Raw genomic sequence first — 288,358 nt, forward strand, 5'->3', positions numbered from 1 at the left:
TCTACACTAACACATTGCAGGTTTGCATCAAACTCATTTAACCCTATGGGTGATTTGCTTATTACACGAAAGGTAATCCATATGAGTCCTTTTTGTGCCCCTTCTAACAGGATATACATCACATCTCAGCTAAAAAATAACCATAAAGATAATTTGTTTGTTCATAAGCTAAAATATAATTCATATTTATATCTGCAAAAACCTATATATTTAATATCGGTCTTAATACCTGTTGGAATAGTTGGTGTTTTTCATGTAGGGGGGCAGAATAAAAAAAGTTTTTTTTTAGCACATGTTGAAGTAAAAAATAAGTTCAAGTTTAATGACCAGGCAAATTTTAACCTCATATTCAAACAATTCTTTAGGTACACACATATCTCCAGATGTCCTAGTCTAAGCAGTGGTGTTAAACACTCTCCAAAGCTTAAATTAAGAGCTATGAATACAAGTGGACCTGCAGCTGATACATCTGCATTACACTTTACATTGGACAACTTTCAAATCATTAAAACAATAGGATATAGAAGATTATTTCTACATTGTGAGAAGTTTCCATGTCATTCAAACAGAAAAAGCTGAGAGTGATTGATTGAGCTGCATGGTTTCAGCCTGTAAGTCTTTTCCTGTGACTTCGATTTACTTTTTCTCCCTAATTGCTACCAAGCTTTGGACAGCCTCCCGCTCACTTATATTGTTTCATCCGGGAAGAAGAGCATAGCACTATCTAACGAGGACCGTTGCACCTAGAAGAGAGAAAACACGATAAAAAAGCAGTGGGTGCACCATTAAGAAATGGCCTCTAAACTACATGTGACAATAGCAAAGATTGCATTTGAACCCAATTCATCTAGGTAAAGTGGCCATTTGAGGAGGTTTGGAGCGGAATTGGTGTTCCTGGATTGATAAAAAGGAATACAGAGAGTGTGAGTTGTTTGCAATATCTATGTGCCAGTTCTGTTCATTGCTACACACTAACATTGACCAGTCCTGAGATAAGGAACACTAACACACAAGCAGAGGTATACCAGCTTCTGTGCACATACAGGAAACTGTATCAGGAATATGTGATGAGAGATTAAACAGAGTATTTCTTTGTATTGTTGTAATGCTGGTGTGTGTGCCAGTGAAACAATGCTGTGCACATATTTAGAAGAACTCAGCATTACGTACATTATGTTTAACTCTCTCACTAACATTATGACTAACATTGATGAACTGACTGTAAATAAATAAAAGGTTGGCATAGCCACAGTGATAATACCCATTAGTTTGTGGAGGTTCGAGTTTGTATTTACATTTTTGGTCAGAAAGGGATGGAACCAACTGAAATGTCAATGACACCATGTTCATCCATCGAGTAACAGTCATTACACTAATCTGTCTTACAGACTGGCAACATCCATAGTAATGCATCATTTTGATTGTGATACCATCTAAATGGGTGAGTTATATAAAAATTCAACCTCTGAGTGGTTGTCATGAATAGGGAAAATAGCTGTGGTGATTCTGAGTGGAATATATGACATGACCAACTGAATTTCTTTTTAAGGTCATCGTGATATTTCACCCCTCAGTTGAGTAGCTTCGGTCATAGCTGACTTGTAAGGGTTATTAGACTCTCCTGCAAAATTTGCTTGTGGCTATAGCACTCAAAAAAAAGTTGAGAATATTAAGAATGTAATAAAATAAAGTCATAGACACACTGAAAATGTTTATGGAATATATCATGCTGAGTAGCAGTTACTGTCGAGTGCCCCTCTCGCTCAATACTGTTTTTAAGAGAATTTAACAACCAACACATTCCTTAAATGGTGACACAGCTAGTCTAGCTACAGAATGTACCATTCCAAATGTATAGTCAACTAATACTGAAGGGGTTCAACAAATTTCTCTTGGTAAGAATGGACCACTGATTTAAGTGCATATGCTCATGTATGAATCTTCCAAGTCACAAATTTTTGCTGTGACACCAGCTTCACTACATTTTTGTTCTACGTGAGCACATGCCCTCTCATTTCATAGGCTCTGAGGCATAACAAAGACCACTGGAGCTAGTATATTGGCAATCACACAATTCTGCCTCCACCTCAATATTTAATGAGCTGAGCAAATTAGCCATACAAAGCAATCTAGTGAACCTTTCCTCCCTGCTTTGCTGATACATAGGCAGAGGAAAGCAGCCCAGAAACTTATTACAGCTGAGCCAACGCTTTGAACACACTGGCAGGGTGAGAAGAATATTGTACATACCAACATTTAGAAAGCCTTAACTACACACACTCACACACATATAAACTGTACAAAAACTGCACAAACACCTGGCATATTTTTTCATCAATAAAAACTACCAAGGAAGCTCAAAACACTGGATAAATACCAACTGCAACCCTACCGTGAGTGAAATGGAGACATTTGAAAAGATAATTATGATTTCTCAAGTCAGTGAAGTCACAGCACCCCGATCAGTGATCCATGTGAGATGATGGAGCTGCTATATGTGTTTCTTGACTGTTAATTAAAATGTAGTGTGGACCTTGACAACTCTCTGACTCACAGAGTATCTTAATTAGCTTGTTAAAAACCCAAAGAACCAAAGAACTATTTAATGGTGCTGTACACAATAAGATAGAATGGATTTGTGTCACATTTTCAGCTTTACAATCAACAGATGGTCATCAAAAAGAATAAAAACTACAAAAAAAAAAATAAGTGGGATATGTTAACCTTACTGACATCCCAAATATCAAAGAGAGCAGCATAACAAACCATCACAACAAAGAGTACAGCAGGATGTCTCTTTTTGTTACATATGCTCTATACCTGCAAATGTGCATTTCCTTTCTCTGAGCAGTTAAGATTAAGAACAGATTTATTGTCATGTAGAGAAATACACAAAATTTCTCCTCTGCATTTAACCCATCCAGGTTGGCACCTGTTGAACACACATAAGCATGCACATGCACATGGTCACACACTCATGGAGACAGATGCCATTCACTGGAGTGGTGGGTAGTTGGATGACCTACTCTTATCACTGAGCCACGGCCACCCCGTTTATTTGTGTTATTATTATTAGTTATTGAGGCAACAAATGAATACTTACTGTTGTCTTTCTGTCTAAATTTCTGAACAAAAACTGCTCTTAGCTCCTTTAGCTGCCTTTTCAGTCAGTTTAACCATGATATTTGAATTAAAATCCATTCTAGATGTACGAATGGGTCTAATACTAACACAGTATAGACATTTGAAACAGTTTCACAGCACTTGCAGTTCACACTCATGCCCATTTAGTGATGGAGCTGTCTAAAAAGCAAGGTTAATTCATACTGGGTCTTGCTTATAAAACGGTCATCCGTGAAGTGTAGCGAACAAATTTGACTGTGTTGCTGGCCGGGAAAAACAAAACACATTCACTGAATGCTGGGTATTTAGAGAAGCTGAAAAGGGAGAACTTGTCCTCACAACCAAAAACATATTTACTTAAACACATCTCTGAGGCAAAATCAAAGTGCCTTCCTCTGATAACTTCTAGCAAATCTCCTTTTTCGTTCCAGCGCAATCCAAACTTCCACTTTTAAGATGCTGACAGGGGATAATATACAGTTACTCTATGAGTGCATGCAAAACTTTGAACATGTATGGGCCGTAGTTCGGGGGGAGAGCAGTTGCCTACCAATTGGAAGGTTGGTGGCTCCGCATGTCGAAGAAGCGTCTTTGGGCAAGACATTGAACCCCATGTTGCCTACCGATGCATCGATCGGTGAATGAATGTGTATAGAATAAAGCATTGACTAACATATGCTGTATGATTGTGTGAGTGAATGGGTGAACGTGGCATGTAGTTTTAAAGCGCTTTGGGTGGTCAACTAGACTAGAAAAGCACTATACAAGTACAGACCATTTAACATATAATTTTTCTTTTTAAATTCTACATCCTTGTTTAAACAAACACTATTTCAGTGTAGTCCCATGCCTTCTCTCAACTCACGCTAATTTGAAATGAGATTTCTCTCACTCTCTACCTTCTATTTCTCTTGCTTTCTTTCAACCTCATCCAGCAAAATTGGATCCTCCTACAATAAGATTTCATTTGTCAACGATATATTGACTGATTCTTGTTATACTTCTTTTCTTTTTGTCTTAAAAAAAACAGTTGCTAAAATCGTCTGTGTTTTCCCATGTGCTTGGTCTACAACAATATCTTCATCCCTTTTTCTCACACAGTTAAGATCTGGTAGCATACCGCTGGGTTGCCCCCTCCCCCTGATTTTATTCTGTTTAGCTCTTTGTGATTCTCTTTTCTTTCCCTAGTGCTCTCTTTAATACACCAGTTCCTGGCTGTAGCTCTGCTTGCTGTATCACCATTCTGTTTCCAGTCATTAGGACAGGATTCACTCTTCTGCTCTTCCTCTAATTAAATAGGGTTGTGGAGGGATGATTTCTGAGCTGCAGTTAACTCTTGCCTTGTTTGTTCTCATTTGATTAAGACTGTGCAGCGTGACCAAGTTGACTTTGTATTAAAATATCACAATCTCCACATACACTTTTTAAATCATAGAGCAAATAGTTTCTTTGATATTTTACCCCAGATACTGACGTTTTCACCCAGTATATCATTAGTACATATATATACACATACATATATATGTATTCATATCTATATCTATATCTATATCTATAGGTCTATATCTATATCGATATCTATAGATATAGAGTTTTGGGGAAAGTGCTGCCTGGTATCTGTATTTCAACATATTTTACAGTTCCCCTTATAAATTAATTTGTGTTGGGAAAGCTGAAGCACCAATTTGGTACTTAACAGCATAGAAGCTCACTAAAGCACAGACATATCCATGATTCACCCACACAGGTGTTGTCACTTATTCTGCCTGATTAGAACAGTGCACTTGACTGTGTGGGTGTGCATAGATTATGAACAACTGCATTTTTGAAAGTTTCGTTTTGATGTAGACGTCAATTGTTAGTTAATGTTTTTACTTTGACTGAAAGGCCTCTAATAGTATACTATATCATCATCTGTTCAACGTGGGCAACCCTTTTGTGAATCCACAAAAGAGAAAGCATATTACTGATCAGACTCTGGCCATTCAGAGGTGACCGCCAGCCAATATGACAGACTGGAGATAGACTCCTGGGGTAGGAGGGCAGCTTGTGACCACAGGAAGATTCTCTGACTTGATTTCTTCATCAGCAGGTACCAGGGTCCCCTGACACATGAATACATAAAGCCAGTTTGGAAAAATAATCACACACACAGTAAGCTTGAAATAGACACATAAATTCACACACATTCGACGTTATCCAAGCGAAGGCCTGGGATGTCATGTTCAGATAACATGCTGAGGCAACCCTGGAACTGTCCATATGATGACTTGGACATAAACCTGACCACTTTAATGTTTTCTGCCTGTATTATGTGCATATAAGCTAAAAAAATTCAACTGTGTTTGAATGTTTTCAGTGACTGTAAGCTTCAGATTTGACTGAAGTAATGACTGAAAGTTTCTTATTCTTACTGCTGTTGCAGTGTGAACTTTTTTTTCCCTTGAAAGATCTTCTCTGTTGTTTCTTCTGAAGCTCATGAAAAATGAAATTCTATATACTGGGTTCATTTTTTAATAAAGTAGAGATAATTTGGGGGAGATGAATATACAGATCCACTTGTTTTATTATACATTCCTTTCATGTCTGTTCTCATTATTGCTATAAAATAGTTTTTTTTGTGTTACTAATAACAGATTTCATAATACATATATATGAGCAGCCAATATCTAATGTGAAATCCCTCATACCACCCTTCAACAATTCAATAACTCTATTCACCAAATGTACTTTGTGTCTTATAACCTTTGAAATAAAGAAACAACATGATGATGTTGAGTTTTTCTTTTTTTATCCTGCCTATCCTGCCAATGCAACCGTGAAACTGTGAATACTTTCTTTTTCTATCAAGTTCAGAATTATCAATAACTAATTCAAATTTCTACTCATATGTAGATTATGTTGTCAGGAAGTAGGTTTGTTATTCACATGGATCAAACACTTGTGTAATACAAACTCTCTGTTTGTATTTTGTTCATTTTGATTAGGAATCTAGCTTTCTATTTGGACATGGGACCAAACACAAGAGACATTGAAGTGTCTCTCCTCTCCTCTGGTGGGCTCAGAGAGCTTTGTGTGTGCATCTATATGTGTGCATATAATAATCCCAAGAACTGACTTGACACATGGTTATCCCCATCCTCCTTTGGCCTCTTTGTCACGCTCAGCATAGGGCGTGATGAGTGACTCAGGGAGTCCCTCAAGTAAACTATACAATCCATGCATTATGGATTGTCACGTAGGTAAACAGAACCCAGTGACCTTTCAGACCAATGGTCAGGCCAGTAGATAAAAACTCCCATTGCAAAAATGTAGTCCTTCTTTTTTTAAACCAGCATGTTTGTCCTACAGGAGGATGAAATAAGAATACAAATCTGTTCTTGAAACTCATCCCGGTATATATGCCTAAGTAAATATATTCTAAATATTAATGTTTTAGTCATGCCATATGGCATTCAAAAACAGCTGGGATGCTGCCTGTGATGTAAATAAAAACAGCTGATGAGTGTGGACCAGTGTGTGGAGCTGGATGGTTAAACTTGAAACCTGATCAGACAAATATACATATATCTGAGTCGTGATGCACATTTAAGTATGAAATTATTTTCAAAAGGAACACTGACAAGAGGCGACTCTAGCTAAAGACACAGAATAATTTGTGATAAAGTATTCCATGAACGATTTGTGACTTTTTGAATGGAACTCTTTGCATGTTAGGCACTGACTTAGTTTCCCTTTTGAGAGCAAGTGACTCTTTACATGTTGTCTATGCTTTCCGCCCTAGTGTGTTTTGGCAACATATGTCACTCGAAAACCTGAATCTCCTTCAACTGCAATAGTGCTTTCACAGATAAGCAAGTTACCTATGCCATGTGAAGTGATGCACTTCCAGGGAACAGGACAAAAACACAAACACAGCAACTCTATGCCAGGGATATCTGCTATGGGAAAGAAGAAAGAGAAACACAAAGTTATTGAAAACAATAATTGTCATTCTCTTTACCCAAACCAAGATTTTTATAACCTGTTACTGTCGATTTACTGTCAGTTTACTGCTACTAAGAGTTAAAGCCTCCGTACATGAGGCACCCCAGACTAGACTTGCTTGAGTTTTATTGATGGTTCACCATTCATTGGAAATATGTTGTCAGTTCTCATTGCCTGGCAAAGAAGCAGAGGCATTTACTGCAACCCCCTGTGGAGTAAAATAACTTCCGCAGGCACCAAGTGGACATTTGCCATTGAAACTCACTAAACAGCAGTTTTATTATTTGCGCAGGCACTTAGTAAAACTTATGAGCTGAAATTAAGTCCATCTATCTATTGGCTACTTTAGAGAGTATGGTTATTTTGATGACATTACTTGTCAAATCTGTGGTTTTATGGAAGAACAGCAACAATGCGGGGGAGGCAGAAGCTGAAATAGTTGACATTGTGGCAATAAACAAAGTATTAGGTCAGGGTTGAGTAGTATTTAATTTGATTATATATTCATTCTGCCACAATCATGTTACGTGAGGATTGTGAAAAGTAATAATCTTTAGTGTCCTGTGATGTGAGAGATTATTGAGTTTTGGGGAGGCCAGAGACAGGATGGGTAACAAATTTAATGGGACCATGAGCACAGGAATTACATTTTGATTGGATTAGTGTTGAGTTTCATTTAATCAGGTTTAGTGCTTCATCATTTTGTCTTTCAATGATATGAATTTACTGATGGTATTTGTATCAACCAGACTATAGATGATCATAGATGGCTTTCTATTATAGAAATACATACCTATATCCAACTCTGGCACCCACCACAACAGGTAGATTTTAACCTGTGAGTCTTTGCTGTTATCCCATCCATTACTGATGGCAATCGTTTTGTTTTTTTTCTTTAATTTTGTGCTTTGTTAATCTTTAGATGGGATTCAGGTGTCAAAAGGCTAATTTTAAGTAATATGTGTTGTTTGACTGGTTGATGCTACAGATAGATTTCTACAACCACATTGAGTTCAAAGAGGGCATCTTACACAGTATTAGACACTTTTAGGGTGTAGAGTGGTTAGTATCTGATTTGTGAATCGGACAGATTTGGAAAACAAAGAGCTGTTGATCCAACACACAGCACTTGACCGGTTCATAAATCGTATTTTCCATGAGGATTTCAGGAGTTGACCTTGTTTTCACTGTGTGGCTATTACAAATGCTTGCATTGTGAATGACAATGTTATGAACATCGGTCACATTTGCATTGTCCAATATGGCTGACTTGTCTGTATTCCAGATCATTTGAACAACAGGGAACACATTTGTTCAATAATATCCTGAAGTGTTCTGAGACTGAAGTTGATAAAATGTTGGGAACATTTTTTTAGCTTACTTTAATTTTATGTATAGCATTAAAAATATTTTTTCTGTTGTTATCTATATGACATACTTTAAAATCTAAGTATGTAAGAAACTGTCAGGTCAAATTCAGGTGCAGTGAGTCATTTGTGGCTTTAAAGTGGACATGTGGTCCACTAACCCAGTTCTTAAAGACATGTCTGAGGCAAGTTTAGAACAATGGGACCCAGATTAGAACCATGGAAAATAAGATGGATAAATAAGGATAACAATAGAAGATGGTATTTGTCATTGTCATCTGTAAGGAATCCCCAGATCCTTAGGATTCATGGTTGTTAGGACAGACTCCAATGGATATATTTTCTGTAAAAAACAAACAGTCTGATTTTACAAAGTCAGTTGTCCTCATAGTAAAAGCCCCTCAAGGGCATTGTGGTCAACCCACATCTCCATTTCTGGAACAGAATTTGTGACAGAAAATCTCCATGTGCATTTTTTTGTTAAGGCATTTTCAATTAAACAAACCAAACATTTTCACCCAGACCATCTAGCATTTCAAAGATTTATGAGTATCAGTCTTTATCACTTCAACATTTTTACTCAGAAATCTATTCTATCTGTGGTTGTAGAGTTGAGATGGTGGCTAAATTCTATATACTACAAAAGTTACCTTTTACTAACATTGCTATTGAGTGGTATGACCAGTCCGATTCCTGAGTCAGATTAGAAGTAGACACGATATGGCCCATTGGAAAGTTGGAGAACAGTACAACGTGACACAGGTGTCAGAGTCTCCTACAACCTTCTTTGCAGACACATTAGAGTCTACTCTGGGATACTATTGCTTATTTCTGCCCCCATTTGGGCCAAATATTATTTGCTGTCTTGGAGATTATGTAAACTTTTTGTGAAGAGAACAACTGACGTTTTACCATATATGCTTGTGAATTTAATTACCACAAAGTCAGAGAAAGAAAGTGAAACCTGTATGCGTTCAGTTTCTGTTTTGCTAGCAGGAAGCTAGCCCTGAGCATGTCAATGCCCATGAGTAGCTCACTGAACTGGTGAGATGGCAGCTTAGTGAGCAACAGTCAAACATACACAAAAATATTGCAGAGGAATCCAAGATTGTACTAGCGTGATGATAAACTCTGTCAACAGCAAATACTTCTACCACAGATTTGAAAGAGGATTCTGCAGACTAAACACAGCCTCATAAACTGGTGAATTCACCTGTGCTGTAGCCCAAAAGAACCACAACTAACTTTTATCATGGCTGCTGCTCTGAGGGATAATAAAAAACATGTTGCTAATTGTGGAGGAGGAGAAGACACTTTTCTGTATCTAATTAAATCATTATTATTTTCAAAACAAGTTTTAGATTAGTCTGCAAATACTACAGAGACTAAAAAGATTTTCCTAAGCAGTAACATTGCTATGCTGTACTTTGGCACACTTCTGTTCTACTTTTTTTTTCACTCAGGGTTTGGTTGGATTGAAGCACCGATGCTACTCGTTTGAGTTTATGAAAAAATCCTGGTTTAGCTTTAAAAAAACAGTCACTGTTAACCACTAGTCCTGACGAGGATTCAGCAAAAATATCCGGAATCCAGTACAATCTGTGAGACATGGCTGCAGACAAACACAACAGACAGACAGGTAACAGGAAAGTAGGAAACATTGCAGTGCTTATTCAGAGCAGATGGTGTAATCCTGGACTTGAGCTACACGTCAACTTTCCACAAGTTTGTCCACAACAGATTTCTACCAGACAATAACAATAACACATTTAAAACCAAAAAGAACATACAGCAGCAATGTAATTTCCCTTCAAGCATTAGCAAAGTATTCTTGAATTGAACTGTTAGAGGGCACAGCAACAAGCTTCAGATGTTTGTGACTTCTACTAAACTCTACCCTGGATAATGAGTAATTTCATAGAGAAAATGCACGATCTACCCGTTATCTATAAGCACTTCTGTCTTCCCTCTTCAGCTTTACTTCAGATCCTGGAATGACCTTTATGAATGATGAGGTGCTCTGAAGATAACCATGACATGAGTCTGTTTTGGAAGTAGCAAACAGACACTGAGAAAACCCAACACCTGACAAGGAAGTACAGTGTGTTTGTTGCATTCTCTGAACAGAAGGAAAGTCTCCTGATTAACGCTTGCAATCTGAGGAGCACATTGTGTAAGCACATTAATAATAGACTCCTAAAAAGCCTGAGCATGCTTTTCTAGCCATGAAAGGAAGGTAAGATGTAGGAGAGAATGATGAGCAAGGGCTGACAGCAAGGTTAAAAGATAACTTGGCTTGGTTTCATGTACTGTATTTGCATCGCTTGTCCCATTTAAAAGGCTTAGGAAGAAAAATGACTAATTTTTGGGGCACTAATTAGCTTTTTTTTTCAGGATAGGAGGATATTTTAGTATGTACAAAGTGCATAATTAATAAGCCAAGAAACTTAAATGGCTTCTAGGGTGTTCAGCATTAATTGCCTCTGCTATTTAACATATCCGCCCCATCATTTCTTCCCCACTGTGACTTTAATATTTCAACGTTCAAGAATACTGAGTCAGAAAAAGAGGCATCCTGGACTTCAGAGGTAAAAAATCTACACATTTTGGTACACACGTGCTCTAAAAACAGGTTTACTTTGGTGTAGAAATTATAGTATTGTGCTTTGGTCTTCTGGCTGTTTAATGAGCATATTATGCTTGTATATAAATGTGCTTTTTCTGATTTGAGTTGATAACAGTGAGATTGTAGTTTCCTGAACAATTCTTTTCTACAATTGGATTTATTTCATGTCAAACAAACAAATTTTCCAAAAAAAAAAATATTACAACAACATAAGGACAACATAAAAGCTGTTCAGGACCAGGTACCCTGTATATGCAGTGATGTGTGACAAACGTGCCGAGCCAATGTGCCAGCTCAGTGGGTGTAACTCCCCTAGTGTCAGATGACCAGGTTGTAAATCACTGATCTGAGCAAATCGATAGTCAGTATGTCCATCTCCCGTTCACTCTCAGTGGGTCACCATCTGTGTGTGTGTGTATAGCCCGTCCAAAGCCGTCGCAGGAACCCACCAGCACACACCAGGTGGCTGCCATCTGGGGTTCCATCGCTTAACACGCAGCATGAGCCTCAGTGTAGGAGAGTGTTGGATGTATGTATGTTTGTGAGATAGAAAGTGACTACTAAATGTCACATTTGTGGGTGTTTATTCAGTTACTGTGCTGAAAGTATTGACTTGAAGGCGCACAGAGTGACCACAGAGAAAGGTGAATATGTCTGTGAAATGCTGAGATACCAAGCAACCTTCAGGGCTGTTGCCAGGGCAGAAGAAGGTGGGGTGGAAATGAAGAGTTAACGAGGAGCTCATTGTTTTGGCTCGCTGTTATATTTGATCAGATATTTTGGAGGAAGGCTTGTGTGCATATTTTGCTTTAAGTGCACAAACATGGAAGTGTTGCTGCGTTGGTGTGAGTTTCTGACACTTCTTGACTAGCTCCTCTTCACAACCTATCAGTATCACAGGACTCTTTGTATGTGTGGACGTTAATCATGATATTGTTGACAATCATTGCACATGATATCATGTTGAAATGAGAACAAGCTTATTACTAAGAAACTCCTGTGGTTACCCCCCGTTAATTTCAGGATGGTTGATAACTTGAAATTGCTCCAATATCTATAAAATAGTTTGTAGACTCCTTTAACTATCTTTTTATTTTTTTTTCGATTTGCTTTCTCAGTAGTCTTTTCACATCTTTAGGCCACACATCTTCGTGTATAATACACCTATGATCAAGATAATACTATGGGCAACAATATTTGTTACAACTTTAGCTAATTACATTTCCTCAAGTATGCCTCTAAAGAATAAAATCAAGAGATGTAAAAGTGATCTTACTTTAGGGATGTCCCTCAAAAATGTTGATGCTGAATAGTAATACTCTGCTAAATGGCACTGGAAGAATTGTACTCTATACATCACCATATTTATCTTAATGCTTTAGACATTAGCATTCTAAATAAGATTTTGACATACAAAATGTATAAAAACAGTGAATCACTTTGTTCATTTTAAACTCTCAACGTGTGTTGAATAACCTAATAAATCTCTTTCTGTGATCACACTCTGTAATTTTTCAGATCTTTTTTTCAATAACATGAATACACAATGATGCTCACACCTGATCCAAGAACGGGAAGCTGTGCTTCAGACCTATGACAAAAATAGACTACATCATTTGAAATCTACAAAAAGTTCAGCATGGATAGCATCAAACAACTGTGTGTTAAGGAAAGATAGTGGGATGACGCTCCTTATCTCTCTGCATGTTGACATTGATGTTTGTGATCTCACAGGTGACACAATCTCACTATTGCACTTTGAACATTATTATTACACTCTGTTGACCTCCTGCACACAGGCTCAGTTACAGAAGGGTTACTTTCACGGACAATACACCACTACTTCTCTACCTCAGAGAACTGCACACACTGGACTTGTATCATTATTTCACCCAGTACATTTAAGCTATTATTGCACTCTTTTGAATTTCTGCACACATGCACAGCTATGGTAGTGTTTTTTCTTATTGTATATTCTAAAGTATGTATATTCCTATTTTATTTTTACACATGCTACCCTTTTACTTATCGTGCCTCTTTCACTTTATTGTGCCCTTGACACGGTTCGGAGTGGAAGCGAGGACGGAGGACCCAGGTGCAGCCATGGTGCAGGAGCCAGGAGGTAACCTAAACTCAGTTTATTTAGGAATAAAAAATGAAAATCGCAGCCATGCTGGAATACCAAAAAAACTAAACTTGAACAAATAAAAAAACACCTAAGAAGCAACAAAACCAGACTATTTTACTTAGAAGCAGGAAGAAGACTGACAGGGAAAACCACGGGTACAACGATGGAGGATCTGGCAAGGAGTGAAGAAAACTGGGAGTCTAAATACTGTAGGGAGAGTGATTAGTGAATGAGTGCGGCTCAGGATGAGTGAACACAGGTGAAGGAAGTGGAGCTAATGACCAGGCAGGAGGGAACTGAGGAAAAAGGTCAGGAAAATGGCAAAAAACTGCAACCAGACAGGAATACACAAAAACACAGATCGTGATAGCCCTTTCAGTCTATTGGTATTCTTTTGGACAGCAAAGGAAGACTCTCATTGTACCGGAGCGTGTTTCTAACATGTACTGTATATATGACAATAAATGCTTGAATCTTGAACCCATTGATGTTTTCTTCACTTTTGCTTTCACTGCTTCATCTGCTTAACTTGAAAATAATGCCTGCTGTGGACACATCATGACAAAACAGTTCTGCAGAACATATAAATAGACCTTTTTTTTCACAACAAACACTTGACATGTCACAGTAGATGAAAAGAACAGGTATGAAGAATGACCGACAGAAACAACTGATCAGTTCCTCTGAGGGTCCCCGTAAACCCTGTCAATGAGCCAACAGGTACAACAGCAGGGCCCAAGTGAAATGCTGTGGCTATTGCTGCATATGTATTTACAGCTTTAATATGTTAAAATGTCTGCTGTGAAATAAGTAAAGGAAAGTCAGTTGGAGAGTTACAAAAATCCATTTAGAACTTTTCACATTCACCAAACTAAAAAAAAAAAACATATTAGGGAGACGATTCAACAAGACCTCAACTATGTTAGCAAAATAAATTGTTCAACAGTTCTGTTTAGTTACATCTGTACTAGATTAATGTTTGTGTGCATAAATGCTGAATATACAGTACATACAGAGAACCATACATTGTAATGTCAATGAAAATCCAGCTCCTGTCGACAGTTTGATTTACATGCATGTTCTAGGCCAGCATCTATCACTGCCACAACCACAAAGCATGATGCACCACACATACTACTGTGTCTTATTTAAGTGTGTTTGGTTCGATACAAGTATACACTTGTTTCCATGTTATGTGTATCCAATTACATGCACATCCATTTAGTTCAGTCTACTTGTACAGGGGCTTTGTCCCAAATCCCTAAACAGTGCTACCTGCTATCGAAGAACTTACACAGGCTGCACTGTGGAGCAGAAACGTAAACACATTGTGAACCACTCTGAGTCCCTTGGTAAAAGGAACAATAGCCATACATCACAAGAGACTGACCTGAAAAGAAATTTAAAAAAGAAAAAACTTTCAGGATCATAGGTAGGGGCTGTTGCACTGCTAACTGAAATGAAATGCATCACTACTTTGAACTGTGATTAAATAAAACAATTTCTCTGGGTCGCATCCAACAGAAAAGAAAGAATGTTAGTGGGGTGTCGTGCAAGCTTACTTTTCTAGTTTTGCATGCACTGTTGTGCATTAGAGCAAGTTCTGTTGACCCTCCTACCTACTTGATACATTCTAAGTGGACAGTACACTACCACATTAAAATGTCTTTAAATAGAAGGTGGACTGTTCGCATCTATAAAAGTGTAGTGTGAGTGACTGCATATGTGTGTATGCGCATGTGTCATTGGATACTTTGGTTCATTTCTTTCAGTTTCGCAAGCTGTTCTGCCCTATGAAGCTTAGATGACAGGGTCATATGTCATCTCTACTCTCTTCCTTCTTCAGGTGTCAAACTCGGACAGGGAGTCAGAGGATTTAAGCCCCGTGCCTCCTGCCATGGCATGACTCAGTTATCATTCAAGCACAGCTGTTTCTTCTGAGAAATGTTGTCATCCCCCTTGTTGCTGGGATCATTTTGATTTAAGTATCTGTCATACATGCTGATGCATATTTGAAAACAAAGACAGCAGCATTCAGAAAAGTCTGAAGAAAAAGCTTTTTCTAACCTTCAAAGTACATCGAAACTTCACACTTAACCAAGCAATATTTTAACACTGCATACTTCTCTTTTATTTATAGATCAATTTGACAATTAGCATTGTTTGTGTCTGGTTTTAAAATTTATGTAACATACTTATAGAAATCAAGGGTTCTGCATAAACTGTGATCTGAACTTAGAGAATGATACCCTAAAACCCAACATCACGAGAGTAAAGGAGCTCTACAAGTACCAACGAAGAACTTATACATACAGTTGAAGTACCAAGAAATAAAGGACATCAAATCGACATACATAAACATGATTATTTCTTCTGTAGTGGTTCATATGGTACTTTGATTGGAGGCCTTTTTTCATGAGAAAATGTGTAATATATTTGTCCCCGAGCACACTGAGAAGTAGACTCACAATCCATGTTTGTAAATTGTGAGATGGTTACTTTTCCTTTGGCTGTTGTTTTATGTCGTTGAAATGACAAAATGAGAATCAAAAGGAAACAATATAAAAATGTGTAAGAATTAACCATGTACATTTTTATAACTGTCTATCCATGCATGTTGTAACATGTAAACCTAACCTTGTCCTCATGCCTTAACATTCAATGGTGAAGAGTAAAAAACGCGAGTGGAGGGAAGAAAGATGAGTTCGCTTGACAGTTGGAAAAATTCTGCAGGATGAGTCTCTTCTTTATTGATGATCTCTTTCATGAACTTATTCAGTGTCACCATGACAGTAGTTTAGTGCCTCACACCATGCACTCCCTCCTCCATGTACAGTTAGCCTTTGTCGACTGGTAAACACTGGAGAGATGTGGAATGTAGATGTTGTCACTTTGGAACATGCATGGAAAAGTAGGAACATCAATGTCATGACAAGAAACTTTGATCAACTGATAAATCAAAACATTAGCTGCATTTATATGGGGGATTAAAAAGTAATAACTGTAATATTTTTCAGCCTTTGTTGTGAAACTGCAATGTATTGTGCTGCGGACAGTTGTAGGGCCTTCAGACCCATGTAGGTCTTTCTTGTGAACTACCAGTAATTGAAATAAAACTGACATCCCATGTTTGGTACCATACTTGTTGGAATAAAAAACATACGTCTAAAACATTCAGTTAAAAAGACTTTAACAACTTCATCGATGACTTACCACAGAGACTCTATACAACCTGTGGCTTGGTCAGGCCAACAAATTAAATGGAAAGTTTTTGCCTTTTAACACGCGCTTAACAACAAATTTAATAAAATACAATGCAACACATCCATCCATATAAACATAGAATACAAGATCGTCACTGATGCACGCTTAAATTTCCCAGAAGATTTTTGCAGAATATCTTTGTGTTGGGATCAGTGTTGTTCCTGTTTTATGAGAAATGTGAGTGCATCTCTAATGAGATCAACCACAAACATTACCCCGGCTGCATGATCTAATCTATTGCATTTCATTAACTCGCTGTCATTCAGCATTTGGAGAATATTTCTCCCGTCTCTTCTTTCTGTCAGACTTTTCATCCTCTGTTTGAGAGCCTCCTCCTTTGCACAAGTGTTTTTCACCACAAGAGCTCTCTTTAAGGCTGAGATGCTTCAGTAAAAACTTTTCTTATCTTTACCAGAATCCAATCCAAAACTTCTTTGGCAATAAATCTAATTGCTTAGATATTCTGAGAAATTGTCATAGTTGTAAGATAATATAATTTATCTATAGAAGCTCTCAATAATAATTTCCATAAAAATACAATGATTTGGAAAAAAAGAAACGAAATTTGGTATTTAGATTTTCTGTCTGGGACTTTCAAGCAAGAATAACTTTAGCACCCAGTTGTGCTCAAGTTATCTGAAGTGTGTATATATATATATATATATATATAAGTATGTATAGACTGTATATTCATAACAATCATGAGAAAGTTGCCCAGTTTCAGTCTGGCTATATTATATCCTACCATTTTTGTTTAGTACCCGTTTCAGATTTCACAGTGCCTAGTAAACAAAGCAAACTCTGTGTCGTCATTTCAGTGCCTTACCCTTATAAAACTGTTATTATGTCAAGACCCAGCAAACATTAAGTACAACTGAAAGCAAACAAATAACTTTTATAGTGATATTCTCATGTTTACAGATTATGTGACCCTTATACGCAGACCTTATCAGGGTCATGTTACTTTTTCCCTCAATACACACACACAGCATGTTGTTTTTCACATTTGCTGTTGGTGCCTAATCTTGTAATAGCCTATACATCAGGAACCAACATAAAAGGACACCTTGTGGGTATCCATGTTTTACTAGGGGGTTTGACAAAATTACAGTGTTTGATGACCTGAGAGTGAGGTCCCTGACAGTGAGAAATGGTTGGAGATAGTGGTACATGCTTATCTTACAACATTCTACATAACCTTTCATTCATCAGTCTTTAAGGGTGGAAAAAAGTAACTATTTATAGGCTATCATATAGCCTATATAGCCTATATAACCTTATACAGTCAGTGTTCCCATTCATCTGCAGTCTATTAAATGTTGCAAATGTTATCGTATGACAGTTATAGCTTATTCTATTCTTTAGTTTACCTTTACATGTATCTATTAAGCTTTCCTGAAACTGACCATGACAGTCAGGACTCTTCAAATCATAAACATTTAATTTTGAAGGGATGTATAACTTGAATTTCAAAGGTGAGCTGTGTAGCTTCCAATTTCCTTGTTTAATTGCCTTTGCACAAGCTGGAAAATGGTGGACGTATCAGTGCGCTGAACGGTATTGCAGAGCTTCATTCAATGTGACGGTAACAAAGGCAAAGCGCCTATAATGTTAAATGCAGTATTGGCTGTTAGATAGAGCTCAAGCGTATGCATAAATATACATGCGCATAAGGTAATTAGGTAATGCCCATAAAATGTGGACAACTGAAAAAGATTTCTACATTAAACATTTTATACACTATACATGCATGATGCATGAGTGTATAAAAAAAAAAAAACTTGTATGGTCAAAATGTGTCTCACCCCCATCCGCTGGTAGCGTAAATCGTTTTCCTCAGGTTTTGCCAGTAGCCCTCTTATGGCAGCATTAGATTCTTTGCATTAAGTGAAAGTGTTAACATTATCAGTATGTTCATCTTAGGGAGGTCATTTAAAACTAGCACAAGGTTAATTAATTAATCAAGCCTAATGGAAGACCTTGAAAAAATATGTGTTTCAGAAAGGCTTAAATGAATGTGGCTTTACTGTTTGCCAGCGGTTTATTGATTGGTAAACATGCTTCATTTTAAAGACTTATGCAAGTTTATTTGAAAGCACAAGATTTGCAAGCTTACATGTTTTAATTTCAATAGAAAAGCAAATGACTGTAAACACGGACACAAACAGTGCAAAGGTTACTACTTTTCAATGATATCTTTTGATTATATGACTGAATGTTGCCCTCTTCTCCTTTTCTGTTATCTGAGTGGACAGTTGACTTTCTTTCATGATCATTTTCCTCTTTCATCTAAAAGACCAAATAAATCAATATTCGGTCAAGGACATATATAAGGGGTTTTAGTCTTGTTTACTGAGTATAAGACAGTGCAGAGGAGTTTCTTCAATTATTTTGAAAATGTAAAGACACTGAGTTAGAAAAATACATCAACAGCACAATCTTTCATTGTAAAGAAATAGGATTATAGGTATCAGGATTTTGTCATTTGTGAAACCTTTAAAATAATGATGGTAGTAGATGATAGTGTTCAGTCATTGTATACTGCAAATGGTTTGCTTCAATGAGGGGACAATGGTATTTTGCAAAATTAGTCTCAAAGTATCACAAGGACTCCTTTGTTATTTTTAGTTCAGCGATGAACAATCTGCAATATTCTAAACATTAATAGGCAGTAGAGCTTTGCGGAAGTTTAAACAAAAATCAAACAAGCATGCAAGTCTTCAAATGGATTTAAATGGCACACACCCACTCTCGATCTGAACTCACAGTTCGTTGTTATTAATTCCAGGAAGATCTTGACCCAGTGTGGTGCAGATACTTTTCTGCAAGATGAACAGCAATGTGGCAGGCAAGAGACCTGCTTGTATATGGTTGCTTCCCGGGGTGGTTGGCAAGCTTAGTATTCATGTTCTGGAACACCTCAGCTGCTTTGTACAAAGTAAACAAACGACCTTTGTTCGTTGAGTAAATTTCACAGTGTAACATTTAAAGACTCCTAAAGACCTCTTCTTAGATTTTCACCACTCTCTTCTATTTTGATGCAAAGTAGCAAACTAACATTGGCAACATAAGCTTATTTTACATAGAGCTTACCAGTACGTGCAACAGGCCAGGTGGATGCTAGAGCAACCTCTGCTGGGTCACAAGACAAACTACTTCTGACCATCTAATGCATCATCTACACAGCCTGTGGTCTGAATCATATACATACTGTCATTTTTTCATTTGAACGGAGGAACTGATGTTGGGTGGATGTTAGATTTGTAATAACAAGTGATAGCTCTAGCATGCAGTATGGCTGACTGTCTGTCAGAACAGTATTAGTCAATGTTCTCATTTTTCAGCCAGAATCAATGGAGCTTGTTGCTCTAGCTGTTAGCTGCATCATTTTAGCAAATTCTCTGATGACAGTGCCAACTTTGATGCACAGTATCAGTGGTCTGTCGTACTGGGTCGTACTGTAATTATAATCATCAGATTCAAAATAGTGTTGGATCCAAAAGCAGGGATCGATTGCAGCTTATCAATCACTAAGCAGCACATACTGATAAAATAGTTAGTCTGTGGATGCATATTGATAGTCTGTAATTTGGGCTGAATCAGCAGATGGTTTTATTACATGAAATAATTATTTGGGAGTAATGTTTTAATCTATTGAGTCAGTGTTGGATTGATGTTAGCTGTCTATTTCAGCTGGGGTACATATAGTGGTGCTAAAATCTTCCCATCACAGCATCATTTGTTCAGAGATATTCTGCAGGTTTTGTAAACAGCTAATTAAGCACTGATGGTAAGGAGACACTCATCATCCCTGTTTAATGCACTGACAGATGCACTCACTTGTTTCATGAAGACAAGAGAGCATCCCACCGTGAAATGAAAAGGTGTCCCTTCTGGTAAATGTTTAGTTTATTTCCCATATTAGCATGTGAAGTGTAATTAAAATTTGAAGCAAGCTATGTGCACATGGCCTGTGAAATGGAATGTCTTGATGAAGTTCCATTTAAGCATTGATTTCTAATCAGCAACAGCCACATGTGACAGCCACATGTGAATCTGGCTGAATATGGTTTGTGATTTCAAGTGCTTCTCTTTTAAATACATTTCTTGTTTCTAATCCCATTCCAATTTTGCGAATATATATTGTAATTGTATTAATAGAATAGAATACTTTAAAGCAGTCCAAATGCTAATGTCCTTTTCCTTTCGACAGCTCACTCTCCGTACTCCGTATATTGCATCCTTGTCAGCAGTTTATTAAATATACTGGTGACAACATAATGGAGCACATTATTCTTCTTGCTATCTTTATACTCATTACCATAAAATGACTGTTGAAGTGTTGTGATAAAAAGGGGATTGTGCTAACGTATCCTGCTACGTGGCAAATAATAACTGAAGAAGTATCACTCGTTGCTCTGATCCTCAAAACCTCTGTGACAGTGTAGCACTGCTGAAGCATTTACAAAAATGCATTTAACCCTTCTTCATTTCCGACGAATGGGCTCATTGATTTGTTAAGCTTTCAGTCCTTTTGTGTGAATGGTGTTATGTTCTTTTTCTTCTCCCTAGGGAGTTTTAGCATCTCTGTCTGGTCCTGTCAGATACTCAACTAGCTTAAATTTTAAAAGTTGTTTAATAGGCATACATTTCAAGTATTTTTCTTTAATTGAGGTAAGCTGTAATTCATGCAAATGCTGTGCATTGTGGTATCAAATTAAAAAGATTCACTGTTACATTCGCATTTTGTTTATTACACTTGCTTACATATACACACACAGAGAGAAACATGATTTATACCACGTTACAGCTTGATAAGGACATGTGGGTGTAATAAAATGCTGACTGAAGATTCTTGTCTGGTTGAATAACAGTTAATTAATTAAAAAGAAAAGAGTGGATATACTGCATTGGTTAGGTAGCAAAAGAAATCATAATAATCTGTGTTTGTCATTCTATAAAACTGAAGTTGCAAGAAGGCCTTTTGCAGACTTAATGTAAACACACACGGTCATACTGAAAACCACAAACACGGAAAATTGATTGGTGCAGATATCACGTGTGGGAAGAGACAGAGATAGTGAGAAAGAGTGACAGAAACCTGAGAGATTCAGTTTTAATGTTATTAGATCCCTGGCACTTTCATGAAGTGCACCTTCCCATGTTATCAGGTAATAGGCTATTTTCATCAATGGATCATGAAAGTGTTGACTGATTTCTAAAATCAACCAGAAAAATGGTCTGGTCAGGATTTTATATAAAAATAGCTAATGCCAACTGTGCCTACTCCACCCCCTTATTTAACCTTTGAAATTAGTGGCACTTCTTTTTTCCCCCTTTTCCTGGGTCTAAATCAGTGGCTGAATAAGCATATACCTTAAAAGTGAGAAAAGAAAAAAACAAATGTGGGTTTGTCACATTACAGATAAAAGAGACGCTTTGAATCCAAAAATGAAAAATAGAAAATAAGTGTTATTTCTGTATAACTGCGCTTCAAAATCAAGATCAAGCAATAGCCTATGCTCTAAGATCCTCAGTTGGAGGCGTATCCGCTGAGAGCACTGACTGAAAGCTTTCAGACATGCTCGAATGAACCAGTTTGGATATAAAATCAGAACTGGTCTTTATAAATTCAACCATTTTCTTTCCCATCACCCTATTCCTCCACAAATTTAAATAAACAAACAAAGTTGTTATGCAAATTCTGGCATCCAGGGATCAAGTGAGAATGCTAGCTAACATTTGGTCAGATACCCTAGGTAACATAGTTTGCTAGTTCAAGGCTAGTGCATTGTAATCAGCCTATATAACATTACAGTGTCAGGTGCAGGGTTGTTTTGAAAACATAATTCACTGGATAGTGTTGTGGTAAGATTGCTGCCCTTGTGGGTGACCAGAGTTCAAATCCTGACCTACTCCCTGCACAAAAGGTATTACCTTTAGTAGTGGTCTTTAGGCAAGATCCCCTTGCACTACCTGCTTACCTGGGATATAAGTGTAAGTCGCTTTGGCCCAGAGCATATTTACTTTAAATATGTGTTTGCGTTTGTATGATGGCTACCTCATGTTTTCATGTACATCCTCAGAATTGAACACTTCCAAATGTCAAAAATGCAATGTGCAGGTGACCTGTGAGGGCAGTGCAAAGTCAAATACAACCACATGTTCAATGTCCTTGATCTCAACAACAACAAAGTACAACATCTCTTCAATTATTTATTGTTCACATGGTGCTAATCCAGAAATTCTACATGGTCAAGAGTTTTCAAGTGTGTTACAAGAGTGCAAGGTTAAAAAAAGCAAGTATACCTTAAGGTGTTAAGGATGTTAAGTGTTGCTTGAAAACATTCAAAGGGTCTCAAACTTCCATATAACTCCAAAAGATTCGTAAAATACCCAAAATATCAGAAATATTGGAGATTAAATATTTAACATGATGCATCAAATATTGTTATGGCCTTTGTGATAGTAAAAGTTACTCATCGGGGTCATGTACTTCATCTCGGTTACTGGGTTCTGCATAAATCGGACAGTCAAAACAAGCCTTTGATAACATCGTCTCCTCTGCTGGAGTTTATGTTTCTGAAGGCATGAAGCAGTGTGGGGATTTTGTGATTTTTAATTACAGCCGTTGGTGATGACTTTGGCTTGATTATATAACAGTGTGACACAGCTCTGTTTGCAGTGAAGGAAATAAGTAGCTCTCTCACATCGCCTCTCATTAGAGACACTCCCGGGGCCTCATCAAAGATCTCCCTCCTTTCTGCCACTTCCCTTCCTCACTTCTTCCACAGTACACCGTTTTCCCAGTACACAGCTCCCTACAGCTCTAGGACATGCTCAACAAACACACCAGCAAAACACTCCTCCTGATGCTAACTTTTTACCGTTTTGCTTCATCAGAGAAAGAAAATCACAGCAACTCTCTTTCACTACAAATTTCACTGTAGCTCGTGCACCAGCAGAATTAGATTTTCAGAATTTTTTGTTTGATATGCGAGGCTGCACGGTGGTGTGGTGGAACCCTGTTGATGTCGCCTTAGAGCAAGAGGTTTCCAGCTGCGCCCTTTCTGTGCGGAATTTGCATATTCTTTCTATATATGTGTTGCTTCTTTCCGGGTAATCCGGCTTCTTGCTACCATCCCCCCCAAAAATGCATGTTAGATTAGTTGGTGAGTCTTAATTGATCCTAAGAGTGTGCATGGTTTTTGTCTCGTTTGTCTCTGCAATGGGCAGGAGGGCGTCCCCCACTTCTCGTCCAATAGCAGCTGGGACATGCTCCACTCCCCTCTGCTCGCCTGAAGTGGATTAAGTGAGTAAAGAAAAAGGATGGATGGATGGATGGATGCTTGATATGCACAGCATCAAACAAGATCAAACAAGACGAGTTTCTATGTTGATTTTGAAGGAGTAAGTCAAATTGAAATCTCACAAAACTGAAGCTCCTCTCAGCCGAGGAACTTGGCTCATGGTCCAAAATGGAATCTTTTTGCATAATTTTGTAAAAACAGTAAAGAGTAAATGTATATTGGTACTGACAAATTCCCAGAAAAGATGCTGTCGTTCACATATTTTTCTCTTTCTTCTGTCAGACAGCTAAACATGTAATAATAACTGAAAAGCAGCCCGTCAAGACTAACTTCCGGTTGCTTAAAAAATTGCCACATCATTAGACAAAATCACCATTCAACAAACTGAAAGACCATGCTTGAACTGAATTCAGCGATACTTACATAAACGATGATCTCCCACAGAGAAAAAGTGACAGATTGTCTGAATGTTTTGTCACACAGTCCACAGCACTGTGGCATCAAATGGACTTAGATCAATAACTTAATTCTTCTTTGTCCCAGTATGCATGTATACTGCAGTATGCATAAAACTCTGATCGCAGTTTGACTTAACTGTGTATGACTTTTTCTATGACAGACCTTTGGCATTCTTTACTGACAGCATATTTTTTTTCCTCAAGTTCAACTGGAGGGCATTGAAATAGATAAAGGGTATTCAAGTTGTTTTCAATCTGCAAACCATTGCCTGACATCACTAAAACTTTGTCCCTTCAATGACCCACAGAAACAGGTAAGATTAACTGATCCATTTGCATGTTCATGAATTGTGAAATAACCCAAAAGAGGAGTTTTCTAATCAGCCAATCTAATCAATGTAAGACAAAGAAAACCAACACCCCTCAGCAAGAGGAACTGCATGTTTTTCATCTTGAAAATACAGCAATGCATTAAGAGAAGGAATTTTTTTCCCCTCAATTTTGAACGAGTCATGATCATTCAACAACAAAATCGTAGGACTGGCAATGCTGTGAAAATTGGATGATTGCCCAATGAAATAATAATGAATATCTGATGAAAAATGACAATAAACCCAAGCAAACCCAGGCCGATACAGCCTGCAGTACACTGAAACAGTCCTGTCATTTTTTATGTTTCAGAGAATGCAGCTGACAAAACAGTAGCTCTGCTTTTTTCATTTCCTTTGCATTACACATGGACAAACTTGGTACATTGTCAAGCTATGACAGGGTAGCTCGAGTACTATTATGTTTTATTATTCATGACTTCACAGAGGAACATTATTTCAAGTGAATCATAGTTCAGGGTGTAACACCAAAGGGTTTCATTCTTCATTTTGGGAGAAATATATTCCTTCCTCTGACTTCTGAATAAGAAAATTAAATAAATACAAAGCCAGGATGAAATTCTTCAGAGTTACCAGCAAAGAGGTACAGTACATGCAGCAAATGTCTGTGGTGTGAAATGTCTGCATGGCCATTTATCGTTCAAATTTGATGAGACAGCTCATAAATCTTGACACCAATAATCAGAAAAATCAAAACTGATGAAAAGACATTGGACTGAAAGTGGCAGTTAGAGAATGAGAAGGTATCAGATATGTACTAATGTCATTTTATATATATATATATATTTATATATATTGGTATCTCCTTATCTGTATATTAAGTATCAAGAGTACGGCCAGATTATTTATTATTAACCGTGTGATACATTACTGACAATAACTCTCTGTAATCTGAGACAATCACACTAATTACTGTACCACCTAATATGTCTCTCCTATTCTAAGATATACTGCAGGAAGACATTTATGTTTCTAAATAATTGTTACAACATAAATTGTTTCTTTATTATCTATTTATCTACTTTTCACTGTTTCTGAATATAAACCTGCCAACAACTATTTCAGATTAGAGTTTGGCCTTTCTTTTTCTTTTTTCACTTTGGCCTTTTTGTTATATTCTTTACTGAACAAATCAAATGAAACTTGCTACATGTTCCATGTACGAGTGTGCACCTCTGGGGCCCTGTTAAGTACACAAATCCAAGCCTCTGTCTAGAGACTTTAGCTTTAAGCAACCTTTGACTTGTCATGATTTCAGAACATGTTGTTTCTTTGAAATAACAACAAAAGTGATGACCATAGCTTGCTAATATGTAAAAGTACAGCTCATATTGTTACAGTGCGAGTCTACATTTTGTACAAAAAAGATATAAGCATTAAAAAACTTTCATGTTTTTTCATGTTTTGCCCTTGTTTCCTGTGTACCCTGGACAACAAAGCCAAGTTAAAGCATGGTAACACCTCTATTGAAGTGTCTCAAGAAAATTTTACCCCAGCAGAAGAACTGTACATGTCTTCTATATTATAGACATTTTTTGTATTATATATAAAAAAACATTACAATTGTGGGTTATTCACATACTGATTTCTCATTAAGGAGATTAGATATTAGGTCAGAATTAATTGCGTTGTAGCCGTGCCAAAGCTAGTCATGTGGTGGCATAACACCTCAGAATGGATGTTTTAATGAGAAATTTTTTTTACCTACAATAATATCAAAAGTAACAAAAAAGAGAGAATTCGCTGTGGTTTGACAAGGAAGTGTCTTAAATAGTTGGATCTAATAATCGTCCTGTCAGTAGTTTGGCTACGAGGTGAGACAGAAAAGCAAAGAAAAACATGAAAAAGCAGCGAGTTAGCTGTGAGCAAGCAGATAACAGAAAACACGGTTAGCCATTATTTATTCACACTCTTCCTCTCTCTGTTTTCCTCTTTATAGTCCTCTCTAAATTCACAGCAAATTGCTCTGAGACTTATAAAGCTCCTCTAGCAGAACTCTCACCTGGGAGCTGGCACAGGTCTACGATCTATGCCTCATGCACTTCTAAATTTAAGTGGAATGCCATCAGCTCAGCCAATTAAGCCTTTTGTTCCCCTAAAGTCCTGCCTTCTTCTTCTTCTTCTTCTTCTGATAGTCCTTGTAAATGAAAATAAGGTAGATCTTTTTCCCAGGCGGCAGAAGGGGATAGTCTCCTCAGCTCTCATTCTGCAGCTGGCCATGCCAAGCTCTTGAGATGCAGGTGATCTTGAGTTCAATGAGCAAAAATAACACATCTCCACAGAAAACAGTTTTTATAATGTAAGCTTAATAAATACCTTGTCACTTGGCCTTGTCACTCCAAAGCTAGCTGCTAACAGCAGTCTCATTATGTTCAGTCCCAGGCCTTGCATGGAGCTGGGAACATTAGAGGATACTCGAGTCAAACCCCTTGAATTTGGAAGCATTTACAAGTAAATTGCAGGTAAGTGCTGAGGGAAGCATAAGGCACAGTAAATGTATTAAGCTTCAGATTTTTAATGGTCTCCCCACAGAATAAATTGGAATTCTATTTGTCCAGAGTGGACCATTGCCTTTCAAGCTCTGTGCAAATACATATATGGAAACATAAATTAAAATGGCCAAATATGTTGCAGAGTTGACATAGTATACATTTTCATTGACCTACACTGCGCCTCTGTAAGTCTATATGTCTTAGGAGGACAAGCAAGTTTGCAACATAGATCATAAAACCAATAAGGAGATTATGGTGTTCTGCTCAAATTGTTTTAATTTCTTACTCTACTCTGCTCTGCATTTTAGCTTGGAGAATTAACTTTTCCTATTGGATATAAAAGGCGCAATCATGAAATATGTAATTTTTTAAATAACATTTTGAAAAAATTTTAATGAATTATTTCATCCATCCATTCATTCATCCAATTCAGGGTCGTGGGGGGGCTAGAGCCTATCCCAGCTGTCATTGGGTGAGGCGCAGGGTACACCCTGGACAGGTCACCAGTCCATCACAGGACCTTAATTAATCAATGAAGTCTTGAATCTGGGAACTTTTTGTTATAAAAAATGGAATTCTCTTGTAGACTGACCATGACAAATCATATCAGCTTGAATTTGTATTCTGAGAAAGCTCTCATATACAGCCAACTACTTCAAGCAACATATTTGAGTTCATTTGTCTTTTTTTGCCATCAAATGCAAATATTGAAGCATCAATAATGGAGCAATATACGGTGCAAACAATGAGATTACGTTTAGAAAGAAAGAATTTATTCTATATAAAGAGTTGTGCTTCCACCACCAGAAGAACCCTGAACAACAGGGTGTGCAGCACAAACCTGTGTGAGGGATTTAATGAAAAACTTTAAGTTTGAGAAAAGAAAAAGACAACTTTTTAGGTTTAGAAAATCACCCACAATAAATTTCAACAGAAACATGGAGGCGGTATTAAAATAGATTGGACCAGTTTTGCTGCAACTTGGTCAGACAACTGGGATTCAAGTGAATTGACAGAAGAATGAATCCAGATTCCGAAAAAAAAACATGCAGACCTGTCAGGGTTTAAGTAAAAAGTTTTTAGAATATAACATTAAAGTTTTGACATTAATCTAACAAATAAGTTGAAGAAGGGACTGAATTGAACAGTTGATATAAAACTACTAACATCTCATAGCTGAAGCTGCTCTGTACAGAGGAATGGACAAAAATGTCTGAATGAGCTGAACTGATCAACAATACATGTCATTTTCAATTTAATGAATACCGTTGTCATGGTGAAATGAATAGATATAGCAATAAGGAATGGTAATGGTGCACAATAATAAACAGTATTTATTTACTTCCTCTTTAATCGCTGTCTTCATGGCAGCATCAACATTGACTCAAGGACTTTCACACTTAAGCATTAACAAATGCAGCTTCTGCTGTTATGACCCTCCTTCCTTATTCCTTATTAACAGAAACAAAATTATAGGTTTGACAAGCATTCAAGTGAACTGGGTTCAATACTGGTGTCATGTGGGAAAAAATATATTAGTTGGTAGTCGGAACTGTCCTCTATATTCAATACTCATTCATTTACTCCCTTCACCTCCTCCGAATGCAGCTATGTTCATTTGCGCTCTGTAATTAACTCAGCATATCGCTGTCATGATGTGGAAATAAACCACAATTTGGCTAGAGGGCAATTAAAGTGTATGTGTGTATGTGAAGGGGTAATGATAAAACAAACTATATCAAAAGGTTAATGGGAAGAGAATTAAAAGTGTGATTAGACACTGATTAGCTCGTATAGTTCTGCTAAAACCAGATGAGGAGTGGAGGAAAGTAGAGAAAAGGAGAGGAGGGAAGAAGCACAGGAGGGAGAGATAGATGTCTGAAGGAGAGAGGGAGTGGGAATAAGAAGAGTCATGTGGAGTGATAAGAGTGTAGTGTAGATTATGACAAAGAATAAAAGGGAAAACCTAATAAGTAGTTTGTGAGAGGAGCGTTTTATTACCCATAGTAAAGTTTTACTGATAAAGGACCTCTCGCGGTTGTGTGAGACCCATTACCTACTAATTATAGCTTATATGGGAGAAATTTAAGACATGAGATGTTTTAACTGTGGAGCACAGGAGCACCTAGCTGAAAAAAAATTTGATTTCAAGGTAATGTGCAATTCAACACGTGCACACAAAATGCACTTATTGATTAAGTAGTGTGCACAAATTTGTGTAATTGTCTTTTTTTCTCCTAATAATTACGTGTGCAGTATTTTTTTCTAACCCACTGGACCCTGCAACAAGCAGGATTCATGAGCAATAGTATAATCATGTACAGGGTTGCAAAGGAAAGAAGCCAATACCAGCTCACATTGGGCCAGAGGCAGGGTATAGGCTGGAAAGGTCGCCAATCCATCACAAGGCTTTTTAAATTAATCAAGACATGCACTCAAATGAATGAAAAACTGGCCTCTAAATCTAATTTTTCTCACACCCAGGTTTTGTTTTGTGTTATTCTATTAAGCATACTGTAAATAAGTATGGGTGTTATCAGTCTGTCCTACAGGAACTATGGTCAATAGCAGTTCATAGAGCTCCTTTTAAAGGAGCTCTACCAAAATAGGAGTTGGAGCTCTCCTAGCCTGAGGGGAACTGTGAAGTAGCTGTTGTGTGAAACAATGCAATTGTACGGTCACTGGTCCATATGATGCAAGTGTCCAGTGATTGGTTGAAAGAGCACAATCTGAGCCTATTACACAAAAAACTTGTAAAGATCAGTAAAAAGCTGTCTTAAAGAAACTTAACAAAACACAGAGAAATGAAGCAACTGCGATTCATAAAGCCAGTATGTGATGGAAGAATTACGTAATATTTTCTACTATTTAATTACCCATGGGCGACCAGAGAAAATGTTTTTTAAGACAGTTAGATGTGCATATGTCCATAAGAGATTTAACCATTTTATACATGCATACATAATATACTACTCAACACTACACTATATCAGCTATGATGAACACAAACACATATGCCCTTTTTGGCACCTCTCCTTTCTTGCCCAAACTGTATTCTTATAACTCTGTGTGTGCTAAGTGAAAAAGCATGGTCTGACTCTGAGTTCTCTTCATTTGCTGTTAAGGCTTAATAGACACCACTTTCTCATCGTCATGTCCACCAGAGAGATGTAGAGTAAGATCAAATGAATCCCACCATGGGCAGGTCTGAAAGACGCTCTCTCAGTTTGGCTCAAGTTCAAATTTGTCAGCATGAGTTCAAATGAAGTCTCTATTAGTGGTTGAGTACCTCAACCAGGTACAAGTGGCTGAAAGTACCTGACTAAATAAAGAAAATACAAGAAATTAAAGGCCAATTTCTCTTGCTTACAAAATGACACTGAGAATGCCTGAAGATTGGTAATTTTCTCTCTGCTTGGTAATTTTGTATCTTTGAACAAACCTGTGGTGAACCTGCATTAGTGCAGCAACAGCAATTCATTTTGCTCTACACTTTCAATCATAGTTATATGTTTATGTGAAATCCAACATGGTCTGCTTTCATGTATTCGACTATGTGATCAGGAACCTGTCCATGGTTTCTGAACGGGAATGAAGTAAGAACTAAATTCATTGATACATCTGCACCACCCAACATCACAGGGATTGGAAAATTTGTGCAGCAATTTTGTCTTCAGTCGCACACTAGTTGTATCACTAATTGTTGTTTTTTTACTACTTATTTACAACCAAAATACAAGATCTACTTTCTTAATCAAAACATGGTTAAAGTTTCCTATCTTTATGGAAGGATTGCAATTTCCATTACACACAAAAACTCAAAAAGTGTTTGCTTACTGATATTTAATGGAAACCACAACATCTCCCAAAATGATTTCCTATATTGCAGAAGCCCTTGCAGTCAAATTTCTGAACTTCATTATGTGAAACTATACTTCCCTAAAAACTCCATTACTTGCATACTGTACGGTTTGTTGTGAGGCATGGTTCAACAAGTTTAAAGAGTAAAATAATACTGTGTTCATAGAGAAAAAAAAAGCAATTAGACTTTTCTCAAAATTATAAAATTCATTAATTACAAATGAGAATGTTGACAAATGTTTTTTTTTAATATTATAAAATATATAAATTCTGTCAAATGCTGCCATAAAAGCTGTGAATTGTCTCAGCCTTTAGTGACTGAAACTTCCAACAATTTATGGAGCACAACACTGTGTCCAAGGAGGCTGCGTTTACATTTGTGTCCAGATTCATGATAACAAAGGTAAAATTTATCAGAATACTGGACAATCATGAAGCTCTAGAATGTGACTGAAGAAATAGCCATCATATTGGCTGACGTTGAGAAACCTAAAAACTAACCTAACCTGTGTCATACAAATATGTTACAGACATCATTACAACCAGTGTCCTATTTAGAGGATAGGTTTTTCTATTTGAGAACAAATTCCTATGAAATATGTTGATGAGTGAGCAATGGCTATTCAATCATTTCCCACAAAGTGAACAAAGTAATTTCACAAGTGGATGAAAAAGAAAAAAAAAAAAAAACCCCATCCGATCTTCATTTACTCATTTTCAACATGTATTTTCTTTAAACCAAGCACAATCTGCCCCCTCTTGTTTTATGCATGCATCCCACTTGTGTGTTTGCTGTTGTTATTGATGGGTTTTCTCTTTTGTATTACCGGTACAAATTTAATTAGCGCTGAAGAAATACAAATCAGAGTTAACCCACCAAATGTTATTTGGTCTACTACTGAAGGGTTGAAGAGAGGAGGGAAAGAATAACAAATATATTTCAAGAGCTTCAGAGAGAGAATTGTTGGAAGAATGCGAGTCTTTGACAAATTAATGTAATTTTACAACCTGGCCCTATAGGCTAAATTGGAGTCTCTGAATAATAAAAGAACGCTCAAATACATGAACGACTTGAACTGATTTTTAGGCAAATCTCAAGAATAACAAGTTGTACCAGACGGTGTACTGTCAGAAAGATAGTAAAACTCAACCATGTGGTACGTCTGTCATTTCTGAGTTAAAAAATAGTTATTGTTAATTCAGAATTCTTACCAAGTGTTTTTTTTTTCTTTTTTTCTAACTCCTTTCTTTCTCTGAAGGACTTTTTAAATAAGCAGTAATTCAAAAGCTTAGCACCCACACAAAGCTCTCAGTTAACAGCCAACAAAATATGTTCATCGATTACTTCATGTAAAATACATTTTCATAAAGGGGCTCACTGTTGCTTTGCATGCAAATCCTCCTATAGATCCTGTTCAATGACAGTTTTGTGTTTTAACACTAGTTTATTGGAGTAATACAGAACTAGGATATTGCCACAACCAGTGCAAATATCTACCATTTATAGCAACAGTATTGAAATAATTTAATCTTGAAAAATTATCTTCTGGGTGGGCCTCCAGAGCTCTGCATCACCTTGTGCTGGTTACTGGTGGTATTGGATTTTGTAGGTTGTATATACTGAGGTGTTATAGTGGAGCAGCCTCTGCTAAAACTAAAAAATATATATTTTTTTCTATTGATACTTCTTACATCTATGCCTGATATCCTCAATCTTCTCCCTCAAACTTATCTTGGCATAGCACCCTCCATCCTCCCGCTTCTTCACTTTACTCTTCATTAAACTTTGTTTTGCTCTCCCTCTGAGTTAATCGTTCATTCTACTCTTTTCTTTTAGAGTTTACCATATTTCCTTCCATTCATATGATCACATACCTTGACCTCAACTCCATCACTCATTCTCACAGCGGTCTGTTCTAAATATTAATTGGCCTGGCCTTCCCTCTGCTTGGGTCCATTCATAAATTATTCTATGTGTAAGAGGTTAGAGAAACTTTGTTTGGTTCATCGCGAAACGGAATTTTATAAATATGTAGGAAGGCATAAAACTCACATACAAATACATTAAAAACAAAGAACCTGCCCAGGAATTGGTTGCCCAGCAGTTTTTGTTTGATAGTTTTTATAGCTGCACTCCCCTTCAAACATAGTTATTGAGGGGAGTATCTCAGGAGTTTCACAGCCCTTGTTTTTGCTCTGTCTGGAGATCCTCAACTTGTTTATTTCGAATAAACCTTGCCTTGAAAACGACCCTGTATCTGTGTCCTGTGGTCCGTGACAACATCCTGTATTTAGGTTAGCAAATAATATATATATATATTCACATATAACAGAAAAACACTTTATTCATCCCCCAGTAGGGGAAATTCAAAATTAGTCAAGTAGCTCAAAATTTGTTATTTTAAAATGTATATATATATTTACAATAATTGTATATTAGAATTACAATAATAAATAAATTGGACAAAGTCAGCAATCACTGTTAAAAAGCCTTGTGGCTGTGGGGACAAAGGACCTCCTGAACCTTTCAGTCCTGCAGCGCAGTGAGATGAGCCTCTCACTGCAGCTGCTCCTGTGTCCTGGCAGGATGCTGTGGAGGGGGTGTTTATTGTTTATCATCTGTCGAGTGATGTATCCCCTCTTGTGTTGAAATACAGACACGTAAGAGTTTAATTGCCTATCCTATCTCATAATTAATCTGTTTTGACATAGTATTGTGAGTTTCATATATGTCATTAATATAGCGGCTTTAAAAAACACTATGCATATCTTGGCAAGTCCAAACTTAGCGCTGCCAAATGCACTCTCCAAGAAATGTAATGCTGTATATAGCCTTCCCATGACATCATTACAGCAAGCCTAGAAATGTAAACATCAATTGCCAGGTATATGAAGCATATAATCAACATTCTTAGTGAACACACTGAGCACAGAACAATTGCTAGAAAATACAAAAGTCCAGATGAAGCTTATGAAAAATGTTTCTCTAAGTGGAATAGCTCCAAATGTTTGTGAACTACAGACTCCAGATAACTTGATGTCCATGAATGAAACCTGCAAACGATAGTGCATCGATTTTCACCCTTAATAAGCCTAAAACTGATAGGCTCCGTTTATTTAGCTGTGTGTGTTCTCGTGATGGGCATGCGTGTTCTCGGCAGAACACCACCAGGACCTGAACACTGCTCACTTCCGTTGTTGCTAATGTGTTGTGTTGCGGCTCACCTCCTCTGTGGCATAACCTGCGATGTGGCTGATATGTTGTGACTTTTGAGTTCATGTCATAGTGGTTGGAGGACAGCATATCACACATTTGTATTATTCGGCTTATTGTTATTTGATGTTTGTACCCATAAGAATGTTTATCTTTACTGTAGTAAAAGATACTAAAATACACGATAAGAGGCTTGTGAAGTTGTAAACATTAAATAAATGTTGCATCCAGCACAACAATCACAATCAGACATTTCCAATGTCGTGAAAAAAAATAAATGCCACAAAAAGTCACATTTTCTAGATTTGGGTAAGTTTTCCATAAAATGCACACAATACAAAATGTTACACAATAACAACTAAGACGACAAAATAAGAGTTGCTTGCCAGCGAATGTGAGGAAGTAACTTATTTAGTTGCAGTTAAGTTTTCTTTAAAAACAGGAACATCCTGTAAACTATCGGCTTACGATGAAATCCCCTGGTGGTCTTCCTGAAAATCTTGACTGACATTGCATCAAGTTCGTTGATTGATTCCTGCTGCTTTGACCTTTTAAATGAAAAGCCTGACTGAAGCAATAAGTGTAAAGTAAACACAGAACCGGCCTGTATCTGATATTGGATAACCAGCGAAAAGTCGGCTCAGATGCTAGTCAATTCCTGCCAGTGGCAGCGTCGCTTTAGGGCAAAGGATGAGAGTTCTTTATTTCTTGGCTTCCAGGCTAAAAAAGCTTAATAAATCCAGTATACCGCTTTACAAAAAGTTTTTTGTGATGGAAAAAGAAAAGTAAACAGCATGAACAACACTGTCTTGCTAAAACATCTACAAAATATATGCATCTCATATGATATATTTTATTTACAGTACACAGGCACTACGTTTTTCTTGTTCTTACGATGGAAACATTTCAAACAATATAGGTTCAACATCTTACTTAAACCTTACCATCCTGGTACTTCCATGCAGTGGTCACTTTTGGACTCATCTGTTATGGCTGTGTTCCTCTGTGGATAATATAATTTTCAATTCATTAGGCCAGGTTTTGTTTTGAATGGGCTCTAAATTAAAGTGCCAGTTGCAGTTTCTTCACCCTCCTTTCCACCCTTCATCTCTGTGAATTCCACAATCAAGTGTTGTACTGAGCATGACTTTGTCTCCAAACCTCTAATATAGAATCTCGGTCCTCTATGTTATCCATTGCATGCACATGTTTGAGGGTAGGATTGTTTTTGCTAGACCAAAGAGACTCATTTCACACAAGTTGTTTGAATGCACTCTTCAAAAAACAAGTAGAAGTGATACTGTATTTGTTTACTGTTTTTGCAGAATAGTCCCAATGAAACTATATTCAACAAATAACCATTCCAACTAGGTTATTCCGGTCATGCTATTTGTCTACACCTGATGAATTGACTTTAGCTGAGGGAGCAAGGAAGTATAACAGATTAAGGTTTTTGTTTTTACAGACAATATTGACTACAATTCCACTATGAATATATTTTCATACATAAAATTACTATAAGAAAAAGAAAATATGGCATTTCAATATTGTATATTCTTATGTGACCATTTCCCCAGCACTGTCGCAGAAAGTTACAGCAGTGCTCACGATCAAAATGTTGCTTTCATCACTGTTACAAAGTATTAAATGTACACAAGCTGGTATTTAGCCAGTAATACTATACCATACTCACTATTACATTCCCCATATGTGTCCCCATAGAAATTGGTTCAGCTGCTGATGTGTGCATTTCTTCTTCTCAGGTCTTTCTCCTCCCCGCTGCTAATTGGTGAGTCTTTCCAGATAGTGGTGGAGTGGCCTATAAAAGGACTGTGGAACTGTACTTCTGGGCCTCTTGGCCACTTTTCTGCCATTACATCTTTATTCTGTGGAGGCCGGAGTGTTAGTTATGCTGTCATATATCTGATTGTAAAGCCTTGGTTAAGTTGAAAACTATTCTTTTGTCTTTAACTTATTCTTTTCACACATTAGCCTTGTGTAGGAGAGCTGCCATTTTTGTTGATTCTAACCTGTTTTCTACGGTTTGTGTTGAAGTTCGGGATTTCAGTTATAGGTTTGTACATTTTATTTTATTTTTGCATTATTGTAATATCTCCATTTTCTGGAAGGGGTTTTTTGCCTTGGATATACATACAGAAAGGATGTTGTTCCATTTTTAAGTAATTGTTAAAATGAAAATAAACGAAAAGTAAACTGCGAAGATGGTCCTTTGACATTCCTCTTCTAGAATTCTGTTTTTCTCTTTTACCCCTTTCCTGATTGTGATGGGAACGCTCCAACGCTGTCATGTGTACCTGATGGTCAGTTGAAAAAGGGACCATAGAGTGATTGCATTTCATCTTGAGGTTATCATAATTGCCTCAGACAATCTTAATAGTTTCTTAATAATTTAACCTTAATTCATTCGACAAACAAAAATTACAACCACATGGTGTATTTAGCAGTACTACAGTGTTTTCTAAAAAAAAAAAAAAAAAAAAAAAGGAAAAGTCAGCTGCTTTTATGATTACCTATTCAAAATTTGTGCTAATTCATCTGCTAAATGGTGATCCAAAATATATAGATACGGAGACAATTTATCAATAGTTTTCAACTTCTAGGACTAATCACTGAAGCCAGAAGGGTATTTTTGAGTACTGTATTTATGCTTATCCTTTGCCAGCAGTTCCAAATAGGATTCTACATTGCACTCTGTGGGCCCTGGAAAACATTTGACTTTGGTAGCTGTCAATTACCAGGGTTTAGCACAATTACTAGCATGATTACTAGCACAATTAGCACAATAACCCTGCCAGCCTGGGGTCCCGGCTGTTCGGGGCAAGCTGGAGGACAGTTAACGGGATTAGCTATACTAGGAGGCTCTGCACTACAGGGACCTGTCTCGCTATTTGGTGGTTTTCAAACAGTACAGCGCCGAGATTCCAATTCGGATAACCATGCCTCCAAAAATACAATAACACATGTGCCATTATTGCTAAAGAAGGCCGAGGAGTAACTAAACAATTGACACACGGAACAGGAAAAGGCAGGAGATGGAGGGAGAGAGCTGGTAGCCATGCTGGAGAATCAGATACACTGCTAGAAGAGTGAAAATGTGTCAAAACACCAAAGATATATATAAATGGGTGCTAGTATAAAACAAATAGTGTCTGAGTGTTACGTTTCACTGGTGGAGGCGCGGAAGGAGGACCCAACTGCAGACACGGAGCAGGAGGCAAAAATGTATTGAAATTTAGAAAACAAGGACACGGAAAGGCAGGATACAATTACCAAAAGAACTAAGAAAAACTAAATTCAGGAAGCGACACAAACTACTAGGATGAACTGGGGAACCACAAGCAAGCGGTAACAAATGCTTAAAACAAACCGGGAGACTAAATACTGTGGGGAGAGTGATTACTGAGTAAGTGCAGCTGAGGATAAATGAACACAGGTGAAGGGAATGGAGCTGATGACTGGCAGGAGGGAACCGAGGAACTGAAACCAGACAGAAAAAAACACGAAATACACAGGTCGTGACAGTGATGGGGTTCACGATGCAAAAGTGGGCCACTTATAAGAAGATATGTAGTGGTACTTAATAATCCCTAAGAAGCCAGAAGATCCACAAAACACAAAGGAGGTTACACAAAGTGATGCGATACGTCTTACCATGAAACATCAGCAGTAGCAGTAGCTGCACACACTTTCTCCATAATGAATAACGTTAAAAAAAAAACTTTCTCCATATTTTGATAACAAATAAAGTTAAGAACGGAAAAAAAACCCTCACAAACACAGATTTTTAATCTAAGGCGGTGAGAAAAAAAGTGTACAAACAAGACACAGGACAAGAACAAACATAAGATTTGATTAACTGATGAAGAGAGCTCAAATGAAACACAGGATGACTGATGATTAGCTCTTGTTTTGGTTTTTTTTGCATTTGATTTTATTTGCTCGGCTCTGTGCATTTCAGTTTTTGTATTTTGTATTTTGTATTTTCATCATCAACCAAAGCACAATATCTCATCAGTATGGCTACTTCTTCACCATAGGAGTCTCCTTAAAGACTACATCCACTGATGGAATTTTTTTGGTGCAGTTCATCAAGAGAGGTGGGAAAGAGGGTCCACCGAAGAGAAAGAAGAATACCGGCAGTACCACAAACCATTGCTATGAAATTCCAATCAGGTCTGGCAGAGGACATGTCACCTAATAAAGCTCCGAGAAAAGGTGGACATGAAAGACAGAGAGATACAGAGACAGCGTGTGGCCAAGGGAGAGCCAGCTCTCTGCAAAAGAGACTGACAGACAAGAACATGCAAGAAAGAGAAAAAGCACAGGAAACTGAGCCGGAGAAAAGAGGTCAGGAAAAATAAAGTTTGGTTTTACTCAGTCAGGATTTTCATATACTTTAAATCATTCTGTATTTGTGTTCATTGGCTGATAATTTGTTTTTATAACAATTTTGTCAGGATCGATTCTCTTTGTGTCCCCTGTGCTCAACTTTCTGGTTCTATAAATAGTTCAGCTGTCAAACTTCTCCAGCAACTTTTCAATAATAGAGTAGAAAGATAAGCCAGAAGCAGTTGTGATTGTATTAACTGTTATCTAGCTGTTAACACCATTGGAGAGCAAACATACTCAGTGCAATGTTCTCTATCTGGTCCATGCTGATGTGGACTGCACAGTTTATACTGATTGTGCACGTGTGTGAGAGAGACAGAGCGCACACTTATGCAGAGTGTGCAAACACAGGAACAGATAAGCAGGCAATCCAGTGAGAATCAGTATGGGACTAATTGGCCAGTAATAGAACCCCTGGCTTAATTACTCACACAGATATTTAACTTGTCTGAAACAGAAATCGCAGTACTGGAAAAATCTGCACAAGGTCAGGGACATATTATAAGAACTCTCTAGCTAGGTCAGACTTTATTCTGCTGGAGTTGATCTATTGCTTTAGCTATTCATTCAGTTTAGGAACATGGAGAAAAAAGCTTTGCATTCATAAAGCTTCCCCTGACAAAGCAAATGTGTTGGGCATAAAACGGTATTCAGATTACAGTTCTGCAATCATAATGCTGGACAGGACAAGGGAAAAAAAAATAGAGCTACGTCAAATAAAAACACGATTACTTACCAGAAACCTCTCTTCTTTCTATCTATCTATCTATCTATCTATCATGACATTATTTTGATCTCATAAATCTAAATGCAACTGTACCATCTTCCTGTATCTGGCCATATTCATCTCTATCTTAACCAAAGAGTTTCTGCTTGACCTTGCTTTTGCGGCACAGATCAATCACCAGCTGTCATTATTACAGCAAAGTGAATCAATTTGACTCCATCTAGATGCCAAGAAACATACGTATTCATGAGGACACAGTCCTTGGTCTATTCCAATTAAGAAAGAAAAAAAAATTAACTGATTATCTAATCCCTGCTTTTTATTCAACCCAAAAGCTGACTCTTGTTAACTTTCTGTTAAGTGGGCAGTCTTTAGCATATACATAAATCTTGTGACTGAGCTGCAAATTGCAGTGACCTGAATACCCGGCATCCAGAATATCAATTCACCATCCCCTTCTAAGAATGATTAAAACTTTTAGGGTGCAAAGAATGCAAAATGTCCTCTTCCTCTCTCTTTCAGTGTTTGTTATATCTGTTTTGGGTCTCGATAGAAATATTGTAATTTCCCGAGGTGAAATAATAAAATCAAGACAATTCTAGTTTTCAAGTGATGTTACATAAATATAAGTATATTATATCATATGTGATGAGACATGTTGGGTTTGCACTACACAAAGCGTTTTGATGACCCAAAAGTTCAGTTTAAGTCTTGTTTGACGGGCATTTTCTTTCATACGTTTGGCAAATATTCTAAATGTCTTTTGGCAAACTTCTCTGTAAGCAATGACTTTATTTGGTCACTCTGTAAAGCCTCTGTGAAGCCAAACTCTGTGGAGAACGTGGCTTATAGTGGTCCTACGAACAGACACACCAGGCTCTGCTGGGGAGCTTTCCAGTTTCTTCAGGGTTAGCTTTAGTCTTTGTTACATTTCTGTTTCATGCCCAACTTGCCCAGTCTGTGAGCTTTGGAAGACGACCCTCTCCAGAGAGGTTTAGTGTTGTGTCGTATTACGATCCAACCCTGATTTCTAAATTTTTCCTACTTGGAGACACTCCTACTTTTTCCCCTGACCTGTTTGAAGAGCTATTTGGTCTTGATGTAGCTTACTTGGTAGTGCGTCTTTAGTAGTGGTGTTGCAGACTCTCAGGCCTTTCAGAACAGGTGTAGATATACAGCGATCATGTGACACAGGTGGACCTTAGTTAACTAATTATGTGATCTCTGAAGGGTAATTGGTTGAAAAAAGAAAGAAAAAAAAGAGAGAAATACATATGCGTGCACCACTTTTCGTTTTTCTATTTTGGTCATTTTTCAACTATTTTTTTTTTCTTTTTCTTGCATTGCCAGCATATGAGGAAACAAACAACACAACAACAAACCAGAGAGAAAATGTCCAACTGCCAACCAGGAAATACAATATTAAGGACATTTTTCCTCTTTTTGGAGAAATAAAGATGACAAATGAGAAGAGATTGTGTGTTTGTTTGCTTTTTACCCTCTGTTGTCTCTTAACAGCCAGTCAGAGCTCACTCACTCACAGACAAATACAAACCTGACTCTACATGTTGAATAGGCTGAAATAAAATATGTCAACTGGGTCCAATGATGGCAAAGATGTAAACACACTGAAAAGAAAAGAGATACAGATGTTCAATGTCACTCCAGGTGTGTCCAACAGCTGATTGTTGACTTTTTGTGTAAGGACACAAACATGCCCGTTCTGTGATGTAACTGACGGTACCTGGACAGGATCTACGTCTGCACAGGGAGAACATGAAAACTCTCCCAAGCCTAGATTCCAAACAGGAAACTTCTTGCTGTGAGGTGACATAGCTAACAACCACAGCCTCTTGCAGTGATTTCTGTGCAACCTTTGAATGTCACGTGTCCAGACTATCTATTTTAATGGTGTCTCACAGGTTTTTATTAATTTATCAATGTAGGTATTTCAGTCTCATACATTCAAGCACGTATATTTGAGAAACACACAGAAAACTACCTAACTGTGAAAGGAAGATGGGACCCGATCGTATTCAGTAAGTTGTTCTCATGAGACACTGAAACATTTATCAGACCAATTTAACATTTTACCTTCAGATTTTTGCCACTGAAGAAGCAGTTAAAGAAGCCACAGAAGAGCAGTGTTTGATGAATTATGCATAAAGGACAACTGTAAGGATGTAGAACTTTTCTTCTGTCAGTGCTCTGTCTGTGTCTGAAATAAAGCACACAAGATACCCAGTGGCTGAATATGAAACAATAGGAATCAATTCTTCCATCGAAACAAAATGACTTCTCTGTATGTTTTACAGTTATTTGAGAGGAATCTAAGACAATAAGTCCTGTGTTTAAATTAGGCTATCTAACAAGTTTTTCTGATTAATTAAATGATAGAAGTAAGCACAACAAGAAGGAAAGCAGAACTGAAAACATCTGCAGATGTAAAAATTATTAGGATTTTGGTAAATATAATGATTATATTATACCAGACGTGCCCGGAACACCTCACCAAGGACGTCCCACTGGGAGGAGACCCCGGGGAAGACCCAGGACACGTTGGAGAGACTATGTCTCTCGGCTGGCCTGGGAACGCCTCGGGGTCCCCCCGGAAGAGCTGGAGGAAGTGGCCGGGGACAGGGACGTCTGGGCTTCTCTGCTCAAGCTGCTGCCCCCGCGACCCGACCCTCGGATAAGCGGCAGATGATGGATGGATGGATGGCTGGATGGATGGATGGATAATGATTATCTGACCATCTGTTTTAAATCCCATTGGTGGCTCACAATTGTCATATAACAGTTAGATGTGGTCAAACATTTGAGAATATAGCCATACACAACACATTTACACATATCCATTGTATGTACATTGCTGTGCAACCAGGTTATTCAATCTATTTGTATCTATGTTTTCACTATTTTATTTTCTGCAAGTATTCTATAGTTATATAATCATTGTGTCCCCATATGTAAATACATTTGCAATTACATAAGAAAGTGAATAATTGTATTCCCATTACATTTAAACATGTAATCTATAATCAAATGTACTTGGGGGTAGATCTCTCCTGTACCATGTTGCATCACCATCTCTGTAGAAGCCCAGCGCAAACCAAACACTGGGTCCATCTCTTTCATTATATTATTCCCAGAGTAGTTTGGGAGTTCAGTGGGCAGCTTTCAGTTAGTCGTAATTTTCTAGTTTTAGATATGATCTATATTCAATACTGTCTTTAAAGAAATTGAAAAAAAACAAAACATCAGGCATGAATCAAAACTATTACAATGTGACTCAAGCTACCCTGTGAAGGAACCTCATGGCTTGTTTCCCCAAACACTGTACCATGGGTCCACATGTCCAAAAATTCACAGCACTCCATAGCACAAAGTATTATATAAATAGGAGAATTCAGAGGAGCGGGAAAAAAAACATAGGTTTTGAACTTTCAGATGGTAAATGTGTTGATTTCTAGCTCTTACCAAGTAGTGATATCGCCCAAACCTGACAAATGAAATGCAAATGTAGTTTAAGTGTTGAACTGAAAGTCACTCAGAAGTAAAAATACACAGTTTGTATGTGTCGGTCTTAAGGACGGAGCACTACTGCATCATCCTCTTTGTTCTGATTTTGAAATGCTTGTAAGATTTGTTTAGATGAAGCTGTTATGAGTACAATTTAGGGGTTTGAATAAAGCTCCTTTTTGGTAAATTTGATTGGAGGTCTTTCTGAACCATGTGACACCTATCACTTACACCAGCCCCTATTTTCTCTCCCAGCTCTTCAGTAAATATCCTGAAGGATACTAATAACCTGGGTAATAATGGGTAATCATTGACAACAACAAAGCATTTCTCCCATTCACATATAAGCACAACACAAGTGCAGTCACAGAGAAGGCAAGTAAGACTGCAGGCTCCCCTGTGTCATAGAGAACAAATGAATGAGAACAGTGCAGCCCTGAACCATTCAGCCTAGACTCCTCTGCCTTGTAGTGAACTAAGTGGCAGCTCAGAGTAGAAAGCACACATTAATTAGACCTCTATCTGTACGTCTGAGCCTTCCTTTTTTCAGAGGCAAAGGAAAAGAGTTTAAAAAAATAGATGAAAGGGTTAGAAGAGCTTTACGCCTCACCTGATGTTGTGCATACAAAACGACACAGTTTTTTGACAGTTGATTATGTATAAGGGTAAAATATATGCAACTGAGCAAAAATTTAACACGTGAGCGTGTGCATCTGTGAGCCATGTCTCAGCTGGACTGTGCAGGTTATTCTGAGCGCAGAAAACATCTCCTGTCAGAAGTCAAAGGTCAAAATTGAGCAAAAATAGCTATGAATGTCATACTACATGACAGCTATCATTTTCCTGACTCCAGCTAGAGCACAACAAAAAAGCTGCAGTCTGTAACAAGAAGGTAGATACATCCATTACTTTACCTCCATAATTTGGGCCTGTGTTTGTTTAAGCTGTGATTAAACACAACAGAGACATGACGAGAAAAAAATAACAAGAGCTTTTGGAAGAAACAGAATGAGTTTGCTAAACAAATTTGGATGCAGTGATCGTGCCTGGGCAAACTCATTTGCGCACTTCCTCCATTTACTGTATCTGTTGTCACGGCTTTTGCTAAAGGTGCTGAAAGATGGGAGAAAGCCACTTTTTGACACTTGCACTTTGCCATACACACATCACAGCACACACAGCACATTGTTACATCGGCCATTTGAAAACACTTGAAAAGATTCATTAATAATGCTTAATTCAAAAAACAATCTCTGCAAAACTACAAAGTGGCTTTGATGCAATATAAAAAAGGCTCAGTACAAAATCTTACAAAAACCAAAATGACTGCTGATAACCATAAAAGAATATATTTTGCAAAACTTGACATGTTCATTCTGGCACTATCACTTGTAGTTTGCCTATATTCCTTTGTAAGGGGAACTGTCAGGGCCTTCTAGGCACTCAGAGAAGGCCTAATGTAATAAAAAAGTTAAGTTAAGTTGCAATATCCATTCATCCATTTTCTATACCCATGGGGTGGAGCCTATCCCAGCTGCTATTGGGCGAGAGGTGGGGTATACCCTCGACGGGTCGCCAGTCCATCACAAGGCTTATGTTGTAATATCATCATACATATTACTAATGTTAACTAAAAGAACTGGAGAAATAAACACCATGAATTGGTCTATTCAGTACGTGCTGGAATGAAAAGGATTCATTCAAATGCACCAGTTTGTCATTCTATCATGCAGCTCTGTGTTGCTTTGAAAACAATGGCAAGTGTTCAGCTCTGTGACTGGTGTCTACCCTCAGTAGAATTACAGTAGCGAGGTTATCATTTTTCAAGGACAGATCTTTGAAATGACAAGCTTATTGACCAATCATATCTTTCCCCTGAATGGGTGGCCTGTGTAATCACAAAATGTGGGACAAATTCCTCCCACTGTGGTACCATAAATCACAAGCAAGTGTTGACTGTAGAGGGGCTCTGAATGACTGAAAGACGATCCAGCAAACCCGTAGCTCCTAGGAGCAGCCAGTGACAGTGAGGAGGATATTGTTGCTGATTTATTAGCCGTGTTGATCTTAACATTGATTTTTTTTAATGAGAAGTTGGAGGTAATGGCCAAAGAAAACCCACATCCGAGCCGAATACGGTGCATAAAATCATGGCTTTTAAGAAGCACTTCGGACAGCAAAGGCATGGTACTCTTAGGTGAAACGGTCAGCTGAAGCATTTTCCTGCTAGGATTGTATGGTGTTTGTCATAGAGGAATATCTTTTGTGTCTCCAATGTGGGAACAAAGAACAGAGAGCCAACATATGGGAGTTTCGCCACTGATATGTTCACAGTGAAGTTCACGGTTTGAAGCTCCATCCCCCTGCCCTTCAATCACCCTTGCATCTCATCGCACATTGTAGTGGTGCACAGTATGCCACATGTCCCAAGAAGTTGGCAGACCCTTACTGGATCTTAATGATGTCTTCTCATACCTTGGATGAGAATATTGATATAGCTTTTGTTTTTCATGATAAATACATTCATAATCATACATTAACTACTGATAAGGAATTAGTTGTAAGGCTCCAATTAAATGATTACAGTTTCCACTCTAGATGACATATATAATAAACACATATAATAAAGTACATTTTTTTATTTAGTTTTTTCCTTTTTCATAGAAACGTCTCACAGGACTAATAAGTACATAGTTTTATTTAGTTTATGTAAATTTATTTGTAAGAATTAAATTTCAAATATACATTTTTTCTTACTTAAGTACTGACAGATTTATAAGCTGCAATAAAGTTTGCCATCACTCTCTTTTTTCAGCTCAATAAAGGGATTTTTGGCTTTTCTTGTTCCTAAATTGATAATTACATAACTGTTTCTCAAAACTCACCAAATTCATGGACAATGTGTTTCACAGTGGGTTTAAACAAGAAGGTATGTCCTTAAAAAAATATTTAAGGTTTATAACTCCAAAGCTGCCTCATTTGCGGTCACCAGTCACTGAGACTGAGAGTCAAACTATCGACTCTAGGATTTAGTTACTTGTGGACTTGCAAGGTTTGTGTTTCAAATATTGATCAGTTTTGATTTAATTTACATAAAAGTATTTCTCTAAAATAAACGAGTGCCTGTCGTAAACTGTCTTCTGGGAAAACAGGCAAGGGCCATGGTATTCAGTGGAAAAGATCATTCCTCTTGTAAACAGACTAACACTTTCAAACAATTCTTAAAGATTACACTGTCACCAGCACCCACATGCTGATTGTTTCACATTATCTCTATCACCCCAAAAATGACACACATCTAAACATTTATCTTACTTTATTTTCTGTTGCCAGGACAGATACCATCATCACCAACTTACTCAGCAGCTTTTTCAGGAAAAGAGGAGGATAGAGGCCAAGTACATTCTGTCCACGTTGTTACTGGGAAAACCACTCAAATCAGATCCAGACAACAGACACAGCATACAGTAGGTGACAGATTAACAGTCAGTTTGTCATACCAGTTAGTGTTTAGCTGCACAATGGCAGAATCTAGGTGTGTGTGCATGTGGTTGTGTGATTGTGCATTCAGTTCAGCTCTAAAGTTGTTACGTGAAAGGATAAATGAGAATGTGACTAACAGAAAGAAGAAATGATCATTGACATGAACGTAAATAAGATCATAGAAATTGTCATTTTGGAAAGTCTACAGTGAGTCCTGGTGTTAACTGATTTGATCCACCTCTCTTATCATCTTACCTCTCCAGCAAACTAAAAATAATTAGACAGTCACCAGTTAAATCTCTAGCCGTTTTTTTATTTATTAATTTTTATTTTTTTTTTACTAGATTTGGAATTATCTAGAGTCAGTATTGAGCTGCTCCATGTCTGCCAAACCTATTGTCACTCGTTTTTACAATTGAATAACCCAAACGATCTATGATGACACTGATTTTCCAAAAATTGTGAAGAAACATATGTGTTACTGTTAATGTCTGTAATGTTGAGGTCAAATACTGTACATGTTTTAATCAACCTTAAACAATCTAGAGAATATTACTCCAATTCATTGCATCTTTAGTGCAAACAATAAAATCAGTCACACTTCGTGCCAATTGTATTCCAATTCATAGGCGCACAACACATTCTTGCAATGTTAGACTTATGGTCTACATTTTAGAGGATGGACTTAACCGCAGGGTCTGAGAAGTGAAGCCAATGCAGAAGTGACTTATAGTGCAGAATTAGTAGGCACTGACCCCAAAACATCACCAGTTCCCATTGACTCCCTTTAAAAAAGCCTTGAAATTCTCTCTCGTCTACCAAATCAGTAAAATTTGCCCCAAGTCATTTTGATGTGATCTGGTCAATTAACACCTTTACCTTCATATGTTTCTCAATTGACCACCATTACGCGCATCCTGATCTTAAAAAAAAAAGACATAATAATAAAGAAGATATTAGACCTCAGAGAAGTACGTACAGGCTGTAACCAACTTGACCGACATACCTGGGAGTCTTTGAGAGTGACTGATGAGCTGTATAGGGGAAACAGACCAAGTTCATTCAGCAGGAAAAGCAAGTCACATGCACGTTGTATGATTCAAGTTATTTTGTCATCCTTCCTGAGTAGAGTAAACTGCACACTCTCTACTGTTTAGCTGTGATGTGGTTATGTCATGTGATTGTGGCTAATTCTTTGTTTATTTGAGCAAATATGTAGCAGGTTCCTTTGGAGAGTAAACACTTATTTGTCTAAAGGTTCCCATTTTTAATCCACTTCAGAAAACAACAATTTTTTTTTTAAGGTAAACACTAGAAATTGTGCTAAAAAAAATAAAAAATAAAATTACCGGAAGGATACGAATCACACTGCAGCTAATACAGTTTTAAAGTTTCGATAAACTACTTGTTATCTCTTGTAAACATCTCGTTAACAAAGCTAGTGCTAGCAATAGCACTTAGGATTCCTGCCTTTTTCCCCCAAATATGACCCCTACCGGTTCCAACAAATATAGCCCAGGTGTCTGTTATTCTGTCTTGACATAATGAATATCACTTAAGCTGAGTTCCTTTCAGCATGTGTTTTATTGAGGGAAGATATATGCAATCCTTATTTCATACCTGTCCTAGATACAATATGATCTAATAAGTGTTGCTGTAGATTACTTTCTAATTGCTTATTACTAAACCATTACTGAAAATATTCATATACGATAAAATGAAAGAAAGTTGCCAAACATTGTTTTTTTTCTAATTTGTTTTTTTTTGTAACAGGCTTGTGATTTCTCAGAGTTGATTATTTTGTTCCTGTGTGAAAGAATAATTATGTTAAATTTTTCTTTGATTAAAAAAGAAATTACTTGAATCTTTCTTTGTTAGAATATGTGGATGTAATAGACATTTCATCCAATGTTTCCATATTGCCAGTCACAACTGTTCAGTAAAAGTTACTCAGTGTGAATTTGTACTTCAACCAAAAAGTGAGGGTAAAGTGGCTTTGCAATGTACTAAATTAACTGTTTATCTAACTATTCTGTGACCTCAATAAAAGGTTTACCCCACCAAAGTAAAATCATGAGTTGTCTCAGAAAAATATATCAAAAAGAAGCTTGTTTTTGAAAAAATTCAACAAAGGTTAATGACATAATATTCTCACTATTAACTTGAAGATTTCTCATGTTCAGATGTAATAACTGCAATGTTAGTCCTTCCCCAGTAACTACTATTGAGACAATATGAGGAATGACTTGAAAGTAACATAATGAGATGCCATGCACATCATTGCTTGATGATTCCTATAATGTGCAAACTATTGTATGGGTAAAGGATTGACCTACAGTATGAAAAAAGTACTGCTGTTGCACTGAATATTCATGATTCTCTTCAAAATAAACCGATAATAAAGGGGGAGGGGAGGTTTTGAAATCCTTGTAAGAAAAAAATATACTAAAAAACAAACATTTGCTATGTTGTGCTTTAGGGAAGTCAAAGGTATTTTGACTTTATCTAAAGCTGAACATTTCTTTAGCCTCTTGCAGAATACACCAGAAACCATTCTACCCACGTAGACCTGAAATAATTTGTTTCACTGCTGTTAAACCTTCTATCAGGTGCATTCATCAAATCAAAGCAAATGTATATGATGCATGATGAAAGAGACAAAGCTAAGATACAGGGACCTTTTTTTGTAATACTGATAAAGTTTCAAAGAACTTCAATGTTCATATAATACACTATTGTCCATAACGGTTTCAGAGGTATGTCCTACATGCTTAACAAACTTTGCAGCAGTTATACAGAATGATATTCTATGCAAAACCTATGCAAGTGTGGACACTGCCACTCGCAACAGGGCAAGTTAAGATAAATAGGCACATCATTTCTTACTATTTAGGACTGGAAAAACAATCATATCATTTGTACAGACCACAATTTGAAAACAAAATAAAAAAAAAGAGATGTGAAGACCAACTCATTATGACATGACAGACAGAAGTACTCAAATTGTTAGGAATAGACTGTTTAAGATGTAATACACATAGTAATGAAGATGAACAGCATACACAAGCACATCAGCAACAGTGTAACTGAAGCATGATGAGAAATACTGCAACCATGTTCAGTTAAAATGAAATAGCTGAAACCTACATGAATACTAAATGCAATGTTGATTACAAATCATAATTGATCAAAAATTAAATATGTATTTATTGTCATGTGTTTTGGACATGGAGGTTTGTCTGCATACTGAACTCCTAGAATAAAACACTAATGTATATATATGTAGATTGATAGATGATGGTATTGCTTACCCTTAACAATAATATCTATGGGATTATGAAACTGTTGACATTACAGACGTTTAGCAATAAATGAACAGTGATAAAGAATCTGATGCACTTCACACTGCACACCTGGCAGACTCCAACACAGTGCTGCATGAGAGACTCATTCATGACCCAATTGGCCCTGCCCATTTGGCAATACAACACTGCGATTTCCTTCACACTACAGACTTGTACTCTCTAATGATTGATTAATCCAAAAATTTATAGAAAATTGAAATGTAAATATAAATCATCCAATGAAAATTCAATCAACCATCTAGGGATTTCCTTCTGTGCTATTCAGGCAGAGGGTGAGCTGTGGGGTTGACTGTGATGCCAGTGTGTGTGTGTGTGTGTGTGTGTGTGTGTGTGTGTGTGTGTGTGTGTGTGTGTGTGTGTGTGTGTGTGTGTGTGAATTCCATACTGCATGTGCTAAGAAAAGTTGAAGTTTCAAGCCAGATGGCTTGGGTCACCAGAGTAATCCCACCAGGTGCTATAATCAGGTTCTGGATGGATCATAAATCATCCTCTCTTCCTCTTATAGATATGAATATAATACTTTATTACTTCTTGTCCTTGACCTTTAAGATGTCATAATAAAACAAACCGAAAACAAAAACAACAAAATATCAAAAACATTGAATAGGTCTGACAAACTGGAACGTCACATAATAGAAGTACAATAAAACCCAAAGGAACAGCAGAGATCGTATAAATGTTGTGCTTCTTTAATTTCACTTAGTAAAGTCCTCCACTGTCCTAGTTGTGTTTTAGTTTAATCTTTGTTATATTTAATATATATATATATATATATTTATATAGATAAATGTACACGTATAATCCGTGCTGAGGTCGGTCTCCTCTGGTAAGCAGAGAGGCTACCAGGGGCACCCAGCTTCCATCATCTGCTTCAGGTGTGTCCTTACTTCAACCACTCATTTGTTTATTTATTCATTCATTCTTCTGATTCTTCAGCTCTCTTTGCCATTCAATAGCCTGTCAATGTCCCAAAGATTGGGACACAAAGGTGACAGTCCTTATGAAAAAAGTTTTTAGTCCCCACTTTCTCTCTCTTGCTTCTTCTATCTTCTTGAAATCCCTGTCCCCTCATTAAATTCCCACAGGTTCTTTATCATCTTTGGTAGATTGTCCGACACTTTGGTGTGTCTGGGGAATAGGGTGGAGGTGCTGTTTGGAATAGTGGTTCGAGGGAGTGGAGGAACACGTAAGGTACACACATGAACAAAAAAGGTTGATGAAGCAGAGGAACAGGGGACAAAGTGACAATGACTTGAATGAGATGAGCCTAATAGTGAGAATGGAGAAAATCTCACTGATCATTAGGTATGAGCATCAGTTGGTTATACTGTGTGTGAATGCCAAAGAAAGGAGGACAAGAGATCAGACAATGTTTTTATCTAAGCTAGAAGAATTCAATTGATGCAGGACGGCGAGACAGTGAGTGAGGAGAGAAAAGTGAGGGGATACGTATGCTGAGGAAAGGAGAGGGGTAGAGAAAGAATGAAGTGGGCGGGAGTCAGGGCAGTGTCTGTCAACACGGACAGGCAGTGGTGCTGTGGGAAGCGCTCATCATCTGTACAAGAGTGAAAGAAAGCAGGAGAGGCCAAAGGTCAGCCATCTGGCCAGAGGGAGTGAGCGTGATCCTCCAATCAGAACTATGGAAACAAACAGAAGAGGCATCAGTTTTTGCACGAAAAATATTACACCAACATATGTATTTTAACAAGCATCAGAATATTTTTTAAATAAATCACTAGAGTTGTAATACACATGATTTATATATGGAAAGAAATCTAATACATACAACAAATCTATAATCGCTTAATTAATAGGGCGTCAGACAGAGCTCCCTTAACACATCCACAGAGGCTGATCTCGCTGTACTGACAGAAAAAAACTGAATATTTTGTATGCTGGCAGCTTACAGAGATAAAGGTTGAGTCATACATTCTAATCCAATAAACTCAAGTTCAGATTTAGCGACAAATTCAGGACATAAAAAAATGTAAAACGCAATATGTAAAACCTTTCTCCTCAAAAGAATGTAGACTTTGTGTGCATGTAAGCCTGGCGAAATCCTACATGTGTTCTGTGATGTATAGTAAGAGGATTTTCAGAGGACTTCTCCCCATTCATTTAGCACTGGATGACTTCTGAGCAGCATCACGGGCTGAAACTCTCAGAGCTCTTGTAAGAACGCTCTACACTATGGTTTCCCTGGCCTTGGTAATGAATCCCACTGTGCTGGTAAGGAATATCCAGATCAAATTTTAGCATTTTGATGGATATCATCCAAGCAAGAGGGACATTGTGGAAACTGAGCTGAACCTGATGAGTGGAAGAGGTGGAAAACGTAAAAAGGGACACTTCACTCTCTTGGTTGCGTGTTGTATATGTTCTCCTTTGTTTGCTATGTATCATGATTTGATCATTCAAATTTTAGGACTAGTTTTCTTGTCAAAATAACTAAATGTTGCTAAGAATTACAACATATGTTATGCTGTTGAAAAGAGCGAACCAAAACATTTTTCTTACTTTTAAGACCAAATTCTACATGCATTTTCATATATATTTTTCTATGTTTCTTAGAGAGAGGTATTTGTACATTGTTCTTTCATTTAATCAACATCTGATCAGGGTAGAGCTTTTAATTCCCGGATAAGAACTGATAAGAGTTCAATTAAAGTATAGAACTGATAATGGTATTAGAAAAGGTAGTAGCAGCAGTTCCAAGCCACAAAAAGGGTTCCTTCAACACTGAAAAAAACAAAACCAATATAATGTATATGGATTGCACATTATGAATAAAGATAATCCTTGTAACAAGCTGCCCATTTGTTTGCACAGTGACAACAAACTTCACACTTATACTTTAGGTTTTTACTTCGTCTTCATTCTGTGTCCCTTGTTAGCATGTAACCAATGAGGTTACTCGTGTCCTTGCTTTTACAAAAAAAAAGAAAAGGCTATTCATGACATATATAAAACCTTAAGGATATATCAATACATGAGTTGTATTGTATATTTTTTATCTCTTTGAGCTAAGGCTTTAGGTCTTTAGAGTACAAGCAGTGAAAAAGCCCTGAGCCCTCATTTGATCAATTCTGCTTATGCACAGATGTGTGCGAAATGAGTCTGTAAGAACATTCGTATTCAATGTGTGGAATTTACCAAGTTGTACAGGAATACACACAGGCTTACACACATAATCTAATGTTAGGAGAGGGAAACTGCAAAAAACAGAGACTGCTGGAGTCACAGCAAGCAATCTCAACATCCACATATATGCTTAATTTCATCAGAATGATTACTCATTGATTACGCTTGTACAAAATGTATAAAAGATGCCTGTGACAGACAACCTGATGTTATTATAAGATTATGTAAACCATGCGCTCCGAAGGAAGCACATCTTCAGAACGCAAGCTGGTCAGATCGAGGAGAGTAGTACTTTCCAGCATGAGATATGACACAGTTTGGGCATTTCCTTATATCGTCACTGAGGTGGATTATATCATCCGTGGTGGATGCTATCATTTCCCAGGGCAAGGAGAGGGGTAGACAAATCACCACCGTGGACAAATCAAAAACAAGCTGAAATCAATTGGGGAAAGGGCTACATCTGCAATGATGCTTATGTTGCATGTCCAAAGCTATGAGTTCTGTTGTGCTTGGTCACTTTCTAGTTGCAGATATGTCTCATCTGTGTGCTGTGACACATATGCTGGTATCGGTTGGGTTTAATGTCAAATAATTTCTTTAATTTCTTTTTTTTTTAAATTTGTTTTCATTTGTATACATTATGCTGTGTTGCCTAATGCATGACATGCACAATACAAACAAATGTTAACATGACTTTAATGAGCCATTTGGTTGGCTTCAACCTCAGCACCAAGCAACTATATCTCTGTTGTAGCAGTTTTTTTTCCCTCTCCTGGCCATTATTCCTGAGAGGAATACAAGCAATTTCCATGTGATTTCTGAAAGGATGTTTTGCTACCATATATGCTTATTTGAATGCGCTTCTGAATGAAAATGGCAATGCACTGACACAAGCATGATGGTTTGGAACTTGTGGAATTTATTTACTCACTAATGTGCATAAGATGGTTGCAGTGTACATTTGCTTTAAGCAAATTGGTTTTTCTACTTAAGAACATTCAAACTTTTATTCATAAGACCGAATTAGAAACATTTTCTGCTGAAGGTTAATGACTGAGATCCCTGGTGGGGTTGAGAATTTTGTTACAAGGAGCAACATTTCATATCAAACCATGTTACCAGTAATGACAGGAGGAAAGGGAGCTGTTCAGATCATATTTGTGTTTTATGGTTTCACCAGGAAGAAAGAGAGAATCTGTTTGGGAGGAGAGAATGTGCTTAGTGGAAAACGAGGGTATGAGAAGATGGATAAGACGAAGGATGAGGGGGTGGACAAGTAAACAAGAGAAACAGGGAGATTCACTATTAAGATCCCACATACTGTCGTCAGCTTTGAGATTCTAATGAGAAAAAGAAGTTACGATTGATGTCATCACCAATATATGGATTTTTTTTGTGTGTTTTTCTTCCCCAGCCGATTGTGAACACATACACACAACTCTTACCTGGTTTGATTTAATTGTTCAGAATCTATTTGCACATCAAAACAACCCCCAGTTGCCTACTCTAGATCATCTAGAGTTTACCATTTTTTTCTTCACATAAAAATATTGCATTCGGCATTACACAGAAGGAGTGCACACTCATGTTTTTTCTTCTACTACACAACCACGGTATAGCCCCTCTTTTACAGAGAAATTACAAATGCAGCCTGCACAAACACAGTTTCATAAAAAAAAGGGTATCGTATTAAAAAGATTAATATGATTTCATACCAAGTGTCCATCCTCCAGGCACAAAAATCAATATTTATAATAAAGCTTAGACGTGTATGCACCACACATGCGCACACACAACTCCGTATTACAGTACAGAACACAGTGTTCCACATATCTCTGACTGTTAGGCCTTTAACCAAATATGAAGGGCCATACCAGCCATAATTCATTCCAGCATTGACATATGTATCAATTTTTCATTTACCACATGTTTTCATGCACATATACATACTTCTTTCACGTGTATATTCTAAAGTTCACTGTTGGTTGTAGTGAGGCTGCAAGCTCAGAGCTCTCCTTCACAACATTACACAAACAGTGGGCAGCTAACAAAGATGATATGGAATGAAGCAATTTAGATAGCCGGGTAGGAGAATAGATACAGTTGATAAAAATATTAGATTAGATGTCTGTCACTCCACAATAAAAGGTACAGATAACACTTTGTGTGTAAGTGTATACACAATTATATACCAGGATGTATAAAACTGGTAAAATATGTTATATTTTTTGACTACATATAACTAATGTATCAATAGAGAAACATTCTGTACCTGTCTGCCCTGGAGCCAACAAAGTAAGAAGAAGTAGCCATCACTGCCAGTAGCAAACAAACAAATTACTGCTAACAGTAATAATTATTGAAAAGCCTTGTAAATGCTCAAGGCCAGCTAACATTACCTGCACCACCACCCCCTATCACAAAGAAAGCAGCAAAAATACGGAATGACAAAACAGAGCTAAAACAAGAGTAAAAATTAGAGTTACTTTATTTGCTGTTGACAGCTGTTTGGCAGTGAAGGACTGAAACCTGATGTACCACTTGCAACCTTTCTTCTAGATTGGTAAAAAGCTTGTGTTCTTAACGTTGTGGTTCATCTTATGCTGTTGCTACACCTTTTCTCAGCTGAGCCCATAAGGCCAGTTTATGTTATTATTGTGGAGCTGAGCTATCTATATTTGGTGTCTGAATTATCAATTGATAATTGGTGAAAAAATGGTGACAGTGTTCAATTGTCAATTGTTTGTTTGTACCATGCTAAAAACCAAGCTTAATGTATAATGTAAGCTGTACATGTGTAAAGATTGCTTTGTTATTGTGCCCAACCCACACATTATCATTTTTATTATCTTATTGTTAGTTATTAGTCAGCTATTTTTCTCTGTGATTTGTTAACCAATTAATCAGTCTTAAAAAGGAATGGAACTAGTCTCATCCACCAGAAATCTGCTCACTCGCGGTGATCATTTTTGAGAAACAAGGCTAAAAAAAAATTCACTTTTTAAACCACATTAGAATGTTATGTTTAGAAGCAAATTAATGAAAAGAACATGACTCACCTTAAAAAAAGAGCAACTAATCCCTACTTTTTCTCACTATAACAACTGTTAAGGTTTACAAACTACAGACTTAATTATTTATAACTGATGAAGCCAACATTTTGTACATTTTCAAAATGTTATTTCCTCAAAAGTCATTACTTCGTCAAGCAGAGTAAAATATGCTTTGAGTCTTTTGAATGTGGGATTGCATTTTACTTAAGGAAAAAAAAAAATAAACAAGCGACAAGCTTATTTTCCACCACCTTGTCTCTCATGCAAACGCATACATCTGTGTCAGGTGGAGTTCTGTGATCTGTGCAGGAGGGGTTGCACTAAATAACTCATCGGTAATCATCCTTCATTTAGCATAATAGCACCCAGTAGCACCACATAGTTAACCTAATGTAAATGTTCTAACCTCATACTGCCGTTTGTCAGCCATGCAGTGACATAAATTATTGCTTTCTGTGGGTATCTACTGAAAACTCTTCCAGGTGGATGCACTTTGATGTTAGGTTGTGTGGGGTTTGTGTGAGTGACAGACATACAAGTGTGATGTATTATTGTCGTAACACAGACTTTCTTATTCCTTTGTTGTGCAAGGAGTGTCTCATTGGAGAAGCATCAATTCGACATAATTGTTAACACCTATACGGAGACTTATGCAAGAACAAATTAAACCTTTTAAAAAGTATGTTTATTTTAAATACAACCAAGTTGCGCACTATATGAGATCATATGGGTCTTGTATTGATTTTAAATGCTGGGATACAGTATTTTATATGCTCAATCTAGTCGTATTCCATTTTCATTCACCATAGTTTAAAAACAGAGCTGAATCCTTCTCTAATCCTCATTTTCCCTCGCAGAATCAATGGAGCCAAAATCTGCACTCAAAACAAATGCATTGTCTCTCTTGCTGTTTCAAAGGCTCTTGAGCCGCCTGCTTGATAATTACCCATCTGTCTACGCTGTATGTCTCTGCCTGCACGAAACCCGCAGGATACATGCACGCACACTCGGAGAGCTCAAGAGCTTCCCTCTTCCTGTTTACACCTTCATCTATTATTTACTCTATCCGCTAGTGTTGTTACATGCACATACGTGTTAGATCGTATCAAGCACACCCCCCTCATATGTACACTCAAAAGGAGGCATCTCACACAGAGGGTTTGAAAAGGTAAAAAATAGTTTGTTGATAATTCATTGTATGAATGTGTTTTTTCCTTCTTTTTTTATATTTTTGCTGCTTTGAGTCCATTTCATGACGCTAATATTTTCTTTGTAGTCTATTAACAAGGGCCCTTTAGATACTCACTGCTGCTGAATAATCTTTGGCTTATTGCACTAAAACTCATTGCACAGAACACCCATTGCATTCCTGTTCATCCTGCAGTTCCACCCCTTATGCTCTTTTTTTCTTTGTCTTGTCACCCCATTAGAATTTTTTACTCTTTGGTTCACCATATAGTTGTGGGATGTAAAACCACTGTCATACAAAAAAACAAACAAATAAAACCCACTCAGTGTGAACCCTGTACATGCACAGCTAGACTAAAAAAGAAGACATTTTTATATACTATGATATATATATCATGGACAAACATGCTCACAAAACAACAAGACAACCAAACAATAAAATGGTCTAGTTTATCTGTAATATTGCTGAAGTAATAATTATTTCAAAGTAATAATAAAGAGGGAGGATTTGAATGAGGCATTTGTGTGAAATCAATACATGTGCAATGTAATGCACATTATTACTTTCTATTGCAAAAATGCAGAGAACAGATTGAAAGGCTGCAAACTTCCAAGACTTTTGTTTAAAATTTTCAAAAACTGACATTTTTACTTGAGAGGAACTTCTTTCTATGTTAGTTTAAAATGGAACTGAGGTGGCTAATTGAGGCTTCATCAGTGAGACAGAGATTATTGTGATAATGTTTGTGTGACTGTGAAAAACTTACATTTCAATTTCTGATGAAGAACATAACAGACAAATATGCTGTTGTTGTAATGTTGTGTATTTCCAATTTGTCGTGATATAGAACGCTAAAGTAAATGTCTGGAGTATATAAAGATGCTTCACTAGTTTTATCATAGGCATCAACCAGCTTTAATCTCCAGTGATTTACACTTACACAAAGCAGATGGAGAAATGATCCTGATCATATTCTTTTCTTGATTATTAACCTGCATGTTGACAATCTCACTGACAGAGCCAAGCAAAGAAAATGTGACAGAATAAATGAGATAGTCATCTTACAAATACCAACAAAGAAGAAAACTTAGAATCTATCTGTCACCCTGTTTCTCTCTGAACTCTCTCCAGTAGTAAAGTCTGATGTTTATTTTATTTTTACTCTTCAAAAAAAGAGTTTTGTGAATTTAGAGGCAAAGTCATTCAGGATGGGCGCATTGTACAACAGGATGGTCCCAGGACCATTTGGCTCATTCACAATGCCAGGTATCCGATTGGTTTCTTAGGTTTGTGACATATGAAACCCTGGTTGTCTCAGTCATTGTTTTTGAGACTGTCACTGGCATGCGACAGCTCAAGGGGAAAAATGCATGGCCATAGCACTGCCTGCGTGTTTCACTCACAACGTGTTGTACAACATTAAAAAAGAAAGGAAATGACATCATGATTATAACTTCATGTGTGATCTGGAGAAGTGGTCAGTTTGTGGAATGCAAACAGCTATCTCTGCATTTATAATTTATTTTCCTGCACCATGTACTCTGTTATTTATCTACGGTAAAATAACAACCTTTTACAAGAACGTTGTGCAGAGTTAATAGAGGTGGATGTGGGGAAGGCAGCATGGGTGTGGTGTGAAAAGTTACAGCATTAAAAAATAGAGGGGAATAGTGAGGTTAATGAAACTACAGAAGCAGAGGGAGGATCACAAATTATGATGATGCTTTGGGCTCGCTTCAGTGCTGATTCCCTATGGTGTCCACTTGGTCCTGTACAGCCCCCATAAACACAATATTTGTTCTCTATGAAAAGCACATGTGGTTCTAATTTTCTAATTTCTTTGAAACAAAAAAAAAAGAAAGGTATCTTCAGTAGTTTTTTCTCTGCTGCCTTTCAATTAATTTTCAGCTAAAATCAATGCCTTTCAATTTAGTTAAATTCAACTCTTGAGCTTCTGAGCAAGTGCTGCATTGGCATGTTTACTAAAAATAAAGAAGCTACAAACTCCTTTAAGACTTTAAGAATCATAATGGATGATTCGTTTCAGTTCTTCTGACACCACACAAATCATTATGGGCAAAACAGCATTTATTTGTCACTCTATCTTACCTGTCTTACCTGCGTTGGCTACAGTGTTCTCCTGCTTGCACTTTCCTATGGTGATGGAAACGTCATCAATGGCAATATCACCCTCAAAGTTTGGGCCTCGAATTCCTTCAAAGACAATCTGTTTAGAGAAGAAACACAGCCAGAGGGCAACAGAGGTTACGTCAGAATGTCCATTCAAAAACACAACAAACCTCCTCTGGAACAAATTTAACTCTCAAAGGAACCCGTGATAACCCGTGATAAATTGCACTAGATTCTACTGTGAAGTCTTTTGTTTGTGCTTGTTCAGATAACTCATTGTGTTTTCCTTCCAAATTTACTGGATAACATAAATACATTCTTTCTACTACAAGCGAGACACGAGTTGGGTTTCCACTGCTGTTTCTGATTAACATTTGGAAGACGAAAATTAGGAACAATGAATAGAAAGGAAGAGGGTCATTTTTGCCCGTTATGAAGACTTAATGCACATTTTTGGCAGTGGAAACAACTTTGTCATCGCTTTTTACCTTCCTTTGAAATGACGAGATTCACCAACTATTCCTGCACCAGGAAACAATAAACTTGGGTTACTGCTGAATTTCCAGACACGGTATAATATGTCAGATATTGCCAGATTCAATGCCAGATTAAATAAATTCCCGAATAAGAACTCTTTCCATTTTCTTCTTGTCCACCACCACCACAGTTGTTATTTTTTTGCTGAGGACAAGTATATCTTCAGCTGTATCAAAACCACTAGCAACTGAATTGCCACCTTCTGGTAACACTACACAGGCAATGATCAATAGATGAACATGTCTGATTCACATTTCTTTTTTTTCTTTTGGAGCTTTTTAAAAGGGTGATCGCCTCCACACCCTTAACAATTGGAGTTATTTTCATGATATTGCACATTTTTTCTTAAAAAAAAAATAGCTTTACTCATTTGGAGCCAAAAAGTTAATTTTGAACTTCTAGAGACAAGAACTGTTTTCCATCACAATTCTGGCTTGTTCAGCTGTTAATTTGAAAACTTTTTGTGCAAAAGCTTCATTAAGTGAGGATGTGTGAAAGACAAGAGAATCAAGGAGCCACAACTGCCAAAATAGAAATTCTTGTTTCCTTTGCACAAGTGTAAAGTGGGATGTCAAAATATGTGCTTCATGCCACTTTATCTACATCTACTAAATCTACTTATCTACATTTGCATTTTACGGCACAGCCTTAACCAATCAAATTAATGTCTAAGAACCCAGGAAGAGCTAAAAAAAAAACAACATTTACACGAAAGTATATGTTCGATCTTTAAGCTGATGATTTTTTGAGAACCCATCTTGTACCCAAATATTTACACAGACATGTTAACACTGTAAACGGTGTGTGTGCATGACACACATTTAGAAAAAGTATTCTTTTTCCATAATCATTTATGGACACTTAACAGTAAAACTAAGGAGCAGTCTCATCTGAAAACTTCCCCACTTTAGCCACCAGCCATCTGGTTGTGACTGACAGCCTAATTACAGCGGTGTACCAAGGCACCAAAAGCCCATCGCACCCAGCTAATCAAAAAACAAGCGTATTTTTTTTGTTTGGCATCTGAGGAGGGGGAACAGTTACAAATATGGAACATTTTTTCCCCAAAAATAACAACAAAGGCAACTCGCACAACTGTTGGGGTTTTTAGATCAGACACTAGATTTCCTAGTGTTTAATTAAATATGTGACAACCAAAGTGCTTATTGTCTGATGTGATCAGAGGGTTTGTTGAATTTCCCCTCAAATCAGAACAGCAGCAGTATCATTTCACCAACTCCTCCTGCCAGCTACCCTGAGAGCAAGGCAGTTAACCCTCAAGTTAACTCAAAAACAGAGAAAGGAACAGGTGTTACTGTGAGCATAAGTGTAACGCTGAAGGAAAACCAGCCTGCTTTTCGCTTGTACACCCTGTCTGTGTATCTACAGTTCAGGATAGCATGAGAGCGAGCAGGTGCAAGCATAGAGGGGTGGCAAATATGCATGAGTGGTTTGACTTTACAAACTCCATCTGTTAATGCTGACATGCTGTGGTTAAGGGGCAGGCCTGCCATCAATTTCTGTGTAAATATATCAGATCAAAGAAAGCCTGGGTTCAATTAACCTGGTTCTGACCCACCAAAGAGAAAAGCCTGGCCTAACCCCACAGAGGTTCTAAGTGACTGAAAGGTAGAGAATGGCTGAGTAAACAGCACGGTGACCGTATCTTACCTGTGTTTTAATCTGAGTGTTGTTGTATTAGTGCCTAAAAGGTATGTCAAGTTGAAGGATCAAACAGAAATTCATTGGGCAGATACCAATGACCCATTCATTGACATATACAAAAAGCAGCATGACTGCTAGCTTGTGAGGTAATTTAATTCACCTCTGAATGGTAAAGTGGTAACTCTGTAAGGGTTCCTCATATATTTCCATCAAACTCCTCCAAAAAGTTGTAATCTCATGGATCATTTCTGCCCTTAGTTGACCGAGCACTATTAGCAACATATAGACATGGATATTATAACTATAGATACTGCCTGAGTGTTTTCCTGAGTCCCTACACTATACTGTATGTGGATAGCCTAAACATTTTCTTTCAGTTTCTCGTCCTCCTCCACTCCAAGCAATCTTATAATTTCAAATAAAAGGGAAGAAAACACAAGAACTGTACTACTCCTTTCCCACTCACTTTCTAATTTAGTTCCAGAGTGGGAAATCTTCTTTGAACGAATACATGACATAATTGGGAAAACCTTGAAGCTGATTGGATAGTGTTGAAGGGAATAGATAGAAATCCAGTAGCACAAGATGGGTTTAGCCGGTGGGCTCATTTATGCAAAGGATTTGATTTGTTAGGCAGAGTGGTATCGGTGAAGAAAAATGTTGGCGCAGTAGCAGGAAGAGGCTAATTGGCAAAAAGGCCACAGCCCTCCAACTTATACATAACCAGGCAGTTATTTCATTGTGTAGCTATAGTTAAATTTTGTTTCTTTTTTTAATGTACTTCCTTTCTGAAGGTTATTTCTCTGCACATTTGTGTCGTTACCAGAGCCGACTGAGCCAGTTTTCACACAAGCATACAAACAAGCCCCCAATGATACTAAACTAGAGCATGCATACCTCTATATACCTGTTAGTGGGATGTGACAAGACCCAGATTGTTTCATAATTAGAGAAAATGAGAAAAGTAATTGAGGGAAGGAAGCCCTCAGTTATGGCCTTGAGCCTTGTTTACAGCTCCTTTAACATAATCACGCCATGCAAAATAATGTCCTTAAAGACATCTAACAGAATGGCACATTGCAAAGTAATGTAATATAGCTCCATAGCAAAATAGTGATTTTGTGTGTTTATTTTTCCAGAAGAGCCCTTGAAAATAGGCCTGTGCCCTTTGACTGAATGTTCACTGTTGAAAAACCAAGCTGAAGTATGATTTGCATAAACCAGCAGTGGCTCACCGTGCCTCACAGTTAAATATCAGTACTGGGCACCGAGCTCAAGTGAAATACATCTGAGTTTCGCAAGCTTGTGAGCAAAATGGTTGCTGGATAGGAAAGCCATGGGGCATTTTTAAGACTAACACAGTGTTAATATTTGTGAGATAGCAGCCTGAATTTACAGGCAGCAGTAGGCCTGTAAAAACTAATTTGTTTACATCCATGTGCAATAAATTCCTAAAGGATGTTTTGCAAATTTGTTTTGAGTGGTGGGGTCAGAAGATCATGTAAAAATTGGGTCATTGTCCACCTGAGTAAGTAATGCACCTGATATTTAACTTTGATGTTTACTTTGTAATAAATAATATAAAAAAATCCTGCTATTTTGAAATAAAAAAAAGCACAGTATCTCATTTTTACATACTCTGTTGAATTCTTCCAATACTACACAGTGTGTGACGCAGAGAGTGGGCGCGAGGAGGCCTGCCCGGGTTAGACAACTGGTGTGTGCATGTCTGTGTGTGAGAGACTCCAGGATCAAAGAGTGTGCAGTAAAGTGTCAAGTTGGAGTTGTGAGAGTGTCGTTTTGTCGAGCCTTGTAACCTTTAATGTTCCCATTGATGTGCTATCCACACACCAGAGGGGACACGGTCTTGGGAGAAAGAGGGAGTTAAAATCGGAGTGTGTGTGTGTGTGAGAGAAAAAGAGAAGGAATGAAATAGAGAGAGAAGCATACAGAGAGATCTTTGAAATGCCAGTGCAGAGCAGAGTCACTGCAAAGCAAGGCACACAAATGTGGGTTGGCCTGATTTCCAACAAGCCCCTCCAGGTACCAAACACTGCGAGGAACACAGATGGCCTCTGGGAAATCCAAAGAGGGGTGAATGGGGACACACATAATCTACTACAACATGTTATTGCTTTTTTGTTGTTGTTTTGACTCCACTCATGTCATTTGCGCTTTATAAGTTGGTCTCACCTAGCAATTTAATCAACTATTTTGGAACTGATATGATGTTGATTGCAAGCATGTAAAAGTGAAATGGACAGCAATTCCATTGAATAATGAAACATGAAAAAAAATACAATATTGATTCCTTTCTTTTGTGTGTATAAACAAATAAATATATATATATTTTTCTTTGTGTAAAGATTCATTAACTCATAGGTAGCAGGAGAGCTGTTTAAGTAGTGGTTCAGATTTCATGAAGTCAAAGCATAATCATACACAGAAATAATAAGCATGGCCTACAGGCAGCAAACGACTTAAATTCTGAAGCTTTCTTATCCATTAGCTCATCTGCTGTTTACAATAAAATCCTTGTATTAATGCGAGCTTGTGGATGCACTAAAGCCCTTGTTTTGGAGAGGTAAGTAGGAAAGCAGCTCTCAAAGACATCATTACTTTTGTTGGATGGAGCACAAAGAGAAAAAATGCAGAGACGAGTGGCAGCACCTCAAAGGCCTTTGGTGTATGCAGTCAGTGAGCTGTGCACAAGACTAGAAAGTTTGTGCTCTCCATGGACGTGCTCTCAACACGAGGCAGAAATGAAACAATATGCAGTCACTTCTGTTCTTTGCGAGCCAAATAACATCTACTTCAAAAACTGCCAGTGGGAATTTGGGTGAAATTGAAAACTACAAATTTTCAAAAAGGAAATGAGAAATAGCGATAATGGACACAACAATGCACTTACTATTCTAGGATATTTTGTTTTTTAGGTGGAGAAGACTCGACATTAAAAACACAAAAAACTGTCACGGATGCTGCGACTGCTATGGTTTCTGGTTTAGCTATGAGTCACCTAATACTGCATGGCTGACACTGCAAACTACTATTTACATACGGGAAGGCCTTATGACAATATCATGCTGCATCTCAGCCCCTGTGGGCAGTCAATAAAGACAGAAACCATGAACATCAGGAGCTGAGCTGAAGTTCTATACAATTAAAACACCAACCACAATTATCTGGGGTTGGTCATCTTCAGATCTCTATGATCGCAATGATCTAGCACTAGTTAACCTATTAACAACTTTAAGAATAAAATATTTAATCTAACCTTGAAACAGACAGAGGCTAAAAAAATGCAGTAATTGTAAAAAAATAAAAATAAAAAATGGTGTAACTTTTTGCTTGGGAGAAGTTGGCTTTGGCTGAAATTACAAAGTGAAAAAAGCAAGTTCTCACAACTTAGCTTACTGGTTTATTGAGTGTGAAGGAGCTATCAAAAATTCTATCAAGGTTTTCTCAAAAGTTCACCTCTAAGAAGTCAAAGGGCCAAGATTACCATTAAGGTCATCTAAACAAGTCCATGTTTCGAAAAATAATCATCTCTGATTTCATGAATATTGAGAAAGGTTTTTGTGTCTTTTAAGAAATCCAGCAAAAGTTGCAATGGCATTTTACTCTCTTTTTTACTAGGGAATGTTAATTTAATTGTAATACTGTCAACACTTGACAGTATTTTTCAGATTTCCCAGCATCTCAGAAGAAAGTTACAGAGAGTGACTAACTGAAAGTCTCTAAGTAAGGACTGTAAAACTGGAAAGGAGTGCTCTAAAGATTCTTAAATTTCAAAACTGATAACTGTTGAAATATGATACAAGTTAGTCTGTGAAAACAGATGCACTGTGAATTTTGTAGCTTTGAGACAGGCTGACCCATATTTAGTATATTTCTGTTGCACTGCATTTGGTTTATTTTTTTTATGACATTCTCCAACTATCTCAAAGATGTCCCCATCTTTATGCAGCTTTAATGCTAAACTTGATGACAACTTGTTTAACTTTGTTGAAAAAGTTCAGCATGAACCTATGATGTATAACAATGTGTGCGTCGTTACTACCATGACTAATACAGATTTAAACCACATTCTCATTCCTCATTCCTTTGCATCCTTTTTAAACACACTACATACTACTTTCTCCATCATTTTTTGATGCACAGGGATTTGCTTTACAGCTGCTCATTGCCAATTATCCCTCTTGACTGTAAAGGACACATCAACTATAAACAACAGAAATTCTATAGTGCTCACTAAGCCTTTTTATTTCCTTCTATTTACTATCTTATTTTTTGTTTTGACTGTTTTCACTCTGCCGCTATTTTGTTTTGTAGTGAAAGTACTTGGTTAAGGTCAAGAAAAATATACTTAGGCTTTAAAATGAACAAAGCCAAACTGTTTTATTTCAGGAGGCTTCACCATGGCTACACTTTCAGCTAAAACTGACGCTGCAGAGGTACCGCGCATGTTGAAAAGTGACAAAGCATGAGCTGAGAGTGAAAATTGGAGTGAGTTCAAAGGTGCACTGCAGATCTGTTTTACCACTAGTAGGTGGTTTTGTTTTCTTTTTCTCAATTACCATGACTGATCACAGAGACAGATCATCTGGTTTCGAGGCCCGAGTTATTGTCAACTAACAATGGTAAGGTTTGCAGAACATGTATATAGATAAAAAGACAAACAAATCAATAAACAAGAGACCTAACATTTAATGTCACAGCTGCAAATATTCTGTGGGGTTTTATACATGAAGCAGAATATGAAAAGCCTCTGGATTTTATTGGTGTGATAATAAGTCTTTAACACATGCCATTTGGAAAAAGGCCATTCAGACCGTAAAGTTTTTTTTTTCTCTCAAGCTACCCTCAACAAAAAACCTTTTACAACAAATGTATCTGAACCAAGAGTAAGCAGTCAAAATGGAGCCAGTTAGGACACTATTGAGTTGCCAATGACTGATAATAATGATAAATAATGACTGATTTGCCAAAATACCACATGTTAGTTTCAACAGTTATGTCATTTTCAGTCAACACTGCCCTGGGTTTTTGAGGCACTAAGCCAATTGTCAAAATAACCCTGATATTGATATTCTTTACTATTTCAAATTGTAGAAAAGGGGCTAAACAGCAGTGTGACAACACTAATTGTGACATATAGTTCCCATTGTCAAAAGCAGACAGTTTAATGAGTGATACTGATTGTGAGTACACCTTCATTCGCCAGATGAGTAGAATGAGAGTATGAGGGGAGACAGGATGGTTGGAGTTTCAGCAGGTAACTTGCTGCGGGCTAAACATTTGTTTTTGGGCTTTTGTTAAATCCCACTGTACTTTACACCCAGAAACCAACCATATTTTTAAAGTTGAAATCATTAGTAAGGAAATGTTATAATCAATTGATGAAAATTAGTTTTTTTCAAAGCAAACTTTTACATGATAGTCAGCTCAATACATATTTTATTAGATTTTTTTTTACAGATTGTCATACAAAGGAAATTTGAAAATGGCATCTTTGGCCCCAGGTCAATAAATCCTTGAAGCCCTACCCACCTGTTCAAGATGGGTAGAGCTAAAAAGATAATTTGAAGCATTAAAATAACTACCCACCATTCAGTTGTTTACTCCATGGTGTCTTTCAAAAGCCTATACATGAACATCTTTCAGAAAAAGAATGGCATATAGCAAAAAAAAAATAAAAATCACATATTCCCCCCAACCCATCTGATTGAGAACACAATTGACAAGCTCATTCACATGAGAAAAGTGTATGTGTTGAAAAGTGCTATCACATACAAGGCCACCTGCAGTTGCCAAGGAGACCACCCCTGCCTTGATTTCATCCTTTCTTATTCATCCATCCTCATCTACCTTTGCCCATATCACCAACTTATATGACTCATTCCTTCCTGTTCAACTATCCTTTCTCTATTGCACCAATTACTTTGCAAATAAATAACTATCGGCAGAACCCCTTTCATCTTCTTCCTGACAGTGCAATTCTATTTCACTAAGGTTTGGTGCCTTGACCAATTAGGCTGCCAAATTTACCTTAGTACAGCGTGAAAAAAAGAAGTGTCTTACTGGATTCTGCCTTTATAATGGCACAGACTATGTATACACCATGTGTGATGGGTGTCTCTGGTCTGGATTGATGTCATGTTTGTCTAGCGGCACATACACCTACATTATCCAAAAAGTTTTGGATATCTAAATTGGGAATAAAATACAGGACTGCTTGTTGTGATAACCTCAGCTTACATAACATAGTTATTTACTCTCTTCTTGCTGGACCTTGTCTGAACAAGCAGTAAACTGTAGAAAGACTGAGTATACCACTGTCATTCTGTCCCTATTTTGAAGGATCCAATTTAGCTGGGAAAGGATGGCAGATGTTATGCAAGTTAATACCAAATTGTCCCATTATTATATCTGTACAAACACCAATCAGCCATAACATTGTGACATAACATGCCTTACATCGACAAGATTCACCGTTGACACCTTAACAGCCCTGACTGGTCAAGGCCTGGACTCGACCTGACCTCAGGAGTTACGCTGTGGCATCTGGAACCGAGTCATTAGTCTTGTGAGATGAAAGGAGGTGCCTCCATAGATTGGACTCAGTGCATCCCACAAATGCTCATTTGTATAGTGACCTAGATAATTTGACAAGTCAACACCTCAACGTCGTTGTCATCATCAGGGACTATGGTTTACGTGAAAGAGTTGACTTGGTCACTAATAATGTTTAAGTAAGTGCTACTTGTCAAAGTTACCCACACGAATGGCAGCATCCAAGGTTTCGCCCACCAGGTTGCCATCTTCTGTGCAGCTCCGTTACCAACAAACTGCAATGTGTAGTGTGTTCCAACAGCTTTCTGTCTGAATTAGCATAAACATTTTAACAGTATGATTTACAGTAGCTTTATTATTGCATCAGACAACACGGGTCAGCCTTCACTCCCCATGTACATCAATGAGCCTTGACTGCCAGTGACCCTGTTGTCAGATCATGAATTTTCATCCATTCTTTTGACCACTTTTGAGTCATGACTACTGCAGACTGAATAACTTAGAAGAGCTGCAGATGTGCACATGCTATAACGAACCGTTTTGACTATTAAATGTTTTTTTTTTCTTCTTCCAACTCATCAACTTTAAGGAAAAAAAAATCATATGCTATACATTCACACACACACACACATATTTATATGTATACATATAGCTCAACCACTTGCCAGTGTGCTCTGCCAATAGAGTTCACTATTTTAATCCCTTCGTCAATCAGACATTTCACAAGCAGAACTAATTAGTGGATGGTAGCTAGGGTTGATGATGGACTCATATCTATAGAGGGAATTGCTAGCTTAAATGTTATAAATACACTAACGTTGGTCAGTGAAGACACTGAAAAATTATTTCCTTCATATTTTTGTTTGTTAAATAAAAGGTTTTCAAATTACAGATTTAATTATTTGTTGCATTTTAGAAAAATTATGTTTCAATTTGATGTTAAATTACGAATGACACTTACTGAATGACATACTGCGGGCTGCACGGTGGCGTGGTGGTTAGCACAGTTGCCTAAAAGCACACTTTCTGTGTGGAGTTTGCATGTTCTCGCCGTGTATGCGTGGGTTCTGTCCGGGTACTCCGGCTTCTTCTCACTGCCCAAAAACATGCATGAATTGAATCGCATGAACTCCAAGGGACATCTGAATTGTCCCTCGGAGTGATTGTGAGCGTGCATGGTTGTTTGTCTCTGTGTGGCCCTGTGATGGATTGGCGACCTGTCCAGGGTGTACCTGCCTCTTGCCCAATGGCAGCTGGGATAGGCTCCAGCACCCCTGTGACCATATTTTGGAAGAAGTGGGTATAAAAAAAAATGGATGGATGGTCGAATATATTATATTTTCATGTGTGAGTTTAGTATGGTTAAATATATATTCCAAAAGTGTCTAAAAAAAAAATCAGATAATCAGATAATTCTAACCTTAGTTGGCATCAAGCAGAGGGGTGCTTTAAAGAGTGAAGTAAGAGAACACCAAATTATGCAGTTTATTTATATTTTTTTCTGAAAGACTCCTTAACATACAAATATGATCAAATATTTACTGTCCAACATTACAGAGGAGCCCAAAACATACACTACTGTTCAAAGGTTTGGGGTCACCCAGACTATTTTGTGTTTTTCATGAAAACTCACTTTTATTTATCAAATGAGTGGCAAAATTAATAGAAAATATAGTCAAGACATTGAGAAGATTAGAAATAATGATTTTTATTTGGAATATTAATTTTGGTCTTCAAACTTTGCTTTCGTCAAAGAATGCTCCATTTGCAGCAATTACAGCATTGCAGACCTTTGGCATTCTAGCTGTTAATTTGTTGAGGTAATCTGTAGAAATGTAGACAATTAGCAAACACAATGTACCATTAGAAGACTGGAGGGATAAATGCTGGAAATGGGCTTCTATACACCTATGTAGATATTTCATTAAAAACTAGATGTTTCCACCTAGAATAGTCATTTACCACATTACCAAATGTATAGAGTGTATTTCTGATTAATTTAAAGTTATCTTCATTGGAAAAGAAAAACAGTGCTTTTCTTTGAAAAATAAGGACATTTCTAAGTGACCCCAAACTTTTGAACGGTAGTGTAAACTGTACGACAACTTTCCCTAACATCGTTTGACACGGTGTAGTTAATGCTGGGCAAATGCAACCCTCAGCTTAGGCTCACAGCCCACATTCATCATGAAATAAATTTTACCCGTGCATGTACTGAGAGTATCTGGAATCATTACAACACAACTAGCGGCATCCCCTGCTCATAAATAAACCTGTTAATTGACCTGTCATAGCTAATTGCTGTAGAGGATAGGAGACTAGTGTGTGCATATGTGATTGAAACAAAAAAAAATGTATAAGTATGTCTGCACATGTTTAAATCTACACACAAAAGAAATTTCTTGCATAAATGCTATATTAAAGATAATGTAAATACATAGATATTTGGTGAATGTGTGTGGGTGCATGGCTATAAGGAGCAGTTGAAAACTCTTTCCTTAGTTTGTTGATTTTAGAACCATTAGTCATCAGCCTTGAGACAGGAGAGTGTGAAGCCGACCAGAGCAGGAATCGACCCAGCTGGCTCCCCTGTCCCAGTGCTGAGTTAGAGAGAAAGATAAGTATGGTGAAAGAGAGAAAAAAAAATGAAAATAGAAAAAGATCGAGAAACACCCACCGGGGAATAGAGGCACGCAAAACAAAATCATCATCATTTTTGCACTCATTTTCTTTTTTCAAGCTGCAGGGTTCTATACTTAACTAAGGTAGACATAGATACACACTCACACGCACACACACACACAAACTAGTAAGAAAGGCTGGGGAAATGCGTGCGAGAGGAAGCTCCATGTCCAGTCAGACAGGCAGACTGAGTCATCTAGTTTACTCTGCCACATGCCAGCAGGGAAGAACTAACTGCAAGCACAGCTGCCAAAGAGCTAAAGGGACCTCAATGATTAGTCAACAGACGTCGTCACATATTTGTTTTGTCTCCCAGACATGTTCTTCCACTATTGACTGAATATTTGCAGTTAATTTGAACTTTAAAATTCTGGTGAAGTAGAACAAGGCAAACAGACGGATCAGCTCACTCTCCCTAGAGCCTCACTTGATTTTATTTAGGGTGAGGAATGAGAAACAGTTGAGACTGGTTTTTAATCTGTTTAATATTGTATACGATGTAAAGTAGACTACATGGTCCTTTGTATGCAATGCCAACATGGACAATGACTAGCAAAAGAAGCACTCTGCAAATTACTCTACAAATGAATCTCGATTAATCTTTTGGTGCCAATACCCGTGAGGTGAATTGATTAATCTCATGTCATTTTATATGTTAATTTACATTCATAAGTCAGGACAGAAGCCAGAAGCCTGTTCCTTTTGGATCTTTAAAATCTCTGAGAAACCTTGTTCCTGCCTCCTGAGATCAGCACATTCTTGATGAAGCGAATAATTCTCTGGTTACTGTGCGGATTTGCTTGCAGTTGACATTCAGCAGAAAATGAGCTGAATGTTTACTCAAAGGCCCTCATTTATCAATACTCCCCTCTGTATTAAAAGGTCAAAATGCTATATCCGCATTTATCTAATAAAAGAATAATGCACAACAGTTCCTCTTTTCAAAAGCTTGAGGTTAATTCACATTTAAACTAATTTTCATTGCTTTCATTAGTAGCACATTTTGGATAATTTTTTTGCAGTTCTATAAAAAAGAAATATGCTACACCATGTTGTGTCCAGAAAGAAACCTCTCAGAATGCATTTATCCTGAAGGCATGCAGCTGCAGTTTTTTCTTTAACCTTGTCACCAACCTGCTGCTAAACATTTTTCCTTTACCCCAGTACCTGTTGATATTTTGCCTCCTGTAAGGAAAAGAGATTTTGGGCATCTGCTAAGTCTATAATCCCAGTATATGAGATAGCAGTGATTTTGGGAGTACATTTTTGGTGGTAAATCTAAATTCAATGACTTTCCAAGTTGGTGCTTTAAATGTCACTGCAAAGAATCTACTATGAAAGACAAAATTTCAAGCTCCATCAAATCCCATGAATCCAGTGTATAATATTCTCCTGTTCAATCTAGGCTGGAGTAGAGGTCTGTCTTCTGGGAAAGGCATAGTACGCTGGAGTGGAGGAAATGTTGAAGAGAAGAGAGAGAGATGACAACGATAAAGGAGTCCGTTTTATTCTTCCCTTCTTCCGTGAGCAAGCCAAAGCAGTACTGACAATGGTGCTAGCCTGTGATGAAATTTGAGGAGCAAGCACTGGAGGCTGAATTGCCATCAGAGGCTGAATTCTTCAAGAATCACATTAACATTACAGAGCACACTGCATGTTCGGCTTAACAAATGACTGCAGGTCATGTTCTGAATTGCACGCAACACATCTCAGGCTGCTTAGTGTACAACAGCAGAGCTAAGGGGCAGGTTTTTACTGTTTTTAAAACACAAACATGCAGGTTACACCCTGTGGTCTGCTGTATGTGTGGTTTACTTTAAACACAAATATTTCCCTAAAATATACAAAAAAAACTGGTTTAAGTGTGCAGGTTGTGCACTTTCCTCACTGTTGTGTTGTTGGTTATGGCCATAGGACAGAAAAGTAAACACCAAACTTTTACCTGGAAAGGTCCACTGGGGCTGATGTCAAAGAAAGCCTTCTTCCAGTCTGGGCCCTGATGACCAGACTTTGTCCACACCACAGTGTCCACTGGGGCAATGCTTCTCACTCTCAGAAGTACATTGAGTGTGCCTGTGAAAAGATTGAACACATCCAAGCAGGCACACACCCACACATACACAGCCACACACAAATTCAGATCATTAGGAACTGTCAGTTGACTGTGGGTGTATCTCTAATTGGCCTAACAATCATCTGAGTCCACCTCATTACCAACTAAAATAAGTGGCCAACTAATGATAGACCTCACACTACAAACAAAATTGTAATGGATTGTTTACAGTCACAAGGAAAAGGGAAGGTAATTGATTGTAACCATGGTCTTAACAGCGCAGTAAAGAACCTGCTATCTTCTGACTGTTTACTGTGTTTGCCATAAATTCCCTCTCCAAGCATTACTAAATATCTAGCTGCCGTTTCATCCTAAAAATTCCAAAGGACAAAAATCGAAACAAGCGAACACATGATGTGATTACATAAGTTTTGACTTTTCTTTCTCCAATTTATGCACAAAGTTGACACATTACATAGCATACTGCATATAACTCGGGGAAGGTTACATAGGGTGTGTAGATGGAAATTCAATCTAAGAAGTCATTAAATTATTTGGAATACTTCTTAAAATACTCATTGACGCAGCCACCGAACGAGATGGAGAACTCAGGACAGAGGTACTTGCCAATAGGAAAAGAACAGAAATCTATGAAAGAGGAATGTGAAGGATATGTTAATGATCTCTCTTTCTTTTAGTATATGCACCGTACACACTACACTGTCATGTGAGGTGTGGATTTAAGAAAGACACTGTGTGAGTCACGGAGAAGGGGTCCTAATAGGCTCCTTCTCTCTTGTCTCTATCTCTCCCAGCCTTCTAAGATGTGAGAGAATCATTCATCTTCTTAATGATCTCCAGCCAGCTCCTAATTGGAACATTAACCAACCAGCAGTTTCTTAAACAAATATACAAGCAGGGGGCATCTGTAAGCAATATGCCATATGCATGTGTATGTGTGTGTGTGTGTGTGAGAAAGAGCACATGTGGGATGTGGACATTTGCTTACATATTTGCATAAATTATTCCCTAATGTGCATGTGTGAAAGCTACTGTTATTCAAATTTTAAAGGGAGTATCAGGATGATTAGGATAAACTTCCTGCTCTGTTACATTCAAAATGTGACTGGGGCAAGGACACTGTTACAACCGCAATGTAGGAACTTAACCAACATGTTGGGAGTGTCATTTGCAACGCACTGAAAAAGGCAGAGGACAGCAAACTATCCACCCAGCATTCACTGCTAATGTACATAAGAGTTAAACACCATCTGTAATTAGCTGTTACCATAAGTTAAAAAAAGATGCATTGGAACTGATCACTTTAGCTTATCATAAAGACTGGGAATACACCTATCAACACTAAGCAACAAGCTGTTCCAGAGACATTATCAGCGAGAAAACTGTCTCTGAAAGCATGCTGAAGATAAATGATTGACAGGATTCAATAACACATGAGATGCATGCCCCACCCTTTACCAAAGGAAACTGATCAGTTAAAGTTCTGGACAGTTTAAACTATGATGTGACAGGGCGGTGGACGTACTTAAAACAGAGACGTTGCTTCAAATAAGCACTGATGCTCGTTTAAGAAAATGAGCATCGGTTAATGACAACCTGATGTCATTAATTTTGAGTGCACCACTGCACTCTGAATGGAGCTGTAAATTAAACTTGTGTTGCGAAACCCTACACATGCGTAGTAGAGGTATAAAGATGGAAACCTACTGTATAAGTCCTGTTTTGTGGCAGAGTCACTAAATTCTAGAGACATCTTAATCAATTTAGACTGGATACTTACCACAAAAGATTTTTATTCCATGGTGACCATTGATTTGGCAGTTGTGGTTATTTTTGCATTCAAATAGTGAATGTCCTCATCTTGTTAACCCACAGTAACTACCTGGAAGTGTTTCAAAGTTGGTTACCAAGAGGTGCCATTTGCCTGGATGGATTTTGACTACACCTCCAGGAAGACACGGTTCTTTAGATTTCATGAAAATGATTCAGTCAACTGAAGAAGTGTTGGTGAATGAATCAGCTGTTTTCCCCCTCATTCTAAGTCATTATGCTAAATCAAGCAAACCAGCACTGGCTCCAGCACCACGTTAAAAGAACAAAGCATACCGAAATATTGGAATTAATATCCCCATTACACTTTTTTTTTTTTTTAAACATAGGTGTTGTTTGGTATAGTTATCCAGTTTATTAAAAGGTCCCAGAAAGTAAAAACAGCCGAGGACTTGTGGTAAAAAGAAGAACTTATACTGGCACATATCCCAGCGGTCATTGAGTGAGAGGTGGGGAATACCCTAGCAGGTTGCCAGTCCATCACAGAGACAAACGACACAAACAACCACACACACTATTTCAAAGCAGATAGACCAATTTCAGAGACATTGGATGGTGGGAGGAAGCTGGAGTACCCAGAGAGAACCCACGCATACACAGGGAGAACATCTCCACACAGAAGGGCCCCCAGCCAAGAGTTGAACCTGGAACCCTCTTGCTGTGAGGCAACAGTGCTAACCACCACACCACCATGCAGCCCCTTTTTTGTGTGCCACAATAGTTATAGAATGGAGGTGTTCAAAGGTAAATTTAGCTCGGCTCGCTCGTCTCAATCCAGTCTCTCAGCCTGCCACCAAATATCTGTGCCTTATTGTTTTCTTTGTCCTCTCATCACTCATTTAATGTTTCCCCTTCTCTCACCGTCACTACACACATGCACGCCCACACATGCCCACACGTACAACAGAAGAAAAAGGAAAGAGGACTCCGATAAGCAGTCTACTGATTGGACTGGGTATGGCAGCATGTTGGTAAGAGTGTCAGAGAGGCAGGGGAGAAGGCATGGCTCTATCAGTGCTACTGACCAATACAATCACAAGTGGAGAAGGCAACAGAGACACATAGTCAGACACAGATGGGCACGAACTGCTGTACTCAAACTCAAATGAGTAATTTCCTTTTGATAACTGAAAGTAATCCTGCATTGGTTCTTATATCCTTCTGATGAAGGTTCGTGTCCTGTGTATGTTTCTGCTGCTGGTTAGCCCAGAACAAAAACTATTTCCTGAAGAATGCAATCAAATCTGAGAAATGTGACTCCTGTTACTTTTGTCACTTTTTGTTTTTCATACACCTTGAAATGTTCGCACATGAAAGGCATTTAAAGTGTCACTGAATTAAATTATTATCCAAACACAACATATGAAATGCATTATTTAAAGGCCCCAAACTCTGTTTTGTCACTCTAAAATGAAATAATCCAGTTATTCCAAATAAGAACATCAGCTGCACTCTGTAAACCCCAGTCAATCTGAAATACTACCCAGTGGCAAACAAAACTAATTAAATGTTGTTTATTGTTGCTGCCAGGGAGCCCAAAAAGAAACATATTAAGTTGAACAGCACAACACATAACCTGAGGACTGCTTTATTTGCTGCCCTGCCCTTTTTTTTCTAAGACAAGACAAAGATCATTATGCTGTCTTTCCTCGTTTTCCTAAATCCTCAAAAGACACTTCTCCCTGTTCTGTATTCTCAAACCCTGAAGACTGTAAAACAGCAAACTTATATGTGGGTCACATAACAGCAACATTTGAGGAGCATTCCTGAAAACTACATTGTGTAAAAGTGTTGTAAAGCCCTCGACCGCAACCTCAACGGAAGCCTTTTAAATTCTTAACGATTTGACATCAAGTAGAGGAAAACAAGATAGAGTACTTGAACATTCCCTCACTGCTTCCCAACACAAACAAACTGATGACCAATATGTTTTTTTATCTACTTTTTTATCAGTCTGTCTCTTTTTCCCACCATTTTCTTTGGTCTCAGTCTCCTCATTAACCGTGTTCATTTTTTCCTAAGCCCGACTGACCCGTAGCCTCCTCTCACTCCTCTCGTCTCATCTCGCCTCTTTCTGACCCCTACAGTCTTATTCTCATCTTGTCTCTTTTTGTCATTAACTCACACTGTGGCTCCCTCCCAGAAGTGTTAGCTCTGCTAGGGTAAGGCAATCAAAGCATCAGGCATGGGAACAGACTGGGGGGACAACACTGAAAATTGAGGGAGGTACATTTTAGAATATCTTCCCTTATGTGTCCCAGGTTAAATTACTTCCCGCTCAGCTGTTTCCCACCCATGTGATTGCCTCCTCTGCCCTATTTTTTTATTTTTTCCCCCTTGAGCCTCATTACCCTTTCTTAGTGTATTTAATCTGCATGTTCCACATGATCTGCGCTTCATCCGTGTTCTTTATAACAAAATCATCCAGTTTTTTTCAACTTCTCTCCTTTTATTTCTGCAAGGCCAACAGTCAGTACTGAATAACAGAATTTACTTCATGAGGGATCCTTACGCTGAAACACAGATTTCAGTGTGACTACAGTGGTTCTCTTTTTGTAGTGGAACAAGTAAATGTGAAGGATGTAAAACAAATCTGCTACTACTTCTCCCAAAGGACTATTAAATTTGATCATATGCCAAAAAAAAGAAAAAATCAAAATCAAGATAAGATTGGTAAATACTAAATAAACCAAACAAAAGTTTTGTGAGACACTGATATCTAAACTACATCTTTATAAGAGCAGCACTTGTGTCATCAGGTAAAACATTCAAATAAAACTGTTAAAACCTTCCAAACGTTCTAAAATGTGCCCTTATCATGTAGTAGCCAAACTATGTGTTCTGTACTGTACAGAAATGTATGTTTATATGGCAATATTTTTTTTAAAATATGCTCAAGCAACGTAACAATCCTAAAGTAAAAGAAAATATGAAAAACAGACTGAAACATGCTTAATCTGATACTGCCATGATGTCGGGATGCTTTGTATACATTTATGGTTCTCAACACTTCTCAACTATACTGCAGCAGTTTATTGATCCCATTATTCACACTTTATTAATACATGCCTGAATTCACACACACACACAAACTAACAATGTGCCCATTTTAACTATTCACAAATACATGTGTACTGTATGTGTATGTGTACATTTAGACTTACCTTTATATACACTAGGTTTCACTTTTAATCATATCTTTATATCAACACTGTATTTCTATTTTTGTTTTAATGAATGAAAATCCATGTCTTTGTGTGTGTTTGTATTTTAGGGTTTGTGCCTGAATGTGTGCGCAGGTGTGTTTGCTCCAATATGTATGTATTCTAGCTGTGTGACAGGACATATTACAACAAACAACTCTGCCAAATGACTGATTGCATCTTGCCCTCGCCATTAATCATACAACCAGTGCCCCCTTCACCCACCTCCAAACACACACAAATGCTGTAACACTGAGGCACAAGCAAAAATATACAGAGAACATTTCTTACATCCTGAACCACACTCCACATGCCTCTTGCTAACACACACGTACAATCTACAGCGTTGTATCTGACAAGCTCTACACACAAGGGTCAAGCACAGATGTCAGACCTTGACAGAAAACCCCCGATAGCATTGAGTGTCAGCATGCTCTTCACTGTGCCACTACGAATGCTTTTATATGGTATAAGATGACGTGTGTGTGTTTTGTGTGAGATCATCTCTCCACCACTCACCAATGTGTTTACCCTTCATGTGATAGTAGAAGGAGACGCAGTATGGGACTCGGCCAGAGCCCTTGGGGCCCCTGACTGAGGACACATTGAAAAGTGGAGACAGAAGACGGGCCTTGTCCCCTTGAGCACGTGGTCTTGATGCTTCGATGTACATGTAGTACCCTGCAACCAACCAGAAAACGTAAAACAACCTTAAATTAGATTTAATGGTAAATTAACAGAGGACGAAGAGATCTGATCAATTTTAATGGAATGAAAAAAAATATGTGTGACCCTTTTAATAAATTTTGTAAAATAATTCAAAAGTTTTTGAACAGATAAACACAAAGTAATAAGTTAATTAATAAGTACGCAGTAAGCAAAGCATCTTTGATATATGTTTTTGTCTCATTATCTTCTTAATTTATGAGGTAACTTAAGGTAACTTTTTTACTCCTATGATTGTACTTCTCTATTCTCAGTCAAATGAGTTCTATTCATTGTGAGTGAATTTGCCCTTAAGACACACTGGAGCTCCCCCATATAACTGCTTCTGAACTCTCATCTCACATGCACTTTTTCTTTACTGTTGTAAGTTTAGCCTGGATAGTTGAATGTGACATCAAAATGCCTGAACCTCTCCTTCAAACGAGTCAGCTGTTTCCTCACCCTCCTTTGTTCCACTGCGGTCAGTCTCGGGGCCGGTGTTGGCTGATCTCTTTGGATTATGCGTCAGGTTGTTTTGTCTTGTCCAGTCAAAGACATCACTCCGGTCTTGAGAGAAACCGCAGATTCGCTCATCCTCAAAACCACACACATGGTCTACAGTGTGTGTATATGCAGAAAAAAACAACTTTAATCCACAACATGTTGGGTAAGTGGCATTACAAACTGCAGGTGACATGACCTTATTTTTCCCATCTCTATGAGTATATGAGTGCAAACAATAGATGTATAAAATGACCTCAGCAGTATGCACTTCAGATCAACCAGCCCGGTAATTACTGACAAAAAGATAGACACAGTGTGGGAGGCAGAGTATATATTATTGAACTTAAAGTAGATTCCTTATTTTATGCATATTCTGATGTATGACTCCTACTTACAGGAAATTACAAAGGTATCTATGATTGGATCAGGCTATTTGAAATGTAGAAAAATATTTCTTTGAAGACAAGATTATAGTAATAAGTAGCCTAGAGATGGTAGACCCTAATCAGTCATATACACTTCATGTATCTTCTTTTGGTCTTTGGGCTTCCTCTGTAAAACAATATAATCTGAAGAATACACATATCCAGTATCATCAAAAACTGATAAATCAATTATGTGTCAACCGACTGCCTGATGCCGTGTGCATGTGTAAACAAAAATTTACTTTTATCATTAGATAAAGATGGCATTTTGAGTAAAATTCTGGGCTACAAGTTGACAGTGGGTAGTGTTGTAAAAGAGTTGTTATGAATTTAAAATAAAGGTTTTAAAATCACAGTATGAGATAAAGCCGATGCATCAATGGCCCAGTTGGCGATTTGGAAATCAAGGACAGACTTTGGCAAACGTTGTTACAGAGAGTCTCAAATAAAGGATTAGATTCTTACAGACTGATTGCCGCTTCCATTCATGCCAATAAACCAACCATAGATCAACACAATGGATCAGAACAACATGTTGTACAGGCCTTCATTTCAATCCAGTTAAGGAGAAAAAAAAAATAAACACAAACACATCTTTATGCATGAACTGATATGAAGGATGAATTTTTTAAAATAAGAGTGTAGATGAATGACATGCTGATGGCATGCCTCTCCTTCATACATTATTTTCTGTTCGTGCTACGGTTCACCACACAGTCAACACACAATCTAACATGCCTCTAATTGAGCTCACACAGTGTGACATAGATTCAGACCAAGATTTTATGATCCCCATCCTGGAGTTTGGCATGCAATAAACTTACAATTGTTGTTACATAGTTTAGAGGAGCCTTTTATTAGTCTTGGAAAGAATTAACACAACCACCGGGGCTCATCCGTCTAGTTTGGGAGCGTGTGATAAAGTAAGAAGCAAATGTCTACCGTTTCCCCTCTGACTGCTTCAAGTGAAATGTGACACCTTCCCAATATGGAGCATAATTCTGACAATGGATAAGAGAAGCCATAATCTGATGTGTTTTCACTGGATTCATATTTGTCTAGGATATTAGGAATCCTTTTTATGTCTTCCCATTTATGTTTTTTTTCCTGTTGAATCACAGTGTACATCATTAAGGACAGAAAAATGTGTTTTGTCATTCTTAATGTTGATGTCTCTTGTTAAGCAAGATAAAGGGCTCTTCTCCGTGGTGTTGTCACTTTCATTAGCCCATCTGGAGGGCTCTGCCATTATCAGAGGCTCACTAAACAAGAGTACAACAACAACCATCTAAAACCGTCCAAGCTGACAGCTTCTGTGTGAGCTTCTCAGATACACACAGTCTCTCTCGCACGCAAGGACGCACACACACACACACACACACACAAACATAGTCTGCTGAAGATGTGCGTGGCTTGTGCTCCCCATGAGAATGGCTCTTTGTTTCAGGGAGCTAATCTATTACTATTCACACCCTTCTCCACTACATGTGCTCCTTTCAATTTACACTGTTGTTCCCGCAGTCTGTTCCAATCTGCTGTTGTTTTAATTGCCTCACCCTGGCAGGGCCAACTGCCACTCCTGCCAGAAAAATGCATTGTGTCTCTTAATGAAGAAAATGGACAAGATTCAACTGACTGAGATAGAGAATGAGATGGCAAGAGAGACGATGAAAGACGGGACAATGGGGGTTTGTGCAAAAGAGCAACAAAAGAAAGGCCAAAAAGGAAGTACAACTTTATGGTGAGATGTAAAAACATTTTGATATGTTTTGATTAAAGCCTTTTATTAATTGCACAACTAAAACCATCCAAAATTCACAGCAACACTCAAAAGTCCCTAGACCTGCTTGCAGTATTCAATTGCTTTCTCACTCGCTATATTTTTCTTACTGAACTGTTTTCACTTCGGTAATTCCTCACCAAGCCAAGGCTGATTAATTAAGCAGACTCAACCCTGAAAACCCTGTGCTGATATAACTTGCAGCAAAACTAAAACTGCTATTTGTCAAAAGTCAATGTATCTTATTAACTTTACCTCCCTGTTAACACAACAGTAGGTTAAATTAAATGTGGAAGAAGGATGTAGATGGCAGATCAGTCTCACCTGAAGATCTTGGGTAGGTGTAGGCTGTAAGAAAAAATAAAAAACTTTGATTACAAATTAGATACGCATATCAGTTCATTGATTTTTCTTTGTGCATCTGTGCATAAAGGTACATAAAAAAATAGAAATATATTTTTCATTTGAAAGGGCCTCACGTTCTGAGTACTGGATGATTCGGCTGACAAAGTCCCCAGTGCTATAGGTGGTGATGGGGGCCAGTCGCACCTCGTAGGACAGAGGGATTCTCAGGTCGGATATCGTGTGGGACATCAGCACACCTTTCTCTGGCTCCTTACCCCTCAGGTCTATCTGCTTTGACATCAGGTTCTGCTTGTTCTACATTCGTGCATGAAAACACAAAAATCAGAGAAGATGCAGACATGTTAGAATACAGACTCATATTTATTCACATACGTGGAAGAAAAAGTATGTTCCACTGTCGGACAGAGAGGCTGCATGGAAGTGGCTGTTGAGCACACTTATCCTTTCTGTGCCCACTCTTTAACTCCACACTTCATCATCCCACTGCAACAAATTTACTATTAAGCTTTGATTTAAAACCAATTGTAGGCAGTGGTGTAATGGTGCTCAGAGAGGTGTGTAGACTCTATATTTATGCCCCCAACCTTTTTGAAAAGTCTGTCCAGCCAAGGATAAAAGCCCTGCATTATCATTATATATTATTATATCCTGGGTCTTGGGCTACAAAATATAGTAGAAACTAAGGGTGTTAGTTAAACTAATAAATATGCTGACTTGAAATGATGTCTATGAGATAAATTACAAAATGCATTCATAAGACCGTAATGAACTCCAGGCATAAGAGTGTAGTGATTAAATGCAAGCTTATGTACGACTGGTAGACTTGCAATGCCACTACAAAGCCAGCGGGGTGAAGAGCGGCACAACAGCAATCAGTACTGGTACAAAGATTAAAAGGTGAGACAGATACATAATCATGTATTTTAAGTTGAGTTAACATTTAATTATTCCTTAATCAAACTGCTTATAAAGCTGTACAATTATTTTTTTTTCCTCTCAAATCTGTGGAGTTGTAATCTTATAACAATGGACTGACACGTAGTATTAGTCTTTTAGCATGCATTGCCCTACTACTTGAGTTTGAATGATCTTTCTAACTAAATATATCAAAGGCCATATATTTTTCTTTGTTACTAACTGAAGAAAATTAAAAGAAGAGGTAAGCCACAGGTGATTCCTTTTTTCATTGCTTCTACTTGGCTTACTTTGATGATCTTACCTAAACCTACCTAAAGTAATCACCTTTTTCACACATAAGCCCAAGCTACCCGATCAAAGAAGGCAACAAGCACTCATTAGAATTAAATTATGCAAGGCAGCCCAAACCATTGCCACATTAGGACAGAGAGACGTAAGGCTTTAATGTTGACTGGAAAATCAGTTGAAATACTCTACGTACCTTTTCACCTCACTGATCACAGATAACCTTGGGGAGAGTCACCCCTGTTAAAGTAACACTAGAAGAGTTTGTGAAACTTAAAAAACTGCGTGCTAATGACTCGTTGTGAATAAAACCACCCTTTATTATGCACATTCCTGGGCCTGAAACTACCCTGGTGGACTAAAATACTGCTGTTCACAAGTTTGGTTTGGTTTTTGATATATGGTACCATGTGATAGCAACATTTTTGATCTTATTACCTGATCATCAAATTATTGTACCTTCCTAAATCTGTGCATGCTTGCTTATATTTACATTTAAATGGAGTGAAAGTAGATATGAACACACAGTCTGCACTTCTAGGCATTTAGCCAGACAAGGCTTACACAGAACTTGTCTTGAATTGGATTAAGTTTTCAGTCTAATTTTTCATCCAAAACAAAGCTGTCCTGCTTCAGTCATTAAATACTTTGGAGGCCAGCAGAGGCAACATTACTTTGGAGCTCTCCCACATCAATTTCTGCTCTAAAAAATACATACTGGTCCAGTTTTAGTGCACTCAGCAAGTTATGTGATTTCCCCCAGTGATGTAGTGACAGGGACTCAATAACCATTACTTGAGTAGCAGAAATTAAATATATATTTCTTGGAAAGTACCTTTTCAGTCATCAATGTGTCCCAGCAAGCACTGTAACCTAATCACGCAAAGCCCAAATAAACAACCTTGATTTAATTAAATTGGACATTCATCAAAAGAATGAAAATGTAAAATGATTATGATGTTTTGCAAGAGCAGTTGTCTCGGTCTGTTTTTTTTTTTTTTTTTTAAAGTTGGGCCTTTTTTTCTGTCAGCATCACATTTGATAGAACTATTGCTGTGTTATTCCACCCACAGAGAAAAGGATCCATTAGCTGTGTATCTGCCTCTGCTCCCAGCTACTTAAAGACCTGACAGTGAACTCAATCTAATGCATTAGGTCAGCCACTTCACGATAACAACTTAGTACACCCACAGCATGCCATTATCAGGTAACTCATAATGCAGAGCTGTGTGTGTAGATAATGTGTGTGATGTGTGTGTTTATGTTAAAGGCCTACTGTACAGATCCCTTTGAGACATATTCTCTGTTATCTTCCGTGAATTTAGATTTTTGCATGATTCATTGCATTAAAACTTATGTCAATAAGTGCATTAAATGTTCAGCTGCCTCTTCCTAACTAAGAAGAGTCTTTCAGTATATGATATGTTATCTGATATTCCATTTAGAGCATTTAGGGTCAAATTGGTAAAAGTCAATCAATAGGCCGGTATTAGCTGGTAGTATTAAGAGTTGAAAGCTCCGAAATATTGTGTCAGGTACTCTGGTCTTACTGACACTAAAAGCTCTAATGTGAGCAAGAAAAAAAAACTTGTTTATCGAGCTGTATAGAGTCTTTTGGTGCACAGACAACAATCCTGCAAGGACACAGTAATTTGTTTACATCCTAGGATTCATGGAAGTGAATCCTGTGTGGGAACATGTGATTTTTCTATAACGTGAACTGAAGGCCAAAGATATACATTTTCAAAGAGTAAATAAACCATGCTGCCTACTGTTGTTAGGAGGTGGCAGAGTTGGCCAAAATGCTGGTAACAAACAGCTGATTGGTCACTCTACAAAATTTTGAGGACCCATACAAATTCATTGGCCTGGACTATATATAATAGAAAACAAATAGATGTTATCGTGTCTATACTTTTGTGTCAGTGATGTTTGGCCAGGTTTATTCTACAGCAGAAGAATCATCTGATGTTCTAGATCAGTTGTGAGAGTGGAATCATAAGTAGGTTTGCTCTGTCAGAACTGCTTTGCATTTGGTGTTCCCATCTGCCCTAATGTGCATCAAGTCTCATCTAAAAACGCAAAAAACATCTCAAGGGAGTACTTTTTGAAAAAATAAATATTTTACTTTTTCTAATGCAGACAAAACTTTTAAATGCATGTCAAAAAGCATTAATAATGCCAGACTAGTTTAAATAACACTATACACCCTCACAGCCCAACTCTGCTTTCCCTTCTGGCCTCTAAGGTGTGATGCTACTTTTGAACGTGTATTCACTAACAAAATCAACCAGACTGAGCTGATCATTTTTATTGACACAACCATGTGAGTCCTGCCAGGCCTGTCAAGAATTTGGTGCGACTCCAATTACTGCGTGAGTCCCTTATGGCAGCCACAGTCGAATCCTCCAAGTGTGTGTTTGGCAACATGCTTCGAATGAAATCCTTCCTTCCTCACCAAGCTCTGTGCCACTAATGGCTGTTCAATCTCCTTTTCTCACAGCCTTTCCTGTTGGTTTAGTATCAGTTGTCCCAACTTTTTTAGACTATTGCCAGCCGTGGAAGCAAAGTGGACTCGGTTATTGCTACACTAAGAACTTAAACTCATTAAATAATTACAATTTTAATTAATTTTAATTTTGAATAAAATATTATTAATCCATGTCATTTCTATCTATTCATTTAATTTATTGAATTAAAAAAAGGATTCAGTTTCTTAACCATCATGTTTTCATTTCCCAAAACATTTCTTTTTGTGGTTGAAGATATCTAAAGAATGAAGTGAATTATCACTCACTGAGTGAATTATCACTCAGTGGGCTGATCTGCTAAATCAGAGAGGACCTCACAATTATCGATAAGTTAAAGGCAGGGTGTTGTATAATATTGTACGTTGCCTTTCTCATGAAAACGCAGCAGAGAGACAATTTGGTCACATCAACAAAGAATGACAGATTTCAAACAACAATGTGCCTTGCAGAGTTCACAAAATGGTCCTACTCCCCTACATGCTTACTGTAAGTCCTGATAATGACAGGAATTTGTTTGGCGGTTGTTATTGACTGTATGTGCATACATTGCAGGAACTGTACATCCTGTGGATTGATTTTTGTATTGAGCCAACACTGCATTGAGTAGCTTTTAGAACAAGGCACCTACTTAGTGTACCAAATTTTCAGAAGCAACTACAGTTAGCTGACACTCAGTTGATTATTTTGGGCAGAGTGGCAGTGATAGAAAGTTCCCCTCTAACACTGACCGCATTATTCATCTGGTACTTCTGCAAACGGAAATATCTGGGATTGACAGATACACCAATGCACTGCTGCAGTTATTGAACTGAGTCTCTCGCTGCCTTGCTGTCATGCTCACGTTGCATCAGTGAATGTTCTGCTGAAAACATATCTGGCATGAGAATTGAAGTTACACAGTTCAACAATGTTGAAGGTAATTTAGCCCACATCTGGGTAGCAATGAAAATATTCAATATATTTTTTATTTATTCATTATTATTATAATTATCAAAACATATTTCAAATAAGACAAGTTAAAGTATTCCAGCTGCACCGGAGTATGACTGACAGTTCTTTTCATTTTCGGTTTTAAACTTTTAAGATTTAAATTTGAAAATGTATCATTTTGTGGTCTCACATACTTGCTCCATTGCAAGCACTGACTACGCAGAATAATACATTATCATGCATGTTTATTGTACTTGACATCAAAGCAGTTACAGTACACAGTGAAATAAATTGTGTCCTTTTAACACCAACTTACACTCAAATTCAGCCATAAAAACATTTACACACTGCTCCAACGGAGTCTGCATAATTATGTTGAATATAATAGGAAAGAGAAGCTTTGTTCATGTAATATGCATTGTGTGTGCATTAATTGTAAGAGATGAGTTGATCATTTTGAAACTATATTCTTTTTTCATTGGGTCCATATACTCTCTCTTTCACACACACTCACTTCTTTTGGTCCATTTTATAGTGTGTGGGAGACCGATGACATAAATAAATTGCTGGATTTGGAGTATGCAGAAACACACATACACTCAGACACTGTATGGACCTAGAAACACACACCGGATCAATGAGGTGCTGAAGTGTGACTCAGTGGAATATACTGTGGCTTCTCCTACTGCAGGTTAAAATCTCTGTTTCCCTGTCTGCATCTGTGAGCTTCCCTTGTTAGGTCAGCAGACATGTGTGTGTGTCTGTGTGCGTTTATACGTTTCTAAGTGCCATGCAAGGAGGAAGTGGAACAGTACGAAAGATGCAGACAGAGAAAGTAATGGGAATGACATATTTCAAGGGGGGAGAGAAGCTGAATGATAAGAGTGACAAGTTCATCTTTCTGTCTTGATGTGTGTGTGTGGGTGTGTGTGTGTGTGTGTGTGTGTGACTGCTGGTGCATGTATATGTCTGTGCCACACATATGCTTTAAAAAATTTCAGTCATACACTGTTTTCATTTGTGTCACCATCAGATTGTCAAATACACCACAACAAAAAAAAGATGTTTGAAAGAAGGGGAGATGCAGGGAGACAGAGTGATGTGTGTCAGAGAAACTTGGATTGACAGTGTGTGCACTGGGCTGAGGTGTCCTATTCCAATAAAGTGTGTGAGGTTCACTTTTATCTTATTCTCTGTTAATGGAGCTCTTTTATGACTAACAAAACAAATTGACATAATGTGTGTGTGTATGAAGTATGCATTGTGTCAATAGAATATTGATGATTGCATAAGCTCATGTGGTCTCATTACTACCTGGTGTGTGAATACACAAGTACAGTGCATCTGCATAGTTAGGTTGGTAATGTACATAAATTATTCATATATTTAATTTAATGTATAACTCTAATTCATCATGAATATTTCTAATCTCTCATATGTATGATAATGGGATGCGTGTTTGCCCAGGAGTGTGGCTGTCTGTGACAGAGTCTCAGAATAAAGAAAGAGTCTGGGTGTAATTATCATGGGAAGTCAGGTCAGCTTCTAGCTGCACCACTTCAGCGATGCTCACGCAACTTTCTTGTTTGGTAGATATGGAGAGGATGTTTAAAGAAGCAAAAACTGTAAGAAAGGCGTGAAGAAAGAGAAAACAGAAACAGATGGTACAATGAAGAAGTAGTACAAGCATATACATGTCTTAATAATATGCCAAGTTGCAAAGACAACAGTATACGTTGGGGGTGTGATGTCTAACACTTTGCATTTAGAATTTTAAAAATTTCATCTTTTTAAAGTTGCCAAACACCACGGGGCAAAAAGGCACATATATGCCTGCTATTTTTCATTTTAAGCATTAGATTTATGTGCATGGAAATGCAATCTAAGTGACAGCCAATTTTAAACCTACCTTTAATTCTATCTTCTGGGTATGCAAAAGGGCATTCCCCAGTGTTACAGACAGGATGCTACAACACTTTTAGAGGCAATGAGACTGCATATAAGTTAATGTGAACCACAATTTCCGCTAAGACTTGTCAAAACAACGTCCAATTTGTTTAGTTTTAGAAAAGGGACAAGAGAAGAGAAATCACAAAGATTACGCTGAACATAAACACATAGGTATCTTGATGAAAAAGGTTAATAGGCCAAAAAAAGAGGGAAATTAAGATTTGCTTGAGATAATCTTTTGACTTTTTTCAAAATAGACTTGCAAACACCCTTTATGATTAAGTAATGACTTAACTCTCAAGACTAATCGCATTACAAGTTTCTGTTTGTGCCCAACTTTTTATTTCATGTTTTCTAATCCGGTTAGAAATCAGCTCCTTGGCAGTAACTCAAGGAGGCAAGATGTATATATGTGCCGCATGCACCATATTTATTTAAACTAAGAAGTTTAAGTCATTCAAAAAGTATGGGATGATATTAGTAACATTAGCATTAGCTAAGTAAACAATTAGAAGTATGTTTAAATCAGTGTTGATTGAAGCCCAGATATTGATTAATAATCATTGTGTGTTGCATGAGGCATACAATTAGAGAAAGTTTCTAAATTTACTTCTGAATGAGGACCACACTATCAAATAAGCTTTATGGAAGAGTCCATGCAGCAAGGACTACTTTAATATTCAAATGTTCATGCAGTATACTTTACTTGCCCTTTATTTTCTAAGAAACATTTAGTTTAACCTGAAATTCTAAAGCGTCATATCGTAGAAAGGCACTTTTTTCTGTGCTTCAGGGCATACATGTGGGTGTCACTACTAATTCAACAATACTGACATTTTGTTTTTTCAATCCCTGTGAGCTGTTCAAAATTGGAGGGAAACGAACATCACTGTACAAGGATATCCAACCTAACGTCAACTTCAGATTATACTTAATTATTGTATTGCAGAAGTTGTAAGTTGAAACTCTTTTTCTTTGATATCACATCACAAGCCATCAGTTACAGAGTTCACTTAAGAAATAAATGAGCCAATGATGGTCAACCAGTGCTTTTATTTAATGTGTTATATTCCATCAAGGAAATCTGATTTTCAGATCGAATTGTTTTTTATTCTTTTCATTATAATTTATATATAATGTATAAAAAATATTAAAAAATGATATAATTATCATTTTTCTATCGGTTTCATTTGTGGTCTGATTTCTGTTTATTGACTATTTATTGGATCCTGTTTCATACCATGATAATATGCTCGGGGGTTATTAAGAGATGCAGATGTCAAAAGTGGCAAACCCTGAGGAAAAGAGATTTGGAGTGGAGTGCAGTGGGTCTCGCTAAGCCCCTAACATGATTGTTTGAAAAGAAGTGTAAATTAATGAAAGAAAAGAGTCACTATGCTATCTTACAGACATTTCATTAATAAATCAGGAAACTGTCATCTTGTAAAGGGTTAGGGGCCATCATTGTCTACTTTAAAGCTGTTCTGTCCAACATAGTAATTTAGTAGTTTGTAATTTCATGCAGGAAACGGCCAAAAATTGTGTCGAGGCCAGAGCCCCGTTGTCTTTATCTTGGTTCAGAATTAATCAGTTTACGAAAGTTAAGCAATACAGCATTCAAATATGTTAAACTGAAGTGAGACAAAAAATTCAACTTGTCCTCAGTCAGAAGACATCATGAGGGAACGGAGGAGGGACCTGTGAGGTGTTTACTGAACAGCTTAGTGGTCTCTGATTCCTCACAAGATGTCAGATTTATTTCTGACTACTGCACACCTTTTCCTCTTCCAGAGGCATTATTTTTTGTTCACTGGGACATCACAGCATCTGTTGCTTCTTAATAGGTTGTGCAAATCTACTGCTGATGTTTTGTGTGTGAAGCTTTGATAAATATCATCCTCTCTGAGGATACTTCCTCACATAGGGGTAGGGGTAGATAGTGTAGTGGTAAGATTGCCACCTGGGTTCAAATCTCCTGCGTAAAAGGTACTACCTCCAGTAGGCGTCCCTTGGCAAGACCCCCTTACCCTAACTGCTTACCAGTGTAAGTCGCTTCAGATAAAAGTATCTGCTAAATGCATAAACATAAACATGCATGAGTGAAGATAACTAAATTAATGAATGAGGTACACTGATGGCAGAAAATGTGAGCTTTATATGTCTGTGAGCCAAGTTAAAATAATGTTGTTTGCAATAAGTAACAAATGATTGAACAAATCTGTCTCTATTGATGCAAAAGGTGAAATTATACCATATTAATTCTATCCTGCAAATTAAAGATGTCAGTTAAGAAACTTTAAGGGATGCCGGTTGTGATGTGGAGAAACGGAGTATAAAGACAGCTTGATGAAAAAATGGAGGACCTGTCAACGCTGTTAATTCCTACTCAGAGAAACCCCCGCAGTGTGGTCGAAACTAAATTAAGGAGTGTAAATTGGGATTTCACAGCCTGTTGGTGAGTCATTTCATGCAGACCGGGAAATACACATAGGAATGGAAAGACTGTTAATGCAAGCACATATATTAGTCTGACACTATATACATATTGGACATATTAGCATTAAAGGGGAACTCCGGTATTTTTTTAAATCTATACCTTATTTCTGGCATGAAATACGTTTATCTACTCACCGAGAACAGTTTGGCGAAAGTTGGCGTCCTTCAGAAGCTATTTAGAGAATTCGCGTTTGGCGTATATCCATATAACAGAGTGAACGGGGCAGGGACGATGCAGCCTCTAAATAAGGCAATATCTCTTTATTTCCCCAATACTTTAAGATGAATGAATGAACAAACACGTACTATATTTCTGTTAGCACATAGCTACTGTTACGTGGCTACTTGCAGCTATAGGAGAGCTAACGGAGAGAATTCTACATACACCTCTACTGGGACCACTTCATCCACATGCATTGCTGCTGCACAGCTCATTCACTCCGGTAACAACGTCCATCTTACTCAAAGTCGTCTTCACATTGTCAACATTTGATAAATATCCTGCCATGTTGCACAAAACTAGCAGTAGCAAATTCCATGTGAAGTTACAGTTACTGTCACAGAGAAAGGAGTAAATAAACTGTGCTCAGGGGGGCGTGTGGATGAAGTGGTCCCAGTAGAGGTGTGTGTAGAATTCCCTCCGTTAGCTCTCCTTTAGCCGCAAGTAGCCACATAACAGCACCTATGAGCTAACAGGGCTATAGTACACGTTCCTTCATTCATTCGTCTTGGTGAAATAAAGACAGATGATGCCTTATTTAGAGGCTGCATCGTCCCTGCCCTGTTCACTCCGTTATATGGATATACGCTGATTTCTAAATAGCTTCCTAAGGACGCCGACTTTTGCCAAACTGCTCTCGGTGAGTAGATAAACATATTTTATGCCAGAAATAAGGTCTAGGTTTAAAAAAATACCGGAGTTCCCCTATAAGCCAGATAAATATGCACCGTCTCACATCAGGAAACACTTCACAATTTAAAATACAAGCTGAAGCAAAGTTGCAGCCATGTACTCAGCCTGACACCAAGGAATGCCAGTCCACATGAACTGATCTGAGTTCTCTTGTATTCGCCTCAGTGTCTGCTTGTCTCCCCTGAGACCCCTGCATCATTTTTGCATGTGCTAAAAAGAGAGTGTCAAGGTGTTAAAAGGATGAGCTGTAGAAAAAGTTGTAGAAATAGATGGGTTGTGAAATTGTGATAGTATAACAATTTAATGTACTTGCACTCTATCTAATAGTCAAGAGGACCAGAGAGATTTGCTGTTTTTCTTTAATTTGCATCACAATTCTCTTTTGCACTCTCATCTCCTTGCCCACTTTGACTCCCTGCGTTCTTTTTTTCTGTCTCTTTGTGGGCGCTTTTCTAAAGCTCACATACAAAATCGTGGAGGTAAACACCCTGAAATTAAATCAAAGTCTAGCAAAGTCTGAGAAATCCTATACCGCCATTTAATGCAGCTCATTATTTTAACACAGCCAGCATAACAACTTGCAGCAACCATTTATCAGTGCTATTTTAGCTGAAACGCTTCATCCAGCAGTAAATGCCATTAACTTTGCACTTATAACTTAGTACCTCTGAGCAGGAAAAATTGGAAAGTGGGAGCATGAAATGAAAGAGTGGGTAAGAGAAGCTCGGAGGAAAAAAAGAGACATGCTTGCAGAAAGAGTTGAAAAATAGAAGAGAAAAAAAAGTGAAGCGAACATTTTTAAAAGAGCCTAAGCATGCAATCTCGGACCTGTGCTTATTTTCTGTCTCCTTTAAAAGTCTTACTTAATAAGGTAAGCAGCCAACTTGCAACGTGGGCGGGGAATTAGCTATTCATCCGCAGAGAAGCAAGCTGCCAGACCTACATTCTCTCTGTTTCAGTGCCTCTCTCACACACTTTCAGAAACACCCCAGGATGCTGTGTATAATTCATTATTATCCTTCTGTCTTATGACTCAAGCCCAGTGATCTATAATGCATAAGTAACAAAACAAGAAGGTGATCTCAAGTTGTTCACCTATTTTCCGATGAGGTTCTGCTTGTCATATCATTGGATCATGACAGGGCTCCAAAAGCTGGAGTTGGTCTCGGATCTGCAATGTCTTGGTATGTAATGGATCTATACATTTTATCTGCCCGACACCTAGTTGGTCTCCAACTGAATCTGAGAGGAGGGTAAATTTATGTTTTCAGACAATATCCGGGTACACGCTTGTTCTAAATTCCTAGCAAGTGAGTGCGAGACCAATTTTACAACCATAGTATGGTTGTGAAAATAAACTATAAACATCAATGGAAAATCAATTATCTGAGGACAGGCTGAAACATGAAAATGTTCAATGGTAAAGTGGGCTTAAATGATAGGCATCTGCAGCGACCTCTTCAGTTTCAGTTACAACAATTAGAATGAAATACCATTGCCTGTCTGGCACTTGATTCCAGACAGCACAGAAATAGTATGTGAAAAGTTTCAAACGATTTTTGGTACTGTAACCTTCTGTGAACACAAGAGCAGCCCTTTAGGGTCCTGGTAAATGAAAAATGAGGCCTCCATTTGATACAACTGAGTGATGAAAGCTCAAAATTTAAGAGGATGTGATGGGTGTACTGAGGACGCAACAAAGACGAGAAAATATTATAGGTAGAAATCAATTTGTAATGAATATCCGTGTTTTCTTTACCTACGCTATTGGAATCATTTTGGTCTTTGCTTTCTTTTTAATAAGCTTGGTCATTAAAAAAAGAGCCTTTTTATTGTGAACATGTTTCAGATCATAAATTCTGAGTAAGAGTTATCAGGGTGTTTACCGTATTTTGCACACTATAAAGCTCACCTGATTATAATGCGCACCCTCAGTTATGGGGTCCATTTCTGTACTTAACCCATACATAAGGCGCACCTGATTATAAGGCGTATTTATTACCCAATGTTCTCTTATTGGTTTATCGCTACCAGCACACGTAGTGTATGTATTACGTCCCTGTGTCAGCGGGAAATGATCCGATGGTCAAGGACAACATTGGTCGTTTTTACACGTATAAACTGCACATCGGTCTGCATCACCCATCTCAGACTGAAGAACAGGCCCTCACTGGGACATGGGCAAAAGCATTAATGATAACACGATTCAATCGCTAAGTACGGGCTCGATACAATCTTCGCCCTATTCAGAGTGAATGGCTGGGATCCGCCTAACCCTGGATTTACACCGAACGCCAAGCGAGCGACGGAAGTGGCCAGTTGCCATTCTTTTCCAATGTACGAGAGCGAAGAGACGCAGCAAAAGTGAACGTGGTGGTGAGTGATGCGGAGGGGGTTTAATGCCCCGATGAATGCTAGGCGCTCCCCGCGGTAAATTCAAAATGGTACCCGTGACAGATTTTGGAATCCGGTGCACACAAAGCGCACTGGATTATATGGTGCACGGCCATTTTTTGTGAAAATTTAAGGCTTTTAGGTGCGCCTTATGGTGCGGAAAATACGGTAACTATTTTAATTCAAAACTGGAATTATAAAACAAATGAAAACTATGAGCCTGACAAAATGAACAGAAGAAAAAAGGACCTCTCTGGTATTGATTGGGTACGCATTCTTGACACTCTCAAAGCCCTTAAAGCCCCATGTTTACTGAGCATGCAATATTAACAGCATATAGACTTGTGAGTATGTGTGTTTGCTTGCACAATCTGTGAACCTGTCTCCTCAAGGTGTGTCTTACAAACGAATACATGTGACCAGTGTTTCCTCTTTTCCTCTCTGCACGAGTATGTGTGTGTGTGTTTAATCTGCAGAACAACCTCCATCATTTTCTAAGTTTTGGTTACATGTAATTAACTCCTTTTTCCACCTGCCTGCAGCGATTCCCAGCCCGCATCTTCCCAGCATCTCCTTCTGTGTCCATTCACCTGCTCCCTTCCCTGGATTAACTCAGGACGGATTATCTCTGTCAGTTTCCTCCCTGCTCTGTTCACTGCCTCTAAGTTCAGCCTGCCATTTGCTCTCCAGCCACCAATTAAAACCAATGCTCTAAACTGCTGATGAAATGGCACAAGCACTTTGTCTCAGTCCTCAGTATCTGCTTTCGGCTTACCAGTCCCCAGCACTGACAACTTGGTTTAAACCAATTAGTGTCAATGGAGTATGTATTTAATAAAAAGTGGGTTTATATTTGTCAAACCATGCTGCCATCATGTAAATAATATTAATATAATTATATATGTCTGAAGAAGTATACGCAGCTCTATGTGTGAAATATGCCAAAAGTGTACTTCTTGTGAGTCAAGTAATTGTCTGGGAGCACTGCACCTTTTGGACATTTAGCCAGAAGCCTATAATACGGTCTGTAGCCTCTGGGTCTCTCTGTGTCCACTGTAGGTTGTAGGAGTAGTTGTTTCCCTTCAGAATGCGTACAGGGTTGGGTGTGTCAAAGTAAAACTCAGCATTGTACGGCTTTGCTGTAGGAGAAAGGAGAAGGAAGTAAAAAAAATAAAAATTCAGATAAAAAACACTAGAGTAAAACAGCAGACCATATTGAAAATGTAGGAATAGATAATGTCTTTTCATAAATGGACAAGAATAAAATGTTCATCTCTTTTCACTTACCAGAGACATTAAATGTGCATGTTGACGTTCCTGCACTGTTGCTGATTCGGCATTCATATGAGCCATTATTGTTGGGTTCCAGTTTGAACTTTCGCTCTGGCGTTTCCTTCAGGTCAGGCATTGACATTCGAATGAATTCACCATTGCGTAGCCAGCGAATATCTGTTAGTCGAGGAGGGTTTGACCGCTGGACCGTACACCTCAGGGTCACTATCTGATAGTTCCTTGAACGCACATCCTGAAAGACCGGGTCCAGAATGGGGGGATCTGTAAAGACAAACGACCCGCTACTTTTGGTCTATGCAAATCATTTCTTCATTCAGTTTTTTGACACTGTTAAAGTGGTCATGCAAACTAATAACCGTTTTAGAAGTGCAATAAATAAATAAATAAATATTTTTGACTATTCATTTATTTCATGTATTTATTTATTTATTTATTTATTTATCTATTTGTCCAAATCAGAAATTTGAATTTTATCAGAGCACTGGAAAATATAGGATTTGACAAATCATCCAGCTCAGAACAACAAATGTGTAAAAAAGGATCAAGTAGTACAAGGTGCAATCCAATCCCTGCTGCTAACCTCTCCTAACCAGCAGTAATTAACCTGTCAGAAGTGATGTGTGGTTCTGCGGTTAATGACTTACTAGCTACTGTTGCCCTGGGGTCAGCTCAGACACAGCGCAGCCAAATTACTCTGCCACAAATCACAGGCCAGCTAGTTCACCCCCGGCTAATCATGTAGATAGACAAGATGCTAATGGTGGTACCGCCCTAAAAATTGGTGATGAGATGTGATGTTAAAGTCCCCAGAGGTGAGACAGCATCACCAGAGGCACTTATGAATCAAGTTTATCAGACAAAGATGTGTAATTATGCTCTAATCTATGTTATACCTGTAATTAACACAGATCGGGCAACGGAATGAGCTGCTGAAGAATGACAGAAGGACTGAAAGATAAAGTTCATCAGGAGACAAGGAGAAAACAAGGAGAAAAATGCAGTTAACTTGTTTCCGATAATGTAAAAAATTTATTTTTGGCCAACATGGAAAGTTGAAATCTTGTTTTCGCATCTTTTTTATCATTAATTTCTTTGTTTATTTGTACAAATATTATAAAACGCGTCCAATCTGTTACCTGCTCGGTTCTTTATAAAATAACTCAAGATCTTATTCCCATACATATTATGGCATGTTAAATTTGTATCTAATTTCAACCTGATTTACAGAAATAACTTTATTTATGCAAGCAGAAATACTGGAGACTGGAGGGGATGACAGTGGAGCAGAAAAAAAATCAAAATATCCTGGTTGGAGTTTTTAGTTAAACCATCATTATACTGCCTTATACCGTAGTGTAGTGTTGCTTTTGTAATCAGGTGCTGTTAGGTCAGGTTAGCGTATGGATATTACTTTGCTAGGTAAAGTGAATTTTGCAGTTTGTGCAGCCCAACGTTACAATATCAAACTCAATTCTGCTCTCTCGTGAATGACTAATTGTCTAAACATCTTTATTAGAGGAGATGATGTTGGAGTGGGATCAAATCATGAATTACTGCAAGACCTATCAATTTACTTTGTTTAATGTTCATATTTGAATAACTGCATTAACAATCATTATCAATATCGTTTGAAGGACAGTAAAATAGAGAAATTTGAATAGACAAGCTAAATCAATATGGTAAATACTTAATATCCTTTTAAGTTTAAAAAACAGCTCATTGTAATTTTTAGTTTCAGGAGTCGACAGCAGATTCTCAAACCTGAATCTAAAACGTATCTCCTCATTAAGACTGCATTTTTCAAAAATCAGACATGCTGCAGAAAGTACTTCTGTATTCACTGTGACTAAAACTTATAATTTATATATTTTTTCTACTGTATAGACAGGTGAACACAGCCAAACCAAATTCCTCTTTGAAATCAGTTTATCATTCTGTGCTTGCACTCCAGTCTGAGGAACATGAGTGAGCACATGAATGCTAAAAAGACTGAAAACCACGCCAGCATTTAACTTCTCGGTTTCAGTGTTGCCTGTTGGTTGTAAGTCAAGGCTCCTAGGACGTTGATGAAAAACCTAATGGCTTTCCACCGACATGTTTACCATAACCATGATTGGCATGTTGTGCTCATTACTAGGTCTCCTTGACCTCTTGTAACCATTATATATTTGCTTACTACAGCCAGAACTTTATGACAAGGGCGCTGATCTGTGAGTGGTCAAAGGTCTTAGTGTAAGCCTATGGACTGATTAGTGTGTAGTCACATACCCTGCTTCTAGTCACAATAATACATATGCATACCAATGCCTGAAAACAGGTGACAAAGGTAAAGAATAAAAGGCAAGCTATGGAGCAGTCGAGTTGAAATATAGAAAATGGAGAGAAACACTGGAGGGTAAGTTGTGAGCTTGTTTGTGAGGAGTTTATAAATCATATCAACCCCACTAGATTTGAACAGATATGATCCAAAATTCACCAATTTTTTCATTTTGTCATTTTTTTTGGATTCACTTCGCCCTTATCTGGGGCTTGTAGCACCTCAATGCAATGTTTCCTAGTCAAAACACTAAAATCCATGTAAATACACCATAGGTATCTGTCCTTTTGAATACAAAATTAATTTCATCCAAGAATGCAACACTGACCAAGCCAAACGTTTACAATACACAGAGAGAAAATACATTTACATGAGACTGAGAGTGGGAGGTGGTGGGGTGGAGAGTTAGGTGGGACGAGGGGAGAGAGAAAGAGCTCTTAAAGAAGACGACAATGAGGAAGACTAATGATAGAGAAAGTGTGATGTGAAAGTGAGAGAAGTTGGTGATTGAGTATGGGAGGCAGGGAGCGCATGAAAGGATGCAGGATGCAGAAAGAGAATGGCAAGACAGAGAGAGGTCTTCTCTCATGGCCAACAGTCAGCTGATTGATGACGATGAGAATGGCAATGAGGAAGAACATCCACCTCTCTCGGGGAGAAAAACAAAGACTGGGAGGGGAAAGGAGGGATGCAAGGCAAAATCTGCGTGTCCATTTAATGAGATCTGCCACAAACAATGATGACATTCTTCCCTCACGTCAATCAACAATGATCAGTGGAAGGGGAAAAAAAAAAAAAAGATAAAATTAACCGATGAACCAAAAGAAAAAGCTAGAAAAGAGATCATCACAAGAAAGAGAAGGATCTGGATTACAAAATGTTTGATGACTCTAGCTACACTGAAACAGAATCTTGTTTGGGTTGTTTTTCTCACTTTTGGTTTGCACCTCATCACACAATCCTTTCTCCCTCCCTTACTACTAACCCAGCTTCCTGGCTGCAAACTCTCTGCTAAACCCATTTCTCTCAGTCTCAGTCTTGCCCGTGTATATGTTTCATCGCTCTGTTTCTTTCTCTGTCCATAGTGGGGCGGCCACCTGGTCCATTAATCAGAGTTGGTCCAGCGTGGACAGCTGTGCTCATAGTGTTGCCCTTCCACCCCACCTGCATTAGCGAGTCCTGTAAATACTTCTTTCAGAGGAGGAGGGAGGAGCAAAAATCTGAGCCTTTTTTATCTATCAGGTATGTCAGAGCAGGAAAATGATCCAAACTCTTCGAATTCATAAAGGGAGCTGAATTATTGTAACATTTTATTAATTGCTGTTTCTGTGCAGGAAGTAGATTTAATGTATAAACCAAACAATTGTCTGGCCAACAAATAAATACAGCTATGATGCAATGTCTTGTATTTTATGCCAGGGTCCAGTATTTTAAGCTTCTGTTTTAGGGACAGCCATAGCCAAAGCCTTTTAATACTTTTGGGGTTGTCTGTCCATTATTAATGCAACAGTAATAAAACTCCTTGAGGGGCTATCTTTAAATTTTGTGCTAATATTCATTTGGACCTCATGTTCATCCAATTCTTGTGAAGTGATAACAAGTGGGCATTTGTGTCAATTTCCTCTGGGAAATTAAGACAAATGTCTGCTCAGGTTCAAGTATGAGCTGATTAAAATTTGGTGGCCAAAATTTAAAAGACTGCAGCTCAGGAATGAATACATTAATTATGAGAACATTTCACACAAATGTTGAGTGCAATAAATAAATAAAGTTAGGACATTTTATACCCAGATTTTCTAGAAGTTAACTAAGAAGTAAAGTAATATGTATATTATCTGGTACATACATTTTTTTGCTCCTCGCTCCTTCAACTGCAACTTGACATATAGAGGCTTAGAGGTGGTAACTTCCCTCCTGTCTGTGTGCTACCCTGTTTGTTTTTGCATTCATGTGTCTGCAGGCTGGTTTTTGATCTGTTGTTTTTGATCTGTTGTTACAGTGGTAGCTCAGTGCTCTCAAGTCACCCAATAGTTTACTTAGCTCACTGTGTGACCTTTCTTTCTTGTGTTTACCAAGTGCCCACTTAAACATCTCCGTCATTTGCCAGCCAACCTGCTCTTCACACCAGCCACCTGCATGTCATAAGATTTCTACCAGCATTTCTTCTCAAGCTCTTTGGCATCCTGCACACCTCTGCACAGCGCTTTCCTTTTCCACTTTCCTGCCTGCCTTCCTGTCCACTCTTAGGCCAAAATCCATTTACTAAAGTCCACTTGTTGCTGCTCTCCTAACATCAGGCTCCCAAAAATGGACTTTGATTAACAGTTACCTCTTATACTTTCAGGTTCAACAGAGGGCTTTTGGAGGATTTAGAGAAAATTTCAAATAAAAAAAAAATAATTTAATTGAGCACAAATAAGAAAACATTTAAAAAATGCTTTTCAAAGAAGGGACACACTGGTGTGTAGGTAAGCAGGCCGATGGTTACTGATAAATATTCACAGTAAACTTGTATAATTGTTTCATTATTTCTATCGCTACCACTGTGTGCTGATGCTTGCTTTGGGATGATGAAAGTATCATCTGCATCATATGTAGTTAGGGGACAAAATGTTCTTATACTGTAATCAGGGCTTATTTACATCAGACTGCTCTCCAAGATGGTTTACTCTCAAAGCATCTAACGCCTGCCTCGGTCCTGATCCAAAGAATGCCGTTTTAGTTTGTTGTGTGTTGAGTTCTCAGGTGAAAATAATCTGACGCACACTTACATTGCACATTCAGTTGGACCTGTGCTTCTCTGCGCTTGATGTTAAGACCATTGTACGGAGCTGTCTGACACCGATACGCTCCCATCATGTCACGGCTAACATTCTTTAGCCTCAAGCGGCCGTCAGGTGTCTCCACCACAGTTTGCCCTGAAGGCATCAGCAGGTCCTTCTCTGCCCGGGACCACAGAATCGGAGGACGGGGTTTACCATCAACTACCAAGCACACCAGCTCAGCGTTACCTCCCTCACGCACACTTACTACCTGACCCCCTGGTGGAACCGACAGCATTGGAGGAGAGACTGAAGAGAAGGAGAGGAAAAAATAAAACAAGAAAATGCTTAAGTAAAGACAATAAAATAAACAGTTCTATCCCAGCAGTAGATTAGCGAAAACGGTTAGAAGACAGAAATATTCTTCCTTAAGTGAGTAAATACATGAAATATGTAAACATGGTAGCCCGTTAGAATAATACAACTGAAAATGTAGTTATTCAGTACATAAGCTAAATGAAAAACCTTACATGGATGAAACATGGATAGACTAGACTATGAAGAACAGAAACAATGACAGTTACTGACATTCATAAGAGACATTTTATAAGATAACACAAAGTCTGAATTAAAAATTTAAAACTTAATCATTACCTCTCCGTTACTGAGTATAAAAATATTTGAGTTAACCACATACACACATACACACTTTGCATGACGACATTCTTTGACAGAGCAACAAAACGGAGAACTGCGTTCATAGGCAGAGAATGGAGGATAAAATACAGGGTCATGGTTAAGACAAGTTAAATCAATGGCATCACGTTTACAATTATTATATTGTTTATATTGTTTAGTTTTCTTCTTTTTAAGTAGGGTTGTGTGGATTGCTCATGAGTTGTCAGTGTCTAACCTGCAGCACACAGCGTTTGGAGAATCAGAAACAAACTGACGGTCAAACCAACCATGAGAAGTGTAACTTTTTTGCCATCTAAAATGAACAATTCCCTCAGAGATTGAATGAGAGCTATATTGTAGATTTAACTCTGCTTCACTTATGCATCAAACAGGTATTTCATTTCTCACTTCATTTTCTCAACCAAAGAATGCCTGTATAGTAACTTGGTCTGGGCAGCAACATTTTGTGGCATCCCGGACTCTGTGTGCAGAAATGACGTGTTGCAAAAATCCACAATATGGTGTTTGTGTAAACAACCATGAAGTTTTGCAGCTTTGAGTTGTTTTAGAAGGCTGAAAATCATCTGCTGTCTTTGCCTTTCTTTCTGATTAGGTTTTAACTTAGCTCATCTGTTGGGAAATGTTCTGATTCTCCAAACTGAGAGTGCTTTGACTGCTGTGTAATGAAGTTAAGACGCTGATTACTGTATTGTTGCACAGTGATCTTAGCTACTGTTTTTCATACTCAGGCTATATGAGGAGAAATAAAACAGCAAGTTATGCACTGTGAAGAAGCATTTTGGATAGGACTTTTCATGCAAAACATTGTAAACTGATAGTTCCTTAAAATTATTACTAAAAGTTATAAAAATGATTAAAAGTTTTTTATTTTTATTTTTTTCTGGCCTGTCAAAGATTTGAAATCCATGACAACTTCACTCAGTCTGACGGGACTATGAATGAGAAGAAAAAAGAAAGAAATCTCACCACTGTTCTGAGAGATGTTGACATCCACACGCAGCTCTGGCACCCTGCTGCCTGGGAAGTTTGCCACACAGCTGTAGGTGGCCAGGTCTCTAAACTTCATGTCCACAATCTCCAAGCTACTGGTGCCGGGTGCCATGTCTGGGTCGCTGCGCAGTAATATCAGGCTTTCCGAGTTGAAAACCGGTGCACCATTCTTGTACCAGGTGTAGTTGATTTTGTCTTGTGGGCTGGCATCAACGTGGCATGACAGCTTCAGGTCACGACCCATTTGGATGGTTTCACTGTCCTTGTTGGAGTCTGGTGTAATTTGAAAGGTCAGGTTGCTCATTGCTGTGTGACGTGGTAGCAATGGAAGAAGAAAGACAAAGAGAAGGTTAAATATATCGCATTGTTTGAAGCACCATTCCAAAAAGAATGAAATTATTATTTATCTATTGTGTAAAATTTTACTGAATTAATACATTTGTATTTTCATATAAATGTTAATCCCAGGAATATGTTGACTTTGCTGAGATATTTTGACAAGCAAACATTTGAATTTTTCTAATAAAGGAACATAAGTAATGTTCAAAGTTAACTGTTACTCAGTCTCAGTGAGACTGTGTAATTCAAATTCTTCTGGCATACAGGGCTTCTTCTTCTTCTTCATTGCAAAATCGAAATTTAGTGTAGACACAAAGAAAACCGCCCACGGAAGTTCATTACTTTTTCTTTCTTTTTTTTTTCTTCGCAACATACCTTGTCTAGTCAAATCAGTTGAAATACAGTATTACAAGGCCACTGAAATACAAAGATTGTTGCCAGGTTTCAGAATTATATAACTAAGGTAGATCCATAGGACTATTTGGGAAAGTGACACTGTTGTGATGTCTCAATAATACTTGTCCACATGATAGTGAATATTTTTCTATGTGCTGAGTGAGCTCTGCACAATAGGACTATACATTAAACATGGATAAATTAGAACTTGTTTTGTCATAAATATTAAACTGATTATCATAACCTGCAATGTTTTTAAGTAAATCACAGTGTCCTCATTTGTAAAATTTCTGTATTTTAAGAGTGAAAAATCTCATGGAGAAAGAGTGCAGTAAAAAACTGGCATGATATTGCTAGTGTTATTGCGACATATCTTGTCTTGTGTGTCATCTGAAATTAGGAACTATGAAGGGACAACACCATGTCCCATACTTTTACCCTAAATGTAACTGTTCGGGCTTGTCATTTTAGTGTAAAGCTTTAATTGCTTATCACTAAGATGCAAAATGTGACAAAAGTGGGATGTCATTCATATGTAATGTTGTGGGAAGACGGTTTGTTGGTTTGAAAAGTAAACCGTGTGGACTCACTACAAGCTGTTCTTCATGCTGGTTGATCTTACACAAAGAGATAAAAGAATGCTCAACTTCTTCTTGTGTTCATGAATTACAAATTTCACGTTGTGTTTATTTTCTATTCTACCATAAGGTTCAAATCATGTCAACCTCTGTAACTCCCTTAAATTCTAAGGATTTCAAGGGTGATATATATAGAGAGAGAGGGTGAACTTGTGTTTGTGTGTGTGAGACTGATATAATTGAATCAGTCTAGAATTATAACAACTCTTTTTTGAGCCATTAGTTTGTCAAGTTTATTTATTTATTGATTAAATGTTTGCATATTCAAATTTACTAAAAGGCTGTCATGGCAGTAAGGTTTCTTTAAATTTGTGAAGATTACATAATATATTGAAACTGATGAAAGTTTGCCAGATTTTAAACTATCAAATCTCAAAATAGCATCACAAAGACTGCATGTGGAGGAGAATAAAAGAGTAAAAAGCAATTAAATGCATAGAAGTGGATTGCTTTGGAGGAAGATGGCTAATACAGAACATTAGATGAGTGTGTGACACTATGAGGAATAAAGAGGGGGCAGCATGACAAAAAGAAACCAAAGGAAAAAGGAAATTGGAGAATAAAAAAAAATGGAAGAAAAAGGAACAAGCAAATTGTGAAAAAGGACGATACAAAAGGAGCCAGATACAGAATAAAATAACAGGGGGATAAGGAGGAGGGGGGAAACAAAATCAAGGACAAAGAGTAACTCTCACACTGTCACATTTAATTTTCAGTTTCAAAGGCTGCGTTTTCCCAACTGATTTCCATGTTGAATATAAAACAGCTCTCTGTTTCCCTACCAAAAGGAGAGACAGGCAGTGAGGAGAGGAAAGCTTGATTTAAACTCCTTTCTAGCTTGTTAACAAGATGCTGAGGTGGAGCCATAGATATATACGACAGTGACCATATGGTTTACACAAGCCTGCAACTTCACATAATGAGTGTATGCATTTATATAAGAGTGTGTGTGTGTGTGTGTCGCCAAGGGATTACTCGGTGTGCAGCGACATAAATCTGTCTATGCGGTCAAATTATATCGCCTTTATTATGGGGCCAAAAAGAAAGTACAGATGACGTAAATCATTGACTTTTAAAAGTAGACACATTTCAGGATCAGAATACAAGATAATGTTAGAATGAGTGTCCTGGAAGTGTTTGTAAGTAAATTCTCTTGCCTCCTGCCTAAATACAGATTTCTGTTGCAACGAACTCACTGACTTTGACTGTGCCTCTCTCTCTGTCTCTCTCAGCGTCTTGCCACCTGTGCTGGTGCAAAATCCGTTCAGGACTATTAAGCTAACAAGAGAAACCCATTCAGCATACTTTCACTACAGTGTTAACTAACAGAAGAGACTGTCACTAATTGCTTCCACTCCAGTCTAACTAATTGGAGTGAATAAAGATGATTAAAATGGCTAAAAATAACCAGAGGGGGAGGAGAACTGATGGCTTCTGCTTTAATGACAGGGAAATTACAAAAAGAGCTATACTTAAACTGCTTATTATGACAAGATTCACATCAGTTCCCTGTAATGATGAATCAACTGCTCACTGCACACGGCTCAAGTGCATAAATAAATGCATTATCACAAACTACTGTCATTTTTTTATGTTCTGTGTAGGACATTCTAATATACACATACAAATATACATATTTATACTTTTTCACACAAAAAAGCCCCAGATGGGATTTGAACCAGGAACTCTCTTGCTGTGATGTGATGCGGTGATGGTGCTAACCACCACAACACCATGTAGCGAAAGGTGTGATGTGTAAAATTCAAAGCAGCCAATATCTTATTCACAGTAGTACACAGAAATCAGATTAAATGCTTGCAACTAATTAAGTTAGGTGCCAAGAGGTCAACAACATAACTGAGTATAAAAAGAGCACCAGTGAGAGGTGGAGTCTCTCAGAAATAAAGATGGCCAGAAGTTTGGAATTGCGCAAAAATCTTTCTAAAATTTGTGGAGCAATTTTAGAATAATGTATAATTGTCAATACTCTGAATATTATTGATACATATCGGTCCACATGGCACAAGACCAAAAATCTATATTGGGTATATGTGATCTTCAGGCCCTCAGGAAGCATTAAAATTAAAATAAAAAGATTCCATTAAAAGCAGAGATGATTCTGATTGTGTTATGGAAATCACTGCATGGGCTCAGGAACACCAGAAATCCCCATCTGTGAAGACTGTTCACTGGGATAATTACAAATGCTGGTGAAATCTACATCATGCAAAGATAAGGTCATATGTGAACATGATCTAGAAATGCTACCAACTTTTCAAGGCCAAAGCTCATTTAAAATTGACTGAAGTAGAAAGAAAAAGTAGAAAACTGTTCTGCGGTCAGACAAATCAAAACTTGGAATTCCTTTAGGAAATCATAGACTTCACAGCCTCCGGGACTATAGAGCAAGGGCACCATCCGGTTTGTTATCGGCAAAGATATACACAGGCTTATGAGGAACTTGTGCTCCCATCCAGACAATGTGTTTCTCAGCCAGGGCCTCGTATATTTCAGCAAGAAATATGAGAGTTGCAAATTATCACATAATGTTTATCAGTTAGAATATTACCAAATACACAGTGTCACAACTTTTTTGGACTTGGGGTTTTACATGCTGTACATAAAAGAATTCTCAGCTCTGAAGAAAACAGTGTAGATTTTCAGAATTCAACTAAACTTTCACAACTGTGTCGATTAAAAGCAACCCTGGTAAACACAACAACCCACACTTCATCAATTTCATGTGCCTTTAGTGTTTTTCTTTTAACAAAATGGTCTTTGTTTTGATGTATAACCTGCTCCGGTGGCTCTAGAAAAGTTGAGGTTTTTAGAGATGCTCTCACAATCAGAATCAAACTCCCCAGTTTACAAATAAAGCTCCAAAGTGTTGTCCCTTTCTTCAGCAGAACAAATACAGAAGTGTGCTACTTACTCCTGACAACAACATTGACATTCTTGCGAGCAGGGTTGCCCACGTTGTTGACAGCCGTGCAGTTGTAGAAACCAGCATCTGCTGGTGTGACAGCACGCAGAATCAGTGTCGCCCCTCGAACTTGGGCGCTGAGGGGAAGCGGGCCGGGGTAACGCGACCAGGTCACAGTGGGCTGTGGGAACCCTGCAGTCATCTCGCAGGTTAAGAGCACATCTTGCCCAGGATCCACCACCACAGTGTCGTTGACTGACAGACGGATCATTGGGGGAGCTGAGAAGAGACAAAGAAACTATGGTTTCATGGAACAGAATTGAATTTATTTATTCATATGTTGTTTTTTATGTCTTCCGCTTTACACTTTCAAGGACTGGTGGATGCAGATGTTGGAAACTTTCAAAGCTCTTAATAGTCTTTCTGCACCAATCATATCTAAAAGCAAATGAGGATAGTTGCATGATCTTGCATATTAGTAATGATAATTAAGATGGCAGCATATATGCACATAAAAATGAAATATGGAAACATAAGTCCAAACTAACTTGTCCTTGTTTTCTACATATGTTGTTTGACATCCTGATCTTTTATTATGCCCTTTTAAATCTGTATTTTTATTCTATCTGAAGTTCACTGACAATTTCTGTGATACTTTACGTAATGCAATAAATGTAATAAAATGTTATGTATTTTATGTAAAAAAAATATAGTTGCCAGTAATAAAGCAACTATATTTGAAACAGTTTTATATCAAATAGTAGTTTACTCAAAAATTCTCAAAACCAACTGTGAATTGGGTTAGAGTTAGCACCAAGATTTCTGCATTTGAACAAATACGAAAGAATAAAGAGAGACAAAATAATAATGTTGCCAAAGACATGTTGTCAAAAACAGAGAAGTGAACTCAAGTTAAAAAAAGAAAGATAATGACTATTTAAGGTAAGATAGGAGAGTGCAAATGTGCTTGGAAGTGATGAGATATTTTATTTAATAAAAAACACCCAATTACGTTTAGTTAAATGGAAATCTCAGCTCTTTAAAAGGGTTTGAAATGCTCAATTTCATTTGTAGGTAGTTATGTCTGCAACTTCTTAAAATAGTTTTGCACATCTTGCCACGGAGTATAAACAGAATAACAGAAACTAAACAAAAAAGGAGCTTGTTACAAGTAAGTGTCCTAATCTTTTTTTATCTATTCACTCATTCATTTGTTTGTTCGTTTGATTTATGAGGTAGAATGGAGAGTTGTCCACCTCCCTGGTAAACTACAGTAGACAGCTTCAGAGGCAGGGCAGTTCAGCCCCAGTTTCTCTCCAGAAGATAATACACTTGCCACAAGTTATTAATCTTTTTTCTTTTCTTTTTTTCCTCTCTCTCTCTCTCTCTCTCTCTCTGTCTGTTTTTGTTTTTAATTTGTCAAAGTATAATCTGGCATTTCTATCCTTGAGGCTTACAAATGGTTTGCACCTCTTGGTGAGGCCTCTATATTTGCTTTTGTGAAGTTTTCTCTTTATAGTTTATTTAGATAACCATTCGCCTTCCTCGGGGGGTGTTCTTCACTTATCTGGATGATCTGAAGAGTTTTTTTCTTTACCTGGAGAGAAACTTGTGCTGATCTTCTGTTGTCAACTGTGGCTATCCTCATTATTTGCTTTTTGCTGCTGTTGTAAGCTCACCACTAGTGCGTCCTTTAGTATTTTGTTTTACCAGAATGTAGTCAGGTAAAGAATTAAGAGCTCCTTTGACTAGATGTGGGTTTCAGCAACTGCATCCAAAAGTAAATGCCAAACAAATCGGAATCAACCTTATACCCTTTATCTCACACAGTGGGATTTACTTCCGTTTGTGGTAGACACTTTGCTGTGAGTTGTTTACAGTTCAAAATAAGAAAATGCAAAGATGCCACGGTAACAGTTGCTGTGAGGCAAAGGGGCTGCAGGAAACAATTAAGTTAATCAACTCTTTCCTGCAGTAAGGCAATAATTTCCCCACTGGAGTAAATTTTTCTTAAATGCCAAAGGAAGATGTTTTTAGAATATATTGATTGCAAGCCAAAAACAACCTGGAACCTTGAGCTACAATATTAACAACAAAAATACCAACAACAATAACGTGGTTTACAAATTAAATAAAACCAGACAAGAAAGATTATAAAAGAATAAGGGCTTGAATGCAAAGGAGTAGGTCAGTCTCAGGAGACCCAGTTCTTTTTAGAATACTGGGACTTATGTTGCTTAAGTTTCACTTGTTCTTTTTATCTGCTTTGCCCCCATACACGAGGTTGTGGAGAAAGAGAATGAAGGGGTATCTAAAGTAATCAAACAGCAAGGAGGTTTACCAGGAAGTAAAGCAAGGATTTAAGACCAGAGGTTTCATTTGCATACATCCATTTTACAAAATAGCATCCTTTTACAGAAATTAAGAGTGGAGAATATGCAATGGAGATCGGTTGTTAAAATGTGATGAGAAATTTGAATATTATCAAATTGAGGGCAGAAGTTATTTTACACCTTTGTGAACTCATTAATTTGCACATCTTAGTTTATTTGTTCAAAATAACTAAAAAGTTTTAACTCAAAAAAGCTTCCTTATAATTGGATGTAAATACAATAAATGTAGAAATCCACAATTAAAGACAACTTCTTTTTCATAGTTTTTATTCATCAGTGGGTAGACGGGAAAGGGGACAGACAGAGTGGGGGAAGACATGCAGCAAAGGGCCACAGAACGGGACATGAACCTGGGCCAGCTGCATCGAAGAACCATAGCCTCTGTACATGTGATGCCTGCTCAACCAGTTGAGCGATATGGTGCCTTTAAGGTAACTTTCATGATATCATTGACATGAATTTGATTTAGTAAATAGCTTCAATAACAAAAATGACATTACTGTGCAAATAATTCCGACTAAACTGTATAATGTTATGTTTATAGAGATTAAGGTATGCTGGATATTCTGTTAAATCTGTTTCTCAGAATAAAAGCATTCCCCTTTCCTTATTTATTTTGTGATTTGAACAATTTGCGTGACTTTTTCTCATTTCGGAAGATGTGTTCCATCATGGAAATAACAACAGCACACAAACACACACACAAAAAACCTGAGGCTATGATGCTAAACACCCATTTTATCTGCCATGTGAGACTGTTTCCTAACTGACTGAAAAAAAGATGAAAGAGGCTTTCACTCCTTTAAAGGTTTAGATGCTTGATCCAACCTCAGAGGCAGAATCAGGTGAATCCACTGTAATCTGAGTAATACAGAAATGATCTGCTGCAAAATGTGTCATCTGGGCAAGTCACCTTTTCCAACCATCCTTTCAACAGGGTAGTTAAAAAAAATACATAAATAAAAAGACCATGATAATATCATATTAATATTAATATCATAAAACCCAAAAGTAGTTCTGAAGATAAGAAAATACTTAACTGGACCTCTGACAGAATTTTGACCCAAGCTGTATAGCGTTTGTCCTTGTTTTTATGCATATAATGTATCATAACTATAGGTTCTAACTGATTTTATTTCTGGTGTCTTTGAGTCGCTCTCAATTGCACAATTTTTTTTGTAAATCTTTTTAGCAGCATTTTTGCTCTGAAACTTTTCGAGATTGGATTTGACAAAAAACACATGCAAGTAGTTATACAATTAGTTATAAAAGGAATATAATTTTTTTTCATTATTGTTGAAGCCAATATCTTCCTTAGAAAAAAAAAAAAAAAAAACCTCCAGGGGACAAAAAGAGGACAATCCAGGCTTTCATGATCCTGGGAGTGACAGCTAATCCTCAATGAAAGACTGACCCTACAGACTACAGGAAGCATTCATTCCTCTAATAGACTTCAGGCAGTGCATTCTATGATCTAATCCCTTTTTTAACAGATTGCAATTGCCATAATGAAAGAAGCACACAGAAGCTCAACAAACTGGTTTACAGATACATGTTATAACCAGTTCATGGACATGCACAAAGTGATGTGCATGCAATACCACAAACACACTAATGGGGTATCTCTTTAGCTAACTTCTCTAGTGATGGCTCCTAACCTGACAAGAAATTTCACTGGCGTAACAGCTGCAATCAGCACAGAAATAGCTCTGTCTACTCCCATTGTATCACATCACAGCGCAAGGAAAGTATACCCCTGTTGGGCTGCAAAGCTTTCTAAGCACTGAAAACAGCCCACATGGATAGTGTTTTGCTTCCTTAATTCTCCGTTTGTTAAATACAATTTCAGCATAATGAAGTGTCAAAACGTGTATGTGGTCATAAATGAGTACAGCACTGATGCTGATGACATGATAGAGAATCTGTATGCAGTTTAGTCGTCTCCTCGAGACATGAAGCATATCAGGAAGTCATGCAAATTGGGTTGACAGCAAATAAAAAATTAAAAAATAGATCTTTGTCTATCTTCTAGCCTTGTGATTCAGAGTTTCTCCCAACTCAGATCAGTGACTCATTGATCAGGACTAGGACTAATGAAAGCTCTGGTTTTACCTAAAAAAAATTTTTAAAAAAAAGTTATTCACAGAGTAAGAAAAACTGAATAAGTGTAGGGAAAAGACATGTCAGGATAAGAGCGATAGAAAACAGACTGGAGTAAGGTAGAGCAACTGAGGATTTGAGAATTAAAGTTTCTATTTCCTAGGGATGCATGGGAGATGGCATTGGTAAGATCAGCCAGTGCTCTTCCCAAAGAATTGAGATTTATGTGCAGCGGTTTACAACCAGGTAACAAATGCCTCCTTCCTGCATGCAGTGCAAAAAACAGTCATTGCAGACTGCCCACTGATCTTCAACTCATCATGAGGAATTCATACAACGACTTACTGATTTCATCTTATATTACATACGGTACCTGTACTGCTGTCATATTACTGCACCAGTATTCTTTAGTAAGAGTTGCAATTATCAATAAAACACTGAATAAACCTAACATTTTTCATTTTACCAGTCTGTCTGAAAGCTTTAAATCACAGTACTTTTTTTTTTTTTTTTTTTTTTTTTTTTTTTTTACATCCAAGACATCTGCCATAGGCCTTATTTTCAAGTCAGATTTTTTGAAGCAGTGTTTTATTTTTCAGTAATTTTACTTTTATTTTAATTCATGTCAACAGAACATACGTGAAAAAAATAAAAAATAAATCAGCCATTAATTGCTTTTGTGATAATGAGGGGAAAAAACACCAACTTTTCTTTTTTTCTTATGTGACTTAACTGTTTTCATTTATGTTTTTTAACTACAGAGATTACACAAACCCTTACTTAAAATTAACTCTGATGGGCTACTACTGGAGACATTTTGTGTTAAATTAACAATTAACTGTCATGAATCGCATTTTGTTATGCTTTTATTTTGTCATGTCCCCTTTTTGTTTCCTCTGGTGTGGCTCTGGGACTTCCTGCTCATCGTGGTGGTGGTGCTGATTGAAGATTCATTCAGTCTACAGTGTCATCGCCACATCGTTGCCTTATCTGAGTGGTACAACACTGGCCAAATCATAGTTTAAGTCTTGTTGTTTGTATTCTCAAGCCTCTTGTTTTTATGACTGTTCTAAAGGGAAACCCAGTTAAAACTGGAGCAAGCCGTACTCGCACCTGATCACACTGATTTTTTGCCGCTGCAGTGCCACCACCTCTGCCTCTGTCACAAGTTCTTCTGGAAGGATTATTAACCCTGTGGATATTAAATGTTATTTCATAATATTATACTCTAGTGAGTTATTTTATCATAGTTTTCTTTACTGTTGGGATTGATGGACAGGCTCACCACTTGAAAACATAGCGTTTCTAATCATAGCAGTCACTGGCAAGGAGTTATAAAATTGCTTTTTGGTCATTTTGAAATATGCATTAGCCAAGTACTTTAATAGATTGGTTAAGTAGTGATTATTTAAATTTATTTATTCATTTTTTTCTAACTTGTTTTCTCAAGGGCATTTTCCTCGATCATGAAAAGGTAGGAGGTGGGAGTGTTCCTATTTTATTTAAAAAAAATAGAGTGGAAGACACCACAAGACACTACTATGAAAGTCAAGGAACAAGAATTTGGTCACTGGAGGGCAGAAGTTCCATACTTAAATCACAAGCTGGGATTACGATATAAAAATCAATAAATCCCCTTGTCCCAGTGCAGTGAATCAGACATGATAGTGTGACCCCGTTGGATGAATCTAATCTAAGCAGTGACTGATGTTACAAGGACAAACATGGAACTCAGTGGGAAATAACACAACATGCTCCTTAGAAAATATTTTAGAGGGTAAAAAACAGAGCAACTGCTTGTTTTCCTCTTTTACAATCTCTGACTCTGTATCTATGACCATCTGTTTCTCTTCCCTTCTTTGAATCCTGTGTAGTTCACTGTTTTGTATGTCTTTTTTAATTTTTTCAATTCAATGCTTCCTTATCTGTCGCTCTGATTATTTCAATGTGATTTTATTTATCCGAGTCCAGTAATGTGATTTTAGGAGACAGTATTGTCATAGTTACACTTGTCAGTAAAGTTTTTCTGCTGGTTCACTTGTACTTTACATGGTCTGCGAGGCAGTCATGACCTAAATATGTTTAAACTCAACAATAGCCCCTGTGCAGCTGCGCCTGAAAGTTTGCGAGAAAACTTCTATATCTCTGCACGACTGTGACCTAAAACACCATCTCATATCTTGACAAGTTCTAAAAGTAGATGAAAAATGATCTTTGTCTGTTGTTGAGGTCCATCCAATTCAATTGATCTGGCAACCATTTGAATTTCAAATCAGTTTCACACAACATTACTGATTCATATACCTCCAAAACTGTTCAGCGAATTCTGATATATCTTTTCTTTATCATACATGTAAGGAGGGGTAGGCATCTTTTTGGAAACTTCAGTAAATTTAGCTATAGGAAAGTCAATCAAATATATCTATACCAATGCTGTAAATGGGATCTGTAGTGAAATAGTTCCCTTCCCTTCTTTACTCAAACAGTCTGTTTATCGAGTTAGTTCCGTACCTGTGGCCTTTGCACCAGGTCTGGAAATGAAGAAAACGACACACTTACACTCAATGACACTTCCATTCTTCTTTTTTTCACCATGTCTGTGCCTCTTTTGCTGTCATACACACAGACACACACGGACAATAAGCAGTGTGCTTTCCATCACTCTGTGAGGCTGTGAGGTCCAGACAGATTGGTTGTTTTAGCAAGTCTCTGAACCCTGATGCCAGGCAGACAGTGATTGTTGTGGTTTGCTATGCATTTGTGTGTGTCTTTGTGCGTGTGTTAACTGCACTGTTGGGATACGATTGATCTCAACCACAGGAACCCAAGAGAAGAGGAGAGGAGAGGAAGGCTATAGCACCGACAGCGAAGAACACCCATCGGACACAGTGTAAGCCTTAAGACCTGTTGAGAACACTTTCCTTCCCAACCTAATGGTATTAATAATGGTCACTTTTATGTCTGGTAAAGGAAAATAGTGCACAAAATTTAAAATTCATAATATCCTAGCTGCCATTCCATTTTGTTCACTCTCTTATCACAGTTCATCATTTCTGATCCAATGTAATAACTGCTTCGATTAATAGCTTTCCTGTCTGTTGTATTACATTCACCTAAGACTGCTCAACTAGCATCGCTCTTTTTTCTCAAGCATTTTCAACAAGCCGTGGCCTTCTCTCACTTTCTGTTCGAGTTATTCTCTAGTTTTATTTCCAACCCATTTTTTTGTGCGTGTTGTTTCTTCTCTTGATGTTATCACAGCTTTTTAAAGAGTTTTTTTTTTTTATTTTTGCTTTATCTTTCCTGCCTTCAGGTACTTTAGTGGACTCCTGGGAAGCTTTGTGTCTTATCTCTCCAAGGTCTTATTGCTCAATTGATAACCTTTAAATCAGTTCAAATTACCCAAGTACATTTTTGACAAAAACAAAAAACAAAAAAACAAACATGGTCACTTTTGCCTATCATAAAAACATACTTCATGTTACACAGAGGTAAAACAGAGTGAAAGGTAAAACATTTTGGAAATTAAAATAGCACTTGCTGTCTTGAGCCGGAAAATATGTTGGTTACTATCAGTGACTTTTAAGAGTGTCCAATTCTTTCCTGGAAACCTCATGATAATTTCATGACTTGCTGTTTAAATGGCTCACTTTTTTCCATGGACACAATTAATGAGCTGCATGTTTAAACTGCAGAGCCTTTGAGGCGCTAGCTGGCAGATTGTGTTACCTTTGATCAAAATCAAGGCAGGTTGGTTGCTGTTGCTAAAAAAATACAAAAAAAAATATATCAGCGTGGGATAGACCTTTTCATCTAAAAAAGTGCATTACAGAAAATGTCGAAATATTTCTTAAATGGAGTATTAATGTTTTATTTTCACAACAAGTTTCGAAATTTAAAGAAGTTACATTTGGGATGTAAGATAACCAACAGCTTTTTCTTGGTTATAGAAATCATTACCACTTTTTAAAAATAATTTTTTTTTACAACAGCTTTTTTCCACTATTACAAGACTTATTTATGCAGGCCCTCTGAGCTTGAGAAAAATAATATGACAAAAAGCCCCGAACCATCTTCACATGCCTCTTGAGTGTGTAGCCAAAAAAAACCTGTACTTGTTTTGAAGCGTAATTCACCAAATTTGACAAGGACTCCAATAATTGTATTTGAATGGCTTAATATGGTTGTGAATGGGTTATCCAAAAATAATCCTATAAAAATGCTTAACTGCCTTGCAGTATCTAAAGTATGTCCCTCCTCCAGTGCTAAAGTTTTTTATTATTTTTTTTTTGTATCAGGACATCATTTAAAAAATAATAATAATAATAATCTGGTCCTCACCAGATCTTAGAATTGGGTGAAAACAACCTCAGATGACACACTACACCGTGTTGATATGTACACAAAAACGATGCCAAAATACAGAAACAATACAAAATCTCACAAGCACATCTCATTATTCAATAGAGATTCAGATTATCAGCCAGGTGCTGCTAACCAAATGCTCTTCATTAATTGATGATCAGCAAGTGTAAGCACCTCTATGAAAGCAGAAGTTTTTATAAGTTTGCTGGTCTGGAGCAGCAAACTGGAGCATTCATGTTCCATGTTCTTGAATTGGACTATATTACTTAAGTGCCTTGAGATGACAATTGTTGTAATCTGGCACTATATAAATAAAATTGAATTGAATTGAATGTGTTGAGACATTGCCAAGGAGAAAAAGGACATCAGCAATGAACTTAGAGAAGCAACGGTTGCTGCCCATCAATCTTGAAAGGATTATAAGGTCATTTTCAAACAATTTGAGTCCTTCATTCTGCATCAAGAAAGATTATTCACAACTGGAAAACATTTAAGACAGCTGCCAATCTTCCAAGAAGTTTACCCTTAATTCAGACAGCTCAATGTTCAGAGAACATACATAAAACCCCCAGAGCTGCATCTCAGACTCTACAGGCCTCAGTTAGCACATTAAATGTTAAAGTTCATGACGGTATAAGCACAACTTCTTCATACCAACTGTCAAGCACAAGCTTGTTTTGCAGCCACAGGACCTGGACACCTTGCAGTCATTGAGTGGACCAAAGTAGTCCAGTGTCAACTGTAAGGCCAACTCTGGCAGCTATAGTATGGCTGAAATTGGGTCATACAAAAGGACAATGATCTCAAGAACATCAGCAAAGCTGCAACAGATTGGATGAAAAAGAAAAGAATCAAGGCATTGCAATGGGGCAGACAATGTGCAGACCTGATGAAATTGTTGCGGTGGGGCCTTAAGAGAGCTGGGCATAAAGGAATGCCAACAAACATCAGTGAACTGAAGCAACATTGTAATGAAGAGTAGGATAGAATTTCCTCACAATTCTATTGCTGCAAAAGTTGGTGTTTTTCACACAGCGCTTCTGCATTGTGGCTTAGTTATTGTGATATGGATAATGTCACTGAGTGATAGAAACATGTGTTGTTCATCCAAGGTTCATTTCAAGACATGGTTAAGACCTGATGAGTTTTTTTATTATGTCCGGACATGTGAATTCTTACAACTGAAAACCGCTTTCTTTTTCACACAACTATGTCAATGTACATTTTGATTGACTGATATTTACAAAATGTGTCTAGAAGGGGGGATGGGAGGAAAAGAAATACACAGCAGAATTTAATTTTAAAATCCACAGCACAAGCATGGGCCTTTCCCTCATGGTGTATCATTCTGACCGTAACAAATCTGACAGGGTTGTCAACGGCAACAATGTTGTCGTAAGTAACAGAGTTGCTGGGCGGTGGCGTGTAGATGGACAGAGCGGTGCAGAGAGAATTGGAGATAACAGGGAGCGTGACAACTGAATTACAGCTGACGGCCCAGAGATGAGCTCTCAGCAACAGAGAAACTAGACAGGCAGATGACGTGGCACGCAGGGAGGCAGGCGAGGAGATAGAGACACTGATATCACATTTCAGCAGAGAGCCAAAAGCCAGAGAAGAAAAATGCACAAGAAAAGAAGGCAGAGAAAGAAAAATATTGAAACAAGTGAGAAAATGAAAGCGTGAAAGGAGAACGTTTTTTCTTGATTAGGTTAAGATGGAAGATGTTTTAACATTAAGAGAGAGAGCCAGAGCGCAAGAGATTCATGGTCAATGACACAGCGTGCATGAAGAGAAGAGTCAGATGCGTTGGGAGAATCAAAGAATGACAAAAGGAGCAAAAGAATCAAAGGAAGTCACTGATTCAAAAAATGCCTGTGAGAGAGAATATGCAAGTGTCTGATTGTGACATCTCAAGCACTTATTATTTGTGTGAAGTAAAGGAAAATAAAATATCTTATAGAATAAAAAAAACAAAACTTACCTGTAGCATTTGTAAGTCGGAAGGTGACCGACTTGTCTTCAATGCTGCACACATTACGGACAGACACCTGGCAGGTGTAGTCAGCAAAGTCCTTGGGTCTCAGGTTTTTCAGCTTCAGCACCTTGGTTTCACCCTAGATGGGACAAAAAACATACTTAGACTGGAAAATAGTATTTTCACACAATCATTTGTGTGATTCCTCTTAAAGGCACGTTTAAACGCTTTTCCTAACCATCTCACATGACCACATCTCCACTGCATTATTTCTGAAGTTACATCAATGAGAGAGTTTAAAGGGTTTTCAATTTCATTTGAATTTCTAAAAAGCTGCTGGTGAAATACACAAAGATGAACCCACAAACATACCGTCTCTGTAAGTCTTGCATGTCTTGATAATCAGCTAAATCCCTGCAGATCTACATATGGATTTGCATGTATGATATATTGCACTTTTGCGTGACACCGTCAGTAAAATCAAACAGATCTGAATGTCAGGGCAAAAATTAAAATGAAGCACCCCTTAAATTCATGTTTCTTACTATCTCAACAGCTGTTTCTGTGCCTCTGATGTAGACACAGCCTACACGCTGTCTTGGACACACAAAACCAGTTACACATCTTTTTCAACATCGCTGATGATTTTTCAGATCGAGACATTGTGTTTGATTGAGTAGGCGATGAGATAAGAGCGTCTTCAGCAGTGCAGGGAAGAGCTCTGCTGACTGGTTAATTGAACTCCAGGGGTTCTGCTTTTGTGGCTGACTGATGCTTTGATAAGTGGAGGAAAAGGGAACAGCTGCTCTAATGCATGCCTTGTGTACTCAGCCTAGGGATCAATCTTGGAGACTCGTTCATTTGGTTCCTTTGTTAACTTATTGTTAGCAAGCTGGACAAGTAATTAAAATGTGTTTAGTAATTGCATGACAACAATAAATGATCTAATTAAGTCTAATTAATCATTTTATGGATAGGCATGCATGCATACAAGGTAAACAGTATATATATTTGTGTTTTCATACCAAAAAACCCCAGTTATTTGGTAAAAAAAAAAAAAAAGAAAAGGGGGAAGTTTATATAAATCAGTTGGCATTTCAGTTTGGCAACCATAGATTTCATGCTGAGGGAAAATTTGTTTCATCACCATCAGCTTTTGACAAGGCAATTTATTCAGCTAATGTTTGCTTGGCAAGTTGTTTGTAACTGAGAAAAGTGAAAAAGAATATAAATATTATGCTAAAAGTCTGAGGCAAAGACTGCCAAAGCAAGATGAAAGAAATGTAAGATGTACTCCTGGGCAACCAAAGAAAGGATAAGATTCAAGCATCTTTGTACCAGTATGCTTCACTTTTAGCACTATGAGACAGAAAAAAAGCTTGGGGATTAGGACTAATGTGTTTCACAAAAGTAACTATCTGGAGTGATGCGTTGTTCTGGGATTTCTGGAGGATAAGCCTTGCACAAAATCCAATAAAGAGCTGGACACCCACTCTACTTTTAAGATTAGGCTTAAAACCTTCCTCGTTGATAAAGCTTATAGTTAGGGATGGCTCAGGTGACCCTGAAACATCCCATAGTTATTATTATGTTGTTATGTTGTATATATATTATATAGCACATTGTTATTATTTCTCTATGTACATATGACATTATTGCTGTCATCAACTTTTATTTCTCTTTCTCAGCAATTATCCCTGGTTTTGTGTTATGGTTCTGATTGTCCCCTATTTCCTTTCCTCCTAACCCCCAGGCAGTCGAGGGAGATGGCCGCCCTTCCTTAGTCTGGTCCTTCAGGGTTTCTTCCTCTTAAAAAGGGAGTTTTGTTGTTCCACCGTTAGCTTGAGCACACTCAGGATGTTGGTTTGAATTAAAGAGAAGTGTCGATGCAGTCTATTGGTTTATATTATTATACAAATTTGTTTATACACTATATATAATTGGTCTGAAAAGGAGTGTTTCTTTGAAGTGTCTTGAGATGGCATTTTGTCGGTGCTATATAACCAAAACTGAATTGACTGAGCTACTAATGTTGATATAAGATACAGGACTAGCTTCAGCACTGTTAAATTAATAAACATGAACAGGGCTTTTGAGTGTACAGCTCAACTTGCCAATGACAGCATCGTGACACAATTTAACCAGTTTCTTAAAAGACAATGCGATTCCAGGAAGGCAAAAACATGAAAATCATAATCTTTTAACTGTCTTGAGCCTTTAAAGGCCACATTTTTCTGTAACTGTAGCCCATACAAATGGTTTCAGTGCAGAGAAAATTCACAGCTTACGGACCTGTCTGGCAGAATTCAATGAATTGTACAAGTACTGTTCAGGGTGGGGAGAGGTCACCAAAGGGTCAGTTTGATTTCAAAGCCTCTGTGCCATGGTAACAACCACAGCGCTTTAATAATGTCCATGTTAACACATACTGTTGAGACAGAAAGCTCAACAAAAGGCAAGGGAGCTAAATATTTTTCTAAAGCCAAGGATCAAACTTGAGAACAGAGCATAAGGGTATAGTTCAGCAGAGACATGTTGGAGGGTAGAGCAAACATCAGGGAGTGCCTGCACACCTGAGTGTAAAGAGGCTCGTAGATGTCCACTCCATTGTCCTTGCTCTGTTCGATGAGCATGTTCCCCCGCTTCCAGATAAATCGTGCCGGAGGGTTTGAGTTGACGGTACAGCGCAGGAACACAGTTTTTTCTTGATAGTAACTGCCACGCACATCGCTGATGGTCTGGTGCACGGTCAGAACTGGAGTGTCAAGGTCTGTAAAAAACAGAGTAAAAAAAAATGAATCATGAAGCCTTTGAGATTTCTCTCAGGTGACATTATTGGTTGTCACATTTTGTCCTTTTGCACCTCACATTGAAATAGAGAAGAAAATGTATGATAAATAGTTAAAAAAAAAAATTTGTCTTTTAATGATGATATTATCTATGCAACACATTTACAATATTATTCATGGAAGGAATAAAATTTGGTAGCTAAGACATAACTGTTAAGTAACGAGTCTTGATTGAATTAGTCACCCACACTGACCAAAACTGTCCAAACACTCACGTTTCAAACAAGCACAAATGTCGTAACAATCTGTGTCTTTTGCAGTTTCTCTTACTTGCTGCGACTCTCCCACACACTGCATTGATATACATTTTACTGTCATTTCTATTTCCCACCCCCTCTCCTACCCAACTTCCTTCATTTTCCCTGTGAATTTCCTTCATGGGAGTGTCGTCTCCCTTTTCCTCCACCAGATAGGATTTCAGCTGCTGTCACAAACATGGTCGCTGCTCTCCCCTGGTTTCTGCCATCTCTCCAAACCTAACTGCCACTTTCGCTCCACATCACCATCTCTCTGTCTATCCTTTCCTCCTCGCTTTTCGCTTCCATCTCTGACAGGATACAGATTTGTGTGTGTGTGTGTGTGCATGGGGGTGTGCGTGTGTGAGTGTGAGAGTGAGTAATCATGATTCTTTGCTTCTAATTGGACAGTTTCAGACTTAATATTTGTGGAAAACAATTTCCAGCATCACTATGGGTACCACTTTTTTCCTGCTTTTCCATTCTACCTTATTCCTTCCTCCTTACCTCCTTTTTCCACCTTCCCTTCCCCCCATCCCTCTCTGATTTTCTGTAGTGTCAACTAATCTAACAACTGTACACCTTTCACGAGGGCACTATTTAAGTTTTCCAAAGGAAGTGAGATGTTAGTGTAGTCAATATGTTCATAAGCACCATCAAATTAGCTGATTTGATGATAGCTATTTGGAAAGAGTATATCTAGATTGAAGGTTGGAGCTTTGGGACAGACCGGTTCATTAACCCACAGAGACAATTTAAGTTCACTGAAGTGGTTACAAACTGCACTGCACAGCATAACAAAACAACTTATTTTTTCAGATGAAAGGTGAACCACAAGTTCATGGGACGGCATGCTAAATCATAAATTGAGATGGAACTACCTTGGATGCTTTAAAGCTACAGCCTGCAGAATGTTTGCCTGAATGTTATGGGAAATAAAAGTGAGACATGATAGGTAAAGCACTAAAACTGCATGTGAACTTGTGACTACAAATGTGTCATCACTTCATCTTAACAATAACTTCACAACAAAATATGTCCTGTGTGCCTTTAAGAATTTGTAAAAGTAATATAAGCACAGAGGAATATAGTGCTCCATATTCCAGATACACTGCATGTTCTGGGATATTCTGCTCTCTCTGAAACATAAAGTAACTTCTTGTCTGTCAATATTCACCAAAAAACTATGTTTCTGCTTTCAGATTCACAACTGCTTGTACAAATATCCTTCTCAGACACTAATGAAACTCCTGCTTTTGGCTTTTTGCTCTCCGATTGCTGTCAGAATTATTCCAACCAACAGAGTGCCAGATATGATGCTGATGTCACTGCTTTCTTTTGAAGACACTGCTTTACTTCACTGTGCCCTCTCGGAAAGATTATTGGTTGACTGGGTTCAGCGGATCATGTGCCCACATGGATTACCTAAACCAGTAAAGTAAGCAAAGTGCTGTGCAACAATATTGAGCCACCCTCAACTGATTTATACTGAGCTTTCAAAGAGCCAGACTTTCTTGTAATCTTTTAAAGTGCTCTTGAGCAATAGTTCTCCAGGCTTTCTGGAGCTCTTTCAAAGTTTTTCTTTGGACTTTGGATACTTTTTAAAATATTTTCTAGTTGTCATTGTATGTGACCATTTTCAGAAGAATATGCATTTTTGTTTCTTATGCCACTCAACAATGACGTAAAATGTTTATTACTGAGAAAAATATATGAAGGTAAATTCAAAGGTTTTAAATCACAAATTACGTTTAGCTTTATGATCATGTAGCAACCCCAAGAAATCATAAGCAACTTTGTATTACACTAGTTTTTCATAGTCTTACTGAGCAAACGGAGGACCAATATTTGTGGTACAACAACAACATATGAATTTATGCCTGACATAACCAATTAATTAATTTATTTATTTTTTTTAAATTTTAACTAGACTCTGCTGTTTGTATCTTTTCAGTTCATAAGCACTGACGTGCAGATAACAGTGTCATTAACTTGCTTGGATTGTAATGAATTCAGTTGTGTAGAACTGGACTTGAATTAAAAACCTCTGTAAAGTGCAATGAAATGTCGTTTGTTTTGATTTGATCATATGAATAACACTGAGCTGACCACAATAAAATTACATGTGCCCTGCTGAACCTGGTTAATCAGTAATCATCAGGAGAGGATGCTGTGAAGTAAAGCGAGTTCACCTACCGTACAAGATGGCAGTGTATTAGCTTCATATCTGGGAAACCCTGGTGATTTGGATTTTTAAATTTTTTTTTCTTAATTTCAAAGCAGTATGAGAGCAAAATGTGAAAATGCAAGAACTTGAATTTTGCAAGCATGCTAAAGAGGTCTCAATGCAAGGAGAGGGTCTTAAAGTGAAGAGCAGGACATTTGTACAAGTAGCAATGAATCTGATTGCACAGATACCATTTTGAAGTGAAGCTGAGCTTGTTTGTATGCAAGCTGGAGCTTTTTTGAATGTGAGGACAGAGTTATGAGTATACTATAGATTAGAAGTGTCCAGTGTAATTTTCTGTGGATTCCACTGTGCTCTGCAGAGAGCATGCCTGTTTCCTTTGTGTTCATGCCCCTATGGTCATTATCGTGTATAAGAAAACTACACACAGACAAGGACAAAAGGCCAAGTAGGACACTAAACAGAGAGGTAGAAGCAGTCTATCTGAAAGGCTCTGCCTGCATCAGGCCTTCAGGCACTGGCAACTATCGTTTCAAAGATATCTGCCTGCTACCTCTGGCACCTGTGCGCATCTATATCTATATAGATATAGATGTGCATAGATATAGGGAATGGGGAAAATGGTTGAATTTAACCAATAATAATTGAATATAAGTGACATATGATTTCTCAGTGGCTTTTACAGATAATTTGCAATGAAGAGGAAATCCTAGCTGACAAATACCAAGTAGTGTATTTACATGTGTAGCAGAGTGTGAGTGAGTATCAGTGTTTACTACTATTCTATTCATTTTGCAATACATTGTTTAAATGTTAGAACAAAGACAAGTGACAGATTGACACAGGAAAACACAAAACATCACATCTGGAATAGCATAGTATGCACCTTACCAAGTGGTACATTTTGATGTTAAGATGAAAAGCTTGGCATTCTTTTTCATAATGATCCCCATATTATCATGCCAACTGCCATCCTCAAAACAAACATTTTATGCCTTGCGTTTTTTAAAATCCCCATACTGAGACCATTTAAGAATGGCAATACTTTAACTTTTTTTTGTGCCTTTTTCATAACAATTGTGTTGGTAAAGCTTTTATGATACAAACTCCCATGGTGAGTCTCAGTTTGGGTACATAAGTAAATGGAGATACAAGATGAAACTGCAAGTGCACAGAAATACAATATGAAACTTTAATGAAGTTTCTGATTTCCCCAAAGTCCTGCCTTTACACACAGCTTAGATCAACTGCACTGCACTGCTTTTGCTAGCCAAAGCTTTTATTATACAACTAAGATTCCTTGTTCCAAGCAGCTCTAAGGGTTATGCTGTAAGTTTCTGCTTTGACATCACATAGAGGTGCTGACACCAAGAAGTTTTAGTTGTCCCTTGGAGTGGACCTCATCTTTGACTGATACATGTGGCTAAAGCAGACAATCATGAATATGGTACTGTGTGTATATCATCTTTCAGGTTTTACACATTGCATTATATTTCAAAACATCTTAAAATGGATCCAACTTATTTCTACACAATACATTTTCTGTCGACTTGCAATTTAAGCATTTAAGCTGTCCAAGAGCACAGAAGTTACCATAATTCTGAAAAAAATATTTATATATTGGAGATACAAACAGACTGCCTAGATTTGACCACCAAGTTTAACTGAGTAGTTTGGGACAATGAACCGAATAGTTAGATAGGTAAAAGAAAAAACACAAGGCCACTACTAATAAGATCCAGAGCTGCTTTGTGGCAATGAACTGGCCTTTCGAAACGACAGCTGTCAATATAACACTCAACCAATCAGGCCTTTATGCAAGTGACAATACAGAAGCTATTCCTCACTAAAAGTCACATAACAACCCCGTAGGAGTTTGCCAAAAGGTATCTGAATGATATCTCAGACTATGCTTACTGCTCATGTTTGACTTGATGAAAAAGTACTGACAAAATTTTGCCACAATTCACAACAGTGTGTGGGGTGTGGATGTAATTAACAGATCGCAAAATATTTACTTAACAGAAAAACATGTAGCACTTCCACCAAAAAATATCTACTTTTTCCTTCCTTAGTTCTCCACTGTGCTACAGTTCCTCTGATGATGGAACATTCTAATGTTAAGATGTCGCCAGTTGCCACTTAAGCAGAACAAAAATGTAATTGAAGAGGGAAGAAGGGGTTCATGGCTGCGACATTACCCATTACAAAACAAGTGCCTACAAAAACATCTCACAGTTTTTAAGTCTCGATTGTAATAGTACAACTAAAAATGTATGAGTCAAGTGGCTAAATGTTGCCATTTCACAATTTTTGGTGGGGGAAGCCAGGCATATGCATAACTATATATAGATGAAAAATTGGATGCAGAAAAAATATAGAGCAATCCTGAGTAAAAAATATTTTCCATAGCACTGTCAGGATCGAGGATCTCAGGCTGGGGCAAAAATGTTTGTTTCAACTGGTCGACAAAATCAAGCGCACAACCAAGACAACAGAGGGATTAAGTACCTCAGCATGGCTGTGCACTAAAGCTGTCCATTCAGTCTGGCTGGATTTGAAGGTTTATGTGAAAAAAGGAAAAAAAAAAAAAAAACGGAAGAAACGCCAAGAATAAAGGTGTGCCATACTTTTTAAGTCATTCCCAAAAAAAACTTGAGGCTGCCATTCTAGTCAAAGATGCCTCAATCAAAAACAAGTCAAGAGGAAGTAATACTGTAAAATGTGTAAGCATTTTAAAGTACGTGCAATTCATGGATGCATTAACATTTGGGTTGTGATTTTCATACACTTTATTACACTTATACTGACAATAAAATTTGTTTTCTGACAACCAGATGGGTCATGATAATGGGATATTTCAATTCTTAATAAATAAACAAATAAAAAGGAGAATGTTTTATATGACAAACACTGTGATAAAATGTGGCATTTACCCTCTCAAGTTCAATGCTATTGCAATATGCCATTTTATCTTTCAGCACGAGACAACGCTTGAGTTGAATTCCTCAGTTACATTTTGTTTTAAAAGGACTGGAACACTGAAAAGGTAAATGTTACATACAAAACTGTTACTGAGCTCATGTGCTAAATTAACAGTGAATAGAAATGTGGGTTTAATTATGGTGGCGTTGTGCTGTTTTAATGGTAATAAAGTCAAATATATATTGTATTTGCTGACTTAACATTCAGGACTTAAAAAGATGATAAAACAGAAATAAATAAAAATAATGTATACACACACACACACATAAATAAAGTATTTGTAGTCGTATTACTGGGGAATCTTTTCCTCCTATAATATATGAAAGAGATAAACAATCAGATACAGTCATTTCAAAGCTGGAAAGGAAACACGTCACCAAAAATGATAGTTTACAAATAAATTTCACTTATTAGAAGTTTTGTTTTTTCACAAGGAGAAAATCTGACAAAAAGTAAATCTCTGAAAAAGACTTATCTGGTTCACACAAATTAGTTCAAAAGGAGCAATTTAACACTGGTTGACACAAGTTAGATCAGGCAGCCACATCCTGTTAAACTAGCAACTGAATTTCCTTCATCATTAGAGAAAGAACTGAAGAGCATTTGATCATATTTTCTTTGAGTATTCTCAAGTCCCAGTTTGTATTCAAACTAAATTTAATGCACCCTCCTTTAAATCCACCAGTCTTTTAAAATGGAGTTATTCCCCAAAGGCTTAGACAGACTGTAAATTTGATCAGATATTCTACTTATGTTTGCTCTTGAAGAAAATGTCTGTTAATTTAATTCAAATGTCAAGATGAAGGACCAGGAAAAGCACCTACCTCTGTTTGTTACCTATGAAATCACATGGTTTATAAATTCCAAACATGTAGAAAAAACAAGTGTTGAGCATACAACAAAAAAGAAGAAAATAAAAAAAAAGCTTATTTCAGTTGATCCGCTTCAGTTTAAACATTTTGAACTGAACGACACTTAGTTAATCCCAAAGAGAAATTATTTTGGAGCAGGATGAGTCAATAACACATATTGGTTATTAGTCATTTTTACTCCCCATTCATAACCTCATAACGTAGCACAAAGATTAACTCCACAGTGACAGTGTGAATTAGCCACTGATGAAAATTTATAAGACTGGAGCTGAGTAAATCTTTTGAAGATCAAGAATGTGCTTGCACGCCATTAGTTCCTTACAAAACCAATACAAACATCTGACTGAAATAACTATAGTAACCTTGACGACTATGGAAACACAGATTTTCTCAGATGCTACCCATCCTGGCGGTCAGAGTGTTCTTGTTACAAGTTGACCTCTACTGAGTATTCCCCCTGCAGGAAGACACCCTGGACTCCAAATCCTCTTTGATTTCCAATAACATGTCCTGTACTCTAATAGCTCCCTTGAAGTGGATGGCCATTAAGGGACCAAAGAGAGGTTGACAGGTTCATTTGAGTGAGTATGCAGTGGAGGAGCTGTGGTTTGTGTGTGTGAGTTGCAAGGTGGAGGTGGGGGGTATGAGTGGATGTCACTTATGAGTAGTAGGTTCAGTACCCATTTTATAATGTAGATCAGCTGGTGTGTTATCCCCAGAAACTGAAGGAGTAATCACTGCAAACCAGTCAAGGTTACTGTAGAATCTATTAAATATCTGGAATATAACTAAGAGAGTGAACATATGGAACATAGAAAGACAGACTCACTCTATTTAAGTGTAGTGAGTTGATACACAGAGCATTTTCAAAAATGTCTTTCAGTTACATACTGACATTTACCTCTTAATATTTTACTTAAAAAGCTCTAAACATATTTTGATTCTTATTCAACCATTGTTGAGCTCACACACAATGTTTTTGAGTATGGCAGAAGAGCTGCTTTGCAAGATGCCGTAGGGAGTACTTTGTGATTCAGTTCCCAGAACTCTGCATGGGACAACGAGAGACTGGTGAGTGAACCGCCAACTCTGCAGCTGTGGGCAACCTGATGAGCCACAGCTGCCCATTGCACAACTATTAAATCCGTTTTTAACGGACCCCTCCATTTCCGCACACGGTCTGATGAATCAAAATTTGACTGAAACAGAATGAAACAGACTATAAGGTTCCTTATGTGTAAAAGTCAGCATCTGTGATGGATTTAAACATAATTATTGCTCATTGGATGGGTAATATGCACCTGTGAAAGAACCAGCGATGCTGAGGAATATGGACAGCTTTTGGAGAAAAATACTGTGCCATCCAGGTAACATCTCTTTAAGCACAGGCCTTGTTAATTTCAGCACGACAATGCCAAATTCTGCATGCAGCATAGCCCTGCAGCGCTAAACTGGCTTGCCTGCAGCCCAGACTCGATATCCAGTGAAAACATTTGGTACATCAAACAAAAAATATCACAAAGGTAAGCCACAGTTTTTGAGCATCTGAAATCCTACATGTTGAAAGAACTGACTTTTCACTCTCAGTAGCACATTACTGATCTTCTGAGTTCCCAAATGTTTAGTGTTGAAAAAATGAGTGATGCAACACAGTGGTAAACATGCTCTGTCAGAACTTTTTTTATGGTAGAAAAAGAATAAAAAATTAGCATGTAAAAAAACATTTAATTCCCAGTTTGAATATGCTAATGTAACACTATTTTAAGAAAAAAAAAGTGTTTAAATGATTCAGAAATGATTGCGTAGTAATTTGACATTTTACACCATAACCCAGCCTGTCGAGACAGGACTGTGAATCATCCCGAGAAAAGATGTGTTGGCAACTTCATTAAATTATTTTTGAGACACTTCACTAAGAGTCGCAAATCTTATTCTCCAGGTGTCGCTAGTAGAATCTGAAACCAAAGTTGTGAGGATTTATTACAGTAATCAATTTAAATCCCTCTAATACCTAAATACACTGTAAAGTCATTGCACTGGTAGTGTTAAATATAATTTATGAAAACAGCACGAAAATGTGTTGTGAACTAAGATTAAATGTTTCTTAGCAAATGAGCCATGCCCAACATATTTCCATTAAAGTAGAAAAGATGGCTTGTGAATTGCAAGAATTGAAATGATGCGATGATGAGATTGCCGCTTGTAGCTGTATCCTTCCTTTCATGAGCAGAAACAGCATGTTGCTACTATTAAATAGTAAAAACTATGGACATACCACCGAACACAGACCCAGTTTTCATGTGATAACCACTTTCATGTGACAAAAATGATGTTTTACTGCTAAAAAAGCAAAAATAAGAAAAGATTTTCTCAACAAAACAAAAAAAGAGCTGTCAGATTAATCAGTCACATACATGTCCATCACACAGATTACAGGAATTTACCAATCTCTTTGTGCATACAAACAGAGACTAATAAAGATAATTTCAGATTATCAACCACACACACACAAACATTCATGAATGCACACAGCACCCACAAAGAGAAAAGTCAGTGCATTCAGAGAAGCACTAGCAGATGCAGACTTTGCTGTTTGATCCAGCTTTGTTTCTCATCAATTATTTAGCATTCTGCTCATAGACATCGCCTTAAAGAGGACATAAAACATGTGCAAGGCCCATATTTGGAAATAACGAGAACGTTGACTGTGTTTAAAATGCAATGTTCAGAAGTAAAGATTGATTTCAGCCACTCTGCTCAGTTTATTTTTGTGTAGCTTGAACTGTAATAGCAGAAACGAGTTTTTGTTTTGCTCTTTTAACCACACAAATCATAGGCTTCAATCTCACTGTCAACACAAATGCTTCGTGCCCATAAGAATAGATTATGGGAAGGTTAGACTTAATATCGCATTTAATCACAGGGAATTGATCTATGATCAGGGAGCTATGCACCACAACAACATTTAAGGTTTTATTTTTGTTGGGTTTTTTTTACAAAAAGACATGATACAGAATTAATATTCCACCACCACAAGTGTGTTTGTCTTGTTGCAAAAATGATGACATGAAGATTATCAGTTTTCCTAAAAGTCCCCCCCAAAAAAACCCAGAAAGCCAAGCACGCAGATGAGACAAAAATGTTTTACTCGGGTCATTTACTAAACGAGAAATATTATCCACTTTCACATTTCTGAATAGTAACATTATGTGAAGCTTTGATTTTTGTGGAGAAACAAAAACTGCAACTAAAGGCTTCTGGTGACTCTCGATTTGCTGGGGTTGTGTTGGTTTTGGATAAGTTCACCCCATTACTCCAAAGGAAAAAGCTTCAACTCTAGGATGATGGTGGGTTTTATTACAAACTTTTTGATGCAAGTCCTTCCAAAAGATTTCTATTGGCTAAAGGTCAGGACTATTACTCATTCCAAACATTCACTTTATTCTTCTTGAACCATCATTTTGTAAAACAACTTCTCTTCTTAGAGTAATTGTTTTACTGCATGACCCACTTTCTCTTCAGGTTCACTTCACAACAAGAGCTCTGGCATTTTCTTTTGGCATACGCTTGAATGATACAGATGTTAATGTTTCCATATTTTTCAGATTCAGAAAAATCCCGTTGAGGTCAAAGCAGTCCTGGGCGATTAAACAACCTCAAAGTTAAATGGAAATTACATTCATGTTGATCTTATGTTATAAGCATTTCCCATTATCAGTCAATCCAGTGATGGACTAAATGGCCTGTCCCCTAGCACAAACAAAAGTGAAAACCAATGTGTCTGGCCATAACTTCCAAATGCATGCCCATATAACAGCAAAGTATACTCTGGACTACCAGTGAGAAAAAGGACACAACGCATGTAGGGAGGAATGACTGGACCTATTGGGAGGCCCCAAAGCAGGCGTGAGACTGAGAGTGAACTTTCGTTCCACCCAAATTATTGATATTATTTAAATGATTTATTTAGTAATGTTTTAACGATCTAAAACAGCAGTTTCTCTTACTGTAGAGATGTGTGCAGCTCATTTATTCTGCTCCTCTTTCTCTGATTTGTCAAACAGTCTGCACATACTCAAGCGACATCAACCCCTCCCCTCTGAAGATGCATAAAATCAATATGCACGAAAGCAATACTTGATTCCCTGTGAAAGCTTCTGTTTCAACATTTGAGCCTTTTTGATAACTTCTTGTCATGACAGCACCTTGCCAAAGTCATAGCACTTTCGGGCTGCCTGTTCCTGCTGCAGACAGAACGAAGGGGGAGTTAATGCTAATGCTATCCATATGGATATGGTGACATATGAAGACAATTTCATCGAGTGCAACAGACTTAACAGCAGTCTCAAAGGCGAGTGCAGCTGATACAGGCATTCATGTGAATCACAGGAAAATTCAAGGTTACTTGTTGCTTATCAAATGATGTGTAGCGTAAACTAAACTTAAATAGAACTGTAAAAACATGTATATAGTTAAAAAGTACATTGTTACACATACACAATGGCAGCATAATGAAACTCTATCTTGGTAAAGAGAAAGATTAATCAATAAAGAAAATAATATGGTGATGATATTTTTTGTTATATCACCCTGCCCCAGGCCAAAGACATGATACTAGCACCACCAGGTTTGGCAAATACAGTTCTTATCAAACGCAATATTGCGCAGAAATCTTCCTTGTTCATGCCATGATACACTTATGTTGACACAATGTGTTGTGAAGATCACCCAAATAAATCCTAGTTTGCTGAAAACATGAAATTCTTTACTTATCTTTGAATTATCTGCTAAGCTTTGAGATTTATATAATTTTGACACTTCTGTAATGTCAGATCATTTTCTTCAATATATAAATGGTTGGAGGTATAAAACTGATGATTTTATTCTTTTTTATTATTATTTAATATTACTCATAATCTCCTAATTCGATCAATTTGACCTAGCTTGTGTTTATCTTTTTACTAGGTACAAATTAACCTTAGATGTAAGAAATTCTTGATTTGATCCTTTCCAGACAGGTGAAAATAAGCACATTCAGAATTATGCATCAGTGGTTCTCTAAAAAACATTTTCCCAAAGAAATGCCATCACTCTCATCACTGTAGAGCAACTTCCCTCAAGATTACAAACAATTCACAATGAATATAATAAACGGCACCAAATACCAGTGTAGTATCTCCTGTACATATTCCATTGTTTTACAGGTAGAGATGGGGGTCTGTGTTAAATGCAATTATGAGTCTTTTAACATACTAACACTAAACAATTTGCTGAAAATTTAACATTTATGTTGAGCCAGCATGTTATGTACATTCCTTAATAATTCTTTAGTCAGCAAAGCGCCTGGGAAAAGGAATTAAAGGTTCATGGTGGCAAGACTATTGTTTTTTTTTAGCACAGAAAGACTGATATGGGCATGGTTATTTACTATGAGTACAACTGTGTGGTTGTACTGTGGTGATGACAGCAAAGACAGTGTTAAGGGACACAGAGACATAGTTCATTGACTCAGCCTTCAGGCCAAAACACACAAACACACTAGGGCAAAAATTCACAAGAAAAGTTGCACAATGGCACACAAGTAATGTTATACACACACACAATTCCTCAGGACCACAATAACACATGCCTCTCAGTTCCCTTGCGACAGCCCCTCAGGGCTTCTGTGGCCCCGTAAGTGGCCTCTGGAGTTATCTATGGGGAGCAGAGTAGATAAAGGATGTCCTTCTTAACTCCTATGTTACATGGATGCATAGGTCATAGTGTTAGGTCAGAGCTGGGATCTTTACTACATATTTCTATTATTTGATAAGAAGAAACAAAAAACAAAAAGAAAAGAAAAAAGAAAGAAAAAAGTTAGAGGCCATCAAACGGAAAAATGTGTCAGTGCACATGTATACATGCTGCCAACCTTCTTGGCTTGCTGTATATTTAATTAGCTCTGTGGCATGCAGGGTACTGTGGACCATCTGTGGACCGGTAACAGTATGTAGAAAGTACACATACAGTAGACATACAGTGCACCTTGTAATATAGGCTGTCGCTGCGTTAGGAATCATTAAATTGCTTGTGTTTTATTGTGCTGCGTTGCAGGACGAACACTAGACTCAGGGGCAACCTGCTCATTGCTTTTAATAAAACAACTCTGGACCACCTTTGTGCATTCTTGCACAAAAGTGGCATTCTGGCACAACTTTACTTTTTAATTTTTTTTTTCTTTTTATAACGGAGATAGAAAAAAATAAATAGATGAGAGCGAGGTGATTCCCAAGACTAAACTGGGCCTGAAACGCAGTCATCATCAGTCGCACTTAAAAGTTGTAACAGTTTCAGGTACTTTGTCCTTTACTTCCATTTTTTTTCCTTCTTATTATATGTGTGTTCTCATAATTTGCACTGTTTTTGTAAAGTTAATTGCAGCATCACAACAGCTTTACAAAGTTACGAGGTTAACTATAAGAGCAAATGACACTTAGCTGCTATTATCTCTTGGACAGTTCGCAGATGGGTTTATGGTTTGCTCAGTGACCACATCCCCAGCTTCCCTCTGGCTAAATGAAACTATGAGTTTACTTGTCCTGCAATTATCATATCCAGTGGCCAAAGTGTTCTATTCCACATGGTCAATCAATATCCTCCATTGACTTATTACATATGTGGTTTTGGATGCAGTGCATTTACAGTAACCACTTTGACAGCAGTTATGCCTACATTGCAATTGACATGCTCTGTTAACAACTGAAAACTACAATAAGGGCTAGTAAATACTAGAATAAGTAGCTTGTGGAACAAAATTAAAGTACTGAAGCTCTGTTAATAATTAGAGATGCAGGAGTTAATTACTGCCCTAATTACAAACACACTTTTCTATGAATGTAACGTAATACTGCCATCTCCTTTCCATTTGCTCTTTGTGAATTTCCCTGATATCTCTGCCATCTCATCAGTGCAGATCAAAGTTTCAACGGCGCTCAGCAGCAGTCAATAAATCTTATCAAAAAGCCACCAAGCAAGATACTGCAATCCTACCTGCTCACTGCTCAAAACAAAAAGAATAAAAACGTTGCAAATGTACTTTTTTCATTTTTACCTTAAATCTACCTTTTATGTTACTCTATAAAACTCTCAATTGAAAATCCTTCTTGGATTAATCTATTATGATGTATTGTTAACATTATTATTGTTAATATTATTATATTATAATTGTTCTTGTCATCTGTACTACACCTTGCTTCTCTGATTTACATTTTTTGCAGGATGTGACACGTGTGAGACAAATATACAATCAAGTTTGTTTGAAATTAAACTGAGATAGGCAACTGATACCTCATCTGCAAGGCAGGGACAATAACCATGAGGTTATAACACACACATATATATATACATACACATACATACATATATATACATAAAAACTTAAGATTAATATATTTACCATAAAACAATGATTCTATACATACAATTGTTAATTCTGATGGGGAGTGGAATAGTATGTTTTGCACCAACTGCCTAAAAAGGCAGAACAAGAGCCAATCAGTTATTACTTACCAAATAGCAACAGTGAAGCCAATTTTGCATTTGTCATCCAGTTTTTTTTTCCTTTGAGCTCTCTCTGACAGTAAAAACCCAGTCCGATGTTTATTCTTATCCCTTGTCTTGGTCATACGCTTCTTTACTTCCTCTCATAGCTTTGTCTTGTATCTAGCAGCGGCATCTACCATGGCATTTTCTTTTCTTTCTTAAACTTAATTTGTAATGACAAAAATGTCTTTTTCTTCTTTTTTTTTTTTAAAGCATCATCCTAGTGAAAGTGTGCTTTTATCTACTTGCGAGTGTGTCATGTAGTATAAAGCAAATCAATGCCATGACAGGCAGAGAAGCTCTAATGTAGGCCTGGAAATGTGCATAAGAATGTTTATTATACTTCAATTAGTCAGAAGCACATTATTTTAAGGTTTGAAAACATCTCTAGTGTTGCTGTGACATGTGATCTTTAAAGTGGCAGAGGTTACAGGAAAGTATGGATTCATTTTTTAGTACAGTAAATCTACTATCACATAACAATCTTAATCTACTGAGTACATAAGTAAACCTTTCCTGACTTATTACACAGCTATATGCAAATAGTTGTTATTCCCAGAGAGCATCAAATATTGCTTTTGTGAAAGCCAGTAATATTTCTCAGATAAATTTTGTAGAGCATGGCATAAAGAATGACATTTACCATTGAATATTTAACCAGTGCTACAAAACTGTTGATTCCCTACATAATGCTTTTTTATTTTTTTTTTTAACATGTATTGTATTTTTTCCTCTTTCTCGCCATGTTCCGTGCCAACACTCTTTGCCTGTGTATTCGTCTAGATATCGCTTGACCGTTTCCTGTGTTGCACTTTAGTTTCAGCTTTCAAGTAAACGTCACATTTTGTTTTACACCCTCAGTGTGCTTGATCTGGGAGAACGGAAAACACAACATATCTTTTTTTTTCCCCCTTTCAGAAATAATCTAAGGCAAAACTTCTCATTGAGCTTATTAGGTATAGATCCCAACCACAGACCCTACTGGGGCCTGTGGTTGGGATGGTTATTTCCAACTCCAAAATGATTTGTGTGGCCCCAATTACCACCTGCCTGCGTTTAGAAAGTGCTGAGCTAGCCCATTCTTAACAAAAATCTAAAACCTTGGGTTTGTTTTTGTTCACTAACTTGATACTATTTTGCTGGTTTTATTTTCTGATTTGATTGCTGCCTTCTTTATATTCTTTATTCTTGTTTCCATTAGTTTTTCTGTCCTTCCCTACTTCCTTGGAGAGACAAATAAATCTTGGAAGTGTTACACACCTGTGTTGTGCAGATTTGGGGTTAGAAAATAATTTGAAAAAAGTTGCATTGCTAGCTTTCTATTATTCTAAGATTGTATCTATCCATCCATATACATACATATACATCTAAAAAAATGTTGTGCAAAACAATCTCACAACAGATCATAAAATATGTACTTGACACAGAAAACTGAAAAAAAAAAGATTAACAATTTTACAAGAGGCTGAAATAATTATACAAAAGCTACATTTTCCAACTTCAGCTCTCTATTGCAATACAGCACCCATCACACTACTAATGATGTTTCCACTGCTGTTGCAACGTTACAATGTTGATACTCGTGAAGTAATTATGTCACCGGAATGGAGGGGTTAATGGATAGTGTTAAATCCAGGACTTCAGGTAAGATTGCTAGTTCATATCCGATCCTGCACAATCTTTTCCTTTTACGTCATGCATCTGGAGTTCTTCTACAATTACTTATTTTCTATTTTACTTCTACCCACTGGTTAGAATAGAGTTAAAAGTACATGGTGTAAGATGTGAAAACATACACTGGAGACTGGGTGTGTGGACAAATGTTCCCATTTTAGAATGTCTAATGAAATTGGATTGTTTAGTGTGGGATTTCATGGCATAAAACTCAAAGTACACAATTAACTTGTAGTGTCAGAGGTGTCACAGAATATTCCAAATAGGTCATTTACACAGTAAAGTTAGGATCAGTGAGAGGCCGATTGAAAGTCAAATCCTTCCCCTCAATCCCAATACATTGCTCTTTTCATTTAATTTCCCCATTCTTTATCTGTCTCTAACTTGCTAACTCTGGAAGTCATCACTATTTCAAGCAAGATAGTGCCTCGGAATGTAAAATAAACATTTGCTTGCATTTGAGATATGACTAAACAGGTGCAATCTCAGTTGATTTCCAAATAGGTTTATTTTCTACAGTGAATGGGTATTTATCTGTTGAATATCTTTTCTTGTTCTTTTCTCCTCAGCACTTGCAGTTGTCTAGAGGAGATTGTATACAAAGTCTGCCAAAGTTCTCATAACAAAGAATGACTTCCTTAGTTGCAATAAATTGCCGTAAATCTTTTCTATATTTTTTCCAATCCTGGATCATTGCTTTGTTTCATGGCCCCCTAATCCTCCAGTCTCTGGCCCACTGTCTCCACCCTCATCCTATTTCAATTTTTTTCTATCTGCGATACATAGGCTCCGAGCCTGCCCCAAGGCACGTCCCATATTTTATAACACTGCCATCAATACCCAGCCGGTGCACCTGGTCATAAATGAAAAAAAAAAGAAAAAAAATGTGGTATGAGGAAAAGAGTAAAGGAAAAAACATATGAAAAGAAAGAAAAGCTTCAAAAACCACAGAATGGGTCGTTGCTGTAAAGAGAACAGGGAGCAAAAGAGATGAAGGAAAAAAGCAGAGCAGGATGTATGCAGGAACTGACTGAAAGGGGAAGAAGAAAATGAAGAGCAAAAGCCATAAAATCTAAGCTTGAAGTTATTGGAGACTGGCTGGATGAAAAATGCCATCACCATAAAATAATATTAGAATTGGTCTGGCTTTATGGCATTGATGAATACAGATGCCACCCTGCGGGGTCTTTGGCTCATGGAACTAGCTAATTTGAACAGCTGTCCTACCTGTGAGGGCACTAAAAAATATTAAAGGAAATAAAATTAAAGGTTCACTGTCAGTTGTTTAGTTTAAAGCCCCACATCTCCGTCTCACAGTGGTTTTGTCAAACAGAAGAGCCACTCACTAAAAATAGCCCCACAGCAGGTGAGTTAACCGGGTGTACGAGATTTGTCGTTAACATCCTTACAACAAAATACAAACCGGAGCCAAATCACACCAGCTACCGCTTTAAATGAATATGATATATGACAAGGATAAAACCCTCTCTCAATCTTGCAAAATGACAGCAGCGCTCATTTTACCTTCATCCCCCTCCATCAGATTTATAATAATAGGCCCAGAGCGGCCATAAATACAAGCCAACTGATGACAGCTGAGTGAGAAGTGGTCAGCTGAAATCTGATCAGCTACATTGACTGGAGGGTATTTTTTTTGGGGGGAGAGCCGAATATCTTAATTACTGCTTCATCATGGTCATGAAATTTTATCACATTTGTAGTGGATTTACAGGCAATCGTCCTATCATCTGGTCCTTAATTCCTCTCAACAAAAAATCAGTGGTACAGTTTTGACAGGCAAAGGCAAGGTAATTATGTTAAAATAAGAGAAATTTACAAAATATTTTTTGATCAATGAAAATATAATGAATCTGTGTTTTATATGGCTGTTGCACTAAGTCCACATTTAATACTGCCCTTTGTGTAAAAGATATGTCAATTTGTTTGATTGCTTGTCTTTCTCAAATGATGTCATCCACCGTGAACCATTTGATTTACGCCTGATTCCAATGCAATGGTTATTTTCCAGAAGAAAAATATCAATGTGTGCTACACGACCTGCTAGTAGGGTAAAGATAATTTCAAGTCTGCACTGTATTGTATAACCTTCACAGAGAAGACAGAGTCGCTAAATAAATGATGGAAAAAACAAAGGGAAGAGAAAAAAAAGTACATTTTAGATGATGCCAGCCAAATGATGGGGAAATGTGGAGTGGTCTTATCTCTTCCTGGTCTGTTGGACAGCTTATAACTAAACCATAGTTCAACCCTTTCTAAAGTGTGCGTATTTTCGTTTAATTTGTGTGCGCACTCGTGCGTCTTTGGTGGTCTGATAAATGCACCAATCTTTTTTAGGTGCTCAGAAGTGATCATTTATGTTATCAAAAGAAGTAGATTCCAAATGTGAAAAATGCTCTCGGTGTTGCTGTATTTTGTTCTTGGTCTAGGACGGTAGATTTTATACATTTACACATGACTATTTTTACCTATCAGGAAATCTCTCCCCTGATTTATTCTTTTATGTCACTGTGCCTCTCCCCATCTCTTTATCATTGTCAGACAGTCAGTCTTTTTGATCAGAAAAACACAGTTTTCTTATCTTGTCTCCACCCAGCAAAATGATATCAGTCTCCCCTTCCTTGACTATGTATGAGATATTGGCAATCTGCCATAAAAGAATACACATTCCTCCAGGCCATTTATAGTGTCTGAAGCTATGGTATGTTCTAACAATGTCACAAAGGCTTGCATCATTTTTCAGTCGAAACCCAATATTACTCTTTTCTTTTTTTTTTCCTCGTCTGGTTTACCACTCCGCAGCTGTGCTCCACATTTCACAGCATTACGGTGGTCCTCTCTTTTGCTCTTATCCTATCCAACCCTACACCTTCTCTTCTTTCAAAATTTGCCCTTTTCATTGTAACAATTGTTTGTCCTCACTGTGTTGCTACTCTGCTTTATTCATGCTCAATTATACACTATTTTTTTTTAATATAAATGTAATGCTTAATAAACCACACAAATTTATCTGTTCTGGAAGGGGTTAATTGTTATTTTGTACCTTCGCGAGAGGGGTGGGCATAAAGGTGACCCCAAACTGTCATGGAAACCCATGTCACATGTTATCAGTGACTCACTACCCACAACCCGGGGTAGAAAGGAGATAGCAGTGATAATCTTACTGTGTTGTCTGTGAATTCATGCGTACATACAGTTACTTAAACTCATTCTATCAAGACCTCATTATTTTACACATCCACAAAGGGATGTTAATTCAAGTGTACACAGACTAATAAATCACACACGTTTAGAAAGATCACAGTTAGCTACATTAACAGCCTACTGTACTCACAAATTAACCATCCAACTGCTGTCTCAGACTAAAATGGTCCGATCCCTTGGATGCATCTCTATGATCTGATATGATCGTCATGGTAATGGCTTCCTTTTGTGTTACATGGAGCTGATGACATATATAAACTGACCATTTCCTAAGTGAAATGGTATGCTTTTAAATATGGTCTTGAATAAAACACAGCATGTTGCCACACAGTCTGTACCACAGAGGAAATTGAGACATGCCATTCCAACCAGATACGTGGTGTTTTCTGAAATGCAAAGAAAGAAGACCTTTCAGAGATTTCAATTACTGTTATTACATTTGCCACACAGCACTATTAAGAAAGGCTGATAGAGCAATCTGAAAGCTATCTCAAATTTGCAAAGTGAAACAACTATATGAAGCCTGGAATATGAATAAGTAAGGCTCTATTGTGACAGTGCAATTGTATAATGTCATACTAAGCATATGGTTGGGAAGTAATCACAGGTTGATTGTCGTTTATGTTCATCACCTCCATCTGCTCATCCATCTGTCTTGACAATAGACGATTTTCAAGCAAACTACAACATTTCTCCAATCACACTCATTCAAGACCTCTGATTGGGATGTGTTAAAATTATCTAAATAATTCTGGTTATACATCTGATGAGGGATACATTTCATTGCATTCAAAATAGTCACTATTTTAGCAATGTTTAATTTACAATTACATTGTTTACTTGCAAAACAAGAGATGGAGCTTTGAGTTTCTTTCTTTGTGTGAACAGATAATTAAGTACAGTTGTTGCTCAACATGTTGTGACAGTATAAAGTGATAAAAGCCCAGGAAAACATCAGAAAAACCACTATGTAAGTGTCATTGTTGTCACGGCTACCAGTGCATGCTCATTACTCAAAGCAGCAGTGGACATGTGCAAAGCAGGCTAAGACTCCTAAAATCTTTGTTAGTCATGTAAACATGGATGCACTACAAGTGGAGTTTATAAAAATCTTCACTTTGGAATTTTTCTGGAAAAATCTATACAATAGTCAGAAAGTATAAAAACACTGTTTGCATGTGGATGTGGGTTGCAAATGCAAAAGAAAATGTTTGTGTTAATGTGGACAGGGCCTTAACATTCCTGTGAGAAGTTAGAAAAAAAGGCATCTTACGCTACTACTTTTAAATATCTAAACTGAAAAGACATGTAAATTTGTGTTTAACATTTTAGAAAATTACCTGCTTCTTTCATTATGGCCCCCATTTACTGTTCCAGTTTCCTTACAGTTTACTGCTAGGGTCCCTTTAACACTAATCATAAACATTTTATCATATAATACAAACCATTCAAAGCCCTCAAAAAGTTTGAAAGCTGTGTGGCATGGCTGCTCCCTCGTGACTTTCCTTCCAGTCTATCACTTCATGAAGCTCTTTGTGACTTATTGCTCTATAACTGTCTCACAGATGGATGAACTCCAGGGAAACCAAATGAACCTTTTAAACAGAGGGGTTATAGTACAAACAGGAGAGTGACTGCATTTATTTTTTGCATAATCAACAATGCAATAAGACCAAACAATGGCTCAGTGACAGCATGTTTAAAGGAAGGATCCACTGATACAGAAATATCAAAGTGGTCCATGTTTGTTTTAAGAAGCCTTTCAATGTGATATACTTGGTTAGTCTGAAACAGACAGTGAGAAACTAATCTGGCATTTATACTTGAGTACTTCACAGATTAGTGAAAATGATGCAGTTTCATTAATGCGGTGGGTTTAGGAAATTACCACGACACAACAGAGTTTCTACCGAAGCTCAATCTGACATTAGCAGGGTCTCTGTGGCAACGAGGCTTAAATTCTACTAAAATTCAACAGTGTGCCATGTTTGACCTAGCAGAACCATTAAGAAAATCAGTCTGATATGTAGGCACACTTATTTGACTACCTGGCTTTTTGTTAACACTGAAGTTAAAAATAAAAAAATACTGTCTGAGAATTAAAACCCTGACGAGTATGTGCTACCAGGCAAATTAGTGAGATTTAATGCAAATGAAAAAGCCATGTCTGAGATAAACCCTGACCCACCATATTTGGCACATTAAATAAAAGTCATCTTCCCACTATGGTGCTATTCTGCCCAGTCTCACATCAAAATGTGTGAAAGGGATTTAACTGAACGAAGTTTTGTTGGCACTGCCAATAAATAATGAATAATGTCTTATATCTTGCAAAAAACAGCAAGTGGTCTCATTTCAAAGCAGTGTATCTTGCTAGCTACCACATTCTCTGCAAATGTTGATCAACACAAAAGCACAAGGTACTCATGGTGTCCAAGCTGAGTCTGAAGCTAAAGTGAAAAGTAAAACACAGTATGTGCATTTGAACTGTAAACATATCGTAATAACAGAATATCCTGTCTATCTGATGTGAGTCACTTGCTGTTTAAGATCTCGAATATCTGCTCATCTGAATACTGACCAACTGTGAAAAATAATCATCAACTAATCATCTCTATTGGCAACCATTGTGTCCCAAAATTGTTTTCTTTTATAAAACAAGGTATTGAGAAACGGTGGAAGCTTTTTAAGGAGCGATGTTCATCAATGCTTTTGCATTGAGCAGATCTTTCTTCAAGGTAAAATTTCAACAGAAAAAAAAAAATTTTGAATGAGTTGTGATCAATCACAACTGACAACATAGTCATGTGATTAATTGCAATTAGAGTTTTTTATTTTTTTTGACAGTCCGACTGAAATCCAATTCAATACTTGCAGGTAGCAACTGAAAATCAAACTTAAAACAGTTTAAGTTTGACTCACTGTTTCTATGTACAAAAATTAAATAACTTGTCAAAGGAAGGAAGTCATCTCATACTTATTTAACCCTCACTATGAAACTGATAGATTTTGTTATGAAATTTGGTTGGAATATTGTTGATAAATGAGGAATTTAAATTTGAAACACATAAGACTGTAATATTTTTAGTAATTCAAGTCTGTTGTCAATCAAAGCAGTTGACTGGAGAAATATCTCACTGGCTTCCTTTGTATCACTACTTCTACAGGCCTAAGTTATTGTACAGGTAAAAGCTTTCTTTGCCATAATCTTCAATTATGAATGTTTTACATCACAAGCGTTTAGGTTAAATTATGCTCTCTAGAGACATGTAAAGTACAACAATTTCATTCTTCAATATGGACATTGCTCTATGTAACAGAATAAAAATTTGTAGTGATGGTGGCGATGTGGTTCAAGGACACATACACAGACACATGAGATTTTTTAAAGTTGAAAGAGCTTATTAAAAATTGGTTTCTTTTAGTTGATCAGAGAATTTGTAGATACATTTAAGTGCTTTTCCCTGTTCGGTTGACCCATACTCTCCTGAACACAGAGAAACCATTATCTGCAGCTGTGGCTTCCTTGAAATTTCTGTATGTTTCACCATCAAGGTGACACTAACACACAAATGCACATGTCAGACTGTAAAAGACGCTTTTGGCTCAAAGGCAAAGGTTCTGCTAAAGACTCAATCACATCCCCCCTCTCTCCAGCTGTATGCTCACACATGGCGTCTGGCAGCCAGAGAAAATAATTAGGCCATGGTTGTTCTCTGAGGCACAAAGATCCATTAGTAACAGATCTTAGACATAACTGTCTCTCTTCACAAAGGTAACCTAGGACTGATGAGGAGAGCAAACAAGAGTGAACAAGTCTCAAAGGCAACTCCTCTTTCAACTATTGTTAGTTAACCCAGAGGAAACTATGCAGTGCCCCTTAAATTATTGACCCAAGTATGTCTGAAGCTGCAAAGCTGTGGACTGTGTAAGAAAATGTTCAAGACTGTTCAGCACCTAACATTCTCAGTGGGGTATCATTATATATGCAAGTATAGCCAAATTTACTGAACAGACTTTGTCTTTAAGTTACTCGAATGATGATTGTGGCAACAGGCTAATTGCTTTTCCCCTCAATGCATCGTGCCACTTGCAAATGCAATGGATTTAGTCTGGTAAACAAAAATTTACAAAACAGTTTACATCATCCGACAGATATCACATGAGGCGTTAGTTTAAAAGTAATTACAGAAAACATTCTGCCCCAGCTAGGAAAATGTTTCACCAAGTGAATGAAACTTCACACTAATTACAATACTGTCAATACCAGAACAATGAAGAAAATAGCAACAAACATTCACTGCTTTTTTTTGTTTTCAGAGGAGGTCGTGTGAACATTGTGGGGGGGGGTAAATTTCAAATGTGTGCATGTGTGCAAATGCATACATACAGTGTCGATCCTTTAAGCACGTTCCACAATAAGATCAAAATGTTTGCAGTTTTAGTCAAAAGACAACATTACTAAAGTAAAGAAATTCTGGCACAATTCCAACCCGCAGACTCAACACAAGTATTCAACACTCAATAAATCAGTCAATAAAAGACAAAAGTACTGACTACAAAAATCCAAATAATACACAATAACCTAAACACTGGCAATTGAATCCAATGTTTTAATCTGAGTATTTGAAAAGAAAGCAAAGCATCAAGTTGCAGCAAGTGACTGTAATGAGGAGGAAAAACTTTCTGACTTACCAGTTACTTGTAGAAGCGCACCCTTCTTAAACCCCTTTATTCAAACTGAATCCAGAGAAATAGTCACCAGGTTTATCCATCTTTATATATCCACATGTACGTTTTCCTGCAAGGATGTTTTCACTCATTTAAAAAAAAGAATAACCTCTCAACTGAGACACTTGCTATGGGAATAATTAGTTTCAGATTTAGTAGCTTGACCATGTAGTGAAACTACTTCATCAGAACCAAGTGCAATGCAAACAAAATAGTTTTTTGGCTGCAGATTCTGCGATTCCCCTTAACATTCATGTGACATTCGGCACATGCTGTCTTTTGGTTCATGTTCAGTTACCTTTCAAGAAACATTAGCAAGATAAGCTAACAAGGTCACAACAGAGATACTTAAAGAAGACACACTAATTGGTCAAAAAGTAAGAGAAGGCCAGCCTCTGTTGACTTCTTCAGCAAAATGAAGTTACAAAATTAAACAAATGCTAATTGATTAGTTATTTACTTCAAGAAGGAAAAGTAATTTTTGGCATTTAGATTTCCCGTGGCAGCTTTTTAGATCTCAGTAATTATCAGCAGCACAGCACCTGCTAATAATCCTACCCAAATCACAAAGAATCATGCTAAGCTATGCTCTATTTAATAATCGTACAGAAGGATTTATTTATTTGTCATTTAAAATTCAAGAAAATGAATTGCCTCTATTGGCTCTTCTAAGGAGCAGCCATCAAACTTTTTCTCAATTTATCTACTTGCTTGTGTTGCTTTCCTTAACAGCCTAGTGTGTCACTCCACATCTGCTCCCTATTTCTAATTAGGTCACCTGTATTCACTCAGCTATTCACCACCCCCAATACATATACCGCTTGGTTCACATTGTTGATTTTCAGTCGTTACAACTAGTCGTTTTGCCTGTACTGGACAGCAAAGTTGTTGTTTTTTAATTTATTTGCTTTTTTTTATCAGCATTTTGGAAACCAAATCATCAGGAAAACCACATCAAACCTGAGTTTCACTAAAAGATTCGGGAAAAAGTGTCTTTCAGCTTTCTCAGTTGTGAAAATTTAAGATGGAGAAATACAAATGTGTTGCCACTGGCACTATTGCAACACCACAATATAAAACACGCATTATTGTTTGCTTTAGTGCTGCGAACTTCTAAGTTGAATGATATGCACTGAGATCCTATAGTGTCACTCTTTTATGAGAGGTGTATGTAAGTCCCTTATTAACAAGGTAGCCTTCTTATGAAGCACGTCACTGGGACTCGAAATGGAACATCTTACATGTGATGAAAACAAATACTGGCATTTAATGCCGCAGGTGAAAGTATATGATATCTAGGTGTAAATGATACCATTTGACAGCAGCAACTTGTGTGTGGTTTATGTAATATATTAGATATTTTAATGTAATATTCACTTATCTCCCAAAAACTTATTGTAACTTTCATAACTACATGGACTTTGGTAATTTGGACTTTTTTTGTTCACATTACATGTGTCACCAGAGAGAATCACCTGCCGCTAATTCTCTTAAATTATGTCAGTAACTTGACAAGAAGATAATTTGAAATCAAACCAGGATATTGGTTTTAATTCCATTCAACACTTTTTTTTTGGTATACTGTGAATAGGCCAATGGCAACACAAGAGGCAAAGAGGGTTGACCACACAGTGAGCCAATGATTCGTTTTCTCAAAAGCAGATATGAGAGAAACCTTGAAGTTGAATGTCATAAGAAGTAATAATTCCCTCTTCTGCCTTTACCCAAAGGACTTTAAATATCAGAGAAATGAACTTAATTAAAAATATGTATTCATGAGAAGCAATACAATAGCTTCTTTACCTTTTCATACTTACTATATCTTCATATACCTTATCCATGGAAAATCTTCTACCTGTTGAATCTAAAAAATACAATGCACTTCTAGACTAAATTAGATTGGATAGAAAAGGAGAATTATTATTTTCCCCTCACAATAGTCCTCCTGTCACTGCTTAGCAGACATACTTTTAAGCATATACACTTACGCAAAGTCAAAAGTACACTGTATAATTCAATTTTCCCAGAAATATTGATAGACAGATCATCTCTTCTGCTCACAAACGTAGACACACACAGTCACACGCTTCAGTGTCTCAGTCAAGCCCACTTACCTGAAAGACACCGTGTGAATACATGTAATTGGTTATGAAATATACCCTACTATTCCATCACATTAATTCTGATGTGAATCAGAAGACATTATGAAGCATCTGCTAAATGCATAGACATAAACATATGATGATAATGCTGATGCAGTGGAGGTGATAATAGTTATATACTCTCCAAGTTATCTGATAAGATGAAATTCTTGTAGCTTGTGCATTATAACATTCATCCATCCATCCATTTTATATATCCGCTTAATCCAACTCAAGGTCTGGAGCCCATTCCAGCTGTCATTGGGCAAGAGGCAGGGTATACCCTGGACAGGTCGCCAGTTTATCACAGGGTGCATTATAACACATTGTGAATCAATATACTTCCTTTACACACTGGACTGGATGGTAGAGATGGACTGAAATAATGACAATGTTCTTTTTAAATTGTACAAGGAGCAAAGACTTGATCAATGGACATATTACTCTATAATCACACAGGTCTTCCTTGGTTGCTACAACTTCTTTTTATTGTGAGTCACTTGAAGTTCTTATACCACTACAGCCATGAACTTCTTTTCAGACTGAGAAAGAAAAAAAAAGAGGTGGTGGAGTAGATTGTCAATGTGTTTTTTAAGGGCCTATGCCCACCATAACCTCCATTTTTCAATTTTAGCTTACTGGAGTGGCACTCAATACGATCTGCATCAAGGTTTGACATGTTGTGCATTCAAAAATGTCTTTTTGCAGGTTGATAACGAGTGGTAATTTTAGTCAAAGCTGCATTTCTATCAGCTAGAACCAGTCTGTCCATTCTCTGACACTGAAAAGGTATTTTCACCTATAGATCTGCCACTCACTACATGTTTTTTCTCTGTTTAGAACATTTTTTAAAGCTTTTGTAAAGCCTAAAGCTGTATGTGAATATGCCCATCGATCACAAGTTTCTGAAACACACAAATGTGCCAGCCAAGGACCAAAAGTCTTGCCATTTTAAAGTCACTTTTAAAGCCACTTTTAAATTTTTAAAGAAGTCATAGCTTTGTATAACAGCTATACATGCAAACCTATTTTGTGCTTTTGTTTGAAAGCTTCACTTTGTGAGGCACATTCACAATAACTTTGAAATGAAGCTTTTGCCAACAGAAAGGAAGCATCATTACTGTCATGCTTTAATTTTTAGGTTCAAGCCCATTGCTTGTACATTGTTGCTACAGAGGAAGTCTGTGTTTACCTTTCATGCATTTTAAAAAGCATAAGTTGGTATTTTCTGAATCTATACAATATGTGATTCACCAATATGTCGCATTACAGTAGCATCTTTCCTTCACAGTGAGTGCTATGCTTTTCAATGCCATTGTTGCACTGACAAATAGGACATAATTGTATAAGAAATAATTCCCTTACACCATAGAATAATAATCTTTCTCCACTAAAATAATCTTGTGACTGTTTTGGCAGTGCATTATTGCCTCAATGATCATCTGTATTTGTAAATGGCTCAATCTGAAGTACCATTTAGCTATATAAATATTTCCACTCTTGATAGATAGACTCAGTGGGATCTACACCCCTCACCTCGGTAGTCTTCCACCAATATTAAACTGACAGCTTTTATACAGTAGCATTATTACTTAAGTGGAACATTTTTACTTTTAGGCATACAGCCTGTGGTTATGCCTGACCCAGATATCTTACAGCTCACACAATGTACATCACAAAGTGGATGTACTGCGTTGTTATTCACTTGTGGGTGGTGTTTTAACCTGGACATTAAAAAAAGGGCTCAGGCAAGGATTTCTACATTTCAGAATGTGCAGTATTCAGCAAGCAATCAGTATCATAACTCCCACTGAACACAAGGTCAAGTTCATGGTATTTTGGTATATGTATTCATTCCATTATTATTCATTCATCATTTTAGCACTTCATTTACCTTCAATATCAAAATGAAAGGACTTTGAAGTCTTGACAGATATGTCTATGAACTTATATTATATTCCAATCTTACAGGCTAAAACTTTTGTCCTCCTTATATTCCAGCAACATCAGACAACTGTCTTGCATTAAAGCTTTTCAGCTTATTCAAATGGATCCATGGCTCACACAAACACAGAATTGGTCTTCGAGAAATGATGGAGTAACAATATAGTTACAATTCTTCCCAGTCTGCCTCAGTCTATAGCATCGGTCACATTCTCAGCCCCAACCTTTCCAGTCGTGGCCCTTCATTAGGACTCCATCACTCAATCCCGGGCATTACAGAATGTAATTTATATTTAAAGATAATTCAAATACATATAAAACTATTTGTGAAATCAAACTATTTCCATTAAATATCCAAAATTATTTGACTATCAAAAAAAAAAACAGAAACAAAAAAGAAGAAAAGAAGAAGAAGAAAAAAAACAGTCCCAGTTCCTCCTCCTTGGCCCAATCACTTCATCCAACCTTGCTGGCTTACATTTAGCCAGGTAGGGTATTTTCTTTTGTGAACGGTGGGATTGTTAAGTTCTGCACAAGTCTGCTAATGATGCATAGATCTGAATCATGTGTGTTGAAGCAGGAAAACATCTAAAACCTGTAGGACAGCGGCCCTCGAGGACCGGATGTGGACATCACTGATAAAGGGCCTTTGGCACCCCATGATCACTAGCTCTTGACCCCCAAAAGAAAAGGGACACCCTTCCTAACGTGGCAGTTTGCAAATTACGATCAAGTGGCATACCAAAGGTGAGGAATTGTGAATGGGCCTAAATATTCCCGATATACAATCAGTTGCACTCCTTAAAATCATGGCCACACAAACAACTCTGACACTTCTCTACTCAGCTTTACAACAACATGAGCAGACAGAGACTGCATACAGAGAGGGAATAGTAAAGGAGGAGGGATTATTGTACTTGTTAACAACAGATGGTGTGATCCTGGACATACCACCTAGAGTGTCTCTGCACCCCAAATTTTAAAATGACACAAGCTCTCTTTAGAGTTTAGAAACAAATAATGAGTTGTACTCAACTAAAGATTTTTTAGAATTTAAATCGCTTTATCTATCACAAAAAAAAAACTACTTCACAGAATTGACAGAACTGAATTGAACAGTCTGATATTAACTTATTATCATAATAATGCAAAAACACATAAAATGTAAAAAAGTGGATCCTCTCTAAATTCTAAACTTTTATGTATCAGGACATAACAAAAACATCTGGTTCTTACTAGGTTTTAAAATTAGGTAAATACAACCTTAGACGAAGCACAACACATGACATATTACACAGTGCCGGTATCTATAATAAGAGAATAATGAATTAATGAAAAAGCAAACCAATGCAGACTATGTCAAAAGGGTCAAGCATGGGAAGCTAAACTGTCCCAAGAGTCCGATAAAACTTAAAGACCACATCTAAAGTTGGATAGAAAATATCAAAGTACACTTGTAACCTTCTGATGAATTTAAATTTCACATGGAATCCACGAAAGGGAAAAATATTTCCTGGAAAAAGCAACATCCTGCAGCAAACAAGGAACCGTAGTGTAGCAGATGATTTCTAATAAAATGTTAGAGTTTGTTATGTTCATAGAGCTTTAGCAAAAATGTTTGTTTTTAAAAAAAAAAAATGTTTTCCTTTGATGGTTTCTCATGTGAGGTTTACATTATTCATCTGATGATCACCATTAGTTGTTTCTCTGGTTTAGTTATTCTGATTGCCTTGATTTAATTTCTGTATTTTGGTTCGGTGACTGTTAGAGTTGTGGTATTTTGTTAGTCTTATTCTTTGTGTATTTAGTTTTTGGTTCTCTTCATTAGATTCCATTGTTAGAGTTTGTACTTTGTTTTATAGAATGTGTATTCTTTAGCTTTGGTTTCTCACCCCCATGCTTAGTTCCATCATGTGCTTAGTTCCGTTTTGTTTCCGTTTCACTTGAGTTGGTATTCCTTGTGTTAACTTTAAGTTTCTCATTTAGAATATAGAGTAATAGAGTTTCTCTCTATTCTTGTCATTATCAATAGATGTACTCAGTTATCTTGGTCTTGGCCCTTTGGTCTCACTTCACACTTATTTTCCATTAATCACTTACCAATCAATTCTCTGAGTATATACATCTCTCAGGTTGCCTTGGTCATTCGCCGGTTCCTTGCTGTCTCTTCCACTATTGTTTTACTGTCCTGGTGCTTTATTGTACTTACTTTTTGTTTGTGTAGATTTTTTTTAAATTTTCATGTTCAACAGTGCCCTTGATTTGATCATTAAAGACTTTTTGGTTCATTGTTAATTTGTGTCCGTAATCTCCATTAACTTTTTTTTTAGTATTCACTACAACTAATCAATTAAAAAAAAGTTTGTGGTAGTGAATACTCAAAAAAAGGTTAATGGAGCAACTGATTACTTTTTCTAACCATGTTAGAAAAAGTACATGGATGGAGCTGTGAAGTGAGAATAAAAGAAATGAACAACCATATAAACTATATATCAAAATATGCTGCTTCAATAACAGTCCAGCATGGGAAAAAATGAATTTTTCTTTAGTGAGAGAAAAAAGAAACACATAAAAGCAGACAGAAGATGAAATGATCAAAACTCAGGAGGAGACATTAAGTCTACTGAGAAAATGTGAGTTCGGAGAAAACACAAACACGCCAAAGAAATGGAGAAGACGAATGCACAAACAGAAATATTGAAAGAGGAACCAATAGCAATACTATACAGAGAAGTACAGAGTACCACAGACAAGCAGAACAAGTTATGAAGGGGCAAAAAATCCACAGAGAAAGAAGACCTGCAAAGCGCACAAAGTTTGTGTGAGCATTTGCCGCACTGTCTGTCTCAAACAGCGGTGTGGTGGCCCAATGATTCACCCTGTAGCTTCAACCTCAATCCCACTGAAAGGTCAAATCTTTTAAATCACCTGTTTCTGCCTCTCTCTTTCTTTTTTTTGTCTAAGCCATGTTTAATTTTCTTTATCTGAAAAAATTGTTGTGCATGAAGCCTGCAGGTGCATGTGCGCTTGCGCTTTCCATTCATCACTAGCAGTGCCCCTGTCTTCTTTATCTTGCTTCAGCCAGAACTGGTGTCACCCTGAAGCACAAAGCCTGTGTTGTGAGACAGACTAAATGCCACCTGGCCCACTGTTTACGGGTGTGAGAATGAGCATGTGAGCGCATTCTGCTGTCAAAACACAATTCTAAAGCACTTGTATTACTGTGCTGAGACCATTTCCAAAGCCTCAGTACTGCAACAATACATCATTCATCCCTCCACTGACTTATACACATTGACAGTTAGGGTGATGACTGCCAAAACTGACAAAGATCTAGCATCCATTTGTAGATTCACATTTATATACTCCGCTGACTGGATTTGGTAAAGCCAGAATTGCCGTTACTCTTTGTGAGCTAAAACACTCTACCTTAGTCACTCTATACTGGCTCAATGAGCAAGAGAGACAGAGTAAGCAGAAGTGTTCGAGCCAGCTGGAAGGTGAGAGCGATAAAATCTTATTTATAATAAATAGAAATAAATGATTATGTATTGATTATTTCACAAGAGTTGCATTATAAAACACAAACATACAGACATGCTAAAACCTGCTTCTAAATTTCCTTTTGTGTCTTCAAATTCTATTAGAAGTACTTAAAAATGAAGAAACATGATGTAAAGCAATATTTGTGTGTTGCAAATGTTATTTTTATTCTTTACAATTGTGAGCAACGGCAAAGATGCTCCTGTTTTATTTACCTGAATTGGTGTGAATGAAATGGAGTTTCTGTTTGGTTTTTAAAGGCATTTCTCCTCCCATTCAAAATGCTCAGATAGTCTTGAGCTGAGGAGCTCCCTCTCCTGTGCTGTGCCATAGGCCCGTGGAACAGTTTTTTAGTCTCCCTCAAAAGGTCTCGTTCTTTGCTGCACTGCACTGCAGAATCAACATTAATTCTCCTTTGTGGTGTTGGACTGATTCATATTTGTGATTATGGATAAAAACTAAAGGCTTCAAGAGGCTTTTTTCACACATTTGTGCATAGAATTATACAGCAGTCAGTTAGAATTGAGGAGGCCTTTTGGATGAGAGGTGAAAAGATCTTACACTGACACTGACAACAATATTAACAACATCAACATTATCAGCATCAATATTGTCAACATCACAAGCCCCCATCACTTCTTCACTTACCTTGCTTTGTTGTTGACGAGTGTAACAAATCCACAATGAGAACTTGTCTTGATCTAAGCTGATATAACTAAAACATATAACCTTTATTTTCTGATCTAAAACAAAGAATCATTAGTTGGGTTTCTGAACCAAGTCCATCCCATCAGTAGAGGCTATTCATAGTTAAACCCCGCCTGCTCACTATCCCACTGTCTCAGTGGTTAGAGTGCCAGGTCATTGGTCAGCAGCATAATACCGAGGGCTGATGTGTGGGTGGAGTGGTGTGAGGGGGGCGTAGGTAAGCCCCATCTAAGTGGCACTATATTGATGAACCTTTTGGGGAATTTGCTTGGCATGTTTTTCTTACAGGCATAAGTTAAAAAAATACTTCTTAAAGAAGATTTATAAAGAAAATAAGCTGTCAGGCCCCCGTCCAAACTGATTCATTCAACCCATTCAATGTTTAATAAGCAAATATATAGTGAATTATTAATTGATTCAGAGGCAGGCTTCAAAGTATAGAAATAAAAAAGAAGGCAAAGTGAGGAATGAGAAAAGGAGGGACAAAAAATACAAAGTGAAGCCACTGCAGGTATAGAAGACAAAATTATTAACTGAAAGGGAGAGAGAGGGTGTCTGCTATAGGAATATGAAAGTGACTTTTTCTGTGTGAGCCTTCTATTCAAAGTAGAATATTGAATATGTGCCTTTGCTTCAGTCCTGAAAATCTCCACTCATTTTCCCTGCTGTCTTTTCAGTTTCCATCAATCATTCACTCCCTCGCCACCTTATTGTTCCCTCCAGTTCCTCTCACACTCTCACACACTATCACACTTTGAAGTGTAGGTCTGCATGCTTTTGGGCTTGGCCAATGAATGCATCCAATGAGTTCATTTTACACATGTGTCTGTTCACATATGTAAATTAGATTTATCTAAGCAGACCAAATCACGATTCCATGAAAGGAAGTGATGTTAACACAAATTAATGTATAGCTACATTCCCGATCCATTTGGTGGAAATGCACAGGAACTTGGAAAACTAGGTCATTATTTACTCTTTCGGTCAGTGACATTAGTTTTCATGGGAGTGCACCCAGCCTACAATACCACATGCAAGTCAAGTGGGATTCTTACACCAACAGGTTTAGCCCTGGTAAAATGAGACATGTATACATGCCAAAGGAAATACAACTAACATGAGCATTTCCTAATCAAAGCATATGTCTCACTACTATTCTTTAAGAAGCCACAACATCATTTTAAGCAGGCAGGAGGGGTTCATTCATTCATCTAATTTTCATATTCTTCTCTCTCTCTCTTGTTTATTTGAACTTTTCTCATTTTAAGTTAAATTAACAATATGTGAGCACTTTACTACAACACCATAACAAACATATCTTACTGGTTAGATACATTCAAAAATACATTCTTTAACATAATGACTGTCACCTCCATGGAAGCTATCTTTACAATTCACATGCAGTTGCTCTCACAACTACAGGAGGTCTGTAAACATTCTTCAAACATAACCCTAGGTTGTTTGAACCCACGTGGGCAAATAGCCTATGGTCGTGATTGAGCAAACAGTCTACTTTAATTTAATTTACATTTCTCATGCAGTGTGTACAGTTTGCATTATTTATATAACTGTTAACCTGTCACCTGTTCTATATTGACACTCTATGGATTACTATAAGTCATGTAAATGCCTGTGTCAACATTCACTTCCAAATGGCCACAAGGTTTTTCTCTTCTGCGTCTATCTGGCTGATCCATTCTAGAACTGGCTTTCTCACACTATCATCTTCCACAACAGCTTTGCCAAAAGCTTACCCTCAAGGTCATCCCGTTACAGAGGGAGTATAGCTGGTAATAGTACTTTCTACAATCTAACCTCAATGCCCCTAAAAATGTTCATTTGAGTAAAACTTTAACTGATTGAAATAATTAAACAAATTTGGTATCAGTTTGCTATTAACCTTGATTAATAAGGAGTTCTTCCATTAATCAGTTAAAAAAAATTTTTATCGCTTGCCAGAACTAATCTCAATATGAGAGATGTGTGTGAGCTGCATATCAATTAGTGAAGAGTGGGGATATTTGTGTTGCATGTGTGCATGCTACTTGCTTGCACTTATGTGATTGTATGGGAAGTTAAATCCCCATGCAGGGCAGATGACCTACAGCCAGACGCTGCTGTTTTTACTTGAGCATTGCAGCTGAGAGCAGAAAGACCCCAGCTGATACACATCATATCCACACGCACACACTACTTCATCACTGGTGTATGTAGCTTTGAGAGAAAAGCAGGAAGGGCAAAAGAAACCATAAGTAAGAAAAATGGAGGCTGAAAGGACTACATTAAAATCAGAGAAATGAGGACAAGAAGTAGAATAATGCGGAAAATGAAGAATAAAGTATGGATAGAAGGTGCAGGATTTTTTATTCTCAGCATTAAATAACCAATACATATAAAAAGAGAAAAATCATATGATTAGGAGAGGCAGAGGGGGAGTCAAAGCTCTTGTTTGTACCTTGTGTGGGTAACAGCATATTTTGCCCTCTAGTCCAATAACTGGTCTGATGGATGCATCAAGCTTGGGAAGAATGAGCGCATCTGCGGTATCACGTGCATCACTCTCTTCCTCTTATTTCCCTCCTCCATTTCTATATTTCCTTCTGGGCATCTCTCTCCTTCCATCTTTTTTTGTCCTCACATTTCTCCATGATCTTCTTCCATTTTTTGTAGTGCAAATTTTAGCAACCTAAATACTACAATCTGCTTGGCTGTAATCGGTCCCCAGAGCTCCAGCTTCTTCCACAATTTGCCGTAAAAGCTGAAGAACTTTTCCTGGAAAGGTCAAATGCTCTTCAAGTGACTAAAGTCTGACCTGCACATCAGTATGCCAGCATTCACGCAAACTGTCTTTGTGCTTTTTCCCCCCCTGACAAGGTGGTGTTTTTATACCTGCGCATTTCTGCTTCAACTTCTACGCATCTTCCTCCCTATTTTGTCTGCCAGCTCTATCGACAACACATACTTTTAATCTGTGACACCTCTCTTTTAAAAGCTTTGAGTTTCAAGTGATATCTTGCCAGAAAAGACACATTTCGGCAAGACAAAATCTAGCTGATTTTGGTTAAACAAGCCTTTTTAATTTTCTGTTGACCTTTGGGGACTTTTCCCTTCACATTAACACCAAGCACTGGTGGTTTGTTGCTCCTTGGCTTTTTCCTTTTCCGGCCCCTGTTATGTCCTCTATGTCCTACTTTCCTAATCTATCTTTCTCTATGCTTTCATCTCCCCTTCTTACTCTTTTTCTGTGGTAGCCTGGGCTAATTGATACATCGTTCTAGCACTAAAGACGTTCTGTGTAGGAAGCGCGGCTGACCGCCACTGGGTCTAACGCAGCATGGGGGAAAGGGAATTGAACAAGCACTGACCGTCAGAGCTGGTTAGCTTCACAGAGCTCCTGTCACAACTATGCTCACAATGCAACCTGTTTACTACCCAGGCCCCCTGCAATTACCAGCACCCCAGTGGGGGCCAAGCCAACGCCTGGAGAGAACTAACACCATCAGCAGAAGGAGAGGGGTAGGAGGGAGGGCCCTATTAAGAGACTGTGGCAAGATGGAGGCTATGTGATGAATCCCAAAGGGACAATCATGGCACAAGTATGTTTGTGTGCTTGAAGAAGATCTTTGAAATAGCTTGATGCAGGAGGCAGGCCAGGGTGTTACACTTTACTCAAGGCAAAAGAATTGATAAGTTGAACAATGAAAGGCAGGTAATGGGTGTTAAGTGTTACAGGGAACTTTTTACTGGGAAATTTGCTTTTTTCTATTAGCCTATAAATCCACCATTAACATGATTGAATCAATGAAGGAAGGAGCTTTACTAAATGAGATGTAATAAATGGACAGGGATTTTAGGGTGCCAGGAATTGACAAAGAGCATATAAGTATTGATGTTGAATGTTGGGTGTGTATTTGCACGTGAATCAGCCTGCTGCCATGACCTAGCCCCTGACTCACAGGGACAGTGGGGCAGTGAAACAAGCAGCAGCACGGGACCCCTACAACACATTGCTGCTCCTCAGCTATCACATGTTGAGCATTGATACCAAGACGGAGATGGGCATACTTATGTACTTCCAGGTTAGCATGTCAGCCTAAACAACATCCATCTTTTGTAATGGGAATGTAGCATTGTAATGCTGTCAACCTTAACACTCTTTGCAGAATCTCACAGTACACTTGACTGATTGAGAGCAAGATGAGCCTTGCACAACATGTCTTGTCTTCCTCCTCCACTGTCTGCATAATTCTTTTAATTTGATTGTAGCAGATTCTGAAACTGATGTGTTTCTTTTCAGCAACACCAAAGCATTACATGCTGACATTGTTTCGGGTCAAAACTCTCCAGTGAGGAGTGGCTCTCTGGAAAATTGCTGGTGCCTGCCCAAGATGAAAGGTTCTCGTAATATAATCTACTACCTTTTTGTTTTACAAACAAAAGGGCTGCTGTAGAGCCACAGACTACAGGGGCAGGTGAAAGAGTGTCTTAAAAGGAGAGATAATTTGTTTAATTATCAGTCAATTGGTGATTTACATACTAACCATGGCAGGGGATATCATCTCAAAAGGATGTGGCGCCGTTAAACAGCAATAAGGATGTCTGAGTTTAATAATCAAAGAAATAAAAAGATTAATTTTCCCCTTTAAGCTGAGAAACAGTGAGTTAGGGAGCCCGTGCTGCCTGGACTAACTGTTAAAACTCTCATTATGTCCCACAGGCTTCACTTTTTCCCAGGAGTATCTGACAAAAAAATGGTAGTATTGCCATATATAGAATAAGTCAATGGCACAAATCTCATTTAAATTTCAGTAGTTTTCAATGTGTTTCATTGTCTCAGCTATACCAGTCATTCAGACTGTTCTATATAATCTACCCTCCCACCTCCTAATCCTCCTAGCATGCTTTTCATCCTCTCCACCATAATTCATCAGATACTCTTGGAAACCATTCCCACCTGAAATCTCATCATCCATCCAATCAGTCTTTCATCTTTCCTCTTGCAATCTTTCCATCTCTCCTCATCTTGGTCCTCTCTAACAGTGGGAATGGCAGAAGTGACAGTCAGCTGTGGTTTAAAAGTGGAAGGAGCTTTTTCTTTTCCTCTTTCTCCCTGCCCACTTACACTGCACATCTACGCGGATGGACTTGATGGCAGCCACCCCCACCCCGTTGTCGGCCTTGCAGTAGTAGCGACCCCCCTGCACTCTCTGGATACCCTCGATGCGCAGAGTCTCGTTGTAGATGGATGTTTCCTGGAACTTGTCCGAAGCACTGCCTGCTGTCTTCGTCCACCGCACCTGAGGATAATGGGGAAGGGAAAGAGGATGTTGAGAGGAGAAAGATGCTGTAAGTGAATGTGAGTTGCACCGAGGGACAGTCATTTAGATGCGGTGAGGGGACAAAAGCTATGAAAAATGTTTTTCATAGAAGGTCCTACAAAACATTGCAGGCAAAAATGCTGAGAAACATCAATTCTCATATGTCTTTGCTCAAAAAAATGTTTATACCTGCTCACAATTACACATGGAGTAAAAATACCTGAAAGCATAACAAAGAAAGGGACGCATAGATAGTTTCCTAAAAAGACAATTTTCAACCTTGACCGAAGAATACCAATAGGCCGTAAAGGAATGAGCCTTCCCTGCTTGACAGTTTCATGTGTATTTTTGTTTTCTGTAAATCTGTAACCACATCTCTGCAGTCAAACGATGGGTTGAGTGCAGCTGCCATCTCAAGAAAGATGGCAATAAATAATATGATAATTATGGAATGAAAACAGTTTGAGTGTCTTATGTGCTTGCTGCTCATGTTAGCATCCTTTTCTCTCTCAAAGTGTATCAAGCTTTCAACTGTGACAATATGTATACTCCCTTGTGAAGATTGCAGGCCAAATGAATGTGTATGTAAACCCTTTAGCTTTTGGCATGACAACCTCTCATTTCCCAGGGCAGCAAATTGTGCCATTTTTGCAAAAAGCCAGTAGCATCTCTGAGATGTGCACAAGATGTCCCCAGCGATGCTGGGATGCACCAGCTGCAGCATCATGTGACCTTTGGCGCAAACACTGCTTTATAAATTAGCCACAGAGTCACGAAGTTTGCATAAGGAAGATGGAGAAGATGTGCAGACATGGCAGACTTTTCTGCTGGAAACTGAAGTTCAAGTACCATGTGATCCTGTTTTTTTTTGGTTTCTTTCTCTAGTTTCACCTTTGAGACCGCTGTTTGACAAGTTAACAAAAGACAAGTTAATATTTATTTCTACTGTTTACAAGTTAAAAACAGTGGCAGGAAAGAGAAAACAACATAAATCTTTTTTTCAAATTTTCTTTTTCTCATCTCTGGCTGCAAAAAGAGAAACATTATGTAAAATGCTATTCTACCAGACACTCAGCTCAAACTGTTTCATACCCTCATCTAGAAGTAGTCCTAAAATAAAGTTATCAGTTTAAATCCTCAAAGAATATTCTATTTTTCCCAAATTCTAAAATTTTCACATAAATGAACGGATGAATTTATGCATAAATGAATAACATTGTCCATTTTTTTCTGAAAATAAATCACCAACACTGATGTAAATCAGTCAGTTAGGTGTAGACAAAGACACTATATGATTAAGATTAGGAAAAGACTGTGGTTTGGTTTAAAGTACAGAGTTCTGCAACACTAAAAAGAAAAAAAAAACTTAAATTTGCTGTAAGTGTTTATGGTTACAACAGGGGGTCCGGACAAAGAAATGATGAACTTGTGTGAGAATGGCCTTAGGAAGCAGTTGATCTGAGGCTGCTCTCTAATTTTAGAGATCCATAAAAATCTTTATGCTCAATTTGAAACGTGTTTTATGAATGAGTATTTTTCAAATAGAAGATAATGTTCATGCTGAATTTAATGCTTAGTATATCATGTCTAAAAGTACTTGTGATCTTCTAAAATCTTGCATGAAGCAAATGAGGTGACAAAAAGACAAAAAGTAAGTGCATTAGAATGACAGGCATGAAGCGTCTTAAGATCACAAAGCAGGTCATTAAATTGGCTGACTAACTGATATTGCACTCATTGTTTTTTTTTTTCTGATGAGGAAACCTCAGCCTGATCTATATGACACTAAGCACTGTACTAATGATGTCCACGGTGCTCAGACCATTACGACTTTTGACAAACTCTGTAAGGCTTTTTCACGCTTCAGTTATCTCATCGGGCAGTCGGAATACTGCTCTCCAAAATAATCAAGAGCACAAAATACAAGGATACACACACACACACACACACACACACACACACACACACACACACACTTCAGAGATATATGAATGCTTCAAACTTATCTGAACTGTAATGTTATCCTCTTGTGTGTGTGTGTGTGTGTCTACCAAAATAAATGTGTACAGTCCATTAATCCCCATTAACCCTTCTGTCTGTTATCAGCCTCAACGAGACTATCAACTACGCCCCAATGAGGAGGTCAGAGAGGATAATAGGGAAAAGCCACTGATACTGCTTACGTGTGCAAACGTGCGCATGCAAACGTTAGTTGTGTAGAAGTGTGCATTTTCTGTTTTTATGCACACTTGCCTGCTTGTGTTTCTGGATATGTGTGATATTGGTGTATATATTCACTCCATCACGCGCGGTGCTGATTATAAAGCAGGTTATATGGATTAGCAGATTATCAGAGCCTGTGTAAATGCTCTCTGTCTGTTTATTCAGCTCTGTTTGTGGGAGGGATTTGGAGGAGGCACAACGCCATTGATCAAACCAGCCAAGGTGAGCAATGAACTGAGCCCTGTCTCTTTACGGTTTAGTGAATCCACTTTGCATGAATGTGCATGTGGGAACTTTTGTGAAAGACATTAACAGTGCAAGTGAAAGTGATCATAAAGTGTGCTTTTCCATATATATTCAAGGATTAACAGATGACTGCAAGTCATGAAAATTATTTACATTCTGTTTGCTACAGCTTATTCATGTGTCCAGGAATTTAGGAACATCTAATATTAGACTCAAATTTAGTGGAATTCTAATGAAAAGATTATGTGATAAAGCTTTGAAAGGTGAAAAAAACATTCTGCTTATGAGTTCAAAACAGTTACTGTGTATTTGTTTGTGTATTTTACCCGATATGATAGGATACTTGGCAAATTGAAGTACTCTTCTTATATTTCCAGCTATACAATACCTAATCAAACAAAAAAATGATGCTACAGGGGGAACCTATAAGAAGACTCCAAAAATATGGAATCATCAGGAGTATTATTTAAAAAGAGAAAGAGAAATTAACGTGAAGAAAAAATGAACGTGAAAAAGAGAAGAGTAGGTGAAAAAGTGTGTGAGGGAAGAAAAAAAGCCAGCTTGTTTAAGTGAGATATAGTTTCTTTAGCAAGTGAAAAGGCAGCAGAACAGAGAATGAAAAAGAATGATATATGCAGCAGCACTGGCAGCTGTGTGATGGAGAAAGAAAAAGTGCAGCACGTTGGGAGTTGCTCCACCAAAAGGTGGAAGATGAAGCAAAACAGAGAGGGGTGATATCACGAATAAAGGGGATATTATGTGCAATGTAGATGACAGCCAGGTGGCAGAGGAGCCTTTATCTCGCTGTGACACAAGCAGTTTAATACCATCACCTGTGCCCTTTTTCTCTGACCTTCTTCACTCTCCCTTCTCACCTATTTGTTCCCTCAATGGAGGACTGACTCAGTTCTCTTTTTTTTCTGATAGATTGGTCTTGATATCTCTTTGAGCCCTTTTTCTCTCCCTCATCCCTGTCTGGGTGATCCCCCTCCTCTCCCCACGCCTTCTTTCATTTCTTTACAAAGTGGAGGAGAGCCAAACATTCGGTTGTCATCTAATCTTCCATTCAAATATGCATCCATTTACACTCATAAAAGCAAAAACATTCCCCCAGACCCCCTCACACACATGCTGGGAGTAGAAGACACTTTTGTTGAGTCAGAGACTTTTATGATAATAGCTCTTCCATCTGGTTAGAGGTGTAAAGCGAGGGGAAGCATTGGTGTCCCTTGAGATTCAGCCCGACATAAAATGCAGCAGGTTTTGTTCACTGTTTCTGTGTTCAGCTGGGGAGATGTATGTTGTCTGGGGTACAGATGTTTCAACCAGAGAACAGAAACAATGCAGAGAGTACTGGAACGGCCTCGTCAGAGCATTGCAGAAGAGAGTTGGGACTATTTTGTTGGTGCGCTTATATGGGAGGGGGAGAGGGCCATTAGACCCTATTCAAATTGTGGTTATTGAAGAATGCACTAAAATACTGGCCACAGCTAAATGAGCTAGTAAATTTTCCATTAGTGGTAATGTGCTTTGTGGTAGTCATTGGCAATAATTCAGTTTTAAACAGCTAGTGTTTCCAAACACCGTATCGCACTTTGTGCACTGTTAGAACCATAAATGTAATAGCTAGACCTTTAAATTACATCACATGGTCTTATGATTTAAAATGAGCAGTTTACCAATGAGGTCTACGGTCTAGTGTGCTCTAGCTGCTGGTATTGCTTTAATGTTCGAATACATATTGAGATCTCACAAGGTGTTATATAGATTTCAAGTCTTTAAAGTTTCAATATCTAAACCCAGCATATTAGGTCAACCTTGTTCAGGTAAACACTTGAACAATCTACATTTCAGTATGGAGTAAGCTGCTATTCACAAAATGCAGCATTCACATTGTTGCATTGGACTGCTGTTTATGTGACTCAAATAAACATCATCCATTGCTTTTGTCAAAATGTGCCGCAACTTGACAAGCAAGTCAACATTTTCTGAGCAGCACAGAGAGTCTACAGCCACGGGAGATGTGCTGTACTCCATAATACTGATGGATATTTAACAATGTATGGTGTTACTTTTTTGGGTGAACACAAAGCAAATAAAACAGAAATTCACAACAACATCCTCATGATAAATTCTTCACAGAATCTAAGAAACTTGAATACTGTTAATGGTTCAGATGGCAAAATATTTCATAGACTGGTCAATGCTGAGCCTTCAAACCATCCATGGACTTAAATTAAAACCCCTATTGACAAAAGTCAGCCAAAAGTGGACATTGTCTATAATGACAGGATTTATTATAGACCTCTTGTATAGGATCATAAATTGGAAACAAAGTAAGCTTGAAATCAATAAACCTGTGTTGATGTGTGGAAAGAAAGGGGTATGACTGGAGAAAAGATGTGATTTAAAGGGATCATTTTTAATAATTCCTGATAGATTAAACTATATTACACCAAGAAAACCCTACTTCTCACAAAAAACATTATTTCTCCATGTACCCAAGAGTGCATAAAGCCTCTGTGGCCCATGTACACCTAAAAATCTCCAGTGTTCAGATCATTTTGAGGTACACATTCATATAAAACCGATTTAGAAATAATCTTTTCAAGTTAACCAAAAAGTTGCTCTGAATCTGGCAGATGGGATGATGTAATTAACAAGTGGAACGCGCTTTATCCTGGAAGAACACTTTGGACCAACACACAAATAAAAGGAAAGAAAACGCCTCCTCCAGCTTCAGACACCACTCAGTTAAAATGTCAAACAACTTCTTTGACCTTGGTGCTGTAAGAATGAACGAGCGTGGGTTTAAGATTGATTACAAAGGCAAAAATTCCCCAATGAATCCATCCATCCAGATTAATTAAGAGGTGCTTTGTATCTGTTCTTAGCTATGGAGATGAGTTGCCCTCTTCTCAACAGGCAGCTTGTTCAAGGATCCCTGCACCCTATTGGAGTGGAGCTTGTGCCAAAATATTCAATTAACATTGATGCCTTCAAGAACTGAAATGTTTAAAAGTCTCTAAACCAACTTTGCTCCAGAATAAGTTAACCAATTTTTTCTTAGAGGTCTGCACTCAGGATGTAAAGCCAAGTAAGAGATGCCTGTGACTGCCTCATCTTTTCAAACAGGAATACATCATGTCCATCACTCTGGAAGAGACCTCACCATGTTCTCCACAAATCTATACAGTAATCTAGGCCTGTGGTTTATTTTCTGGCCTAACTCTTCCACAGCTGACATCACATGTCCCAGCTTCACTGAGCCGGCCTCCCTCAAAGCAGACTGATGACAGAATACAGGCATTAATCATACTTGGTATGGAGAGGAGGCCCTCAAAATATCCAGACCTGATTGACAGCAGGCTCCCTTTGAAAACTCAGAATCTGCCGAGCTTCCAGGACAAGGGTGATGAACGTTGAAAGACCCATGAAATCTGATTTATCCTGCTTCAATACAAAGAGCTGTTTATGATAGCCAGTCCTTTGCAAACGGATCATTTTTGTGTTCAACCTATTCAGCCTTATACCCCAGCTCGGGATCTGGGGTCTGTGGATCAGAATTTACTTATGGTTCCACGCACTCGCTTCCGGACCAAAGGAGGCTGATCCTTCCAAGCTGTTGCTCCCAGGCTTTAGAACGATCTTCTGCTCTCTCTGCGTTCGATGGAGTCTGTTGACTCCTTTAAAAGACAACTTAAGACCTATTTATTTGTTTAGGGTTTTTTTTTTGCTTAGTTGTCTTGGGGCTGATATGATTGTTACTGAGTTGTCATGGCCTTTTGAATTTGAAATTGTATGTATTTCCTGTTTATTGCTCTGTTGTAACTGTAAAGCGCTTTGTGACCCTAGTCTGTGAAGGGCGCTGTACAAATAAAGCTTACTTACTTACTTAGTCATTTGCTACTGACAAAAGAGAGCAAATTTCCAGTGCTATGCAGTCCAAAAAAAAATCCACAATTTAATGTTGAAGTCTCTAAATTAGTATTTTGGGAAGAGAGAAAACAGTCAATTATACCAAATCATCAAGGGTACCAGATTAAAAGCAATCAACACACACCCTCTGTAAGACATCTGGGACAACAACCATTTCCATTTAGACAGCCTGATAGATTTTTTCCAAAACACCATCTTTTCTTTTTGCCTCTAAAACTCTTTGTCATGATTTACGTTCTGTTTCATGTCTCGTCTCGTCATTTCCTGTTTTATTTTGAAATCACTAACTTTCCCCTCTTGTTTCAGGTATCTTGCCCTTCCTCCCGTGTCAAGTACCTGATTGTCTTCCCTGATTCCCCTTGGTCCCTCATGTGTTCAAATAGTCTGCGTTTCCCTTGTCTTGGACCAGTTTGTTGCCTGTTGCCATGAGCCTCAATCTAGCCTTCTTGTCCACAGTCATAGTCTTGCCTCGAGCCTGCAGTCGAGCGACTCTCCTTGCAAAGCATATTTATTTGTAAATTATTGACAGTCATAGTTTATGTATTTATTAAACAATGGTAAGTGTTTCATAGCTTTGTTTTGTTCCTCCGTTTTTGGAGAGATTTGATTTGTAAATTTCATAGTTCCTCCCCTGGCGGAGCAGTTTATGCTTTGTTCTTGAAAGGTTTTGTGCCGCCGTTAAAGGTGAGTTTAAGAAAGATTATAGTTAAAGTTTCATAGTGCCTCTGTTTTTTTTTTGTTTTTTTTTAAGAGTGCGACTTTCGTTTAAATCTGCCTCATTAGGAGAGTGTGATAGTTTATTTTGTAATCATTCGTAGCTTTTCTGTTTCTCTCCTAGAGTGGAGAGGTTTTTTGTTTGTTAACTTTCATAGCTGCGCTCGTCCTCAGCCTTAATTATTGAGGAGAGCGCTTAGGATTTTCACAGCCTTTGTTTTGTTCTGCTGGGAGATCCTCAACCTGCCTTGCTGTGCTGTGTTGAAAATAAACGCTTTGCTTTTGAAAAGACCCTGCATCTGTGTCCTGAGGCCGTGACACTCAATTTTTTTATTTTGTATCTATTTATTTTTTTCAGGCCTCTCTTTCCCCACATTCAATTCCTTGTCATTGTGGGAGGGGTCCTTAATTTGCTTTGATTTGTCTAACGTTTCAATCAGATCAGTTTACGAAGTTGACCTTTCATCTTTCCCACAACAACTTTTTGACCCATTTTAATGACCTGTTTGACCTGCAGTAGAGAAGCAAGTTTAATGTTACAGTAGTGTTTGAAGAGGATTTTTCTCTTCTCGTTTCCGCTAGAATTCTTTTAGAATCATCTGAACTTTGCTGCATAAACATTAATTGATCTGTATCCACTCCCTCCGACTATGAATGCCAGGTTAAACCATTGACTCCTGAGTAAAATACTTCCAGTCTTTTTTCGTTTGACATCACTGTAAGCAATCCTTTGCTTACAAGGCTCCCCCCACTCTATAAAACAGCGGCTTTGTGAGGTGTTACAGAGTTTGAATCCTCATAATCCTTTTCGGTAACTCAGAGTAATAGTTAGGTCTGCCTTCTACAATTTTACCAACTCTTTTCTTGATGTAACGCCAGTGGAGTTTATGATACAGGGCTTTATCCATTGAGCTGGCTCACTTACCATGAATGGGCTTAAGATGGTAATCCTGTTATCGGGGAATACTACTTGGCACAGATGCAGACACACACACAAACATGCCCTGGGACATCCACAAATGCATGCACAAACGCTGTGGATACAACAACTGAGGAGAACTATGTGGGGGGAACAGAAGGAATAAGCAGAAATTATAGTAAAGCTTCAAAACAGAGTAATGGTGCAGACTGACAGTAGCAGTGTGAAGTGATAAATACCCTGTGATGGAATCACCCCTGCTTTGCTTTTCAAACAATGGCTAAATTGAAATGCTTAATGTGACAAAGTGTGGATGACATCTAGTAAAATGTAAGACAAAAAAAGACCTGCTGCATGGAAATGTCTGTTTTAATTATCTGTCACTGGAGAGCTGCGAAGGAAGGGAAAAACCGAGCATCAAAAGGAAATGAAGAAATCTGGGGTTTAAAAAGTAAGAATGAGTAATAAATATCATTTTAAGCAGCACAGCTTAAATAGATGTTATTTTTCTGATTCAAGGCCACCGATGACAAAGGAACAGGTGCGTATGTGAAATGAGATGGATGTTTTCTTTCAGGAAATATGGGAGAAATAACTCTGTAGAAGAGAAGACTGTGTAGAAGGACTCAAAGGAGATGGAGGAGATTCCATAAAGGTCCGATGGAGGCAGATAGCCGTCCTTCCTAATTCCGGTCTTTCTCGTTACAAGATAATTTTTCTCTCCACTATCACCTCATGCACATTCAGGACGAAGTATTGAATCAAAGAGATGATTCAAAATGCCAAAAAAATGTTTTGCTTTGGCATTCAATGAATTGGACTAATATGAACTAGCTTTAATCGGACTGTATTTTTCAATTTTTCAAGCTGGCATTTGTTTTGATTTGCCGCCATATACATAAAAATGAAATGAGAAAATATACAAAACGGAAAAAAAGTTGTATAGAGAAAAAAGACAAAGACAAGAGAAAAGACTAAGTAAATAATCAAAGGGAAGGAAGAGCAGAGAGTTAACAGGTTGGACTGAGAGTAAAAATGTGCTGAAAAAATACGATAGATGTTTATTTGGGATGCCAGTTAAATGGCCTTTCCATTACATGATTTCCCATCATTGATGATTGTTGCAGTCTAAATATAAATCTCACTGAAACATTTCCCATCCTCCCTCAGTGGGTGCAGAGATCAGACAGAAAAAAAAGTTCAATAAAACTGACTCATTGATATTGAACACACACCACTCCTTTCTCTAACCTTGTCATACAATATGAATGCTTTTGTCGCTCTTTTGCCTCAGTAATATGAGACCAAGGCTGTTATACAATTACAGGAAACGGGAATCGCCTGCAACCGCGATAATGTGAACTCATTTACGAAAATTAATGCTGATGTGCATTTAGTTTGTTTCTTGCATAAATTACAATAAAGCTTCAGGTGCTTCTTCTTAAAAGAAACCCTATTCAATCTCAGAAAATGTACCTTTACCAGGAGAAAAGGCCCTTGCTCGATTCAGATTTTTGGAAATGTTTAGAAAATGAGCTCATTGTGTGATCAAACATCACATGAGTTTGAGTCACAGTAGGACATAAGGTAGACAGAATCAGCAGATATACACAGCCAGAGGAAAGTCAGGGACCCAGTGTAAGATGGTCAAAGCCAACCTTGTCCATCACATTGCATCTAAATATTAAACTCACTATCCAGTCTGCAGCCTTCCTTCTTCCATCCTCTTGTCCTACCAGCTGTCATTCCATATTTCAAACACTGATATACATTTTTAGAACAGTAAAAGGCTCCACGCTTTGGACACTTAGAAAACATATTAAAGAAAAACAAACTGGTTTGGAAGCACCATTATAATAGATAAAAGCACATTTAATGGCAGTGCATGACACTATTGAGAACTAAGTTGATGAAAGCAAAGTTTTCTGCACCAAGGCCAAAACAAAAGTTCAACTTCTACTTTGAGTACACTTCCTAAACTTTCTGCGATGTGAAGTCATCGAATTTTTTTTAAACTTCCTTCTCAAACACATTTTTGCTTTGGGGACATTGTTTGTCATTTTCTGTCTACTGTGGCAATGTTGCTGTGTAATTTTAAGCATGCCTAGAAATACAGTGACCCAGCATTCCCTGTCATCTCATCTTTTAACTTCAAATAATCCATTATTTCCTTTTTACAAACATAATCTATAATTACAACAAATGGGAGTTAATCAATGATATTCATGTATATGTGAAATGTTTGTCATGCTATGTAAATGTGTTTTTTTTTTTTTTTATTTATGACAAATGGATGTCATCACATCCTTGATGACATGGTGCAAAAACTTGGCTCCGGGATGATTGCACATTCTATCGTTTATAGCACTAACTGTTTTTGCAAGAAAACCCAAAGGCAGTTCTGGTATTGTAAAACGAATGAGAGCTACATTGATCTCTTCACAAGTTTGTTGATGATCTCTTCATGCAGGCCACTGGTTACCATGGGCCCTGATGCAGTTGCATCAGCTCCATATACAGCATTTACGCCTGTACACACAGCTCTTTTCAAAGTGCCGACAGCCATCAGCTGCAGCGTCAGCTGCTACCTTACACTCTCCACCCATGTTGGATGTGTTAATGTAATGAGCAATGGATAATTAGCAGAAGCACAGCGTGGGATGGAGAAATTTGAGCGCTTGCTGTCTTCCTTTGATTATGTGCAGAGCAGATGATGTCATTGCTGAGTAGCATGATGATGCCAGGCTGCTGAGAAGTGAGAAATGCGAGAGGATGGATACACAAGGGAAATAAAGAACAGCTTTACAGATACCTACAAACCTTCAGTAAGTTAATTCCAAAAGTTCCACAGAAAAACAGAAAAAATAAAGATTATCCAAACTTTTCCATGGGTTTTTACCATTTTTGTTCCTCTAGTCGTGTTTGGTCATTTTCTGTGTCTTGGTATATCGTAACGTTTGCTTTCACTCAACCACAACAATTCCAGACAAAAAGAAATATGTGGCCATCCCTGCATTTATGTCACACAGGCAGCCTACATAAGGAGGCACTAATTAGGGTGGATTCTGACATTTTTAACAAATCTCACCAATCATTTAGAAATGCAATGAATACAAGAACAGCACTGCACAAAAATCTGGCCCATAGAAGGCGGTCTAAGTGGCCCTGCTTTCCACTTTTAATGCATCAAGTGTCACAGACTAAATCAACAATCCAACATATGGATGTGAAGGCATTACATTCACAATTGTAAAACTTATCAAAAAACAATATGGCAAAGGTGTCACACAACAAAATTAAGTTCTCAAGAAATAACCTAGTCTGAGCATCTTTAAATTAAATGTTAAAGAATGGAAACAACAAAGCACACAAATCTGTCTGTGTCTCTGTCTAGATTCTATTCAGTACAGTTTTATCTCTTTCTGCCGTTTCATTTACTTTGTGAGCACATACATACAGACGTTTAGACCTTTTCTTTTTTATTTTTAGCCTCAGTGAGGGGCTTGTCTAAAAGTACAGAGCGTTACCACGGCAGCAGACACTCCAGAGACAGTCAAGCATACAGGCAAGGTATAGAGGAGTCCATAATATTCAGATGCAGACATCTCAAACTCATATGTCTTTTTGGTTTTGGAAACTAATTTTATTGCAAAATTGATTTGATTTTCACTGTCAAGCCAGCTGTTCCTCAAACTAACACAGAAGTAGGTTGGTTTCTGTTACCATTGTTTCCATTACCATTGCCTTTTTGACCAGAATAGTACAGTGAAAATGTCACAGTGGCTTATGAACGTATGGATACCACTGGTCAAAATTAATTTTACTGTGAATAGAAGAGCAAGGAAAAAATGACCTGCTTTTCAAAAGTGGAAAAGTTAAAGATGACCCATTTGCAAGACTAAACAAGAATATCTTTTTATATTTTTTTCACATTCACAATGTCAAAATATCATTAAACGTGAAAAAATGAGTGTGTGGGAAAAATCTGGCTATCCTGCTTCGTCAGCACTTACTAACAACTCCTTTGTCACCACCGCCTATGAACATGTTTGTTTGATGTTTAGGTTAAGGAATGTGGGTGTCATGGTAAAACCTTCACCTTGCACCTCTTGAAGTAGGCCACTGTGGATTCTGAGGTGTGTTTCCAACCATCATCCTGCTTTAGAAGCTAATCTCTTTTCCCCTTTAGTTTTTTTTTTTTTAATAGATGTTTGCTTTCAGAATTGGCAGATATCTAAACCCTTTCAGACATGCACTGCCTTCCATTAATCTGGTGACAACTAAACATGTTTGAATGAGCACCACAGCGCTTGTCCATAACATAGACACAACATAGTTCCATATACGTATCACTCTCAACAAAGCACAAGTCTGAAATAGCAGTCACTTCAACCGACATACACGCAAAGTAAAGATGGGCTTGTTTGCCTTATTATTGTGCAAACTTTCCCTTTCTGTTGCTTTATCTAGTAATCAGCTGTAGCACATAAGGTTTCTTCATAGCATCTGAGCCAAAGACACAAAACAGCTTAAAAGCATTTGAACAGCAGTTTAAGCTTCTGCTCTGTATTTTGAATAAAAAATGTTTGGTTAATAGAATCCCACATAATTGTTAAATTGATGTGGGTATTTATGGCAAAACAATAGCTCGTTATGAGGACAATGTATCTCCATTAGGACTTAAAGTGATATGTGTGGTGGTGCTTCTCATTGCACAGATAGCTCTCTCTGTCACAAAAACAACTTCTTTCAGACGTTCCTCTGAGCAGAATGTTGGAATGGACATCACTGCAGTCTCATAACATATTAATCTGCTTCTTAACCTATTGTTCAATTATTAGTTATTGATTCATCATCATTACATCATCAAAGACTGTTAGACAATCGAATTTTCTAAGCACTGATATTTGTACAATGTGATTTTTGTTCTTAAATGTAACCCTCAATAGAATAAAATATCCAAAATGTCAACAGGTTTGAATATTTTCTGAAGCCACTGTAGACCATCATATAGTTCAACAACAGAGAAATTTTCCAAAACAAGAATGAATGTTTCTACAATGATTTTCTTTTGAGTACATCAAGCACACATGATACAGATTTGCCTAAAGACACGTGGCAGATGTTTTGTGCATCTCAAGTGTAGAATTCCTAATGGACCTTCCTGGAAATCATCGCAATTTATTCTCATCAGTTCTTATGGGTTTAGAACCCTCTAGCAGCAGTGTACATCAGAAAAACAGAATATATATGATTTGATAGTTCATTATCTTGTCTTGACCCCCTTGTTTTATTCATTACTAGTCAGAATGAGCTTTGTACAGTGCAGTGCTCACCAGCTCTGTTTCTTCTTCTTTCAATTACATTCACACTGTCAAACACAGATTAGTCTCATATACAATGGCTGAGGGCAAAACATATTGGGTGGTCTCATTTAAAGTATGCTAAAGTATTCTATTCTTAAGGTTTTAGAGCAATGATCATAATAACAGTTCAAAAGTTGACTATATCTTCTCTAGTTTTCTCATTCTAAAATAATTCCTCCTACAAATGTTAGCATTTTTCTTCTGTACCACAATGTAAACTGAATCTTCTCTTTACTCGATCAGGCCATATTCCCGTCAGTTATTCTCAATTATCACGTCTGCCTTCCAGGGCCGGAGTGACACCAAAGTTATGTCAAAGACATTTCTTTTCAAGGTAGTGAAAACTGGATTGATAAAACAAAGTTTCGTCCTGGCTCAGTCTACATGATTCCAACCTTTAATCGTGTGTCCATCAAAGTTTAACGATGTGTTTTTAACATCTAGCATTAATTAACAGCTGCTGACAGTTGAAAATGAACAGTCCATGGATAATATTGGGTTGGATGGGATTCAGTGGATTGGCATAACAGTCTGTGATGACACACCATCTTCCACTTCTAATTCCTTATAGGCGTTTTTTTAACATGTTAAAGGTTTTCTAAGTATCACACTTTCTTGGTAGGCAAACATGATACAGTTTTCAAAGGAAAATTAAAGTATTCATAATTTCTGGATCCTTGAAAACATGGTTATTGTACATTTTCTTGATGATGTATAAAAGTTTAACATCATTTCTACATCTGACATAAAAGTTATATGTACAAATGAAACCCAATAATGAAAGATGTGAAACCCAATAACTTTGGAGCCAAGAAACTGTGGTAACTTTATATTTTAAGCTTTAATTGTCAAATCGTGCACCGTTTGGCTGTGATGCATTCTGAAGTGAAATTACATGGTCAATTCTTATTATTCATCATTTTTATTGTGTTTAAACAAGGCCTGCTATTACTGACCTATAACTGATCAACACTGTCAACTATAAGCGGATACAAGCAAATCTGAACTAGCGGCTTGTTCTTCACAAATTTCTTTCTTTTAGCAACGGCTTGAGTTGGGCATTGGGCTAACAAATCTAACATACTATTTATGAACAGTTTATTAAAGTTGCATTGCAACACATAGAGTTTATACGTGTCAAAGGAACAGGTAAGACAGGGCTTGATTATTTATTGTAATCAATAAATATCAATAAAAATTGGAAACCTGTGAATGTTTTGTGTACATTTTGTGTACAATCCATCTTTACATGTGTTTCCTACTAAACTGAAAAAACTAAAATATTGACATATTTTATTCATAATTGTATATTAAATGTCTTCTCAGTATTTAGAGTCTCTATGGCCAATTTGTAGTTGATCATTCACAGTGAAAGACTGGGTTGTATGCTGCTTAAATAGTATTTAAAGAAGGGGTATTTGCGGGTTGTGCTTTAAATTTCAAAATATTGATTTGTTTTTGTTCTGTTTTTAATTTTTCTAATTACTTGATGCATCATCAACTCTTTCTTTATCGTGAGTCGACACTTGCGACGACTGTGAAAGAAAACAAAAAACTTTCACGCGTCAAGCATGTCATTGGGAGCACTCGCCATCCTAATTCTATCCTTACTGGTATGGTCTGTTCATAAAGACAGGCAGAGAAATAAACATTTTTTCTAAGTTCAAATGAAACTTGTAAATGTCATCTGAATACCTTCCCTTAAACTTCTGCCCATCTTGATCTTCTTTTCCACCCTCAGCCTCCTCATTCTCCTGTCTTCTCATCCACCTGGGGGTCCAGCAGTGACCTTGTTTGTGTCTAGGTTGTGTTCCCGCTGAGTGCCTGTGCAGCCTCGTGCTGCCACCCGATCAGCCTTGCTCTCAGCCTCACTATCGATCGTCCTCCACTCTCCCCTCAAGGACGGAAATCCAAACCTGTATTCCAGACCGCAGCCCTAGTCTCTCTCCCTCCCTCCAGTATTCTCTCTTCCTCACTTCTTTCTTTTCTCATCCATAGCTTTCTCCACCTTTCCCTTGTATAGAATCCATCAAACACACACATACACACACATGGTCGTGCAAGTCTCAAGGTTGCAATGACCAGCAGACCCATGAATAAATAATAAGGAGGTAGGAATCATTTTCAGAAAAACCATTTACTCTCCTATTGTGTTCTTGAAGAAGCGATGAGAGTGTGTGAGTGCCCTACCTGCGTGTTTGTGTGTTACAAGAAAGGCTTTGTGAGTGAGGGTACAGTGCTTTGTTAACCAAAAGCCCCGCTGTTACAGGAGTTAACTCGAGCAAAGCTACAAGCACCATTTGGGTGACCTTTAACATTCATTTTCTTTTTTTTCCTCTGTTTAAGAGGGCACCAAAAGTCCAAAGATATAATCAATTAACTTGACGTAAATACATTGAAGGAGCAGTCAGTGGGTCCCTCTGCTGCTTTCTTAAAAAAACTGATTTATTAAGATTGTTTAAGGCCACATTGCATGTATCCAAACAAAATAACCTGGATATGAACCAGCAGGTTTGCACCTTACCCACACAAAATAGACACAAAATTGACTTTTCCCAAACCAAGTCACCTTCTTAGGCAAAACAGTTTCTGAATTGATGTCTTGTTTGCTGCAGTTGGTCTAAAGTGAAGAGATAACAGAGTAAAAAGAAAGCCTAAAGTAAAAACAAAGAGACAAAGGGAAAGTTGGGAATGGGATGAAATGAAGAAAGTTTAAGCATGATGAGATAGAAGTATAAGGCAAAGATAAATGAAGACTAAAGGAAGACAAGCAGGAAGATTGAGTCATTTGAGAGCGGTAAAGGTAAAAAAAAAAGAGATGTAGAGACAATATGAAGGTATAGTCTACAACATAAAGAGGAAGAAAAAAAAGGCATACAGACAAGGAAATTATTGGAATTTTCTCCCCTTCTGTGTGGATAAAGAGGAGAGCTCCCTTTTCAATCCAATCTGGCTCAGGCAAAGGTAAACAATCAGTCTTGATAAAGGATTGGATAAATCCGCAATCAGACTCATTCTCAGTAAAGCAGCTATTTATTGGGCTTGCCTCACCATGGCTAAATTGGATCCTCCTTGTGTGAGAGGCGAGAAGAGAAAAAGAGTGAGTGTGTATTATCTCACAGAGACAGCACTGATTCAAATTTTTGTGAACCAAATTCCCCTTGCATTGAAAAATAATGCATGGCATAAAAGTCTTTAGTTGTAATACGTTTAGACTGAAAACGTAGAAAATTCCAGTATCAGAACTCATACATCGTATTCCTGTGATCTTAACTAGACCTATCAGAATGTGGGACATGTGCAGCCCCCCCTCGGAGCCAGAAACCAGGGACAGATAAAAGATTCTTTACTGCTAAGAAGCAGCTTATCTGATTAATAAAAGATTGAGCTCTAACGTTTTTAAAGAGTCGATGTGGTCTGCCTCACAGTAAGTGTGTTTATCAATAAATGTATAAAAATGTCATCAGGACAAATTTCTGTGAGCGTTCTTTTTCTAACAGTGAAAACAGAGAGCATTATGAGGAGATTCATGCTGCAATAGAGTACATACATAAATAATACCAATGCCGCTAGAAGACTTGAACATCTTTCATTACCGCCAACACCCAGAGGCCAGAACAAACTTTTCTGTGAGGATGCCTATAAAATCCAGTGCACGGTAGCTCACTGCAGTAGCTGCTCAACTGTCAATTCTTTCATTCTTATAAGGAAAATATTTCAAAGGCTAAGTGATCTAGTGCAAAACATGATGAAATCGATCGCAAAGGTATTTTCACCTAATCTTGCCAGAGAGAAAATAAAAAACACAATATTTCATTACAGTCTTTATCTATAGATGTAGGCATTTTTCAACAAAATACAGATTAATCATGGGTAGCAAGATTATGTCTACAATGCTTTGGATTGGCAGTGCTGGAGTAACTGTGGTGTAAAAACAGCACCAATGCAACTCTGGTGGTCTTATACTACTTGGCTACATAGATTGGGCAGTCTATCTGGCCAAACTTCAACAATTAATTCAACATACTTTAAATGTGTCATTTTGGACAACTATGGACGGTGAAAAAAATTGAGCTGTTAAAATAGGGAGCCTAACGTGTTGCTATGAAAAGAAAAAGGAAAACACTTTGACCTTACATAACAACCAGCATAACTGTTGTCTTCTCTCTGCCCTTCAACTTACAAGAATGCCATTCCGGAAAAGGATGGTGAGTGAATATATGCAAGCCTGAGCCTGAAACCTCTGTGTCACGGCTTGATGAGCCTCTTTGACATTTAGGGGCACTTCTACTTCTATGCTTAAGAACAGCACAGAGGAAAATTTTCCCGTGTAAAGTTCTTTGTGACAGTGTTCAAAAAAGTGCTGGTAGACTATACTATTATCATCACTGTTAAAGGTCTCAGGATAGCTTAGCTTTTCCCTTCGCAAATTAATAACATGTGACTAAAAATGAATAGATTGATAATGGTCTTAAAATTTTAACTCAGCAATTCAGCCTTTTCTCTTTAAATCCAGGCTTTTATTCAGCGTCAAATCCTTTTTATTATTGATCGAAAAAGTGATGCACGCTTTCATCACATCCCAACCGGATTATTGTAATGCCCCGTATGTTGATCTTAGCCAGGCCTCCCTGTCACTGCTGCAGGTGCTCCAAAATGCTTCGGTTCATCTTTGAACACCAAATGCAAACAAGAACACCTCCTTCCACCAAACTTGCTTCCTTTCACTGGCTTGCAGTACCTTTTACGATTGATTATAGGGGTTTCATTATTCACTAATAAGGCACTTAATGAGCTTGTTCCTTTGTATGTTTCAGACTGCTTATAAGTGTAAGTCCACTTTGGTCTACTGACCATTTGCTTTTGGCTGTCCCCAGGTCTCTTGCTGCTTTTAGTAGTTGTAGTTCCTGAGTTATGGAAACAATTGCCCCTGCATGACAGCCCTACCTCAAAACACAGTTGTATTCCTTGGTTTCTAACTAAGTGTCAGAGTTTTTTACTGCTTCCATTTACTTACTTACATTGCCTCAGAACTTTTGTCTTTTATTTTATTTTATTTTATTGGACAACACTTTGCCAGAGGCAGCTGATTTAAATGTGCTTTATAAATTAGTTTGACTTAACTGGAAGTCTTATTTCAACCACATCTGCAATTCCCCAAAAAATGGAGTGGGGAATTACCCCCTCCCCAAAATCTCCCAAGCAGCAATCATAAACAATTATATAAGCAATTATAAATAATAGTGCAATCAGCAGGGAACTGCCTAACACATGCCATAGAGCACACAGATTGAAAGCGAGTGGTGACTCGTTAGTTCTTCATTGCCAAAACAGGGTTTGAGCCATAACCAAACTATCAATAAATGTGGCCTAAAGTGTTTTATTCATCCAATATATCGTATTTCTTTAAACATTTGTTTTGAAAAACAATTGAAAACACTGGCAATATCCAAAGAAAGTGTGCAAAGTATACCCCAAGCACAAGAAAGCGACATGTGTTTGTGATGAAACAGCACCAACTGCATAGATGAATAGAATAGAATCTGAATAGATGGTGTAGCTGTTGGATTGCTGTGGGATACTCTATGCTAATGTCAGAATATATTCATCCCAAGGATGCCTGAGGTTCTCGGTTTGTATTCTGAATGTTTCCAAAATATTTGTAAAAATTAAAATGGGACAATAACCATGGAAAAGAAATAACAGAAAGAAAGAAAACACTAAAAAGAAGACTATTGTGCATTGGCAGAGCTGGAAATCCATGTGTGTAAGTGAGAGGAGGTATGGCAAGCTGTAAGCATGGATGAAGGAGACACTCGGGTGACAAGGATCAAGTTTGCGATGCAGCTTGTGGATTGCAGTGGAAACTCTGTAAGCCCACTGGGACCCGACTCAACGCAGAATGCTGCAGTGTGCTCGTCAAGCATAATGCACAGGGACAGTGAGGTCAGCACACCCACTGTTTGCTTCTATTGCCCCACGAAAGAAGTCCTAAATATCACACTGTCATTGCAAAGTCTTTCTTTCCTGGTGGTCTTCATAAAAACGCAGTACGACACCAATACATAAACACCTGTACACCTGGGTTGTATAGGTTCTTTTGAAAGCTTTTTTTCACACGAGCATTCTGACGGGCGATTTAACTGTACCAACCACATTACCTCCGGAGGAAGTTATCAATAGGCAATCTCTTGGCAGTAGTGTAATAAACAAAATCATGCAAGCACAGTTCAGTGGTATTTGGTGACAACTTTGGCATGTGGTTCAATTGAAGATTGGGAGCATTCGGTTCGATACATACATGAATGATTCAATCAAGGTATATTGTTTCTATCTCTACTTTCATGTCCGAAGGCATAAGGCTCTGAAATGTTTTCGCGGCTGCAACTCTTTGCCAGAGTCTACTCTTTGTTTCTTTGCCCCTGTCTGCCTTTATTCATGAGTCTGTGTCTACGTACATATTTTCTCTCTGACAGATAAACACCCAAACACTCCCGCACACCCTCTCCCACAACCAGTGTCTTTTTTGCCAGAGGCAGTGTAAGTCTTGTTTTCGCACAACATATATATTTTATATTCTGACAATGTGACCATAATGTTCATTATTCAAGATACACTCCCACCTTCGACCCAGAGAACAAGCAATCACTGACGCAATTTCCTACACGTTTGAACTGCTCCAGGGGAATGAACTTGTGTAGTATGTGTTATTCAGAATATGTTGACTGAAATGATTATTATTTCAGCACTGGTGAAAATAAAAGTTTTATTGAAAATTGCATTGGGGGTGGGGTACATAGCTTGTAAATATGATCTGAATCTGAAAGAAAGAAAGAAAGAAAGAAAGAAAGAAAGAAAGAAAGAAAGAAAGAAAGAAAGAAAGAAAGAAAGAAAGAAAGAAAGAAAGAAAGAAAGAAAGAAAGAAAGAAAGAAAGAAAGAAAGCTTGATGGATTAGATGAGAGAGGGATGACAGCCATAATTACAGGTAGGTAAGGTTAACAGCCAAGAATCAAATTAAATATGATCGCTTTGCATCTGCAAAGTCAAACAATAAAGCTGCTTCTCTCACACACACACACACGCACACACACACACACACACGCACCTACACGTATTCATGTAAACACCAATAGAGGAATTGAAGGCCTAGACACAGGCACTGTTTTATTCATGCTGATGTGATGCCAGTGGACATGTACCCATGAGGAACATTGCTTTTCTCACCTCACACACTGCCACACAAATACACACAACCCCTACGCAGTCACCTCAGTTCATCTTACATCCAGCTCTGAAAGTTCATGCACAGACACACACTCCCACTTACGCGCTTACACACATACCTTGGTCCGAAATGTTTTGCTGGGATTTAGTCCAAGAAAGCACGTGTCCAGCTGTAGAGGTTAGAGTGTGTGTCTTTCTGTTCTCCTGTTCATACGTGTGCTTAAATGCTCTCTAACATAGAGTATGTTGTTAAAAAAATTTGTTAAAATGAACACAATGTTCTTTTCAAAGCAGATTTACTTCCTACATTCCAGCTGTACTCAAACAGCTATAAAACAAATAAAAAACCCCAAGCAATTTTAAAAGCTGGTGAAATAAACATCAAATTATCTCATGCATAATTCCCTTAAACTAATCATCTATTAATTTCTACACACATTATCATGCTTGCATCATTCTGGTCTACTATATTTCTATATGTTATCCAACAAGGATCCACTAGTGCCGTGGCTTAGTTCGCCTTGCTGGAGGCAAGTATTGTAATTGAATTGTTTACAGCTCAGAGTACGGTTATCCAACCAGCTGTTTTGTGAATTAAACCCATGACCTTTAAGTCACAATGCAACTACTTTGCCCTACTGCCTCCTCCCTTCATCAAAACAATTTGTATAGTGCTAAGCCAATATGGTGACGGTGTCAGTAACAAGACAAAGGACTCAGGACAGAGCCTGTTTCCATCATGGTTCAGCTAAAAGCCCTAAAGCAGGCCTTGCTTTAAGATAATGCCACTAAAAGCCACGTAAAAATGAGATTGTGTGACTCAGCACAATTTGAACCACTCTGACACTATGAACATGAGTAATGGGTCATGGGCGCATCATATAAATATGCTGTCCAATACGGGGCACGTTCTGCAGCAGATGGTAATCGTAGAATGCGTCCACCTCGCTTGCAGCCTTTTCAGTCACCAGCATGTTTTACCCCAAAGTGCTGGCATGAAAAAAAGCCACACCATGTAAACAATGTTAAATTCTGCAAGATTTAAAGAGTTACTCATGCATTATAACAACATCAGTAGCTTGATAAGACCTTAGGCTTTGCTATATTTGTGTTAGTAAAGTGGTCCTAAAGACAGAAAACCAGCAAAACTAGTTAAGATTAAGGTATGAAAATAAGGACCTTCCAGAAAAAACAGAGTGTTATAAAGGCTGATCAAAGCTTACTGATTATTCTGACTGGCTGGTAGATGAATGAGAGAGAGATGTGTGCCACCAATCAACTACATGACTATTCATATTGTAATAAAAGTCACCAGCTATCTTGAGAGTGATTGCTTCAGTTCAGTTCTGCATAAAACAACATAGGAATTATTCATATTACTAATCTTTCTTACTTTTCATGACACCAGTTTGATTAAACCATGGGATTTTAACATGTGTCATTTAACCAAACTTAGGACAGTTAATATATTTGACATAAACCATCAATCTTTCTGTCGATTACTTTAATACTCATAATGTGTGCAGTTCTTACAGAGATTGCAGAATGTAAGAGGTCGTGTTCAGAGTGAAGCAACAACAATTTCAAGTGGCTTGGAGTAGAGGCTCCAAACTCACCTGCACATTAAATCCAAGTCACTTTGGATCAGCATGAAAAATACATGTCGACCTGCATATATACAATAAATGCTCGGGGTGGGAGCCTACCTGTGGTCGTGGGTGTCCTTTAACAATGCACTGAAGCACAAGTGTGTCTCCTTCTTTGATGGTGTAGATTCTCTCGCTTATGTTATCATCCTTGACGTTACATGCTGCACCGGAGTGCACAATCTGGGCGTTGGCTGGAGCTGTGACAGAACATTAAGACACACACACACACACATGCATACGCACGCACACAAAAATAGGCACAGACACAAACACAGAGGAAAAGAAAACACATTATATATTTAGTAACATCACTGCAGAAGAAAAAAGGGCATTCTTTTGTGAGTAAGCTAGTATCTATGACTCAGATAAATATATTATATCACTCTTTCATCTGCATAAGCACAACCTTCCATAAAAATCTTTTTTTGTTCAATGCATATCAGTTTCTGACAATAAATACAGATAGTCATAGAAAAACTGACACTTTGGTCACATTTAGAAGATCAAAATGCAAATTCTAGCTTTTCTAACAGTGCTTTAATATTGTACAGCATCAGCTGTATGATATCAACAGTCTTGCAGCATAACTGCATGACACTTATTACAAAATGGGCGAAATGAGGAAAAACAGACATCAGAATCCTTTAAGTGACTTATATTTAATAAACCAACAAAGGAATAGCAAGTGAACCCTAATGTGATTAAACAATATACCATGGCAAAACTTTGGAAAAATGTATAATCCATTGTCAAACGATGAAAAAACAACATAATCAAAATAATTAGCATGCTACTCAAGTTCACAAGTGAATTAACTTTGATGTCTGTCTCCCTCAACAAGTTTTCCAGTCACTCAGGCATGTTAATCAAGCAAGACCAAACTTTAGTCTGTGAGGCATATTTTGGAATTACTCTCTGACTGATCAACAACACATCGATTGGAAGGAGTAAATACAGCTAATGATGCTTTGATTAACTCCCTGACTTTGTACTGAGAGAAGTTGGCACTTTTTAAATGGGAGTTTATTGGGGCTACAGATGTTTTTCAGAGCTAACACTTGGTGGACATAATAAGGCACGCCTGCATTTACTGCACTTACATTCATCTATGGCTTTGAAGTATGTCAGCTTATGTCATGAATATTTCACGAAGTAGCAGCAAAAGCACATGCAAATAGACACTCAATAACAGAATCACTAACAACACTGTCACTGTGGGATCTTGGATGCTGTTGTTGAATTTTGATGCTGCTTGTTTCTGTCCCCCGAGAGTTCAAACCTGGGTTCAAGTGGTGATGTTTCACTATGCAGCTGAGGACCACTTCAAAAACCAACGACTTTGCATGTATGACAGTCTAAAACTTGAAAATCTGGCCTAAGGGTGGCTCTAAGGCTACCCTAATATTACACAGTTATTATTAATGTAAAAATATTTTGAAAATCAGAAGATTCTCTTTACGATATCACCTGAGAATCAATCTGCAATGGAAAACTAACCAGTTTCAATTTAAGTGTGTATTTCTTCAATTATCAGAACCTAAAAGTAAAGCAAGATCTTATTTCACATCATCTTATTGATCATTGATGAAATGGCTTTTTTCTTTTCTTAGGTCTACTTCAGACTTGCAGGAATCTCCAGTCAGTGGCATCTGCTGCAGTAATAATGTATGACAGATGCATGATGGGAGCTCTGCTATAGCGACAGCTTCAGCATCAGAATCTGAACAGTGCTGACCCGTATGGAGATCTCGATTGCGTGCAAGTAGTCTCAGATGGCTTCATCTTACTTATGATGAGGGGAGACAGGAAAGAGGAAGGGAGAGAAAGACAGAGCGAGAGAAGCAGCGGGTGAAAAGGAAAAGGCCGGAGTTGAGTGTGAAACCCCAGAGAGAGCCACAAGGGACTCTCGCCATGAGGGGCAACACAATGATGTGATTAGCATCGATTCACAAAGAGAACAAATCTTCACTGTACTCGACAACTATTATCATTGAATGGTCAAAAATGGAGTGGGCGGCTTGTTCAGCTGAAACTCCATTCTCATCGGAGGCACCGCCACGGCCGGCACAATCTGGAGCCACAAATCAGCGTGTGGCTGGAAGTGTACTGGAATGTTGTGACTGTGTGTCTGACCACTTGCACATGTGTATTCTCTATGGCATCCCAACTTTATGAGATAAATCTAAAAACTACTAGAGAACACAAAATAAAGAGAAAATAGCTCAATTTCTGACCCAATTTCAAACATGTGGCTAATAAAACCCATGCAACTGGCTTCAGTCTGTGCTTATAAGCTAATGTAAATGTGCAAACCCCTGGGGCCTATACATTTTCATTATTTAGTTCGCTAAGCATAAAAAAGCATTATCACATTAAGGGATTATATGAATACTGTTATCAAGGAAGCTGTTTACACCTGGCTCCAACATGCACCCTGTGTGATCCAATCACACGTATGTCGCTCAAAGGGCATCAGTTTACATCTGATATTTGTGACCATATGTGATCAGATCTTACACCTGAATTATTTTGAGTGAAGTGAACGATATAATTGGCCTACATGCTTCATGAACTTCTTCCAGATTCCAATGAGCCACATTGAGAGCTGTGTTCAGACAAACAGTTTGATACTATTGTATAGTACAACATATGATTTAAGGGAGCAGTAAAGAAGTATGAATGAAAGATCTGTGATGTTGCAGACCTCAGCGTCAGTGCAGCTCTGCCAAATAAAGACACACAAACTGAACGTTTTAAACTCTACAGTTTTCAGTATTGCGTCTCTCAAATGTCCTGAATTTGGAGTCCTATAACCTAGACAGAATTCACATGAGACGAGTATATGGTCTAAATGTGACCTAGGAACCATGTACGTTTCCATTTTTTAGGAATGTGGCCAAATGTGCTCCTTTACTGAATGTCTTGACACCCGTACTTAGCGTTGTCCACCTGAGGTCGGATAGATCAGGGCGAATTTCAAAACCAGGTGTAAACAGCCTCCAGCTGTTTTGTTAACCCAGCATTAATGTTTGCATCAGATGACCAATCAAAAACATGTATGTGGAAATGCATATTTCTCACAAGAAAACACAAACTATAACTCTAAACCAATAAGGTAAAGACAGGAGGGGGACCTGTCAAAAATTACAGCCTGAGTGAATGCATTAATTAAGAAGCTTATCAAAATTGTCGCCACATCATAAATGTAGATCTTAAAATTGTATACTAAATTAAATAAATGTACTGTTTAAATCTATTCTAAGGTGAATAGCATGAAATTTGAAGCAGTAAGCATTTCTGACAATAAGTTAAAAGGAAATATAAAAAGTTTCATGTTCTTAAAGGTCAATAAGACCATTGGTCATTGGTCATCTGTCCATTACTTTAATACTCATTATGTAATGAGTATTAATAGGTCATTGGCTTTCCATCTCTTGATTCTTAGCAGGAAACTGCTTTTAGACTCTGCCTATAAAGCCTCTCATGTTCCACACTTGGAACAGGAATACAGGTGTTTATGTTTTCATTAAATTAAGTAATCTGCAGTTTGTGCTCTTACACTCGTTGACCTCCAGTGACGTTTAGGTACGCTTCTTAAATTATCATGGTGATGTATTTATGTGAGAAGTGAACTGTTGTCCTTACTGTGAAAAGCCACAGTTAAACCCCAAGTTAACTTCCTAACCCCAAATCCAGCTTCAGACCTCAGTCATTAACTTATGCTTCTCTTTCTCAGCGAGTATCCCTGTGCTGGTGTTTTGCTCTTTGCTGTTTATTGTCTTTTGGAATTTAATTAATTGGATTTGGTTGGATTATGATTTTATTACAATTAATTGGATTCTAATTGGTTTGAATTTGATTGTATCTTTGAAGTGCCTTGAGATGACATTTGTTGTAATTTGGCGCTATATAAATAAAATTGAATTGATTTTAATTTAATTGAATCAGTACTCGCCTCTCACCCAGTGACGACTGGGATAGGCTCCAGCCCCCCCGCAACCCTACAGTTGGATTAAGCGGGTATAGAAAATAGATGGATGGATGGATGGATGGATGAATCAGCGCTCACTTCAAAAGTCTACATCTCTGATGACGTGGCGGTGAATATGTGCCTATGGAACTGGCAACTTGAACCTCTGAAAAGGTTCCATCATTGCTTTCATCAGTGCTGAATATATACAGGTATTAGAGTAACATATACTCTGATCCAAATAAAATCTTTTTCAGGGAAGACTTTGCATATTTCAGCAAGATACAAAACCACATACTGCATCTATTACAACAGCAGGCTTTGTAGTAAAAGTCCATGTACTGGACTGGCCTACCTGCAATCCAGACCTTTCAGCAACTGAAAACATTTGATACATCATGAAACACATGATATAAATGGGAGACTCGGGAACGGTAACCAACTAAAATCTTCTATCAGAAAAGAATAGGACAACATTCATCTCACAAAGGTCCCACAATGAGTGACTTCAGTTCCCAGACATTTCAAAACTGTTGCTGAATGAAGAGGAAATGCAACACAATTCCATTTTTTTTTTAGATGTGTTGCTGCCACCAAATCAAGATGAGATATAAAAAGAAATGTCTCGCTTTTAACATTGGATATGTTTGCATGTTGTACATTACAAAGTTACACATATAGTTAATTTTAAATGCTACTCTACAAGATATGCAATACAAGAAATTGTGAACAGGGTACAAAACACGCATTTAACAATACTTGAATGACAATGGGTCTTTTTTGTCAAACATTCAAATTCATTCCTCAAATTCAAGCACTGAACCATATTCACACAAGCTAGCTATTTGCTATTACATCCTTAGCTTTATGCTGGAAACTGTGCCAGTCCAGTGAGCACATGGAGTTTTAAATCCTTGCTGCAGGGCACACTGATGGCAGGTGCTGTGGGAGAGAAGCCTGTGTCCCCTTTACCTTCCCTTCTGTAACAGTTTCCAAACTAGCTTACTTATCATTAAAATGGCTGGCTCAATAACAAGCACAAAACTCTCAGCAACAGCTTCCCTGCTGCAAATCAACATCAATCAATCAAAGAAGATATGACAAATATGGTTCTATCTGTGTACACTATCTAAGAAAGACTAAGAGGCAACATAAATGGTGAATAATTGTCTTCATACAGCTTATTGGCATGTCTGCAATAGTTTCCCTCTCTAGAGAGGGAGGGAGGTCGGACAGAGCGGCTCCTCTGTCTGCTCTCGCCTCCGGCAGCTTGGCTGCTTCAACTGTCTGATCGACTAAAGAAGTGGAGACTGCAAGAGAGAAGCAAGACAGAGAAGAGAGAGGAAAAGGACGACAAGAAACATATAAGCCTAAAAAGAGGAGGAGAAAATGTAAAGGAGGTAAGAAGTGTTGAGAGAGAACAACAGAGAAGCACAACTAGACTTGAAGAAATTGTTAAAAAAGTAAATAAAGAGAAAACCAAAAAGTGAAGAAAGAGAAAAACAGACTTGGACAGAAATACAGTAGGGATGGGCAGGCCGTCAGACTTAGAGTAATAAGAGTGAGAGCAGGAAACAGGGACGGAGAAACAAATTACTGCTACCACAGATTTGATAAGAGGGTTAAAAAGATCAATGGCAAGAGGCACTTAAGGTGAAAGAAAAAGAAGGGGAAGGATGGAGAAACAGAGGTAAATGGTAATAGGTGAATGACAAAGAAAAAAATCTATCTGAGGCAATCTGAAAACCCATCAACTATCATCTGCTGACTTAACCCTGACTTATACCTGAAGTAGTTGCATTGTGCTCCATCTTCAAAACAGTTTTGTTCCAGCCATCGCTGAACATCTTCTTATCCACAGGTAAAATTCTCTGACCTGGGGATTTCTGGCTTGGTGCCACCAGGTAAATCACCATAATGAAACAGTGAAATGCAACAGGGAGTCTGCAGAGTGTGTTTTATTTTGGAAATTGCCTTGTTTTACTGAAATTGCCATTTCCATGTCTGACATCCTGCCTGACTTATCTCCAGCAGCTTCCATTATTGATAAAGCAGTGGATGCCCTTGATATGCTTGATTGCACATCTAGAGGAATGACAGGCGACCGCAAACGGTGAGAGTGACACTTTATCTACTTGGAACCAACCAACCACTATGAGCATTGACCAGAAAGTTTCAAGAATTAGGATTTTGTCCCTCTCCAGAAGATTTTGCAAAGTCATTTGTAGCTATCTTTAATGCCATTTAATTATCTATAGAAAGCATAGAAAAAAGTAAGACATTATCTGAAAATATGTACTGTCATACCTTTTAGTGTTTGTTATTCTCAGAAAGGCGTATTTTTTTATCATTTTTAAGGAAGGTTAAGGACAAATTCATTATTACTTTAAAAAAAAAAGTGTTCTTCTAAAAAATAACAGAGAACAGCAAGAATGTGAAGTCTAAATTTGACCAAAGTTAAAAAGAAAAAAAAAAGCTGTAACACAATTACTGGAACGTTTTTGCATCCCACTCAGAGAAACATTAATTCAGTTAGTTTGGAAAATGATCATCAGTCAAAGCGAGCTGCTGACAGCGATCTATCTGTCTCTGATGATCCATTGATCAAAACTGTTGAAAGGCCTGCTGATTGGAACTGTTGCCTGTGCATTATTGGAAACTTTTCTCAGACATTCGATGCACATTAGTTGTAAGTGAAATATAACTATCGGCAAATGCCCCATCTGATTAATTGATTTGTCATGGCCTGCCATGTTTGTTTTTGTTGAGGAGACAGGACATCCCTCACTAAAACTAATGATGAGGCTGGAGAGCTGGTGTCAAACCGCACTGACAGCTGTGACAGAGTGCTGAGCACCACGTGAAAGATTGAAAGAGTGTGTGAGCACTGGTTAGATGAAAGTGTAAGTAGATACATGTGTAAGTGTGCGTGTATGTGCCTCTATGTATATTCACCAGAGGAATCCCTCGGAAGGTCGTGAATCCTGCTGAACATGAAAAGCGTGATTGATACGTGTAGTTACTTTATGGGAGCTGCTCATGCATGCAGATGAGCTCTGTCTCAATTCACTTCATTCATGAGAGGCCGTTTAAATGCTTTGGCCCTTCCCCTGCCATCATAAGTTGAAAGGAAAGGAAAGAAGAGGAAAGGAAAGTTATGAGAAAAGTAGATAAGAGAGTGCGTATCTAAGAGAAAAGTCACTGAATGTATTGATTAATAGCAACAGACAGAAGTGTTCATTTGACCCAGAGAAACAGCAACATCACACACGTGCAAAAACACACACATCGCTGCAGCATTTTATCAGAACTCTTCCTGGCAGACAAGATAGAGAGATATCAAATGAGAGATCAAATGGTTGATGGTCTTGACCCACTCCTTTTCATTTTAGTTCTGAACACTGGATATCGAACCATATCAGCGACTTTGATTGAACTCTTAACCTGACCATTAAATGGAGGTTAAAAATGAAAGGACTAACCCTTTACAAGCTCTTTGATGCTTTCAGTCAACTCCTGTCCCCCTGATTAGATACACCCTGATAAGCTCACACAGAAAGTGATAAGTTGATCCTTTTAACTGTATGTTTCACAGATAACAATATATTTTGAGACACCTTTAAATAAGATTTAGTTGATTTATGCAAAATGGAACTGACTTTCGTGGCACATTTCCAAGTCCCTACTTTACCTGGATAAACACTTTGTATGTTACTTCTGAATAAAAAGGGGCCTGAAAAAATAGATTTGAAATTCTATTACAGTATTTTTGTTGAAGAGAAAAACAACATTGAGAACTTATTAAGCCTGATCTAATCACATGTTCATTATGAAAAGTATTCATTGCGGCATATTTTTTCGGATGTTTAAAACGTGCATTCAAGGCAGACAAATAGCACGTATTTCTGTACAAACCATGTTGCAATTTCAGCTGCAAATCTGACAGAATGGCTTGTGTTCAGCCTCATTACCAAAGAGAAAATCCAAACCTAATATTTACGTGTTATGGGTGATCTGGTACACTTGGTATTACGATCCCCACAAGAGTCTTGAGTGACGACTTTTGATTTGGTGACAGTTAATCTGCTTGCAGTGAAAAAAAACATGTTGCCTATATCACACAGTCAGTTGTCAGCTGAGCAACAAAGAGCACATCAGAATATCAATGTTTCTGAACAATCTAGAATACACTTAATGACATGAACTACATCAGACAACATGTTTCAGATTTGCCTGAGTCACATCGCTGGCAAAATTTTCAAACATTTCAATAAGTTTAGTTACATTAGACATAATATAACACACAAGCTGAGCCATTTAAACTCTCTGCAGCTTTCATTCTGAGCCAGTCTCTACTGAAAAGGCAGAGATATGGAAAAAACATATACTCCCAAACACAAGCAACTTTACTGCATGTAATATATAGACCCAGAGGCTGAGCGTGCCTTTTAATGTGCAGCCACACATTTCCTTCATGCCCTGATATTCCACGTTTAGTTTTTCTATCTTATCTCAAAAGGCAACTCCCAGGACTGACAGGACTGATCCAAAGCTTTGGCACTACGCTCACAGCTGCTTTATTTGCTGTCACCGCAGAAGTGAACACAAAAGATGAGCGGGAGATTTCCTGTGAATAATTCATCCTGGTAGTTTGGATGTTGCTTTTATTTATTTATTTGTTTTTTTTTGTACAGAATGTGGTTTGAGCGAGTTTTGGAGGTGAGTTTGGCCAACATGATGGCTGCTGAGGGAGATTGTGGGATAAGGTTTGGGAAAAGTGGATGAGGTGTCGGACTAAGCTTGTTAGCAACTATGAATTATTTTTTTTAAAAGTAAAACAGATGCACATATGCACACATGCACACACACGCACACACACACACAAATACGATAAATTCCCTACTGACAGAGAAACAGTGATATAATCAATTGGTGAGACAAAAGAAAAGCAGGACTGGAGGATCTCTTTTCTAAAATGAGTATTTAAAAGCACTAATCTCAAGTGAATTTGTATTTGGACTCTCTCTTCTAACTTTCTCTCTTACATTTTGTTTGTTATTACGTGTTTGTCAGTGTCTGTATCTTGAATTGATCTACATAAATGAGAAAAAAAACTAGAAAAAAACTAGAATATCGTAACTCATATATTATATAGATTCATTACAAATAGAGTGAAGTATTTCAAGCCTTTGTTTCAGTGTCTCAGAAAATGTTATCTTGTTATGAGCATGTTTTTCAATACATATATGTTGTCTTATTCTTGTTAGATGTGACATCACACCACCTAGTGTGTTGACATTTTTTGATGGCTTCTTGAGGGGATTTTTGTCAGATTCTAAAGCATGACAACAAATTTAAGTATCTATCTGTGCATATACAGGGTTCAAATGAAGGTTTGTTTTTACAACAGTTGTGTTACATCCTACAACTGCAGCCAAAGCGAAAGAGCAGAAAATGCTAAACTAAGTTATCCACCCAAATATGTCTGACACTGCAACACTGTGGACAGTGTGAAAAAACATTTAAGATATTCTGCTGCTTGTAACTTTCTCTGTGGTAGGTCATCATACATGTAAGTATAGCTAAATGCACCTTACAGATATCTTTAAGTAACTTGAATGGTGATTTTGTCAGACGAGCAGAACGGAAGTTAGAAAATGCTCTAAGTGACCATGAATTGACAAATACTATGAATTTCTGAAGCATTTAGTTGTCTGACAAAAGTGACTAAAAATACATGAATGAAAGCAGCTTTATTAAGAATTTGGTTGTTTAATAAACACTTAAGTTTTACTGTATTTTCACAAAATCATTTTTGAAAATGTATCTTTGAAGCATGTACAGAGCATAGGAGTTATTTGTAGTGGAAATTTTAGTAAGGAGTCAGTTATTTTCTGAGGAGATGCTTTTAATAATATCTTGCAAGGCAGAACAATACAGTACGAAGTACAGAGCTGCTCTGACCACTGAGGCAAAAACAATTCAGTTATAATGCAAATTGTCACATCATCACTCCTTGGATATAGTTGAGCGTTCTCGTCTACTTTTCCTCCCTAACTACAGTCAAGGTTACACAGACACAGCTGCAAGTACCAGCTTCCCTTCTATGCTTCTTAAAGTGCAGCTTTATCATACAGTGAGCACACCATATTCTCGGGACAAAAGGGAAAAACTATGTTATCTTGCAGGTGGTCATCAGCAGGTTATACACAGTAACACTCAATTCAATGCATATGAGAATTAATTTTCCATCACAGATTAGATCCCTAAATGCCTTATTTGGGCGTATTAGCCCAGTTTAGAAAACCTTAATTCTGCATGACTTCGGTTGAAATAACAGGTTTACATGCATTTTAAAAGTGCTGTTTTAGCCAGATTAACAAAATGATTTCTGTGTTATGGTGTCATGTAAACACGCTTAGTGAATCTTCTCTTTGAGATATGGTCTATTATAGATCATAAAATGAAACTATGGAGGTAAAGAAGAAAATAATCTGTAGAGATTTCCACTGTTCAAATCCAGTTTCTCCCACGCTGAATATTTGCATTATAAGAAAAATGTGTTTGTTTTTCTCATAGTTACCTCATCCTGATCTTAAAATTCAAAGTAATCTTATTTTTTGCACTCCTTAGATCTTCTTCTCTTCCCTGCTGTGATACCAAAAACTTGCTGAAAACAAATCCAGAAGTTTGATTAAATCTTACGAAAGCACCAGGGGCCTGACAGTCTGCAGTCAGCTGACTAATAAGGCAATTACCAGATAAATGGGTGAATTTAATATGTACATTAAATTACACTGTTGTGAGATGCAGACAGATGGAGACAGTAAAAATAAAAATAAAAAAATGCAGAAAGGACCGAACAACAAGTCAGAAGTGGGGAACTTGGGGTTGTGACTGTGGTAGACAACTGGAGCGATTGGGGGTTTGTAGATTGTAGTCAAACATGATTCGTGCTTCTCAATAGGAAATGTGTTTGCTGCACTTGAGCTTCCCAAGGATGAGGAGATCAAGAGAGGAAAGAGAGTGAGAGCTTCGTCAAGGAAATAAAAACTGCTTAGAGTTTGGGCACAAAGGGAAGTAAGGAGAAGCAGAGGAAGGGAGAGAGGACAGAGAAGGGGAAATAGAAAAAGGAGAAATGTGTGACTGGGATTCTCTTTGTGAAAGCTCCATTCAGAGAGGCTGTCGTGTGCAATGTATGCTGGCTTAGAAACAAGAAACGAGAAGAGAAGAATACAGAGATGAGAAGAGAGAATATATTTATTTCACACCCACTCTCGTACAGTTTATTCATGAAAGTTGTGTTGATACTGTAGGCCTTTGTTAAAAACCGAGTGATTTCAACTGTATCTGAGCATAAAAACAGGTCAAAAATGAAACATCAAGTTTGATTCTGGCTGATTTCACTTAGGTTATCGGCAGCTGTTGTGTAACAGATGACTACTCTGTGAGATTTAACAAGCCACATTTCGGCCTTAATGGTAAAAATTATTTTGTTTCCTTTGAGGAAATAATCAGTCAGAATTCAGTTATTTTTCTAACGTCATGGAAATTTCTGTAACTCTGAAATTCATAAAGTTTATATAACACTAGAAAGAAATACATCATCATTAGTCAGACTAAAAAGTGGACTTTTAAATGTATGTAAGATTGTTAGTTCAAGCAAATTCATGCTGAATTGTACAAATCAAAGTTTTCAAAACTGGACTAGTACAGTAACCTAATGTGATCAGGGATCCAATCAACCAGTTTCTAGAGCTCCATACATACTCCAAGGGTTCCATCTTTTTTTGTCTTCTTGTAAAAACAGTAACGCTAAAGTGGATATCAATACAGCCAAATTATAAAAAGTTTATTTTTGTTCAACGCATCAGAAATTGAGAGTACAAATCTTAAAAGACTACAGGATTGGATTGCTGAAAATAACTGGAGACTGTTGCTCTGCTCTTATAAAATCCTTATTTCATAACTGCAGCATGATCCCACAAAATCAAGTGGGATCACGTATGTGTATGCAGTGAATTCAGCTATATTTACATATACAATGATCTCTCACAAAGTTGGAAGTAGCAAAAGGTCCTGAACATTTTCCACATGCAATCCTTAGCATGGCAGCATTGGAAAAACTAAAGTTAATAACTCTGTTCTGCTCCCATGTATCTAAAGACGAAGACCAAGTAAGATAAACTCAAACTGACACCACGGCTCAACGTAGTTGCACATGTAATAGTACTGAGTGTGCAAAAAAGAGAAAAAAAAACTGAACAGAGTCTAGCTTCCTCTTACTTTTTTTATTGTTCTTCTCTTTTCTGCAGATCAAGACACCTGGTCGTACATGAGGATAAACCTGGAGACTTTTCCTCTGGAGTCAATTTGAATGAAGAAGTTAAAGAAATGCCTATCCATTACACTGGACACATTACCTTTCTTTCACATGCTCAGATCAAAATGCTAGATTCAGTTGCCAGTGTTATTACAGTGTGACATCTGTCTTTTGGATTTAAATGACAGCAAATTCTGGCTTTTTGTTGAAATTGGTCTCTTAAGGCACTGAGACCAGATGAAACTTGTACAGTTTACTTTATATATTCTTTTAACATTACTTATGTCATTATCCTTTTTAACCTTCAATATTTCTGCTGTTGTTGTGGCATGCACTTATTAGAACAAGACTGTATGTATACTGCTTAGTCTGCCTCCTTGATTACAAAAACACGAACTGCTACTGCTTTGAAAGCATTCAAATGTTCTCCAGTTGAAATGACATTGTTGTTAGCAGATATTGTTATCAGCAGAATTGAATACATAAATAGAAAAAAATATAATTTGGAGAAGAGTATTCATAATGTATAAATATTTGCATGTAGTTTCAAAAAGGGTATAAACTATCTTCATAAGTAACATAATGCTGCTGGATATTAGAGTCGTTAGTGCAGCGCTTAACTTAAGTGAACAAGATCCTCAATAACCTTTCATTTGAACCTCAGCAAAACAACAGTGAGCAGTTAGAGTTAACAGAGAGCATATTGATACCTTGATTAGAGTTTAAAGTGTTGTTCAGGCAAGGTAAATCCACCTTTGGTTGCACACACACATACAATTCTATCTGTAATTCTATCTATCTTAGTGTGGCTATGACAACGACAAACTTTCTGCCTGAAGCTGCAAAACCAAATAATAACTTTGCTGAACATTAATAAAGTTACAATCATGTCTGTTAAGTGTTGATATTGATAAACACATAATTCTCTGAAACACTGTTGACCAATGTCACAGCAAGAGGGTTCCCTAGTTTGACTACCAGCTGGGGCATTTCTGTGTGGAGTTTGGGTGTGTTCCTCTTCTGCTGGGATCGCAACTATAATCACAATTAAGTGGATATAGAAGAGATGGATCTGTGAGACATTCTAAACTGTGTGACAGGGTCTCTCAGCTTGATAGACTTTCTAGATGTTCAACCAATAATGCCACTCAAATCTCTCAGTTCTTTTCAAATCTGTCTTACAAACACATTTGTCATTTCACACTGGATTCTCCCCGGAGGGAATTTTTAAAAGATATCCTCTCCAAAATATTGTAATAGTATGAGTCTGAGCTTAATTGGACTCCCTGGTGTGAAAACTATGAACCCTTGCTATTTAATGCGTAAGCTCATCCCTACAGCCCCCCTACATCCCTTGATGCTTAAAGTTATGCCACAGCACTCACTGAAACATCATTATGAGTGCTAAAATGAAGGATTTCATGTAATGTCTCCATTAAGTATGAGTGATGATAGAAAGTTATGCTTTCCACTTCCCCCATCACCATTTCCATCAACCTCTGGGTCTCTCACAGCGACACAAACATCTGTTAAGACATTAAACACAATGAGAGCACTGCGCAGACAAAGAGAAAACAAGAGTGAGGACAGTAACAGCTGGTGAGGTTTCAGAATCGCAGCAGAAGTTTTGCTTTTTTTCTTTGCGCGTGTGAGCGATGCTTCATTTGCAAAGCATATGCCACACAAAGCACCTTGGGTGTAACATATGGTTGTTCTGGTCAATGTAGATTTCTGGAGCAGGACGGGCATGATGAAGAGAAAAAGAAGTGAAAGTCACTTCACTTCGTAGCTTGTATGATTTGATGGGAACAAAACATGGGGTACTGCAATTTTCTTTTGCAAAAAAGAAAAAAAGCAATGTATTCAGGAGAATAGGGAGAGGTGGGGAAGACAAGGCGGTGCCGTGTGGCGGTCATGTGCCTCACATCACCTGTCTGCCTGACTGTCAACTTGACCTTATTCTATTCAACCATGATGCTCCAACTTCCTTTGATGGCAGGCATAAAACACACACTAAAACACACATACATGCAGATTCACATTGACTAACAGCAGCAACAAAAGCCCAAATGTGTGTGTGTGTGTGTGTGTGCGTGTGTGCGTGCGCGTGTGCGCGAGTGTGCATGCGCGTGCGTGTGCGTGTCTGCTGAATGCATTTCCAAGGGAAAAGACAACAGAGCATTGGACAATGAACAGTGTAGGTGAAGTGGTAGGAAGCAAGGAAGGAAGGAGGTACTGAGAGAGGATGCCGATAAAGAGGAGAGCAGGACGAAATGTTTGAATTAAAGGTCAGAGTAAGACTTGGAGGAGTATGTGCATGTTGTGGTTCCTTACAAGAAGAGTGCATACGAGATGTGAAGGAGAGGCACGATAATATGCATTCCATCTGTCTCAATGGTTATGCCAACAAAGTGACTGAAATTGGAAAAATGGAATTTACAAAGGAGAAAGATAGAGAGTTGCAGACAAAGAAACGAAGTGTGATGTGTAAGTCATGTAAAGAGTAAGTGTAAGAATGGTTGAAAAGGGGAAAGCATTGAGGATAGATGGAGACAAATACTAACGCAGAGAGAGCGAGACACGAAGAAAAAGCAAGAAAGGCCCCAATTATATCACATCTAAAATGGAACTCCATGTGAGTCAGTATTTGGATATTAATATCAGTCTCACATTGAGACACTGGAGCTTTTTAAGTCATTGATAAATAATATGTTATTAATGTGCTACACTCCATTTCATGCCGGGCTTTTTTTTTGCAGCTGCTATTAGAATTTGATGAAGTGTCGGCTAACAAAAAGGGTGGTGCTCAACAACAGCGTGCAGAAATGATTTTTTCATGTTCAACAAGAGGGATGAAAGATCTATAAATGGACAGATAAAGTGACACAGTGAGAATGTTGGTTTTTTTTTAAAAATGAACTGATTTAACACAAGGAAATAATGATTACACTAATAATTCTCCACATGCCAAGTTAAAGGATGACTTCAGTTTACTTGGTATTTGGTACTTGGTAGCTCATTGTGGGGATAGAGGCTCTGCAGCAAAATAGAAAAGGTAGCACTTCATGATGCATTGTAAGCCTAGTTTTAAAGGAGGTATTGTCAGCCAACTGAACGCATTGGAAATTGTGACTGAAAATCAACCCACCAAAACTACATGTCTGAATGGGTATATTGTTTTAACATTTCCAGATAGTCACTCTGCTCTGGCAACATTATCATTCAAAAATTGTAAGAAATGAAATCAGCTAGCAATCTATTGCTCACCACATATGCCAAGGTTAGCCTCTGATTTTTGTATCTGTTGTTTCCCTACTGGGTGAATCAGTAACTAAAAACCTTTCTTTTAAGAAGTATATTCATATTATTAAACATGACAAAGGCTTAATATAGTGCTGTTTTTACACCTTGCCAAACTGCTAACTGTTTATCATTCAGAGCAAGAGGACTGTGGGAGACTGTTAAAGTGTACAGGAGGAAAACATCTGGTATATCTGGCGAGACAAGCAATGATAATTACAGTTACTAAATGTGTGTGTATCGAGGAAAAGAGAAAGAAAGAGAAAGAAAGAGAAAGATGAGACAATGCATATTAACAACTGTTTTGTGAAATTGTAAATCTGCTATCATGTGATAGCAACTCGGATTGGAAATGCGTTTGAGAAATCTGCTCATACAAGCATAACTTAATCACCACATGGCAGGGTGGCTCAGAGTTCACAACAAACATAACCCTTCTAAAAATACCTGTCCCATTTCTTTAGTATTCTCTACAATGTGAACAATGTCCAGGGTTTCCGAAGAAAGGGAAGTAACGGGGGATAGCTTCAAAAAGTGGGAAATGTTTAAAGGAAATGGAATTAGGATACTTCTACGAGAAGTGAACTGAAAGAATGACTTTTATTGTAATTCAGTTTCTTGAGTTGATGAGTTATAGGAGGAAAATAGGTTAGACCCACAACTGAACACACTCATCCAAAGAACAGCAGAGCCACTGCACAAGTGTAGCTCCATCAGAAAGCAAAATCATTTAGTCTCAGTGAATAAACAAAATAAAATAGCAAAAAGGGGGATTCACGTGTAACACCCAATACCATCAATTATAATTAATTATCAGCTGTAGACCTGCAATGGATGAGCCCTTGGATGAAAGTGGAGCAGCAAGCAGCTAAAACCTGACAGCTGGCTTAAGATAACCCAAACCAGCCTGTTTGGCTTGAAAGTCACGGGTCAATAAAAAAAAGCAATTTCTGTGGGTTCATTTTGAGTAGGAAACTTGAAATTCAATGTTTACTGAGAAAAAAATTAACATTTTACAAGAGAATCACAGTCAAATCTAAGCTTCTGTTTTTCTGCGGCTGGACCAGTAGCAGTACACATATTAATAGCACACACCCCCTAGCAGGGTTATTCATCTATCACTGGGATAACACATAAACAAACACATTTACACTCATATTCACACTCATGGATAATTTCCAGTTCACATAAAGTGTATTTGGCCTGTAGAAGGAAAACCCACACAGACAAATGGGAAGCATATAAAACCTAACAAGCAATTTCAGACTACGGTGAGTTTTGGTCTCACATGGCTGCTTGGCAGGCATCCTAATGAGTGCAAATATCTCCCAATATAGAGTTTCTTCCACATCTCTGTAATTATAACTCTACCAGCTTAACCATTTAATAACTGCCTGTATCCTAGCTACCTATTTGGTCGGTGACTTTCTTGGCAGCACAAAATAACTGATATAGCTTTTTTTGGCAAGCCTACTAGCTTTGAAGATCTAAATAAGACACTTTATTAGCCTTAAGTACAGTTAATTAAAGGCAGACAGTTATGCAGATCAATAGCTATCAGTCATGACTTCATTAATTGGAGCCCGCAAGAAGCATATTAAAAATCTTTAGCCTCTTTTGGGTTAAAAATGAAGCTATGACGATTAAGTGGCATTCTTCATGAGGCTATGTGGAAATTACTTCCAAACAAAGAAAACAGCTGCAAACATAGAAAACACTATGGAATAGAGATTTCATGGAGCATTTAAACCTACAGCTGGTCAACAGCATGAGCATTAACGCTGATTATCACAAGACTTATTTCAGTATTTAATGCTCATCATTTTGTGTTGTGTTAAACTCAAATAGCCTCATACAGAGCAAAGATTGTGCAATAGGGGAAGAACCTGACTGGAAAGATTATTCGTAGAAAAGAAAGTCCTGTAGCATCACAGCGATGGAGAGGATTATTGTCAATCTTTTTGCCGTGGGTACACAGATGTCTTTAAATTAGTTCCTGTCACTGCCTCTCTTGACATATTTGACATCGTAAATATCAGCTAAACGACAACATATCATAGAAAAACAACATATCATGGAACCTCAGATTGTGTACAAAGGTCTTAGTGTATCATTTGCCTGTTGAGAATGCACTGATGAACGTCAGCCTCAAAAAACATATTACCAGAATGAGGGAACACATCTGAACAAGGCTTAATACCAAATGAAGCAGCCAGTTGAAACCCATGGAAAAAAATTAACATCTATATTCGACCACCAGTAACGTGACATGTTGACATATTTCTTCTGACCAAGTTTGCCAAAATTGGCCTTTGTGTCTGCCTTTTATTTTGTAAAAATGCCTCACAGAACAGAAATGTAAAAACAAGAGAAAAAGAAAACAGGAAAAGACTACAAAAGTACCCTAATTCTTCTTGTGTTGTAGAGTGTTTTTAAAAGACATGGTGAATTATTAGGATGCTAGTATCTTGGACAGGGCTGCTGACATATTATTTCTACAAGAGAAGGCAATATTTTCCAGATTAAATACATGACCTCAGATTAAATACAAAATAAAACAGTTATAATAGACAGCGGGTCATAAACCATATGTTATTGGACAACAGGCACCTGAGAAAACCCCAGAGGAGGGTGAACGGTAAGACAACAACAGACTCGTGCAGAGAGAACAGAAACACTGAAGGGACATGTGGGAAAAATAACAAGTCAGAGACAGACCAAAAGTATTCACTGTCGAGACTTACTCTTAAACTATGAACCAATTACCCTGCACTGACCAGTTTCATGAAACCAAATGCAACCAAAATGAAGCCCAAATAAAAGCAGTTATAAATTGTTTCACATTTAGTATTCCAAAGAAGCAAAAAGCATTAATCATCACCTCATTTCTTTTGTTTCTGGTGCACGCACGTGTACAGTACACACAAAAAGCATCAGACCCTTTGAGCTCAAAGTGTTGTCATCTCTGCACCTCTGTAGTTTCACTCTGTGCCTCAGAAATACAGAAGAGGCGGAAAAACAAGACGACGGATTCTTTTGAAGTTTCCTCTCCGCTGTTTTGTCAAAGAACTTTGACAAGAGTGGAGGTGGAGCGTTGATGATTGTGAGAGGAGTTGGCTCCTAATTGGCTGAGTGAAAAAGGAGAGGACAAGGCCAAGAATGTTTCATTACCAAGAGTGATGGCATCTGTGAGCATATATGTGCACAGCCAACAATGTACACATTTGAGGTTCCTTTTTTCCAAGATGCAATCTGCTTTACAGCCACATCAACATTCAACAAAACGAAATCTGGTCTTTTGTGTAACTGGCTGTTTACCTCACAAAGTGCAGAGTTTTAAAGAAAGGGGAGCCTTAAAATAGATTAGAATAATAGCTTGTATAGCATATTAGCTGTGCTGCATCAAAGCTCATTTGTTACTTTTAACCTTATGAACGTGAATCATTTATTCATTCTCACACACTGTGCTAATCATCTGTGTTCAAATAGATAAATAAGCCACAAACCTGAAGGCAAATAAAGATTAAACACAAGAAGTATAAAGGAGAGTATTTATATTGTGAATGACAAATATTAGCATGTTAGCAGCTAACTAGTGTTTTAGAATCTAGCTCAAAATGCAGCTCACCAGCTGCATATTTTTAGTTGCATATAGTCACCATCACTAAATATTCTGCAAAGTTATGCATGAATTTTGCTGGGTCAGTTTCTGGTGTGACCACAGAGTGTATAAATGATGCACACGGCCATCTGCTGCTGGACGTGAAGATGATGTGGAAGTGCCTTAAAGGGCCATAACGCTGGCAGTCAATAGGCACAAGCTCCAAATCATCTCTGGGTCCAACACACTTTAATTGAAAAAAAAAATCTACTTTTTTTTATTCAGGCCAAAATGAGTCATTATTTTTTTATGGTTTTACTATGGTCTCGAGTATTAGTTACAATGAGAACCAAAATTCCATCAACTTTTTTTTATTGTTATACTTAATGTACAGCAGGATAGTGAATTGAATATTGTGGAAATTCTGCTTTAAGATCTCACAGAGAGTAACAAAACCCTCACTGTGAGTGCCCTTATACTTCTTTACGACTGCAGTACATTATGGGTCACTTAATAAGGAGAAGACAAATATATGTCACAATAAAAAAAAATATGACACTCTATAAAGTGCGCACAACAAACAACTTGTTGAACTAATCTCCAGATGCAGTTCAGGTCTTGCCACCAAGTTTTCCACACAACCAAAACAAAGCGCGAAAAGTCGAGGAGGCAGAGGAGATGAAGATAAAGAGGACAGAGAGAACAAGAGCTTTTAAAGAGAAAAATGAGAGGCAGTGAGAAAGACAATTAAAGACAAGACAGAAGAGGAGCATGAAGAGGAAACAAAAAGGAGTACAGATGAAGTGAAGGGGAAGACACTTCTCAAAAATGATTTAACAGAGAAAGACAGAACACAAAAATGAGAGAAGACAGTGACAAAGACGGGGGAGAGGAGAGAAAGTGAAAGTGGGAAGGGAACGATGTGCTGTCACTGAGTGAAATGCCACCCGGCCTGTCACATATCTCTACAATATTAATTACACTGTGCCACGCTTCTGAATAATGGAACAGCCCTATTTAACCAGAGTGAATAATTTAGCAGCTGCTTAGCCTAGTGTATATAACAGGATCGATAAGCACCAAGTATAGATAATGAAATTCCAAAGAAAACCTCAAGGATGAAAGTTGAGTTCACCTGCACCCAGAGATAGATCCCATCGAGAGGACCATCGAGAGGACCCGCGCAAGCATCCATGTTATTCAGTGTTTATTTACTGCTGCATTATCTGTACTTAGGAACAGAATGCCTTGAAAAGCTTTTGTGTGTCTGTTTGTGTTGGGTTGCACATACTCTTGCACTCAAACATATGTTATGTATAGCAGCTCAAGGTTATGTGTTTAATTGTAAAATGGAACTGAAATATATTAGAAACTATTTGAAACTCTCTATATATTGTAGTCAGGCCTAGTATTACCTGTGGTGCAGAACTGTCTTATTGAGTGAAGCAATGAAGTTCTTGTGTTTTAAATCCACGAGCCAGACGTGCCCATCAAAAGTTGAATGTTTATCTATATTCATCAAAAAACTTTGTTCCGTACACCTGTAAAATCTAAAGCAATCAAGTTTCTTTCTGTATTGAAGTAGTAATGGTTGGTAAATTGTCTGGGCAAATCATTAGACGTAACAGTGACTGTAACCTATGAAATTTAATGAGTATTAAATGTCATCACAATATTATTTAATTCTATTAGACATTGTGGGTGATTTAACCCTGATTAGCATGTGAAGTCACGGCCAAAACTTTTGACCTGAGGCCATCTAATTCTTATCATATCATCCTTGACTTCACCTATAAGTATGTGCCAAATTTAGATTAATTCCCTTTATATGTTCATAACATATTTTGTTCATGAAAAAAAAACATTCCAGTTTTTTTCTAATAGTATACAAGGAAGACAAGTTGGTGTTTTCTATTTATATAACGACAAGAATTAGGATAATAAATACTGAACAACAATACATATTTGCATCCTGCCAAATGTCAACCAGTGTCATCCTTCATACCAGTTTGTTTATCTCCTAGTTTGATTAGTGCTTAATCAAATCTGGAATAAGAAATCTCTCTTTACTCTTTGAGTCAATAGGTTTATACATGGTGGCTGCATGGTGGTGTGGTGGTTACAGCAAGAGGGTTCCAGGTTCAACTCATAGCTGGGGCCTTTCTTTGTGGAGTTTGCATGTTCTCCCTGTGTTTGCATGGGTTCTCTCCAGGTACTCCGGCTTATCCCCACCATCCAAAAACATGCATGTTAGGTTAACTGGTGTCTCTAAAATTGTCCTTAGGAGTGAGTGTGAGCATGCATGGTTGTTTGTCTCGTTTGTCTCTGTGTGGCCCTGTGATGGACTGGCAACCTGTCCAGGATGTACCCTGCCTCTCACCCAATGACTGCTGGGATAGGCTCCAACCCCCCCCACATCCCGCCCGATGGATTAAGCGGGTATAGAAAATGTATGGATGGATGTTTATCCATCACCGGAGTGCATTTAGCTAAAAGTATCACATGCCAACCATGCACACATTAGATGTCAAACAGTGTTATTTCTGATGTCGTGATAGATACAATCTGCATCCCTTTGTACATTTTTGTAAACTTTTCTTGTAAGAAGCATTACTGTGCCTTAACGGAAACCTGACTCATAGCCTTACTGCTAGCTTGCGTTCACGACTTTTTTTTTTCCTTTTTTCATTATTGAATACTGTCAACAATGCAACATACTTAAAAGTGTCACCAAATAAATTAATAAAACTACTTCAATCACTTGACAGCCTTAATTATAATACAAATTAATTATTTGTAAAGCCTTTCTCATTGTCTCATTGACAAGAATAAAGTCAGCTTTATGTGTTGCTGCTTCTCAATACGGTCAAAGGCTGATGACCGAAGGGGAGAACAAAAGTCTTGTGGGGCTGCTCTCTTGCCTCTCGTAAACAGAAAGTAGTTTGAGTAAAACGTTAATAAATTTAACAATATGTCCAACACTGAACAAACTAAATTTGAATGTGAGCCAGTCTTTAATTCCCAAAGTTTCGTTCACACACGCAGAGGGACAGGTGCACATTCAAGTAATTCCCCATCAGATCTTAAACCAGGTGAGACCAAACCTTACTCACTGGAGTTCCACATCAAAACAGGTTTATTTTTCAACTGTGATCAGTAACAGTTTGCAAGGCACAGATGACAGATGATGTACTCTCTTGCCGGTAGGGGCGACGGAATAGGATACGCTTGCAAAACTCCAGAGAGAGTGGGCAAATTACAGATTTTGTTCTTCGGTTTATTGCATATAATCATTAGTCAACATTGTCCCCTCTTCCCAGATGTTCTGTGGTGTGGTTGCGCAGTTGCGGAATGGCATCTCATCCATTAAATGCATGAAAACTTTGCTTTACACATGTGTTTTTGAAAACTGCAAATGCAAACAGAAGCACACTCACACAATGGAGTGTGTTCCATGTAAGCTCTTCTATTCCAGATAAAACATTCAGATAGGCCAGATCCTGTGGGGGAGGGCAGCGTTCCCGGCAAAGGTTGAGGGGATAACAGAATTGTACAGTTACCCCGTACAGAATGTGTTTTTCTGGTCACAATGTGTGTGTCTCTTAGGTATTATAGCCTTGTGTGAGCAGTCATGACTGAATGAGTCTGTGCAAATGTTTATGTGCGAGTGGGACGGTGCGTTGACAGAGCACCCTGTCGTCCTCTCCTCCCTGGGAAATGGATGTAAGCAAAAAGTTAAAAGACCTAATTCATGAATAAATCACATATTAAATAATGGGTGTTTGTGTTGCCTGCGACACTAGACAAGGCTTCATGTAAGCCAAGGGACAGAGAGGATTTACTCTCACATGCTGTACATGCTGGATGAGATTGGACCGCTGATGAAAATAAATAAGTATTACTAGTGGCTGGTTCTAAATTCAACATGTGCACAACGCTTGGCATAAGGAAAGGCTGGGAGAGTCAAAACAGAACAGGAAAAAAAGGAGAAGGACGCGCTAAGAGATAAAAGAAAAAAGACGTGGGGGGGGAGATGGAGAAGGCTGAAAAATGCTTAAGGAGGGAGACTTTACTTCATGTTAGGAATATTTAATATTTTTTTAAAGAATGGTAGAAAATGTAACGACTTGAAGCATCAGGAATTAAAAGTTAGAAATAAGACAAGCAACATGCAAACAAATTCTACACTCTTTATAACTTACGATTCGTTTTATTTAATCCTAAACTTATAGATGGTTGAGGTGTTTTGCATTAGTAACGATTCCCTTTAAACACGAGCACATAGAGGTAGGCAGATGTCAGGTGTGAACGAAAGGCAGACAATGTGGCACTGAGCACACCCACCCATGTCAGTGCTTCCCTTTTTAAGCACACAGTTCAAGGCTAAGTAAGCCATGAAATGATTAAATATTCACAAGCAAAGAAAAAGGAAAAATATAATCACATACACACACAGTATACTCACTCAAGCGTATTTTCTCCAGTTTAACAGGAGCCTTTGTATGTACTGAGCCACAGCCTGTAGAGTTATTACACCTCCACTCTCACTTACTCTGGGTCTTTATTTTCGCAATAAATACTTCATTCCCTCTCCCAACTCATCTGGAGAATAGTGCCATTATGGAGGCTCTTGTCTCTCAATGAATTGTAATTAATTTTGCCATTAAACAGACTGCAAAGCATTTCTTGGGGCCACAACAACCATGTCCATTAGGTGCCTGCCTTTTTCAGATATTTTAAATAACTCAACATGTAACTGAAATAGAAAGTGATGACACATAATGCTAAAAACCAATCTATCAGCACTTGTTAATAGGCTTCACTGAGCTTCTTTTTGATCCTTTTTTTAGATTCTTTGGATCAGTATTTCATAATATTAAATTAGAGCACAAGTGAGACTAAAAGAGTGCAATGCATTTCTTTATTTCTTCTTTGCTTCTCAAGGTTGTTTCTAGTAGGAATGAGGGAGGCTCCATAAAGTTGCCTTTGATCAAGTCAAAGTCTCTGCTCATATTTCTGTGAGTCTTCATATCTGGAACAATAATTTTTGTTAGCCAAGTGAGTGTGAATGTGTAAAATCTAGTATTCAATGAGAAATCTTTTGAAATCATCAGATGTGTTTAAAGTCATTAAGCACATCTATCTTTGAAATTGTTCCCACAGAGAGACCCACAGATTTATTCTGCTGAGATCTACTAACTATACTATATATCTTTCAACAAATATAGCATGGGTTTGATTCATGTGTGACCAAACACAAGGCAAAAAAATTCTATTTTCTTCAATTACTCCATCCCCTTCATTTCTTTTTCCCTGTCTCTCTCCTCTCCCTCACATACACATGCAAAGACACATACACGCATATGTCTTCAAATATCCCTCCTATCCCCCTGTGGCGCCTTCCTTTTTCCCAGTGACTTTCATTTTTATTAGAGCACTTGGCATCTGATTAAGTCCCATTTGGGGTGTTAATTAGCTGAGCGTCCCTGCTCTGACTGCCTATACAGCAGATAAGGTCAAGACAACAATGACAGAGCCATCAGCTTTTCTTTGAGAGCCAGTGAGAAGTTCAGTGGCTGTGACAATGCAAGACCCATCTTCTCGGCTCAAGTTAATTTCTTTTGATCCAAACATGAATGACAGTGAAAAAAAGAGAAAATAAAAAAAGAGACTGACCAGAACAAAGGTGATGTCATTTAGCCAGTAATCTGCTACTACTTTAACAAGATCACAAGTGTACACCATAGAAACAACAGCGTGGGAAGTTCATCATAATGATAATGGCACAGTACTTCGTGGTAGCATCTGATCACTAAAACTGGACAATCATTTTTTATTTAATCTTATGTTTCAGGTGCTAATAAGAGTAATGTAGGGCTGAAGCTCAGACAAATGTCTAATTTCTTTTCAGTCTGTGTATCATGACAAATTGATCAATGATAAATACCACAGACTCATTAATTTCCTAATAGGGTAGAGGCCCTCCTGGCTGCCATCAGGCGAGAGGCAGTGTGCACCCCAGACAGATCCAGTATCTATCCAACAACAGTAGTGTATAACAGCAAATATAACAATACATTTTAAAACATATTCTCATCATCATCAAATCATCATATTTTATAGTGTCCTCTGGCAATATCATGACTTTTCACTCTATTTCAAGACTGACCGAATGAATGCTAGATCTTTTTTTTTAATTCCTTCAAAATAAAAGAGCCGTGGCTACTGTATTGTCACCTATTTAATATGATCAGCATCTTCTATGCACATTTTAGTAGAACTAGATAAAATAATGGTTACTCCCATGACAGCAATATGAAAGAGCTCTGAAAAAGCTCACATAATGTTGGTTCTCTGTTGCCATCGTTTAACATTGGTCCAAGCCTGAGTCTGAGCAAAGTGATAGCTGCTGATAACATTAAAGTTCCACCTGCCAAAAAAGTAAATGCGCATTCCCCCCACTCGTCCAGTAAAAGGATTTCTGTGAAATTGAAATGAAAGTTGTAAGAACAAAATTGCAAGATACGGTGCTAATTTTAAAAGAAGTGCCAAAAAAATTATAAATATTTTTAAAGTTGTAATTTGTACAGATAGTGTCACCGAATCGCTTCACATCCACTTTATTTTTTGGCTACAATGTTTCCATATAGCTCCTCTTTTATCCCCACCATCAACACTCGCTCTTACAGCAGCCTGTGTTGCCATGGAAATTAACAAGACTTGTGAATATCAAAGTCAGAGAGACAAGAGGCTTATGACTTTCACACAGAGAGATCATTCAACTGACAAATGGATTAATTAAAGCTTGAGCTTACTTTTACCCTGAAAGCTGTGGTTGTATTATTTCCCCTGATCCCTGGCAAACAAAGCCCTCTTGCCAGGAGTCTGTATTGTATGCAGTTATATAAAGTGGTATCTCAGAAAGTTTATTATTCTATTATTCTTTATTTCTGTGGGAACATGATGTGTGTGTGTGTAGCTGTAATTTTATTGTTATCAGAGCCAAATTAGGTTAAAGACCTTCAGAATTATATTGTACAATAGAGATGTGATTAAGGGGCTTTTATTGGGCAGGAAGTTAAGTTTAGTTTAACTCTGAGATGCCATTGTTTAACCGGTTTATTATATTCCAACGTGGTTTTGGTGCATCGTATGGTACTTATAGTTCTAACATATGAGCTTTTAAGCCTTATATACAGCAGCAAACAACTGCTTGCTAAGAGAAGATTTAGCAGTGTATTGTTGTGTTACACTTCCTACTTCTTTACACTTTTAAGGATGGCTGCTCGTTTGTCAGAACACAAGTCTGCGCAAACATTGACATCTTTGTTAGACAGAGCAAAGTCCAAGCTTCCCCTCCACTGAATAACACACCTTTTGGTAGTAAAGTTCCACCAACTCTGAATCTGGAACTCACTCCCCCCACACATAAGACAGTCAGACTCCATCACATCATTCAAGTCTCAACTCAAAACTCACCAGTTCAAACTGGCGTATTCTCTATAACTGCACACTGTGCACTTCACTTGTTTTTATGTTGATGTTCTGTTTTAATGTCATTTACGTCATTTACGTTACAAAACGATCATTGTTAGGGCAACAATTTTTTTTTTTTACAATGCCACCATCAACTTTATAATTTAGCATTTTTTATGATTTCCTTTGTGACATCAACACAACAATATGCTGCAATTTCTAACCTGCTTGGTTAAGGTTAAGAAAACAAAACATCATAGGACTAAAAAACATTCTTTGTACTGTGCCAAATCCATACTGCATCATTTTGACTTCAGATGCCGTTTCTCTCACAGCCGCTGGAGGTTATCTGTTCTTTGAACATAATAAGAAGTCATTACTGCCTGCATTAACAAATTACTCATGGGGTCATTCTCTGGTCTGTTTTGGCTTGAGTTGCTCCTGCTTACAATAGTCTACTAAGGTTATGTATTACCCCTTTCAACACACAAATACAACCTTGCAGCTTATTAATGTTGAACAAAACGACTTGGAAGCAGCACAAGGAATGGACTGGAAAAGGGTGACTGGCTTTTGATCTAAAAAATTGTTTTTTTCTCATCACTACAGAGTAATTAAATGTGTATCACACTGACCTTTCACTGCTCAGACCTTTTTAATTTCACTCCTTTCCTGGTCATTTAACTTCCACTCCTGAAATAAATTCTATTTAATTTAACTTCATTTTGTAGTTTTCATTGTTGCTTCTGTTATATTGCCTATACTCTCTTCTATCCCATTCTGGGGAACAGTTATTGCTAATTAGTCTAGGTAATAAATGTTAGGATGTTTCAGCAAAAACAAAACAGGATCACTAAATTTAGATAGATGGCATAATAAACTTGCATCTGAGTAGAGGTGTCTAGGGGTAGACATCAGATATTGCTGTGCACTTAGCTAGTAGCTACAAGTTTGCAGAGGGAGCATTCTGTGGGTGATGACAGATATGTAGAACAATTTGTGTGTTTGAGTGTTTACTTGTGTTGTGTACTTGTGCATATGTGTTTAATAGCCCCTGATTTTACTCCTTTTGGCTTTACTGAGTGTATAAGGCGAGCACACAGTGAATAATGAGGCTATTACAACCACAACAGATCGCGGAGCACCGTCTGCTCTCATTCAATAATGTGTGTGTACACCACCGTGTACAGTAGCATGTGTGTATTCTTTGTGATCCTCTTAGTCAATATGCTTGATGGACCCTCGCTCCATATTTTCTCCTGTGATACACTCCTGCCGGAGCATCACGGGTAATTCAATAATCAGTTTATAGAATGAGTCCCATGGAGAATGAGTAAACTTCGCACGAGAGTGTTTGTGTGTATTTGTATGCATGTGCAAGTGGGTTTCTTATGTTTGAAAATTAAATATACATTAGTCTGGATTTGTGAAAGACATTGTCTTTGCTTTTTTCATCCTATAGGACCTTAATCTAACTAAAAAAAAGTCTCACCCTTGGCCTCTATTTTACCTTTGATGGATCCTATTTGCAACCATGTCCTATAATTTAAAATATCTCAGCCTCTCTGGAGAACCAACAACAATGCTCCAGTTAAGTCACTATCTGAAGTACAGCTACATCTGTCCAAATGCCAAGACCTATAGCAATCATCAAAGCTGATAGAGGTACATATGGCCCCTCGTCTGGCCTCAAACATCTGGCCTCAAACAAAGATTTAAGTAAGGTAGTGCAAGGCCCCACAGTTAGCACATAACATTAAGAACATAATGCCAAACACCCACAAGGTCTGGAAAAGAAAGGTTTGGCTGTGCTTTATGGAGACTATTACCACAAATTTTAGCTTGACATTAGACAGCCTACTCTAATAGGAACCTGATTTATAGCCAGCTATGCACTCTCCAAAGTCAATGGCCTCCATTGACCAAAACATCTTTTTTTTTTTACCTCAGAGAGAATGGGAATTGCTTGTCTGTCGCTGCTGCGATTAGTTGGTTTCCTTGTGCTACTGTGAGACGCTGGTGTTAGTGTTCAAACACCAAATTCAAACATGCATACACACAGATGCGTAATTGCTCTGTAGAGAAAAAAAAAAACAATAGTTGCCCTTTGCAGTCCTTCATTACAATCAATAACAAAGCTTCAGGATTAGAGCACTAACTGTTTCCTGCTTCTCTAATAGCATTGCTGCCAAATGCCACAAATGCCAATGGGGAAATTTGAATCATTGTATCTTTCGATATGTTTGTTTGTTGGAGATAGAAAGAAAGAGAAACAGGATCAAATACACAAACGTAGAGATTTTGATCTGTTTGATGACTATGTTAGGAAATATTAAAAATGTCATTGCAGTTTGGTGCCAAACCTGACCCTTTTTGGGCACAGCAAAAGTTTTGCATTGAGGCTCCATACCAAAGGTTGAGGTTTATGTGATATGTGTCAAGTATTTCCAAATCATTATTTAAACATCACAGCACCTGAGTAGCAAGCTTTGTAAAAAAGAGTGACAGCAAAAAAGCATTTTGCTGTCACTAAGGGGCAGTCTCATAAGTCGGTGGAACAGTGAGTTGAAGGCTGCTCTTCGTTGTATTGGCCCTTTTGTTGTTCCTAGCTTTGCTCTGCTTGGAAAAAGACAGATGAAAAATTGACAAAGATCTGCTTTGTGACGGAGTGGAGCTAAGTGTTAAGATATTGGAGTCTTTCCAGGGCAACTACTGTCTGAGCTTTTTACCTGTGCCTCTTTGCTATTTAATGCTTCTGGTTCTTCTTCATATTTGTTGTAAAATCAGTTTTTATCGACTCCACCCTGCTTTAGACAGCTCAAGCTAACTTTCATCCTGTCAGCATTCAACCAACGTGTAGTATCATCTCTACAGTCTATGCATTGTTTCATGGCACATCTGTCTGTAAATGCTGAAAAGAATGGGCTGAAAGTGATGCTGATGGATACCTCCATGAAGGCATAAAATGGTTCTGAGTCATCAAGAAAACTCAGACTCTGAAAGTGTTCTTAGGAATATGCAAGACAACCAAGAAGAAAGCCCATCTCTCTGACCTTTTACCTCCCTGCTGCTTCTATAATGACTGCTCTGTGATCAGTTCCCCTGAGTGAAGACACCAACACCCCCAAAGCTCATGATTGGCTTTACATCTGTCCTACTTTAGCTCTGAGCAGCACGAGAAGTGTGAAAGAAAATTCAATCTCATGGACAATGCACTCTGACAGAGTTGGAGCTTCAAATGAAGGCTACAGAACTTTTTTGCTTCTACTTTCACAATGCTGTTGTGCGTAGCGCAAAGTCTATCATTAAAACTTTGCAACTTTTCACCCCTCTTGTCACATACTTTTAGAACAAAGCAAAGAAGTAACACGATGCTTATTATACAGAAAACTTCTCTTTGTTTGGTCACTTTTAGTTTTTCAATAAGTTAAGCAAGTATATTCATTGGAACATGTCACACAGCAATATCCTGCATTTGATCGAAATATCCTTGCAACTGAGATATAACCCATTACAACACTGAAGAACTGCACAAGGCCATACAAGACGTGATGTACTGTGATAAAGAAACAGTAAAGAACACGAGTATACAACTAGCTGAATGGGATTCCCACAGTTATATTATCCTCTATCACACTGTTAAGGTATTCAAATAGAAGTCATATTAGAGAAAACACATGATCCAGCTGAAGAGTACATGTACATTACAGCACATGAATTCCAAATGAACATTTACAGGCATCTATGAGATTGGGTGAAAATATAATAATTATGAATAAATGATCAATGTATCAATAAATAATAAACCTCAAGTTTAAAATTGAGTTTCACATTAAGAAACAATCAAATGGATCAATCAGCCTTTATAAAAAAAATAGCTGAGGGGTTAAGGGTGAAAAAAATCCACTCACACTGACGAGCAGAGGAGAATCCATGGTGATGTATTAATGTTTGTGTTAGTGGAGCTCAGTAGACATAACATGCAGTGTCTGGATGTAAAAGTCTTAATACAAATGGACCTGGTGCACAAATGAACCCCACTTGCACGCACTTAGAGAGACGCTACATTAAGTGTGAAGCAACTTAAAGTTTAATACAGTCCAAAATAGAAAGTAGAAAGAATGTCTGTGTACTGCAGCTCAGAAGATGCAATTCAAGGCAAAAATAAAGAGATAAGAGAAGGAAGATGAAAGAGAGGGACAAATAAGGTACACTTATGCGTGTACTCAAACCCATACCGACTTTCTCTCACAAAAACTCACTTAATGATGTCCACCCAGACTAATGCCCTGACACACACACCAAGGAACATGCTAAATGGACAAGAGTCTCTGACTCCTCCATGGATGGCATGGTAATAGTGATGCGACAGCTTCATGTAAGACTGACCTCTCTATTAGACTATTTTCCTTATAGTCAGAGATTATGTTTTTTGCAACAACATCCATATCAATGTCAGCTTTTCAGTGAGCTGGTCAGGAGTGGCTGGATCCTTGCATAATGTTCTCATGACAAAAATGCTAAACTGAAAGGGTTGTGTAAACACTACGCAAATCATGGCTCATGAAATAATCACATATTGAAAGAAAGGCCACTCTGCTTACATTTTGCCCTCTTTGTTATCCAAAATCTTTCCTTTTACTCTCAGAGATTAATAAAAGACTATTTAAAATTGTTCATCAAGCCCAAGGACAACAGTTTAGAGCTTAACATTAATCCCGCAACCTCTCAGACATCTGAGAGGGTCGTATCCACTCCTAAACTAGCCAAAATACATTAATCAACATTCTGGCAGTTGGCCGATATCACGGTGAAGCACATTTATATTGCATCAACAATTTTCAATTCAATTTGGCAGCAATAAAAAGCATATTTTCTTGGGCAAGGATTCAAAGCTCTCACTGCCCAAAGAAAATAACAGCAATTACACAAGTGTGAGTCTGAAGGAAAAGTGCATGAAATCCAGTGGTTGTAAAACTTATGTCTTTACAGGTGATACATTCTCATCTGCTCAGGCTCTTTAATCGGCCAAACATACTTACTTATTAATCTATCTTCTTATTGACCCTTAGACTTTGTGCCTTATGTGCAACTGTCCATCCTGGTCAAGATTTTTTTCCACCCAATTTTGTTATTTCTTGTTATCATGTTATACTTCTTGCCTTGTGCTTCACTGTTCTTTATTCCTGACTCCTTGATGAAGGTGCTTATATCTCCTGTGATTAAAGACAAAGCAGGAAAAGTTGGCAGCTCTGATAATTATAGACCCATTGCCCTTGCAAGTACACTGTCTAAAATCTTTGAACGAATTCTCTTGCCTAGATTTGAAAAAACAATAATGTCTACAGATAATTAATTTGGGTTTAAGTCTAAACATGGCACTGATCTGTGCATATATGGTCTAAAGGAAGTATTGAGTAATTACAATAGCAAGAACTATGATTTTTTTTGTGTTTCTTAGATGCCACAAAGGCCTTTGACCGTATAAACCACCGAAATCTATTTCTAAATTTGAGTCAAGCTGGTGTGCCTAATTATATAGTAAGATGTCTTTCATATTGGTATGCTAATCAAATCTATCTATCTATCTATCTATCTATCTATCTATCTGTCTATCTATCTATCTGTCTATCTATCTGTCTATCTATCTATCTATCTATCTATCTATCTATCTATCTATCTATCTATCTATCTATCTATCTATCTATCTATCTATCTATCTATCTATCTATCTATCTATCTATCTATCTATCTATCTAATAGCCTACCTTCATTTCCACAATGAAAAAAAGTGTATGTAAGTTTTCTGAGAACACATAACTGACTTAGAGCTCTTCACAAAATATAACTTAAAACAAAGGCAAATGGTAAGTTTAAATGGTAACTATAAACCGGTATGTTGAAGAAAGATTGTTCCAATAATAACTGAAAATACTTTTGACCCATTTGTTATTTGTTAAGATCCAAAAACCAAAGACCAAACTGCACTGATAACAGGCAGCAGCAACTCACTCAGGCATAACTACTGCTAGCCGTACTTAATCAAATCATCACTGAGACAGACCATTTTCAGCAACATAAAGCTGTCTGAAGGGTTTCACCAATTGCTGACTGTGCTTAAATCAAAAGAAATACTGGAAAAGATGCAGAAAGAAGAAGGTCATTTAGATAAAGTACATCAGTCTGAGAAGGTTGTCATCGCTATTATATTTACAACCCAATCTAAAGACAGAACTTGAAAAAGTTACATTGGGCCACAGCTCAAAATATAATAGTTTCACAATAAATTGTACAATTTCTAGGTTTTCCTTACTCTGTTCCAGACACAGTTTTGATTTATCAGGGTCAACTCCTTCATTCATCGTCATTGGTGACTTTCCACTTTGACCATCTGGCTGTAGTTGATTTGGTCACAAATGCTAATAAGGCGGGTGGAAATTATTGTGTATTTCTAACCTTCTGGGTCTCTACAGGTTAACATTGAGAGGTATGATCCACAAGTATAGAAGACTAGTAACAGAAGTAAATTTTCCCAGCAGATGCCAAAGAAAGAAGAAAATTAGCTTAGGGACTACAGGGCCAGTAGAACATTGATGCTTGTCTGAATTTTTCACACTGTAAGATGACCATCAAACATGGCGAGTTGAATGCTCCATGGGCAAATGGTCAAATCAAAACTTTTTAAGACAGGCGTCCTGCTTCACAAGCACAAAGCAGTACAAATATATTCAATCCGGAGGTGTCAGAGAGCAGTTTTAACCCTTTAAAGACAGAGGCCAATTTTAAGAAAGGCAGTGTAGGCCTTTAGGGGTGAAGGATACTTGCTGATTCAGGACCAGAACTTGTCATGGAAATAGGAATTTGTGTATTACCAGAAAACCCTGAGTGAAAACATCAGGCTGTCTCTCTAGCTCCAAAACAGCTCTATGTTGTAAAGTTTTCCCTTTATATGATTGGAATGTCTGGGGAACATGCATTTCTCTCTACAGGCAAAGTTTAAAACTGTACATGGAATTACAGCGAAAAAGAACCAAGATGTTCAGGATTGGAGTTGAAGTAGCTCACCTCTGATCAGCCCCTGGATTCAATTCAACATAAATACTCAAAGCTGTTTTGTATGAGTGAAAGGCTCAACACAAAACAACTGTGTGTGAAATTAGGCTGTAATTCGCTTCAACAGCTAAAACAACAAGCCGTCTTTCTTAGCATTGTATGGAAAATATTACACAACTACAATATAATTATCTTTGTGTTCTCTGTCATGCATCATCGGTTTTGTTCATTGTTTGTTCATTATTTTCCTGCTTGTTGCACAGCCACAGAGAAGCATAGCTCTTCTCCATCCTTCTCACGTCAGTGTTTGTCTATCGACTGTACTTTCGGTTTCCGGGCTACGCAGACAGAAAGTAGAGTGGATGATGCCACGAATGATATTTAGTGCATGAGCTGCATGCTCACCTCCAGTCTGTGGTTCACCTCAGCCACGATTTACATTAGCACCCTGGTATGCAACAGCAGCAAGGACGGGGAACTCATCATAAGCACCAACTACATGAACTGTATTAATGAGTTCAGAGGGTAGATGCATTTCTGGACAGGTTTGACAAAACAAAAAAAAAACACCAGCTTCACTTGTTTGCGTCTGTTTAATGCTGCGGCCTTCCGCATAAGGCAGAACACTCTCAAACCATACAGTTAGTGATCTCATTCCATTTTGTTTACAAGGGTATTAAACAGCAGTGCTCCCTGTAGGTGGCATGCCCCTCACTGCTGTCAAAAAGATTTTTTTCACATCTCTCTTTTTCCAACTAAAAGGACAACAGTCTACCCAGCAGAGAGCAAATCATTTAGCTTGTGTAGATATTTGAAGGAATTTCAGTTTCTCGGATGCCTTAGACTGTCTCAGGAAAATGTACTGTACTGACATGGAGAGACGGTGAGATAAAAAGGGTGTGCACAACAGACAGAAAAGGGAGAAAGAAAGGGCAAAGTCAGAAAAAGATGCAGACAACAATAGTGTCAGAGGAAAAGACAGACAGTGTTGAATGTGTTACGACATTTGGTGTCAACTCCGTTTTTTCAAGTGTTGCCACAAAACAAAACAGAACCCTCACTCCTATATTCAGGTTTCCTCAACATGTAATGTTACATTTCCCCAAAAAATCTCCCGAATATCTAAAATAGTTCCATATGAACCCAGACAGAGTACCCCCTCTTCACTCCCCTGTCCCGCTGAACAGGTAGGGGCCTAAACAAAATTAGATTTCTCTGCATCTTTGCACCCTCAAACCCTTCTGCTTTCCTTCTCTCAAATCTATCCTCTCCATTTCTTTCATCCACCCTCACGCCTCCCTCCGTTGCCTCCATCCTTCCTCTGCGGCCCACTTCTGCGCAGAGGGAATGGCAGCAGCAGCTTCAATAATTCACTTCCCCTCAGAACAGGTTGTGTTTGCATTGTAGGGTGCTGCAGGCGAGAACAGAGAGGGCGAGGAAGAAAGATTAAAAACAAGGAGGAATGAAGAATGAAGTTGAAATGGATGAAGACTGTGACTACAAAGACAGAATGATTTTTTTTTTTAATGCAGCACAGGCTAAAGCCTGTTGTGAGTAATCATGATGTGAAAAAACAAGGAGGATGAAAAAATATATAAACAGAACGAAATAGCTTATGGGGGACAAGTTAGTCTTATTTGTGCTCCCACATGCACCTGTAGTCTCTGGTGTATGTTATATAGAAAAAACAAAGGATTCTATCGAACCAGACAACGCAGTGACTAAGGCTCCCTGTGTAGGGACAGAACAGAGAAAAGAGGAGTCTGATGGAAGCCTCAGCAGTAGTAAGATAGCGCCTATCAATGAAATTGCAAGATGTGAACATCCAACAGCTATGCATCGAAACTCAGAGGACTCTGAGCTGACAAGAAGACTGCCATCATTCAAATTCTGATGATACCAGTGGGACAAAACCTTGGAGGGCATTGCTCAGGATGAGTGAAAAAGTACATAAAGAGAAAAAAACTATGCTGCATCACTACCAAAATGCAAATTGGAATTTGTCTCATCAAAGAAATGATAAGCACAAGTTTTTCTTTGTGTGTGTGTAACTCATCTACGTCACCTTGTAACACTTTTATTTAATGCCTATGCTGGAGATGGATGGGCAAACCCTTAAAGAAAGCTAATAAGACTACCCTGCTAACTTTAGTGTTTTAGTAAATAGCTTGAGTTTTGGTTATTCTGTGTTTTATTTTACGGGCTACTTTCCATGTGTGCTATGTTCTGTTTTGCTTTCTGTGTTTGTCCTTTTCCCTCCCCTTCAGTAGTTTCTAATGTTTTCCCAGCTGTGTGAATGCAGCACATGTGTGTATCCAGTTCCATCTCTCCATCTTCCCAGTGTCAGTTTGTCTGTGTTTCTTGCCAGTTTTCCCAGCCTTTTGCAGCAATGTAACAGGGTAAGATTTTTTTTTTTCATTCTAACACTAAAACCTAAACAAAATCACAAGTACGTAAATTATGATATTTGTGTAATTGTGTGTCAATTACACAAATGGCATTTTCTTGATTGCCAAATATGTCTATGAAATCAGAATGTCTATTACTGGATGTAGACCAAACTACTTGTGCGTTTGTAGGATTTTTTTATTCTCTTGTGACATTGTTTTTCCTACAAATTAAGTATTTTTTTTCCCCCTTTTTTTGTCAATAGTCTGGATTAAAGCAAATAAAGTTTAGGTCATACCCTCATTCCTGCTTTCTCTTGCACTCTCACAGTGATTTGTTTCCTCTGTTCCTTTTTCATTTTCTAAGCCTCTTGTCGGTCTACCTCTCTGTCTCCAGGGAAGCCTTTCTTCTTTTAGCTGCTCTGTGTCTGGCCCTGCCCTTTTCAATGTCACTCTCACTGTGTCTCTCAAACCTTCTCTGTGTTTTTAATATGAGATTTCCGTTCTTCTTCTTTCATGAGCCAGATCCAAGCCATTTTGTTAGGAGTCAAAAATCAAGTAGATATCCGTTAGCTTTTCCTGAATGTTTCAATGCCCGAAATTAGAAGGTGTTGCTGTTGCTAAATAAGTGAGGTCATGAATTTGAAAGAAATATAATTATGTCAGTGCAGTTTGGCATGCATCTCAGTGAAATACAAACAAAGGCCATTTTTCCTTTCTGATGCTTTGTATTTCACAGCTGCTTACCTCTGCCCTTATTATGGCTGTGTGGTCATGAGATTGGCTGACGAATGAGAATATTGGTTTCTTTGAATCAAGGTCTGAAATTCACCTGATACATTACTCTTTCTCACAATACTTACACAAATGAAGGATGTGTAGAGAAATTACTTTTTTGCAGAGTAGTGTGTTCTCACTGAGCCACAGGCACCACAGAGATTGAGTCTAAAATAATATTCTCATATGTTCTTGTGGAGAAAGCAGATCTCATTAGTTTTCTGCCTTCATAGAATACATTTCTACAAGCTTGCTACACAGGGAATTTCTTCAACTCATATCTTACCCAACTTGAAAGACTCTGATTATGAAAAAGTAATGTGGTTGCCTGGTGTTTTCTCATGTGATCGACAGCTGTCAGTATCCAAGCGGTGGCATTAACCCAAGTGTGTACTGTGACGTCATTGGAGACAAAGATTGGGGAGGAAAAACTGAAACTTTGACTTAATGAGGAAAAAAACTATATCTTTGACATTTCAGGTGGGAAGTGAACACAAAAAAGGAGCTGAAATTAAATCAAATTAAATCAGCGACATAGTGTTTTTCACCACCGATTTAGCAATGCAACTATCAAAGGATAGATGCAGCAGAACCTGAGGCTTTCTATACATTTTGATGTTTTTTCAAAACTTGGCGTCTGCATTACTCATAATGCAACTCTGCTGCTAACAGTTGGGTCAGAAATGTGGTGTATGATTTGTTAGTAAAGTATAACATGGCCTTGAGATGCTACCAAAAGCATAGCAATGCAGCAGACAAAATATTTTCAGATATATTCAAATATGTTCTGACTCAAGTAACATTTGAGGCAATTTCTGGAGGCACAAAAAGATTTTAACAACTTTGTTTTTCACATAAATAGAAGTACACTTTACAGCCACTGGGAAAATTTTTTTTCCCACTTTGGAGTTTTTAAGCTTGTTTAACATAACTGTGGGAGTATTGCAGGCAGAAAACGGTTGTGAAACACTGATCTGCACCACTGAGCACTCTCAGGCCATGGGAACTGGGCAGTATGAACAGTATGAAATACATAAACATATTTTTATTGTTCAATAAATAATTTATGTTATGTGAGTCAAAACTGAACTGTCTTATAAAAAGCATTTAATTTAATCTACGACAACAGCAACTGCTGCTGTACATTCTGCTTCATATTTGTTTTGCCTACTTTAGAAAATATTCAGACTTCCACAAAGCAGTCAAATGATGCATCTTTCTCTGTGTCCTCATTTCCTGTGGTTGCGGCTAACCCAGGCTGTTTCTTTGCTCCCCTGTGTCAGCCTTCCACCCTGCCTCCCGAAAGCCTTTCTGCAGCTTTCAATGACAGTGTGTGCCATGTCCTATATATGCAGTAAGTGGAGAGAGGTGGGTGGATGTTTGCCACTGAATTGGTGGATGATAGTGAGAAGATGACAGGGCTTTGGAGGAGAGGGATGTGAGATATAAAGAGAGGGATAGTGAGAAAAGAGCAGGGGGAGGAAGCAAGTGAGGGAGATGAAGAGTTAAAGGTTCGTATCTGCTGAGAGGGTTTGCATGAAGAGAAGGAATTTGGATGGAAAGAGGATGGAAAGCAGAGCTAGGGTAAATTCTATTTGACAATGTTAAGGATACCGATGGCGGCGAAGGAAAAGAGGATCAGGGAGAACCAAGAAAAAAGAAAAAGAGGAAGACGACAAGAACAGCTTTTTTGACAGGTAAAAGTCTAGTAGATGGGTAAAGACAGAATGGGGAGGAGGAGAGACGGATCAGGATGTGTAGCTGGTGGCAGGTAAATTGCTACACTGGAAACGTGGCGACTTTCAACATATCCAGCAGATTATACACCATCTCCTCTGAACCAGCAGAGATGGGCAGAAACCGGATGGGAAAGTATGAGAGCTGCAAGCTCAAATTTTTAACATTTTTAAGTGTCAAGTATTTCTTTTAAAACCACCATGAGCAGGGGAAGAGGAGGAGATAACTTTGCTATTGAGGGAGAGAAAGTTTAAGACTCTGAGTGAAAAAGGAAGAGGAAAAGGGTGAGTTCTCCAAGCTGCACGCCTCACTGAATAATTGAGGCCAGATGAGTGTCAAAGCAAAAGATGGATTCCACTGTAGATTCCCTCTTGCTGTCAGAAAGTTCAGTTGGACATGACCAACTTCAGCAACCGTGGATGTTTTGTTGTTGTTTGCGGGTTTTCAGCAGCCCCACGAGGAAGTGCAGAATATATGTGATACGAAAATCCTGTGGGCTCAGTAGAACGTGTGCTTCCTGCCACTCTTGAAATCATAGCATAGCTGTATGATAAAGTTTTCTCCGTCAGTCAATTGCTATGTGCAGTTTTTCTGTAAGGTAACAGATAAAGGTAAAGGTAAAACTGCTTCCTGTGTGCTTCGGAGTTTGCACACACAATAAACCCCCCTATTTTTCTCAGTCAACAATTATTTAATATCTTAAAGCTCCCCTGGGATATTTACACCAATTAACTAAACCTGGCAAATTACAGCAATAAGTGGTCACAAATACAGCACTGATAAGCTTGTCCAGTTCTGTGTTTAAGGTCCTTCAGCGAACTGATGTCAAACAGAGATGCAACCAGCTGATTTTCTCAATCAGCAGCACAAGTTAGTGTGGAGTCACCAAAAATAGAAATGCTGCTGATAATCAGAACCCTGTCATTTATCAACTGGGGTACCTTGTTTCATTTAGCTATACAGAATAGGATGTATAAACACCAACCTGATTATTTAAGATGCACTCTTTGGCTCAAATAAAAAAGAGACGGCTTATCTGTTCTAATTTGATATATTCCCCCGGATTTCACATAGTGTTTATCCCTTTCAGTTTAACTTTGTACGCATATTAAAACACTATAACCTCACCATCTGCTAACGTTATATTCCTCTGCATTCAGGGACAATGTGGGTGAAGGTGTGGATGATGATGTCATTGTGAAAGAAATTATAGTGCATCTGTTAAAATAAAATAAACAGTTTCTTACATTTCAAACAGATTTCCACGTGAAGGATCTCTCCCATGTTCTATCCGGGTACTCCGGCTTCCTCCCACCATCCAAAAACATGCATGTCAGGTTAATTGGTGACTCTAAATTGTGAGTGTGAGCGTGCATGAATGTTTGTCTCGTCTGTCTCTGTGTGGCCCTGTGATTGACTGGCGACCTGTCCAGAGTGTACCTTGCCTCTCTCCCAATGACAGCTGGGATAGGCTCCAGCCCTGCCCCACCCTAAATTGGATTAGATAGAAAATGGATGGATGGATCTCTCCCCTCACATACTCTCCTCTACCACCGGTTTTGCACAACATTTGTACTTCCTTTGGCTCAAAATTAAATTAAAAGTATTCTGTTATCACAATAACTCAACTCTGAGGTACAATACCAACACACTGCACTCTAATAAGAACATAAATATACTGAAATAGATGTTTTCTGCTATATTAATGTTTAAAATATTAGACACTGAACCATTCCATCTCTATTCAACAAATGTCTTCTTACACTACAAGGCTGTTTGCAATTGAATCCTCTTAAGATGGAACATTTCTCTGTGCTCAGCTTAAATAAAGAATGAAGGCATGATTTTGTGACATTACAACTGCTTTGGGGTGACACAGAGACCAGAGGCCTGCAGGTCATGTACTTTTTGTACACAGAACAAAAAAGGATGATAGAACAAATCACACAGCAGCTATCATTATTTCAGTCGTTTTTGTTTTTTTTTCCACCAATGACATTCCGTATTTTCTATCAAAAATGAACGATTAATAAAAACCCACAGTGAAACCGACAAGTAAGCAATACCAAAAGAAACAAATTACATTTATCTATCCTCACTGAGATTATCAAATTTTTCCACAAACAAAAACCTAAAAACACTTAAACAACAAAAGAAGTAGAGGAAAGAAATATGTACTTAGGACGAAGGGAAGCAGTGTGAATAAGAAAGAGGAGAAGAAGAAAAAGTGACACTGTGAGAGAAGTGCAAAGCGAGGCGGACAGCCACTGATGTAAGCCATGTTCACACCACTGTTCACAACCGTCCTGTCGCCTTCATGAATAAGTTAGACACCAAATGTTCCCTCCCTCTCACGACCATGGATGCAAAAGGGACAGCATACACACACTTCCACTTACTCACACACAAAGCCCATAATGCCTCACTGTAAAGACAAGGGGATCACACTCTATGTACACAAAAATACTGACATTCAAAATGCAGTTGCAATGCAATAACGTATTTCAAATTTAGTCAAAATATAATGACGCTCTGCATTCCCAAAATTGTACATAAAGGCACACACCTCTCTCTCACACACACACAGGTTTCCTCCTGAAGCAGAGCCAGTAAAAGGTGCTTGATAATGTCTAACACAGGGACAAGAGTTTCCCCAATTTTTTTCCAACCTATAAGGCACCTATATCCTGTTATATTCTAGACCACTCTCATCTATAGAGAGGCGTGTGTGTGAGATCAGGTCAGAGAGTGGGTCAGAGTGAGATACTGAAACAAGTTCAGCGGAGGGTGAGTACAGTGACAGATGTTTCTGCGCATGCATGTGCTTGTGAAAACTGTACGTGCTACTTTGTACACATGACTGTGTGTGGATGTGATCTGCATGAGCGACAGGAAAAATCTAATTTAAAAAACCAAAAAAGTGAAGGGTTGCAATGTTATTATAAAATTTTTAATTGCAATTCAAAGCTGAGCAGGCAGTGACGCTAAACATTTAACTTGTTTTTTTTTTTATCATACTTCTATCTTTGATTTAATTTAGCTTCAAACTGGAAAGTACTTTTTTTTTTACTGGGAACATAGATAATAGGATTCAAACAGTCTGTCAGTCTTCAGTCACTACCCTTAAGAATGAGGATAGTGAATCAAGTTTACTGATGGCGAGAACTTTAAAAGTGGTACTAATGATTAATAGAAAACAGAAATATCATACAATCCAACATGCTAACATTTGCCTCCTTGTGTCTTCGAAAATCCAAAATGTATCATTTTGCAAGCAAGAAAATCAATAATAACCTTCAGCAGGACATTTTACAACAATATGATGTAGCCAGTCAGAGGAGAGAAGTAACCAGTAGATGGTCTGGGGACATAACTGTCAGCTGCCTCCATATATGCATTAGTTGGGCACCACTTTCATCAGTTACAAAAGAAAATAAAAACCTTTATATCAATCGATAATAAAAACTATTAAATGATCAAATTTACAATAGTATAATATCCGCAGGAACCAATCTTCTTGTAGTACCTTTACATTTCATGGAGTAAGAGTTTTCCTTTTCTACTTTTCCCAGAGCTTCTGAATACTTCTTCCACCACTTGATGGTATATAGAGCATATCAGCTAGCCTATTTAATTGTTGTGAGTATAAAATCATTTTAGCAAAATGCTCCACCTCCTCTGTGCTAAAAGAGTCTACCTTCGCCCCTGGTTATACTCCAGCAATACTTTTTGATGGGAACGGTTTCCTGTCCTCGCAGCGACATAGTTCAGAGCACGATCCACCATAAAACTGTATTTTCACAAATGAATAACAACATATAATAATATACTGTATATGTCAGCCACATGAGCTGTTATCATTCTGTATCCTAAACTAAGCAGCCTCCAGATTCAGTGTGCTGAAAGTAGAATCAATCTTAATTCAACTCTCACTGCGGAGAGAGTTTCTTTATAATACAAGTTACCCTGTTCTCTTCGTTCTATATTTCAATTTGACGTGCTGCCCTCTGCTGATCTCTGGCTAGTTCCTGTTTTGGAGCAAACAAGCCAAATATGTTGGTAAAAAACAGATACTTATACATTACACCGAGATGCTGTCTGGGTATATTACTATCAAACCTCACTTGGGGGCCCTTATCGGCCAAACTACCCAATTCTACCAACTGCCGTGTTCCCACACAGGGCTCAGTCTATCTTGTGGAAGGTAGGGTGATGAATCAGACCTCTCAAGGTGTTGTCTTAGTTCTCTTATCCTTTACCCCCAGGTAGCAAGGCTAGTGTAAAACAGCGTCAACATATCACTTTGGCCATGGGCCTATGGCTCTGCTGCTGACCTGTGGGTTAATAGAAAATGTTGTCAGGCTTTAATATCCAGTCAGCCACACAGGGAAAAAAGGGGGAGAGAGGAAAGGAGGGGAGCAGAGGATGAAGGGCAAAAAAGCGACAAAAAAATATCGGGTGAGTGCACATCAAAACAAAGGCCATGAATTGTACTGTACATGGGAATCCTCTCAAAGTGCAACCCTTTTAATATTAAGGCTGCAACAGCTAAACTGCACCACAACACAACTGTGCAGTAAAAAGACATGAAAGCAATGGAGAGATTAGTAAAGCGCTGTGAGATGGAACAATAATGAGATAAAAAGGATGAGGGTGAAAAAGAAGGTGAAGCAACCACTCATTTTAATGAAACTTCACATCATTACATCTATCTATCTATCCATCCAACTTGTTTGGAGAGTCAGAAAAACAGTTTGAGCAGCAGAAATGCTTAAATTCCAATTCCATTCTTTAATTGAAAGTCATGCAAAAAGAAAGGTCACCCAGCATTTGTTGACATTAGTCTGTAAAGCATGTGTGGGTGTGGGTGTATTTGTGGGTGTGTTACTGATATTGTAGGGACATAAATTTGTTTACACGGCCGTTTTGTGCATTCACACATACACTACAGAGAGCACACCTGTGAAAATCCTGTACATGCACAAACACGCTGGACAAAAATGTATATATACAGTATATTTAAAAAGAAAAAAGAGATAAGAGATGAGGAGTAGGAGGAGCATGGTGGGTGTCAGAATGTGGGAGGTGAGAGATTACCATCATCTCTAGCTTAATGCTTCAGTCTCTTCTTATCACTGTCTGCCCTACCCTCGCCTCTCATCCGCCTTTGCCTCAGAGGCACCAATAAATTATGGATGCTTATTAGAAAAGGGCAATATTCAGCATTCCAAATAAACTCAGCAGCAAGAGACATAGAGGGGACACAAACAAGAAGTGCTGATGTGAGGAGAGGAAGAGTTGAAGTACCAGGGGAGATGGTGGCCAGGCCTGTTGAACCTGGAATTAACTCTTTCTGGGTCACTGGCGTTTAAAGCCATGCAGCTGCAGTCAAGGTGGAAGAAGCACTCAGGTCTTTTTCATCTGTGGTGGTCGTCTTTTCAAGCCTTCAATCAATCCTAAGTCGTTTCTTCTTAACTCTGTCTTATTTCAACTAAAAATAAAGGTTCGTTAAAATTTGTATTAATATTTTTCAGCCAGCAGAATAATCAGTAACTAAAGTTAAAGATAATTACAGTGGACTAAAACAGCACAGTCGTACAAACGTTGTTCTACAGATGCAGGTTGCGTTTGGACATTTGAATCCATCCACCCTGCCAAGCTGACCAGTTGTCTGCAAATGTGACATGAAACAGCAGTTTCTCAATTAAAAAAACAACTGGTTGCATGAACACTGATCAGCATTATGGACCAAACTGATGCCTTTGTCAAACTATGCACCATGACGGAGATGCTTTAAACCAACGGGGTTCCATTTTTTTTCAGCACTGTAGAAGTGTGGCTACTGAACAACAAATGAAGCAGCACACTGAACTGTCTTTATTTAGCTGTGCTCCACAACTAAAAACAGGCATGAAGGCATCTCTGTCAACTCAAGATTCTGTGCAGTTTAGGCAGATCTATATTGGTTGGGAAATTCAAAGCATAATGAGTCGATGCTTCTGTCTGATCATGCGAAAGTGCAGTTGAAGAAAAAGTAAATGCTTGACAAGTATTTCAAAATTCATAGTAGTGAAGTGAAAGTACTAACTTTCATAAGTGACTGCAGTGAGTAGCGTTCCAGATTTAGTCAAGAAGAAGGCAAAGGAAATTAAATTAAAAAACTGATAAATACTTCCCACGCCTTTCTTTCTTTATTTTGAAACATCTTTAAAGCGCTGCTAAATTTCTGTCAAATTTGCCCACATCAGACTTTTTCACTCTTGTAATGCTTTGTTGTATGCCCAGTGGCAAGGCCTCACCTCTTCTGCCACTACTGCTGCAAGGGCCATACTCAAATCTTAAGAAAATAGCAAATAAATAAAAAAGCACTGTTGTGCAAAGTCATCGATTTAAGTTCATTAAATTTCCTGTTAACAAGCACATAATGAAGCATCGTCTTGCAGGCTAATGCAGTCTGGATTCCATCCACAGCACCAGCTAATAGTGCTGTGTGACTTTGTCAAGCGATCAATAATTTGGTGTCTGTGAACTCTGTTGCTCAGACAGTGTGAGGTGACGCACTGCCACAAAGATGGTGAGACACTTTTTCTGGTACACTCTGTCTGTGTTGACTCCCTCAGTTCAAGAGGAACATCCAGACAGTGAGAATGTCTTGAGATTTTCTGAAAATCCCTGTTATCATTTAGCATGTTGCTGTTTGGCACATGTGGAATGCACAAACCTTGCTTGTACTGTACGAACATTATATTCAGATGAGATGACATTTAAAAAATGACTATGTGTATGCAGGGAGGTCTGTGATCACTGTGAGGGGATGCATAGAAAAAGCTTATCCCTCAGGAGAAAATAGAATAGTAGAGATTAGATGACTGTCACAAAATAAGACTGATTTTAGACTTAATGAAGCTTGCTGTTACCAAACATATGGTGTGCAGATCTTCTTTTTCCCTTGAAATACGGCATCACATTTCCTTGGTGTCTGTCCACTTGCAACGTGACAGACAGCTGTTACAAGCTTTCTGACAACCTATCAGAATTCAAAGAGGTGCAATCAATACAAAACTGCTGCAAGAGAAACAGTGACCGATCTACAAGTCCCTGCTGAGCCAGCAAACTGTTGCAAAGGGAAGAAAAGTGTGTCTGCAAGTCCCACTCACACTTGCACACACCAACGCGCACACATACTGACTCCGAGGTTTATGAGCTTGCTCACTTTGCACGCTCAGACACACGAACACCTGCAGACACAGATTCGCACAAAAAAAAAACACATGCTCCAAAACACACCCCAGAGAAGGCTACACTAAATGAACCTCGCAGCCGTCCAAACCGCTGACATCAATCAGGCACACTTCAGCGTTCGGCTCCCGACGGACGGTGAGTCGCATCTGTCTGTTAGAGCAAGTGCTACACAATTCCAAAGTGATAGAAACCATTTTCTGCCTATCTGCATACAGCGTGCCAAACTCGTTGGTTCTCATCCCGATCTTTCAAACGCATGTTGTTTACTGCAGTTTCGCAAATCGTGAGGCAATTTGCTTTCTCATTGAATGACTCTTTCTGGCTATAAGGATGTACCTACAGGAAACATTTGCTACAGGTTTTTTAAATGGTCCACCTGGGAACATGGTGCCTGCAAATGCTGGCCAGAACCATTCCCACAAAGCCTTGGGGCTTTTATTCCCTCAGCAGAGCCTGAAACGCAGCAGTTGCACAGAGGACAATCATCAAAACTGCAACAAAAAACTGAATATCCTTGAACCCTCCACAACCACTACACGCTGTGTATATCTGCTTCAGCCCATTGCACATTTGTGACAAAACCCATGAAGCACAATGCTACTTGACAGTGTATCAGTCTAAAGAGAACACTAAACAGTTTTATCCAACTGTTATGAAAAATAAATGAGAACAAGAATGCACAAGGTTAAACTCTCCGACAGGATGGCATATCTTTAAAGACACTTCATGAAGAGACACACTGCCAAACTTGAACAAAGTTACAGCTTGGCCGTGAGAGGAAGCTGGAAATTTAGAATTACATATCTTGCGAAACAGTTGTATTATATTAACACAATACCCTCAAATTTTAGATGACAGTTTGCATTTTAGGCTCTTCTCAATACATAAATGTTACTTGTAAATGTTTTCGGTAGACAGCTACAATAACAAAAACAAAGAATATGAACCGAACTATGAATGATCTCAAGAAAGTAATTATTTAAGTGTAAAGCTGTGTTTGACATTTCCTATAAAACTGCCAAGAGGAGAAAAAAAGACTTCTGAAGATTTCTTCTAACACCAGTTTTGCACATAGACATTGTACTTTATTCAGGTAAGAGTGGCACATAAATCAACTTAATACTGAATAAAGCAAACAATTCAGTATTATAGATTGAAATAAAAATGGGCAACTTACTGTGCAATACATGATATAGGATGAGAAAACATCAGAGAACTGTCAGTGTAAGTTGATTATAGTTTACACTCATACAGACATGTCAGCAGCAGTGTGAAGTATCAGAGTAGTGCAAGTCTGATTAGTTAGCAAGGACTTTTTCACAGGCCTATATGCTTCTGCAAATGACAGATTGTCAGCATTTCTTGGTGTGACGGCAGGCTGCCGGATCGCATATGACAACCACACTCTGTGCAACTGTGACTAAACAGAGCCTGTTTTCAATGGCTGCCACATGCCTTGAAATATCAAAATCAAGGAATCAAAGCTGACAGATCAGTTTGTGTGTTTGCCTTGCCTGAAGGGACAGGGGGGAGCATGTCTGGCCAGGCGCCTGTCGCTGGAGAAACTGAGCCTCTGTAATACAGTGGGACTGTAGTCTTAAGGGGGAACAAATCTCAGCCTTATCCTCAAAAGCATAAAGTGACTGTCCTGTTTAACCTGACAGGGATGAGCCACATCTCAGAGAGCTCTGCCACTGTTATCCTCGCTTTAAAACCTGTGCTTCTGCGTATGTTTGTTTTAATGTCATAATGGGGACCACACATCCTAACAGGGCGCCTACTTATAGGGATATTTTTAAACATGGGGATCCAACTGAGTCCAAAGTGATTTTTGAGGCTGAAGACTTGGTTTTAGGGTCAGGGTTAGGGTTAAGTGTTCAGTTGTGATGGTTAAGGTTAGGGGCAAGGAAATGTACTGTATCATTGCAATGTCCCCACAAAGACACCAAGACAAACATGTCTGCTTTGTCGATTCAGTGTGCAGGGAACAATGTGAACGCTACATTATTTTTACAAAAGCACAATTCTTATCCAATTCCAAAACAATAACCTTAAACAAGAATCATATAATGATAAAAAATCACAACAAGCATCGGAAGCGCGCAAAAAAGCGCTGATATAATTTAGGTAGACCTACTTCTTATTTTAATGTAGGCCTACCCAGTTTTGACTGACAATTTTTATTTCTGCCTAAAATGGAATTAAATAAACTTTGAAGTGGGTGTGTTTCCCCACTACAACAACTAAAAAAACTATAGCTACATCAGAGAGATATCTCCCTTACAAGATGATTAGATTTCCATCAACTTCAAACTATTCTCGCTGTAGTGTGAACGCTTGTTATTGTATTGCCTATAGGCCACACGGACAATACGGTGCACATGAAAGTCCTTAGTTGAGTTAGAGTGGAATAAATTATCTTCATTGACTAAATAGAGCTGAACTTCAAAAGTTTGTATAAGTGTTATGACAGGATGACAGGAATGCCTGAGTTGAAAAGACTGTAATGCGCTTACCGTAAACTCCTTGGCTCCTGACAAGAGGATAGACACTAGAAAAAAACAAAATCCAGAAAAGCTCCATGTTCAGCTCAGTTCCGTCATAACCTGCAAGAGAAAAGAATGTGGAGGTGAAAACGGAGGCGCAGAGGGGCAAAGTGTGTAAATGTGTGTGAAACAAGAGGCAACAGCTGAGTGGATGTTACAAAAGAGGAAGAAGAGGTGCTTAAAATTGCTTTTTTCATGTCCAGCTATGTCTCCTTCAACCCCATAAGCCGTGGAAATAACATTACAGAACAATCCAGCCTCCGCCGCAACGCCTACATCGCCTCATTCAATTTAAAGGGCGGGTTATTCAATCACGAAATCGTGGATTATACAAAGTTTACAAGCGACGCTGTGTGTTAGAGAATTGGAGATTGACAGGGTAGTAGAGGTCTGCTGTTTTTTGACCCCCACAACCCCCCCCCCCCCCCCCCCCCCCCCCCCCCCCCCCCTCCTCCAATTCTCTTATCGCTGAGACACATGGATGTGCAGGTGTAGTTAGGATAGGAGAGGAGTCAGGATTAGACTGTACTATTCATGAGAGATTAACTACAACAAGTGGGGTCACCGTGCACGGACACACACCGCCTCTCATTCACATCGGTGCAATTATTCCTGTGATGCCCCATCTGAAGATAGGGGACAGATCGACTTCTTCGGAAGAAAATTCCTTTTTTGTATTTTTTTCCCCCCACCCATTATGTCAAAAACGCATCACCATCATAATTACTGCTGTACAGCTGTTCTAGGAAATGTTGGTATTTGATTTTTTTGCACGGTTTTAAACCTGTATGGAAGCCGAGTAAGAGGAATGAAAGGCAGCTGAAGTCAGGAGATAATGGACCCTCTTGTGTGACTCTTCTGGCCGAACATGAGGATTTCCCCCGACGTTTGACATACGCGTTTGTGTCAGGAGTCGGCTGCATTGTCACTGTGCGTTATGACTCGGGCTGTGATTAAAGTTGTATTATGACGCATGTTCATTCTGGCTGATATTTAGTTGCTCGATCATTACATTTCCCACAGTGATAGAAGAAAAACGATGCTTGTAAAGAGGGTTATACTCTCAATCGTACATGTGAATGAATCTGATGGGCATATTGCCGGGGTGATCAACTTTGATATTTGGTAAAACTGATCATTGCGCGATGCGCAATAGTTTGTGGAATTCTAAGTAGACAACATTTCAAGTAAGTAGATACATCATATGGCCTCGAAAGGAATTCACTGCCACGGTTCTACCTTTTCTGCGATTGTCCTTTGGTTCCTTTGGTTCACAGAGTTGCCCTGCGCTGCGTTGCTCCCCGCTCAGCAGCGAGAATTCCTCCGCTCTCCGTGCCTCTCCACAAACACCAGTTGAAAAGTTATATATCCTCTTCCAATGAGCGTCCAATAGGACTCCACAGTTCCCGGAGAATATAGCCTGGAGTTTGTGGAGCTCCAATACCTCTGAAATATTTTTCCTCTTAAACTTTTTCTATAAGCAGTAAGCGCAGAGAAGTGGTCTGCGGAATCTCACCGCTGCCCGATTCCACAGAGTCCCTCTTCCCAAAGATGCAGGAGTCCCACTTTGAAAAACTCTAAGTCCTCTTGAGAAAAGAGTCTTATACTCTATCTCCCATTATATGGAGTATTTACTATGTAAGGCGTGGTTGAAACGGCTTTTCTGCCTCTCCCTCTTTGCTTGTGAACGGTGACAATCTAGTCATTCCCCTCTATTTCATGCGCTCTGAAAATGAGCTCCTCTTCGCTCGTTCAGTGAGCTCTGTGTCTGTGGACTCCGACAGAAGCTGGCCAAGTGGAATGTGCGCAGACTGAGAACGACCGCCCCTGTCTGTGAGGAAAGAGTGAGGGAGGGATGGAGAGAGGGAGAGGAGAGGAGGGTGAACAGAGGCTTCCACAGAGATGCGCTCAAGCCTCACCGCTCCACACTGAACAGGTTGTCAAAAGACCACCACTGCTCTCCTCTGTCTTTTCCACTGCTATACATCTGAAATGGCCTTTTTCGGGCGCTACAGGTTGCTTCTACCCGCCTAAGGGGTGCAGTGATTTCCTTATTTTGCTGTTTTCTTTGTGTTGCAAATGCACATTGAAGAGCCAACACAGGCCTGGAAGACGCCCTGAAAGTTTTTGTCAATGTTGTTTAAAGTCTGAACCCCTAAAAACTACCACCCTTCATGCGTGGACTAATTATTAACGACAATCAAATTGCAGCTGAACAACTCCCCCGAGCATGTTTGAAGCGCGCACATATTTAAATTGCCTAACACTCCGTCTCTGATTTAGCTCTCACATCCGATTTGCTCTTGTGAGTTCCCAGCGAGGCCACAGGAGGGCGTGTTTCAGATCACAGTTATACTGGGGTACTTGTGCGGTTGACAAGCGTGTGCACAAAGCATGCGTGTGCGTAACCGTGTATGGTGATTGGGTCTGAAATCCGTGCATAAAGGGCTCTTATACGTCGAGTGCAGCTGGATAAAGAGAAAGGCTCTGAAATGATCAAACAGCTTACATACTAGAGCAAGCAAACTGCCGTTTAAGGAATAACCATTTACCTTCAGTAACTTTTTCCATGTGCATTGCAGAATACAAATAAGAAAATTCCTCTTTACTTCACGGTGGTTGACCAGAAAGACAGCAAGAGAGAACAAAGTGTACAATAAAGGCAAACAAAAAGAACCAGCTGTACAAGAGCCATTTGGTTTGGAAGGATTAGTATGTCAGCCTGTAAATAATGTCCTTCGTGGATATTTTAAACCATCATTCAGGCCCTATTTATTTGATCCAGTTTATTTATGTTGTGACTGGCTCTGTTTATTCTAATTAATCTGTGAGGTAAAGGACACAAATCCCTGCCTTAACCTTGGTGATTCATTGCAGATTAATTTCTATTCAGTTAGTGTTTTCTTTAGTCTGCTTCAATAGCTTATTTTGCAGTCTCATGATATTTGATTTGTTGCTTATTATCAAAATCAAATACAATGCAGCTGGAATTAGTTTTACAGCATAATCTTTGCAGATGTTGCAGCATTTATTTTTCCCAGACCTCTCCAAGTGTCTGTATTCAGTGCACAGCAAAGTGCAAGAGTAAACCAATGTAGACAGTCTTTGATTTTAAAAACGACTTTCCTGTTATTATTGTATATAATGTGCTGCATTTGTTCACATTCTGACGTCAAATATGAGAATACTGTGACCAACAATGTGTGTGGTATTAGCTCTAATTTTAACCAAAGGTGCTCCTGTTGTGTATGACTCATCACTGCCTGTAGTTACTTCCTGTTTGGTTTAATCTACAACTGCATGCGCACACAGTTGTTGACTGTCACAAAGGTCCACAGGTGCAGCTATGGATTATATGCTTTGCCAAAAGGTACATCCGCAGTTGAGGTGGTGAAGCTAATTATATTTTTTTTTTAGGTTCCCACGTTAATGTCTGGAATTAGAGCCCACAGCCTTTTTGTCAAAAGTCCATCTGTCTGTTCTGCAGGATGTCAGAGTCTCTGATGTCGAACTTCAAAGTGGTCTTTGCCACCGTGAACGCGTTTTACTCAATGTGGTTAGTGCTGCCGAGACCAGCAATGCTAATTACTCCCACACAAAACTCTCAAATACATTTTCTAGAGTTGATAATTTAACAAGTGATCTTTTCTGTGCTAATCATTAAGAAATGTTACACAGCAAATACTGAGATGACTGATTTAACCTGTTTTTGTACGATTTTAAGCTTCTTTGTCAATAAACTGTAAGTCTTAAAAATAGAGCAAAAATAGTATACAGTACTGTACAGTTTTCTGAGTCTTTAACCTTCTTTCAATTTCTTTATACGCAACCACGAAAACAAGAAGAAGGTGCAACAGTTTACTGAATCGTGTTCAAAGATGAATATTAATCGAGTATGTAAGGCAAAAAAATATTTTACAGTTCTGATGAGCCCGAATGTTCGATATGACCACCTTCATTCTTCAACACAGTCTGAACACTCTTTGACAAGCTTTCTTTTAATTTCTTTTCGTAGTCTTCAGGAATAGTTCTTCAGGCTTCCTGAAGGACATTCCAAAGCTCTTCTTTGGATGTTGGCTGCCCTTTGATGCGTTCTCTGTTAAGATGATCCCACACTGCTGTTGTGGTCCGGTCTCCATAGGACCTGTTGTCAACTCCTTGTAGTTATTTGGCATACGTCAGCATTTTCTCCCCGTTTCTTTTCCTTAAGAATGGCTTCTTGACAAACACTCTTCCATGGAGACTATTTCTGATAAGGCTTCAGTGAACAGTAGATGGATCAATTGAAGGTTCACATGCATCTCTCTGGTCCTTTGTCTGATCTCTGCAGAATCTTTTCCCATTTCTTAAAGACGTAACTTTCAGATAATGTTCATCTGCAACAGATAGCTTTTAAAGCCCATCAATTGTCCTCCAACTGTCAAGTTTAATCAAATTTAGGAAGCTGTGCCAAGTTATAACCTATTAGCTCTTTGGGAATCACCTTGCTGGTTCAAAGATACTATTTGTTAAGCTATTATCTTTGACATTTTTCAAATGTGCCATTAAAGAAAATTTTGTGACCAGCTTCTACGGGGCCTAAAGACAAAATCTAAAATTGGTTCTTTGCTAAATTCTCTAATAAATGTAGACACCACACTGGTTTGTCTCTTGAGTAGGTGCTTTTTCACACTTGAATGATTAGGGCTGATCATTGGGGTGAACAATGACAATTATCATTGTTAAGTGACAAGAAAAAGAAAAAAACACACAAGAAAATAATCAAGTGAAATGACTGGACTGAAAAAGCAGCCAATGTTTAAAAAAATATATTCCTCATGACCACTTCAAAAGATTACAAAGTCTGGCTCTGTTGAGGCAAATTATGAAGAAATGAGGGAAGACTCAAGAATTTTACACATGGTTCTGTGCATTTTGTAATTATTTCAAAGCAATTTTGTGATTATTCAGCTGAATGATAATTATGAATACTCTGAGAAAATTTCCAGAGAAGAAAACTTTTAATGCTTATTGTTATCTGCCAAATGTGGTAAAAAACATTTGTGCACTTCCTCAATTCTGGGCAACGGTGAACAGTAAACATTTGGGGTTTGTTCTGACATTCCTAAACGGAATCAAGACACTCTAATTACTTAGCACTCTCGACTTAAATTAATTTTTCAGTCAGAGTAAACAAAAATCTTGGGATCTGGCTCAAGTATCTCCTTCCCTCTTTCATTTAGTTTTTTTTGTCCCGCTTTTTGGGCGACGTCCAGCCATCTTGGCATGTCTTGCTGAGAGTGCATCATTCCTGCTTAAGGCTAGGAATCTCAGAAGACAACATGTTGTACGAGCAACATTGGGTGGGTGCCACACATAAACATATCACACAGACACACTCATTCCACCACATGAGACTGCTTCTTTTCTTTTAAGAATTGCAGATGAGAGCAGGAATAATTGCAGGACGAGCAGCAAGCCAGCGAAGAAGTTAACACACCAAAACTAAATCCCACACATGCCAACTCACATATTTGACTCTGCTGCATACTAAACAATCACACATGTACTCACAACCTTTCAAGAAATTGATGGATCTGCTTTGTTTGTGTGACACAGGCGTTTTTAAAAGTCTCACAGGATAAGATGTCATCTAGTACAGAGTGAATGTTCCCGTGTATACCTGCTGGTAGACCATATCCATTTTGAGTCGGATTGATATTGCATGAGTTTATCAACGCATACAGTAGTTTATTTACCTCGCATTATGCTTTCTTCTCTGTCCTGATGTGGAAACTCTTGTTTCATATCAAAACCATAAGAAATATGCACAAAACAAAGGCAAAAGAATAGAGATTCAAGAAACTATCTGTACATTTAAAAATTTAACATGACTTAATTGAGAGAGAAAAATAACCATTTCTCAAAAATTCCTTGATTGTGTTATAGGACAGCAAGAATCATGTCAATACAGAATGAAGCACCAATCCGCTGGAAGAACACTATCAAGGGGTATGTGAAATCATAAACAAGACCAATAGATTTCCTATAGAAACGTACAAACTCCTTTTTGTAGCATTTTAAACCCTCAAACTTTCACTGCAACAACTGATCCAGTGACAGAGGGCCATCACAAAGAAGATATCTATGAATTGGTATTTATGAATTGGTATTTAGTTGGTGTCAAAAGGATGTACTGTATCACAAGGGGTGACACCTGTGCCTCAGGAGCCTATCTTTAGTAAAGGGGCCAAATTGTGTCTATATCCAAGTGTACCGCTGCTACACACTGTGGAAACTAGAGAGGCATTCGATGAATGTACTTCACAGATAACCATCCACCAAAACTTTAGTTGCACTGACACTGACACGTGTGATATTAATGATAAGATAGTGATAACTTAGATGCTTTGAATCAAGTAAAAAGTAGGTAAGACTTTATCTCCCAGCCATCAAACTGCCACCTATTTTACTTTGTACTGAAGGGTAACAATGACACAGTTTCAGCCTTTAATGTGAACAATGTGCATTTCCAACTCAAAATGGGTACAGGTGCAGGGCCAAAAATGAAAAAAAAAAGAAGAGTCAGAGTCCTGTCCGCATGCTGCAATTTCACTTTCTTACAGAAAAATACTTTAGACTGGACGTAATGCTACACATATACAGCAAACAAAGATGAGACATGATGGAATACTGATGTCATAGTCTGGTACGGAACAGGGACAAAGTCATTCATATGTCCTGTACATTTTGTGTGGCATTTTTGAAATTGATGGTATTGCAAGAATTGATAGTATGTTTGGAGCGGTGGAAATAGAACATTTGAAAATGGTAACCTTGTGAAATAGAGCTTGTTTTGAGATAAATAGAATCCCTAGTGGTGCCTTCAAATGCACTGATCTGCTGAGGCTACTATTTTGGCACTCTATCAGAGCACTGCACACTATAATATAATAATCTGAGGTGCTTGGTTTAAAAATTTTCTCTGGTTCCATGTTCTGTAATTGATGCTCCCATCAGTGTAATTCAATCAGAGCTCAAAGTGCTGTAATTCAGCGCCAAGCACTTCCCCACATAGAAACAGCTAAATGGACAGAAAAGATACACTTGAGACTGCTGATAATTTCATTGTGCATTCAGTGTGTGCATGTGTGTGTCTGAGTGTCTGTGTGACAGAGGCACTGGGAAAAAGACAATAATAATATAACTCAGTTAAACACCGATGTGATAACAGGTATATCAATGACATATTTCAATACATCTATACACAGAAAAAAATGCAAGACTGAATTAAAGACTAATTAAAAGGGGACATCTAAACGATTTAGGGGATCTCAGGAGCTGCTCTAAAGGCACAGAGTGAGAATTCTGACAGTGTATGGTAAATAACAACTTTTGGACTTTGATAAAGCGATGAAGAAAAAAAGAAAAGAAACTAGGGGCACATCAATCACTTTCGAATGTTTTTCTTGAGCTAATGAGAAAAAAAGGGGACCAAACTGCTGTAAAATGGCAGGCTGTGGATAAACTACTTCACCTTTATTTACTCTGAAGAGTTGGCCATCAATCCATCTGTTAACACTTTGATTAAAAGTTTATTTTCCTTAAATATGACTCGGAAAGACATGTATTCAGAGAACAAATAATGTGTTATATGTTCAGCCAAGCACAGACTGCACGTCCAGTTTGATTGACATATGTAAATGACTAGTTTGAATTTTAGAATCCTGAACAAGAGTGAATGTGCAGACCTCAGAAGATGTTCGATGTTTTCCTGGAATGAGGGTTCCAATATGTTAACCTAATTCTGTGTATTTTGTGGGTCCAGACCAGCAGTAAAGTTTTTCTCTCAGAAAAATACTGAAACTTTTTTTTTCTTTTTTTGCATAACATGAATTTTTGCTTAGAGAGTCAGGCAGTCAGTATGGTCACATGCACAATTCAGTACAGGAGCAGAATCTAGTTACTGACTAAAGAACATCTGAAGGCACAATGCGAATAATAATGGGACTTTCTTCTGCCACACAATCTTTTCAGTGGGAGATCATTGTACATATAAGTATAACCAAAATTCCTGCACAGTCGCCTTTAAGACACCTGAAAATGATAAAATAAAGATATTCTAAGAGTAATCAGTCTGTATATAGCTTGAGCATCCACACATGTAGTCTCAAAATAATGATTGTCTGTCATAATTGTGTTTAGCAATAAGACTCAAAAGAAAAACAACAACAACGCTGATTTGATACACACTTAGGCTTTAATTTCTTTACAAAAATATGCAAAAATCTGGAGTGCCTACACCCATTTGAGTCTGGTTGGGCTATACATACAGGACTGATTTGAACTGCAATTGTAATATCTGAGCGTATTAGTCTGGTTTTGTGCAGCTTGATTTTGTATGATTTTAATTGGAATGACATCTTTTAAAGCATTTTAAAAGTGTAGTTTTGGTCCAACACATTTGGAATTTTCCAACTGTTGATGTATTGCGAGTTTACTGCAGTCTAGGTGAAGAGACTTAATTTTATTTCAATGTGTATTTTCTAATAAGTAATATACGGTAAGAACATTATCTTTCTAGACTATCAAATGATACATGTCATAGTATGAAACATGAGAATTAAGTGCTAAACATGCTTTATCAGACCATGCCACTTAATGACAATACTACTTTTGTGAGAGGTTCAGTAATCACTTTATTCAGATAGAATAAGAGAGAGAAAAAGAATTATACCACACTATTCTCTTTTCTTCTCTCCAAATTTCTACTTAGTTAGTTAGTCTTCCTCTGAAATAAAAAAAAATGACCATTTGGAAAGTTAAGGACAGGATGACCCTGCCAAGTACTTTTAGCATAACCATTTGAAGTTTCATTTCAACATAGATCACTTGTGAAACAGAGCTTGATATGAAGAACATTCTAAGTAGGAAAATCTCAAGTTAAATATAAACTTTGTTGGTGCCTTCAAATGCACCATCTGCAGAGGTTATTATTTTTTTAACCCATCGGAGCACTGCACACTATACTTTGATAGTGCTATCTCATAAATAAAGCAAAATATATGCGACCATCATGCAAAGTTTAGGTGGTTATGAGCATATTTCCCACAAATGTTGATTAAGTTCCATTTCAACAGTCTATAAAAGACACATAAAGACCTAAAATGTGTATAAATGGCATGGAAAAGAGTTTCTGAAGTAGTAAGCTATCTATTCACATTGCAATGAGATCATGCTGTTTAGAAGCCATCACTGTAGTCCTCAGGGTTGTACTTCGTCAGTGGCATGCCTGATATGTCATGGTCTTTGATTGTTGGCCCTGGACATGAATCACTACTGCATAATTGTGCACAGTGGACATAATCTGGAGGTTAATGGTATTTTTTTTCTTCTCTGTTTGTTCAGTTCCTTCTTCCAGTGTTCTAGCTTCTTTGGAGAGGTGGATGACAATTTGTCAAATTGACAGCTACCTCTAATTGGCAGTCCTTATGGGAGAGTATTTTAAAGATACAAACTATTACCCATTATATTAATGAATAAAACTGCAGAGTTTAAAAATTAAGAACAGACTGTTAATCCTACAAAAGTGTGCCACTGACAGATGGCTCGTAAATGTTGCTTCCCAAAAAGTATGCTGTAGTATTGTTTTGGTATAATGTCTCTTGTCTGTTGAAACTATGCAGTGTTATGTAAAACTGATCACCACCGAGAAAAAAAGGTTCTCCTTCGTGTGTAATAACAGCAAAAATTCTGCAGTCCTCTAAAACTGACAGATCATTTGTTGCACTACCGTACCCAAACAAACAAGAGAAAAAATAACTACCATCAGTCATAATGTACATGTGTGTTTGTGTATAGTATGTGAGTGTGTAGGAGAGAGGAGGTGTAGCTGTCCACAACTGTGTGACACCAGCCGGTCCGTGTCAAATTCTCCACCCACCCCATTCCCTCACATCTGCGTGCAAACGCACACACTTATGTCCAAGATGGGGTCATTTTTCACTGGGTAATTGGCGACGAGGCACATTGCCCTTGGGATTCGATAATTCATAACCTCCTCCCATCCGATATCGGATAGTGAGTAGAAATGGGCTCAGACAAGGGGTGGTGTGCTCAGTGAGGAGATGGGGGGGTTGCATCATTAGAGAGGAGAGGTAATGGCTCTTATTGATTCCGCCCTGCCGGGGCCCCCTCACCATTTCATGTTTAAAACAACACTGATCCTCATTACCCAGGCAGCCGCCACTGCACTGATAAGGAGGAGAGGAAAGACACAGCGAGACGAAACGAGTGAGGAGAGACAGGGGAGAGGGGCAGGAGAGGAGGCGCACAAAGAGGAATTAGGGAAAACTGGTGTGAAGGAAGGCAGAGAGGGGGTAAAGGGAACAATCAGAGGAAAAGGATGAAAGCGCTCACGCAGCTTGTATTTTGTTGTCTTAATGCCTCAGTCTGAGTGGTCTAAGTAATTACTGTCACCATTTAATGCGTGTAATGCAGTATTACTTGTTTAAGTCTCCCCCCTACCCCCTGCAGTGTGTAATAAGCCTAAAGAATTGACTCGAACGCAGACTGCTAGGATCTGTCTAATAATTCTCTCTGCTATTATCCTCTTTTTGCTGCTAACACATGGAGCTCTCTCTGTGTTTGCCCACCGGCAAACACTATTATTACTGCAACAGTGTTAAAAGACTGGCTCTAGCGTCTTTTCTCTTTTACTCTCCTTAGTCTCTCCTTGACGCTTTCAAAATATTGGCTTTCATGAGAAGAACATCCTTTCTTTGATCACGCTGCTCCAAATTTGTAACTTAAAAGTCAGATATGTTATTCCTTTCCAAGGCTGTGTTTCTTGGGAATCTAAGACTAGGTTCCATAAATGTTTCCCCACCTTTCTTTTTTTCATAGTCATTTTTGTGTCCAGTTGGCCCATAAATCCAGTGTCAGAATAACTGTGGGGTGTGGAACTTGTGTGTGCACTCTACCGGTATATCTGGGCTTCTTTGATAATGCCACAAAACTTTAAATCCTTATCCAATGTTAACGCCATGTACTCGACTTGACTTGTGTCCTGCTGCATTCTGGCCAAGTATTAATACTGATATGTAGTTTTCCGCACTGTCAAAGAGGAGTAAGCAACTCAAAAACCTACATAACAATGTAAATTGTGTAATAATGGTATGGTCATATACCAAAATGTCACGCATGTTGCTTCTGACGTTAGCACGGTTGCGTTATTGTAGAATATACAGAATTGTAACAGAACTCAGTCTGGAATGTTTGGTGATTTTAGTGTATGAATTTAAATTCAGAGGTTTGAATAGAATCCTCACAGCTCTCACCTTGTAGATAGAGATGATACAATCTTTTGGAGAATCTCAGAGAGGCGCGTCAACTCAAAACATGTTGATATCTATTGATCATCCATAACGTTATGACCCCCCTCCTAATACTGAGTAGGTTCACCTCAAGAGTCCTGAACTGTCTGGTACCAAAACATCTGCAGTATCTTTGTGGACTGGCCTTGCGATCCTATCACATTGGTATCAGGGAGTTTGGAGGCTGATTGAACACCTCAGACTGTTGTGAGCTTTGAGCCCTAACTAAGCAGTTTTCTTTGGGGTTCTACAGTGGTGGAGTACTGTTGCCCAATGTAGGTGCATGAATGGTCTACAACATTGTTGAGATACGTGGCAAGTGTCAGCGTAACATTCAGGATGCATGCTTTCCCAGGAGAATATTACACTCTTAACAAGATAAGCAGTGTTACTGTCAGTAGTTTTAATGTTGTCGCTGATCTTGAATGCTTAAACTTCTGTTTGTTGGCTGCATTAAAATTTTCTTTGTAAGACAAATGGTTTCAGAATTGTACAGTACATATTTTGTGATGATTGGTCTGAAGATCCACTGTAAGAGTTATGAAGAAGAAGAAAAAAAAAGAAAGATCGGGAAAAAAAGAATAGAATATAGGCAGTGAAAAATTTGAGACCTTTTAATAAAATTGTGAATAGTTCTGTTCTTAGTAAGTTCTGAAATGTGGTCTTAGTTTCTGTTTGGCAGTTTTGTCACCAACTGTTATGGTGAGAAACTGCTGCTTTTAAAAAGCAAAAACCAAGCATTTTTAAGCTTGCTGTGAAGATCCCAATTCTTTTCAAGACAAGCACAAATGTTTGCCTAGGAAAATGTTTTAAAGGGGTCATATAAAGCATATATTTGGTGCCTGAAATGACTATCAACTCAATTAATATGATGTAACACAACAGTCAGGTTGGTTTTGGTAGCCAAGATTAAAAACATGTCTTTCAGAACACCACAACTGAAGTTCATCTGAGTAGAATTATTTAGCATAGCCATCTTTATCTCCACCCAGTGGTTAACCTCAAATTTCTGAGGTCCACCCCCATTTTTTTTTCTTGCCAATATATATATTGAGAGTAATTTGTATGAATGTTTTTCACACAAGTCAATTATTTATTCAGGCATCAAAACTATTTCAGTAGGTTTTAAAAAATAGACCAAGCTTAAAATGACACATTTTAGCACTTTTAACACATTGCATGTTCCTTTAAAAGCAACTCCAGCTGATGAGGTGGGCCCTTTTGCTTGAGATACATTAAAAGGACACATATCCAAGGTTTCCAGAACCAGAAAATGCGAACATTTTCTTCTGGGCAGTGGAATGAGATAAAAGATGTTCTTGCAAAGCATCAGATCCTCAAATTGCTTTTCTGCTTTTTCTGTACAGCAGAAGGGGGTCTGGGATAAGAAAATAGTTACCTCTCCAGCCCATGTCCTCGCCCCTGATGCCCTCTCACATTGCCTTGTTCTCTGCTAACAAACAAGCAGTCAACACTCTTCTCTCCCTTTCAATTACAGGTCTATTCTGACACTGCTACCCCACATAGGCCTATTAGCAGAGGAGAGGAGTAAGAGAGTAGGCAGTAAATTGGAGATGCCGACCCCTAAGGGTATAATCCTAGTTCTCTGGCATGTTGACGTTCAGCTCTTTGCATCCTGCATAGTAAAGAGTAGAGCATGAGAAACAGAGAGAAGAGAGACTGATCATTTTCATTAGCTATGCATTCTTCCATCTTTTGTACCCCAGTGCAATCCTGCTATCCACACATACACACAGACCTACTCAAAGACTGACTGACCGACCAGCAGATCCTGAGATAAGCTAGCTAAAGGGCAAAGTGTCCATAAAGCAGAAATTACACAGAAAATCATCAGCAAGGAGACATGTCGGTTCTCATCTTTTGACCTCATAGATAAACCCCAAGCTACATCAACGCATTCACAGTTTGAAAAACCATTGCGCCCCCAGAGTGGCATAGCTCCTTTAGCATCTAATATTGTGTGTACATCAGTTTCTGCAACTAATAAGTAATAATTTGCCAGAAAGACTTTGTCTACATGCCCATCTCTTAGATGTCCAGCCGTTATCAACCTGTCTGTGTGGTGCATGTCTGTGTGTGTGGTTACTAGTGGAGACTTTCTGCAAAATGCATAAATACCATCAATAGATGGTAGTCAAGTCAATGGCATCCTTGCAGTAGTCATCCACGCAGTCAATTACGGCACAGAAAGGCACGTCATCTTGTTGATAGTCTGAGCTGCAGCTGGCTGCTCTCCCAGAGTGTCTGTTAAGCATGAATGTTCTCTTGAAATGGCTCCCTTTTTTTTAGGAAATTAAGATATTGGGCCTGTCTGCCATTGACACTGAAAATGCAGCCAAGTGAGGAGAAAACTTGTAATATTGTACTAGAAAAGAACAAATACTCAACTCATCTAATTAGCAATAAGTGATTATCTTAGGTGCTATTTGATCCGATTTTTTTCATGTGGCAGGTAATACTGACTTTCACCCCACAATGTCCATCCATCCATCCATTTTCTATACCCATTTAATCCAATTTTTAGGGTCGCCAAGGGGCTGAAACCTATCCCAGCTGTCAACGGGCGAGAGGCAGGGTACACCCTGGACAGGTAGCCAGTCCATCACAGGGCCACACAGAGACAAACAACCATGCATGCTCACACTCACTCCAAGGGACAAGGGACAAAAGCTGATAATAATAAATCCCAGGGGTGGCTATGGAATATTTCCACAGACGCTAGTTCTGTTTTCTGTTTTCTAATCATGTTATTCTTCTCATGTACGAATAAGACCAAAACTAGGCATAGGTACTTTGGCAGCAGATGAGAAAGTGAATAACAGAGCTTCCTTTTGCAAAGGCAACAAAGAGCCCTCATATACATCTTGGATTAATTTGGGTGATGATTGTCTGCTCCGTGCTACTGTGCTTGCTCCTATCCTTGCTCCTGTCCTCCTTTAATGTATCAAACAAAATAGTATTAACTCAGTGATAGGTTATAGAGGAATGCAGTGGATCAAGCTGATGGTTATTTTTGAGAGAGCCCTCTTCTGTATTCCAAGGCATATATTGCAATTGTTGCTGTTACAGACTGCATAACTAAAGCTTCAGTACAGTTTTAATATTAGCTTTCTCTCACGTTTTAAACATCTGACCTTAAAACAAAAATGACATCCCTAACCATCACAAATGTGGCTTTTTTTGCTTTGCAAGGGTTTAAAAAATGCATTCTCTAACATGGCAACAGCAAAGCAAAAAAAGTCTTAGCCGCAGCTTCTCAAATGACCAGTCTGCAGCTACATGAATTCATGTGATACCTTTCACAACTTCCCAAAGTAACCTTGCCTTTATCATACTGTACCTTTCTTTGAGACGACCAACAAGACAAGAGCCACTGCGAGTGTTGTGTCTGTATATTCTTTACCTGATCTGTTGTTCTTTAGCAATCCCTAACAACAGGACTGTGATTTTGACTTCCAATACTAAAACAATCCATCTCAAGGAGACTGCATCACTGGATGAAAAAATAAATACATAAACAAAATGATAAAATGTAAAAAAAACACTGAAAAAATATAGTTTCATAAACAAATATTTGAACCAAACACAACAGAGAAGTCTAAAACTAAGACCGAATAGAAAGAGGAGTAGACAATGAATACATCTCATGTAAAACCACCCAGGAGATTGTAGCTAGCATGTATTAATTGAACGCTACAATAAATAAGCACGAATCAGATGAGACCATCCCATTCAGGCGTTGATCAGCTCTGGGAGAGTGATGAGAATCGACTGAGAGTCTCAATTTCCAATAGCTATCACAGTGTGACATCTCTTCTCCAATTAGGACTGAAGAGTAGCAGAGATGAATCCACTGGGAACTGGTGTTGCTTTGAATAAGTTGGTGCCTACTTTAATAGTCTGTCTCTCTTCATGGCCCTGACCTGTAAATGATGTAGACACTGTTGAGCCCACGAACGCATTCTGCCAGCTGCTATTGTCTACTTCTGAATGAATAAAATACCACATGTAGTGTTACTTTCAAAGAACTCCAGCAAAAAGAGAATCATCTCGCTTAATAAAAAGAAAACTGTGATGCCTTCAAATTTTCAGAAACAAATGAAAATGTGAAATATGCATGAAAGATGATTCTTTATCGTTCCTTGCTGAAATATGCAGTGTTGGAGGAGGCTCAATTCCTTGTGCATGATACAAATGTTCATGTAGTCTTTTCAGAACCTATCCTCATGAACTATGTTGATCTTTTAGTAAATGTTGTGTGTTCACAATGGAAAAAAATAAATAAATGTATGGCTTGTGTGTCCAGCACATTCTGTGTTACAACAAGGGAACTGGATAAGGATATTTGATGTGATTATTTATAGTATCTGTTGTAACTCAAGCCAGAACTTTTTCCACTATTTTTTTTTATTTTTATTTTTTACTTTAACTAATTATTTTATCAAGTATAAAACAGTGAGGGAAAAGCAACTGAATCCAGAAAAGATTTTTTTTTAAACAGTTACGTACTCAAAGTTACCCCAGTTGTTCAGAAAGGAACTTGTTTCTGCAGCTTAACTGTCATGTGTAGCTCCAGCATCCACCTCCTCCCACTTCCAAATGTGAACTTTGTCATCTGTTAAAACTGATGCAATGGTCCTTTCATGACTATTTCACATTTTGCGGCAAGACCAGGCTGCAGTGTGTGCCTCCATGTAGTCTCTGTGGGCATAAAGCACTGAATTGAGTTTTTCTTTAATAAACAAAGCTAAACTTGTGCTTGTCACTGTAATGACTGCAAATGGAGATGCTTCAAGTCCTTGGTATTTGCCAGGATAAGTACAACATCCTAGAAAGTGAGGTACACAGCTCAGTTCAAGCAACCAAAAGCAGGACACAGGAATAAATAGATAAGGGTTACAAAGAGCATTATTTGAGGACGCTAAAGATCATCGAATAATGTTGTAGAACCAGCCGGGCAGACAAACAATGTGTGGGGATGCAAAATAAAAGAAAGAATAAGAAAGGTATGGGCCAATCGCTGAAGAACCAAGTTTGCAATCTGTGTTAATGCACTGGAATAATGGAATAATGGAAAAAAAAAAACAAGCTGATTGAACACTGGGCACAGGTGAAAAGAAAATCAAAGAGTAGTAGATCGGAGGTTATGTATGTGTGACTAAAGTCAGATATTCAGGTGACTAGAGAGCAGATGAGCAGGATAATCAGTTGTAACATTTTGGAACCCTTTCATATTATTTCCACGGGTGTTTTGCAGAGACTTTTACTTTGATGAAGCAAAGATCTTGGGCTAAGCTCCCGATGGTAAGCAAAGCTGTTCGAGATGATGGGCCAAAGACAGGGTAAACAGGTGAAGGTTGACTGGTCACAAAGGCGGGACCTCCCTGGGTTTGGGAGCAGATTGAGGTGCAGGCAGAATGCTGTAAACCAGATGGCCAGGGACTTGTAGAGAAATACATGGTGTTGGCTTGGAAATGCCCTCTCTGGAGAACTTGTTTCAAATTCTTATTTCAAATTCTTATTTTTATTCGCAATTTGCAAAGAATATTGTAATTATGGTCCCGAGAGTTTAAAAATCAATGATACTGGCGGTCCTTTAACCCTTTCCTCGACTGTTGTGTTTCATAGAGAAATCTCTCGGCCACTATGGTATGAACTGCTGTCAAAGTTTATCACAGATATTCAAGCTCTAATGACTTATCTCTGGTGTTAACTCAGAGGAACATTTCAGTAATGGTTTGATGAACAGGCATCACATGATTTTTTACTATATATCACTTTACCTTTCATCGTCAGGTTCAAGTGTCTTTTTATCTAAGGCTTTATTTCATGACCAAACCCCTGCATATCAATGACATCCCCAGTGCCCTCGTATGCTATGCTGATAGCCTCTGCACACCAGCTGAACATCAAACTTGCATTACCATTGTGAGAATGTTAGCCTCTCTGTTCCTCTGTCTTCAGTAAAGGTAAAGAGGAGGCTGTCTGTGCCCTCCATTAGTGATTTAAAATCAGACGCGACACCCTGCAGATTGTACACTCTATCTGACAACATGGAGGCAGGTGTGTTTGTGTATTTGAGGGCAGCCTGTCCAAGAAGACAAAGAGATTAGAGTAGAAACGGGGTTGCAGGTCACAGATGCAGGTTGAAATTTTGTTTTCCTTTTTGAGTTGTCACTTAGTTTTCAAGGTAACCATTAACTCCCTTTTTTTTCCTAAAAATCTAGAAGACATCAGCATGGTACCATTGGGCAGAAAAAATGAATAGCCTGTCCAGATCTCAAATGTGGTTTATTGTTTATAACCTTCATTGGTTTTCTCCCCTATTTGTTTGCAGTCTCTTTAAAAGAGAAGAACATTTTTAAAAAATAAGATTTGATCTCCCCACCCCTCAACCCAACTGGAGATGGTGCATAGACCAACTTAAAAATGATCAACATTTATGTTGAGGTCTGTCTGGATGTGGATAGAAAATTTTATTACTTAACTATGGCTGCGGTTGTTCATGAAATGGTACATTAATATCATAAATCATCACCAAAAGAAACAAGATAGAAATTCATTTTACTGACTGTGAAAAACTTTCTGCATCTGCATTAGTTATACATATTGATTTTTAATGTTATGGTGAAACAACTGAGAGCCAGAACAGGAGCAAAAACTTCATTGGTATGAATTGTAGGGACTGCATCCTGCTGTTAGATGACTTATCTGCAGCTTATAATAATTCCAGTCTGAAGCAAAGATGCTCGGCAGATTGATCAAATGCAGATTGTTAGTTTGAAATGTCCATGAAAGTGTCAATGTTTAGTCACTCTGAAAGACTGACTTTTTCTCTTATACTTTATATTGTTGCTTTTTGCATGTTATTCATACACACTTACCAACCTATAATGGTTCTTTGCAATTGCATTAAAAATTAAGCCTGCCCATTTCCAGATGCATCGATATAATATTTCTTAAATTCTCCTTTCTGCAGATATTGCTGCTTCGAGGCTTCTTTGGTTATGTTATGTCTTAAATATTCTGCAGCCCCTACATCAGTATTGCCACTGTTGGCTTTTGGACGCCTATATACACACCCTCTAAAGCAGTATTTCCCAACCTTGGTCCTCAAGGCATACAGCCCTGCATGTTTTCCATTTGTCCTTGCTCTTGCACACCTGATTCGAATAAATATGTTAGCTTTCCAGCTGTTTAAAGCTGTTATTTTTGTATTATAAGTTAGAAAATCTATACAATTCCACTTTACATTTATGAGGTATAGTTTGTAAAAGTAGCCTTGTCAAGCCCTTTGGTAAACCAATGCTAAAGGATCTCCTAGCACAGAAATATCACAGCATATTTGTTAAAATGCAGTCTGGATTTTGGAAAACTTCTGCAAATGACTTTCTTGCGATTTGTGCACCGATGTTGTGATGAGAACATGACTGAGTGTGTCAGACTCCAGCATTAGGTTTTACAGGATGGGGAGAAGTCAAGAAACCCTGCCATCGAACAGATTCCACTACAAGATTAAGTTACCTTTCTCTACAGAATGGAGTTTTAATAAATAGTGCTACGACAAATTCAACAAAAAGTGAAGATGCAAAGGTATTTTTAAAGCTACTGTATGCCACTCGTTTAAATATTTCCTGTCGTCTATGTCATTAAGTGACTGCTTTATGTCATTCAGACTCAGGGGATTTTAACAGGAATGTTTATGTTAATATTTCCAAGTAGATGTTTGTCGCCTGGTATAGAGGAGGGAGTACAGAAAACGAGCATTTTAACTGTCTCTTTTAAAGTGTTTCATAGTTCAAAAGCCCGGGTAGTAAACAAAAGATTATGATTTAAATACAACATGGATTCTAACTTTAATAATTTTGTCCTGCTGCACCTGTTTTGGAGTGACTAAATTGCCATTTGATAAATATAAAGGAGCTGGTATGGGCTCTAGCCCTTCCATGAGCCCAAATAGGATAAAAAGGATATGGAAAATATGAATGAATAAATGTAAAGAGTGTGTGCATCTCAGAAAAGCATCTCTTCAGCGGGCAAAGCGTACCAAAACAGATCAGCCACTTAATTGAGCTTTGGCTTATTTTTCACACACAGTTATTTTACTGGAGATTGCTTTCCAATTAGCAGCTGGATTCTGTGAGAGCATCTGTAGGTGCTACATCACTGCTTTGCTTGAATTAGTTTTTAAATTGCTTTATAGATATAAGTGTCTGCCCCAAAAGCAAATGTAAGAAAGGTAGTTCAGCTGTGAAAAACAACAGGTCTTGAGGTCGATAAACCAATAATTGTTTATGATAGTTTTATTTGACTACATCATTTCTACGAGTGCCACTTTGGTTTTGTGATCACTAAATAGCACATGAACAATTTAGTTAAGCTAGACTTATCATAATTGGACGGCAGTTTATGGATAGCTGTGGAAAATAAAGCTCCCTCTGTGTCGTTCGCATAGATCCGCACAAACAGCACAGCAGCTGCCTCTGTGAAACTCAACCTGGACTGAGTTGTCAAATTTCATGGATTACTTTGGATAAATAAGTTTGTATGCCACTTCCTGCCCGCTCAATCCTGTCTCCATACACACTCGCTGTGGGCCTTTGCAAACTGTTTGCACCTAATGCCTGTAATGTGATATTACACCAATTAGCAATTAAACACCATGCAGCACATTAAATTCATGTCTCTGTCTGTGCCTCTTGCAGATGTGATGGTGCCGAGTGTCACTGGGAAATTTTATCACAGCTTGGGTAATGGAATCAGGGGACGGGTTGGGAGGGGTTTGAGAGATTGTGCTGTCAGGCCTTTCTGGCAGCCAAGTTGAGCTCTTCCCTGCCGATCCTTCTCACTCTCATTCCATCCTCTTTACTGCCACTCCCTCCACCTTCTTCCAAATGAATGAGCTTCATCTTGAGGGTATGCATGTCCATGAAACATATAACCAATCCAATTGATTTGCAATGGATTTATAATTGGGAGAATTAGTATAATTCAAATAATGACAATCATAATGACAATACCTTGTGCGAGTCCATGCTCATTAATATTTTTGTGTGCATGTGTGTGTGTGTGTGCATGTCATGGTAATTTTTTTTTTTAAATTTATAGTGAATAAAAGACCAGACAGGAGCAAGAAACAAGAGGAAGAAAGCTAAAATGCCGATAAGGTGAAATAACCGGGAAATAACCCAAACACAGTACTTACAGGAGAAGGAGGCTGAAGACAGGCAAAACTAAAGAAGAAAATCTAAATAAACAAAAGGCACTGCCAAGGTAGGAAAAACTAAATACTACAATTACAACTAACACAAAACTAAATTTCAGGAGAAAACGCAGGGCTGGTGACGCCATGACAATGATACTGTGGGAGCAAACAACAAAAAAAAGACATGTGGTGGTGATTAGCTCAATCAGTGTTTCTAATTCCTTGTCCTCAAGGCACCCCGCCCTGCATGTTTTCCATGTTTCCCTGCTTTCCTTCCCTGTTTCCCTCCCTGATTCAAATGAATGGGTCAGGTCTTTGAGCTCTGCAGAAGGCTGAGGACTTCAATCAGCTGTGCTGGAGCAGGGAAACATGGAAAACATGCAGGGCGTAGCACATCCAGGTGTAGCACAAGAAAAAAGTAAGCTTTACAGTAAACACCGGGGCCAGGCTCTACAAAATAAAACAGGAAGCAAGACGAGCGAGAACTTTAACCAAATGAGAACAAAAATAAGAAAATACTGAACCAAAAACACAGACCGTGACTTTCTCTGTCTTGTTTTGATACATCCGAGTTCAGAGAAAGGTTCTTTCCAATGAGCTGTAGAAATATAAAATAACAAAAAACTCCACTCGTACACAGTATTATTTCAGCAAAAAAGACATGTATTCTCTAAAATAAGATAGACAACATCTTTTCACCCCGGTAAAATATAGTCGCTTCATTTAAAAAAGCCACAGACTTTGAGGCCTGGTTGACGAAACGGCACGCAAAGAAACTGCACTTGTGGTGGACTGTGTGGACTCAATTTTGGGGGGAAATTTGTGAAATTTTGCTCTAGTGGTGACAAATCTTTGTTTGTTTATGATTTTCAGTAGATATCAAAAGCAGAGCGACAGAGAGAATAAATATTTTGCACTCCACATGTAGCCTCAAACACAACGCACACATAATTGATAATAATACTGCTGTGACTGATGAATGTGGAAATGAGCACCTATTCCCTAATAAGTTGGCTACACTAATACACTAGTCGCTTTGCCACAAACAGTTTTTTTTCTGTCCCCAAGTCCAAAACGAAAATAGAAATAATAACATAAAATATCTTATCATATACCATGAAAAATATAATATTCCAAGTTTGAATGACTAGAGCTTCCTGCCCCTCACTGTATTCCTTTTTCTTCTTCTATCTCTCTGACAACTTCTTGTACCTATCAGTGTCTCCCTCATTTGGACCGCGTCCGAATCAGAAACGAAGAGCAAAAGGGCGTCCAGAATATCCCAGACTCTGATCCAAAGTGAAAACAATAGGTGTATTGCCAAGGTGTTTTATTATGTCTTGGCAACAACGGAGGGCCATAAACGGTACGTGTTCTGAAAGGCTGAGTAGTCCCCAGAGTGATTACTGATGTCTTATTATTTATGACCAAGAGTCATTCTCAAACGCTTGTGCTGGCATCTGACAACAGCAAATATGTCAATGACATATGTGATCACCAATAAAGACAGAGAGGTGGCTTCTTCAAACCAGAGGGAAACACATGTCAGCTGTGTCTGCTGCAGCCTTATCTCTGAATTTGGAAAGATTTTATACATGAAGGGCTCAGTTTCTATTAATACAAAAAATAAACCAGGAATGCTTAAAAAGCAAGAATTTGCTTTTCTATTGCAATCACACCAAGTATGGGCATGGCCTTACGCACACACACACACACACACACACATGAAATGTCAACATGGGTGAAGAGAAAACAGAAATGGTGCAGACATGTGCATAGCATGACTTCTTACTGGCCCCATGTGTCCCCAAGTGTGTATAGGTGATTTTAAGACTATAGAGCATTTAATATTTTTCAGAGAGTGATTGAGAAAAAAAAAAAAAAAGACAATACAAGACATTCAATAATCTGTTTGTTACATTTATTTTTATTTTTTTTTAAAGGTCACCCAGGCTGCCAATTACACATATAAGAGGCATACTCGTAGGAGCTGTGGAGCTTACATGTACTGGAACATAAGTGCACATATAGTACATGAACAAACACTCAGAGGTTTTGTTTGGTTTTTACTCCTCGAGTATCTAAGCTCCCATTTCAGGAGATGCTCTGCTCTGAAAGGTTACCCACTTGAGAGAGAAGATGATGGAAGTGGACTTCTAGGCTGCCTTCTGATTGATAAACCGTGTATGTGGTTTCCACAGCTAATCCTGTGTGTCTTCTTTATCTGTATCTAAAAGTGAGATGGTGGCAAATGGAAGTGTTGGAAATGGAAAGGTCTCTTGAGTTGATGCATCCGTGTGTGTCCATGTGCATAACTGTGTGAGATATTTTTCTGTCATTTATACATGTTTAAGAGAAGAAAATTTAAGTTACAAGAGTTGCTTCGTTTTGTAGGGGGCAATGTCTCTCAGATTCTTCAGCTTCTCACAGCTTACTCAGTAAAAACAAATGACTTTGAATGTGGAATATAATTGGCAGTGTTCTCACAAGAGAGAAAGATAATCGGCTTTGAGTGAACACTGAGTTTTGGTTCTTGATGTGTGACATTTATAACAATGGATCTCAAGTCGGACAAGTCAAGTACGACATTTTTTTCTTTTTTAGGACACATTTATTGAAGCTGAGTGTGGTTAAAGTCACACCAAAATTGTGCTGTCCAACTCAAATAAAGAGTACATAAAGATTTTGTTCAATAATTTGTTAATAGTAACTAAGGACAAACTCTATGCAACGGTACAGATGTATTTGAAGTTAATGATACAACACACACACAACCAGCTCTTCTCATTTTCTGCTGGACTATTTAACTATTAACAATTCATTGGCTCAGGTACTATGCTTGAACTTTTATTTTATCTACTTAAAAGTCCTGTTCCAGTAGTTCCTTATACCCTAACAATTAATATGTATTACCCTAAAATGATGTAATTTTTAGGTTTTTGCCCTGGAAGGGGAAAAAAAAGTGTGGGATCTTTAAATATGTTCATGAGCTCCATCTCCCATTTCCACATCTCAGTCCTTTTTTAATCCTGCAAATTCCACTCGGCTGTGCACATATTGCAAAGAACAAAAAGCAATAAAATGATGATCAAGACGGCTAACTCTCACTCACTGAGAGTGGAATCAATGACTGTCTGCCAAGGGAGGAGAGAGATGGTGGATGCCACTGGTCCCTCAAAGTAATCTACATAGAACATTCCGTGGCTGAGGCTATGGGTGGTGCTCTACAGATTCAAACCAGAAATCCTAAACTACCGTGGTAATGGCCGATTTTGCTTATGTCTTGTAAAACACAAAAAAGAAACACCACAAAGTTTACTTTTTACAGCTCTTCCTGATGCGACACATTGCTTTTAGCTTAGTTTTGTGATAGCTGATGGTGATTTAATATGAATCATTCATCACTGCGATACGCATCTCCACAGTTCCTCTCACTAAAATGTTCAGCATGAGTTTCTTCTGCAGAAAGAACATTCACCTGTTCTCTGGCAAAGTGCACCGTTCTTCAGATCAACTCCAATACAAAGGGCACCTCTCTTTTGTATGCATGTGACCTCTTTCTGTACAATCTTGAGAGAGAGTTTTCAGCACATCAGCGGTTTAAAAAAAGATCTATCATCTGAGGTTGTGGGATCGTGTGCTGCAAAAGGCAGGGAAGTGGCTGAGTAACATGATTTTTGTCTTTCAGCAGCTGTTGGCAGTGTTCTTAAGGAGCGGCTTCCCCATCTGCTTTTCTCAGCTGCTAACAGTGGAAGACTGTGAATAAGCTCAAAATAAGTAGCAGCCAGCTGTGATCAGATGCAGGCTTTACATGAATGAAGGGGGCTTACATGCAAGGAAATATACTGAAATCTCTTTCTTGAGATGTGGTGAAGTAGGGCCATTTTCAGTGTATCACTCATGATGAATAAGATAAGTCAGCATAACAATGCTATCTTGTTATCGGTGGATAATAGGAAAATTAAAAATATTAATGCTCTCAGTCAACTTCATATCAAATGTGTTTTACCTGTGGTAGACTTCTTATAATTTCTATTTCATGGACCAGGGTAACTAGCCTCAGGGTGCAATCCTGCCACCTACTATGCCAGCGTGTCAACCAAATAGTCGGGGGTCAGATTAGTGAGACCTTCCAATGTTACTTTTGAGACATCTGACAACATGAGATCAGTAGGACAAGCAGAGTCACTATTCGGATAGTTGGCGATGTTCTTCTAACAAGGCTGTGTGTGCCAGGCTCTCTACTTTGAATGTCTCTCATGCTCTTTTAAGGGTGTGAATGTGGATTTCGACCTCAGAATCAACAAACAGGATGACGGCTGTGCCAGAGCCTCACAGCAGCGTGTCCGCTGGATTAAGAACAAGTGCCGCTTTGTTGAACGTTCAAAAGAGAACGAGCTGTCATATCTACGTTATTTCATTAGAGTTACAGAAAGCACTATGATGTTCATATGAAATGGTAATGTTTCAAGTTTACTGCACTCTAAAGAAGCCCCAAGGTATTTCCAATTCATAAGATTCCTGACAAGAAGGACGGAGGTTTGCCCCAACAACCAATCTCAAACTTCATCTGAGACACATTAACTACTGCACCTACATTCCAAGCATTGGCATCTGCTACTTTTCAAGCACTTTGAACCAGACTGACATATTTCAACTGTTATTGCAATCATTCAATCCTGATGTCTCTGACTAACTTTATTGATCCTGGGATTGTCACTTTTTTCATTTATTTGGTGATCTTAACACCAACTGTACTATGGACTGGGACAAGCATAACATATCAACGCAAAGTCTTTTTGTAACATCAGGAGGATCCATATTAACAATGAAGCTGTTGTGTTTTACCTCTGAACTATAGAGCCAACTATATAACCAATTCTCTATGATAGAGCCCAAATAAAACAAGGTATTTCTTTCATTGTCAGGAATCTTGATTCTCACAAAATCTATAAGATCATGGGAGGAAGAGATCTGAATATTCTCTCCCTGGTTTAGAGCTAAAAGTAAAGCCGATTAAGGATAAGTCGGGGGACAAGAGAGAAGAAGTAACAGCAAGAGAGAGGAGTGAAACAAACCAGCTGCCCAGACTTCTGTAAAGAAGAACTATGAAACAGGAAATCAATAGCAGTGGCCACCCACACAGCCTAATACTGGTGGCTTTCCAGTGGGACACAGCAAACACTGACTTCACATTAATAAAGAAAGTGTTGTTTGGGGGATATTCGATGGAATGTTATGCTGGAATAATAAGACGTAGGCATAATGAAGAAAAAAATAACTTTAACAAAGCCATGCAGTCCCATGGTATTGTGTCTTAACAGCTTTACTGCCCCAAAGTCACTTATCAGTGATGTCAACCGGGTAAAGTAAAAATATAAAAAAGGATTAAACTCAGTAAAGATCATTAAGACTGGACTCTCTGGTGCAATGGAAGAAAGGCCCAAAGTGTGTGTGTTTTGGCTTAGTACCATATTTTGCAGTAATGTTACAACAAGACTGCAATTAATGATGTGGCACGTTTTCTTCTCACCAACCTCTCACATAATGTTTACCATATTTCATGAATTCAATTTCATCTCTAGTTTGTTGCTGCGTTGTGAAATTGCACGACCGGTTTGGCCGCCAAACAAAAGCGTCTTGCCCCTTCAAACTCAGCATAGCTTTTCTCTGCAAAGCAATACACCCCAGAAGTTCATGACAACGTTTTGAGCCCAGTACAAACACCCTTTAACATGAATTCTCCAGGAACAACTGACACAAGTTACTTTAAACTATTATTTTGGGATGTTTAGTCGTAATGTACATTTCTTTAGCGAATAAATCTGACAGGAAAAACGTGCTTTCAGAGTCATGAACATAAATGTAACAGAACCGTGTGCCTCTGAATTATGGATTCGAGTGACTATAGTTTATTATAAAGACCAGTCCCCCCCCTACTTGTCATCCATTACAGGCTGTCACATCCTCTTATACTTTACCTTACTTTGTTAAAGACAGCCAGCAGCTGAGAAGTGTACCGTCAGCTTGTTCCTTAAAGGTCATAACGAAAAAAGTCAGACAGACAGTAACATCATATTGGGATTGAATCTTCCACGGGTTGAAGCTAATTTCCTCTTAAACCTGACCAAATGTCAGCGGCAGGCCTGTTTGAAGCCCCTGCAGAATACTGTCAGCTTTTGGTAGCTGGAACGGTAATGGATGGTTCTGGAGTCATTAGCTATGGTATGAAAGTGGATTATGCTTTGTATGTCTCTCAGTATAGAGCAACACTGAAGGAATATTAAACTGGAAGGGCACTCAGAGAGCACAGAACTCTGCCAATGCCCATTCCTTCGCAATTTTAATAAGCGAGCCAGATCCACACCAAATTATGAAGGATTCTTCTTTGGCCGTGATCCAAAGTTTTTTTTTGTCTTTTTTATTTATTTTTTTATATAAAATCAGGGTGATAGCTTTTTGCCTCATTTAGCTGGGAGACAGACAAACATACGATACAGAAAATAGACCTCTGCTTAAACTAGGATATTGGTGAAGAAAAAAAAAAAGCAACAAGTGATGTGTGATAACTTACAGTAGATCACATCAGCAGAATGTATGACAGTGTGGTTAAAGGGCATCAGTGAAAGTGATCAATTATGTTGCTGATTTTACATTTTCTACCTACAGCAGTTTAGTAGCATTGGTAAAAAAAAAAAAAAACCACAAGGGCAAGTCAAACTACTGCCGTGGTGAAATATGCCATTGCAGAGCACTGTTAGCATTCATGTTCAGTTGTGTTTCTGAATATCTAAAATTGAATTAAAACTTCAGCCCTGTGGGGATTTTAAAGCCCTTTAGCAGCCCTTTAGCAGCCAAGTGTTCAGTTGTGGTGCAAACTTTCTTAGTCAGAGCTTGACCCTAAACATAGGTGCACCTGGAAATAGTTATGAGAGGGTGAGCTTATAATATATATATATATATTCTAAAGCTGCAGGCCAGAAAACAAAAAAACATAAAGCTTTAGGTGTTAGCGACTCACTGTGGATTCATAACAATAAGCAACCTTTTTTCGCATTATACGAAAATTCAACAAGTGATACAAAGACATGGCCATCACAGCTGTAAAAATAAATAACTTTTGATTATTTCAAGCTGCCTTGATGTTCAGTCACAAGAAAAAAGGAAGATGAAGCAAAGTTGACATCATGTATAGCTTTGCTTGGTCTCCATATTGTTTTCTCTTGTCTTTTGTATGAGTAGACCTTGAATTCTAACTCTAGGATAGTGTTTCTATGCTCAAACTGTAGGATCAGCCTCTACAGTCGTACCCCAGTCCATTTCAAATTCTCATTAGTAAAATTTCAATAATAAAACCATATCTTTATTATCTATATAGTGACTCGCAACACGACTCTATAAAAATGACACATCTCCTAATATATTTGGAAGTACATTCATTTGTTTGATAGATTACTTTAAAAAACGGGTTGGATTGTGTGAAAAATCCGATTACGACACTTGTTAATTAGCAGATCTTGCATTCAGTGCTGACTTGCACCCGGTAAGGTCCATCCTCTTTTTCCTTCTTTATTTCTCTTTGAAACCTTAGTAGCTTGCATAGCAAGTTAATCTCACATTCCTTACAAGATGGCACACCTGTCCCAGCATACAACACAGAATGACCTACCTTCCCATTCTCCTTTTAGAACGCATGTTCTCATTTCTCAAAGACGACACATTTTTGTGATGACTCAAAATAGCTAGCTAGTTGTCAGAGACATAACTAGATGACATTGTTGGACTGGTTTAATTAAAAAAAAGCACTGCAGTTGGCTTATTTATGACATTACAATGTGAGAGGTAGAGTCAGCTTTTGCTCGCCTTTAACCAGGGAGTCACTGCGTCATGGATACGCCATTTTCCAAAAGATAATCCCGAGGAGAAGAGTTGATGACTAACCCCAACTCCACAACTCAGTACCAGTTCAATACAACATACTTTTTGTCTTTAAAAAACATGTCTCAAGCCACTATTGTCCAACACATGCACAGTGTTCCTGTGCAATCCCAGAATTTGCTTTAATTTGTTCTCTCTAGAGAACATACGTCCTTTCAAATTTCAAACAATCATCTTTTTAAGCACTTATGCTTCACTATCTGACACATCTGACGTCAGCTGTCTACCTCCATCGTTTATGTGCATATTAAATAAGGAACATCCTCTTTGCTTAAGTGGATGTAATGCATGCGATGTAATTACATACATGCTTTCACACTGCTGAGTGCCCATCAAATTTAATAAGGCAAATAAAAGACGCTATCATTGTGTTGTGTAACATTAAGCCTGTGATGCATCAGACAGTGAAAGTGATTCTGTGCCTCACTTTGAACATTGTTACCTACAATTGCATTCACTGTACACATAAGATCATTTTTAATTCCCTCTGCTGATTCAAACAGGTGTCGGATTTGAAGTACAGACTAACACGTCAGCAGTTTCCTCGCTTATGTAGTAAAATAGAAGGGATTTTCAGAGAAAGTGTTGAAGATAAGAGAGCTAAGCCTGATACAAAGCACTCAAAAAGGCAATATTCAACACATGGATGGCGTATGTATAGCTGATGGCAGCCAAACAAAGCCGAGATGTCCGACTTCCTCGTCTGTTGAGCTGTAAGAAGATTACTTACCATCGGCCACAAAAAAATGTTATGCCCCAAATCCCTCTTTAACACCAGGGAGTCTTCGGCAAATACAGAGCTCATGCTTCTTGTTACCTCCCAGTCCTGGCACAGTTCTTCAGCCAGTGTCAGAAAGTAATAGAGACAACTTAAAACACAAACGGAAGTGTAGACAAAAATGAATATTAAAAAAAAATCTAAAAAGCACGACAAGGACACAAAAGACCATACAAAAACAAGAGGTTTTCCAGCAAGAGTGTGTATGTCAGTAGAGTTAGCAGGAGTGGGAGCTGATTTAAAGCATTGGACAAAAAAAAACAAAACACTAAGGGCAAATTTCAAGAGATGTAATTGCTGTCTTTCATCCAGCTGTGTTGTTTGAAGTTTCAGATGATCCCAACAGAGAGGAAACATCACCAAACTGCTTCACATTAAGATGCTAACTTAGTTTTGGCTTGATTTGGGTGAAGAAGAGGAAAAGAGATTACACTGGCGAGTGACCAACTCCAACACTTAAGATGCCTTTTGATCACCGCTACACATCTTCCCTTTCCGCAGTAATTAGTGCAGCCGACCTACGAGAATTACTGCCGTCACCAGAAGCCTCTTTAGTCTCAATTAGAAAGCATGGATGTTCACATATAAGCACACACACAAACAGATCTGCCAAGTAAATGAGAGTAACTCCATAGCTCTATGAGCAGTAAACAGAGAGCTTACATCACAATGAAAACTGGCAGGACGTTAGGATATGCAAGGGAGCCAACGTGTTGGAAGGAAGCTTATCCAACACTTACCTCACACATGCATACAGTAGAAGCATATGATGCAAAGAATTTAGAAAGTTAGTCCCAAATGAACCCTTAGTAGTAGTAAGACTGCAAAAATCTGCTTCAAATAAATGGAAAATCACGACAAAACAGGCAAACTAAACAAAATAATCTATTTTCACGCAAGTACACCAGAGATCTCCATTAGTTTTGTCTAATTGCGTTTATTCTTTCTCGGTAAAAGAAAAAAAAAAAAAAGTTGGAAAGAGGAAGCAAGAAAGTAAAGCAAACGAAAACAACAATCTTCCACATTCATTTTCCCCCCATTTTTATAACCACATTACAACCAAAAAGGTCAACACTGAAGTGTAAGTAACTCTAAAATGTAAGAGGTTAAACAAGGTTTTCTTTAAGATACACAAGAGTCATCCAATACATATGTTCTGTTCATTCTCTCCACAGTCCACCAGGAAAAACACCTGAAGGGTAAATATTTGCTAATCTGAACTTTAAGCACTCTGCTCACCCACAGCCTCGTTCCCTCATCTACAGCAAAACAAGGAAGAGGGAATGACGCAAGCAGACTTAAGCTGAATTAAGTTGAAGCAGAGCAATGAAATACGGGGAGAGATGAGAAAACTGAAGTATAAGGAATGAGAAAGATGCACATGATCTCATCATGTTAGCTGAAATTCAAAACATGTAATAAGGGATATTAAAGTATTGGTAAAAGGACTTAAAGCCAAAGACATCTTGCTTCAAAGCTGGCACCGAAAATTTACAGCAGTGAAACCCTAAAAACATTAGACTTGAAATCTGAACAGCCATCACAATCCAAAACAGGACCCATCTTTAGAAAACACTCAACATCTGTGCAACAATGTCTGATTTTACCGGGTTATGAACAACAGCTGGGCATATTCAAATTACACAAGAGATTCAGCTGTATTTGCAAAAGATTAGTAACGTGTGAAAACGCAGACATTGCTGGTCCAGTCGTTAGCACACTTTGTCCCTCGTGTCCTGTAAGGTTGTCTTTCAAAACATTTGTTTACATCCAATGTACACAAGCCACAAACTTCTTGATAAAGACTGAAGAGGAAATGCAGAGAGTTTGCAAAGGGTAAGGGGATAAAGATGGACAGAAAAAGGAAGACAGAGAAAATCCTCAACAAATTAAATCTTCATCGGTCACTTCTCGACACTGACGGCGGGGTCAGCCCGAGGACAACCAGTTCACAGTCCACCAATGACGTGTCCGAGTCCGGCACACGCCGCAAGTCCTCAATATGGATTCTGAGTAACCAGACACTTTTACTGTCACGGTGTCCGAGGGATTTTCACAACAGTCTTAAAACGTCGCGGTACATTTCTAATAGAACAGCAAAAGAATGCAAGTCGGTGGGAGGATGAGGGCAGGTTGAGCTTCAGTATCCTGAGGTGGGTGATTGAACAGGTGTTTGTGTTTCTAAGGGTTTAGGATTAAAAGTGGTGGATGGCCAGGAAGTAAGACAGGACTTCAATCGAGGCCAACTATCTCTTGCCTCAGAATGTCCATACTTGGCGCAGAGTACAAAGCAGCTCTGGTCTGATTTTGAGGTAAAGAGCACAGTCTATAAACAGCGCCAAAGCCAAAGTGTACAAGAAGGATGACCATTTATTTCTCCCCATTCTCCTCCTCCACCTCAATCTGTCTTCTCCTTTTATTTTTTTCTGAGGTAAAGGGTGTAGTCCCACTTCCAAGACAAACATTTGTATAAAGCATTGCATTTCCTCTTTCCATCTCTGAATTCACTCTTATGCCATTCATACTAATGTAGTCGAGAGCTCGTAAGAAAGTGAAGAAATTATATTTCCTTTGCCCTCGATTGTTCGGTCTTTATTGGATTTGCTTTTTCCAAAAGGCATCCTAGCAGCAGGGTTACGATCAAGCCAACAGAAGCAGGAAACAAATGAACAAGATGGAATTTAAAAAAGGAAAAAAAAAAAAAAGGCAGGAAAAAAAGCTTAATTTAAAAAGGAGGGGATGGTCTGTATCCAAAAAACCTGTAAAAACCCTGAAAAACTAAGTGAAAGAAGAGGAAAATCTTATCCCATTTAGTGCTGAGACGGCGCCTGAATGCAGAGGTTTCTCTGGGGGAAACGCCTGCTCATGAGCACTCCTCCCCGATGCGTTGGCATGAGCGGCCCACCTTGCGGTCGAGCTTGACCATCTTGAGGATGGCCTCCTGTCGCCCGCGGCCCAGGTGGTCAAAGGGACACTCGTGTTGCTCTGGAAGACGGTGGAGCATGCAGAAAACATACCCTGGAAGGTGGGTGTGTGGGTGTAAAGAGATACAGAAGGAAACATTTACTGAGTTCATACTTAAAAATACAAAAACACAAAAGCAGAGCATTTGCCCTACTTGAAGTCATGGCTCTGTAAAACAGTCTTTTCTGGCTCCACTGAAACACTTTCGTCATATGACTCGACACTGCACAAGACTCGATAAGCTCAGAGGCGCTCATTAGCTCTTGTCATCTTAAATGAATTCATTAATGCACATAATAACACTGCTGGCAATCAATAAGTCGTGATTAAAAGCTGTGTTTGACATCTTGTTGCTGTGCAATTAAAACTTCTACAATTACTGCACACACACGAATGGAGCGTATGGGAGACAGTTGTGCAACATAATAGTTAAGCAAACTGCTGATATTTTTTTTCTACTTTATGGTAAATGGAGTCATTTCAAAACATTAGCGAGCTTGGCCAGTTGTCTTGGAGAAAAAACAAAAACAAAACACATTATACAACCTCATATCCCTACACATTCCATTATACATAGCGCCATAATGCATTTAACAAAAACTTAGCCAAGAGGCAGAATTTTTAAAAGCTAAGTAAAACCCCACAATCCAATAGCTTGCAAAACCACCTTCAGCAGCCGCAATGTGAAGTCATTACTTTTTATGACATTATCAATGTCTCACATTGTTGCACGAGGAATTCTGCTGCCTGCCCCCCCTTCATTGAGGCTTGCAGTCATTTTATTTATTTACAGCTCTCTTAAGGTCCTGTCACAATGTTTTAATCACGATGCGTTTTGGACTCCGCAACATTGCACCACATCGACTCTTTTTCAGCCCTTCGGTTGCAGATTTGCTGCTGTGCTTTGTGTAATTGTACCGTTACACGACTCGGTTTGGATCAGGCTTCAACGACCAGACAAATGGCCTTGCATTTGACTCTTCGACACTTTACAGAGAAGTTAATGGTTGACTCGATGAGTGCAAGGTGCCCTTGTCCTGCAACTGCAAAACAAGGCCAAATCATCACCATGTTTTACAGGTGGTCTGAGGTGTTTGTAATGAAAGCATGTGCTTTGGTGCTGCTGTATATTGTAATAACACGGTGCTTCAGCATTTTGGCTTTGTTTTTGTTAAATGAATAACTAGACAAGGTTATATGCCACATGTTTTTGTTCAGCCGAGGATGCATTTACTTAATTCTATGACCTGGTAAGGACTCCATTTTTTTATTCATTTTTTTTATTCTGCACTGTTAACTCTTAGAATTGAAAGAGACTATACTTTCATATGATATATATATGATAGATGTATGCTCCTGTTCATAGAAAATGTGTCTTGTTCCAGCTTTGTTCATGCCCTACAACCTCTGCTCATGACCACAAAAGACAAAGAATGCCACAAATGCCCTACCATACACCTCCAAACCAAAAGGCAACCTAACTGCCGTATGTGCATCCAACCCATCACTGTGTAAAAGTGCAGTGGATGAAGACTTTCATCTCAGTCTAACATTGGCAGGACTGCTAAGTCACCAGCTTTTACACTGAGGACATTTCTTTAAAGTAACAGGCTAATTATTCATGCTAGTTTTAAACCATCTCTGCTGCTGGAGAAGAGGCACCACACTAGCAAGGGCAAATAGACTGAAGCCAATGTCGTTATAATGTGCTGAAACCACAGCTTCTTTTCACATTTTGTCAGGCAACAAAAATATAAAATTAGGTCATGTAGCTGAACATGGTCACCATTCACTGACTGAGGCTTAAAATTTTTTTTTAAAAAAGGTGATAAGTTATAATCGATATTGATGGAAATGACTTCATTAGTGGCTGTAATCAAACTAATACCTACAAACTTTAATATTAAAGGCAGTGTGTTAACAGCAGATGTTTCTTGAGTGTGAGAAGACTGGATCAGGTTCTCTGTTGGAGCTGCCTTTTCTTCCCCATTTACAATCTGAAAAGCATTCAAGCTCTCAACTAATTATCAAAGCTTCTTGGCTTACACAACATGGAACATTCTGCAGGACCATTACCAAAATAATCTACAATTACAGCAATAGTCAGAAATCACTATAATTGCTGCCATTCCCCCCTCTTTGGTTTGTGAAAAGCATTTTTTATTTCATCGTGCGCATAAGACTAAGGATGGATGGCCCCGTTAAGCGGTGTCTGGTGGAAAAAAAAAAGAAGTCAAGTCAATTTCCAATTTAGGCAATATTGCGTTGGTTTAAGCAGATTGGTCTTTAAGTAGTGAAGAGCTGTGACTTTTTAAGTACTTTAATTTGTATGCAAACAAGTTGATTAGTAAGCCAAGTATTGGTTCAAATTCCATTAGTGTTTGTGGTAATTGGCCCATGTTTTATATGCAATGAGAAACATTCAGGCTTTCTGGAATGGTCCCCCTAGGCTAACGAAAGCACTCTGGTCATAGACATTTCTGTCAACACACAAACAAATGTCTAGGTTATGGAAGCATTTCTCTGCGTAAGATGCACAATTCACTAATGAAACTTAAGCTCATGTCCACAGAAACGTACTTGTGTTGCCATAAAGCCATTATCACAGCAGAAGTGATTTATTAGTCTATATGTGATTGTGTATACTTAGTATATTTGGTTTGCATGTGAGCATTTCTCTCCATAGCGTGTGCTTTAATGAACAGAGAGGTGTCATACCACAGCGACAGGAACCCAACTCTTGCTGTACCAGCTCCAGTTTGGTTTGGCAGCGGTGGCAACGTTTGCGGCTCGGCTGTTTAGGGGCGTTGCGAGAAGATGGCGATGGTGACGTGGCCGAAGATGATGATGAATCCTCGTTGTCGGGGACTTCGCCCACTCTTGCTCGTTTCTCAGGTGAAGCATCCCTTTCCAACTCCGAGGCTGGAGGCACACATGCACATGCAACCACAACCTGAGCTTAATAACCAGATCTCCATCAGTTCTTGGTCACGATTTAACATGTTTCACTAAACCTGGGAACACTGTTAATGCAGTGCAAGTCTGAAGCCTCATTAAACAAGCTTTCACAAAAAGCTATGAGCTTTTTAATGGCTTAACTATGGGTATTCCGTATTTGTATTCTGCTTCTGTTTGAGCTGAACCAGTCGACATAATGCAGTTACAGATCCCATCTAATCCGACTTTACTCGACTAATCAACTAAAGGTAATTTAAAGAAAAGAAAAAAGAGAACAGCTGCGTAACAGCAACTTGAAATTAATAAGTTTTCTGTTACAGATATAAAAGCATGCAAAGGTTAATTAAATGGTTTTAAATTATTCAGCTATACTTGCAGTATACTTGAAGCCAAAAACCTATCGCCACCTTACGTTCTTCCCATATAAACATAATAATTCGACCAGCAATCTCCTGCGTGTCTGGATCTGGGGATCTGAGTACAATTTTGAGAGAAAACATCTGAGCTCCAGCGTATATAACTTATTAATGAGATATTAGTCCAGTCTGCAACAGGGGGAAAGCAGATGATGGCGCACAGGCCAAAAAGTTTGTGTTGAATTTGTAAGAAAAAAATCATAATAATAATAATAATATGTCATCTGCATTCCATTCCATGAGGCCCTGCATCAGGAACAGTAGGAGCCTGTAGCCAGCCTGTGTTCGTCGGCTGAAATTTCAACTCAGCTTTTCTCATCAATCCTCCAGACTTCTCCCCGGCCCGGCCAAAATGCAGATCAGCGCTCAATAAATCTCTGAGAACTAGGCCAAACTGAGAAGTCAGATGTGCCCTCCACTAGCCTGCCTCATCGATCCCCCCCCCCAAACCCCCCGATGTATGTGAGCATGTGAATCTGTACATTTCATGTTGTAGAAAAAATGTCCTCTTTTTTTGCCCGCGTCTTGTTCAGTCAGCAACTTACACTTGAACACGAGGTGTTTGTCCTACAAAAAGAATACATCTTTAATCATGTAATGGCCAATAAGTTGTACCAAGTAATAGACTTGGTAAAGCTTAAGTGAATCCAGATTTTAAACAAAAATATAGACTTCCTCTTTAAAGAGGCTAAAAAATGAGACATAAATCCAGGTAAGTTTAATAATACTGAGTTTGCATACGTATCAGAGCGTGATCCAACTCCATTGCACAAGGGACCAGCATGTTCACATACAGTTGAATCATCTTGCCTCCCTATTCTGCAGCTGTCTGAAGTCGTGTGCACGTTCAGAATTTTGAACCTCTTGCAGAAATGTTCAATGTTCCGTTCCCAGTATCTGTCGAATTACCATTTCTTCTTGAACCAGAATTAATCCAACCATGTTGGGCCCTTCAGTCAAAGCTGCATAGGTCGTAATAACAAGCATGCACTGCAAAACATAGTCATGTTAACTAGTGGTAGAACTGAGGCATACCTGACTCAAATGAACGTTTTGTAGGAGTGGAGAGTGAACCCAAGACTGTGCATTTGCTGGATACTCCTGGAGAAGAGATGAAGTGACGAAAAGCAAGGGAAAGAGAGCAGAGATGACATGAAGTGAGTTTCGTTCTCTTTAGACTCCATCATAACGACAAGTGAAGCAGTAATTCAGCTATAAAGAATTTACAATTAAAAGGGACTATTGCAAATTGTTTAAAGAGGCAAATTACTGAAGCCATTTAGCTGTGTAGATGGGGGCACTTGTGAGGTTACCCTGAGTTTAAAATCATGAGCGACTGAAGACAAAGGCTGCTGGAGACCCTGCTCATGGTTGCCCGGATACTATGTTACCATTTTCCATGCAGCAGCAGCAGGATGAAAAAACCGTGACAAGCCTGAGTGGAATCCTGTATTATGCTGTGAGCTCATTTCTTTTTCCACACCTAAAACTATGATAATATCTGAATGATTGCAGTCTGCAGATAGAAGCCAGCCAAGAGATGACTGGAAAGATTAGAGTTTTTTCAAAGATGTACCAAGCGTTCTTGGTATTGTTTTAAAGGCAGGTTAAAAGTGGTTAACGCTACAAATCCACATAAGCCAAGGGAACACGTTTTACTTTTTCAATAAACTTATTCCAAGTCCTTAAAAGTGACCGTAACACATGTGCTATTAACATATTCAAGCATCAGTCTTCACTCAGAAGTTTAAGCTTTAACTTGTTGGCCAAGCAATGACCTGTGTAATAGTGTTAGAAGGGGCATTTTATCTCAAAATAAACAGCATCAAGTGCCATCATTCAGTTTATATTAAAATACCTGCACTTCTTACAGTGGACAAGGTTAGTGTGGGAATTTCTCAACAGCTCTGCACATCAATTTCGTAGCCGCTATTTTTTGTCCCGCGCCGAAGCGGCCTCCACAAATAACCTTGTCACTGTTCAGCGATGACGGATGCCCTCACAATTGTAGGTGTCCTCTTCCAGCCCATCCTTCCGAGGAGATATCCTTTCCTATCATTCCCTCCATGTGTGCCATGAGGACAGATATAGCTGCTGCAGGAGCAAGGCAGCTGCTGCTCTTTCAGCCAGCAGTCTTCTACAGAGAGATGCTGCCCACTAAAAGCTCCAAACCTCCTGGACTAGACCATTAAAGTGTCTGCATTAAAACTCCCCTTCTGATTTTTCAGCTTTACTAACTTTAACGTACAAGGCAATCATTACCAACCGAGCACACCATACCGTATAAGTTTTGTAGAACTTTTCAAGTGCACTCACCACCGGATCAAAGAAAGAGCTCATTGATTAACTGCTGCCTTACCATCCTGAGCTGGAATAGATGCCTCTCCAGTTTCTCCTGGCAAAGGGTCTTCTGAGGTGTTGGACACGGTCAGCGACTGACTAATGCTGCTGTTCGTTTCATTACAGAAGATGTCCGTTTGACTGCTGCTGGTGCTTGAAGAGGCCTTTGGGGCGCAATCGTCGTTTGGCTGTTTCTTCTTAACGTCTAAGAAAAAAAGGGACACGGTGAAGTTCTTTTTGCATCTGTGTACATATTCCATCCTCTTTGGGCTATGGACCGACAGTTAACAAGGCCAGGTGGTCATGTATGTGCGGCATGGCGATATGCCTTTCGGCGAAAAATCTTATGTAAATGGGTATTTCTTTCTCCTCATATGTCTGGCACTGGACTTTGTCACTTTGCCTGTGTTTCAGGGAACAAAAATAGTCTGGAGAGAATTAGCTCTGTGATGCCCAACATCAAAGCCATCATACTGGGACCAATATGCACACAGACACTTGCACTATTGAAAAAAATCCCCAATCTGAAGCAACAAAGTCCCATTAGTCCTGAATTGACAAACCTGAGCCATTTTCAAAGAAATTGAACCAAAAGAGGAATAAAATGAGACTCGTATGTAAATGGTGGAGGCTGCGAGCGTGAGAAAAATGTTATTAAAGAGATGTTCTTATCAAGTGAGTTTGTGCAAGGTACTTATCAGAGGTCGGCGTCTTGTCTGCAGTAAACAGGAGTGTGCAGAGTGCTCTCTGTTTGGAAATTCAGAAGCTCTCCCGACAAGTGAGTTGAAGCTAAAAGCTATTCGCAACGGGGCTACCAGAAAAGCAGAGATTTCACAGAAACTTCTGTGAAGCTTTTAGCTTAAGCTCGCCCCAACAAAGCAACTTGTGATTCTCCAAAAGAGCACCGCGACCTTCGTCTAAGAGTCCCACACACTTTAAGCCTTCAAATGTCATTTAACAGTGAGAAATCTCTAACCTCACTGATGGATAAAGGCACTGGAAACATTAACTGCCTCGTTATCGTCGGGCAACAGATGGAAAGAAGACACATTCCAGCCGGATACAGTTTATATTTAAGGACAGAGAGAAAATGCCGTTTTTATGAGCTTCATTCCCCTGCTTATGATCATGCAAAGGTGTGCTGGCTTGTAAGCTTGTTCTTTAATGGGCTGCGTTTGAAAAACATCGCTTTGCTTGAGTTATCGCTGAACTGAAAAGAGAAATGAGACCAACGAAGCATCAGCTTGTTCTATTAAACAAATTGTGCAGTGAAAATTAAACGTGGAAGTCGAAACGAGGAGAGGCTGCCTTCAAAGTAGGCTTGCTCCAGATAGTTCATTAAGCGTTAGCAGAAAATACAAGTCTTCGTGGGACAAATTCATTTCACCGCTTGGTTAATTTTGGGATGGGAGGGGGGGTGCTGATACCTTGCCATTACATTACTGCAAATACTTTTGACATTTTTTACTATTGAGATTAGATTAGAGGATTCATTTTCCTCCCTCTCCCTCAGGTTCATGTCCTTGTCAAGCTGTCGTCTGGCTCCTTGTTCATTGAATTAACTGCAGCACGCAGGTATGATCGTGATGTAATGCACTGATACAATATCTCCTCCTTTGTTCTTCAGGCGGGCCGGGCACAAATGTACTCTCCCACACAGAAAGGGATTTATTGTTGTTGCAACATCTTTTGGTAAGTACTTCCTTGAAAAGAATAAAACAATGCTAAAAAGGATCTGAAAAATGCCTCAAGGTCAGCAAATCTAATTGGCAACGGTGTGATCAAACAAGCTATCCTCCCCGCATGATCGCGTATCGATTTTATGCGTAAGAGGGGGAAGAGCTGATGGAACATTTGTGTGCGTTGGTGTCTGTGTGCATACTGTGGAGAGTCTAAAGTGTTGCATGGAGCCAGTCTTTGTGCGGAAAACCCAAAATATATCCATTATTATATATACATCCAAGTGCAAAAGAAAAGTCAATTATTAGGCTAAGTTGTGATTGTTGGTGGAAATAAAGTTTCTGATGGAGCAGCCCTATTTTAAAGTAAATATTGAGCAATTTAAAGTGCTTATTTTCAGGACTAAACTGCCCGAAGCTCCCATGAAATGAAAAAAACAATTTTTTTAAATGCATATGAGCTGCCTCTCATTATACAACACGCAGGACAGACGGAAATAGTCATCTTGTTGGTATTCTTACTGATAATAGGGACTTTGTCATTTCCTTGAAGACTACTTCAGTCTCAATGACTTCTGCTGCGCCTGGGGGTGTACATGATCTTAGATCCAAGGAAACACTTTAGTTTCAAATGAACATTTCATCAGAGCAGACTCGGAATGGTGGGTGCTGCCTGATCCGAGCTCCGGAGGTGACCGGTCGGAACAGACTGGGCTTTTTAAAGAAGGGTTTGGGTTTAAAAGAAAATCTGTGAATGTGTTGCAACAAATATCACTGCGGCAGCTGTTTATGGAGACTTTAAATTACAGCGTGCAGTTGTGTTTCTGGAACTTTTCCAGAGCCGACTAAGAAGCCAACTGGAAAGAATCATTACATTCTGATTATTATAGGAATTAAATCCTTACAAACATGCTCTCCCTCTCGTCTGTATGCAATAACTCAAATGCATTCATAAACGTGATCAAAGCTACTTAGTTTGTACTTTTGGTGAGTAACTTTATTTTCTAATATTGCGACCTCTGATGCTTTTCACCCATAAAAGTTGATTTACCTTGGACTCAGATTTCACTGCTCGCTCTGAAATTATTACGATGCCACAACGAGCGTCTGGTGGAAAAATCCTTCAGAACTATTCCGTACTTTCTGTCAACTCTGCTCCATACAATGCATATCAAAAACGAAAAGAAACATCTTAACAGAAGATTTTCCCCTGGCTTGTACAACAAAAAAAGAAAGAAACTTTGATATTCATTTAGGATCGGTATATGAACTGTATACGACATTAGAGCGACTTACCTGCAAAACACTTTGAGCAGAGATTCATAGTTTTGCTCGACCTGGGGAGAGCAGAGAGAAGTCTGTTATTCAAGTAGCTTGTATAAGAGTTTGAATGTGAAAAAAAACAGGGTGCAAGAATATGCAAGAGCCATTCGCTGGTGGGAATCAGTAACATGTTTCTATAAACTACTCTAAAGTCTATAAAGTGTGGGGCGATCCTGAAAGAGAAAGAAATTAGAGATGATGAGTGAGAGTTAGGCTTTAGTTGTCACTCATATCGCAGACTAAAGAACTAAATAAATTAGTTGTAACTCGTTTTTTTTTTCATTTTCTCGTCTATGACATTTTTCTCATCTTTCTGCTACAATTTTTTATTTATTTATATTTTTTTAACTTTTACACATTTGTTACGAACCAGAGATCAAGTTATTGTTTTCAAATATCGATTTACCAGGAGGAAACCAAACAGAAAGACATTCTAAATACACGACCTGTTGCAGTTGCGTGTCATATGCAAATGCCTGAGACCTTTATAAATAAAATTTACTCTTCTAACATATAATCCAAAACGGATCCATAATAAGCCAATCTTCTGACATAATTTAAGTTTTTGTGTCAGTTTGTAGTCCAAAATAAAACAGTTTTTTTGGCACCTTGCTGTCAAAAACAACTTAATGTGGCTTTAAACTGAGCTAAAAAGGTCTTTTGTTGTTTGCTGCTCAGTGATTGTCGGTTGCAGCTAAAATCGTTGGCGTCTTTACAGTGCAACCTTCCACTTAGCTGTCAGCTTGATTTGCAACTCCCATAGCAGGACACAGAATCTTCCCCCGAACAGCTAGCGGAACACAACGAGGAGCCCAGACTTAAAACTCCCGAGCATCTACAAGACGCTCCTGAACAAGTCCAATCCAAAGACTTCCCAGCTAAGAATCCACCGGACCCAAATCTCCAAGTATAAAACACACCAGAAACCTATGAAGAAGTCTATGCTGTGACCATATGCTGGGACCTGGACAATGCTATGCGTGTGGTTTTAATGTTGCGGCAGATGGAAATCTGACTTTTACTGTACCGTAGAGCCTTCTGCTGGGCTGTTTTCTCTCATTCAAGCTGAATTACTGGCCTTTAATGTCCACTGTAACCATGCTGACTGCCCCCACAACAGATCACATGCTTTCCCCTGCCTTACATGTCACACATTAAACACGATCACAACACACAGAGTAGTCCAGACATGAGACTCAACCTGCAACCTGCAACCTGCTTTTCTTTGGGCTTTATAAAGCCCTACTTTACTCTTCCTCTACAACTTTTTTTTGTTGAATCCATCATTGTGGTTGAGACTTGCCTGAGCTGATGTCACTTCAGAACCTACTGATTATTTCTAGAGCGCCCTTAGTAACATTAAATCTGAGTCAACATATGCAGAACAGGCACTGTCCCGGTCCGAGTGCAGTTAGGAAAACATCAGGCCTGGAAGGAACACAGCTGGCATGACAACCGCTTAACAAGTCCTATTATTGCTTTAGCAACAAATGTCAAATGAAAAGCTCCTTAACTCGCCCCGTTTAGCAACTACATAAGCTTTGCTAGTTTTGTTGAGTCGTTCGTACTGTACTTCTCGCATCCCGAGCATGGAAATAGAGTTTTGAGGTAAAACTGGTATTTTTATGGAGTTAATCACTGAAGTCTGTCGATTTCAGTGGCACAGCTCTTTCATAATAGATGGCTCTGGCTTTCCTCTGTGAAGGCTCCTCTCGTTTCCTCTCCAGACCCCATCCTCTCTGTCTCTGGGCATCGAGCGTGACGGTCACTGCTATCAGTCACATTCTATTTATTTTGGGCACTCCGTTGCACACCTCTGTCCTCGTTTCTAAATGTAGGGTCAGCTGCAGTCAACCCTAGGGCTGTCTGCCAGTCAGCCGGTGTGCAGTCTTGAGTACAAAAGAGAAAGGAGGAAACCAGAAGTTATGATAGAGACAGGAAGTAGGGGAAAACGAGGCATATCCTGTTATCAACCTTACAAATTAGAGCTAATCAAACCACAGACTAATTAAAGGGGGAACAAAAGAATGAGGAATAATAAGAGACACTCAGCTAAACCTAAGCCAACATTTATTAACCTGCAGCATTTCACTGCTTGCAAACTCCTGTGACTGAGAATCTCATTTAAACAGACGGGAAGATGGACTATCAAATTAAGTTTGAGTGACACAAAGGAGTGATAGACTGGATGGGTGATAAATGTTGCAGGAACTTGGTTCTAGAAGAAGCCGCCAGCAAAACCTGCGCAATAAATAAAAGAAACAAATATACGGGGTATCTCATCATCTTTAATCAATTTTTTATATGTATATATATATATATATATTCAAAAGGTGGGATTCATCGTTTTTCACACTCGGATACACTGATCTCCTTCAAAACTCTGGCCTCACACCTATGACGCCGGTTGCATCCAGATATGCTCTGCTTCACCTCAAAACTCTGCTCTCCAGTTCAAGACTGCCTCTTATAATGAGGCTTCTTCTGTGCGTTCACAAAACTTCGAGCAGATTGTCTCTCCGTTCCCTCACAGGTTGTTTTTCAGAGAGGATCCTGTTAAAATGACCACAGCCGGCAGATTGCCAGATATGACTCCAAAGTCGCTGCCTCCTCATGGATGCACTCGTTACACCTCGCAGCATCCCCTCCGGACATTTAAAAAGAGTTCTGCAGATTACGCCCCAATTAGAGCTCAGTTTTACCCATTTTGCATCAATTCACAACAAACATAATCTCAGGGCACTTTACCGATAAAGTTCAACTCAAGTCCATTTGAGTGCAGTCTAATTCAAGTCTAAGTCAAATGAATGATGCCGTTCTTTTCTATTCCATAGTGTTTATGCACTGAAAACTAACAGCAAAGCTGACGGACATGAAAACACAGTGCAAAAAACACAAGTTAAATACTATTCTAAATCATGGGAATTGTTCAACCATTTTTTCCTTTTATTATAGGAATTAGCAGACAAGAAATTAACCAGTACTCAGGGCGTGGAATTCCCATAGAAGCAGTCCTGATTAGATCCGTCTTGACGATTACTAAGCAAAAATACATCCATCAACCGGCTGACACAGAAGTAACCTATAGATTCTCTTCCAAATAGCACCGTTGCAAAAACAGAGATGCTTACTTTACTGGTTTGTGTGATCCATGTCAACAGGTGAACTGCTGAAGCCAGTTAACCAGAAATAAATTGGTATTCTACAGGATGGGGCGGGGGGTGTTAATAGCGTTGTCTAGCAGTCAGGTCCCAGCACGAAAAGTGAGATTCCAAGAGCAGAAGTTTTGCAAGTGCACAGAGGAAGCTTGAGTATAAAGAGAAGGGCTCAAACTGGAAAGCAGAACAATTGAATGAGCACCGACCAATCTGAGAGCAGAAACACACGTTTTGAGGTGACGCCGAGCAAATTTACACGGAAGTGGGGATATTCTGAGTTTGGGGGGGGGGATCTGTATCATATCTTTGTGAGAAAACAAGGAATATCTTGTTTTCAAATTGAGTAAATACGCCGCTGTTTAAAACAGCAAAATGCCCCTACACGAGTAAATCAAGTTTATAAAGACATCCGGTCACCTGGGTTTGTGTGGCTGACTTACTGCTTATAACACGATGTCATACAGGGAGTAAACTTAATGTAGGTCAAAAGGTATAATTCTCTCACAAAATGAAGATATTTACAAAACCAACACTTCTCAACAGCTTCGGCAGCTTGTTCAAATATCATATACATTTCATGCTAATATGAAATGATTAGAGTAAGAAGTTGTGTTTTTTTCCCCTGTAGAAATCAGTTTCTTCTGCATACATACCACAAAACTATAAACTGTACTGTAAATGTACAATATACAAGGGAATTACCAGCTAGATTATACAGGTCATAACTTAACATGATGACTTGTTGAATCTAATTCAGGTTTTCACTGAAGCTGGATTTGCCAGAAACAAACCGACCGGCTTTGCCAGTTTAAATATAATCTTCTCTCTCTCAATTGAAATTCTTGCACAACTGTTCCGTGTGAGAAAGAAAAGAGCTTCTGCATAAGGTACTGTAAACACAAATTATGATCAAATACGATGGTTTTGCTCCCAACACCGAACTGAGTCACTTTACAATTGAGTATCTGCAAACAGTCTCAATCCAAAACTTGCATTTTCACAAAAGACACAACACAAACACACCAAAAGTCCTAACAAAAGCATCGGTTCCTAACAGCAAAAATGTTTTTACAGAAAGCTCTTCATAATTCTCCAAAGGGCCCCGTGTTTTTGTTTTTTTAAACGAATAGTTGCTTCAAGTTTAAAAGGAAAAATATCTGTCTAAAGAGTCAGGTTGGGTGTGTTTAAAAGAAAATCGACAGGTATTGAAGGTCTATCCGATGTACAGCTTTAAAAAGTACGTCATTCACTGAATGTGTTACCACAAACAGAGCGTTAAAACGTCTTTGGACGAGAGCAGTTTTGCCAAATTAGCCGATTTCTAACTCCAAACTTCAAATCTTAAAGTCCTCAGCAGGCTAAGAGACACATCTCTATTACTTTCATTACAAAAGAAGACATTAGTTCCTCGCCCTACTTCTTGAAGATCACTAGACGTTTTTCCACATGCACTTCACTCCAGAAATGTCCTAGAGATGCTCTCAAAGGGGGTCACAAGAACTCAGTTGTCCGCAGCATTCGCTCCTCACTTCCTGCGGAGATTTACCGCCCTTAAAGGTCCACATCGTCCAAAAAGTAGACCATGTGAGATCACAGTAGATCCAGTCCGGCTGGATACTTACAGAGCTTCTAAACGGCACTGGCAACCAAAACAATAATAATAAATGTTAGTTGATGACTTGGCATGGGCACAAGTTATTGTATGAAGTCTACATATTTTCCATATCAGCCACCATTCCAAAAGCATTATCCATATCCATTCCATGACCATTTTTTTATCTGTGTTTTGAGTTACTGTCTTGAGGCTAAGCTAAAGAGTAATGTAGTAGCCCTCCTCTCTTACGAAGGCATCAAACAATCCCATAGCATGATGCTACCACCACCACCATCATGATTAAAAGTTGTTTGCTTGTGGACATTTACACTGTTGCTCATGCAATTTCTAATTCAGTGTGGTTTCTAAGGTTATTTTTGATCATCTGAACCGAATTCCTCTCAGCTGATGGTTACAGTTTACAGGGGTTGCAGTCCCACAAACCTGTACTTGCACAAAAATGTTGAGATCTTTTTGTTTAGTCTTTTTGAATGGCTCTAAAAGACATTCCTGTCATGTGGAAATCTAGTCCATTATCTCAAATCTGCACTGAGCTCCTTGAAATTTCCCAGTGTGCTGTGTGCAAACGTCAATCCAATAAGTCTGGGCAAACAGAGTTGCTGCCAGCTGCATTCAATCATGATCATTAGCAGGAATTTAAAAGATCTTATCATCCTCAAAGACTTTTGTAAAGTTCAGTACCACTAAATTCTAAGGGTCTCCACACATGTCTTTCACAATACCTGTGTATATTTTATTCATTTTAGGAAACAATCCGTTTAAACTTGTACATATAAATTCTCAGGTTTTTCTGTCATAGATGTATCTTTAATGTTTCGCTTCCATCTTCTCACATCCCATGTAGTTATAGCTTTTAAAGCACAGGAAACCAGTATAAAGGGTACACGGCGCCCCTGAAAGAGTCTCTCCAAACAAGTTTGGCAAAGAAAGAGGAATGTGGGAGTCAAAATGTAGGAAAGACACGTGAACAGCGCGTGCCCTGATTCTACACAACAACCTTGATGAAGAAACTTTGGTTTCAAGACTGCAGCATTAATAAAAAAAATTTTTAAAACAGTTCCAAGGTGATAACCACCTATTCTCATTTTTCTCTGAGTCCATTCCCACTAAAAAAAAATGTCCTTCTGTCACATCGGGGATCAAATGGCACACATACTCCTCCAGCAATGCCTCAAAATGAGGGACCATAACTCTCAGAGGTCACGCTAGCCTATTTGGAGAGAAAAAGCAGGTTCAGCTCATCGGTTTGTGTTCTCTAAAAGACCCATCCTCATCAGATAAGACCCTAAACTTGAATACACAACTAGTTTTTATGCTACAGTCAGGACCAGTTCCATTATTGGACCGGTTTTACCTACAGGAGTACTGGCTAATGTCTTGTGTTTGCTGCTACAATGCATCCATTCTTCTCATAATCATAAGAAAAAGAGAGTCATAGAATGAACGTGTGCCAAGAAAGGAGAGTCGACGAAAATTTTGTTCCAGCCCTCTTTTTAAATCAGTTGATGGGCAGTGTGCGCTCTGGTCAGGAACAGGACATACTGGACCATCAAACAAAAGTTATGACTGGCATCGTATGATGAATGCGTCAACGTCAGCCAGCGATTTCTACTTTCTAATTCTAATCTAAATCTTGAGCCTGCTGCACACCATAATTTAACTGTGTAAATGATAGATTAAAAGCTACATCTACATGCAGATGCAAAGTAGCTGGATTCTCGTGGGACTCGGGAGGTCACAATCAACTCCAGTTCGCAAGGCCCAAACCTATCTGTCGCTGGCAGAAAACAAAAAAATAAATAAATAAATGAGCATTAATCAGCTTTTTTTAAGGTAGCTACAGGGAGGCTTTGGGTGCAACAGCAATCCACAGAGGTGGCTTCGACACTCGAACTGATTTCACACAATTCTGCTTTGTTTACCCGTTTGGTTAAAGCGCGCTCTTGACTTTAATTGATAGATGATTCATCAAAATCACTTGTGAGGCAATTTGTCAAAGTACCTGCCCCTTTCCATTATGATTTACATTACAAAGGACTTCACAGAAGTTTCTGTGGAACAAATTGCAGTGATGTGTCAGATTAATCTTAAAAAACTTAAAATCCATGCTCTACACTGAAAGCCAAAAGTAAGCACAATGAAGAAAGAAAATGCAAGTCCGGTGCAAATTTTGACAGGAAGTTTCTTGTCATAAAGTGGTCAAATGAATATGTTAAAGAAAGACAATGAAATAATCAGTATCTGTGCCATAACTGAGACAGACTAAACACACGTCAGACCATGAAAAACTTCCTCAAGAGTTGAACATTTGTAACTCTCCATCAGGCGGTGTTACACCGATCTTATGTGAGCTCAGTCCAGAAGAAAAATTTACCCCCTGGTTAACTCTGACCAGGTGGATCATCAATGTCTTAATCCATCTAAATTTTGCTTATGCACAAGGAAACTAATATCTGTGGTGACACACGATGGCTCACACTGCCAATGTTTCTGTGGCACATCCCACCCAAGCTTACCGAGAACACAGGCTGTGGGGGAGCTGGGGCCGATATACAAACTATTTCCTGAAAGGTGCAGCGAATTAGGCCCTTTGGCGTATTAGGGAAGTAAATCTAATTATATTTCTAAACAGCAGCAGTGCACGGTGTCGCAAAATATGTCCACAGTGGTCACGGTGACAAACTTTGCCAAGTTAGCCGACAAAATGCAAATAGTAAACAAATGATCCTGCATATCTCAACTTCCGGCGTCATTACGACTTTCTACTTACTGAAATATAGATTTGTATTTTACACAATTTTCAAAAAGGAGCAGACATGTCCCAAAAAGTCACCGTACACGGGCCAGGCTATGTAATTAAGTCATGCATGTCTCTGAAGAGTTAATCGGCCAACTGTTTCTACCCACACACTGAACGGGGTTTAACTGCCATTCAAGTTGTTCAACTGGTCGTTTAATGCTCAGTTTATGAGCGTTACCGCACCTGTCACTCAACGTGGAGGGCTTATCCCACACCTTTACCTTGATGCCTTCTTTCCCAGGATAAGGTTACCGAGGCCAGATGGCATTAGCTACAGGCTAAAGCTACAAAACAATGGGGAGGGGGGGGAAGACAAGAAAAGCAGCTCATCCCTGTTAGAGCTGCTAATGCTAGTGGCTACCAACTATGCTAACTGTTGGCTAAAAAAAAAAAAAAAAGAAAGCGTCTGAGAGCTATAAGTTTGACCGTTTTATCGGCTTACCCCCAGAATCCACAGGGGCAGCGAGGGGGTAAAACGTTGACGTTGCTCGGAGCCTTGCTGCCCTCACTCCCGGTGTCACCCATGTTGGTCTGCCGTCACAAGCTCTCCGTGTAGCAGGTGAATCCGTGGATGCAGTGAGGGCCTCGTATTTGCGTTTAGACCCACTGAGCTTTGACAAGCATTCGGTCTATACCCTGACCCGAATATTCCTCAGAGTTGAAGACCTGACGTGGACGATTTGCCGACACGAGCGGCCCCTGACTCCGTAAAAATTGAAACAGTTTACGTCGATGTTGGAGCCGTCAACCGCCAACGACGGACAGAGCCACCAGGGGACACTAGGCCGATCAGCTGGAGTGACGAGCAAACCACTGGCTGACAGGGGAGGTGTAGAAGGGGCTGGAGGAACAAAACTTCAGTTGATGTGTTTGTACTGAAATTAAACTATAAACACATATAACAAAATTGTAAATACTGAACAATCTCTTATGCAATTTGAGGCTCCTGAAATGGTTCATTTAAAAGTTTTGTTGTTAAGGAGAACTTGAAATGTCATGGTATGATCCATAGAAAAACTACCTTCCTGCATTTAGAAAGTCCTGAGCACTGAAAGCACACATTTTCACTGTAGAATTGGGGAGACTGAATTCCGTCTGTATTTCATTCACTTTCCACAATAATTTGCTGTTATGAGATTCATAAACACTTCATTGTGTTTCGTGCTTTTGAAAAAAAAAATCTTCCACCTATTAAAAAAAAAGTGATCTGAACTACACAAGGTTCATCTCAGGAATATTAGTATGTTTGTTATTTTTCCTGTCACTACAAAATGAATAAATTGTATCTGTGTGATAGGTCATGCAGGGGGCAGGAATGGGTGTCCATGAAGGAGAGCAGTTTGTTCAATGGCCTTCTTAATGACTCAAACTTTGGTTTCTGTCCGATTTCTTTTTTCCTTCTTTATGAATAACTGTTTTGAGCCTGGGTTTCAGATTCAACTCCCAGGACCTTTCTGTTGTATGTTATTCCTAAAATGGTCCTTAGGCGTGAGTGTGAGCGTGTGTGTGGTTGTTTGTCCTGTGATGGACTGGCAACCTGTCCAGGGTGTATGTACCCCGCCTCTCACACGATGACTGCTGGGATAGGGTCCCCCGCGACACGACCAACGAATTAAGCGGGTATAGAAAATGGATGGATGGATGGATGGATGGATGTATTGAGCCTGCTGGCATCTCTGGTACTGGTTCTGGTCTTCGAGCAGGCCACTGCCCAGTAGGTGGCTCTTGTAAACTCAGACTGGTATAAGATTTCTTGTATTTTCCTGCACACTGAAGGATATGAGCTTCTTCAGAAAATGGTCTTCTCATTCCTATCTTGTACACACAATCGATGTTGGTCCTTCAGGCCATTTATATGACTAGATAATATAAATAAGATTAATCTAAAATGATTACCAAAGTTCTTTCATATGCAGATTTAATTTCTGTCTGCTATTCCTATCTTTAGAAGAGACATCTTGACTCATCAGATAAAGTAATTATGTTTTCCAAAGCTGTTAAGCTTTGAAAATGATGGAAAATTCAGTTTAAGTTTTCTTTTTTTGTCTTGTCGAATTAACTCAGCATATATGTACGTCCACCTTTTTGCATTTTAGAGCTCCGACACATTCAGTGGCAATTTAGGGCTCGTAACAAGGGGCAGAAATGATAAAAACAAGTGATGTCAACAGGGGATTTTAATCATAATTCCATTAAAAAGGTGAGTTTTTGAGTTGCAAAAATGAGCAGAAGATCTCCAGTTTTTCAACAGATGAGTGGGAGTGTTTAAAAACAGTGTTACTCAAAGAAGAAATGGAAAACAAATACATATGTCTCCCTCCTCTGCGGTGCAATTTTAAGGCCTGTCATCTGTCAAACAGCACTGCATCAAGAACTGTCCTTTATCTACTGCTAATGTCACCACAAGGGCAAAGGATTACTTTGGGAAACCTTCATCAAGTGAGACAATACTGGGTTAAAATCACAAATGTCACTTAAAACTTAATAAGTGACATTTGTCACATAACACAGTGGAAACATGTATTGTGGTCAGACCAATCAATGTTCAAGAGTTTTTGGAAGAAACAGACTCTTGTTGTATCCAGACTGGTGTTAGCAATGAGTCCAAAGCCTCTGTGATGTTATGAAGTTGTAGCAGTATTCATGCTTACAGCAGAGGAATACATTGAGAGTTAAGAGCAACATATGCTGCCTTCAAGACCGCATCTTTTCCTAGGACAACTAATCATCTTTCAACAAGAAATAGCTGCACTCTGCACAGGTTACTGGGTGCAGAAGAAGAGGGCACTGTTAGGATCCAGCAGTATCTCCCATTCTTTCTTTGTTTTCTCCATTTCCTTTTATCTCCTGTCTCCCCTGTTTGTTTTTGTGTATCATTAAACTCACCTGTGGATCATCGTGTTCCCAGCAGTTCAGCAGTAACCGGCCTCGTTAACTCTCTGCTCTTCACCAGTTTAACCTCTCAAGTACTCAGCAGGCCAATCACTTTGTCTTGTGCTCTGTAAGGCTTTGTGAAACATTTTAATCATCTGTCTCTCGCTAAGGAAACACTAGCATCTACCTGTCTGCTCATCTACTCACCTGGATGTTTGAAGATGTTTGAAGAATTAATTAGAGACTATTAGAGAAGACTCTTGTCTTCTCTAATAGTCTCTAATTAATTGTCCAATAAATCTGTTAAACTTGCATCTCCATCTAAGATTACAACAACTCCATACTTAACTTAACAGGTGGGAATACTAGACCGGTCTGCCCGCAGTCCTGAACTGTCCTCAACAGAAGATGTGCCGAGAATTTTTTTAATGAAAATTTTCATAACTTATATATATATGACCATTTGAACCTGTACAGTTTAGATGCTGACACACAGGAATACAATAAAAGCAAACCCCCTCAAACACAGCGACTGTATGAAGCCAGTGTTACAGCCACTGAAAATGAGCTATGGGTGAAATCATGACCATAACACAAGCAGCAATGTTGTCCCAAAGCTGCAGCCACGATCAGAGCAGCAGTCAGTTGCAGTAAGAGAGAAAGCTGTGAACCAGCCGCTTTTGTTTTCTGTCTTAACAAAGTAGTGATGTCTGTTGTTCATGCAGCCTCAGCTGAAGGTGCACTGACTTTCGCCTTTGTCCAAACAAGAGCTGATTTACTACTGTAAAATTACATCTTCCATCTCCACGTATCACATATCCACACACAGCACCATATTTCATTTTCAAATGAGCCCCCCCCCCCAAAAAAAAATATAAAAGATTACGTATGTATTATTTCATTTATCAGTTGGTTGGTATACTGGTAGTTATTCTATTTGATTCTGTTAGAATGTTAGCATGAAACCAGCCGGTATGATTTTTAAAAGGCAGTGACTTGTAACTTTACTTTTTTCTTCACCATTCACAGTCATCCAGGCTCTGTGCAATTAAATCTCTGGTATTTATTACAATTTACCATAATTTTAAGAAGATGAATTAGTCTTGGTTTGTAATCTTCCTCGGTCAGAGGTATTTCCAGATGCTTGTTTGTCTGACGCCAAAACACAACCACAAAGTGCACAGACGGAGACATACCAGGACCTGTGGAGACATACCAGGACCGTATCTTTATGGATGGCTGCCAAACATATTATCTCCTTCAACATACTGCGGTTGCTAAACAGCAATTTTGCAGTTTTGTTGGTTTTACAGTGTGAAGGCAAGCTTTGTAAATCTTAACGAGTAAAGTCATAAGAGAAACAAGACGTTCAGTCTGCTTACAGGATGATTAACTCATAGGTTGATCGATTCATAACCGACAAACAAACCAGTCTGCATTTGGAAAGCAGCCGTTTTCCAATGACATCACTGATGGTGACAACCTGTCTAGCAATGGAAATTAGCTGGTTTAATGGTCACAAATATTGATGGTGCTGTTTATGCCAAGAAACTGAGCATCACTGAAATCTGTGTTTCACCTCAAAATGACTTTCAAAAGAATGCAGCACTTTACTTTTGAGCCAGGAGGTTTGGATTCCCCTCAGCGAGACCTGCCAAGAAGTAGCTTTTGTCTGCAGGGAAGGACAAGTAGGCCCTGGGATGGAATAAAGATAGATGGCTGATAGTTCATTAGCTAGTTAGACACAGGGAGGGGTATACTGCAGAGAATTGCAGACTACATTTTTCAGTCTTGCTCCGAGCCTTTATTTTAGTGCTGGGTGAAACAATGCTGGCAAAGTCTTGGTTGTTATTTGCCTCTCAGTCTCAATCAAAACAAGCTTTTATGTTGACATTTTGGCAATTTCATACACTATTTGTGATGTGATATATCGTTTCAAATACACAGATAACAGTGGCTGTTCAGAGTAGCAAACATGGCCACTGCACGCTCCAGTTTTGGCCCCACAGTGGAAGAGTGGTTGTTGCTTCCATCCTCGGTCCAGCCTGAGGCTTCGTTGTCCTCTAGAGACTTGGAGAACACCACTTCAAAGACAGATCCCCTCTCCTCATACATCGTATACCACATCTCCCCTCCCCTCCAATAAACACAAGAACTTAAGGAATTAATTAGACCCTGGATCAAACATGAAAAATTCAGCTTGCTGAACATACTCAGAGTAATGAAATCACACATAGAAACAGTGTTTCATATGACAGAACATATTGCAGTCTCTTGACCCCACACTTACACGGTAAAGGATACAGTTAGAGATACTTTGCAGGCTTTGCTTCTCATACTGAGGGACAGTACTGCAGCCCCCCCCAAAAAAAAATGCACTGAAAACTGTAATGATGCAAATGCTCCTTCTTTCAGCTACAAGAGTTTCAGCAACAAAAGAAGTTTCCAAACTCATATTCACTAAAAGGAAGCAGCAGGTCAAATCATTTTTTAAACATCACATAGTCCTGCTCCTTTTAAATGTGAATGAGGGTGAATGATGTTGCTGTATACATATAATCTATGTTTAGGGTAGCTCCGTCTAGTTTAATCAATAGCTCCCATCTCATGGCCTTTATGTAACCAGCATGGGATTTTTATTTATAAGTACGGTAAAGATCACAGCCCGTATAGTATATACTTATTACCAAACTATACTTGCATTAGCCTGTGTGTTGAGGAAGAGAGTTGATTCATGGCAGGTAATATGAGAGGAAGGCTCTCAGCAACATGCTATAGATAAACTGTATAGGAAATCTATCCATACACATTTGTCCAACAACTCAAGAGTTTGTTATCTTTTAATGCCAACTGCAGATAGGCAGGCTGGCTGTTATTGACTGGAGGACCAGCAATATGTCAAGATTTGGTCAGAAAACAGGATTACATGGTTTAGTCAACTGTGAAAACAGCGTTATTGATTTTAATAAGCAGGCTATCCGAAGTCGGAATACAAGTCTCTCCTCAGGATATCTAACCATCTTATTTATCGATGGACAGGTTTTGGGGAGATTTCATAATAGCCCAATTTGATGGCTATTTTTCAGGTTTGAAAATGTGCAGCAGAGAACAGCTCACCTCGTCTTCCCTAAATTGGTATTTCAACTTCACTCTTTTATATCTTTCCAGATCATTACACTTGGCAATGCAATGCAATGTATTGACTTTGCTGAGTGTTGATTGAACTCAGAGGAATGATGCTGAGCGGAGTTGTTTTTTTTTTTTTTATCAATATGCTGTTTTTGGCTGCACAAATGCTCATTGACTGATGAGGGAAACTAGTTTTGACAAGGAGGTGAGAGATCATCAACTTGGCTATGAAGCAGCACTGACTGGAGGCAATGTTTAGAAGCACATACAAAGCAGGATAAACATTAGAGAGAGAACACTGCCAACCAGTCAACCAGCAAAAGCTGTTCACGTTCTTTCATTCAAGCACCTCTCACTAATTTTCCCATTTCCTTCTCCTACTCTCCCTTCCTCATTCTGCTAAATTTCCTCTCTTTCTCTCTATAAACTCTTTTACCCATCTCCGGCACACCTCTTTCTCCTTTTCTGTCGGTCTTACACACATGTATGGTATGAGCATGCATGCACATCAAACGTCCAGGCTCCTACTTTGCTCTGAATGTGCAGCAAAGCCACCCCTGCATCAGTCGGGGGAGCAAGCATGCCCCAGTCTCCCTACCATCTCACTATCTGCTGATCAAAGAGCTGCTAAACAGCCAGAAACTACAGCTTGTGCAAAACCGGAGCATGCACAGCAACACAATTAGCAAGCAGTCCTTCTTTACATGTTGAATTTCACTCCTGACCCCCACCATTTTCCTTTCATTTTCAGATGAATATTTGTGCATAAAAATTTGAGCAGAGTAAACTCAAACATGCAAATACATCTACTTGTGTTTCATATTTTGTATGCGTGCACATGTATGCGTGCACATGCATGCGTGCACATGCATACAAAGTGTGAATGTTGATGATGGCATTAGGCGCTGATATTTAAGTTGCTCAATTAAAATGAGTGAAGAGCCTGACCAGGGAATGGACAGGGGAGGAAGAACATCAAAGTGAGAGGAATGGTCTGTGTTCAAGACTGCTCTGAGATCGAAAAGGTGAGGAAGAAAAGATGAATAAGCATTGGTAAAAAGTGGAAGAGATGGGAGACAGGAGAAGATATGGTGTGCAAACAATAACAGAAAGATATTCAGGATTTTATGACCTTCCAATGAAGCAATGTGAAAGTCATGACAGAAGTCATGTTATTTTTCATAGGTTTAATTCAGAGAGAGTTGAAAGTTTGAATGGTTGAAAAACAACACACAAGAAATTCAAAATAAAAATGAATTAAGTGAAACATTGATGTTCTGTGACTCATGCCTCCTTTACCTCTTCAAGCTCCTTACGTTGACTTTGTTGCTTGTTTTTTAACTAGATATAAAATCTAATATATGGTATCTATTGGGGTTATGTCTACACACAGGATTTTATTTCAAAGATGGACAACCTTCTCAACAAAACAAAACCATAAAACTAGAACTAAAACTAAGCTAACACACAAATGCCTTAAACCTGCACTCTGTTTAGAAGGAATGTCTCCCATAGTTGCAAAGAGAAGCTTTGAGTTGAATCAAAGCTTGCAGGAAGATAGCTTGTCATCTGATTAGCTAAATACATTGTTTGTTTAATGTTGAGTCATACGTGCTGCTCATTTGTAACATTTAATATTAAAACAAGATGTTAGCAAAACACAAAACTCAAGGTTCATCTATTCAATCTTTTTTGTACAGTCTCAGACAGCAGTTCTTTTGACCAGAATCTCCTTGAAAAAAGACAGGGTGGATGGTGGAGGGCACTAATCCAGAGACCTTCATGTAAAATATTCCTAGTATGAGACTAATCCTGCTTAACGTTATCCATAGTCCCATTCCTTTGTTACGGTTAGGGTTTGAATGAGGGTGCATGTTTAGGTAATATATATTGTCAGGGCTTGTACATTTTGAAAATCGTGACTCACAATTCCCATGATGCCATGGAAGCGGTACCCAGCAGACAGCAACAGCTATGACATTTATAGCCTACCTTTGACATGTTTTCTGGTGAGGCTGGGCTGAATCAATACAGCTGGTGAGCCAGTTTGGTATCTTTCCATAAGATTCTATTGTGCTGCTTTATGTTCCTGTTCCATAGTCGATTTCATTTGTGGTGCCTTCCCAGTATCTGGATCTTATGTAGAAATATCCCAAGAGTTGCTGCTGTGATCCTATGACAAGATCATGTCTATGGTTATTGCTGAGTATCTGAAAATACTAACTTCCAAACCGAGTTGATTCCCTGGATTTTCCTGGATTTCTCTTCTCCTCTTTTCTGCTTGTGCTATTGTTAGCACTCAAAAGCTCTTCAGATTCACTTTGAGAAAATCAAAAGTAGGTCTAACTTGAAAAGGGCAAAAAGGAACATGTACAGATTTTCATGACAAGAAAAGCTGTCAAACTAAGTTGTGAATAAGAGATTTTTTAAGGAACAGTCATTTGAAACATATCAATTAGAGCGAAAAGCATATTTTTCATAACTCTCCTAAAATTATAATCAATGCAAAATATCTGGAAGCCGTGCCAGGAAGGGGTCACTCTTAAATCTAAGGGATGTGGATGCTGGACTGTAAAAGGATAACCATGCTCAGGAAATGGCTTTGGCTCCTCTCACTGCCACTACTTATTGAAGTGTGCCCTCCAATGGAGGAAAGCAGGTCATGTTAACAAAGCAGACTGCTGTGCTGGATGTGTAAGTCATACTTGGTTCGGTTCTCACCTGGTAGACTCCACAAGAACGTTATTTTTCACGGTTACTTGCTTTTTGTCTTAAAGGGACAAAACCAATAAACTTTGTTTTTAACAGTTTGCTTTAAAAGAAAAACACAACAGGATGTTGTAAATGTCATGTCTAGTTTGATGTCACAAAATAGTCAGTAAACTGTGAAACCACCAATTCAAATATTGTGGACGACAAGTAAAAACTAAGCTAACTCAGGAAATTACCAACCAGCACTTTTTTCAAACTGAGATCATCAACCAAAGGCTTTTTACACCATGAAGTCTCAAAGCATTATATCTAATAATCTGAAAACAATCAGGACAAGTACAGACTTTATTGAAGCATATGTTCATTAGTGATGCATTATATTGTAGTTTTTGGAAAGGTCGCCAAATGATTGCGAGCCTCTAATCCAAATGCTAATTCCGTAACTGATTGGAAAAGCACGGTAATGTCATGATAATGATATGCAGATGAGTTCTCATCAGAGCTGCTATCCATTAATGAGATGGTGTGTGTATTGCACATGTGGGTGTGAGTGTGCACATCCTGGCAATGTAGCATGAATATGTACAGAGTGCCCCTGCACTTTCATCAGAATATTTAACACATTAATGTTCAATCAATCTTCTACCCTACTGATGCAAAACTTGATTAAGACGCTTTATAGTCAGCTGTTAACAGATGGGATCAAGAGCACACAATCATATCGTCACAAACTTCCAGCACTCGTGCGTTTCTTCATAGAAAAGTTCTAAAACTTAAGCTTCAGTGTGCAAAATTGAAAGTGTCTCTTTGGGTGCTCTCAACTGCTTCTCGTTTACCCTAAATAATATTGTGCTTTTTAGTCTTCTGCAATTATGTGTCAAATACACTTACATATAACTATACATATTAACACGGTAAAAAACTGTGGATAGAATCTTGTTTTTAAGATTAACGGTAATGTTTTCCAGTCTTTAAGGACTTTTGCTTTAGGATATCTGCAAGCAAGACTTGCTTGCAATGCAAAGAGGAAAATGTTATACAAAGTGTCAAGCAAAGATCATTGAAAAGGTAAGGCAACAAAAACACATTTTTGTCAGAGACTGTCATTTCTTCCCTTCTTTCCTCCTACTAGTGATCATCTTACCTCTCAGACTTCAATCGTGACACTGGTGAAGCCTCACACCTACGTCGCCACCCCTGCACAGAGCTAAAATCAGTTGAATGCTCCATGCAAATTATTCTAAATATCACAATGTTATAACGACAGGATCCATTAGAAAATCAAAAGAACGTCCAATTCCTTTTATTATTTTCATTGTTAGTGTATTATACATTGGGATATTACTTGATCTACATACTATTGTGACCACCCATCCAAAGTCATAAAATGTCAGGAAAGATTTGTGTGCTTGCTGTCTGTGTGACAATGTCAAAGCAATAACTCAGAGTTTGTTGTGGCTGACTCATTTAGCAGGCATAAATTCATGACTTTGAGCTGAGAAGTAAACTACAACATCAGCTCATCTCCAGCGCCACGATAAATGAGGCTCCATTTTGTCAAGTGTACCGTGCAATTCATGACTGACTCATATAGAGTCGTCTCTGCCAGTAAATTATGTTGTTTCGCAACAAAACAAAAAGTATCTCGACTCCCTCGTTAATGCCATCGCACCTATAAACACTGTTCATAACCAGTGGATGGAAAGCTGGTTTGCATCACCTTAAAAGCTCAAACATGGCATGCGAAGAGAACTAATCAAAAAAATCAGACTTTTCTTCTTTTACCTGTAACCCCAATTAAATCAATTTTTCGCTCTTCCTGGGACCCAATATCCATGACAGAGTGATAAAACAGGTAAGGTAATTATGTTACTTGAAAAAAAAATGCACACTGACTCACAACAAAGAGTTCAGTAGCTCCTCTATCAACTGCCTATTTAAAGGATTCTGCAGTTTTTAAAGAAACTTTCCAAATGTGGAACCTGTGGAACCTGAAACTTATTCATATGAGAAACATCATACACAACCAGCTATACAATTAAGCTGCTGCTCCTACAAACAAAATAAAGAAAATAGTCTCTAACCAAATGTTCATTGTCCACGGGAAAATTTAGATTTACAGGCACAGATACTGGAAAAGCGTCACCTTTACATACCAAACTTGTAGAACTCCCGGCGTGAGAGCCACTAGGGGGCAACAAAGACCAACTCAAGTTTCTGCATAAGACTGATTTGTTTGGACTAGTGGAGCTGCATGTAAACACAATAACGAACATGAAGTAAGACTCAATATCATTGGAAACATGAAGTATGCATGATGCATCAAAACATCACTGGTGTCAAAATGAGATGATTGCAGAAGCCTCGTTTCCTCCTCAAACCTGGATGTTAAGGTTCTTTTTAATTGAAGTATTATGAATATAAGAAACATGTAACAGGAGTTTGGGTCTTGCTGGATCACAAAATATAACGGTGTAGTATAGTGATGTCACATTTATTTTCATGTGGATTTCAGTTAAAAACATGTTTTTACTTATGGTGTTTTTTTAGGGTTGTCTGCAGAGATGAGAAAAAATCCTCTTAAACTGAGAGGGAGTATGAAGGAAAGGTATAGTTCAATGCATTTTTAGCAAATGTCTCATCAATACTTGAACCGACAAGGTCAAAAGCTTGCAATGGACAATGGATCTCATCACTTTCTTCCCGTTCTGGTCCCTTAAAATATGATGTATCCTGGCTCTGAAACTTTACCTTCCAGTTCTACTGTCTGGCCCTCCTCCATTTCATTAATGCTTTATGTCTTAATACACCTGCATCAATTCTGTGCAAAACCTTTCTGCTTCATTCAGCCAGCTGCTTCCTGAAGTATGAAAATTGGTTAAAAAGTGGAGGTAATAAGTCTTGCCATCCTTTATACTGTAGGATACTGAATAACGTTTGTGTTTTGAAAGGGTTTTAAATTGCGGTATATTGTTAAAATCTCACAAGATTAAAGTTAAGACTCATTTTGAAGTAACAAACAGATAGTTATCAAAAGAAGTGTACTATCTATTGTAAAACTGTGATCAATAAGCTCTTGTGCTGCTGTAAAATGTGGAAAATACATTGCCAGCCTCTATGAAAAGAAAGTCCAGATGTTCTGCATGCCCGACCCCCACAGTGGGGACATTAGTAGAAGTCCAGGATGTGCTCTTCAGTGTACAACAGGAC

At 38.3% G+C, this 288,358-nt stretch overlaps 2 protein-coding genes across 3 annotated transcripts; both read right to left on the minus strand.

Moving 5' to 3' along the window:
• Nucleotides 1–46,177: 46,177 nt before the first annotated feature.
• Nucleotides 46,178–229,666, minus strand: LOC140301726 (MAM domain-containing glycosylphosphatidylinositol anchor protein 1). 2 transcript variants are annotated; one of them, XM_072380324.1, is made up of 18 exons: nucleotides 229,124–229,666; nucleotides 227,855–227,944; nucleotides 179,530–179,669; nucleotides 156,996–157,170; nucleotides 119,773–119,969; nucleotides 117,206–117,338; nucleotides 106,373–106,642; nucleotides 102,044–102,373; nucleotides 100,388–100,687; nucleotides 95,294–95,560; nucleotides 94,997–95,145; nucleotides 81,703–81,883; nucleotides 81,548–81,571; nucleotides 78,977–79,129; nucleotides 78,329–78,490; nucleotides 72,645–72,775; nucleotides 59,231–59,339; nucleotides 46,178–51,363 (listed from the first exon to the last, which is right to left on the minus strand). In XM_072380324.1, exons 2-18 carry the CDS (start codon nucleotides 227,919–227,921, stop codon nucleotides 51,278–51,280), a joined length of 2,874 nt encoding a protein of 957 aa, XP_072236425.1. In that variant the 5' UTR covers nucleotides 227,922–227,944; nucleotides 229,124–229,666; the 3' UTR covers nucleotides 46,178–51,277. The 2 variants fall into 2 exon arrangements, with proteins under 2 accessions (XP_072236425.1, XP_072236424.1); XM_072380323.1 differs by having other exon boundaries at nucleotides 59,222–59,339.
• A 28,431-nt stretch (nucleotides 229,667–258,097) lies between these two features.
• On the minus strand, nucleotides 258,098–277,251 carry LOC140301712 (AN1-type zinc finger protein 3 homolog). The gene is made up of 6 exons (XM_072380309.1): nucleotides 276,876–277,251; nucleotides 268,834–268,874; nucleotides 265,878–266,063; nucleotides 264,554–264,619; nucleotides 262,863–263,066; nucleotides 258,098–260,198 (listed from the first exon to the last, which is right to left on the minus strand). Exons 1-6 carry the CDS (start codon nucleotides 276,956–276,958, stop codon nucleotides 260,044–260,046), a joined length of 735 nt encoding a protein of 244 aa, XP_072236410.1. The 5' UTR covers nucleotides 276,959–277,251; the 3' UTR covers nucleotides 258,098–260,043.
• Nucleotides 277,252–288,358: the final 11,107 nt, after the last annotated feature.

The sequence above is a fragment of the Leuresthes tenuis genome, unplaced genomic scaffold (assembly GCF_036924035.1).
Source record: "Leuresthes tenuis unplaced genomic scaffold, fLeuTen1.0.hap1 SCAF_2, whole genome shotgun sequence".
In the NCBI taxonomy this organism is placed as follows: domain Eukaryota; kingdom Metazoa; phylum Chordata; class Actinopteri; order Atheriniformes; family Atherinopsidae; genus Leuresthes; species Leuresthes tenuis.

What these genes read in the sequence shown, in the direction of transcription:
- LOC140301726 (XM_072380323.1), bottom strand. Translation starts at nt 227,921, where the DNA reads ATGGAGCTTTTCTGGATTTTGTTTTTTTCTAGTGTCTATCCTCTTGTC. An exon ending in CCGACTTACAAATGCTACAG is followed by an intron (nt 106,643 to 117,205) that starts GTAAGTTTTGTT and finishes GTCTCTTCTCAG; the next exon opens with CTCCCCCAATGATCCGTCTG. An exon ending in CAACATCTCTCAGAACAGTG is followed by an intron (nt 100,688 to 102,043) that starts GTGAGATTTCTT and finishes CCTTCTCTTCAG; the next exon opens with TCTCTCCTCCAATGCTGTCG.
- LOC140301712 (XM_072380309.1), bottom strand. Translation starts at nt 276,958, where the DNA reads ATGGGTGACACCGGGAGTGAGGGCAGCAAGGCTCCGAGCAACGTCAAC. An exon ending in ATCTATTCCAGCTCAGGATG is followed by an intron (nt 264,620 to 265,877) that starts GTAAGGCAGCAG and finishes TCTCTTCTCCAG; the next exon opens with GAGTATCCAGCAAATGCACA. An exon ending in AAAACGTTCATTTGAGTCAG is followed by an intron (nt 263,067 to 264,553) that starts GTATGCCTCAGT and finishes GTGTGCCTCCAG; the next exon opens with CCTCGGAGTTGGAAAGGGAT.